Here is a 288,358-nt window from a genome sequence, read left to right as displayed (position 1 = left end):
GAAGTAGATTCCTGGGGCCACCTTGAACTGAATTATGGGAGAAATTAAACTCTTAACATTACTGAAGCCTCAGCTGGTTTGGATGTCTGACCAGCGTAGCCAGGTCTGCCTCCCCTGGTGAAACAGATGCACGTCAGCCTTATTGGTCGCCATCACAGCCTAGTATGTGGCAAGCCCTGATCTAGGCAGCTAGACGTCTCACCAATCATCCTCAGCCGGTTTGGTAGGATTTAGCATCGCCAAAAGTCATTTAGCTGTTTCTGAAAAGTTCACTTCAATTTTCAATTATAGAAATGTTCCCTAGTCATTTTCTACCCTAAATTACACCTATAATCTAGCTATGTTGGATTGTTAGCTGATACACAATTATGTTTCTAGAAGGAGACCAGAATCCCAGCAGATGATTTAAAATAAATGTTAAATGGATGTAATTTGTGTTTATTTTTGTCTCATTGAAACCAAATACTATAGAATTGCAGTGTCAATTTTACTGTGGTGGTTTGAGGTAAGTAAATGGAGCTGTCCTTTGAAGAGTTTCTCTGAAGAAAATATATAGGGTGAAGACCAAAACTGTCCAGGAAGAAAGGCAGGACAGGCCAAGCCTTACCGCTGTCACATGCTGTTTGCACAGATCCACTTTTGTCGATGTCTCTTTCCAGAATCATAGATCCTACACTGATTTCTCAAAACATTGAATCTTGAGTCAGAAGAGGTTAAAAAAAAACTGCAATCATCTCACCACTGGTCAGTCACACACACAGCATCTCACTGCTGGTCAGTCACACACACAGAGCATCTCACTGTTGGTCAGCTATACACACAGAGCATCTCACTGCTGGTCAGCCATACAGAGAAAGAAACTCCTATGTCTTTGCAGAATGGAAGAATTTACAAAGCACTTTGCAGTACATGTTGTGTGAGCTTCCCGCTACTGTGGTAAACACACAGGCAAATCAACTTAAGGAAGAAAGGATTCTGTTGGCTCATGATCCAAAAAGTTCCACCTCTGCTGGTTAATTACATCTGGACTGGAAAGGTTGGGTGAACGGTTTTCTGGCCTATCTCCAGAACCCAGAACAGTACCTGATATAGACATTGCTCGCTAAAGATAGAAGGAATAAGTGAATATAATATACATGAAAGCAAGTATTGCTGGCATCGAGATAAACAAACTGTGAAGTCCTAAATATCCCACAATGCAACATGCCTGGTGAAAGCATGCAAAGCTGATAAGAAAAGACCCCACCTTTTCCTTTGTAATTAAGTCTTTGGCAGAGTTGTACCATGATTAAAGGTGAACACATACGTGGCTGGCATTCAGTTTCATGGAGTAATTAGGAAGCAAATGCATATTTATGAAAGCCACTGACAATACCTATGGTGTGACAGAACATGCATCCTAATTACAACTTGCAAGAAGTACACAGAAAAGTATATTTAACCCAATACACCAGGCTAAGCAGCTTTCAGATTATTCTTCAGATTTCTGCAAGGGTGCCTCTTGCAACACCCCCTGTGATTTCGTCAGATTCCAGCTGCAACTTTCCAATTACCCTGTGGCCACAGACCTCCCTAAAGTCTGATGTCACTGGTGACTGATAATTTCACTATTCTGCTAAGACTGTTTGCCTAAGAAACCAACCATGAAGTGTTTGTGTACCACCTTATGAGTTTATGATGTGAAGATGCCCTCCCAGATAGTAATCATTCCTTTTGGATACCTAAATCTGTCTTTTGGGGGGATTGGTTGTTTTTTTTCCCCTTCGGTTTTTCTCTGTGTAGCTTTGGCTGTCCTGAACTCGCTTTGTAGACCAGGCTGGCCTCGAACTCACAGCGATCCGCCTGCCTCTGCCTCCCGAGTGCTGGGATTAAAGGCGTGCGCCACCACACCCAGCTTGGACTCTGGTCTTTTGCAAGACCTGTACTTTACCACTGAGCCATGTCTCCAGTCCCTGAAGGATTTTTTTTAAATAAAGAAATTCAAGTTTGCGCAGCTAAGAGACAGCTCTTAGCCCCGTTGCTTTAGAATTGAGCAGCATGTATTGTAAAGCTCACTGGACTCCAGGACGATGGGAAACAAGAGACCTAATTACCGGATGTTTAAAAAAATAATAATACTCGAGTAAGTCTTTATTTTTCAAGTTGATTGCAAGCAATAAAAAGCAATTAAAATACTTATTGTGCTGTAATTTCCTTATGATTTGGTGTTTCCAGAGTCAGTTTGCGAATGATAGCATCTAAGGGGTTTTTGGAATTTAAAATGCAAAATTAAAGCAATTGTGCAACAACACAGATGCTCTCGGGATATGCTGCCCATCGGCACAAGAGGAAATTACCTCAGAGCAGGGAAAGGAAAAGAAGCTGGTGACCAGCAGCCACCATTAGGGAACAACATTTGCCCAGACTCACAGATATTCAAGAGCTGAGCCAAAGGATGCAGTTTCAGATGGGGCCCTGGTACTGGGAGGCACATCAAAACAAAGAATCAGATGATTGACTGACTGACTGACTGACTGACTGACTGACCAACTGTAGCCAAGACACCACTCATCTTTGGAGCAGGATTTTAGGAACTTTGCTGTTTGATTGGTAATATACTTTTCCAAGCTAATTTGCATGTTTTACCTTATTGACTGCATTTTTGAAGGGACCTTTTCCAATGGGTAATCACTACGGAAGCTGATCCTCAAATCAGACGCGCCCCCTCCCCATGCCCAACATGCTCCTACCATTCAGGAAATAGACGCTCAACCTCAGCATCCTCTTTCTCCTCCTCAGCGTCTCACCTGTGTCAGGCAGTTGGTTTTGACACAATCACCAAGGGAAGAATGACAACATCAGCTTTCCGGATGATAAGGAGCCATCATCGAGGGTTTCTGTCCCTTTAGAAGACACGGTCACTCAGGAATCTTCTGCCCTTTTCTGGCATTTGATGAACCTGAGCCATCCAGGAGACAATTAGATGGAGCTTGGTGACATGAGTAACCAAACAAACTACAGGTGTCTCAGGGGAGGGGAGGTCTGACATGAACCTCTGTGGCCTGAGGACCTCATAGTTAAATACCCTCTTTGGACGATTTCAGGCTCTTCCAGGGTGCCTGTCCCTCCCTTTCATGACACCTTTCTTTCTTTCTTTCTTTCTTTCTTTCTTTCTTTCCAAGAGGGGTTTCTCTGTGTTAGCTGTGGCTGTCCTTTACTCGCCTTGTAGACCAGGCTGGCCTCGAACTCACAGCAATCTGCCTGCCTTTGCCTCCTGAGTGCTGGGATTAAAGACGGACATACTTTAAGTTTCAAGCCTGCATTACATTGTCAAAATTACACCAATGATGATGTGTGGTTAGTTAATAATTATTATATGTATGAACGACGGGGAATAGAGAGGAGGCCGGAGGCCAGAGTTTTGGAGTTGGTTCTCTCTCTCCACTTTTCCATCTTGACATGGGTTCCCGGAAGGAACTCAGGTCATCAGGCCACACAGCCAATGCTATGCCTGTTGAACCATCTTGCCCACCCCAAGGTTAACTGTTTTTTGGTAAATAAAAGTTCAGTGCTTTCTGCAGTGTTGCAGTGGGAAGCTACAAGGAGCGGTAATACTTTGCATTGGAGAGGGCTGCAGGGTTTGCAAAGGAACCCCGTGATTCCTTAACTTTACTTAACCCTACCAGCCAAACTGTGAGCGGCATGATCCATTGTCCACTGCAGCCCTAATACACACACACACACACACACACACACACACCAGTCAGCAGACGAGGAAGCCTGAGGCCAGGACACAGCCAGCGGGCAACAGGCAGGCAGCTGGGCTGGTGAGAACTCAGCTTCCTGGATCCAGAGCCCAGGCCTTCTCTATGCCTGACTCATTGCCCTGGGCTAGGCATAGACACTAACATGGATCTCTCCTTCTATTTTAATGGCTGGCAGATTATTTAAAACACACACACACACACACACACACACACACACACACACACACACTCGGCTGTCCACAGAATTTAACTATGTTGTTTTCTAACTTTTCCAGGAAGAAAAGTACCAGAAAACCTACTTAGACTTATTAAAATTCCCCTCCTTTCTGAGGGCAGCGTGAAGTCCCAGGAATGACTTTTACTCTGGAAGCCAGCGGGCCAAATGGGCAGCTGGTGTAGGCCAAGGAGAAGATGGCAGCCAAGGGGCCGAAAGCACGAGAAGAGAATGAAAGCTGACTCAAAAGGAGAGATGGATCAAGGATATAGCCTCCTCCATGCTGAAGGTGGCTTCTGCTTAGTACACAAGGTCCACCACCCAGGGACCTGGGCCCAACCCTTTTGGTCCACAGTTACTATGGGTCTGGTCCAGTTTCTGGCAACTCAGCCATCCTTTACCCATCATGAACTGGCAAAGACTCCAGCCACAGAAGGGCATTCATCAGCCTTCGATGACCCTCAGAGTTGAGGCCTCTCCAATGCTAGTCAAGACTTTACCAAAGAGCTGTGTACCCAGACATTGCTCTGTCAGTTACCATATACCACCGAAGGCTAACTCTGTAAAGGTGAGGTGTTTTTTTTTTTTTTTTTGGTTGGTTGGTTTTTCTGAGGTTTTAATTATTAACTGTACCTTTGGGCTACAGTTAAATGATTCTGTATATGTGAGAGGGATTCAGGAGGCTATGTCTTTTTTATAGTGCCTTCTCCTTCCTATACTGTGACAATGAAATACCCTGGGATGGGTATCCTATGAGGAACAGGAGTGTATTTTCACACATCGAGGAGGCCTGGAAACCTCAGATCATGGCACCAACAGGTTTAGCATCTGACCAAGGCTGCTCTCTGCTTCTGTACCCAGGCACAGCAGAGTCAGGAAGCCACCAAGGGAAGACCCGTAGATACAGACTGTCTCGACACAAAGGATCTTGGCTCTCCCTGTAAAGATGTCTAACTAGCAACTGTCTATTCAGCATTGGACCCAGGCTGCCCTTGTCATTTCTGTTGCCAAGGATAATCATCCTGAAACACCTCATGTAATTTCCTTCACCTTACTTTTCCAAAGTCCTGCCTGCCCTAGCCTCCCTGGATATATTAATGGTCTTCGCGTGACTCCCAGGAGTACCTATATTCCAGACCACCATTCTCTTGTCACTTATAAATGAGCCCTTTCAGAGGACCTTCCCTTCACGTCATTCATTTTAGGTTGACACATCCATTTTAGGTTTGACCTGGAAGAGCAAAATTAAGCAAGACGGCCTACAGCCTTCTAATGAGGCAATGGTCCATTCCTAAGGGAAGAGGCCTCATCGTGACTTAGTTACTTCCCCTACAATCTTACCTCTCGTCGCCGCTGCAGCGGTGACTGAGCTTCAGAGCAGGTATTTTAAGGGTATTCAGAGAAGCGCACCACAAAATGGCTGCTGGGAGCCCAGGAATCTTGAGCCAGTCCTGGACCTCGGCCAACTCGGAAGCAGCAGAGCCGCAGGGAGCAGGAACCACCAGGGTGGCAGAGGCCTTCACCACTGTGCACGTAGCTAGGAGCCTTTCCTGTTCGTGACTCCTGAGCGGCGGCATCTGGAGCTGCAGAGAGGCGAGTGCCGTGGATGACAGCAGAAGGATCTCCTACCCGGCTGGCAGGATGCAACATCGCATGCGGGAATTTAAGTGGATCAACGAAATCCTACGTGTTCGCCACCAGTCTGAGGACGATAATTCATCTGCACCACAATAAGTGATACTGGACATAAATGTAAATAGAAAACATGGATTTTGTTCAGTCCAAAGAAACGCGCACTTTGACTGGGATGGTGCTGGGAAGTCTCTGCTGGTGAAGCACTATAGGATTCTGGATGTGCCTGGATTCGGAGCCCTGTGGCTTCTCACAAGTTGTCTGACATCTGCCCATCCTGGTTTTCTCCTCTGCAGAATGCAGGCAACATTACTGAAGACCTCATGCGGCCTGTGAGAGGATCAAAGTGCTCAGACTCGTGTCAGGTACACAGTAAGCCTGCAAACTTACTAATTCTTAACTAACTCCTAAAAATGTTTTCACTGGCGTAGAACCTTGCCTTACTCTGAAATTTGTTGACTTCCAGCTTCCAGTTAATCATAAGCACTTGTTGTTTTCAGAAGTAAATACTTTGTTGTAACCTGCTTAAAACTGTAGCTCCTCTGTTAACACCTGCTTTCATCTTTAGCATAACGGGAGCCATTTTGATCATAAGGCTAAATTAAGTTCAAGTCCTCAGGCTCTGCCTGCCTGGGAGCTTGAACAGCATTTTATTTACAATTCAATACTTGTTGAACATTCTCCTTGAATTAATAATATCAATGTTCTACTTAAACAAAATCACAATTCCCTATTTTCCCTTCTCCCAGACCGGTGGCAATTGGGAAGTCCCCAAGCCTATCTTATAGCCAATCAGCTTAAAATGGTTTGTCTAGCTACCTAGATACAATGTACTCACAACAAAATGGATTCTTCTTGTGTTTATCTAGTCAAAATGATGTAATGCTGCCCTCCCCTTGCTTCCCACCTGATTACCTGGTTACAGTTTTCCCTATAAAAGTCCTGCCTCAAAAACAGGTCAGCATCATAGTTTGACTCCTGAGCCCACTATGCCCCTGTCCATGGTTAGTCTTGGGGTGTTGTGTTTGATAAACCCTCAATATCTCACTGAGATTGGTGGTCAAGTGGTTTGTGCGTTAATTCTTGTACCGCATCATTGCTTGGAGAGTAATACAGGTTTTGACTGTGGTAGAGATGTAAACTTTTGTTTGCCATATTTTAAAAAAAAAATGACTCCATGTAAAATAACTATCAGGAAAACAATTTTACAGGGCATACCCTCCCATATTCAGATTGGAGGGAGCTGCTACAAAAGGTTACATTTTGGAGCCAGGCATGGTGGCACATGCCTTTAATCCCAGCACTTGGGAGGCAGAAGCAGGCAGATCTCTGTGAGTTCAAGGCCAGCCTGGTCGACAAAGCGAGTCCAGGACAGCCAAGGCTGCACAGAGAAACCCTGTCTCAGAAACCTCCCCACCCAAAAATTAAAATTCGGGCATTCTGAACCAGCTGCTTCCTAACCCCAGTTTTGCCACTAGCATCCTATGACTTCCCAGTCTACTTACTACTATTTTCAAAAGGTTTTTTTTTTTTTTTTAAGTGTCTCTAGTCTCTAATTACCTGTGAAGTGGAGGAGAGGTCTAAAGAAAAGAGGAAGAACTGTTATTTCACTAACAGTTCTAAAGCAGAACACCACAAGCTTGAGCCACATAGAAATTATCCACATACCTTAGCAGGCACACTCTGACTCAGGCCTGGAGCAGGGCCCAAGAATGTATGCCTCTAACAAGCTCCAGGTGATGATGATACGCTGGTCTGGAGTGGGGGGGACCACATTGATTAGCAGGTGCTATAAACAATATATACTAGACACATGGCTAGGAGTTTGGTGGCTGCCAGGGCAAAGGTACACAACTAGAGCCTGCATGTCCCTGGGCTTCATGATTAATTATAGCCCCATTTTATGGAGAGCAGCAAACTTCATTTTGTTAGGCAAATGTAAGGGGAGGGGGGATGATGTTACCTAAATTTCATGTGGTATGTAGAAAAAAGTATTTTTATCTACTTGGACATCCCAAGACATTCAACTGAAAATTCCAGAATAAAATATGCTAGTTATATAGAGACCAATAGGAAAAAGGCATTTCCTAAAGGACTGCATGAAGTTGTCAAAACCTGATGCACGTGTATTGGGGAAAGTAAATTGTAGTGGTTCACTCACAATAGCAAATCAAAAATGAAAAGTACTTAAGGCTCTCCGTAGCCAGAAAATTGGCAGGAACCATGTGGATAAAATAGCAAAATTAGAATTGATAAAGGCTTTACATATGAAAAGGATGAAACTGGAGCTAGGCATGGTGACATCCACCAGAAATACCAGTTACTCAGTGGGCTAGCCTAGAAGTTAAAGCCAGCCTTGGTCATTTAACAAGAATGTGTCTCAGAATTAAAAGGGGGCTGGGGGCTGGCAGTATAGCTCATTGTTGGAGCATTTGCAAATAACAAGAAGGAGGCAGGGAGGAAGAGGAGAAAGGAGAGGAAGAAGGAAAAAAGGAGGAGGCAGAGGAGGAGAAGGAGGAAGGGGAGCTTTGCCTTATACCCTCAGTTCGCCTTTAATCATTCACTTGGGAGGCAGAGGCAGATGGAACGCTGTGAGTTCGAGGCCAGCCTGGTCTACAAAGTGAGTCCAGGACAGCCAAGGCTACATAGAGAAACCCTGTCTCAAAAACAAAAACAAAAACAAAAACAAAGCCATATACCCTCAGCAAAAGTTATCTCAAAATAGTTGAATATCTTAAGCATACAACTGAAAGGAAAGCTAGTAGAATAAAACACAGTGAAAAGTGCCCAGGTGTTCCATGCATGATACTGGGTTAACCACTTTTCTAATTACTGTAACAAAACACCTGACGTAATAACTTGAAAAGAGGAAAGGTTTGTTTTGGCTCACGGTTCCAGAAGTCTCAGTCCTTGGTCACTTGGCCCCATGTGCTTAGGCAGAACAGACAGGGAAAGGGTCCAGTGACAGAGACCTGGTCACATTGTGGCAGGTAGGAGCCAGGGCATCCTGAAGGACCCGCCCTCCGTAACCTACTTCCTCCAATTAGGCCCTGCTTCAAAACATTCCAAAAGACGGGGACCAAATACGCAGCATGTAAGCCTGTGGGGGACACTGTATGTTCCAACCATAACAAACACCCAAAGCACAAGGTACAAAAGAGAGAAATGCCTAAGTTTCACTTGCTCAAAATGCAAATTTTCCACACATCAAATGACTCAATGCAAAGTGAAAAGCAATGACGAAATATGAAAATAGCTACAAACAATGTGTCTGGTAAGGGACTTATCCATCATATAGACACATACTATGAATCAACAACAACAACAAATAAATTGATTCAATTTTAAAAGTTGGTAAAGTACTTGAGTAGACATATCTCCAAAGAAGGGATAATGTAAACAGACATTAAACCTTTGAAAAGATGCTCTAATGCGCAGCGTCTCAACCATCCCAACACCGCAACCCTTTAATACACTTCCTCATGTTGAGGAACCAACCATAAGATCTGCTACTACTTCAAAATTGTTATTTTGCTGCTGTTATGAATTGCAGTGTAACTATCTGATCTGCAACCCCTCTGGGGGGTCACGACCCTTGGGTTGAGAACCACTCCTCTAAGGAAATGCAGATTAAATCCACAGAAAGGCTATTATTTAAAAATATGGGGGAAAAATGACAACCAGGATGTAGAGGTGCTTGAACCCCACACGCTGTTAACAAGAGTGAGAAGCGGTGCAGATGCAATGGAAGCCAGAGCGGTGGGGCCTTAAAAACAAAACACAAATTTACCGTATGATTCAGCAAAGCAGTGAGCCAAGCAAACAGGTTTGTACACCGACATTCATGATGCATTTACTCACAACAGCCAACGTATATGGGAAGCTGAAGCTGTCGCCCTCGCTAAGATGGCGCCTGGCAACCTGCCAGGCAGGATGATTTGCAATTCTACTCCTGGTAAGCAAGTCCTTATTTGGGTTGTGGGCCCCGCTTTGCTCTGACGTATGCGTCCCGCCTTGTCGGGAACCAATTGGAGCTACCGACGTAAGGGCTGCTGATTGGTTGAGGCAGAGGATATAAAGGGGCGCGGAGGTGTTGGGGGAGGAGAAGCGAGCGAGCAGGAGAAGAAGAAGCTTGCTGAAAAGGTTCCTGAATAAACTGCCTGGAGAAGAACGCTCGGGTCGCGTCCTTATTTTCTGCTGGTGAGCGAGGGACGCGACAAACATATGTTTGTAATCAAGTAGCTCAGCGATGGATGAACGGGTACAGCTGTGATATAATGTATGTCATATGCATGCATACTTATATACACGTATTTATTACATTCAGCCTGGGGAAGGAAAGCAATTCCTACCTGCATGAGCTACAACATGGATAACGCCAGAAAACACTGTGCTAAGCGAAATGTACCAGTCAACAAAAATACGCACAGAAGATACTATTTTAATTTCACGCATATGAAACACCCGGAGCAGTCAAGCACCTGGAGACATAAAGGGTTGCCACAGACAACAGACAGTGAGAAAGGATAAGTGTTGTTTAATAGGTGCCGGACGATGAAAAGTTTTGAACATAAATCACGGTATTGACTGTCAAGCAATGTGAATGCAGCTTAGCCCACTGAACTTTACCCCTGAAAATAGTTTAAATGTTCTTATATTTATATGTTTATATACATATCGTTACATATATTTTTAGCCACAGAATCAGAAAAGATTTGGGTAAATGGGTAGACACGTCCAGTGTTAGTAAGCTTTGCAGGGGATATAATGCTTTTCACATTGGCAATGGAGAGATGGAAGCAAATTAAATGAGCAAAGGTCTGGAAGTCAATGTCTTTATTTTAACTGAGCTAATACGTCAATATAATACACAAAGATCGGGCTGAAGAGAAAGGAATAAGAATGCTATTGGCTCCATTTCTTAACAGTTAGACTTTATTATACAATCCAACAATCCTATACAAGAGGGAAAAAGGGTTAAAGGGAAACAAGAGTAAACCTTCCGGTATCTGTTCCAAGGGACGGATCCCCAGGTGTCGCTGGCCTCCAGGCTGGTCTGGCCTGTAAGCTGGTCTCTCCCCAAATCCACGTGCGACCCTGCTCCAAAAGATGGAGCCTTCTCCTCTCTCCTCCACCAGCGTCTCGGACTTGCAATGGCAGGTCTGGGTCAGGATCCCTGTCCCCATCGATGTTCGATTAGAAACACAATAGCCCAGTTGGAGTCCCCTGGTCCACTTCCTGAATTTCAGACCCAGGATGGCTCCATTCAGTCTATCCATGGTGTTTCCAAGGGGCAAAGCCCGCCAAGACTACTTTCACCTGGGACAAAGCTTACAATCCTTCCCAATCTACAATAATAAAAAGATGGAATGTCTTAAATGTCTGATGTTTGCTTCAGTAAGATACTCCATCTACGAAATGGAACTGAATACATTCATTCATTAAAAATGGTACAGTGGCCAGGCATGGTGGTGCACACCTTTAATGCCAGCACTCGGGAGGCAGAGGTAGAAGTATTGATGTGAGTTCGAGGCCAGCCTGTTCTACAAAGCAAGTCCAGGACAGCCAAGGCTACACAGAGAAACCCTGTCTTGAAAAACTGGGGGGGGGGGGGTGGTAGAGTACAATAGTGGGAGGATCTCTGTGAGTTCGAGGCCAGCCTGGTCTACAAAGCAAGTTCTAGAACAGCCAGGGTTGTCCTAGATTACATTATTATTTGTTTAATAACACAGAGAAATCTTCTATCTCAAAAAACCAGCCAGCCAACCAACCAACCAACTAAACAGATGGTATTTAAAAGACCTTTAAATGAACCAAAAATGTATGTACAACATAGTGAATGAGAGCACAGGTCACAAAAACGTACAAGTAATCTACATGCATATGACAATGACCAGCCTGTGCACTAAACTATTAATAGTGACTACATAGGGAAATAATTACAAATTATGTTCCTTTCTCTCCCAATCTCTCTCTCTCTCTCTCTCTCTCTCTCTCTCTCTCTCTCTCTCTCTCTCTCTCCCAATCTCTCTCTCTCTCTCTCTCTCTCTCTTTCTCTCTCTCTCTCTCTCTGTGTCTGTCTGTCTGTCTCTCTCTCTCTCTTATGTTTGTACATATGAATGGTGATGCATTATTACATGATAGGAGGTGTCTGTCCACTTTAGAGTTTATGAAATGTCAAGTCAGTGAAAAAAAAACATCAGACACAATCACCTCTGACTTGTTCTTTTTAAAGTCAGAAGGCTACAGGCTATCAAGGAAACTGACAAAGGTCGCTATATTATCTAGGATACACTTTGTCTGGGAGTGCAAGAACTAACATTAGCCATAGTTTATCACTTGGTAAAATTCCTACAGTTCTGTAGCTCAGGCTCAAATTGTTCTGAAGGCACAGGGGAACGGATTCCGCCTCATCACCTCTGCTGCCCAGTGTTGGGTATTGTCTCATGGTTCAACAGAACTGTTGTGGATTCAGCCATCACGTCTCCATTCCAGGGAGCTGGAACAGAAAGAGGAGAAAGCGCACACCTAGCATGCCTGTCTGCATGCTCTTAACCAGAACACTGCCACACGATGCACAAACAAGCAAAGGAAGCTCAGGAACACCATCTTTACAGCTTAGTCAGTTACGAAGATGGGAGACGATGAAAGCTGGCTGGGGCAGCTTCTATCTCTGCTCGTGGTTCTCCCTGTAAGATTGTAAGGGGCTCAGGCAAACACTTCCCTGAAGGGAAAACCCACCACAGAGATTACTCATTCTGATCATGCAGAGGGAAAAAAATCACAGTGCTGGAGATAGAGCTTATTTTTAAATTCTATTTGCTGGACTTTTTCCATTAGAATAAATTTGACCAACATGACAATAAGTGAATAAGAAGACCGTTGAATGTTTTTAAATCTAAGCCACTCTCATCTCTATAAATACCCAGGAGAGGTCCTTAGTGTTATTGCCGATGCTCAGTGTTTAGGAGAGTCTGTTCTTAAGATGTCTGACAGGGGCCTGGGGAGATGGTTTAGTTGGTAAAGTGCCACCACGAAAGCCCAGGGACCTGAGTTTGAATCTCCAGGGCTGACATCGAAAGGGTCGCGCAGAGGAGACAGACGGGGCTTGCTGGCCAGCTAGTTTGGCGGAATCATTGAGCTCCGTGGTCAAAGAGAGACACTGTCTCAAAAACTAAGGTGGAGACTGATCAGAACAAGGACATCTGCATCTAGCGTCCATGAGTCCACATACACAGAGGTGATACACTGTAAGACACATAACATATGGACAGACTGTGAACGCTGTGGAATGCTATGCTGTATATTTTCATGTTACTTAAAATATACTTACTCCATTGCATGTCCACATGATCCTCACATCTACCATTTTAATGGTTAAATGTTAATTTAGCAATTCTGCCCGTATTACCAATTATTGTTGATTTCCATGATTTTTAGGCCCTTTGGTGTTTGCTGCTGCTGTCAAAACATACGGGTTATCTACAAACACCTTGGTGCAAAGAATTATTTTCTCCAAAGAGTTCCCTCGAAATTTTTAATCAAGGAATTATTAAAAGCAAGAAAATGATCAACTTGATGGCTCTTATGTGAGCTACATTCTTTCCAGAAAGTTCTCTAATAATCAAAACACCTAGATTATTCAGTGTCTTAGGGTTTCTATGGCTGTGAAGAGACATCATGACCATGGCAACTCTTACAAAGGAAAACACTTCATCAGGGCTGGCTCACAGTCCAGAGGTTTAGTCCATTATCACCATGAAGGGAAGCATGGCAGCGTTCAGGCAGGCGTGGTGCTGGAGAAGGAGCTGAGAGTTCTACGCCCAGATCAGCAGGCATTAGGAAGTGAGCTGAGACACAAGGAGACCTCAAAGCCCACTCCCTAGTGACACACTTCCTCCAGTTAGGCCACACTCACTCCAACAAGGCCACACTTACTTCAACAAGGCTATACTGTCTAATAGTGTCACTCCTATTCAACCCACCACATTCAGTAAAATTATTTGACATTAGCTCCGTCAAAACTAAGTTTCTCCTCCTCCTCCTCCTTCTCCTCCTCCTCCTCCTCCTCCTCCTCCTCCTCCTCTTCCTCCACCTCCTCCTCCTCCTCCTCCTCCTTTTTTGTTTTTCAAGACAGGGTTTCTCTGTGTAGCCTAGGCTGTCCTAGACTCGCTATATAGACCAGGCTGGCCTCGAACTCACAGTGATCATCCTGCCTCTGCCTCTGAAGTGCTGGGATTAAAGGCGTGCGCTACCATACCCAGCAAAACTAAGTTTATAACACACTGGCTTCTAGTTGACTAGAAATAAGATGATAGCAAAAAAATAATAATAATAACTTGACTCTGAATATCTTTATTTGTATAAGCTGAGCATTATCAACATCTATTCACTCTGTGCTTTAAATCCCTCTGAGTCTGATAGAGGCTCACATTTTTACAATCTTATTACAATGAAAAACTGCTGTATAGGTTTTCAGCACTTTCTATCATTTTCTGAACCCCAAATTTGTTATTTATCACTTCAACTATGAATTATTTCCGTCCTGTTTCTTTTCTGTTTTTTTATTTTGTTTTCTTTTCTTTCTTTTTTTTTTTTTTTCCTTCCCTTTTCTAGAGGCAGGCTAAATGTAACAGGCCCCAGACCTTAGCACAACTGACGCCATGATGGAAGTACCATTCAGGCCTTGGAATGCAGCATGTAGGCAGCACCACCTGCCAGAATAAGAACAAAGACCTAATCCATCAAAGTCCACAGTTCTGGGAAAGTCTCTAATGTTTGCTTCCCGTTAGAAGAGGCAAGCGCATATCCTTCCTGCTGCCCACAGAAGTGACATGACTTAGAACCCAGGGCTGGCAAAGTGGACTCTTAAGACAAAGACACACAGAGGAGGCAAGGGGCTACTTCAGGGCAAGAAACTATCTTTGGGCCTTGTCAGTGTCTCCAGGCAAGCATCTTGCAGACCACACAGGTGGGCCAGTTTTGCATCAGAGCATCCCTGGAAAGGCATTTAAACATGAATGTCTGAAAATCACATATGAGGACACAAATTATGGCTTGGTGGGAGGTTGGATCCTGCCCAAAGAGGGGGGAAATGATAAAGCACTAATTAACCGTTTCTTAACCATTGCCTTTTGAGCCATTGCTCGGCCTCATTTGTTTCCTGGTCCATCTATAAAGGCCCAGCAGCGGGTAGTGATAGGTTCAGTCTTCACACCTGGACTCCAGAACACAAATACTTGTCTGGGGCAGAGGTGATATTTCTCTCTTATCAGGGAGGGAAAACAAACAAACAAATAAAAGCTAAGATCTGAAAAACATGCAAATAAATACCAACAGATAATTATCAACAGTGATAATTACCAACAGCAAGACATTGGGACAAAGGGCACAGGGTGATGTCAGAAGCCATTTGAAGGCGGAGCTAGTTACGATAAGATGGGGTGGGGCAGAGATCTGCCTGAGGAGAGACTTTTGAGCTAAGACAAAGATCAGCCAGGAAGAGGGAGTAAGCCCAAAACTCCTTGGGACAAGAAAAAAATGAAGCCTTCAAGGAACCCAAGACAGGAAGACAGTGAGCCCAGAGAAACAGGTAGGGGCACATCATCATAGATGACTACAGAGAGTATGGTGAAGTCTTCGAATTTCATTCTCTAAGAAGCTGCAAGTTAGATACCATAGACATAAGATTGGGCAAAATGGGATTTCAAACGCTACTTAGCAGGGCATGGTGGCACACACCTTTAATCCCAGTACCCCACAGGTGGAGGCAGTGGGATCTCTATGACTTGGAAGTCAACCTGGTCTACATAGTGAGTTCCAGCCCATATAGAGAGCTACATAGTGAGATCCTGACTCAAAAAACAAACAAACAAAACAAAAATATATAAATAAACAACACACTGCTTAGCCAAACTACTTCCTGTTTGGATCTGTTGTGCTCCACACTAGACTGAGTCATCACATTGGGTTGTGCACTTGTCTTAAATACATGCTTTATATCAATAAATCTCATTTCCAACAAATTATTTATCCGGTGCTGTTACTCGACAAAGTAACATGTTCCCATATTGTCGGCTGCAGTTATTGTTTTTTGTTTGGATGGTTTTGAACTCTCGGGTTTGAAACATGCCTCACACATCCTAGACAGGCACTGAGCTATTTATATTGCCAGTTCTGTTTACCCACAGATATCTTAAGTCTGTTTTATATTTAGGGCTTACTAAACTCATTCATTTCTTTTGCAGACATGTCCAGTGTTTAGGCACCATCTTATCTTCCCTCTATGTGTGCCAAAGCAATAATTTTCTCGATCTGATCTCCTAGTCATAACATTTGCAGTTACCAGGAAAAACTGCAACTACCTTTTCTAAACCTGTGGTGGCAAAGAATGCGGAATGAACCTGGGGTTCTCCGGTAGATTGTCTCTCTCATTAATTCATTCATTTATTCTTCGATCACTCATTTCCTCCGTCATTACCTCAGCATAACTTGTTAGCAATCTGCTAGGAGGCAGGTCCTCTATCATCTTTGGGGACTTAGAAATGAATCAGACAGGGTTTACCTTCAAGGAGCTCACCACATCCTGGTAGGGGGAGGCAGACACTGCACAGCCAATAATGATGTCATATGACATGTTCATAATTATAACAGAAGATACAAGCACGCCTAAAGTAGATGCCAGTACTGAATTGGTTTGTTGGCACAGACCTCACAAAGGCCTTGGCACTTGATCACACACACACACACACACACACACACACACGCACACACGCGCGCGCGCACACAGTCTCAATATATAGCCTCGGCTCCCTCAAATTTAGAATTCTTTACCTCAGTGGTGGGATTATGAGTTTGTCTCCAAGCTCAGTTGGACCTAGGTCTTAAAGATTTGAGAAAAACTTGCTGGATAAAAATGAAAATCCATATTATAAGAACATGCTCATTTTTTCCTTTTAGATATTTTAATAGAATAATATATGCACATATATATAAAAATTTTTATATACACATATTTTTAAATGATCTTAATAACCCAAGAAGATTATGAGAAACTTCTCTCAAACTGTCATTCCTGTTCTATCCCAAGGTACAACCTTTATTTTCTGTTTGATAACTCCTTTATTTTAGAATAGTTTCAGATTTCTAATATAGTAAAGAGGGTTCTTTATATGACACATTTGGTCCCATCTATTAGTTACTAATAAAATGAATGGCATTAATATCTTGACAACATTGTACCTTATCATAATTAATGAGTCTATGTGGACACATCACTTGCCCACCCCTTATTTCCGGCCACCTTTTCTGGTTTTTTTGCTTGCTGACTTTTGTCTGTTGGAGGAACCCACAGTAAGCTTAGTCACTATGTCTCCTGAGAGCTTTCTTAAGTCGGGGCAAGACAGAATAACGAACCATCCCAAAGACAGCCACACCTCTGTGCACAGAATCTATGTGTGTATCATATGGTACAGCCAAGAGGAAGATGCCAGGAACAGCTGGGCTATAAATCGGGTCTATTCCAGATAAGAGAGTGACTGTGATCACTCAAGGTTTCAGCATGACCACCAGGGTCCTTCAAAGGCACAAAGAAGAGAGAAGAGACACACAGAGAGAGAAGGCTGTATGAAGGCTTAGGAGCTGTTGCTGTCTTGGAAACGGAGGGAGGAGACCTTCAGCCAAAGAATGTGGCCAAGGAATCTGGAAAAAGACAGAACTGAACTCTCCTGAATTCTCCAGAAGGGAGCATGGTCCTGTTACAACCTGGAACCCTCCCAGTAGATCAGTCTGTCAGCCTGCTGATTCATACAGCTGCCAAGCATCTTGTGTGAGGCTTCTCTGTTTGTGGTTCCTTCCTCCCCACCACTGGCTTCCTCAGCCTGCTCCATGCCTTGGGTGAAGGGCAAGGAAAATATCGGTCAGAGAACTCCAATGTAGCTGCTGTGTAACAGTTTCCCCGGAAATCGAAACATTCCATCTGGCTGGGATGCTCCTTACGCAGGAAGGGAAACAACTCAAAATGGCCTCAGGAAGTCCCTAAAACCGACCAGATTTACTGGGGCCCCACTCTCTGCCAAAGCAAGTAGGTACAAGCTGAGCATCCCTCTCAGAAGACCAAAGGCAAGTTGCAAAGAAAGATTCTGAGACCAGAAGAACAGCTGAAAGAAGCCAAACAGCTGCAAGAAATTTAGACTAAGCGAGGAGCTTGGAAGGGACACTCCCCAACCTGCTAAGCTACCTGAATGCTGTGCAGTGCGCCCCAGGTTCCCAGCTTTTGTGAACTGTCACCCATGCTGGGGTGGACTTCGGTGATGCACTTGTCTTTGAATCATTTCTTCTCCTGTAAGTAACCCCTCACCAATATCGCTTTAAATAACACCCAATAAAACTCAATGGTTCACCAAGTTGGACTTTGGTGGTATCCTTACTTTGGTCTGTTGTACGGTCGGTCCCCCATCTGGGGTGCTACACAATGGTAGCACAGTGCTGTCTTCCAGGAAAACACTGGCTTCTCCTGGAGAACCCTTTGTTCTCTCTGAAAGTCTCCTTCATCCTAGGAGTTCAGGGAATGAAAGGCACCCACAGGCCAGTCTAACCATTCACTCCTCCTGTTTCCCTTGAAGCCATCCCCATCACTCCCTTCCTCCACAGTTGCCAGTCAGAGTCACATAAATCCAAGGCTGGGCTTGAACTAACTCACTATGTAGCTGAGACTGCCCTTGAATTCAGTCTTCTGCTTCTGTCTCTGAGGTACTGAGATTACAACTAGTTTTATGTGTTAAACTCGGGTTGGTGCATGCTGCACAAGCTCTCTGGCAGCTGAGCTACATCTCGAGACACTCTCAAGCATCTTGAGATAATTTCCTCCTCATGCCATGATTCTGCGTATGTGGTCTTCAAATCCTGTCCCTCTTCTGAACCATTTATTAAAATAACACATCTGCCTGCTGCCCGGGGGTGCTGATGTTTCTGTCAGCGGTCTATGCCCCAGCTCCAAGCAAGGCAATAAACTACTCCTCACGTTGGGAGCGTCCCACACTCTCAGCTGTGCTGGATCACCTAGTTGGTGAGTTTCTCCAAGATTTTCCGGGATTAACTCACTCTCTCTTCTGTAACGTGCACTTTATTCTCCTGTTCCAAATGTCTCAGAGGCTTACTGTCTCCTTCAGCTAACCTAGGCTAGTTCTGGAAGTGTCTAGCCTCTGTACAATGTAACCTAGGCCTAGAATGTTTGCAGCCTCTGAGACTTATTGCTTAATAGGCTCACCCTTACTTGTACTTTCTGAGCTCATAACTGGCTGGCTCAAATCAGCTGTTCTGGCTCAAACTCTTCTCCCAGCTGACATATTCAATCTGGGCTTCTCTCTCAGCCTCTGAATTGCTCTGCTTGACCTCAAATTAACCCCAGCAATCTTTTCTAATCTTCTGGCTCCTTCTCATTCTCTGGCTCATTCAGGCTTCACCTGAGTTCTCTCTCTACAACCTGTCTCTCTATTACTGTCCTGGTAAAACTGTCTCTGTCTATGTCTGTGTCTGTCTGTCTGTCTGTCTGTCTGTCTGTCTGTCTCTGTCTGTGTGTGTGTGTGTGTGTGTGTGTGTGTGTCTATCTCTGTCTCTCTCTTTCTCTCTCTTGGTCTCTGTCTCTGTCTCTCTGTCTCTGTCTCTATGTCTCTGTCTCTCTTTCTCTCTCTCTCTCTCTCTTGCTCTCTGTCTGTCTCTGTCTCTCTCTCTCTCTCTCTCTCTCTCTCTCTCTCTCTCTCTCTCTCTCTCTCTCTCTCTCTCTGCATTGCCCCTTAAGGAGCTTCCCTTTCCTCTCTCTTGTTGTGAGAATTGGGCATGTCCTACTCTGTCAAATCTTTCTTTGATCCATCACTTTTTCTGCCACTCAATTAAACATCACTTTCAAACATGGGTGTTTCTTTCTATAAACTAACTTTACCTTCATTGTTTGGGATTAAAGGTGTGTACCACCACACCTGGACCCAAACTTTTCTTTATCTGATATTTGCTCTATACCAGGCTAGCCTTGAACTCAGAGCTGCTTGCCTCCATCTCCTGGGTTAAAGACGTGTTTATATTCCAGCCAGATCACACAGACCTAGGTCTTTGGAAGTGATCTCTTGCCAGAGCAGCCATGTTCTAAATTAAAATTCTTCTAGACTTCTCTTTGGTTCCACTTGTCCTATAAGACATGTGGCTTTCTGGACGGTTATGCAAGACCCCTCTCCATCCCTCTTCTGTCCTTTGAAATATTTCAACTCGTGTCCCTTCTCCTACCCTCTTTGTACTTGTAAGTAGAAGCCTCCTTTTATCCTTCCAGATATTTTAGTAAGATCTCTGAAAGGAGCGGCTACTCACCTGAATGCTCATTTTCTGTATTTAACTTGGACAAGTGGGGAAACACTGGGCCCTCTGAGAGCACAGACAGACCTGCCCCTGGTGCACACTGTCTCTAAGACAGAGCAATTTACTTCACTTCTGCAGCTCTCAGTCTCCTCCCCGTGACTCTGGCCTCCTCCCACCTACCTGCCTCCTAGCTTGCTGTGAGGAGCGAATAAAGTGCTGTATTTAAGTCTGGTGCAGTGCCTGACGCGCAGCAGCTCCTTAATGAATCTGGTGATCGCCATTATGCAAATGGAGAGAATTTACATAAGGCACAGAGGGACACTTTGGTACATGAAGCCAGAGAAACTTAAAAGGCCAAATTGGTGTGACAAATGAATAAACTGTACCAGGTAAAGAGCTCTGAAGGGACAGGAGTCAGGGAAGCCAGTTAGGGAGCCGGTTCCTTGTTCCACTTGGGGATACAGTGATGCCAGAGATGCCAGAAATGGCAACATTGTAGATAAGATAGGATTGACTAAAGCCACAGTTAGAAGAAGGGCTCTCAACTCTGGCTTCACTTAAACATCCTTGGATCCCACACCCAGGTCCCGGATCATAACATCGGGAGGGAAGGCCCAAACCTCTCGTTTGGAAAGCCTTCCAGTTTGTTCTACTGTGCACCAGGTTTGAAAACACTGGCTAGTAGGAGATAAAGTACCATTCAGTACTTGGATGCTCCACAGAGGAAATGTATTAACAAAGTTTCTGGCTTGGGTCTCAGGAATGTGCTTGGGGGTGTTGGGGTGGGGGAGGTAGTTCCCACAACCTCAAGCTGCATTTTGTCCAACTTCCTATGTATAAGGGGACAGAAGGTTAGATATGAGACCAAATTAATGACAAAATATATTCTAATGCGTTCAGTATCCATCTCCACTTTTTTCACCTTTAGGGAAAGGTGAATTGCAACACTCTCTGCCTGGTGGCCCACAGCTGTGAAGGAGATACAAGCCAGAGCTTTAGGGGTCCTCTGGGGGACAATGGCAGCAGCCCCTAGCAGGAAGTTGGGGAAAGAGTTACAGATCACTATCCCCAACAGGAGCCCAAAGTCAGGCCTGCAGAGGCCCCAGCTGTTTCATTTGTTTAGGATTCACAACCCGTTTACTCTCTCAAGGATCTGAGATGGTTTAGCAGATTAAGCTAAAGCTATGGGTAGGAAATCAGCATAGGTACCACCGAAGGGGTTTGAAAGAAGTGGATGCTTCCAAGCATTTGAGATGCATCCAATCCTATAACTGGACTATGTGGTCCATTCAGAGTAGACTGCAGATTGCTTGGGTTTTAGGCTCAAGGGGATTAAGCACGCTCTTTTTGAGGAAGGATCGAGCTTTTTGTTTTTCATGAAACACATCTCAGGGAGGTTTTACTGCATGCATCCATCCTTTCCTGTATAGCAAGTTTCTGCAGAGGAAAGGGAAGATAGATTGACAGCCCAGGTATAAAATTCAGTGCTGGCAGTCAGGGACGTGGGCTCTGTACCAGCCACTCACTTAGGCGGCTCCATCCATAAAAAGTCAGGACCAAATACAGACATTTTCATTTCATCTCTGGCACTTGGACTCAAGCACTTCTGATTAAGTCAGAAAGGACAGATAGAACTAAAATTTAGCTAGAATTTAGTATGAGTATGGCCTTGAAGTCTTTGCTTTCATGTGCGAATTTAGTCAAGTTCAGCCACAGTATGTGTTACAAGAGTTTCCTCATAACCAACCCTGACAAGACTCTGCAGTGCAGAATGTATCTTGCTGGTGAAGGGAAAAGCAAACAGCTTAGAAGGGACTCTTCGCATTACTCTCTCAGTCAAACCCAAGACTGTCCATCTTCATCTAGAGAACAGGCGATAGGAATTCCTGCAGGCAGAGCCAGCATTTTGTTCAGAAGTGTTGACTTGTAAGAGTCTATTCAAAATGAAAGGAGTCTATTCAAAATGAAAGGAGTCTATTCAAAAGGAAAGGATTTTTTTTTTTTTTTTTTTTTTTTTTTTTTTTTTTTTTTTTTATTCAAGACCAATTCTGAAAGATGACAGATACATAGACATTTCCAAAGTCTGAGGCCCTTAGAAACTCCAGCCAACTCCACTGGTGCCTTCCTTAGTTTCTCTTCCACCCTAACCAGAGTGAAAGAGCAAGCATCACTTCTCCATCTCACCTTTGAGGAACTGAAGTCAATTAATCTCCCTGTGGTGGTTTGAATAGGAATGCCCCCCATAGATTCTTGTGTTTGAATACTTGGCCATAGGAAGTAGCTTATGGCACAGTAGGAGGTGTGGCCTTGTTGGAGGAGGTGTGGCCTTGTTAGAGGAAGTGTGTCACCGTTGGGGTGGGCTTTGAGGTCTCCTATGCTCAAGTCTCCTCCTTGCTGCCTTTGGATCCAGATGTAGAAGTCTCTGTTCCTTCAGCACCATGTCTGCCTGCACACTGCCATGCTTCCCACCATGATGATAATGGACTGAACCTCAGAAATTGTAAGCCAGCCCCAATTGAATGTTTTCTTTTCTGAGAGTTGCCTAGTTCGTGGTGTCTCTTCACAGCAATGGAAATCCCAACTAAGACACCATCCTATGATACTCAGATGGAACACTAACCCAGATTTGCTTCTCAAGTCTCCAGCTTTCCCCTTACCTCCTTAATTGTCAATGGATGTGTTGTGCCTCCAAAAGTCTGTTTCATTCATCAGGAAAACTGTTGCTTCCTACATATGCTGGTTAGTTTTTTGTCAATGTGACATAAGCTTGGGTCATCTGGGAAGATAGAAACTCGACTGGGGGAAAAAAGCTTCCATCTGGTTGGTTGGTCTGTAGGCAAATCTATAGGACATTTTCTTGATTACTGACTGATGTGGGAGGGCCCAGCTCACTGAGAGTTGTGCACCTCTGGGCAAGTGGCTCTGGGTTAGATAAGAAAGGAGGCTGAGCAAGCCATGGGGAGTAAGTGAATAAGCAGCATTCCTCCGTAGCTTCTGTTTCAGTTCCTGTCTCCAGGTTCCTGCCTTCACTTTCCTTTACGATGGACTGTAAGATGTAATATGAAATGACCCCAAGGTATATGGGTCCTAATGTTTATCTCACTACTGGAAAGCAGACTAAGATACCACAGGTCTCTTTGTTAAAGCTATAAGAATAAAGTCAAAGGCTATAGACAACAAAGCCAGTATCTGCCACATTTGTGTGGGTCTTTTGGGATATTTATAAGTTGCCTTAAGTGGGTTAATTTTTATTATCATTATCCTCACAATTCAGTGAATTGCTCTGGTGTATGTAGGTAGAGTTAATCCAACTTGGAAATCCCTTCTAGAAACATGGCAGTCCCTAGAGAATGAGTGACAGACAGCTGATGAGCAAGCTGCCCCAAACCAAAAGTGCCCCCTCCCATCCAGACCCAGTGGTCCTCCATGTCATTAAACGCCTGAGGCAGGAAGTACATCATTCCTAATGGATCATGTGTCAACACTTGCCCTACCTATATCTGTCCCTGGGAGGGGGGAGGGGGGAGGGGGAGGGGTGTGGAACAATAAAAAGGATTATCTTGCATATGCAAGGCGAGTCAAATAAGAGTTGGCTCCTTCCTCTGAGTAAATAAACATGCAGAAGTGGCAAAGTGGGCCACTTGCAGGTCTACGCCAACCTGCAAATTCTACTCCTGGGGACCAAATTCCTTTACCCTTCTGGATGGGCCACCATCACTGGGGGAAGGAGTGAGGAAGGGACTCGCTCCTCCCCAGAAGGACAGCATTGCTCTCTGCCTCACAGTCCACAGGGCCCCCTTAGTGGCAGGCTTTCTGCAAACAAATAATAGAAAAATGACTTCTCACACTTGATTCCCGTTCCCAGAAAAGAAACCTCTATTTAAGGTGTTTCGTTCTATTCAGAAGGAATTTATATTGGACACTGAGGTCATCAGCACCATGGCAGCGTTCGGGAGGAGCGAGTGCTATTATTATTTCCAAAGACGGTATTAAGACGATACAGTGCGCTACTGTCACGTTAAGTACTGGGAGAAGAACAGGGGACCGTCGTGTAGTGAAGGGGAGAAGGCTAGGAATTGATTCGCATTCTAATTCAGGAAAATAGGCCAAGAGGGCTCTGGGGGCCCAGGAAAGGACCCAGATGGCCTGTTTGGCACCTTCATAACTATTAATGAAAATTGGCAAAAAATGACCTATAGAATGTTTTACAAGGGTCCGCCCAGAGGGCATAGGTCCGTGCTGCACGCGGGGGTCCACAGGGTTCAAAAGATGAGGTCCTCAATGCATTCTGAGGAGGATGATTATGTTCCAGAGCTACACAGAAATGTTCACCTCAGAGCTGCCTGATTGGGAGGAAACACTTAGCACAATGTATTAGAAATACCCAAGCCGAGATCATCCAAGATGGCGTCAATCGCACACTGTGGTCTGATCCACGGGACAGCAGTGACTGCACAGCTACCAAAGGACCATACTGAGAGCTCCAAAACACAGTGCTGCCGTTTCCCAGAAAGAAGGAAATCCTGTCACGTGGATCGTCCATGCCCTCCTGCCACAGGATCATGGGACCATGCTCAGGTGAGCTTTCAGGGACCCTGGGCCGCTGTCGCTGCTTTTCAGGTTGCGGCCTGGCTAAGGAGATGGCGTTTGAGGAGGGGGTGCTGTTCAAGTCGAGTGAGGACTGCACCACCCACACCACAGGCCTCACGGACCTCCTCTCATGGGTTGCAGAGGTGGATACTAGGGGCAGCACCAAGGGAGGGGATGGGGTGGGAGCCATGGCGGATGGAGCACTCGATGAAACCAGAGACTCAGGAGGCGCGAATCATCAGAGCCACACGTTCCCCGAGACAAGAAGCTGAGCTGAGCCAACATCAATGGTTTCTGCAAGATACTCAATGAAGGCTTTGAGGGGCCTCCACTTGCCACCTGCTTGATGGCCCACAAGACCCAGTACCCCCAGAAGTAGGAGGCCATCCAGGCCTTGACGGCCAGCAACAATCTGGTGAATTGAATGAGAGCAGGAGAGCTGGCCCTGAGGACATGGAAGCAAGAGAGCTGACCCTGAAGACACAAGAACAGAAGAGCTGGCCCTCAGGACATGGGAGCAGGTAGGCCAGCCCTGGGGACATGGGAGTCAGAAAGCTGGCCCTGCCCTGAGGACACGGAAGAGGGAGAACCAGCCGCACTCTGAGGACATGGGAGCAGGTGAACTGGCCCTGCCCTGAGGACAGGGAACAGGAGAGTGGGCCCTGCCCTGAGGACAAGGGAACAGGTGAGAGAGCCCTGGCCTGACTACATGGAAACAGGAGAGCAGGCCCTGCCCTGAAGACAAGGAAGTGGGCCCTGATCCAGGGCTCTGAGTGAACCTCACCCCAACATCTACCCCACGTATGACCTGCTGGAACACATGAAGGGGCTGGACCTGCAGATTCAAACATTAAGAATTTCCTTGGCACACCAACAATGGGATATCCGACAGCAGTCCCAGTGAGGATCCTGTAACGATAGTGTAGGCCTCAAACCAGACCCATGACTCCCAGCAATGAACATTTGAAAATAAACATATGTGGACAAAAGGCTATACTGCGTGATACACTACAGCTTCTGTGATAATATTTTTTGTTTGTCTGTTTCTTTTGTTTTACTGGGGGGAGGAGAGGGATTTTGGTGCATGACGTGTAAATCATAGACATTCAATAAACGTTTTTTGTTTTTTTTTTTTTTTTAAAGAAAGAATGCTTTACAAAATGTGCTGACTTGGAGTTTGCCGTCTCGAAGAATGTCAAAGTTATATACAAAATGGCAAAGTGATGAAGAGAGAAAAGAGGGTCCTGGGTTTATCCTCACGTTCTTTCTGTTTCTCCCTGTAGTGCTGACAATAAAGCCAGGGCCCCGTGTGCATGCTAGGCAAGCGCTGTACCACTGAGCTACACCCTCGGCCTTGAGGTCACACTTAATGTCAAATATGACATCTTCCTATAAAAGTCTGAAACCAAGTCATTTTTTAGCATGACGTTATGATTAATGAGTCATTTAAGCAGACTTTTTATTCCTTGGGAGTGTCTAATTCACCTTGAACACAGACCCACCTACACTACACAGATAGCATTTTTACCCGATGCTGCACATCTGCCTTGAGTGCTACAGTGTGAGGAGCCAGGCCACTCACCAAGCTCAAAGCCACCTGCCCATCTTTTCAAGGTTTCCATCACAGCTGTGTCTAGATCCTTTCCTTGTTTGCTTGTTTGTGTGCTTGTTCGGTGACAGCGTTGTCGCTCCAGAAACTGGATGTGCAAATAAGAAGAGCTGAAGATGAGGTGCACAGCAGAGGCCACAGCACCACACAATGTTTGCCCTTGAACTTTCATCACTTGGCCTTGTCTTTCTCTTAGCTGTTGACTTCGGAAGCCCTGCCACTTCAACAGGGACCTGGTCTTACTTGCTTTCCCAGCATCCAACATTCCAAGGAAAGAAAACCCCAAACCTTGCTTTCATGGCATACTTCTGTTTAGCACAACTCAAACCCAGATCTCTTTAAAAAAAAAAAAAAAAAAAAAAAAAAGGAGGGGGGTAATTAAAAATTGTCTTGCATTTGAAATTTAGATTGAGAAATTAGTTTGTAGACGTTAGAATGAATGCAAAATTATAAAGCCGAAGGGCACAGGCTGAGCCTGGCTTAGGTGGCCCACTGTTCCCTGAAGCAGATCACTTAGCACTTCCAGGGGTCATGGGTCATTTTTCCCCCCCTACAAAATGTGTGGGAGGGGTCCTGAATTTTATCTGTGCAAAACTAGACAGTCACAAACCTATCACCTACACCCATTTCCTCATCAGCAGTTTGGGTGCCTAACTGTGTGCCAAACCCTCTGCTAGGTTCTAGGAGAGTCACAGAGATGAGGATGGGGTGAGCCACACCAGCCGCTGGCTGATGTGTTCTGGTACTGTGACGGATGGCAATGCTGCCAGAGCAACCTAGTGGTTACTTTCTTTTCTTAACCCAAAAGAGGCATATTTAAAGGGAAAATTTTAACCTATTTTCCCCAACCCAAAATAGAAATGGGGCCATAATGTTACTGCTATTATTATAATGTGCATTTCATATGCAAAAATGTTGGCTCGGATTAAAGGGAGGAAGCATTTGGAATGCTTTCAATTCTGCCTCTCTCCTGAAAGGCTCTCTTACTCAGTATTTGAGGTAGCATTTCTCAAAATGTGTTTCATGGCAAACTCGCCCCTCTGAGCATTAACCCTGCTCTGTGAGAGAAGGCTGCAGGGTCATGGAAGCTGAAGGAATACTAGACAGGAAAGTTAAACAGGTCTCCTCAGAGCAAGGTTTCTGGGTGTTTCTGTTGAATCATGTGACTCTAACAGGGCAGGGAAGCATATGAGCAACCAAGTGTATTGAACCGTAGAGTGTGACATTGTTTTACCAAGCACTTCATGGACCAGTCTTCCACGGGAGCAGCCATTAGCACATTTCTGAAAATTGTTATTTTTTAAAATGTGCGTCTTTCACATACAAACTTGCATGCGAATTTTCATAGCACCTGACACATTAGTGTCCAAAAATAGAAACAATCCAAATGTTCGTCTTATGATGAATAAATGCATAAAATCTGGAGTATTACTCCACTCTCAGGAGGAGTCAAAAGCTGAAGTTCTAATGTGACAATACTGAGCCAGGTGGTGGTGGCACACGCCTTCATAATCCCAGCACTTGGGAGGCAGAGGCAGGCGGGTCGCTGTGAGTTCGAGGCCAGCCTGGTCTACAAAGCAAGTCCAGGACAGCCAAGGCTACACAGAGAAACCTTGTCTCAAAACACCAAAAATAAATTTAAAAAATAAAATAAAATAATGTGACAGCACTGAAAGCCTGACAAATAGAAAGAAACCAAACATTAAAGGTCACATATTGTTTGGTGCCATTTATATGGAGTAGCAGAGTCATCACACTCATGAAGATGGAAAGTAAGCTAACCCAAGTGGGTATGTTTTCTTGGTGGGGCAATATAAACAAGCAGACTATAATCTTTATCAGGGGCCAGGGGAAATAACTCTATCTCCAGGAACCCTGATAAGTCATGTCTTTGTAAGATTTAACCAAAAGGGGCTGAGGGTGGTGGCTCATGCCTCTAAGCCCAGCACTCCAGAGGCAAAGGCAGGTGGATTGCTGTGAGTTCGAGGCCAGCTTGGTCTACACTGCGAGTCCAGGACAGCCAAGGCTAAACAGAGAAACCCTGTCTCAAACCACGCCCCCCCCAAAAAAAATTTTAACCAAAAGGGACGCTGGCCTGTCCCTTTCTGTGCTGTCTACTTACACCCGGACTGAAGCATCACATTTCCCTGCTGGGTTGCTATGAGAGTTATTGAGGTAATCATGCACATGACACTTTGAAAATCATGTCTGACCCTCAGCATTTAATATTTGTAGTGACTTAATTTCTTACTTTTCTTTGTGTGTGTGTGTGTGTGTGTGTGTGTGTGTGTGTGTGTGTGTGTTTGTGGTTTTTTGAGACACAGTTTCTCAATGCAGCCTTGGCTGTCCTGGACTCGCTTTGTAGACCAGGCTGGCCTCGAACTCACAGCGATCCGCCTGCCTCTGCCTCCTGAGTGCTGGGGTTAAAGGCGTGCGCCACCACGGATTGGCAATTTCTTATTTTTCTTGGTAAGCCTGTTTTACCAACATCATTTTGGTACTTTGTATTTTGTTTTTCCTATTTCACCCTTCCCTTGTTTTAATCTCTTTGAACGCATGCAATATGGCCAATACAACAAAACAAAACAACAAACAAACAAACAAAAACACCCCACAGCCTGTTTAAAGCAGGTCTTGATTACTTAGAAATCACCACAGCCTTGCTTTCCTGTCATTGTTCCAAGCTGTGTGTGCCAATTTATTTTTGTTTCTTCCTAAATATATGACCTGTAACCCATGTTGTGGTTTTTGGCTTGTCTCCAGCGTGTCTACAAACTCCATGTCCATCCTTTTTCCTCTGGATATCGATGACGATTAGAAAGGAGTGCAAAGAAAAAGGAAAAGACAACCAAAAATTTTGCCTGAGAATGCTTATTACCTACCCCGTTGAAGGAGTGTTGACATGGCGGCTGTATCAAATAAAGGCAGGGATGTCCAACAGTGGGAGGCACGCTGTGCATCCAAAGACAGACAAATTCTAGCAAGCTGCCGCGGCGGCGGCCTGGAGGGCAGCGAAGGGGGCTGTGTATCTCTCTCCCGTGACAGTTGCTGCATTAGTGCCCATGAGTGGCTTCCATCACTTCTCAGTTAAGCCTTCCTAGTGAATGGACACACTTCAGCTTCACAGAGTAAGACATACGGGAATGCACATTTCAGAAAGCCTGAAAAAGAGGAGATCGGGGCTCATGGGATCTACCTACTGATTTTGGTTTCTTCTGTAAATTAGACATTCATTAGATAGCTTTCAGAAGTCCCCTTCACACACACACACACACACTCACACGTGACCTTGGAAAATGTCCTATTTTCTTCCCCAGCACCCCCCCCCCTTTCTTGTAACCATTGTGTTTTAACAGCTGTATTAAGTCCCTTTTTAATAAACTCTGAATCTTCTTTGAAAAAAAAAAAAGGGTTCCTTTTAGAATTACCACATTATGGTTCTAAAATTAATTGGGAGGTTGCAGGCATCATTTATGATTTAATTGACTCAGTGAACACCATTGAGATACCCTAGTATATAAGACCTTGACACAAGCAGTGAGGGGAGAGTTCTTTGGGTGCATTATCCACAGTGGGGTACCAAGGCTTCCTGGTGAGCTGTTTTAGAGAAAAGAATATGAATGTTGTGGGGTCTGCTTAAATCTAACATAACCCAAATGCCAGGTCAATGCAGAATACAAAAATATACTGTAATCAAACCATTACTGATTGGTCAGGGCCGCAGAACAGACTCAGGAGCTGAACTGCGACCCTGAAGGCACATTGTACAGTATATTTAAAGAATGAAACCATAAAGTGAGGGGGCGTGGGGTTGGCTGTAGCACTGCCCAATCATATTTTGACATAAGGGGTTGAGCAAGAGAGTATCCATCATTCAGGACAAGAGTAGGTTCCTGAGCCTGGGACCATGAACTTAGTGTGACCCTGCCAGCAAGATGGAGAAATTGTCTTTGAAATGGCTGGACTCAGACAACTGTCTCCTTACAACAGAAGCTACTTAGCTGTTGGGAAGTCCCTAGCTCTCCTAGGGCCTGGGGCCTTGAATTTAGTTCCTCCCTATGATCAAATGGAGTCTGAAAACAAATGGTAGTACTTAGACTAAGTTTCTTTTGCTTGTTCCCAACAGTGAAGACCAGAAGCTGAGAAGACAAAGAGCTGGGAGGCAGAGAGAAAGGTGTCCACAAAGACCAAGCCTGAGAACAGCCCAGCTTGCTCAAGGGACTCGCTTATCTATAAATGCTCAGAACAGACCATACACCTGCTGTGGAAGTTTGTGCAGGGCAGAACGCAATCTGTTACACCTGTCTAGTGTTTTTCTGTACTGGTTTACTTTTCTCATTTACCTGGTAGAAGTAACTTAGGGAAGAGGCTAGTGTTTGCCAACTTGACAGGATCTGAGTTGCCTAGGAGACAAGCCTCTGGCTATACCCATGAAAGATTATGTACCTGGCATGTGCTGTGAGGGGTTATTTAGATTAGGTTAATTGAGATGGGAAGATCCAACCTCAACGTGGGGAGCATCATCAACCTGTGAACTAGGATCCTGGGCTAATGAAAGGGATCAAGTGCTCTGGTCACTAGATCCATCACTCTCTGCTTCCTGGCTGTGGCAACAATAGGACCAGCTGCTCCAGGAGCCACTGCCGCAAGTACCCGCTACAGTGACTGTCCAGTATGATGCCCTCAGACTGAGAAAAAACCAAACCCTTCCTCCATTAAGTTTGCTTCTCATCAGCTGTTTTTGTTGTTGTTGTTTCCACAACAAACAAATATGTGACTAATACTTGGGCTTTAGCTTGTGGGTTGAAGGGAATACAGCCAACATTGTGGGGAAGGCAAGGCATGATGCGATCCGAGTTCTATGGCACTGGGACTATGAAGTGACTGACTGTTGCATCTGGGTAAATAAAAAAGACAAGAAAATAGGTCAAGCTATAACCATTGAAGCCTGTCTTCCTGCAACCCACTTCTTCCAGCAAGGCGCCTTTCTCCGCCCCCCCCCCCCTGGTTTTTTTTTTTTTGAGACAGGTTTTCTCTGTGCAGCCTTGGCTGTCCTAGACTTGCTTTGTAGACCAGGCTGGCCTCAAACTCACAGTGATCCACCTGCCTCTGCCTCCCGAGTGCTGAGATTAAAGGCATGAGCCACCACCACCCGGCTAAGGCTCCACTTCTTTTTATTTATTTATTTTTTTAATTTTTATTTTTTAAATATATTTTATTAATTTATTCATATTACATCTCAATTGTTATCCCATCCCTTGTATCCTCCCATGCCTTCCTCCCTCTCATTTTCCCCTTACTCCCTCCCCTAAGACTGTGAGTGAGAGGGATCTCCTCCCCCTGTATATCTCTTAGGGTAATCAAGTCTCTCTTGTAGCCTGCTATCCTTCCTCTGAGTGCCACCAGGCCTCCCCATCCAGGGGATGTGGTCAAATATGGAGCACCCAAGTTCGTGTGAAAGTCAGACCCCACTCTCCACTCAACTGTGGAGAATGTCCTGTCCATTGACTAGATCTGTATAGGGGTTTGAAGTTTAATGCATGTATTGTCCTTGGCTGGTGCCGTAGTTTGAGCAGGACCCCGGGCCCAGATCTGCCCGTCGTAATGTTCTTCTTGTTTCTAGGACCCTCTGGATCCTTCTATTTTCCCATTCTCCCATGCTTCTCTCACCTAGAGTCCCAGTAGGATGTCTTCCCTTCTGTCCCACTTTCCTGATAAGTGAAGACATTCATGGGACATGCCCCTTGGGCTAGTGTCCAGATATAAGTGAGTATATACCATTAGACTCTTTCTGCTTGGGGGTTTGGTTTTTTGAGACAGAATTTCTCTGTGCAGCCTTGGCTGTCCTAGACTCACTTTGTAGATCAGGCTGGCCTCGAACTCACAGCAATCCGCCCGCCTCTGCCTCCCAAGTGCTGGGATTAAAGGTGTGTGCCACCATCACCTGGCTAAGGCTCCACTTCTTAACCTTCCAAATAACACTACTAGCTATAGAACCTGTAGGAGACATTTTATAACATCCCTTTCTCTTCAGATGTCATGGTAAGCAGTTGGGATGCCTATAAACAAACAAACAAACGAACAAAAAGAGAAAATAGAAGTGTTTTGTTTTTTTAAGATTTATGATTATTATTTTAAAGTGTGTGTGCGTGCGTGCGTGCGCGCACGCGCGCGTGCGCATAAGCAACAGGTAAGTGCTACTGCTTGAGGAGGTGCCCCTGGAGTTGGAATTACAGGAGGTGGTGAGTCACTCAACATGGGTGTTAGGAACAGACCTTGGAGCCTCTACGAGCCCCTGTCCAGTCTGGAACAGAGATGTTTGAATGGACAAATAGCACGATCATGCTGGTATTATAGAAAATGGAAGAAAATAAGAGAGTGTCTATAAAGGCAGGAAGATCATTAGGCAAGAAATTATATGGATCTAAAGTCATATAATTTCAGTGGACATATTATGGCTGGGGACACTGAGGGCAGAGTTGAGTCTTGTTGAGAAAGAAAAACAAACAAACAAACCAGGGATAACAAATTAGATGCACGTGCTAAGACAGGAGACTAACCTGAGTGACTAAGTAAATGGAGCCACCAACCTTCAGAGAATGTTTTCGCAGGGACAGAGATGGATCTAACACTTTTAAGTAGGGATGCCCAATAGATTAAAAAAAACAATCTGGGTTGGACTTCATCTCAGTGGTCATTAGCATATATGTAAAAGAAGTTACCACTGCATTGTAAACTCAGCAATCAGGGACTCAGCTCAAGAAAGATATGAATGGCCGGGCGTGGTGACACATACCTTTAATCCCCGCACTCAGGAGGCAGAGGTAGGCAGACTGCTGTAAGTTCAAGGCCAGACTGGTCTACAAAGAGAGTCCAGGACAACCAGGGCTACTACACAGAGAGAACCTGTCTTGAAAAACCAAAAAGGAAAAAAAAAGATTTTCTTTTCCTTAAAAATTTAGTCACTTTTATTTTATATGTGTATGTGTTTGCCTGCATGTATGTGAGTGCACCATTTGTGTGCCTGGTGCCTGTTGAGTCCAGAAAGGGCATCAGATACTCTGGAAATAGAGTTATGGATGTTTGTGAGCACCATGTGGGTGCTGGGAACTGAACTTGCATCCTCTGCAAAAGGATGCACTCAAGTGTATGTATGCATGTGGTGTGTGTGTGTGTGTGTGTGTGTGTGTGTATGTGTGTGCACGCTCTAAACATACTAAAAAACATACTTAGAAATTAAAGCTGGCATAATAGTGGGTGTCAAGCAAAAGATAAGCTCCCTCCAAGTCATCATTGTCCGAGGATTGCCCTGCAGAGGTATTTAACTGGGTACATTGCCAGGCTTTCTGCCAAGGATATGAATAACACTCCTGTCACCTCTTGGAACTGCCTGGCTAGGGGTCAGCTGTCCTCTCTGCTGCCTAAGTCTTGGCATTGTTTTTAAATCTTAGGATGACTAGCCTGCCCTGTTGAATTAACTAAAACAGCTCACCAAATACACACACACACACACACACACACACACACACACACACACACACACACACACCGCAGTCTTGCTTTAGCTGGATGAAGTCCTAAGCAGGCACGGAAGTGCTGTGAAAGAACTGCCACCCTCTGATCCTCCTTCCTCTCTGCTTCAAAAGGGAAGAGTGGCTTTGAAAACCAAAGCCCTCATGAGGGTGTCCCTCTCTCCCTGAGCGCTCCTGGAGGAGTCTGTTCTCCTGCGATGGAGAGGCACCCTGGGGCTGCCCTGTGAAATAGGCATGAGCCACCATCCTGCCTGAAGACAGGCAGGCTAAAGCTAAGGAGGAATATACCAGAGGCTAAGAGCATGAGAGTGAAACGGATTTGCAGGTAAAATAATAAGTACATGTCTTTTCAAAGAAGCGCCACAAACGCGTTGTTGCTTCGGCTGACATACATGCTTGGGGATCTGGGAAAGTTCCGACCTCACACGGAATGATAGCCAGAAAAGTGCAAATGTGTGTACGCTTGCTTCTGCCCACAGGGTTTTTGTTTTCCAGCTGCTGTCATTCTCACCCCCAGGGATATGAACGCACCGATGAGCAAATGTGGGGGGTGGGAGTAGGGGGGTTGTGGGGGTGGGGGGGTTTGGGGGGTCGGGGGTGGGAAACAGGGCTCATACCTTCTGGCACAGACCCAGTTTTCCAATCTTGAAACTACTCAGCCGGTTTCCCTTCTCCAAGTAGCTGCATTGTGCAACTTGAAAGACACCGTGGAAATAGCTATGGGAACACAAAGAATGAAAGAAACACACACCACGGGTGTGCAGAGAGGAAGCCTTCTTAATAGATTTCAAAAAAAGCTGAACCGGGAGCCCGTCCTGACTCTTAAGAGATTTACCAGAAATGTAGGCAGAATTCCAAGGCAACACTGCTAGTAGGAAAGATGAAAACACTGGGCGCTGTAGACAAGAAGATGGACATTCAACTCACACTGGTAATTGGGTACATGCATGGCTTCATGCTGACAAGCATCATGGGAGTTGCCCTTTTAACTTTTGCCATTTGGAGCAAACATGGCCATGGAGCCTTTCATATTTCTGATGCATGGAATCAATATACAAGTTCCAATAAACTTTAATGTACCGAAGTGTTGGAAGTTGGGTTGTAAGCTCCAAACCAGTTGGCCATCCTGGCGTACTGGCCATTTGTTGATTTTTGGCAACTCTGAGAGCAAAGAAAGCATAAGGGTTTTGTTGTTGGTTGGTTGTTTTCGTTTTGTTCTGTTTTTCCTTTAACTTAATCAAGGAATAGATATGTTCAGGGGGGAGACTAGGCCACCCTTTCTGTGGAACTCGGTCAGAGTTTATGAGAAAGTTAGCAGGATAATAGAATAAACAGATGCCCAGAAGAGATGGGTAATCATGGACTAGGGGCTTTCCCAATAGCCTTCCAGATGCCCAGCAAGAACCTTTGATAGCAAGAAAGAGTCCAGGAGTGAGGAAGAGGAGGGTGGAGGAAGAGAAGGAGGAGAGAGGACAAAGGAGAGAGAAGGGAGGGAGGGAGGAAAAAGGGGGAGAGAGAGGGAGGGGAGGGAGAAGAGTAGCGAGATAAGAAAGGGGAGGGGGGGGGGAGGAGGAAGGAGGGGGAGGCAGGGAAGAGAGAGAGGGACAGCCTGGGTCAGCCACCACCACTCCCATTTGTGGCATGTGACTGTCATGTAACCCGTGGCTGTGGCCACCACACTGCAGCCACGAGGGAGGAGTCCTGAAATGAAAAGCCACAGTGGCATGGGCGTGTAAAAAGAGAGCCCTGTCTGGGTGTCCACACTAAGAGGAACCAATGACAGCATCATCCTCTGCCTAGACATCTTGTTTAAAAAAGAGCAATAAATCCCGTTTATTCCATAGCACAATTAGTCTCTTATTGTCCAGACATTTTGTTTCCAACATTCCTTCTTTTACATGTCAATGGGACAGAAAATTAGCCCCATCTTCCGTGCTTCCGTGATTACATCCTTACTTGTGTTTGCAGGACAATTGCTGAGTCAAAAGTGTGATATAAATTTATAATCTCTCTATAGTAGTCCGTGCAAGAGCACCGCCCCCGCCCCCACCCCAGCATAGTCCATGTTTTGCCAACTTGATAAATTTTAGAAAATTGCCTTTCCTATGTTTAGGCCATTGCTCACGTGATGGCTGAGATGGACCACTCGCTGTCTGGGAACACTTGTTTGCCATTTCAATCTCAGATGTGCCTCTGATGGCTCGTCTGCAGGATCAAGGCTCTTAAAGAGAGGTCCCCTCTCTGCATCCACGGATTCAATAACTACAAACAAGCAAAAAAAAAAAAAAAAAAAAAAAAAAAAAATGGTGTCGCTTGGGTGGTTTCTAAACACACACAGTTTTAAAATGACCGTTCCGTAGGCAGCGCAGCCTAACGCTTATTGATACAGCATCCGCCTTGTGTTAGTGTTACGTGTAACCCTAAGATTCCAACCCTGTAAAAGGATATGCACCAGCGGACTGTATCTAAGCACTGCCTCGGGTAACCACGATTTAAATATGCAAGAAGCCTTGGGAACAGACACCCTCAGATACCGTGGATGACTATATATTCTGCCTCCACCTCTTCATGGTCCCCGACGTCAGCCTCTCTGGTCAATTGCTAATGACCCGCCATTTACCACTTCCTCTTTAGAATGCTCTTGCCTTCCTACTCCTTTTTGCCTACCCAGTGGTTCCTTCTGAGGCTCCCCGTCTTCCTGACCTTGTGTCCCAGTGCTGGGGGGCCTCTCCTTTGGCGACCTCATTCGCCCCTCTGTAAACTTCAGACCAAGTCAGTGTCATCAGCTTCAACCTAGACCCCCACAGCAACAATCTACCTCTTCCTCTTCTTTACATCACTTTGATCTTCTGTCTATGTAGCAGACTTTTGTGTTGTGTATTGGGTACGCATTCCGGTGTGTACATACATATGTGCCAGTGCGCTTGAATCTGTGTGTTAAGTTGTCGCGACCCTTCCGACCAGCGGAAAATAAGGACACGACCCGAGAGTTCTTCTCCAGGAAGTTAATTCGGGAACCTTTTCAGCAAGCTGCTTCTTTCTGCGCCCCAGCGCCCCTCTTATATATCCTCTGCCTCACCCAATCAGCAGCTCTTATGTTGATTCCCGACAAGGTGGGGTGCATACATCAGAGCAAAGTATGGCCCACAACCCAAATAAGGACTTGTTTACCAGCCAGGAGCAGAATTGCAAGTCATCTTGCCTGGCAGGTTGCCAGGAGCTTCAGCTTCCCACATTAAGTATTAGGTGTCTTCACCTTACTTTTTGAAACAGTCTCTTCCTCCCTCCCTCCCTGTCTCCCTCCCCACTCCCTCTTTGTTTTTCGAGACAAGATTTCTCTGTGTAGTCTTGGCTGTCCTTGTTTTGTAGACCAGGCTGGCCTTGAACTTAGAGTGATTCGCATGCCTCTGCCTCCCAAGTGCTGGGATTAAAGGCGTGCGCCACCACACCCTTCGAGACAGAGTCTCTTATCGATCCAAGAGCTCATCCATTTGGTTAGACTGACTGGCCAGTGTTCTCTAGGGACCTCTTCCTAGATATGCCTCCCCAACACTGGGATTACAGGCATATATGTAGGCACACCCAGGTCCTTGCACGGCTGCTGGGGATCCGAACTGAGGGCCTTGTGCTTGCGCAGCGTGACTGAGCACTTTGATGACTCCCCAGAACTTAGACTTGACAAGGCCTGCAGTAAACCTAGACCCCCCTGCTCAGATCTAGCCAATGGACAGCTCATTCTCCATGGCTGTGGGGGGAGTGGGGACTGCCTTTGACATGACCTCTGGTGCCCCCAATTTGATCACTTCCCCATGGTGGGGAGGCCTGGTGGGCACATAAAGGAAGGGGAAGCAGGCCATCTGGATGAGACTTGATACGCTGTGGTCAGATGGTAGGGGAAGAGGTCCCCTTCTGTCAGAGGTAGGGGGGAGCGGTGGGGGACACGCAACAGGGCAGAAGAGGGAAGGAGGGTAGGAATGGGAAGATACAAGCGAGGGGATAACAGTCGGGATGTAATCTGAATAAACTAAATACATTACAATTTAAAAAAGAAAAAGCAAACCTCGTGATGCTACTCACCCATCTGAACTCACCATTGTTTCCCCATAATGTATAAAAATGCATAAACGGAACTCCAAGCTACCATTCAATATGGCTCTGCTGCGGTCACTCGTGTCTTCACTCCCGTGCATCTGCCCTCTCCCTCCACGCTGGCCTCCTTTCTGCTCTTTGTTTCACTTCGTCCTGCAACTCCAGGGCCTTTGCGCATGCTGTTTCCTCTTGTTGGAGAGCTCTTCCCACTCCCCACAACCCTCTCACACTGTCAAGCTTTTTAAAAACTCTTCAAGGAGGCTTTCCTGGCCTCTAGCAAAGCACGCACTCACATTCTGCACTGTAACCTAATTGCTCTCTCCATAGCATGTACAGCCATGTACAGCTACATGCTTATTTCTTTCTTATCAATCACATCTTCCCATTATACTCAAAGATTTGGGAGAGCAGAGGATTCCATCCTATTCAGCAGCTCACGCACAGCGCCTAGTCAGCGCCTCCTGTAGGACAGGCTGGGAAGAAATATTTGTTGAATAGTAGATAAATATTTCCCTGTCTAGCTTTTTCCGGCATTTTATTTTATTTTTCCTCAATTTTAAAGGACTGCGTGCAGGCATTGCATCTTAAATGTTAAATATGCTAGTACGTTGTCTTTTGTTCTGCTTCCTTTGTGATGTTTTTGGTCTACAGATGTTTTCACATTGATATTTTCAAGTCTATCCTTCTAAAATAAACTGAGATGCCAAGCTTATTCCGGGCTTACCCAACGAGCTCATAAATATTCATGTTCACTTTCTTCTATTTTGTACTTTAATGTTTCATTTATTTACATTGCAATCTCCAATTCATATTGGATTTGTTCTATGACCTGTGTTAAGACTTACTTTCTTCTAATAATTTTTACTCATTGACAGCTTATTTGAAATACCATGTTAAACTTATTTACGTGCCTGTAAGTATTTGAGTGTATTCTAGCAATTTGAAGAATGCTACCTTTAGTTGTCTGTTTATTCCTGAATTAGGCCATTCTGTTTCATCATCTGATAAGGCCAATATCCACAGCATACAAAGGTTTCAGAGGATTCCCTCTTCCCATTCATGGTTTTTTCCCTTCTAGATACACTTAAAAGAAAGAAAGGCCCCAGTAGATTTGGAATTGAAATTGCGTTTGATTTATATAGTTTAATTTGGGGAAATTGAAATCTTAACATTATTAAGTCTTCTCTCCCAGGAATGTGGTCCATCTTTCCATTTAATTCTTTTAAAATTTATAGTCCTCAGTAAAAATGTGTGTGTGTGTATGTGTGTGTGTGTGTGTTTTATACCACACATCTATTTCCTTTTAGGTAAACACAGGAGACCCTGAGTCATCAAGTGCTTTGGCATTCGCACCTGCTGGCTAGGGGCAGTTTGTGTGTCCTGTGTGCATTAACCCATGAGAACACACTCCACTTGCTGGCAGGGCAAGCTGGAAATCTGCAGTGATAGCCTCAGTGGCAGTGGTGTTGAGGGAGGGAAGGAGAGGAGTCATTTTGTGTGTCTGTTTTCCTGGGCCATGGTGTGCCCAGCTTACACAGTGTCTCTAAGTGTGCCTATGGGGCTGTTTCCAGGTGAGACCATCACCCGAATGAGTGGAGTGGATAAAGTCTATTCCTGTTCTCATGTGTATAATTGTACACTGCAATGTACATTGTAATTGTACATCTAATTGAAGATTGCAATGTAAATAAATGAAACATTAAAGTACAAGGGGGACAGAAGATGTTCTTCGTCTCGTCTCTTATCTGTTTATGCTGCGCCATCAGCCCTCAGTTCTCTGGGACTCACATCCTTAGCTCTCCGGACAGCACCACTTTCCCTGAATCTTGGGTTTGTGGAGAAGATACAATGCAGCTCCTCAGTTCCGTATGTACAAGCCACGCCCTTCTGCTATATTGTGTGGTGCTCGCATGTGCATGGTTCTGGTTTCGTGAAGAACCCTGGCTGAAAGAGGTAATAAACATCTGGCTTTATTCTCCCTCTGTCAGGGCGACTCTGATAGCTACTCACAGGGGGCCTACTGGGTGGTTCTATATTTAACCCTAGGAAGACAGCTTGATGCAGCCTCTGTTCACTTCTTTCTCATCCCCTTTTCCCATCCTCACTCTTAGACTACGGTACCTGGAACCACTCTTTGAAAGACAGCCCTAACACTTACCTTTGTCTCAGTGTCAGCTACTAACAAAATCTAAACCAAGATGTGATCCCTTTTTGTCTCTAGTGGGTATTATAAATACCACTTTAAGGGAGGCAGAGGTAGGCAGAGCTCTGTGAGTTCAAGGCCAGCCTGGTCTACAAAGCGAGTCCAGGACAGCCGAGGCTACACAGAGAAACTCTGTCTTGAAAAATCAAAAACAAACAAACAACCAAATAGATATATAAAAAATATTGCTTTTTATAACTATAGGCAGATATATGTCCGTATATGAACATATCAAAATATAAGTTTTTGACATGCAATAATTATAATTGTGGAACTGTCTTACATATATGCTCTTAGAGACAGCAAATTAACACACACACACACACACACACACACACACGTTCGGGTATATACACACAAATACAAATACAGCATCTAGATTTGTGTACACTCCTCGTATACGTATCTGGTACTTCAAGGCAATGTTTACAGTTCTCAAGGTACTTCTGCCTGATCACCACCATCATGGACATGAGTCATGTACAGGCCATCCCGCTGCCAGGGTAACCAGAGTCCTGGGCAGGACTGGTTCAAAGGAACAGTACACGCAGGCGCTCGTGGAATTTATAGACCCCCAGGCACTCCTGCATTCGTAACATGAAAGGGCCACTGTGAGTGAGCGCTGCCTCCAGCTCCAGGAGTCAGAAGACAGGGGCGGAAGTTGGTCTGAGCATGCTGCCAGGCCCTACGTACCCACCACATGCCCAGGCCATGACCTGCAACTGTTTAGTAAAGTGTTTGTATTGTTTTTTTTTTTTAAACCATAATTGAGCTATAGAGAAGTTTTAACAGTTCAGAGTATTGCTGCTCCTGCACAGGACAGAGGTTCAATTCCCAGCACCCATATGGAAGCTCACAACCACATGTAAGTCCAGTCCCAGGGGATCTGATATTCTTGTCAGACCTGGACAGGCAGCGGACATGCACACGGAGCAGGGACATGCATGCAGGCGAAACATTCACACATATAAAATTATAAATGAAAAAAACCTAATTTTCAAGGATATTCCGACTCCACGCAGTTTTTCCTCCTGCTCATTGCTCTTAGAACCTCACTTCAGTATCTTTAGAAGGCAGCTCCCATACTGAGTTCACTTATTTAATAATATTAGAATTGACTCTTTTGGTCTTTCCAGGTAGACAATTACATTAACAGGATATAGTAAGAATTTTGTCTTCTGGTTTTTCATACATATGGCTTCTTCTTGTATTTATGAGAATTTTCAGAGCAATATTAAGGATTAGTGTTGAAAGGAATGTCTTTATGTAGCTTCAGATTCGGGTATAAGTAGAAAGCTTCCTCTCTCTCTCTCTCTCTCTCTCTCTCTCTCTCTCTCTCTCTCTCTCTCTCTCTCTCCAGGGTTTCTCTGTGTGGCCTTGGCTGTTCTAGATTCACTTTGTAGACCAGGCTGGCCTCGAACTCACAGCGATCCAGCTGCTTCTGCCTCTCTTTTTATGGAGGGAGGAAGAGAGAGTTAGTGTAGGAGAGCACACAGACCTGATTCCAAACATTTAAAAACATGCGGGAAGGCTGAGCAAGTTATGGTGGCGCACACCTTTAGTCTCTGCACTCAGGAGGCAGAGGCAGGCAGATTTCTGGGTTTGGGGCCAGCCTACTCTACAGAACAAGTTCCAGGATGTCTAGGGCTACACAGAGAAACCCTGTCTCAGGGTGAGGGGTGGGAGGAGGAAGAAAGAAAGAAAGAGAAATTCAAGATGAAGCAAATTTTACTTTTACTTAAATTGAAAAGTGTTCTAAAAAAAATATTAATGTTAGTAGAGTTGGTTCTCTTGGTTTAAAATGTGTTCAATTGCCAAAGTTCTGGGATGATCTCAGTCTATTTGGTATCTTTCTGACTGCTGTATTTTCACTGCCTTTTGGTTCCATGGATCATAAGAAGCAGCTCAGTCTGGACCTTTAAGATCTTAGGGATGCTGAACCTGATTTGTAAGACCAGAACTTTAAACCTGGAACATGTGAGAGAGCCCAAGGGTTCCAGGCTCACACTGGCCCAGGCAAATTCACACACTCCAGGCAAGCAGTTCTGCCCTTATTACTGGTTCTGAGACCCGCACACAGCTATATGTATGTACACAAACTTGGGTATATTTTGACATAGATAAATTTCCTGACTACATGACGTCATCTCAGGCTCACTAAGGTACCTCAGTGCCCACCGAACACTCATTTTATTATCCTCAAGGTGGCCAGATAGATTTGTGCACATGTATAGATAGATCATGCATGAGGGAGAGTGAGATGACTCGGTGGGTAAAGGTGCTTGCTGCCAAGCCTGACAACCTGAGTCCCAGTCTCTGGGGCCCAAATGACAGAGGGAAAGAACTGACTGTCCCAAGCCATCCATGTGCACGCTGTGGCGTGTGAACGCTGTGATATGTGCATGACTGTGTGTACACACAAATAAACGTAATACACATTCAAAATCACGTATGAAAAAAAGACAACAGTGTAGGCATTTTTATAATCGCAAAGTTTGGGTGAGTAACAGGTGATTAGCTGAGTACACTGGGGTCCTTAAAATGGATGTGCCTTAAAGTAAACCACACCTTTCGGACTTGGTGACTTTTCATTTCTCCCTCATTTCTTGTTAAGTATAGCTGCCTTTGTGAATCTGGAGAAAACTGGGAGGGAGGGACACTGAGAGAATAAGACGGATAAACATTACACGCAGGATTTTCCAAGGGTAGTGGTTAATGTTTAGTGTCACCTTGTTGGTATTTAGAGTCACCTGGGAGACAAGCTTCCGGCCGTGCCCGCCCGTAAGAGATTATCCTGACTAGATTAAGTAAGGTAGGAGGATCTACCAGAAAAAAGGGTGATATCCTTCCCTTGCCTGGGGTCCTCATTAAAAAAAAAAAAAAAATCCAGCTGAACACAAACAGTCGTCATTTTCTGCTTCTGGGTTGCAGATGCAATGTGACCAGCTGCCTCCTTCAGCTCCTGTCCCCTTGCCTTTCCCACCACAGTGGTCTGTCACCGCACCCCGAGAGACAAAATAGACTCCTTCCCTAGAATTGCTTTGATTGGAATATTTTATCACAGGAACATATACATCAAGGAATACGTTTTACCCACCACACATTATCAACAGATGGTTGAAAACTCAAGATTGGTGCCATCTGACACATACCTTGGCAAAAATATCCCTTGCCGCCTTATATCTGGCTTGATAAGGACTGCTAGATTATATAATAAATAAAACAAAGTGCTGGCCAATTAAGTAAAGCAATATTGAAAATGAAATTTAGAGGGTGGTAGTTGGTTGTACTTCTAATGTTTAGAACCATCAATGTATATTACCTACCTATGTGAAGTGTAAAATGTATTTGGAAAATGTGTGTCTACTGATTGTCTCGCTGAGCGCTGTCACTTAATTACTTTCTTACTGCTTACTTATACCAGCTCCTAATATAGTCAAGACACTCGGCAAAGCCATTTCCTCTTCTGCGTGGGAACCCACTATACTATATTTCCGGCTCACTTGCATAGAAGTGCAGTCATGTGACAGCCTGCAGAGGCAGAAATAACATGTGTCACTTCTAGGACTGACCCTACAGCCCTCCGTGCAAGTTTCTTCTTCCCATAATTCCCAGTTGTTTGCACAGAATGAGTCCAGTGAAATCCAGGTTTAAAGTCTAAACAGCTGCCCCGTGACTTGAGAGTGAAATGCATTTCTTTTCTGTGAACTCACAGAAACAGGAGGGTCGTTTGTTACAGCAACTGGCATTTCCTGACTAATGAATGCATTCACATCTGCACGACTCTGGTCTAGTTTTTGACTTTTCAGTAACTAATACTTGGCCCACTCTGGGATAAGTGTATAGTCTTCATCATTGGGCTACAGTTAGGTTCCAGTGGCAGAAGGCCGCTTCATATAGACACAGCCATCCAGAGCCCACTCGGGCACACTGGAAACTGTTCCAAAAGAGGGGAGCCATTGTGAGGCAGGAACTACCACTAGAGTGTCTCCTGCATGAAGGCTATTGTCAGAAGAAGCCGAGACTGCCCGGACACCTTGAGCTGAGTCTTAAGGTAGGAGGAAAGGCAATAATATCCCATCCATCTTCCCATTTCTCAGGAGCCCTCATGCCAAAAGACCGGCTGTAAATCCCAGATAATTAACTCTCCAAGACAATTAACTCTCCCTTGAGAAATATAGATGAAACAAAAGCTGAAAGCTCATCCACGTTATGTCTAAGCAGGCAGTGTTTGAGGAAGCTGAGCTCTGCTGTGGCCTGTGATCTTTTTGCTGAAGACAGATAAGCAGAAAGGAAGAGGCTCCTGTTTGGTGAGTAACAACAGTTCCAGAACATGGGCTTAGGTGAACAACTGTCGTATCGGTTTAATAATTCTGGCTTAACATCTCCACTCTCTTCTTGGGAGAGTACTGTGTCTGAGCTGGGTCGGGGACCAGGCCTCATCATGTTTGATGTACATCGGAGGAAGAGAATATTCAGTTCCCTCCTGCCCAAGCTCCGGAGTGACCCAGCAGACACTTGGGTAATGCCACCTAAGGATTGGAATTTTCAGTAAGAGGCAAGGATGAGGAGACAGCTCAGGATACATATCTGGGCACTGTTCTCCTATAGTGGTTGAGGTGTGGCAGTAGGGGTATCCCCTGAGAGGTGTACTGACCAGTTCTCAGGCCTCTCTCTCTCTCTCCCTTTGTGTTTGCTCTTTTCTGAGCCTAGTTTTCAAGTCTACCCATCGATTCCATGAGCCTAATAAACCCCTCCCCCCTTTTTGGCTTCATTAGACATAGTATGTTCCAGTGACAACATAAAGGTCGACCGTTTGAATTTGTGAAAGTGGTAGCCATATATTTTGTAGGACCTCTATCTTATACAGATGTTACTGTTGCATTGGGTAAAAGTTGAGACATGATCTTCTCTCTCTCTCTCTCTTTTAAATAGTACTGTAGAAATCTGTGACTTAAAAGGGTCTGGGCCCCATTGGGCACATTGTAAGGCCTCAGCCAGATGAAAAAAGTGTCACAGCAGCTGGCATTTCCTGAGCAATATATTGACAGTGTGGTGCTGGTCTTGGCATTGCGCTAGAGTATCTTCCCGGGAACAGCAAGTTGACTTATAATTCTCTTGGAGAACGCCACAGATAAATTTTGTACATATCTTTGCATACTTTGTCTATGAAAAAGTACAAACATAATTGTTTTGTTCTTTCATAATTTTTTTTCTTTTTCTTTTCTTTTTTTTTTTTAGTTTTTGGAGATGATATTACATCCTTTCTCCCCTTGCCTTTCCTTGTTCCAACTCCTTCCGTTCCTTGCTTCCTCAATTTCCTTGTATTCCTACTTGCACTCTCTCAGATTCATGGTCTCTTTTATATATCTAAAATAAACAAACCACAAATTTTTAGCCCATATAATGATGTTAGCTGTACGTATATAATCTCAGGGGTGAACACTTGGTACTGGATAATCATGGGGGGGGGGGTGTCCTTCGATGGAGAAGACCATTTCTCCTGCTCTTAGCCTTCCCCAGTTGTTCATGAGTCTTTGTCTAGAACTGAAGTCCCTTGAGCTCTCCTCTTTCCATGTCAGCATGTCTATGGGTTTCATCATTGTCCAGGTCTTATTTAGGTGTCCGTGTTGGTGAGGCCTCATGAGTGTAACCTCGCTGACATTTCTGTGAGACCCAATCTCACAGGAAACTTCCTGATCCTCTACCTCTTGTCATCTTGCCACTTGGCTTCTGCAATGATCCCTGAGCACCCCAGTGCAGGACTGGGTTGCAGATGTATTGGCTGACACAGGGTACTACATGGTCTCTTGTTCTCTGCACTTGTTTGTTTGGTTGTTTGGTTTTTTTGTTTTTGTTTTTTTCGAGACAGGGTTTCTCTGTGTAGCCTTGGCTGCCCTGGACTCACTTTGTAGACCAGGCCGGCCTAGAACTCACAGCGATCCATTTGCCTCTGCCTCCTGAGTGCTGGGATTAAAGGCGTGTGCCACCACGCCTGGCTGTTCTCTTCATTTTGATTGGTTGTGGTTTGCTGCGATGGTGGTCTCCATCTACAGCAAAAAGAAGCTTCTTTGATGAGGGGATGAGAAGAGTGTGTACTGTGGGGTATTTACAAGACGGGAATTATCCTGGTTTAGAAAGGTGGTTGTTAGATTTCTCAGGATCTAAGATACCTGACCGCATTGGACAGAGTTAGCTGATTAGGTTTCAGTTAGCAGCAGTGGTTTCCCTCCTGTAGAGCAGCCCTTGAATCCAAGCCTTAAGCCCAATGAGAGAGTTGTTGGTTGTCACCGAGGTATGTGTGCCATTATTGTGCCCTAAGGGTTACCATGCCATGCTGGCCGCTGAGGTGGTTCATAGGCATCACGGCTGGGTAGGACCTCTGGCTGTTTCTCCCTTGGAAGTTTGCACAGCACAATCTGGTACCAGGAAAGATAGTCATCACAGAGGAGGCTTTCAGATTAGACCCAGCTCACACTCTTTTGGTCCCGTCTGAAGTGCATGGCACCTCCAGAAATAGGGACTTACCTTCCACCTTGGAGGCAACTAAGCGTGACGGCAATATCCTATAATGTTTTGGGAATCTCTTGGACAACCTTGACCAACAACTCAAAGGATGACTTTTCATGTTTGGCGTTGGGAGTTTTGAGAAATGGTCTATGTCTCCTGAGGGGGGTGGGGCAGACCATTGCTAGCCCTATGGAAAGACTTCATTTAAACTAAATAATATGTATGCACACACACACATGCTTTGTATTTAATTTTATGGAGATAGATAATAATGACTATGACTTTTTTACACATTCTTACTGTGTAAGAATTCTTACTCACTACCTCTTTCTTCTGTTTTTACCTCTCTCCCTCTCCTTAATTAACCCCCCTCCGTTCTTCCATTTCCTCCTTCAATTTGCCTACACCCTGCTGTTCCCTTCCACACCCTTACCCACTCCTGCCAAAGTTCCCTTTACTTCCCTGGGTTTTGAGGTTTCTCTGTATTGTGCACGCATATCTGAAGACGTGGAAATGAGAACCACAGCCGAGAAAGAAAGAACACGTGGTGTTTGTTTTCCTGGGTCTGAGTTACAAATACTCAGTATGATTTTTTTTTTTTTAATAGTTTCATCCATTTGCCTGAAAAGTTCACGGTTTCATTTATCTTTACAGCTGAATGCTCCATTGGGTCCATGCCCCACATTTTCATTATCCATTCCTCAGCTAAAGGACACTTAGGTTGTCACCATTTCCTGGCCACTGTGCATAGAATTGTGCAACCAGCATGGCCCTTTGTGCTTCAGCTGAGACGAGGTCACTTTAGAATGCCTTTCCCTTGTACAGATGGATGTATCTTTGTGACACACACACACCATATATACATACATACATATGTGTGTGTGTGTGTGCTGATAGGTGTTCATATGTGCTTGTGGGTGTACTTGCACATGTGTGCAATGCCTGTGGAAGCCAGAGGTCAATGTCAGCCTTTCTAAATTGTTTTTCTAACATAGTTTTAGACAGGGTCTCTCACTGAATCTGGAGCTCGGACACTTGCCACTGTCCTAGCTTTTTAAATGTGTACTTTTGGGACCAAAAGTCGGGTTCTCACTGAGCCATCTCCCTCGCCCTTCCTTTGCATATAGTTTTTTTTTTTAAGTTGGAGTAACCATTTTTATTTTCCTGTTGATTGGTAAGAAAGCTAAAAATCTAGTAAGATGGGAAACACTTTATCTAATAACACTAAAATATACATTGAAAGCAAAACAGGAAACACAGACTAGACAAAACAAAAAAGAACCCCAGAATAGAAACAGGGGACTTAAAGGTGAAAGGAAGAGAACAAAAACCAACCAAGTAACCAAGTAACAAAACCTGGGAGAAATTCTAGAACAATGTCTCTGTTCTAATTGCTGTGAAGGATACTGCCTGTAACAAAATAAGAAAACAAAATTGCAGGTTATAGAGGGAAGTGTGCCTTGCCTTGAGCAGGTCAGGGACAATCTTTAAGTCAAGGTCACTGTGAAGACCTTTAGGAGCAGAAGAAAATAGGAAATAATGCTGATGGGTTTGCAGGGCTTATTTGCTTGTTCACACCATCAGCAAACCCTCCTGAGGAGACCCAGCACCTTTAAACCTAGACTTAGGAAGAGATTTTTTTTTTCCTTTTTTAAACAAGGTAAGTTAAAAAAAATTTTTTTTTAATATAGAATGGAGTCTTGCTGGGAGTCGGTTAATTTGTCATTTAAACCATTTTGCCTTTCATTCGCCCACTAATTACACAGAGAAGCTATTATGTTACAGATGACAAAATAGTGACTCCTCTGAAGAAACTATAAACAATGAGGTGACTTACCCCATCTGCTCAGGGGTTTTGGAAAGAGACTGGACATGGAATTCATGAGTGTCACACTCTCTTGTTTTCCGTTTTCTCATCTATCATGTTAGGATCATTTACTGAATAAGCACGGCAGACTAAAAAAAAAGTCAGCGGGAGTGACTGGTATTTGTAATCTATAGGAGAAAAAAGTAGTGGGCAGGAAAGATAGCCCAGACCTTGAGGTCTGAAGCCAAGGCTGCTTCGCTTAAACTTACTTCTTACAAGATTAGATTTGCTTGGGGCGGGGGGGGGGTGATTTTCTCGCCAAAATCATTAAGGAAAATGATTCTGAACGCGTCTTAAAACAGACCGTTCGGTAAACAGGAATTACCTATAAAGAAAATCAGGAAGGCAGAGTGTTTCTTTTTATGAAGTTACATCCTGCCATAGAAAAGCTGGATCGGAAATAAAGACTGACTGCATACCAACCCCGCTATTATTTCATCAAGGAAAATCTGAGCAAAAAGCTCAGCTCAGCAACGGGTGAAAACAAGAAAACTAAGAGATGTTTGAATGCCCCCAAGAAACCAGACAAGCAACGGCTCCTGCTAAACAGCTGGAGAAAGAGTGCAAACAATCTCTACTGTGTGGTTTTGGGTTTCTTTGTTGCAGGCCCTTTGCATTTCAGCAACACTTCCTCCCGACTTTTCCTGAGGGGGGATGGGGGGGCGCATATATGGGTGCCCAAGAAAATGAGAAGAAATTATCTTCTCGTTATTCGTTGCGCGCTTGCTGGTTCTAGCGTTCCCAGTTTTCTGCAATGGCTCTTTTCTACTTTGATCTTCACTTCTCCTATTTGTCATCGTCATTCTTAACACCTTTCCATTTTATCCTCCCTCTCTCAAAGGCGAGGCTATTTCTCTGGAGAGGTTCCCGTGGCTGTGAGGCAGGTGCCAGTCTCCACTAGCAAAGCAAAAGGCAGCTCATTCCCACCGCTCTCTCTTGTCACCTAACCAACTCCCAACTCCACACGATCCTCAGACACAAACACCTCTCCTCCTCCTCCTCCACCTCCAACCTCGCATCCTCTCGCACACCCGGCGCGGCCCGCACGCCAGGACGCCCGCCACCACAGTTACGCTCAACCCACTCGGTTGCCCCACCCATAGCCGTCCCGCCTCCGACGCGCGCACCAATGGCTGCGTCCCTCAGCTCCCAGAGGGCCCTTTGATAGGGTAGAACGGCCTGACAGTCTCAGGGCGTATCCCCGCCTCCTCTCGCACCCCTCGGGATCCGGAGCAGCCCGAGCATCAGCGAGTATAGCTGCGAGGAGCCGCGGCGGCGGCGGCGCGTCGGTGCAGTTGCGCCATCTGTCAGGAGCGCAGCCGGCGGGGAGGGGGCTCCGCGCAGAGGAGGAGGGGTCGCCGTGCGCCGGGCCTCCGTGACCCGCCCGCCGGTCAGGAGCGCAGCGAGAGGCCGCCTCGAGCCGGAGAGCCCCGAGGACTCCCCGGGAACACACAAAAGCCGCCGCCTGCGCCAGGGAGGACCGGGCTGCCGGGCCGGGGACACCGGCGCCGCCCCCTCGGCGCCTTCGCGAGGCCCACGAGCTCCCGGGCCCCGCCGCGGAGCCACCGGAGCCGCCCGGGCCGCGCCGGAGGAGGGCGGAGAGGACCATGTGAATGTGCTCCGGAGCCGAGCGCCACGCCACGCAGGTAAGCGGCCGGGGATGCGCGGAGCCGCGGGATGCTGCGGAGACGCCCGACCCAGCGCCCCCGCACAAGCTGCCCCCGCTGCGGTCCCACCGCGCAGCCTCCGGGGCGCCCCGCGACGCAGGACACCGATGCGGGGTGCCGCCCTGAGGCTGCGCGGCCACCGGGGTACATTTCCTCAGCCGCCGGCGGGCGCCGGGTGAAAAATAGGATTTGGCTTGGGGGCGAGGTTGGCCCAGCTCCGCCCCCGCCCTGCTTTCGCGGCCCCCCGCGGGGACCAGGGCTGGCTGTGTGTGTTGTTTTAATGTCAGGGATGATGTAATCACTTAATAATTGATGCCCCGTGCTGCTTTCCTCCCTACCCAACCCCTGCCCCACTCCTCCACCTCTCGGCCTCCTCCCTTGGCGGCCCTCGCCTTCCCCAGCGCATCCTCCTGCCTATTTCTGGAACCTCCCTTGCACTTCCCCCACCCTTCCCTTCACCCTTCCTGTGCTGCTACCCACCCACCCTTCCCCTTTCCCCTGTGCCTGGCCTTGCCTCCTCTTCCTCTGTCCCCCACCCCTTCTGCTCTCTCTAGCTCATTTCTCCCCCCTTCTCCACTCACTGATTTCCTCCCTACTTCCCTAGGTCGGTGGATGGTTTTGTTTGGTCTCCTCCAGGCTCTCTTATCTCTGCGGCCACAGGCAGACCGGACTGGACTAGAAAGAGGCCACCAAGCTTGGGCCCGGGAGGCATTTCTTGGAACTCACTGGGAGGAGGGATAACAAAATCACCCATTTTGCCCCTCCTTCCTTTAATAAATCAGACTCCTTCTGTGTGTGTGTGTGTGTGTGTGTGTGTGTGTGTGTGTGTGTGTGACACAAAGAGCCTTTTCAGTTTACAGAGAAGAGACACATAAAGTACCCAGGGCACCATGCTTCTTGTGTCTCATTCTTTCTGATGAAGCAGTTGGTCTCTTAGTCCTTTCTGCCACATTTACCAAAAAAAATGAAAGCTGGAAGATCCCGGGTGGCAGGTGCAAGCAGTTTGCTGTATTCACAGACTGGTGGTAACATTGAGTGGCAACTGCAGTTTCTTCTATTTAAGGCAGGAAATTATTTCAGCTGTTTGAGGAGTTGTTACACTTTCAAAGAAACCTTCCTTCCTCCGTCCTTCCCTTCCCCCCCTTTTTTTGGGGGGCCGGCGGCGGATAGGTACTGATACCTGAGACGGGATAAATTGCTGGGGGAATCAGAGGAATCTTGTTTCTGAGTCAGAATCAAACAGTTTAACAAGAATGAGGCAGCCTGACTGGATTCTCTGAAGTCCAAGGCCTCTTTGCTGAATGCAGTCTTTTGAAATGTGTTCTTGGTTTGTGCTCAGCAATGTTGCGTTGGCCTTTTATTGGTGTGACTTGGGCTGTGGATAGAAAAGCTCTGGGTTGGCATTGGAAGACCACTGGAGAAGCCACTTGTTTGCTTCAAGGTTGACTTTGGGTGTCCACACCCTTCCTCTTACCACCGAAGCAACTACAATACTTTGCATCCTTTGTGCTCTGTCTCCCTGTCTGTGCCCCATGGGTACCATGCATTCATCTGACTTCAGAGCAAGTGCTTTCAACTCAAGCTTTGGGGGTAGTTTGCTATGAACAGGGGGTGGTGATACCTGAGTTCAGGACTTACGATGCTCCTTTTAAAGTAGACATGCTATGTGAATAAATGGCAGGCGGGGTATGTCAAAAGTTAAGTTGGAGCTGCTGCTTCCTGGACTGTGGACAGTAACAAAACTGTCCCAAGCTCATTCTTGAGCCGTTTTTTCTGAAGAGAGTTGTGATGCATTAAACTCTGAGGATTCCTCATGGAACTTTTTACATTGCTTGTTTGTATGTATGTATGTATGTATGTATGTATGCATGCATGCATGCATGCATGTATGCGTGTATAGGCAGAAGGATTAATACTGAATATTCTCAGAAAACAAAGGCTGCTTTGTTGGGTACCAGACCCAGAAAGGAAGGTCAGTACACAATAAGCTCACACTGTACTGAGCAAGCTACAGGCTCTTACTAATGATAAAGTTGAACATGAACAAATGTGCTCCACTTCCCTGGGTCTGGACCTAACCCCATCTGACCCTGGGTCTGGACTCTAACCTCCATCTGATGCTCTTGAAGCCTTTGCCCTCCAGTCCCAGCACAAAAGTCATCTGTCTCCTGAAGCCTCCTCCAACTCCTCCGCCCCAGGCAAGCCACCATGTCTCCAAATTTGTCTGTGAACATCATCACTGGATATTATGCTTGTCTTCTGTCCATTTCTGCCATTAACTGGTCATCACGTTGGGCAGAGAACCTAATCTGGCTTGTCCCCTTTTCTCTCAAGTTTTGCTTTAGTTGGTATTACTTGGCGATTTCATTTAGTGAGCACCACGCGTGAATTAGGTCAGTGATTTGTACCCAATATCTGTTTGAAGTAAACTCATGTTAGCAGCCTGAAAACATACAGTGGGAGCCAGGCGGTGGTCGCGCACACCTTTAATCTCAGCACTCAGGAGGCAGAGGCAGGCGGATCACTGTGAGTTCAAGGCCAGCTAAGTCTACAAAGCGAGTGTAGGACAGCCAAGGCTACACAGAGAAACCCTGTCTCGGAAAAACAAAACAAAACAAAACAAAAAACATACAGTGGGGTACAAAAACAGAAGATATTTATTCTTGCTTGTGTGATAGTCCCCACTAGGTGTTTCTGTTCTGTAGGTGGCTTTCATCTATACAGTGAGTGGTTCTGGGTCCCAGTCTTGCAGTGCGCCACAGCTTTCCAATACAACCGTCTCAGCTGACAGATGGGTGGGATGAGGAGAATTGGGGAGCATGCATCTGTCTTTAAAATGCTTTGGTTTGGACGCAGCACACGTCACTGCCACTCAGCTTTTAGGCGAGGGCTGGCTATGTGGCCGTGCTTAAGTGCAGGAGAACCTGAGCTCCACGTGCCCAGAGAAAGGGAGAAGAAGCGTGCGATTGGTGGCAACCAACACTCAACACTTGAGCAAAAGCCATTACTGTTTCATTGCTTTGCTTTTATAAGGTCAGGTATTTTCATCTTTTAGCATGTTTTTGAAAACCTGGCTCTTTGTCATTTCAGGGAGCCACCTGAAATCACTGGGCAGCCCGTTGCCATCATTTGATGCTGACTCTATAGACTCTGCTGTGGTTCTTTTATCCCAGAAGCACCTATCTTGGCCTAGTTTTTTTTTTTTAATCTGGCAGCTCTGTACATGCCAGTGAGGCTAGGGAGGATCCTTACAAATCACAGTAGAAATTAAGAAATTAAGAAAATGAGACCCGGTGATACCATTAAGGAGGAGGCTTCGTGGGGACCTGGGGACAGCAAAGATGAGGGAGTGAGAGTCCTTTTTCTATTTGCATAGGCTACCAAGGACTTGAACGTACAGTACTATTTATTCATCAACACAGCCTTCTTTTATGATGATTTCTGTTTTGGCTTGGAAACTGAGCTTCTCTTTTCCCTTCAGCTCGGAGGACAGGCGAGACTCCATTGCCAGCTCTCCTGGCTGTACCATTGCGTCCAGCATATTGCATGGAAGGTAACTGTGTTTCTGGCCCTGGGAAAGGGGAGCTAGCTGCAGGCATTCCAGAGGGTTCCTATGTTACCGTAGGAGTTCTGTTCATATCAGTCATCACAGTTGATAATGTACTTTTATTTTTGCAATGGCCATGTCCTTACATTTATCTGCTCCACAAACAGTAGCCTGCTATGCTGCTTTGTGCAAGGACGCAAGGAGATAAGGTTGCAAGAGTGAACACTTGCAGAGCCCATGCTCCCCCGAAGCCCACAGTCTACTAGAGGAGATGATAATACTACACAATAGCCAGCGTTCACTGACCAGTCACTCTGTGTCATGCTCCGCGTAGGCTCTGATCTGAGCAGTAATGATAGAAGCGAATGTCTCTGATAATCACTGTTTAATAGAAGGGAAACGATAAGTTTCAATACTTCCTGAATAAGTAATCTAAGGCCGCAATTCTAAGGGAGGAGTCAGGCTCAGGCTCAGTCAGTTTGACTCTTAGCATCCTTGCTCTATTCCACTTGGTACAGGAGGAGATAATATGTGGGAGTGAGAATTGACTAGCTCAGTTCATGGGAAGTCTACTATACCAGAAAATAAACAAATAAATAATGTGTGTGTGTGTGTGTGTGTGTGTGTGTGAGAAAAGGTAAATGCTCAGACTATTTGGGATGCTGCAACTAGTTCAAAACTAGATGGAGGCAGTGGAGCGCTGCACCAGGGGCATAAGACAGAGCTGAAGGGGAAATTGAAAACACTTTTAAAATACTCATCCTGAGGGCCATAGAGGTATTTCAAGAAGAGATGTGGCGTTAGCCCCATTTGTGTTTTCTGGTCTTAGTGTGGGGCTTTGGCTTGAGGTGGCCGAGAACCGTCTGGGAGGATTATATGAGGATCTGAGAACGGCAAATGGAGGATTGGATGGAAAGGGTTTAGTACCTAGTGACAGAGTGAGAAAGATTGAGACACAGAAGAGAGACCACTGTGAAATGGGGTAGAGACACGTGGAGACCGGCAGGGCAGCAGAAGGATGGCTTCAGTGCCTGGATGGGCGGGTCCGGAACTAGAGAAGACAACGAAGACAATTTGCTAGTAGCAAATTGCAAAGTACTGGAAGCCACGGATATGCCCCATGGGGAAAATGTAGCAGTCGAAAGACTAGATGCGGCCAAGGTGAGGCCAAGGTGAGCCCAGTAGCAGAAATAGGAATGCAGGCCCTCAGTGGAGGAGGTCAGTAGTAGCTAGGGCCAAAGAGGTGACAAGATAGGGCCTGAAGTGGGGCATGGGGGCGCACAACTTTGATCCCAGCACTCAGGAGACAGAGGCAGGTGGATCACTGTGAGTTCGAGGCCAGCCTGGTCTACAAAGTGAGTCGAGGATAGCCAAGGCTACACAGAGAAACAGTGTCTCGAAAAACCAGAAGAAGAAGAAGAAGAGGAGGAGGAGGAGGAGGAGGAGGAGGAGGAGGAGGAGGAAGAAGAAGAAGAAGAAGAAGAAGAAGAAGAAGAAGAAGAAGAAGAAAAGAAGAAAGATATGGGATGAAAAGCACTATTGGATTTAGCATAGGAAATTTGGGAACCCAACCAGAGAATCATTCAGGGACCAGAGAGGGAGTAGTCTTTTTTTTTTTTTGCAAGGAAAAAAAGTTTATTTGGCTTAGTCTGGAGGTTCCAGGCTACCAATGGGCAGACCCACTGCCCTTGGACCTGTGCTGACGCAGGGCGTGATGGAGGCAAAGCTATGGCGGGATGAGTTCTTCGCTGACTTCAATGCCCAAACGTAACTTCTGTCCTTGGGCTTGAGGGAGTAGTCTTGTTATCTGCTTCTCCACAGACAGGTGGTGAAGTTTGCGTATAATCACAAGGAATCTGCTTGCAGAGCTTTTCAAGGGCCTGGGTCATGGGCCCCAGAATGTTACCGATCATATAGTTCAACACGCTAATTTCACTAGAGACAAAATGAAATCCAGAGAGAGTTGGTAATGTAGTCAAAAGTGCCAAAGTCACCAGGTTTTGAGCCCTTCTGTTCAGGTAAGGGGTGGGGGTTTAGAGTCTGGAGCTGAGGTGGGGTTCCGGTTTGATCATCCATTTCTTTCTTTCTTTCCTTTTTTCCAAGACAGAGTTTCTCTTGGAACCAAGACCTGGTCTTGGCTGTTTGTAGACCACACTGGTCTTGAACTCACACAGAGCCACCTGCCTCTGCTTCCTGAGTGCTGGGATCAAAGGCATGCGCACCGTGCCGGGCTCTGCTCGTTCATTTCTTAAAGTGTGTGTGTGTGTGTGTGTGTGTGTGTGTGTGTGTTGTTTGTTTGTGTGTGTGTGTGTGTGTTGGGGGTGGAGGAGGAGCAAATGCATGTGAGTACAAGTGTCTGAGGAGGCCAAGGTATCAGATTCCCTGGAGCTAGAGATATCTACAGTTGTGTGCTGCCCAACGTGGGTTCAGGGAACTGAACTAAGGTCCTCTCCAAGAGCAGTATGCGTTCTTAACCGCTAAGCCTCCTCTCTGCTTCCATTTCTTTAAGTGGAGACTGAGTGAACATAAAGCACTTCGAATCACAGCCCTACCTACCAGTGAACTGTGTTTGCTACTGTTAATATATAATATATAATGTATGCGTGCACACACACCCACAGAGGCACAAACATTTAGGAAGCAGAGAGCATATTAATGCCTTAGGATGTCCATGATCTTGAACACTGCTGTATTTGTATGTGAGTGTGTGTGTGTTTTAACATGTATTGTGTGTATACTAGGGAATTTTGAGTGTTTCTACAGAGAGTTAATGGAAGACTGTCAGTCTCAGAGCAAGAAATGTTGGGAAAGGTAGGAAATTGGCCCATACGTTGTAGTTAAGACAGCATTTTCAGTGAGTCTTTTTAAGAAATGCAGACTCGGCTTTATCCTTGAGAACAGAAGCGTAAAGACACTCTGAAGCCAGCCTTGTGTAAAGGGTTTCTTTGTTTTGATTAGACGGCCAGAATTGTAACCTACTTAATATTTCAGCCCCTCAAGTTTGACTTTAGAATGTATCCTGGTTTTGTAAAGGAAAAGGAAACTTCAAAGATGGAAAAACCATGCATGCATTTGACTTCTGGAGGGAAAAAGAGCTGGGTTATTTAGAGAACTATGACCATCTTTGAGAGTTCATAGTCAAGCAAATCTAATTTTTAGCTCTTAAAAACAACCAAAGTAGCTTCGGCAACATCATCTGGCTGGGTTGGGTGACATGTAGCATAGACAGCACGGGGATAAGTGACCCTCTGGACTTGATTAGGATGCAGTAATCCTAGAAGGATATAAACTGAACTGGATTTACGGCCTAATAAAGACGTGGGAGGAAAAGAGAATGCTTTCCTGACTCATGAAACTTCAGCATTGTGGCATTTGGAGGAGAGCGCTTCTGTTGGGCTCCGCCTGTTTGTACAGGGCCTGCGCTGCACCTCCCTCAGGATAGGAGGCCACCTTGGTCTTCTTGGGTGTATTTAGGAAGCACAGATCCCGTTCTGCATGAGTATGCCTGGGATCTCAAGCGACACTGTCCCGTCTTGGGAAAGTAGATACTGAACACCTATTTCCTCTAAGCTTTTGGGAGAAAAAAAAGTTAGTTTGTTTTTTACAATATCAGAAAGGATTAGTGTGCTTTGACCCTGTTCACACCCCCCCCCCCCAATTTTTTTTCTTGGTAATAAAAGATGCGCACAGCTTACCACAGCTACCTGCTCTTGTCTGAATATGCCGGACAGATAACGCCAGCCTTTTATTGAGCCCTGGACAGATAACGCCAGCCTTTTATTGAGCCCTGGAGGCCTGTGTTTGCCATTCTGCACACAGTAATTTTTAAAAATCATAGCAACTCCATGTGACAGGCACAATATTATTATCCCCCTTAGTCACATGGGGAGACTCAATGTTGTGAGGTCACTTGCATGTGTCACGCAGCTAATCAGTAGTGAGGCTGCGCCTGGGTGCTCCCTTCTTCTTCTTCTTCTTCTTTCTTTTTTTTTTTTTTTCGAGACAGGGTTTCTCTGTGTAGCCTTGGCCATCCTGGACTCACTATGTAGACCAGGCTGGCCTCGAATCACAGCGATCCGCCTGCCTCTGCCTCCCGAGTGCCGGGATTAAAGGCGTGCGCCACCACGCCCGGCGCTCCCTGCTTCTGAAGGCTGTGGTACCTCTTCCCTGTCTCTTCGCCTTTGCACTTGCTGTGTCATGTGCTAGAGCACATACAAGCACCTTTGCCCCGCTGTGAAGAGCTCACTCCTGAGGACTCACTTCCTGAGAAGCCCCCACTCCCACCCCTCCCTCAGGGCTCCTACAGCACTTGCTCACCGCCTCCTGCCACCCTCATCACAGGCTGACTCATGCGGCAGAGGGAGTCAAATGGGTGGGGGACAAGGAGGACTGGACTTTTACAGTAACATGTAAGCCGTTGGCGAATCATGGGTCTGTGGGGGGTGATTTGTCAGGGTAGCACACAGCATTATTCCATGATATTACTAGCCCCGCTTAACAAGACAACGGAAGCCTAAAGATGATTTTGTGACTATTTTATTTTATTTTTGTCTTGTCATAGCTAGTAAGTGGCAAAGCTGGGCATCTGAACCCAGGTGGTCTGGCTTTGGTGTCTTCTATTCCTTACTTTCCTTTTGCTCCATCTCTCAAAAGAGACTGTGATCTGTGAAGGAGCATTGTGTGTATCCAGCAGCTCCTGTGCCAGCACCACACAGCTAGTGCAGTGCAGACATTGGCCCCTTTGTTTGTTTGTTTGTTTGTTTGTTTGTTTTTGAGGCAGGGTTTCTCTGTGTAGCCTTGACTGTCCTGAGCTCTCTTTGTAGACCAGGCTAGCCTCAAACTCACAGAGATCTGCCTGCCTCTGCCTCCTGAGTGCTGGGATTAAAGGCGTGCGCCACCACTGCCCAGCAACATCGGCCCCTTTATTCTTCCATTCACCCTTGTAGAATAGAACAGCAAACAGGTAAGAAAACGAGGTTTTACCTCATAAGAAGAGCACAGTAGAGTACCGGGCCCTGCTGGAATTTGTGTTCCCAGCCCACTTTCTGATCACCGTAGGACAGGCAGGGTCAAATATTTTGAAATCTCCGTAGCTGGGAGGAGCAGTGAGAACCGAGGCAGCGGAGCTTTTAGAAGGCAGGGAGTGAGGAGAGTCTTAGCTCTAGTGGGAGCAGGTAGGAGTTTTTGGAAATGAGCCCCCAGCCAGAGTTGGGGGAGCCCTGGCTTCTGACAAAAGAAGACCCCTTAGCTTGTATTTGAAAGGTTTTTAAGTCCCTTCTCCTCTTGAGTGTGCTAGTGGGATTTTATTTGGTGAATTCAGTCTTTATTTCTTCAGGGCTTCCATCTTTAAGGCACCCCAAAATAGTCGGCGTTTGAGAAGTTGTGTAAGGAGTCCATCTGCTTTATATAGAAAAGTAGGGCTTTAACGGAGAAGTTAAAACGAGCCAGGTTTTCATTCCGACAACAAAGCCTGGGGAACTTCCCCCAATCCTTCTTTTAATCCCCCCAAAACGTGATTGGGTCCGTTTGTCTGTGACAGCCTGACCAGTTAAGGCTGGACTGAAAGGCAGATGAGCACCGACCAGGCCCTTTACTTCCACACCAGCATTGTGCTGGTTCAAAGGCCATGGCATTTTCAAATACTGACGCTTGCAAAATTCGGTTTTTGTTTCCGTTTTATTTTTAATTTCACCCTGTAAGTAACATAAGAGTTTTCTTTTTCTTTTCTTTTTTTTTCTTAAAGCACTGGTTTCTATTCCCAATTATTCTCTCAGTTTGGAGGATGTCACTTTGCTCTAGCTTATTTTCTAATCTAGAGCTGCAAACAAACACAGCACCTTACTGTTCTCAGATACAGGGCCCGGAGCTGGCATGTCAGCACACTCCTAACGTGTCGTTCTTTGTCTCCTCCCTGACAGTGTCGTTCTGTGCCCGTTGGTTGTACACCTCGGTCCGGGCCACATTCTCAGGATATGTATCCTTCTGCCTCTGCCGTGCAGAGGACATTAGCTTCACTCCTATGCTGGGGATCCAGTGGGGAGGATGTTGATCCTGCTGGTGTTGATGTTGGTTCCTCCTGAGTACTGACCACCCACGGAGGAGGAAGGGGAGGAGGAGGACCACATTCCTGAGCATGCATGGCCTTCTAAACCTGTGGTCTCCATGTCATTCCTCAGTTATACCTGGCTCACCTCACTGCTTAGCCAGGAGGTTTGTCTGTCCACTCATTCTATCTTTAACATGGATCACGCGTTCTGGCTTTTCCCCCTCTTTTCTGGCCCCCTACCTACTCTTTCCTTTCCCTTAGAATTCTTCCTGTTTGTCAAGGCCCAGCTAGAATCCCAGTTTCCTCTTTGTCTTACATTAAGCATTTAGATCTCTCAGTTGCTTTCTCAGACCTGATGCCTTGTGAAAACCTGCTCTGAGAAAGCCAAGGTTCAAAGAGTTTTAGGATTTGCCCAAGTTAATACTCCAGCTGCTAATTTAGCAAATATCGGCTCTCCAGTTTCCTCAAGCCCTTATGTGGGAGTCCTGTCTTCTCAAGAGATTGTTGGTCTTTTCTGTGCCAGTGTATTGTTGTTCGCTCTTGCATCTTTTGGTCTGTCAACTTGCAGCGTACAGCAGTGTCACTCAAAAGTAGGGGTCAGTAATGCTTCTTTACATGGGCCCTGGGGGCAGCTGGTTTCCTGGATATTTTGGCATTAGGCGGGCATCTTCCTGAGTGGCGAGCTTCCTTGTGTTCTGGTGGCAGAAGACGCACTCCCTACCGACTGAGGTGCAGGTTTACCAGTTGTCCCAGGCGGCTCAGGCTTGGTCATCTCTTGAGAATGGCAGGTATCTCAAGAACTTTGTTCAGAAGCTTCAGCTTTTTTGCTCAAAGTTTAGAGTGGTCAGGAGAGTAGTTAGGTCTTCCTCCTCTGCCGTTAAGTCTCTACCAACATAGTTTTCAAAGGCAGCAGGGTAGGGGGGCCAGATGGGGGGTATAAAAAGACGTGGAGGTGGGGAAGAGGTTCCCACAGTGCAAAGAGACATGCAAGACCAGGGAGAATATACAGAATGGTCCCACATCTGGGGGACATTGGAAGCATATAGCAGTGAACAGTGAAGGGAGCTGGCGGAGGCGCTACAGCTGTGCCCCACGGCCCCCAGGACAGAGAGAACGGCCTCACCTGCCGGGACCTGCCCATTTCTGGACTTGGCATTGGACTGAGTGGCCTCAGCCATACAGAAGGAAGCTTTGCCTGTGGGAGTACCTTCTCCACGTGGCACCGTCTGAAGAACGTCTTTAGCAGGGGAGGAGGGTTCTGTACTCAGTTTAAGGTCCTGCAGAGTAAGGATTTGACACTGCAGCTCAGCTTCAGCCTTTTTTGGGGGGGGGGGCGGGGTACATTTTTCAGAGGAATCATAGGAAATGAGCTTTTTTGTAGAATGTTTTTCATGGTTACAGGAGTGACTGGACTAGTCCTTTTTCTGACAAAAGACACAACTGCATGGTGGCCGGTGTTTGTTGGGCATTCACTAAGCATCTTCTGAACCACCTATACGCTGCACCAGGGTTCCTCATTAATGGCTTCCCCTACCCAGCCCTCACCTAAACGCCAGGTTTTATGTGCTGGCGCGGAAAGAACATTCTCCGTGGATGTAAGACGGCTGCGGAAGCAAAAGGGAACGTTCCTGGTATTCACCGTGGTTTGAAAGGCTGTTGTGATCTGGGAGAAGTGGGGATGGGGTGTTTCCTCTGCGCTAGCCATGCACAGTCCAGGGTTCAATATTTCCTGCCCCCTCATCATAAATGTAAGAAATCACATACTGCTCCAACGAGCTGGACTTTACCCTTTGGTGGCATCTAATGGCAGCACTTGACTTATTTACCCAGTGTGTTCATGTCCAGCCACTTTTGTGCAGGCCATTGTCAGTGCTATCTGTGTTAGTAGCAATAGACTAAAAAGGTTGCATAACACTGTAGCGAGCTGTGTGCCTGTTGTGTACTTGCTGGTTACAGTGTTCTTGTGTGTTAAGTACTACTTGCAGGTGGGCATGTATCTTAAGGAAAACTTCCTAGGTGGGCGGTAGAACCTCAGATGATCCTCTGTGCTCACAGATCCTCAGAGTCAGGTTAGAATCCACATTCTGTTTTCAGGTAATGATTTGTATTCTCCCTGCGTTCCATCATCTTGGGTGAAAATGCAGTGCCGACTTTCTCACCCTGCCCTCCAGCGGGGTAAAAGCATGGAGAACGGGCCATGCCTCGCCCTTTACTTTGTGAGTACAGCAGACCTGAGAATGCTCATTGGTTTGTCATTGTTGAGTATACTTTCAGACGGCTCGGGCTGGAGTTTTCTTAGAGGCTGGGTTACTCTATGAGGCTCAGCGAGGGCGCCTGGGAAGAATCCACGAATGTGGTAGAAGGAGCACATCCAGGTGGAAGTGCCGGCAGCTCCCGGAAATGGGTAGATCACAGCTCATTCATTGGCGTGTGATCCACAGAGACTTGATGCTTGTGAAGTTGCAGTCCCACTCGTTGCCCTACTATGCTCCCACCAGAACTGCTCCATGTGGAAAAGACATGCTTGTAAAATTCCGGTCCCACTCGTTGCCCTACTATACTCCCACCAGAACTGCTCCATGCGGATGAAGACATGCTTGTAAAATTGCAATCCTAACCGTTGCCCTACTGTGCTCCCACCAGAACTGCTCCATGCTTGTAAAATTGCAGTCCCAACCGTTGCCCTACTGTGCTCCCACCAGAACTGCTCCATGTGGAAAAGTCTAGCCTGTGGAAGGGATTGAGTCCCCAGTCTGCCACATCTAAGGCAAGCCTGCCTGCCTTCCCTGTTCCTCACCTCCAGCTCTGACAGGCATTCCCTCTCTTTACACTGGATGAAACCTTGGCCTTGCCTCTGCAACAGTGCTTTGTGCTTGGGAAGGAAGATGGCTCTTGTTGCTCTCTCTCCTCCACTAATGAGGGAGCTGCGGATGAGTCAGGAAGAGGTGGAGTAATGGACAAAAGAGGACTTGAGAGTGCAGAAGAGGTTTGGAGAGCATTCGGCTTCAGGACAGCTATGACCGCGTGGGTCATAAGCATCTGCAGACTGGTACCCCATTGGAACTTGGAGGCTTTTAATGGTTCTTCTCGCAGAAGTTTTGCGACTTTGCCTGGTAATACTTTTGACACCGGTTGGAAAAGCTGGCCTTGCGGTGATTTGACCAGTCAAGCAAGCGGGATGCTCGCTAAACTAAACATCAGTTGAGTCAACTGAAAGTAGAGATCATGGGTGGGTCCTAGGCTTGAACCAGGAGTGGTAAGGATGGGCCCGATGGTCGAGGGGTTAACGCAGTAGGCATGTTGGAAGAGAGACAAAGGTGAAGAGGCCCTCAAATGAGGACATTGAGGGGCAGGGTGAGGTTTCAGGTAGATGCTGTGCGAGGGTGGGTCTTTACTAAACAGATTTCTACTCTGCAGAAGAAAACCTTAGACGGTAAGGACACTGGATGTAAAGAACTTGAGAATGGGAACCGGCTGCCCTCTATTGCCCTTGGTTCAAGCGTTTATAAATATTTTGAAAGAAGGATGTGTGCGTGTGTTGCTTTTATCCTTAACGAGTGCTCTGGACCCTGGAGACGTTGGTTGCATCACAAGCAGCTGGTTGAACGGGAATAATATTTTCAACTCATACTCCCATTTTATTTCACTCCCCCCCCCCCCCCCCCTGCTTCTTGCTGCCCTGGGACTCTTCCCCCTTTGAGGCTAAGGCAGCTTCTACTTTGAGGGGGAGACAGAACATGTCCAAGGACAAGGAGCAACTTGCTTAGCTTCTGGTACTCACGAAGGGCCTTTCAAGCCTTGAGATGCAAGTTTTGTTAGAAGGAAGATAACTGTGGATCCCAAGGAACCAAACCTCAGAAGGCTAGGCGTGGCTGTATCAAGCTCCTGTTGGGAGGTTGTAGGACAGTTCCCCTCTGAAGGGAAAGGAGAAATTTTTTGCCTGGGCTAGTGAAAAGAGCTCACAGAGATTTGGAGCAGCCTAGACTCAAGGGATAGATAGTCCCCAAGACCCTTCCTCTGGGATTCTTCCAAGGGGTCATTCGGTTGTTTGGAGTGACCAACCCCTGCAGGCAGAGGACCTAGTGCCCCATTACCTGTGTGGAACTTTGCAAAGAAACTACCCTGCAGTGTGTCCTCCTGTGGGTACATTTAGGCAGAAGCAGTCCCGGAGTTCCTGTCCCTTCTTGGTACCCCAGAGCTTGCACATGGTCTAGGGGAAAATCCCGAGAGTCCCACTTACTCTCTGAGTAGCTGTGGAGATGCTGAGAATTCTGGGGTCACATTGAGAGTGCAGAGAAGGAAGTATTGCAGGCTTACACCTGGAGGCTGCCTGAGATCATGGCTACAGATACTGCCAGACCCTAATGAGCTGACCAGTATGTCAGCAGCTCCAAGCCCACACCCAAAGACAGAAGGAGGAGATAGCCCATAGGGCCTTAGAGATCAGGGCTTGGACCAAACCACGGTTCTCATCACTGCCATGGTCTGTAATCTTCCCCGAGGGGAAAGAGGGAGAGTTAAGGGCTGGAGTTTAATTTGACTAATTGCCTGAAGCAACCAAAGCATTAATTCCTAAGAGACCCAAGAAGGTGATAGTTTTCTATCATAAGCAGAAATGCAATGTTAGTGGTTAAGTTGGATCTAACCATTAAGAAATAAAGGTAGCATACTTCAAAATACAAGAGTGTACGCTTGAAGCCTGAGCAGTTAGGCTGTATTTTCACTTTGTGGGAGGGCAAGAGATGCACTCTTAAACACTCCTTTGAGGAAGTTCTGGCCCGGAGTACTTGTGGGAGGCTGGCTTGGAGCAAAACATGAGAAGTTCTCAGAAGCAGAGAGCTGTCATTTTTGGAGCCACAGGTTGTAGCAAGGGTTTTGGCTCTCCAGACCTAAGCTCCTGGGGGTAGGCCTGGGGCTCTTCCCAGTGCTGTGAAGGAGAAGAGGCATATTAGGGATTCAGGCCTTTCTCAGACTTGCCCTGATGCTGGAGACCAGAGGAGAGAGATTTTACTATGTGTGTAAAATACATTCTCGCATTCTCTCTCTCTCTCATCTCGCCTTCGCCTCTCCATCCCTCGCCTCACCCTCCTCTCCTCTCTCCTCCTCTCTCTCTCTCTCTCTCTCGTTCTTGCTTGTGCAGGATTTAAAAAACTCATGGGGGAAAATGCTAGAAATTATGTCCCTAAACACAGGGGAGATGCCCTTCATTTATATTCAGTCCCCATGTGCTAAATAAAGCATCCGTTATGCGGGAATTCATTTCCAAGTATAATTCATAAGTACTTTCAGAACACTCAAACGAGAGGGAGAAAAGCTCCTTTTAATTACATTTCATTTTGCACTGACATTCGTACAAGGGTGATGCTTCATTTAGAAAGATGTGTTTGAAAACCTGCTGTGTCCTGAAATACCTAGTATTTTCTGAAAGGAAAATTTTAGGCCTGTTTTAAAGCACGCGTTGGTTGGAGGTGTGGCGGGAATGCCTGGCGGGACGGCGCTTAGGATTTTCTTGCTAGGAAATTGCTGTGACACTTTGAGCCAACCTCAAACCATAAATACACCTCATGTTTTTCCTTGTCTGTTGGAGAGAACCAGGAGAGTTAGGAGATGGGGTGCCACGATTTAATTGAAAAGAGTCACTAAATACAATTCCATACACACACACACACACACACACACACACACACACACACACACACACACACACACTGATGTGTTAGTTGGCAAGTTAAAATATTTCTAAAACTTAAAAACATGTATATACACACAGAGAAGCAGTCTGAGTGTTTGTGCATTAGCAAGAATGTAGAGTGATAGTTTCTGCTACTTACCAAGTCAGTTTTTAGGGCGCGTGCCACTGGTATTTTATTTTATTTAATGAAGACTGAGTTGTTTTTAATTTTATCATAAAGTTACGCGGTCTCTTCAGAATTATGGGTAGATTCCCTGGTGAGTACAGAGCAAATTCTACTAAATGAAGGCCCTCCCTAGGCATTTTTTTTTTTTTTTTTGCCCCCATAATGAAACTGTAAACACTTTTTGCCCAAATAGTTTCATGCGCTTTTCCCCCTTATTTTAGAATTTTCTACCCACCTACCAACAAATATCTACAGTTCACCACTTAGTGTGGTAAGTTACTGTGTCCCTTCTGCATTCTGTGACTTGGATGAGAGAGGGCCACAGTCTTCTCTACGTCCCTCTGTGCTAGCCCAGCACAAACACTTGTGCCCACGTAAAACCAGGCGCTCCAGCAGAAGCCTGCCACAAGGCAAGCCAGCTCCAAGTATCACCATAGAGTTTCAGCACCGAACCTCGGAGGCTCGGTTTCCTCCCTGACTTTCTGTGGGATAGGCCCCAACGTCTCCTGCTTATTTGCCTTATGCGCGCTGCAACCCCAGTCTGCTTCTCAGCCTCAAGAGCAGAGATGCTTATTTCCTTCAGTGCTTTTCTTCAGAGATCTCCAACTGGTTTGGAACAAAAACACACCTCAGCTTGAGAGAGGTCTCGTTAGTCACATTGAGTTAGGTCGGGTTAGCATTTCTCATACGCGAGCCGCCCAGCGGAAGGAAAGATGTGCAGTGCTGTGACGGATCCTCTGCATGCAACAAAAATTTTTGTCAGTTTTTCTAAACTGGAGTATATGATGTGACCCGTCAGTTTCTGCACCCTTATTTCCTTCCTTTTGCACTTAGTAGGGTTTAGTCACTTGCTTGGACGCAATTGTGAGTTTAGGTATATCATAACCAAAATTCAGGAAACTTTCTGCTCCTTAATAATCTGAACAGTTAGGCCATAGTTTTCGACATCACAAAATGTATCAATCATCACTGAAAAAAAAAAGTCATTTCGCCTCCTGTGCAGCACTTTTCACCATTGCAGCAGCATCAGCAATCACAGTCAGTGCACCTGTGACAGAAGCTTCTAGGAGGGTTATTTTGAGCTCACGATACAGATGGAAACACCCATCATTCATCGGGACCTTCTCTAAGCCTGGACTCCCGTACCTGTGGGTGAAGGCTTTCTTCTAATAAAGGGACGCAGTAGAGAGCTTCCTCTACGCATCACACGCATGCGCACACCTCATCTCGGATTAAGCAAAGCCCAGCTTAGCCCAGGTCACTTGCTTTAAGAGCACGTTGTTTCCCTGCAGTCTTACGATAGTCAGCCTTCTGCAGGCGCAGGGGTTGTCACCAGTGTTGCTGCAGGAACTGTTGGCATCTGAAGTACTGTGTGGTACTTCTTTAGCAAACTTGGGATATGTGCTTTATTTATTTATTTTTTTTAGGTTGGGGATATTCCCAAGGTGGATAGTAAATATCAGCCCTCATTTTTGCTAATTCTCATTCATTTCCAACTTTCTGGAAAAACAAGATTTGGGGTTGGGTGTGTAGCTCAGTAGTAGAGTTTGCCTAACATGAAAAAGATAATCAGAAACTCAGTACTTGTTTTTAAAAGCTAAGCTTCCATTTTCTTCTTCTTCTTTGGCCTCACTGTGGCCAGAAAGGATATTGGAAGATTTAAAAAAAACAAAAACAAAAACAAAAAAGCAAAAAACAAAAAAAAGCATAACCGTTTAGTTAGTGACAGAAGTAAGTGCTGGAATGAGAAAGGCCAGTTTGTAAAAGGTCTGTGGTAGGTCTGTTTCCGGCAGGTGCTTATACACACCTGTTTTACGTTCTGTGTCTCCTTTGACTGCCCGGCTTCAGGCTCAGTGTGGTTGTGCACAGTGACATCCTCTGTGTGACAGGGCCGCAGTGCAGGATGCTCGTGTTCCTCCTAGTCAAGAGTGGACGGAGTTAGCTGACCTGAATTTCTATGTCCAAGGGACTTTGGTGAGCCTGTGGTGAACAGCTTGTATATTGTCATTGAAAGGAAAGTTACCTGTGTCGTGATCAAGAGGGACTGTCACCATTGAAGTAAAATTCCCTTCACTGTGCCATTTGTCTCACTGGTGGGCAGTTCTGTGTCAGAAAAGTGCTGGCACAGTCAGACTGCAAGGCCCAGGCCTGGTGGGTCAGGGGCACTCTGGAACAGGTGACTTTGGAATTGAGACAGCTTGTGTACATCTTCCCCTGAGCGACAGGAGTAAGCCCGCTCCACAGTCAGCCTAGTCAGATGTTGAATTTCCCACCTGCTTTGTGCTGTCCTCTGCCACCCGCTGCACTGTTCCCACAGCCTTAGGCTGCTGCCTTTTCTACCCTTCACCCTTTCGGTCTCTCCCGTCACAGCAGCAGAGTGGGGTCTGAAGAAGTCTGTCACGGTCATGCCATTTCCCTCAGTGTCCCTCTTATCACGTACCTGTTGTTTTCTTTGTCAGGGTAGCTAACATGTTTCTTGCTAAGTTTGTGCATGTGTGTTTGTGTATATTTGTTTGCACATGACATATCTAGAGGCGAAGAACTTACGGTGCACACAGCACGTTTTAAAAATATGCACTCATGCTTTTAAATAGAGCAATTTTACCCAAAATTGGAGACTTCTAATTTCTCTAGAGTTAAAAAAAAAAAAAAAAAAAAACCAAACAGACAACAACAAAAAACAAAAACAAAAAGCCACCTAAGGCGCCCAAAACGAAAAACCAAGATATAGCAAAACTAAAATGAAAAATGAAATTTTTTGTTGTTGTTTGTTTGTTTGTTTTGAGCAAAGGTCTTACTGTGTTATCCCAGGCTGGCCCAGAACTTAGGCTCCTCCTCCTGCTGCTGCTGCCTTGGCTTACAAGTGTGCACCACCGTGCTTGGTCCCTGTACATTGTTTGAGTGTTGTAAACTTGACTTGAAATGCAAAGGAAAAATTGAAGTCAGTCGCCTTATTTCTTCTTACTGGTAGCAGTAAGGCAATTGGGGTCTACATCTCTAGGTTTCTAGTGTTGTTTCTGTGTACCCTGGATCATCCATCTTGCTCAGCCATCTCCCAGCTCTTCTCCATCTCTTGGAAGAAAGTGTGAGCTAAAGGGGCTTTACTGTTTGCAGCAACATTAGATGGGAGACTTGTTTGGAGCCCAGGGGGCCTATGGAACTCGCTGGGCAGGGAGTGTGGCAGGGGATGTGGCATGTGGAAGCTGCTGGAGGCATAGGGCACTGAGGTAGAGGGTACTTGAAGTCACAGTTTTGAGACTGTGCTCTTGAACAACCGTTCTCTCATGCTTCTCTTTTTTAAGCATGCCACTGTTCAGTCTTGTCAAGAGTGCCTTTCCAAGGACAGTCAATGGTTTTACACACTATGACATTGTTTCCATAGTAACTAACATTTCAACAGAGAGACTGTGATAGAAGTAGGCTAAAAGGGACAGATACAGAACTGGCACAGTGGAAAATGTAGGGCAGTGTGTATTGTAGTAAAGATCTGTCTTTTTCCTGTGTGTGTGTGTGTGTGTGTGTGTGTGTGTGTGTGTGTGTGTGTATGTGTGTGTGTGTGTGTTGGTAAAACCTTTGTCACTATAGCTTGGCTTCTTAATATACTAACATGATTTTGGCTACATCCAGCACAGTTTGGCATTTTGCTGACACCATGCCTTTGGTCAATACTTGGGTTTTTGTGTCTCTTTGTTGTAATGCGGCCATCATTTAGCACACACACGTTTTCACGTTCGCCTGCCCCCTCTTCTCTGGCCCCTAGCCCACTTTTCAGCTCCCATTTTTGGAGGACCTATTAAGCTGGTTGTCTACACTGCCTGCTTCCACATTTGCATTTGTTAGCAGAACCTTCTAGTCAGGCTCGTATGTCACAAGGATCCCAAATAATCAGTTGGCCACCCTCATCCTCTGAGGATTTTAAATTCAGAAGCCAGTGTGCATGTTTACTTTCAAACATTTTTACCGAACACTGGGCCCTGTGTATTTTGATCCGGATTTTAAGCAGATGTGAGGGGTTGTGTCACTCTGCTCAGCACTTGTGAGTGTACTTGGGTTGTTTTGGTATATGACTGGACAAGCTCATCCGCTTGTCTGACAGAAAGAGAAACTGAGGCACAGTCCTTGTGGTGTAGGCATTACATTTTAAAACATAGACTCATACATCAAACACAGTAGTTTCACATAAAAACTGAAATTAAAAAAAAAAAAAGAAAAGAAAAAAAGCCTAATGACAGCAGTCCACTCCCCAGGCAGGGTAGTGTGTGACTGCCTAGGGGAGGGGCCAAATTCTGTAGCTTCTCCTAGCCTCATCTCACTCGCTTTGCATATTTAGACCTGCCTGGCCCTGTGGGTTTTAGTATGTGACCCCGACTGCACCCACACACCCAGTTACATACATAAATAGAAGGGCTAGGGATAGAGCATGATTTCCCAGCCAACAGCTTCCCCTGGCTGTGGACCAAATTTTTCTGTTTCGTAGTGTACTTGATAGGTCCATGGCGAGAGCCATCACTAGGCACTAGATGGGAACCCACCCTGAGTTGATGGTGTTTGGATGCGCTGTTCTCATTTACCATGCTTCTCCTACTGGCTCCCTACTGTGGAGTGCAGGGTGAAGGTGGTGGTGGTAATAAACATTGCATTTGCCTGGGCACAGAAAAAAACTGCCTGGAGAGGAAAAACTTGAGCATTGCCTGAGCTCTAGATTTGTGTGTGGAATGTGTGTCATCAGGTGTCATCTCAGAAATGCCACCCACCCCTTTTCATTAGCTTGAACCTCCCAAAGAGCCTAGGTTGCTGGACAGTGAGCTCTGCGTTCTTGCAGTCCCCTCCCCCAGCTGTGGGATTGCAAGCATGGGTCACCATATCCAGCTGTTTTTCAGTGTGTTGGGTGGGGGGTGGTTTACACTCAGCTCCTTGTGCTAGTAAGAGAAGTGCTTTTAGTTAAGCCTTATCCGAACCCCTGACTTTTGTGTTTTACAGAATTCCCAGTGGGTATATAGTATAGTGCCTTCTTAAGGAGGCCAAGTGAGTATTTACTTAAGTAAACAGAATAAACGAGAGCATACAGCATTGGTGAAGCCTCTGTCCTACTCCAAGCACAGAGACTCAAGGCGAGCCCCAGCCATCTTTGTCTCTACTACAAACTAGACTTCCCCCCCCCTTGATGCCAGTGTGCCGTACTTATCACTCTGCCTGGACTGGAAGTGGAAAAGCCAGGAGGAGAGGCAGCAGCAGGCCTACGTGTCTAGCAGGACCTAGGAGAATGAACGAGGCTGGGGTCAGAATGAATGGTTAGAGAGAAATCTATTTTTCTTAGGGAAATGGGATGCTGAGGAAAACCCTGCAATAAAGGGCCTTGTCTGAGCTGGGACTCTGTCCGTGGGCCTGATCCAGCTGTTGGGGCACACAGGCCATCATGTGTAGCTGGGACTCTGTCCGTGGGCCTGATCCAGCTGTTGGGCACACAGGCCATCATGTGTAGCTGGGACTCTGTGGGCCTGATCCAGCTGTTGGGCACACAGGCCATCATGTGTAGCTGGGACTCTGTCCGTGGGCCTGATCCAGCTGTTGGGGCACACAGGCCATCATGTGTAGCTGGGACTCTGTGGGCCTGATCCAGCTGTTGGGCACACAGGCCATCATGTGTAGCTGGGACTCTGTGGGCCTGATCCAGCTGTTGGGCACACAGGCCATCATGTGTAGCTGGGACTCTGTCCGTGGGCCTGATCCAGCTGTTGGGCACACAGGCTATCATGTGTAGCTGGGACTCTGTCCGTGGGCCTGATCCAGCTGTTGGGCACACAGGCTATCATGTGTAGCTGGGACTCTGTCCGTGGGCCTGATCCAGCTGTTGGGCACACAGGCTATCATCGTGTCCGTGAGTGTGGATCCTTTCAGACACTGCATGTCTGTTTGCAGCTGCATGGGCCTTGGGGAGCCACTGTTAAAGTGAGCCTGTTCCTGTACTCCCTCCCCACTCCCCAGCCCTTCCGGCAGGGAGCCAGGGCCACCGTGCACTGGAGAGCATTGAGGAGCTTCTGTGTGTGTTCTCTCTGTGCCTCGGCTTTCTGTGGGATTACAGCAGAGTCTGGCCCTGCCTGGTCTTTTTTGTGCTTTGGATTCTAAGTTAAGAATAACCGAAGGAACACTTGTCTCTGTTGACAGGCTTGATATGGAAGTTGCTATCAAATGGCTATTTTATCCTCTGTTGCCACTGACATCACACCACGTCTAGCTCTGAGGTTCCCACTTTAGTTGTGGCTCAATAGAGCTGTGATCAGTGGAGCAGAAAGAAGCCATTCAGATGTGACTGTGTGTCCAGCAATGTGTGGATGGCTTTGGCAGGTCAATGAATATTTTAAACCTTTTGCAAGCAGTGAGAAGGGTTGAAAGTGGAATGGAGAAGATGGTATGATAGGGGGAAAAGCACACCTCATTTTTCTCTCAGTCACTGCCTGTCAAACCGACCTCACTCCTTCCTGTATGAACAGTGGTGTGTTTTTCTGTGTGTCTGTGTATTGGGTGGCGGTGGGGAGGTGAGGTAACATTCTTTCCCACAAACTTAACCTACAATTAACCAGAGGACAATTTACCACTCTAAAGTTAGACCCGAGGCTCCAAATTTAAAATAAATTTGCTTAATTTTCACAAATCGTTTTTGGTGCTTTGTGCACCGTGCTGTCACTGTCCCTTGCCACCACTGCTGTCATCCATCAGCCAAGGGCACAGCAGCCCCTGTGTGCTAGAGGCACAATGCTCAGTGCTTCCCTGCGCTGCTAGTCGAGCAGGAAAACAAGGATAAATGTAGCACAAACATGGCAGAGAGGAAAGTTTGCCTACACGGAAATGTGAGCAAAGGAAGACTCAAAGATGATTGCAAACTGGGTAGTGGTAGCCCACGCCTGTAATCCCAGCATTCAGGGAGGCAGAGGCAGGTGGATCTCTGTGAGCTTGAGGCTAGCTTCGGCCACAAAGTGAGTTCGAGGGCAGCCAGGGCTACACAGAGAAATCCTGTCTCAAGAAAATAAAGAAAGCCGGGCGCACACCTTTAATCCCAGCTCTCGGGTGGCAGAGGCAGGCAGATCGCTGTGAGTGAGACCAGCATGGTCTACAAAGTGAGTCCAGGACAGCCAAGGCTACACAGAGAAACCCTGTCTCGAAAACCAAAAACAAACCAACAAACAAAACCAAAACGAAAATTATCCTTACCCCGCAGACTGTGAGATGAGAATAACAGTGCTCAGCCTGTGGGCTGCATCTCTTTCTGGGTCACTTCTTGGGACAGGGGAGATGGAGGTCACAATACTGTGGTGCAGAAGTGTGCGTCTAACTCTCCAAGACTTATTGGTGTGGCCTACACCTTCTCTCCCAGCCTGGTGTCTACCCCAGTTTCCCTGCCATCTGCCCTCCTACCTGCTATCAGTGGCTCAGCATTTTTCTGCCTCAGGGCTCTACCAATCTGCTGTGGGTCAGCCTTTCACTGCATTCCTTTGATTATGCACTGGTTGCTCTGGCTGCCTGTTGCACGGTCCAGGCTTGATAGCCCCGGGCACTCGGAAGTTCCAGATTAGCAAAAGCTAGAAGATGGCTATGTCAAGAGACTGCAAAGTTGATAACCCTTGGTATTTAGTTAGCTCGTATTTGTGTATGTTTTTAAAGACAGGATCTCCTGTAGTGCACTTGGCCTCCAGTTCACCATGAAGCCAGGGATGAGCTTAAACTCCTGGCCCTCCCTTCGACCTCCGCTCCTAGGTGCTGGGCTTACAACTTGTGCCTTCACACCCAGATCTTGTTTCATGGTTAGGGTATTTATGCATCCCTCCAAGGCTTATGGAGGGTTGTATGATCTGAACGGTTGGGTGTATAGTAGCCTTGGTAGGGTTTTTACTACAGCTTTGGTGGGGTCTGTCCTTAGGTCTCCATTCCCGCAACAGACCACATATTTGGGCGTTAACGATGAGCTTCTTTCATGGGGGTGTCAGGATCGCTTTAGTTGTCTGTGATCCAAAACATCAGGACCACTACAGCCAAGAATAAAAGCTTGGAGAATACCCTACTATCCCAAAGCCCATACCCGATTATGCAGGCAACTATTTATAATGTGTGAACAAGTACAGTCTTGTTAGTTAGCTGTTACTGCATATCTCTATCTACATATGCATATCTCTATCCACATATGCATTTCTCTATCTACATATGCATAGCTCTATCTACATATGCATTTCTCTATCTACATATGCATAGCTCTATCTACATATGCATAGCTCTATCTACATATGCATAGCTCTATCTACATATTCATAACTCTATCTACATATGCATAGCTCTATCTACATATGCACACCTCCCTGGGGCACACACAGGGAATTGGGGAGATTTATTTTGCCTTAAGCCTGGAAACCTAAAATTTGGATTTCTGTAGTCAGATTTGGATATAGATAAATTAGGATAGTTGGTCATGTTTTTAAATGGTTTTAGAAAAGCAGGTAATTTTTAATTAAAATATTTGTTCCACTTAAACGTTTTATAGCCATAACTTATTCTAGCTTTCAAAAACACATCTTGGAAGGAAAACAATGCGTGGTTTTGGAGGCAAATGGCATTCTTCATTCTAGATGGGCCTGCCACATAAAATTTCCTTCTTCCATTATTTTATCCATTCATACTCTCTTTGAAACAAGGTAGCTGATGCCTAGAAATATGCCAAGCTGTCTTGCATGGGAGGCTCTGAAGTCAAAACTGCGGCATCTCCCTTTGGGTTTATGGTGGAATTCATAGACTCTTTGTTACTTAGCTCCATCTGTTTAATAAGCCTGGAAAGGAAACTGGATGGTACCGTCTGTGTGTATGGATGGATGAAACTGTGTGGTAGTGAGCCAGTGCTGTCCAGCTCCAGCTCCAAATAGGCTTTCAGCTTTCCTGTTGGGACCAGTTGCTGGAGTGTTGCGCAGGGAAGACGCATTCCTTCACAGTCTGCTATGGATTGGGCATCTGGTGTTGTGCAGTTTTGCGGCGTACGAGAGAGAGAGAGAGAGAGGGAGGAATATTCAGTTCTCTCCCTGTGCTGGAAAAGGTGAGGGCTCCTCCTGAATTGCTCTGTATCAGACAAAGGAGTCACTCACTGTGAAAATAGAAAACACACAAACTAGCATACACATCTGGATGTCTCCTATGCCACTCATCAGACTTGAAAGGCTAAGGGTGAAGTGGGCATGGGCATCATCAGAATCAGTACCCAGTCTTGCCCAGGGTGCTGGCAAAAGGTCCTAGGGTCATCTTGGGGCTAGCATGCCAAAGACTGAGTTGGTGGACCTGCAGAGGGCTTATGGGAAATGCGCATTGCAAAGAGTTGGCAGGTTTTGTGGCTCATGGCTGCAGTCTCAGAGCATGGTGAGGGTCATGAGTTCAGTGCCAGCTTGGACAACGCAGTGAGACTATGTCTCAAGAACGAAAAGAAAAGAGCCTGGTTTCACAAGGACAGGAGAACTGAGGCAGATTTGGGCTGGGGCCTGCAGAGAGATTTGTTTTTTTCCTTTGAATTAGGGTCTCGCTCTGTAGCCAGAATTGCCCTTGATCTAGGGTGATCAGTGGCTTCAGCCTCCTAAGTGCTTGAATGGCAGGTGTGAGCTGTCCTCCCAAACCCAGACACTCATTCCGCAGGGGCCGAGACCCTGAGAAGACACGCGTGTGTATGCATGAGCCCATGGTTGTAATTTCATGGTTTCCACCCTTTATCCTTCCTGTCCCTAGAAGTTAAGATCATACGCTGGCTTCCTTTGGTGGCAGGTCTGTGCAGTTGCAGGCAGGTGTCTGTGATAACTGCAGCGATGATGTGAGTGAGGACAGTTAGTGGGCACACAAATAGTGTTTAACCCACGGGAACTGTCTAGCGGCGCTTTGTGGTAGAGGAAGCATTTGGTTTCTTTTTAACTTTTTTTTTTTTTCTTCTTCTTCTTCTACAGTGTTTGGAAGGAACAAGATGCTGATCTAGACGTGGAAAAAGTAAGTTGACAGTTCTGTGCTGAAGGCTAGTGCCTTTCGAATTCAAAAGCATTTCTTACTGGAACCCTGCGATCCCAGTTGAATCCATAGGAATTACTTTATTTTTCATTTTCACTTTTCATTTTTGAGACATGGCCTCAGGTAGCTTGTGGTGGCCTCAGAATCGCTATGTACCTGAGGATGGCCTTGAACTCATGATTTCCGCCCCCCCCCCCACCTTTACCTGCAAGTGCTGGGATTACAGGCGTGCCCCATAGGTTTCCAAGAGACAAGTTGACTTGGAGATAAAATTGGCATACAAAAATGTAAAGAAGATCGTAGTTCATTTCAATCTGGACAGTGATTTAATGTTTAGCATTCTAACTCCAAGTTAGGTCTCCTCTCCCTAAGGAAAATGGAACAACTGCGGTATGGCTGTTGTGAGGGCAGTGCTCTGGCCTTCCCTGTTGGGGGTCTTGTCACCTTTCCCTCCACACCCAGCTTGCTGGTGCTTACTATGCCCTAGTTGTGCCTTTGAATTATGGCTACTGTGTAATCGGTCATTCTTTCCTTCCGTTAACATTTTTTGTGTTAATGCCACTGGGCGTTAGATATTCAATCGAGCTCAGTTCAGGCAGAAAACGATGTGACAGAGACCTACTTAAGGTAATTGTGGTAACACGTGATGGAGTGACAGTTCGAGAAGTGTAGGAAGGGCTGAGCTGTCCAGAAAGCAGTTGGCGGACTGCGTGAGGCATCTACTCCTCCTCTGCTGCGGTCTGTCTGCAAGTGCGGCTGGAGCTTTTCTCAACTCCTCCTCTCTTGTGCAGATGTGAGCTGTACTGGCTGCTCTTGGGGAGTCTTTTTCCACCTAGGGTGTGATTTCCATCAGTTGTCAGTTACGTTTCTCAATTCCCTGGCCTCTCAGGGGCTGCCACGTCGTCATCATCAGAAGTGACCTAGAATGATTTCTCCTTTTGAGTATCAGCGTGGGAGAAGACATTCTTCCTGACCTGCCGCCCCTTTGAGTTTGGGTGATGTGTTTTTCTGTTATGTTAAAGAAATGTATTATCTGGACTGTTGACCTAGAGCAGTCACCAGCGGCCCTTACCCTTCATCTGATGTAGGCCGCTGGCTTCTGCATAAGTTATTTCTGTGATATACTTCATTCCTGAACTTGTCAGCTCATACAGACAAGAGCCTCATAGGGAAGTGAAAGGACTGGAGTTGGGACAAGACGAGATGCCTTTTGGAAACCCCTGTGCACTTGGGTTTGAGATCAGGAGCTGAAAAGGCTCTCCTGTATGGAAGGTCACAGTGACCTTCGTCAGTCAGGTCAGGCTCACAGCAGAACTTCAGGTGCCCAAACACGCACGCCTCAGGGCTTGTCCAGGAAACATGGGGTATGCCCAGGCTGTGAGCTTGCCCTGCACCCTCGCCTGTAGTGAATTTAGGTCTGTAATTCCAGGCAAACAGTATGGCTTACTAAGTATAGTCAAGTGTAGGGTGAAGGAATTAGCTCTTTTAACTTTGTCTGAGACATTAGGCTGATATAACCTCATCCCCCCACCCCCCACCTCTGAAGTGGTCCCAGCTTGACACAGTGCTGTACATCTTTAATCCCAGTACTCAGGAGGCTGTGGCAGACGATGGATCTCTGAGTTCTAGGCTAGACAGGCTATGTGGTGGGCCCCTCTCTTTCTCTGTGCCCCCTCAAAACCCAAAAAAAGTTGCTCCTTTTCCAGAACTTAGTAAAATTATCCGTGTTTTACACTTAGAAACGCAAACCATATACATTAAACTTTTTTTTTTTGACATATATATTGTACCAAAAAGGCTGTTGGTCACGAGGCTACAGAATTCTCTGTAAGGCCTACCAGCGAGTGGGGGCTCCTGGGAGCTAGGCTTTGCTGGTGCTCGTACAGGAACAAGGGCGCAGCCCGGGTATCCAGCCAAGTACTGAGCAGCTCTGACTTGTCCTGTGGGCACTTTAAACTTGTGGGGATTACAGAAGAGGGGTGCTGAGTTAGAGGTAGGAGGCGCTTCATGGACAGTAAAGTGAGTTCGAGCTGCCAAGAACGGGCTCTGTCTGTACCCTCAGTAAGCACGCAATGACTCGAAGATCACTTACTGTCTTAAGGGAGGTCTCCCTTTGCAAAAACCTTCATTCAGAATCTTTTTCCAGTTGTGGTCAGAGGGCTGCTGTGCACTGTGTACCAGCCCTTCCATTTGCCGGCGTTTATGGACAGCAAGTCAGTCTGGTACAGGAGTCCTTCCGTTGTATAAACAAATGGTTCCTGGTAACCGTAGGGGCAGAGGAAAGCCACTGGCATCATGGTGTTTGCTTGTAGGATGGATGCTTGTAGCTTCTCCTTTTGGTTGTGGATTTCTGTGAAGACAGAACTCCGCATGGGAAGTGAACTTTATTTTGGATGCCGGAGAGCTCACACATAGCTCAACATCAGTTATTATGAATTACCTGATGCCGGTAGCTGGTTGAACAGAGTGCTCTGTGCATGCTACACTGACCTAGTGGTGCGTATCTGTGGGGACACGGTCCCACTGTGAGCTGCTCCAGGTTTTATAGTTACAGCAGGAATTCCAGTGAGGTCTGTCTGCGTCTAGAACCTTCCTTTTCCCATACCTTACCTTGAAACAGATACAGTATCTGAGTCATTGTATTTGTGTGTCGCCTTTTAGAACGTCTGGGGAGGAAGTTGTAAGGAAGCAGTGTCGTTTTCCAAAGAGCAATTCTGTGACACCCTCACCCAAGTTTATGGATAATTGCCGTGGGCTTTTTCAAATCTGCCGTTGAAGTTGCATAGCTATTGTAGGATCTGTGTTCCCTGTTTAACTGTAGTCTTTGTCAGGCCAAAATCACGATCTGCGCTAAACCCAAATGCCTAGATGCTAGTAAGCCCATCAAACTGTTAGCAGCAGGCACAAATGAATGAGTGACAGCCAAATGAAAGGTAATAAGAGCCAGTGGAAGTCACTTTGGTAGGTGGCAAAATAGTAAAAGCAATCCTATTAGACATTCTAGAAACAGTGGCCTTTCTTTTCCATCTGGGGGTTTTATTTGTGGAAATTGTGCTTGTTAATAGCATCATATGGAGATAAGATGGCCGTTATTTGGCTTTCTCTCCAGAAGTGCAAAGTGTCAAGCAGACAGATGAGTAGATAATTCTTCAGAATAATGTGATCTTGGCAGTCAGAGCAAAGCCAGAGATAAAAGAAAGAAATCTCGAGAGCAAATTGAACAGATCAAAGTAGTTTTATTGTTTGCACTGATTCTTCTAGCAGTCTGGGGGAATACTCTATAAATTTACTACTTGAAATATATAAAATATGTCTTCTGAAAATGAAGCTACATGCATCTGAATTCTGGAAGGTGCACTTTTTTTTAAATATAAAAAGCTGATTAAATCAATTTTTTCCATTTAAATAGATTTGATTAAAATAACTCCTACTTCAGCCCTAGCTGCTTTCCAGGTAGCAGGTTGACTTCCTTGGACCCTGGGTGGCCTTTGTCTCTCAAGTTTACAAGTGTTTCCAGGGCCTTTGATGCCAGTGACACTCCTGCTACTTCTGCATCTCAGGGAGATCAAGAATTCTGTGTTGAGCCAGGTGTGGTGCTACATGCCTGTAATCCCAGCACTCAGGAGGCAGAGACAGGCAGATCTCTGTTGAGTTTGAGCCAGCCTGGTCTACAAAGCGAGTCCAGGACAGCCAAGGCTACGCAGAGAAACCCTGTCTGGAAAAACAAAAAACAAACAAGGCTGCACCGGAGACCACAAGGACCCTGCCTATCCTAAGGCACCGTGGCCTTCTAAAACAGGAGTACCCTTTGGAAGCAAAGTGCATAGAAGACGGTCCTGCTGGAGACTTAACTTCCCTTGAACTTGGTGAGACGAGCTGGCCTGCACATCCAGGGCCGCTCCGTTCTCAGTATTTCCTTGGTTTCATCTTAACTCTGAAGAGAACTGAAAAAAAAAAAAAAAAAAAAAAAAAAAAAACAAAAAAAAACCCTGGATTTCTATAGTGGAACTACTAGTCTTGTGGGAAAAGAAACACTCTAGTTCCAAATAGTTAAGTTCTTGAAATCAGAGGCTACATGTGGAGTCATGGTAGTTTGAAGCCATTCACGTGTGATTGCTGCACAACTGGTCCAGAAGTGGAGAGGCTAGTAAGTCTGTTTTGGGCTTGAGCAAAGGATTTCCTGAGCTCTGATGCTCAGCAGTGCTGATATGGGTCATGCAGCGGGTTTCAAAATGGTGGTTTTAGGGTGTCGTGGGGGTCCGCTTCCAGGGCCAGTTGAGGAAGGGCATGGTTTAGGTTGACCCCACTTCCCGTGCATGTGATGGCTGCTTTAGGGAGGTGGGAGAGAGAAGAGGACAGGGGACCCCAGCATAGCATCCAGTCTTCCTGCATGGAGTGAGGGGACCCCATGTTTGTCCTGCCTGCCCATCGGTGGGGATTGGAGAGGACATCTCCTGTGTGTGTAGGTTCACCACGCCATTTAGCCCTCTGACACATGCGTTTAGGGCTGCCCAACCCAGGGGACCATAGGATGCCATATTTGCTTCTGCCTCCCTGCCCCTGAGTTCATCCTCACAGGTGGATTGACCCTTTCTGCTAAGAGCAGGGCTGTGGAGAAACAGCCTCAGTCTCACACAGCCCGCCCTCCTGCCGACTCGGGGTGTGTAGAAAGAGAACAGCTTTGAGTTGGGGATAAAGGAGACAGTACATTTTGAATGAAGGAGCATGCCTCGACTTCTGTTTTAGACTCAAAGGCAATCATTTTTAGTCCTGGGCCCAAAATGGTAGTTATGTATCACCCATAATAACTGACCAGCTTTCTCTTACATAAATCTCTGGATTGTAAAAATGCTACTGTCCAAGAAGAAAAAACACTCCCTCTGCCAGCACAAACGTTCCAAGATAATAAACAATTCCTCTTTCTAGACATTATAAACCCAGGCAGATATTGATGATAATTGCTAGAGAAGAACTACAAATGAAGATGTTACCGATTATAGTTTAAGGAAGAGGAACAATTTGAGGTGTACTGTTAGTCCTGACATAGAACACTTTACCCGTTCATTCTGGAACCCTTAGCAAGCACCAGTGGGTTGGCTTCTGTCCTGGGTCAATGTCGTTGTGCCCGCCCGGTGGTGTCATTTTTTCCTCAAAGGAAAATGAAACTCAGCAGAAGGGAAATGATGAGCCCGAGGCCCGACACCTGGGAAGTGGCCAGACTGTAGAGCACTTACCGTCCAGACTCCGTGCACCCGTCCGTCTCTTCCCACTCTCTGCTAGGTATGCTGAAGCTCAGCCGAGCAGAAGACAAGTCATTAGCCTTGCACGATTTAACTGGCAGTTTTATATTCATCTTTCGTTTTCTCTTCACTGAACCTAAAGGGGCTTTCTTCTCCCTTATTTATGGCAACAAAAATAGTAATGATATTTTTATCAGGAACAGTGAAAGCCCCGCACCTCAGCTGTCTCTTTAAACCTGACCTGGTCCTCTTTGGTGGTCCCCTGGAATAGCATGAGAGCGGCATCAGGGATAGCATGCATGCTGCTGGCAGGAGGTACGGGGAAGCCTGTGGGATGCGCATCTCTTTCTGATGCTGGGTCCTAGGTTTAGGGATCGTCTTACTGTGTTCTCCGTCTTGTTAGCATTCGTCATTCCAGAGGATGGAGCAGGATGTGGACCCAGTGGGGGAGTTTTGTTGTGGGTGCTGTCACAAATTATTGCAGACTTGATGGCTTGAAACGACAGATGTGGTCCGTCATAGAGATTGGAAGTTTAGTATCAAGGTTGTCTGCAGGCTCATGCTACCTGCAGAGGCTTGGAGGGAATCTATGCCTGCCTTCTTCCTGGTAGCGTCAGGTGTCCCTTGGCTTGAGGCTATCCCTGTTGTCTCTGCCTCTGTCTTCACATGGCCCTTCCTTTGTGCGCACTTCCATGTGCACCTGTAGCACCTGTATCTCTCTACCAGCGCTGCAGCAGTGTGAGCCAAGCCACCTGGTTAACTCATCACTAGGTAGTGTCTCCAGTTTGCACTGAGCTCGTGTTGGAGGAAGATCTACCTTTCTTCTTGCTGCTAGAAGATCTGGTTCCCTGTTAACAGCCAGATGTGATCAGCCTAGGGTCCAGAGGAAAATAGATCAGTGGCTTGGTGCTTGCTCACAGAGACGGCCCTGCCAGGTGGTGAACAGGAGTTAGTTCAAACAGGAGGTACGCAGATGTTTTGGCTGCAGAATTCTCTGACTGAGCGAATCATGGGGTGAGGAGCAAGCTGCAGGCACCAGGCTAGTGCAAAGAGCCTGCTGAATAAATAAGACCCAAGATTGCACCTGGAGCCTACAGAGTGAAAAGGAAGCCCTAGTCTGATGTCACCAGCCATAAAATTAATGTCGTTCTGAGTGTCCTTGGCCTAGATCCTCATCCTCTCAAATCCTGGGAGGGAGTTGCTGGCAGAGCTGGTAAACAAGGTGAGTTGTCTAGCCGAGCAGATTGGAAGGTGAGAAGCAGGTGAAGATAGCATCCTACACGCAGACCTGTTAAAGTTAAAAGCAGATTTATCTCTTTTAAAAATGTGCCTGTGTGCATATTTTTTTAAATCAGTTTTGGCAATAATTTTAACTATTATTTTGAAATCTCTATTATTTTCCAATTGACCTTTTTCCTTTTTTGCTGTGTATTTATTATTCATGAGTAATTATTATTCATTAAGGCCAACTTGAAATGAGACTGTTGACTGAGGAGCAATGTGCAAAACACTGTCCCAAGAATATGGCTCTCCCGGGATGGTGGCCTCTCCTCAGACCCGCAAGATGAACCATCACCTGTCCAGAATTTCCCATGATTGCTTACTTAGATCAGCCTTTGAGTGACCACCTAGTGCCTTGCTGACATCCAGGCTTACTGGGCCCATCATCTGGCACCCAGTAGTCATGTGAAAACGCCCTGGCCTGTGTCTGTGATAAGGGAAGGGAGAGTCGATAGGGTTCTTGGTTAGCTGCTTTGCTGAGAGGTCCTTCATTGGTGTCTGTGGTTTGAAATTCTGAGCCTGTTTCCTGTCATATACTCAAGTGTTAGGTGGTGTTTTAATTAGTGTTTCTATTGTGACACAAACACTGTGATCAGAGTAGTTTGGGGAGGAAATGGCTTATTTGTGCATACACTTCCACATGGCTGTTCATCAGGGAAGGAAGCAGGACAGGGACTCAAACGGGGCAGGAACATGGAGGCAGGAGCTGATGCAGAGGCCATGGAGGGGTGCTGCTTACTGGAGAATGGAGGACCACCAGTCCAGAGATGGCACCAGCCACAATGGGCTGTGCCATACCCATCAATCAATAAGAAAGTATCATATAGGCTTGCCTGCAGCCTGATCTTAAGGAGGCATTTTCTCAGGTGAGGCTCCCCTCCTCTCAGATGACTCTCCAGCACAGGTGGTGAGTGTTTTGTGTTTCAAAGGAAGGACTGGAATTCTATGCTCTGATGTAGCACTCCCCCCCCCCACTCCCTCCCTCCCTCCCTCCCTCCCTCCCTCCCTCCCTCCCTCCCTCCCTCCCTTCCTCCCTTCCTCCCTTCCTCCCTCCTTCCCTCCCTCCCCCCTCTATGTTACACATACATGTGACACGAAGGCCAGGGGACAGCCTCTGATGTCATCATTCTCAGAGCTGTCCACCTCCCTTGAGATAAGGTCTCCCAGTGGTCTGAAGTTTACCAGTAGGCCAGACTGATCAATCAGGGAGCCTCAAGGATTCTCCTGCCTCTGCCTACCCAGTCCTGGGATTATAAGTACACGGCTGTTATTTTCATGTGGGTTCTGGGGGTTAAACTCACGTCTTCATGCTTGCAAGACAAGCACTTTACCAGCTACTCCCCCTCTCCGCATCTGTCTGTCTGCCTTAGCTGTCCTGGACTCGCTTTGTAGACCAGGCTGGCCTCAAACTCAAACAGAGATCCACTTGCCTCTGCCTCTCCAAGTGCTGGGATTACAGGCATGTGCCACCACGCCCAGCTCCCTGTCTCCTTTCTATTAAGGGCTCACCTCTGCTGCAGACTGGCCCTTCAGGTCTGTGTGTTCTGTAGAGAACACGGATCAGGTAAATATGGCTACTGCTTGGAAGATGTCCTGTGAAGTACGCCAGTTAGTACTGCAAAGCAAAAGGTAAGACATGAGCATTTGTGTCCAGTCCCATCAGTAGGGATGAATCGACTGCTTGCCCATGAACATAGTCCCTCCAAATATGGACTGAAGCGAGTGAGATGGCCTCAGAGTTACACTTGAGGTGGTATGACAGAGTGGAAAGGCTGTGTAGATGCAGGGGTCTGAGTAAGCCCTGTCCTCAGCACTGACAGGTGGCCACAGATGCTGTGTGCATGTCCAGAGACAGGGCTCATACTGCAGCAAGCTGAAACAGGAGCCCTAGATGTGAGCTCCTGGTTTTCCTTCCCCTGTCACTGGGCAGAGCTGGCCAGGGGTTGGCTGACTTCCAGCTTTGGTGGGTAGGAGATTTGTTTAACAGGCCAGAGGAAACCCTTCTCCCTGCCTGGCTTTCTTCTGCTGCTCCATGTGGAGACTCGGTGTTTACATTAGTTTAAGACAAGCAAACAGAACCCTTGTCTGGGGGGGTGGGGTGATTTTAAAAGTAGACCTTCTAGACCAGAGAAAAGAGTAATTTGAAAAGTTACTTAACTGCCATTTTGCCTGCTACACTGTTATCAGATAGAAGAAGCACCTTTTCCCGTTATGAATGAGCTGGTAGTGCATTCGGGTGTTGCTTCTAGGGGAAAAGTAAAAGCAAACTTGATAGAGGGAAAATATTTGAGTAGCTGTGGGCTGGCAGTGACTTAGCCGCTGTGGTGCTGGCCGCTGTGAGCTGTTAGTCCAGGAGGCGGTGGGTCATAAGTGGGAGCCCATCAGCTGCTAGAACAAAACCCGAGAATATTTACTGTAGTGCCTCATATTTAGACTTAGTTAATATTGACTACTGGCCAGTGTGGCATCTTTTACATTAGTTTTTCTAGTGACCAAGAAGAAAACAGAATCTGATGTCTGTGCTTTGTAGATCTTACTCCGTATCAGAATAAGGTTGTTGGGAGGGAACAGTAAAAAAGCTCGGAAAATGTAACTTTTTTCATTCTTTGTCTCCATCTGTCTCTGGAAGGTAAAATCCAATCCAGTGAGCACCCTACCCCTGTGTTCATAAAGGTCTTTGGCAACCACCCCTAGCCCTGATGTTCACTTGCGAATGCCTGTTCCTTCTCTGTTGATACATGGTTCTGCTTTTTTTCCTGTCAGCCTGTCTCCTGACTGGACTATAATTGACACTGTTGTTGACTCACTTGAAGGGACCATGAGACTCAGGTACTTTTCTTCCATAGCCTTCCCTTGTTCCGCCCGTTTTCACCTCTAGCTTTGGAGTCCCGGGTGTTCACCTGGTGACTCACACTCAGTCTCTTACCCTGGCTCCTGTGCTGTTCAGAACACCCTACTGGAGACTGCCTGGCCCAGCCCTGTGCTGTACTCTAGTTGTCTCTGTCTCTAGCTGCGGAGCCTCCTGGGTTCTCCCCATCATCCTTCTACCCTGACATCAGCCTTCCCTCGCTTTTCTTGTGATCCCTTTTTACGGCCATGTTTCTGTGTGGTCTCTGTGACTGGTGGAAATAAATTCATTGGAGGAAAAGGAATACGTTCTGTTCTGTTCCCATGTTGTGATACAGATGATGTAAGCTATTTTGAAGAATTAGCAAACTGGCTGGTAAATAGAAGATAAGAATTATGGTTGAAACAATTGGATGAATTCACTTGCTTTAAAAAGCTATTTACTTTGTGTGTATACGCATGCACACGCAGAGGTCAGTTATCCTATCATATGGGTCCCAAGAATGAAACTCAAGTTGTTGGGTTTGCAGCAAGTACCCTAACCCACTTCACCATCTCACTAGCTCTCATTTACTTTAAAAGTTTTAATTTGGAGCTGGAGGTGTTGCTCAGTGGTTAGAGTAACTTCCTAGCATATACAAGGCCTTGAGTCAGTCTCCATAAATACCTTTCTGTGAAGTTTTGTTTCTCTCAAGGCCGTATTAAATGGCATTCTTGTACCATTGGCCTTGCTCAAGATTCATCCATGTACCATGCGTGAAATTAATTTATCTTTCTGCTGTCCCACGTGGTGTCCATTGTATGAATCACAGCAGCTTATTAATCCCTTCTCCCGTCAATGAGTATCTGGGTCCTGGGTTGTTGCTAGCGTCTTGCTATTTTTAGCAGGGCTGCTACGAACATTCTTGAGTGTGCATCCTGCAGGAGCTTCCCTGTGAGAGATGCCCTAGGGCGGAATTCCTGAGTCATAGCGTATGTGCGCCCTCCACTTCACAGATAATGCCAGATTGGTTTTCTGAGTGTAGTCGTATCACTGACGTGCCCATGAAGAAACGTAACTTATAAGACAAGGGAGAAGTCTAGAGGAAAGATGAAAAGCTGGATTAGCAAAAGAGGGAAGGGGCTACCATTGGGCTGTGATGAAGTACGACTTCCTGTTGAGGGATGGAGAAACCATTGGATGATGAAGAGAAGGGGGTGGGTTTTAAATTGTGATCAGGGAAACAGTACCAGGCTACCTCACACATAGACAGGAGTCACATTGCCTTGAAGGAACAGATTTCATCTTGCTAGAGTGGACATGCCCAGTTCTGTCCTCACCCACTTTTCCCTGGCAGCACCTGTTTCCAGGTCAAACTGGTGGCGGCTTGGAGTCTAAGGAAGCTCTCAAAACAGACAGCCACAGAAGCATGCCAGTGTTTTGGCAGTTAGCTCCCTCCAGTCACAATAGCTCCTTCTGCCAGCCGTGCTTGGCGCGCCTCATCTTCGGCACACTGATACTGGCTTTGACATGCTGTCTCTTCCACTTCCTAGCTTTACCTGAAGAAAAGTCAGAACTTCTCAGGGCTCCTCATTCACTTTTGACCTGAATGAGAAGGAAAAAATAAAAAAATCTCTGGCATGATGAATAGCAAAATTGCTCTGAGCTCTGACACAGTCCTTAGTGAGCTGATTAAGCCTGCAAATTCTGACCACTCTGATGGTTCAGTCAGAGGGGTATGTTAGCTTTTCAAAGAATTCCCGTTCTTCCCAGTGTAGATCTGGGGACTTGTAGCTTCTTTTGTTGCCGTTACTGAAATGGAAAGTGGAGCAAGCGTTAAACCATTAAAAACACGTGGCCTCTGGAGGCTGAGAAGGGCAGCTTTTTTTAACTTGTTATTTTTGGACCCTCTTCATTAATAACATTCATCAGATACATTTGGTTTCAGGCCAGAGAGATCACTGGTGCTAGCGTCTTCAAGATAAGTACATTGTGGCTTTCCATTATGTGTTGACTAGTAAGTAGTATTGCCTGTCCAGAACCTTCCATGATGACATTTCCAATCTGGGAAAACACCACGGTGTTTGTAACTAATATTTGTACTCTGTCAAGAAGATGGAAAAGAACCCTAACGTCGCAAGGTTGAGCTTGCATCGTGTAAACTGTAAAAGCCCATGCAGTAAAGGTACAGCCTCGGTTGAAATGTGGACTGCCAGGTTACTAAGTTGGACAGATGCTTAGGTTACCCAACAAGAAGAAAGCAGGATAGGAAATCACTTGTAGAATATGAGCTTAATTTTGAAAACAAAATTCTTATGTGGGGAAAAGACTACAGAAACCACACTGAAATGCTAACATTTGTATTTGGGAAATGAGATTATAGGCTTTCCTCCTATGCTAATGTGATAATAGAGTTTTGTAATAAAATTAATTAAAAGGGTGGGTGTAAGGGAAGTCACTCTGATCCAGTTGCTGTTCTCACTCACCAGCTGTTTGACCGCGGGGCAAGCTTCTTTGCTTGGCACTGGCTGCCTCAGGGACTAAAAGATGTTTCATCCTCTCCACTCACAAGACTGTTGCTGATCGATTGACCTGCCAGCCCCCCCCCCCCCCCCCCCCCCCCGTTCCTCTCCTTCCCTAGTTCCCCTTCCCTGGCGAAACTAGCCTCACCCAGGCCACGCCCAGAAGCCGTTAGTGATGTCCTTTTGTTGGTTTCTTTTTTTTTTTGTTTTTTGAGACAGGGTCTCTCTGTGTAGCCCTGACTGTCCTGGACTCGCTTTGTAGACCAGGCTGGCCTCGGACTCACAGCGATCCACCTGCCTCTGCCTCCCAAGTGCTGGGATTAAAGGCGTGCGCCCACCACCGCCTGGCTCCTTTTGTTGGTTTCTATTCCGTCCTGTGGCGGCCCAGCTCTGAGTACGCCCTCCTGGGACTTCTGTTTTAGCCCCCGACAACTGGTGATAATTTTAGAGAAATGATTGATGAGTAAGAAAGACTACTTGCCTGTATGTGATGTGGTGGTTTGAATGAGAATGGCTCCCAAGGCTTATCTGTTTGGAGGCTTAGTCACCAAGAGTGGCACTATGCGGAAGGTTAGGAGGTGTGGCATTGCTGGAGGAAATGGGTCACTGGGGATGCAGTCTGAGGTTCCAAAAGCCCATGGTACATGTTCTCCCCCTCCTCCTCCCCCTTCTCTCTCTCTCTCTCTGTCTCTCTCTCTGTCTCTCTCTCTCTCTCTCTGTCTCTCTGTCTATGGATCAGGAGGTAGCTTTCAGCTACTACTCCAATGTCAAGTCTGCCTGCACACCACCATGATATACCATGATACACATACCAGCATGATATACCATGATATACATCATACCGCTGTGATGATGGCCATGGACTAAGCCCCTGAAACTGTAAGCAAGCTTCCAATGAAATGTTTTCTTTTATAAGAGTTGCCTTGGTCATGCTGTCTCTTCATAGCAATAGAACACTGACGAAGGCATATGACAAGAGGGGAAATTTGAACAATTGAATTTCCTAAAATTTAAGAATTTCAACTGTTTAAATATGTATATTTTGATGAGGGGAAGAGGGAGGGAGGGCAGGACTGGGAGGAGACAAGGTAGGGGGGATATGATCAGGATGTAAAATGAAAAAGAATCTAAAATTAATTCAAAAATATGTACATTTTGACAGAAATATGTTCATTAATTTGAGGGCATCCATGTTAGCTTCCCTTGCTTTTTTTGGTGAGGAGAAAATAATGTATTTGCTAAACAGGCTGGTGTTCTTGGCTCTGTCAAATTCTTTGAGGAGAAAGGTACTGATGGCTAAGGTGCCCAGAGCTGAGTGTGAGCCCAAAGGTGCTAAACTGAGCTTTGAAGACGACGCTGCTGCTGGGAAACAGGGCCAGAGATGCTCACTTGCACACCAGTGGCTCATGTACTTCAGGGTAAGTTCACAAAAGACACAGAGAGGAAAACCAATTTTTGACAGTAGAGACTAGCCATAGATGGACTAGAAATCTGGTAATTTTACCCTAAAACACCTTTAACATCTTGTTTCTTCAGCGAAGCCTGTAATCGTGTAGGTTCTAGTTATTCTGTCTGTTTAGGCCAGACTTGGAGCATCTGAGGTCTCCGCAAACGTGTGGGCATCTAAACAAGCGAGCGACAGAAGCACATTCTTCATCTTCCCTAGCGCAGCGCCTACGTCTCTAGCTTCCGTCCCATCCAGAATAGCAGACTCTTCCTCTGCCCCTGCTGGCCTGGGGCAAGTTACTGGGCACGCTAGAATCAGATGAGAGAGACTCTCTAAGGGCCCTTCTATCTCAAGAGTCCAAAAATGACTCGGCATTTCTGTTGTGTATTTTGTGTTATGTGTCTGTATCTTGAGATGTGTAACTGAAGTCATAGGAGATCAGCAACAGTAAGTTCTGGTCACTTCAGGCTTGGTGGCAATAGCACCTTTCTGTGCAAGGCCACACCAGCCCAAATTAGTATGTGACAGACCAGGGCACAGGGATGAGAATTTCATACAAACCAGTCAGTTGGTGTTGTCTCTGGAGGCCCTTGGAGGCAGTGGGTTCCAGCAGCCCCAGGGAGATCACCAGGAAGTAGAATTCGGGTTGTTTTCTTCTGCCTGTTTTCCAAAGGAAAGTTATATCAACTCACATGATCTTTGCATCCATCAATCAATAAATGTATCACTTCAGTTCATCTTCAACAAGTAGCTTCACCGGATACGCCCCTCTTGAACTTCCAGGGCATGGTCCCCACTGACTCATGGAGACAGGCCTGTCTCAGGCCCATAGTGTTCCCTCAGAGAGCTGTGGTTTCTCTTTATCCTTTCTTCCTTCTCTCTGGGGTCTGATGAAGCACTCAACCCATCAGACAGCAGGAGGATTTCTGTGATGAATTCTTACATGCCTCTGTCGTTTTAATGGAATCATCTTTCTTCTAAAAGGCTTCGTTAAGTCTATTGTTAGGACGGTAAAAGTACCTAAGAGAGAGACAGGAGGGCTTTCCCCATCTTCAGAACTCAGACAGTTGTGTTAATTGCACCGCTTTACACGAGAAGTAATTAAATGGGTTGGGAGAATATGTTATATTTATTTATAGTAACAGAGGCACGTCACATTTGTCATCCTTACTGCACCGTCTACTTGATCACGCCCTTTTGGGGAACTGAAAGGCTGTGACTGTTGAAAGTAGTGCCAGTGGCTGTTTTTGGCAGAGTCTTTGATCTAGCTGTGAATATAGGTCGGACAGATCAAGGTGGGGAAAGGCCATTCATACTGGTTTTTATAAGGAACCTATACTTGCAAGGGTTTAAATATGCTTTTAAAGAGGGTCAGGGGCATGGTGGTATGGGCCTGTAATCCATCACTGTTGAGGTTGAGCCAGGATCTCAACTTTAAGGCCAGTTTTAGATTATGTAGCAATACCCTACTCTAAAAAGGATATACCACCACCACCATCCCCTCCTCTTCCTCCTCCCCCTCCTCCTCCTCCTCATCATTGTTGGTTTGTTTTTGAGGCAGGGTTTCTCTCTTTCGGTAGCCCAGGTTGGAACTTGCTCTGTTGACCAGGCTGGTCTCCAACTCGTAGAGCTGCCTCCCAAGGGTTGGAGCTAAAGGTGTTCACCACCATGCCCAGCTCAGTACATTAATCTTAATATACTCTGATATAGCAGATTTTCCAAGCAAATAGAAGAGAAAGCATCCAAGCACAAATTCTGTATACTGCTTCAACAAGTATCTGGCCAGCCTGAATGCCTACTCAAGAGCAGAGATAGAAATCAGGTCTAGAAAGGCAATGTCTACAGATCTGGGCAGAGCAATGCCCCCATCACCTCTTCTCTCAGAAGTCGGCTTGCCTATAAATCTGACACTTTTACCCAATTATCTTAATTATGTTTCAATATGATATAGCAGATTCTTTCCACTACCACTGATTTCTAATATACTCCGTTGCTTCCTCAGTCACTCTAGAGAGTCATAAGCTTCTCCCTCTGCCCATTCTCTGAGGCATGTAGAGGTCTCTTGGGGCAGGCATACTTGATGTGTGCTCCTTTGACAGCAGTGCCATCTTACCCTTATGTTGCCAGTGCTACCTTAGTGCCGGCCTTCAACTTTCGTCCCTTAAGCCATCCCTGTCTCCTGGTACAGGGGCCCTCATCCCTACACTGTGGTTTAGCGCCTCATCCAGCATGCATTGCGAGCTGAGTCCTTCCTGTGTGCAGTGTCTAGCTTCTTTGTCAGCTTTGGTGCGTCTCCGTCTCTGTCCACAGCACATGCAGAATTTTCTCCCTTCCCACCAGACAGTTTCCCTTCTAGGAACTCTTGCCCCATCTCCCTGCCCTGCTGGTACACTGCCCATAGAAGAGGGTCTCCAGGCAGATGCCCAGGCTGCCAGCTGTTGGTGCTTGGGTACCTCCTCCTGCTTTGTGCAAAGCCCTTGAACTCTGCAGGAGACAGCTTGCCGGCATCTGTAGCTCTGTCCACTCAGCAGCTATCCTATGCTTCCCGCTGGGCTCCATTGGGATCAATACAGTTTTGGAACACTTCTAGAAATCTGAGAGGGAAAGGTACCAAGAGAATTAGACTGTAAGCTCCTGGCTGCCCTACATGAGCAGCGTCCTCTCCCAATGCTGGCCGTGAGGACTCTGTGGCCTCCTCTATGCTAACCAGGCAGTACAGGGACTTCAGTTTGTTTCTCCTTTTAGCACCCAGCCAGGCACAGGGTCTGCCCGTCAATGTCTGAGGAAGGAGCTGGCCGGGTACCCACAGCTTACCTGTTTCAGCATCCCATGGACTCACGCAGCTGGGGGCAGCCATTGAGCCTGTCTCCTTCATTTTGACAGCCGAGCAAGCGGCAAGCCAGGGTGGGCAAATAACCTGTCCAAGATCACATAGCAGTCAAGCCAGCCGCTTGGCCTCGACTTCCTGACTCCAGCTCTCCCCCTCTTTGCTGTACCGCAATGCACAGGCCCGTGCTTCTTTGCCTTCTATCGCTGCGCTTATTTGTATCCGATGGCTGGCCGCTCAGAAGACGGGGTGGAGGGACTTGCCATGCCTTCACTTGTCAGCAGCTCCATCTTGAATACTTGGTATACTTAGGTTCTTTTGTGGACATAACTTCGTTAAGAAAATCGATTAAAAAAAAAGAAAAAGAAAATCGATTTTACCGTTAGCCAGTGAGACAAGTCACACAGGTGAGGGGTTGTAGGTCAAAAGTGGACCTGTCCAAGGCCAGCAGCTACCGAGTGATGCAGTTGATGCTTTCTAGCAGTTTCTCCTTCGGTATCTCACTCCTCGTTCTGAAGCACCTGGGTCCCTGGAGACATTCTGTGAAAAACAGTTTTGTTCAGCAGGGTGAGCCGATGCATTTCTGGTCTTGAGGCTTCCTAGTGCACACACCATCTAGTGTTTCTGTCTGAGGTGGAGCACACATGACAGGAAACTTCTCACAGTGTGTAAGTGCTGTTAGGTATACTTGTGACCCTCCACAGCCATGACATTTCACCTTGGAAAGCTGAAACCTTGTCCCTTCAAAACAGTAACTTCCCACTCTTCAGCTCCCTCAGCCCCTGACACCCCTGAAAACAGACACTCTGCTCTCTCTTTATATTTATTTTGATTCTAGGTACCTCATTTAAGTGGCCTGTATAATATTTGCATACACCTGATAGCACAGTGCCTGGGACACACACACACATACACACACACACACACACACACACACACACACAGAGAGAGAGAGAGAGAGAGAGAGAGAGAGAGAGAGAGAGAGAGAGAGAGAGAGAGACAGGGCCAGAGGTATGCACTGCTGGCAGCAGCTAGGTCTAACTCCCTCAAGTTTCTGGAACCTCATAGAACACTACCATCAGCTGGGACCTTGGAGTTCAAAACATGAGCTTTCGGAAGATACCTTATATGTGAGCCGTGGCTCTATAGTAACTTTTTAAATATTTAAGAACCCATGATTGTTTAACATGTTTCATACTCAGAGTTATTTTTCACATGATACACACAGAATATAGGTGTCTAAAAAAAAAAAAAAAAAAACCTTGGGGGAATCTTGAGCTTAGTAAAAATCTCCAGTTGTTTCAAGGACCAGAGCCTGAGGAGAAAGGATAGCGGGCTGGTCGTGATGCTCCTGGCCTGGGTAGAAGATCAGCAACATAGTCCCAGAAACTGGAGAGGAGCCGAGCTCACAGAATGCACAACCTGCTGTGACAAGACAGAGCAGACCTGTGAGCACAGCATGGGGAAAGTGGGCCCTGTGGCACTGGCTTCACTTTGGTCTCCACTGATTGGCCTTTGTCATTCAGGTCAGGGAGAGTGAGAGGGTGAGCCCCCTCCTGCCTGTGAGAACAGGGCTTGGGTAGCTTGGTGATGGCAGCTTTCAGCTTCAAATCCATTGCTTCCTCATCATCCCAGAGAAGGAGGAATGTTGTCTGGCCAGGCCTCGTAGACTCCTCTTGCAGGGCTTGCTCTCCTACCGCCCTCTAATTGGCCTGCTGTGTAGATCTTAAGTCACCGAGGAGCACTGCCCTGTGTGGGCAGGCCAAGCCTCCCGGTTGCTTTGCCTTTCACAGGCCTCACATGTGGCTGTGGCTGTGACTGGCCTTTCCCTAGGAGAAGCTCCAGAAATCCCAGGCACTGTGCATCTGACAGGAAGGGTAGCATGACCCCGCACCCCAGTGTCACTTCTCTACAGCCTAAATTAACCTGGAATGCAACGGTTGTGGGGACACCTAAGAGAAGATAAACTGCTGACACTATGGTAGCCTTCTGAAGCCGCTTTTGATGTCAATAAGGATGAGAAAAACTAGGGTGAAGACTCGGGGCCGCCAAGGCTGTTCAAACCAGCCTGCATTAAGGTCAAGGAGCACCCAGCTTCTTAACCCACTTGACCAAGAACAGATAATGACCCCTCACAGTGAGGAGCAAGGCCCTCGTAAGTGCTGAGCTCCTTCGATGAAAGCTGCCACTTAGGCAAAATTATCACTATTCTACGGGGCTTTGCTGTCCTGTAAAGAAATGCTACCGTTTAGTCTCTGCCTCCTTTGCTTCAAGTGAGTTCAGACCCGGCCTGTTTCATTGGTCCCCTCACACCAGGTTCTCTGTTTCCCCAGCATCATTAGAGATAAATATAGAGGGAGCAAGACAGAAGTGTGAGAGATTCTCTGAAGACTTCTGCAAGCCTGTTTTCTCGTCTCTGTACATCTCTGAGAGACCGCTTCCAGTTTCATGGGCTTGTAGCTTCTACCAAAGATTAAACACAGAATCCAGTTTCTAACTATACAGCAGTGCAGAGTGGCTGATACGAACAAGGCGCTGGTCTAGCATGTGGGTTAAATTAGTGAATAAGGCCACTTAGCCTAGTTGGGGAAGAGAGATTAGACAAAGGCAGTGATCCTGAGACATAGTGAGGCACAGCAAAAAGGTCTCTCTGTTTTACATGAGAACAAAGTATCCTGGTAAGGGAAATGGGGAACACACCAGGCCTATGGGGAGGCTGTTAAGCTTCCTTTGAGGTTTTTAGGAAATCTATTTATTTAGATTAAGGGTTTGGACATAAATGAGTATCATCTCTGATCAGATGATCTCGTAGAAAGCTTTCTTTTTAAACGATCTAGTGCTTGGTGCAGGATTGCCTCCAAAATGTGTGTGTTTCTGTGTGGCTGTGTGTGTTCTCACATGTGCCTACACCTCTAGATGAATAAGCGTATGCACATTTATGCATGATACTACTGCCTAAGGTGCAGCAGAAGCCAGAGCAGGGAGGGCCCAGCTCTTGGCACTCTCCCAAACCAGCTTTTAAAGGCCAACTGGGCAGGGTGGGGTGGGGGGGGGGATGCCATAATAATGCGGCCCTCCCATCCTGCCAGTTTACAGGGGAAGGAACTAGAACCCAGAGATGCTAATGACTCATCAGAGCCAACGAGTCAGGGTGGGAACTGGGCCTGGCCTCCCGTGCCTGACTGGCAGGGGCCGCCTTCCTGTGCCTCCCAAGTTCCCTTCACCAGACCGAGAGGCTGGTTTTCACCTCCCCTTCCACTTCCATCCCCACAGTTACATGATTAGTTGAAAAAGAAATGGACAAGGTGCTCACTTCAACCCTTCTGTACGAGTTTATAATGTTGGTGTAAAGCATTATACAGTCTAGTAATAATTTCAAAACAAGCTGTTTACTGGATTTCCCAGTGCTGTAGTAGGATACAGATTCTATACAGGCCGAGTCCCCCTTTGTCCCTCCAACTTTTCCTACACACTCCAACTTTTACACTTGTGTCCCTAAAACCATGGCTCACGTGTCCTCCCCCCCCCCCCCTTTCTTCCTGACCCTACATCACAAAAAGGCCAAGATTAGGAAAGAGCTTCTCAAAAGGTGGGCAAAGGAAAGCTCCAGAATTCACACTGGCAGCTGCCCGGACAGCACAGGAACATGTGTTGTTCATCTCCTCGCAGCTGCTGATGGCTGGGCTCTTAGGTTCTCTTTTTTATTACCTCAAGGAATGTAATCCTCACAGAAACACCGTGTAGCCGGTGTTGGACCTTCAGTTAACTGACATGAAGTAACCTGACCAGTGTACTGTGTGGTAGAGAAAATGCTGGCATTGGAGCCCAGGTGTCTAACCATAAAATCACCGTCTTTAGCAGGGCGCTGTGGTGCACACCTTTAATCCCAGCACTCGGAGAGGCAGAGGCAGGCAGATCTCTGTGAGTTCGAGGCCAGCCTGGTCTACAAAGCGAGTCCAAGTCAGCCAAGGCTACACAGAGAAACACTGTCTCAAAAAACAGAAGCAAACAAAATAAATAAATAATAAAAAACCCCAAAACATCTACCTTTCTTCTATATGATGCCTCTTTAAATGACACAAACCTTGGCTACTCCACATTCTGTCCATTGCGAGATCAAAATCCTGCTTGCTGCTAACATGGAAGCAGTTAAATATATTTTAGCATACATCAAGGAAGCATAGTAGGTAAATTGAAAACAAAACCTTGCAGGCAAAGCCTTAGGAAGTAGAACTTTTGCCTTGTTTGAAAACTCAGCCCAAAGAGATGTAGCAAGCTCTACAGAGCCTGTTTCAGGGGTGACATGCTCTTTCTGTTCTTTAACACCAGCACGGTGCTAAAGTAATGGTACAGATGCTTGCAACACACAGAGAAAATGACAGGCAGTGCCTCACCTCAAGTGCGGGGGGGGGGGGGTGGGGTGGGGTGGCGATAAAGATGATTCCTGATGAACAGGCGGGCTCATTGTGTGGACTTGTGACCTGGTAGGAATGCACTTGGTGGCACTGCCGTGGCTGAAAGCTGGTGTGGACCTGGCCGGGAGAGGTGGTGGAGAGAGAATACCAAATGGAAGAAGGGGACAGAGTCTAAGAGAAGAAGACGAACGCAAACCAAAGCGGTTAGCAAGGTTAACCCAGACTAATGAATGAACACAAGTAAGACAAAAAGCTGAGGCAGGGGGATGACCCAGAGTAGGACGGAGTAGACAGTTCAGCCAGGTGTACAGAGAGGGCCCCTTTCACATGCCTGAGAATGCGTTCACTGCCCCAGGAGGAAGGTCATTTACTATCACCCAAATTTGCCCCCTAATATGCCATGAAGACCTAAGGAAAGTGCAGTGCAGTCCTGTGGTGACAGCTCACTCAGTGATGCTAGCCCAGGAGCCATCACTAAGCGCACACCTTACAACAGGCATCTTTCCAATTTCCAGTGTTTGCAGTGAAGACTTTAAAGACCACACATACTTAAACGGGATTCTGAGCTCTTGGTGAAGATGCTGTCCGGCTAAAACCGTTCCCGGTTACCCGTGCTGTGTACTTCCCAGTGGCCTGTAATGACTTCATGTGCTTGCTTTCAGGTCCTGAGGCACAGCGATGTGCTGAGCTGATTAAAAATAGCATTCTAATGAAATCGTTTGGGCGTGTTGTAGTCAGCTACAAATGGGAAGTTGTTTCCTGCGGAAATTTGATGAATTGAAAGTTAGCCTGAAGGTTCAGAGATTTTGTGGGGGATTTTTCTGTTCTTCCTTATGCTTTCCTTTTAACAATTTATCAGTTAATCATGAGTCCCACCCAGACACATATTTTAACACTTACTACAGACCTCAGCTGTCTGTTATGGTAGCATGAGGTAAGAGGTTAGAGCCTCGAGTGTAGGATCCTGGGAGGAAGAGGAGGGAGCTTTTTATTCAAATACCGCCTATCTTTGAAACTATGGCAGATCACCATGTAAAAAAACTTCATTCCTAAAAAGGGAAGAGGAAGAGCTTACATTTTAATCTGACATTTTCTCCTCAGTACCAAGTCTTTAGGAAGTCTCAGTGCTGAGGTGGCGCACAGACGTGTTTTGATTTTGCTAAGGTGTTTTTTGTTTGTTTAATTAAAAAAAATGAATCATCATTTAACAGTCAAGATGTTTCATATTAAAAATTAGTCTAGATTTATGGCCTCTCTTTTAAAATAGAGTGATTTGCCATCTTGGAGCCAGTCCTTTGACTGCTTCCCAGTAAGTGGTTCCTGGGTTCTTTCTCATTCGTCCCACAGATACTAGTTGTCATCCACAGATACATTCTGAGTGGCTTTGTAATGGACATGGAAGAGAGAGACGGTGGCCTAGTTTCACTTGTTCCCAGCTCACTGTGCTCAAGCCTGTCACCTGTCTTTTGACACTTGTCTTCTGTAGCTTGTTTCCCATACCCTGTCTCACCCCGCTGCATCCCATGCCCTGTCTCACCCCGCTGCATCCCATGCCCTGTCTTACCCCCTGCATCCCATGCCCTGTCTCACCCTGCTGCATCCCATGCCCTGTCTCAGCCCGCTGCATCCCATGCCCTGTCTCAGCCCGCTGCATCCCATGCCCTGTCTCAGCCCGTTGCATCCCATGCCCTGTCTCAGCCTGCTGCATCCCATGCCCTGTCTCAGCCCGCTGCATCCCATGCCCTGTCTCAGCCTGCTGCATCCCATGCCCTGTCTCACCCCGCTGCATCCCATGCCCTGTCTCAGCCCGCTGCATCCCATGCCCTGTCTCAGCCCGTTGCATCCCATGCCCTGTCTCAGCCTGCTGCATCCCATGCCCTGTCTCAGCCCGCTGCATCCCATGCCCTGTCTCAGCCTGCTGCATCCCATGCCCTGTCTCACCCCGCTGCATCCCATGCCCGGTCTCACCCTGTTGCATCCCATGCCCTGTCTCAGCCCGCTGCATCCCATGCCCTGTCTCAGCCTGCTGCATCCCATGCCCTGTCTCACCCCGCTGCATCCCATGCCCGGTCTCACCTCGTTGCATCCCATGCCCTGTCTCAGCCTGCTGCATCCCATGCCCTGTCTCACCCCGCTGCATCCCATGCCCTGTCTCAGCCCGCTGCATCCCATGCCCTGTCTTACCTGCTGCATCCCATGCCCTGTCTCACCCTGCTGCATCCCATGCCCTGTCTCAGCCCGCTGCATCCCATGCCCTGTCTCAGCCTGCTGCATCCCATGCCCTGTCTCACCCCGCTGCATCCCATGCCCTGTCTCAGCCTGCTGCATCCCATGCCCTGTCTCACCCCGCTGCATCCCATGCCCTGTCTCAGCCCGCTGCATCCCATGCCCTGTCTCACCCCGCTGCATCCCATGCCCGGTCTCACCCCGTTGCATCCCATGCCCTGTCTCAGCCCGCTGCATCCCATGCCCTGTCTTACCTGCTGCATCCCATGCCCTGTCTCAGCCCGCTGCATCCCATGCCCTGTCTTACCTGCTGCATCCCATGCCCTGTCTCACCCTGCTGCATCCCATGCCCTGTCTCAGCCCGCTGCATCCCATGCCCTGTCTCAGCCTGCTGCATCCCATGCCCTGTCTCACCCCGCTGCATCCCATGCCCGGTCTCACCCCGTTGCATCCCATGCCCTGTCTCAGCCTGCTGCATCCCATGCCCTGTCTCACCCCGCTGCATCCCATGCCCTGTCTCACCCCGTTGCATCCCATGCCCTGTCTCACCTGCTGCATCCCATGCCCTGTCTCACCCCGCTGCATCCCATGCCCTGTCTTACCTGCTGCATCCCATGCCCTGTCTCACCCCACTGTCGTGGTGCTTCTGCTTGCTGCTGGCACACTAACAGTACCACATCCCACAGCGGATGTCAAAAGCTGAGGTCCTCACAGTTGGAGAGATGCTCGCTCTGCCATCATGCTGGTTCGAAGATTGACTCCTTTGCTACCCTGTCCATCTGTTTTGCTTTGCCGCCTCCTCCACTGTCAGCTTCATTTATTCTATTTTTTGTCCTCATGCAAATATTATACCACCAACTAACTTACTTTTAAAATCAGATAGTATAGCAAAAAGACAGTTCTTTTTGAAACCACCTTTCATGGCTGAAGAGATGATGGCTTAGCAGTTAAGAGCACTGGTTGCTCTTGCAGAGGAGCTGTGTTCCTTTCACAGCACCCACATGGCAGCTCACCACTGTCTGTAACTCCAGTTCCAAAGAACTCAACACTCTCTTTCTTCTAGGCTCCACCAGGGCCAGGCAAGTACACGGTGCACAGACACACATGCAGGTGAAATAATCATATACATAAGATAAATTTAAAACCGCTTCCTACCCTCTTTTCTAGAGTTAGAATGATTAACCCTGGATGTGTTTTCTTCTTCTGACCTTTCTACATAATAAAATTTGTTGTTATTTAGCATAAGCAGGGTGGTGTTACGGTACTGCATTCTGACTTAGTGATTGATGGCTGGTATTCATCTATCTCTGCCTCACAGACTTGATGATCTACCAGCTACTTGAGTGTTGATAGTTCTCAGCATGGCATTTCAATACTTAACCATGATGTTGCTTTTTTTTTTTTTAATTTATTTAATTTTATTTTAGCATGAGGGTGTCAGAGGCATTGGAATTAGGATTAGAGACCATTGTGAACTGCCATGTGGTGGCTGGGAATTGAACTCGGGTCCTTTGGAAGAACAGACAGCGCTCTTAACCGCTGAGCCATCTCTCCGGCCCATGATGTTGCTTTTATGGACTGTTTTTCACAGGACTGAGCTGTCTTGCACATCTCCCTCTGTCAGAGTACCTGTCAGTATACACTCACTTAAGCCAACAACTGAATGTGGTGGCTTTGCCCCTGCAGTTAAGTCATCCTAATTTAGCTATGCATATAATGGTTATGCAGTGATTTAAATCCAAATTTAAACATCCTAAGCTCCGTGGTCAACATGTTAACATATTTATTATAAGTTACAGTTAATATACTTCTCAGGTCATTTTCTAATGGCTTTGAATTAATTTTGCTTTCTTCATCTTAATGAGGAGCCAGTAGTCAACTTTTAACCACCCTGCCTTTCAAAAGAGAAGTTTACACTTGTTTTGGTTGCAAGAAGTATCCATATCTGGCGGTTTGGTTTTGCATATCTTAAACAAGTTTATGTTTTGGCATCTTGCCAAAGCAGATAGTATTTTTGTATGCAATCCATTCCTCATAAAAGTACCATCTATGTTTAAAGGGGGTATAAATGCACAATGGTTGAATGCACAGGGCTTCCGTAAGACAGCGTCTCTCTCTTCAGTAGGAAGTAGCTGAGGCCCATGAAATGAGCCTTGTCAGATACAATTTGAGTCTGTTGCCGAGGGTTTTCATTTAGTGCCCCGCTGCTGTTAATAGCTCTGGTTAAAGAAGAAGCCAGTGAAACTGTCTATCATCTGGTAGCTGGGGGATGCCTTCTCAGCTCGTGTCACAGTCTTTGGCTTATGGGCTGAAGATAGTAATTCTAGGTGTTTAGAGTTGAGCCTTAAGCTGTTTATGTTAGGAGTGGCTGTGTTTCTTACTCCTGAGTTGAAATGAGACTTTTAAGTAGTCTCCGAAGCTCTGGTCACCAGGCCCTCTGGAGGAGACAGCAAGGGTGAGTGTGTGGGACTGTTTTAAAATTTTACTTGCATATTTGAGAAAGCAGGGGGAAGTGGGACTGCTACCAGGACTGAGTTGGCCGTCGTTGATCATGTAATGCCCTGCTTGAACACAGTTTTAAAAGTAAGGAAACAAGCACACATTTGAAACAAATGTGGAAACTGGGCCCACAGAGACCTCTGCCCTGCTCTGTGTGTGTGTGTGTGTGTGTGTGTGTGTGTGTGTGTGTGTGTGTGTGTGTGTTACAGGATGTTAGAAAGGGCTGTTTACTATGGTGAAAACCTTGGAGAAAGGTAGGTGGAGAGGAAAGAATTTTCAGTATCAGGAGCTATCAACAGATGACAGTTGGAGATCTAGTTGAGATGTTGAGTCCAGATTACATGTTGGGATAAGACATGTTTAAATTGCGCAAACAAACAAACAAAAAAAGCCAAGTGGCTGCATCCATACAGATACCCCGTGTGTATAGAATGTACTGGAATTTATAGGCTCCTTTTCTGCAGGATTACGCTCGGTTTCTGGGCCTCTGATGGCAACAAGGAGAGAGAGAGAGAGAGAGAGAGAGAGAGAGAGAGAGAGAGAGAGAGAGAGGAGGAGAGAGAGGGGGGGGGGGAGGGAGGGAGGGAGGGAGGGAGAGAGAGAGAGAGAGAGAGAGAGAGAGAGAGAGAGAGAGAGAGAGGGAGAGAGGGAGAGAGAGATAGTCAAGCTGGTGAGGGGAGTCTTCCATCTTAAAAGTCAGGCCTGAGGCTGAGAGCAGGGAAGTGCCACAGTGGCTGGTGAACTTTGCAAGAATACATTTTTTGAAGCTTGGTGAACTCTAGAGCCAGGGTCCGAGTGGGGGCGGGGGGAGGGGGGAATGTGGCTGGCTGCTGTGGGGAGGTCCACGGGGACTGTGTTAGGCAATTAACGGAGTGGGAAAAGCTGAAAGAGGGGGTCAGGCGATACTTGTGAGTGAGAACTGCCTGAATGCATGCCACAGCGTGGGTGGGGCGGTGCAGTAGCCTGACAGCTTGAGGTCCTGCTCTGTGCTGTTTGCTGAGTTTTCTGTTCCATAGGAAATAACTGTGGCTTGCATGTAGACAGCTCTGGTAGAGCAGGCACATGACAGCCGCACCGGAGGAAACCAGTGAGCAGTGCCACACTGAGTGGTGACAGAGGACAGCAAATAAGTGCATAGTTGTCACTACGAGTTCACAGCAGCAAGGCCCAGGGTCGGGCCCCCTTGTTGAGGTAGACCCCTGAGGCAGCCCACAGCCAGGGCTCCATGTCAGCAGCGTGTGGGAATCATAGCGCAGTTAGTAGGGTCACCGGCATCCTTCAGATGAGTGGTACTGACCTCGAACGAGTGTGACTGCCAACAGCAGTCACTTCCAGTGAAAGGTAACTCAGCACCCATGCCGGTGGGGTTATCGTCATACACCAAGATACCGCACAAAAGGAAGGAAAAATAGAGCAGCCTGCATTGCGCAGTTCTAGGGGATCCTAGGCTACAAGGTGAGAACCTGTCTCTAAAAGAAGGCAAGTAAAGTATTTATATAGCAAGTCACTAAAGCCATAGTTGGATCAGATTAACCCAACCACGCTTATGCCTCAGGTATATAGAGTGGTATACATGTTGGGCCCAAGCTGTGGCTGTCCTCACTGGCCCCGATTCCTGCTGGGGTGATACTGCACCTAGGAGCTAGAAGGAATGTGTATAGCCAGTGTTCTGGATCTCTTTTCAACCTTCCCCTCCACCTTGCCGTCTCTGTGCAGGACCGAAAACAAAAAGCTTTATTCTCAGTGTGGTGAAGCCCGTGCCTCAGCCTGGCCTGAGTAAATTCCATCACACTTCAGTAATTCAGATAAACGGTACCCAGAGTGGGACGCTTGCCAGGCCTCGGGCTTCTGTGTTCCCTCTGTCCCTCTCACAGTCGGCTGATTCTTCAGGGCACACGTGCAGGGATACAGGGTTTCAGAGGCCGGCCTGAGGCTGGCCAGCATCACAGGCCAGCACTGTAGGGACCAGGCTAGTGAAGGATGCGCATTGCTCTCGTCGGAGTCTGCAAAGAGACACTTAGCTGTTGTTTATCAGGCAATGCTCGCATTTTCTCTTAGAATGAAAGAAGAGAGTGATCAGAAACCATGGGTTATCAGGACAGCCTGCCCACTTTCAGACTCAGCCAGCCTTCGAGAAGAGCCATGTTTCTTTGTCAAGTAAGGCGAGGTCTTTGTGTGTGGAGCCGACAAATGGAGGCCATCAATGGTGAATACACTTGGGTAGATATGGAACCCAGGGGACCATCCTTGGGTTGTAATCAGCCAGGCTCGGCATAGTAGGTCAGCCAGGCTCGGCACAGTGGGCACAGTAGGTACACTGAGGAGTGTCAGGACTGGTGAGATGGCAGTGTGCGAAGTAAGCAGCATATGTGTGCCTTCAGCATGCATGTGCCCCTGTTCGCTCTATTAGGGGCCTGTTTATAGCACTGCAAAGACAGAATATTTGAGAAATCAAGATGTTGTCAACTACCCCTTGATATCACTACCATCCCAACCTTGAATGGTTGGGAACAGCACTTAAAGAATAGTGCCTCAGCCAACCATTAGAAAGTATGTGGGCACTGTCATCTGTCTGTCTGCCTGTAAATCCAAACAGTACTGAAAATACAGAGAAAAAAAGTGAAAATTATCCAGGTTCTGTCCCTGGTCCCAGAAATCTGCTTCTGTATATCCGGGGACACAGAGGCTTTCCCTTGTGTTGCTCGGACTCGGTAAGTTAGTAGACACTGCAGACTCTTACTTGTTGACCATGTTTTTACATTGCAATTTTTCATTATTTAAAGAATACTTTATTAGTCTCTGTAATCAAACCCATGTCTACAAGACATGTCAGGATTTAGACAATTTCAAATGATAAACATTTTAGTTCTTCCTAATTCATTGTTCAGATTTGCTGCTTATTATGGAGTCAACGTGAATAATATGATTCTTGTCTTTGTTCTTTGGGGAAGTGTTCAAACAGTTGATGGGCCAGAGGAGATGGCCCCTGAAGCCAGGCCACATGGCCATCGCTCCCAGGGGAAAATGGAGGGTGGTCTTGCAGTCTCCCGAGTACAGCTTTCCGGGACAGGCACCTACTCTGCATTGTTCCAGATTTTCCTTCTTTCTTTTTATTAAAGCTTTTACTTTGAGACATCATGGAAAAAACTCTGCAGATACACATGGAACCAATAGACACGATCACAAATTGAACGTAGTCAGAGGCCTTGATCCCTGGCAGCTAAGGTTGAAGCTGAAGTTCTGGGAGTTGGATGTGACGCAGGGCCTGAAAGACTGGACTGGCATTCTGTTTTCTCTTCCTTCAATAAAATCCACGCCAGTCTTTTCAGAATCCTTCTCTAGGGCAGCCATGTCAGCTCAGGTCTCCGAGAACTCCCTTCCTCTATGCCCTCATCCACATACCAGTGCACAAAGACACTGGGTGGCTCACACCGGATCAAACCTGTCATCTAGGCAAAGCCAGGCCTCAGCAACGGCTGTGGTGTTGCTCGGCATGCACGCAGCTCTGTACCTTTGCCAGGTCTCTACCAGCTACCACAGTGCGAGCCGGTACTTATGGCAACCCTGAAGCCGGTGACTTGCCAGTCCATAATTGGTCTTGGTGGTGGCAGTGGCTGCGGCAGCATCTTTGGGAACCACGTCACCATGGTACAACAGGTAGCAATCCATGCATTTACCATCGTAAAGGTCACATTTCACTGTCTGGTTGCCTGGCTCAAAGCAGGCATTGGAGATCTCTGCTACAGAATGCTGCTCATGGTAGGCTTTCTCAGCAGAGACAACAGGGGCATCTGTGGCCAGAGGGAAGTGGGTACAGGGTGCAGTGCCGGTTTGGTCTGGAGTTCTGTCAGGTCAACATTCAGGGCCCCATCAAATCTGACAGAAGCAGTGATGGAAGACACAGTCTGGGTAAAAAGACAGTTAAAGTTAGTAGTGTAGATTGGGTGCTCAGTGTTGAGGTGTCTACAACAGGTGTTGTAGATGGCTTCGTTGTCTACCATGAAGGCACAATCAGAGTGCTCCAGGGGACTGAGTGGGGGGTGTGAGAATAGAATTGTAGGCATCAAAATAGCGTCGAGACCCCTGGGGCAGGGTAAATGGAGAACCCCAACTTGAGCCACTCTGTCTGCAGGGAGTTGTATCTAGAGCCATTTCTCCCTGACAGTGTTGTGGAAAACCAAAAAGCTCTAAAGACTTGTGCACTGCTCAGCCAGCTTGTGAACTCTGCCAAAGACAAGGTCAGTGATCTCCTTGCCAATGGTGTACTGGCCACAGGCATAGTTATTGGTGGCATCTTCCTTGCCTGTGATGAGCTGCTCAGGGTGGAAGAGCTGGTGGTAGGTACCAATCAGTGTGTACTTCATCAGTAACAGTGGGTTCCGGGGTGCATGCTTGCCAGCACGGGTCTCACTAAAAAAGCTGTTGAAGGAGTCATCTCCTCCACCAATGGGCTTATCACTGGTCATGGCCATCAGGCTAGATGCCATGTTTCAGCAGGCATTGCCGGTGACTACCAGCCTGGCCTATGTGCGTGGAGATGCACCCACACATGGTGGTTATAGGTGAGGGTGGCAGAAGCAGCCACTAGATCCCGGTGCCCTGTCAGAAGGAGTAGTTCCTGATAGCTAAGAAATGCTAGGTGTTTCTTCAAAAAAGATAAAGTTCATAAGATAGCTAATTGCCTAAGCAAAATTAAAACAAACTTTTGTCTTATCAAGTTTAAGCGAAGCTAGTTGTTCAGAGAAACTATTGGGAAGTCTTTAAAGCATCTACATAGATACACAGACACACACGCGCGCATGTGTGTACACACACACACACACACACACACACACACACACACACACACACACACACACACACACACACACACCCCATAGTGAGCTCACTGCCTTAGGTACCTAAATTAGCAGTTCTCTCTGCTCGTCCTTGCACAGTTAGCAGTTAAATCCCACAGGAACCTCTGCTCTCTCTACTTCATGTCCATGTGGATTCGTTTCAGTTTAAAATGTTGTCTTTGCTGCTTCTTTCCATTGTTGTTATGGACCAAGCTCTGAGTTGGTTTAAAAGCTCACACCAAGTGAGCTTACTGTGTTTAGCATAAGCCCTTCTCATTCCTGTGTGAAATTCATGGTTTTTATGGTCTCTTAGTCTGATTCTACATTGTATGTATTTGTATATATTACACACACACAATTTTTGTATGTACCTTTTCTTGTTTCAGGCTAATTATTTTCTAATTTTCATTGAAGTGAATATTAAAATTTAACTATTAAACTCACAGTTTTAATTACTTTATATTCTCTCTTAGCTGATTCTAAAAGCTTACAGTGGAAAACAAGAAGCAAACTTTGTTCAGTGTTTTACTTTGCTTTGTGGAGAATCTGCGCTCTCATCAGTGGAAGTGACATCACCACCTGACTTACACCTTTCTCCTTCCCATTTTATGTCTTCGGAATCAAATCTTATTTCATAAAACGTAAGCCATTTTTTAAAGTTTACCCAATAGTTACGTTTTATTTTCCTTTCACTTTTAATGCTGTTGTTTTGGCATTTTGGAGACAGGGTCTTATCATGTAGCGCTCCCCGCCCCCAAAAGCCTGCAGCTCACTATGGTGAACCATGCTGGTCTCAAACTCACAGAGATACACCCGCCTCTGCCTCCTGCGTGCTAGCATCAAAGGCCTGTGTCACCGAGCCGGGCTGTTTTGACCTGTCCTTAAATCTTTGCTAGAATGGTGTTTGAAGTGTGTTGTGGGACTGCCCCCCACCCCCACCCGAGTTTTCAGCTCCATATAGCAAGTGTTGCCATTCTCTGTCAGAACTAACCTCTGTGAAAGATGGCAGCAAAGTACCCATACTGGCTAGGGTGACTAGTGAGGACTCGAGATATGTGCTGCCTTTGTGTCCTGCCCTCTGCTGAAGCTCCTGTGGCACTGGGACAGTTCCTTGGTATGTCTGTCTTGAGAACTTAGCTGTAAGTACTCCATGCCCATCCTCAAGCTTGTTCAAGATTCAAGTGAGGCCTGATATCCAGGGATCCATGTGGGTTCTTGCAGCCACGAGGTGAAGGCCCAGATGATGTGCATTAGAGTTTACCATGCGAAGACCTTCACTGATGCTTCTCAGAAACCTTGTGAGAGAAGGGTAAATATTGTCTCCATTTTATAGATGACAAAACTGAAGTCTGGAGAGATGAGGTATCTCGTTTATAGTTTAGTTACTCATCTTCATGTGAGGTCTGCCTGAGTGGCCTGTATGTTAGCTCTTAGTCACTACACACACACACACACACACTTCTCTCTCTCTCTCTCTCTCTCTCTCTCTCTCTCTCTCTCTCTCTCTCTCTCTCTCTCTCTCTCTTCCAAGCACTTTCTGGTAGGACTAGCTTTGAAAGCCATCAGCATCCGTTGAGCAACCCTGGGGGCCCATTGTACTGAGATTCAACTCCATTAATACCTCAGGAAGAGACAGAGGCTTAAATGAAACTAATGTGTAGCACTCTGCTGAGGCTGTTACATTTCTTAACCCAGCCATTGGCTCCTGCAGGCTTTCATACAGTCTTTCAAATCACTAAGTAGGCAATAGGTTATAGGTAATTGCAGATCTGTAAGAGGGAAAATACCAAGTACTTAGCGGAAACACAAATCCAACTTTGGAGATGACTTGCCGCACAGTGAGTTTGTGACTGGAATGCACTATTGTATGTACCTCCTGGTTAGACTGAGAGATGAACAGCAGGGTAAAGGGTCACTCGGTAGTTGATTTGATGGACGGATGTTCGCATTATTTGTCTAATTGTGAGGAACTAAGACATGTATGAGCAGCCCCACTGTGTGTATAAGCAAATTAATATTCAGTCATGTGCAGCAGGCACTTTAGAGAGGGTGTGGCTCCCTCTACAAAAACATCACAAGTGTTAAGAATGCCTTTTGTCTAAAGAACATGATATATTTTAGAGAACTGTCAAATATTGCTCAGAAAGCAAAGGACACACAGCCCTTGTGTATGGATGAAGAAATTGTAGCCTAGATTGATTGTGTGTAGTTAAATCCAGGATGCCTGAAATCCAGTAATAAGAGATTTGTCTTTTAGCTTCATTCTGTTCATGATCTGACCTTTGACCTTTAGGAAGCTCTGTAGCCACCTACTGCTGCCCTGCCCCCTCCCTTATAAGAAAAGAGAAGGCGACATTTCCTGCTTACTAACCCCTTTAAAGAAGGTGTAATAATCTATCTGTGTAAGCATATTTGATTTTTCAGAGTATCAACTTAAATATTAGTAGCCATTTAGTCTTTCTTTGCCTCATTTTTTTTCTACACATTTACACAAAATGCACACCGAGCAGATGGCACAGCCAAACACGTGGGTTATTTACAGCCAGTACAGTAGAGAAAGCATGTGTGCTAAGCCCTCTCACACCAGCTCCCTGGGAGCCATTAACACATTCATTTAGAGGAAAGAGTCTGGGGTTTTTGCCTTGGGCATTTCTGCTCTACTCCCCTAAAGCCTCGCCATCTGGCCATGTGTGCTGCCTCCTCCCAGAGATCTGGCAGCTACCTACCCCTCCTGCCTGCCTGCCGAGGTGTAACCCTGCTCTCCTCAGGGCCCCTCACATATTCAACCAGTTTTGCTCATAGCCTGTGTGACTCCCGGCTGAGGGGAGAGGAAGCTCTTGCAACAGCTGTCCTTGGGCAGGTTCGGTTGCACGTGTGTTCCACACGCTGTCCACACGCTAAGGAGGTCTTTGAGTGTGTTCATTGGGCGTCAAAACAAAGGTTTCTTCCTTTGGTTGCAGTTTCAAAACTAGCATTTCTGGTGAGCTGGGCTACCTGGAAGGCCAGCGGCTGTCTTAATGCATCAGATGCACCAAACACCAGCTTCCCTCTGCCACACCCACCAGGGGCACACGGCACAATCTTCTTTTTTTCAAATATTCAGATATTCTTCCGAGTAATCCCAACAATTATTATAGCTACAGAAATATTTCTACCCAAAATAGTCATTTCTACTTACTGTTGTCCTCTAAAAAGTAATACACAGACACACACACACACGCAGACACACACACACACACGCAGACACACACACACACACACGCAGACACACACACACGCAGACACGCAGACACACACACACACGCAGACACACACACACGCAGACACACACAGCTGTGGAGATGGCTCAGTCACTAAAATGCTCACTAAACAACCATGAGGACCTGAGTTCGGATCCCCAGGGCCCCTATCAAGGCTTGCCAGCTGCCTTTGACCTGCTGTCACTGCATTTCATATAGTCAGCATTCTCTCTGTAGTCACGCGTGCTGTGGATCAGCCTGTAGAGCACCAGTGGGCCAGTGTCTTAGTCAGAACTTGGTTTTAGTCACTAGGACAGAAGCTGCATCAAGTTACTTCATGTAAAGAGTTTACTGCTCTTTAAAAAAAAACACAGTATACATTTTATACTGTAGTCTAATTACGTCATTTCCCCTTCCTTTTTTCTCTCTTCAGACTGCCATGTGCCCCTTCTTGTTCTTTGAAATTCATGACTTCTTTTTTCATTGTTACATTTATAATATTTAAATGTATATTTAATATTATATGTATATATACATGCATATATAATATTCTTAAATATAACCAGCTCAGTCTCTAAAATGTTACTTGTATGTATGTTTTCAGAGCTGGCCACTCAGGATTGGATAACCAATTGGTGTGCTCTTCCCTAGGGAAGACTATTTCTCCAGCTCTCGGCACTCACGTTGCCCGTGGTTCTTTGTGTAGGCTTGAGCCACACTAGCATCTCTGTTGTGGGTGTCCTTGGTCATCTCCTGTTAAGTACTGTGGAGACTTGATGGGTGTAGCCTCTGGCCTTCCTAGGAGGCACAGGCTCTCTGGCTCCTGCAGCCTTCTTGCTCCCTTTCTGCAGTAGTCTAGAGCCTTGGGTACAGCAATGTCTTGTAGATGGCCCCTTTGGGACTGGGTCACAACTCTGCGTTTTGATTGGTTTGTGATTTTCTGTAATTGTCTCTTTGAAAGAGAAATTTCCTTGACGAGGGGTTAAAAACTAGACTTACAGTTGGTTTCATCTTTTTAAGAGTTTGTTGCTCTTAAGGAGAGAGTGATCTCACAGAATTTAGGAACAAAAGCCTCTTAGCAGCTGGAAAGCCATTTGAACAGAGCCCACTCACTCTCCATGGCTGTGTCTATAGTCTCCATTCCTCTGCGTCTTCTTGTCTGTCTACTGCATTCTTTGGGTCTGTAGACCGGCTGTGGCCCTGTGGCATCCGGCCCCAATGGATCGATCCCACAGTCCCCGAAGATGCATGTGCTGTCTTTAGGCTTAGCCAGAAACAGCCTCAACTTCCAGATTCCAGCAAAGGAATAGGTCTTAAGTCAGATACTCATCTCTGTCCAGTCATGCGTTAGACAGCTACAGTCACATGACCTGCTGCTGATCCGTAGGCAGAACCAACTCCTATAAGGGACGAGGATGGGACAGTCACCCGAAAGTCTGAGAAACCATGGAACAGAAGCCTTACTCTGTCTTTTCTAAACAAGCCTCTTTGTGGAAACAGAGTCCATTAGAATAAGGAGTAGAGAAGCGATGTAAGCTGCGTTGCCCCGTTGACAAGGCTTACATTTGTAGATCTGAACACTGTGCTGTGTGAATACTACTCCCACCACCAAATCAGCTGTTACATACCCTGTTATGGTTCAAGCCTTTGCTTTTGTATCCAACCTTGATGACTTAAATCAAATTAAACCCTATTTATTCCCTGTCACTTAGTAAGTCTAAAGAAACTCTCAAGTGAAACCACACATCGTGAAAAGCATCCCTCTGTTCTATGTGTTTAAAGCTGAGCCCCTGGAGCCAACAGCTGCTGACTGTTGGCTTGTAGGTTCGCTGGGTACAGAAGGCCATGGACGGCTGTGTTTGCAACATGCATCGGTTGTAGCCGAATAAGACTTGCTCCCAGTGCCAACTGACTCCGTTGTTCGTTGGGGGAAAACACTTTTGTTCGTGCAGAAGCAGTAGCTCGTCAGTGCAACATGCAGCGACACAGTGGGAAGAGAACAAGGGGAGCTTTGTAGACCCATCTTAAAAACAAGTAAACAGCAGTGCACAGGAGGAGGATCCGCATTCCAGAGCGAGGTCTGCTGGGATGTGACATTTAGCACAGCAGGAATGGACAGGAGGCTAAGAAGCACAGAATATAATGATTCCAACGTCTCCTCCTGTGTGGGGTAGAGAGTAGCCTGGCAGACTCCATGTCTGCCTTCAGCCACGGCGGCGTAGACTTGAGCAGGGGATAGGGGTGTGCACACGTGTGTGAGGTGGGTTGGGCTCCTGCACAGTTGCACGTTCAGAAGACACATCCTGTGTACGCTGGTCAGTTTACAGCTTCCTGAGCTCACTCTCCCCTTGGAGGGAGCCATGAGCACGAATGTAGTGCTCATTTCAGGAACTTAGAATGAAGGGGTCTGAGGTGTCTTGGGGTGGGACAGAGCTGAACAAACATGCCAGACTTCGGGTTCATGTGGGAGGTGACTGTTGGAAGCGCCTCTGACAATCAGCGCCATGGAAATAAGATACAATAGCCTTACTACCAGCCTGACATCAAAAGGAGTCACAAACCATGACAGATTGATTGCCTCTGTAGTCTAATGCCCCCGATGGAATACCCTCAGTGGAGGCTCGTGCGAATCGGAGAAGGCTTTTCCATACCCGTCTTCTCTTCACATTCTAGTGACAGCCAAAGACCCTTCGCGAGGAGAACAGCGCTTTGCTTCTCCCGTCTCGCTTTATATTTATGCTCTTGTTAGCATCTTACCATTAAGACAAATCCCTGGACCTTACTGTTCAGTCATCTATTGCAGGCATCTGTTAGGTTATGCACGAGACAGGACTCAGGTTACAAAGTAGTTTGCTAAAATATTATTGCTCTCTTTGAGCTGCAGCTCTCTGGCCGGAAGAACAACTACCTTCAATGAAAGAATTATTTCTTTATAAGGCAATAAAATTAGTCATTATTGCCTACTTGCTGGCAATTAGAACTAAAACCCGGGTGTCTCTGACTCATGGGCTACACTTGTATGTATCAGTGTTTCCCAAACTTGAGTCATTTGGGTGCCACATCTGCCACCTGTACAACTAGCCTCTCAGGTTTATCTTTTCTATTAGAAGCTAATTTTTTTATTTTTAAATGAAATCTCATATGATTGCCTTAAGTAGAAAACCAGAATCCTTTTAGATAAACTGAAATCCATCCTCGAAAATAAGAGATACTATGGAAATATGAGAAGACCCACACGAGGTGGGCGCAGCTCTGGTGAAGGTGGGACCACGGGGAGCGTTGCAGGCACCGCAGCAGCACCTGAGAGTGTGGTATCTGAGAGCCTGAAAGTGAAGGAAGGTCTCACTTTGTGGTCGTGGGTTCTTTAGTGCCACCCAACATCCCTGTGCTCTGAAGTCACCTGGGGAGTTCCTAGAACCGCACCCCATCCCCTGGGCCACAGTGTAGCAGCACCTGGCCCATCCATGGAGCTCAGGAGCCGGCTTCTTTCCTCTTTACCAGATGAAGCACACACAGGGAGATTTAAAAATCAGCCACTGGGTAACTGCCCCTCACCCCCAGCTGAGTGTCAGTCAAGCATACTGCCTCCTGAGAGGGTGGAAGCAGAAAAGTGGGATGAATATGTCCCTGAAACCATGTGTGCCTGGAGTCACGCCATGCATTTGTCTGCAAAGATAAATCCAACTGGGAAACCATACATACTTTTAGGAGAAAAGCAGAGTGCGGTGGCGCTCACCTGTAATCCCAGCACTCAGGGAGGCAGAGGCAGGCAGATCTCTGTGAGTTCAAAGCCAGCCTGGGCTACAAAGTGAATCCAGGACAGCCAAGGCTACACAGAGAAACCCTGTCTCTATGAACAAACAAACAAACAAAAAAGATAAAAAGAAAAGGGGGAGGAGAGGGAGGCGGGGAAAGAGGGAAGTCAGGGGAGGGGAAAGGACACCTGCTGAAGGCCTCGGATAATCAATTCATTGAGTCACGAAGACACCTTCCACTTAAAGCTCTGAGTTCCTTTTCCTTCGGTGTTTTGTTTTTACTTGCTTTAGAAGAGACGGAGCTTAGCATAAAATACATGGAGGCTTTTCCTATGTGACTTAAGTAAAATATTGTTTCTTTCATGGAGTGAGTGCCTGTAGATATTTGAGAAGTAGAAATACATTTGTGAATGTATTTTTAAGACATGCTTGCCTGAACATAGGCATATTCCGGATAAAATGTCAACAGAACTGTGCAGTGCCTGTAGCATCAGGTATGCTCAAGAGTGGGCGTGGGGCGCTGTTTCCTTCCGATAGCAAGCTTTGACACTCCGACATTCTCTGCCCTAATTCTCCACAGACATCTTCCTCACACTTACCTACACACCAGGCATATTCCACCCTTCACACTCTCCCCTTTTCCCCCACACCGGGACTTCTGTGACCTGCTTGGGTGAGGTGTCTTGCCTCTGGTTTATGGTTGGGTTTAGCACAGGAGGGAGGGAAGTGGAAGTATTGACCTTCTAGGGCGTCTCTCTTGACTGGCAGTGGCCTTAGGAGGGCAGCAGCTGTTCTTCCTGGGAACCCACCCTACCAGCCTTTCTGCCTTTCTGTCCCAGCTCAGATATCTGTTCTTCTAGCTCTTTCAGGTCTTTGGGTGTAATGGATTCTGTTTCTACAGGCCTCCTGCTGGACCACAGTAGGCTCTGTGGTTTTCCTGTGCTCTGCTCATTTAAATACCTCATTTGTTAAGTTCTCCCAAGATGAACACAATCGGAATGTGCTGCCTGTCACCTGCCAGTCCCTTGATTGACAGAGTACACTTGCAGTGTTGCCGCTCTCATACATTTGCAAGACAAAGGTATACGTGCTAAAGAGGGACTCATCTCTGCCTCAGCATTAACAGTAGTGGGTTCCCTTTAAGTAGGGCTTTCCAAACTGCAAAGGATAGTGTAAAGGCCACCAGATCCTTGGTGGGGGTTTGGAGCACTGTCACATGAGTTAATTTAACCTAGTCTCTTCTGGCTATAAATCAGAATTATCAGAAAGATAAGGAAGAGGGACCAACAGAGGAAAGAGGAGAGGGTGAGAGGGTGAGTGCTCTCTGACCTCTCTCTACAAACAGCCATGACATCAGCAGCCAGGGCCAGCTTTCTCTGGTTCCCTGTCTGAGACTTTGAGACCCTTTTCCTGTCGTCTGGGACAAAGCTCAGCATTGGTGATGTCGCTGAGACAGACAGTTCTTGTAGACTCCCTAAGTGGGCTCGTGAAATGAGCTGTAATGGACACAGCTTTGTTGCAGAAAGTATATAAAGAAGCCCTCTGTTAAAGTGACTCCTTCAGGAGAGCCCTTGTTAGAAGCCCATGATGTGCTCAGACTGTCCCAAGGGCACGTGCAGAGAAGGCAGTGGCCTGGTGCTGCGGACCCCAGGGAAGAGGGGCTGGAACTCAGTGGCCAAGTCGAACAGATGAGTATGGGGGAGAGCATGTGGTGCCCAAACGATGTGAGGATCTATTTCTCCCGCAGACACTGAGAGGATTAAATGAGAATGTAAAATCTTGGGGCATATGACATTCTCAGAGAGTCACTCCCCCCCCCCTCCCCCCACCTTCCTCATCCCGATCAGAGCCCTGTATTGCTCTCTTAGCACCTCACATTCCAGATACCAGGACAACCACGTAAAGGTCGTTGGCAGGTGTTGAGTTATCAGGGGGCAGTCCCAGGTGCCCCAACTTCTTGAAATGGGTCTGTAAAATTTATCAGACCTAACTCTATCCCAGCATAGTAATTATGTACTCCACCTTCCGTCGTGACCCAGGACATGTGGCAGTTCTGTTTTCCTGGCAGCTTGAGGGTTGCTAAGCTCTAATTGTCATTTTGTTCATTTTAAGCCCCTTCCTTTGGGGGTCTGGTGAAGTCCTTTTTGCAAGTGGGCAATTGTCCTGGTCTGTTTTCTGTTGCTGTGATAGGAAAGAAAGGGTCTATATTATCTTACACCTTGCGGTGTGTCATAGACAGAAGTCAGGGCAAGAGCTCAACGCAGGAACTGACACAGGCAATGGAAGGGTGCTGCCTACTGTTTTGTTTTTTTCCCTTCATGGCTTGCTCAACCTGCTTTCCTATACAACCCAGGGCTACCATCCCAGGGATGGTACCACCCACAGTGAGGTGGGCCCTCCCACATCAATCCCTAATCAAGAAAATGCCTACAACCCAATCTGATGGAGGCATTTTTCTCAATTGAGGCTTCTTCCCAGTTGATTCTAATTTGTGTCAAGTTGACAAAAACCTAACCATCACAGTTGTGGGTGTTGAGGAAAAGGGTCATCTCTGATTGGATACTGTAGAGACATTCGTTCAGGGGGTGAAGCTGGGCTTAAGGAAATCACCAGAACCTGCAGAACATTCCGGAGACACCTCCACTGGTCAGCTTTGACTGGCTCTGGGGAGACTGAGGTGTTTTTCAGGACTTCCTAGAGTTGTTGGTTTGTTGGGTTGTTTGTTTTAAACCGCAGTTCAAATATCCAGAGTCGCTGGAATGCACAGTACTCTCTATTTGTAATCCAAGCACCGAGTAACCCGAAGGAGAATGAACAATGCGCTTCGAGTTGTCCACAGTCTGAATTTGGTGTTGAGGGTCTCTCTGAATGCTCTGCAATCTTAGAGTGTGGCCTGAGCGTGAGGAGGCCACTTTATAAGTCAGCCTCCCTCCATGTCTCTCCCCCTTCCTGGTGTGTGTGTGTGTGTGTGTGTGTGTGTGTTTGTGTGTAGTGCTGTTACAAACTCAAAAGAGAAAGAAAGCTGTCTGAAAAGCAGACTGTGAGAAGAGCCAGCCCCCCTCCCTCTTGCCCCACCCCAGCTTTTCTTTCTTGCACATCCTACTTTTTTTTTTTTTTTTTTTTTTTTCCACTTCAGCATTTTGAAGGCTTGTAATTTGATCATTTTAATTTGCGGTTATAAATGACCTTTTATTTAGGGGGGGGAAAGAAGAGGCAGTTGCTTCAGAGAGAGTGCATGAGTCACTAAGCAGTAAGTGACACAGGGCTCCACCCAACTGAGGGTGCCAGGGTCTGGGGGCCGTGGCTGGAAGGGTGGTCAGTAGATATTTAGGAACCTCTAGAAGAGGGCATGTGAATATGGTGTACAGTGAAGTGAAGCCAGAAGCAAGACCCAAAAGGGACAGCTGTAGGATGGGAAAAGGATTAAGTGGAACCCATAGGCCTGTTTCTCGGCCCCAGAAGTTCAAGTTGAACCAGTGCTGGCCTGACTGCAGATGAAGACTAGTGGGTGGTGTGAGGCAGCCTAGCATCACCAGAAGCAGGTAGTATGTGTGGGATTGCCAGATTCAACAGAAACATACCGGATGCACAGCTAAATTTAAATTTGAGATACACAGTGAAGCCAGGCGTTAGTGGCGCACACCTTTAATCCCAGCACTTGGGAGGCAGAGGCAATCTGCTCCAAGGCTATACAGAGAAACCCTGTCTCTTCAAAACAAACAAACAAAACAAAACAACAACAAAAACCAAAACCAAACCAAATATCGGACTCAAATTCTTAATATAGCTCATTAGTAAATCAAATTAATAACTGTTGTTTAAACAAACCAGGGACTGTCGGAGACACATAGTAAATAATTTTTTTTGAATATGTGTGTCCCAAACTGTGTGTCTGATTCAAGTTTAGCCTCATGTCCTGATTTCACTTGGTGGTGTTTCTGCTTGGCTGTGCGACCAGGCAGAGGGGCTGAGGTGCTTGTGATGGAGAGCTCTTAGTTGGTAGAAAGTTAATGTTCTAAGTTTTGCCCTTCTGTGGAGAATACAATGTAGGACCAAACTGCTGGCTTGCATCTGATGTTTGCCTCAGCTGGCAGGAGGCCTCAGCAGCCTCTTTAGAGGACTAGGAGTCTGTCCGGATGAAGGCCGAGAGTCCCCTGACCTTCCATCTTGGTTTTATGAGGAAGCAGTGGCTAAGGAAGCCTCACGTGGACTCGACTTCTTAAGCTCTCTGAGTTCTTTCCATGGTGATGACTCTCTCAAGTGTCCATAAGGCAGGCAGAGCTCTTTTGTGCTCACAAACCTGGTTTTGTCCCTGTTGTGTTAAGTCCTGCATAGGTAGCTCTTTGCTGCCAGTTAACAAAGACTGGGGACCAGAAAGTTACAGCAGTGTCACTCATGACAGTGGGTGTAGTATGGAACATATTGTGTCTGGTTCCCAAACCTCAGTAACAGGAGAATGAAAGCTAGGGGTGTGCTCTTTTTCTGTGTCAACAGCAGCTCCAGTGGCTCTGCGGTGTACTGTTCATACCCCGGCAACAGCAGATCCAGTGCCTCTGCAGTGCAGCACTCAAATCCTGTCTAGGGCAGAAAGGTGACAGAGATGTTGTTCTGTACAGCTCCCAGACCACAGCTAGGGCAGAGTAGAAGCAGGAGGCTCTTTCTGGAAGGTTTGACCCATTACCTTCCATTCCTCTGGTCTTTACGTTTCTTTGCTAACACATGTGGACAAGCCCTTAAGGAGTGACATTGCCTTGATGGTCTGTATTGTTGGCTCTGTTGATGTCACTTCTTGGGCTTTTAACTCCAAGGGAATGAAGTGTTCTCGTAAAGTGTATTTAGTTTGCTTTGCGGCTCTTGACATAAACTGTAATTTGAGGATAAGAAGCCACCAGTGGACCAGTAACCATATCCGCACTACAGTGTCCCTTCAGAAAGCTTGGCATGTGGGGACCTATTTAGGGGGGAAGGTCACTCACAGGAAAGGTGACCCCTTTCTTCACTCTTTATGCGGTTCATCCCAGTCCTTACTTGATCTGTATCTTCTGGCGTTTTCCTTGGAAAGTGAATATCCAGTATCAATGCAGTGGCCTTTGGGAAGATGGAATTCTGTGTGCATCTCTCTCCATGGCGCCTGCCTTTGGGCAGTCCTACATTTAGAATGGTTACCACAGAAGTAAAGTAATCCGTGGCAAGTTGCTTTACTATTGATTTCAGGAGCTTAACACCAGGCAGAGGCACTCTGTGCTTCAGGGTCGTCTATTGCCCTTCACCTCTGGGGGTCTGTCCCTCACCTATGCCAGGAGTCAGTGTTTCCAAACATTACTTCTCTCCGTGACAGCAGTTCTCAACCTGTGGGGTTCATTCCCCACGGGGGAGGAGGGTTCACATGTCAGATATCTTGCAAAGCAGATATTTATATTACAGGTCATAACAGTAGCACGATTACAGTTTGAAGTAGCAACAAAAAGTTTTGTGATTGGAGGTCATCACAACATGGGGAACTGTTTTAAGGGCTCGCAGTGTTAGGAAGGTGTCCTACTGTTCTGTCATCTTAACATCACGTGACTCCTCTTGCCAAGTTGGAGAAGATGAAACAGATTATGAAACTAGAAAGCTAGGATATGAGGCAGAAGCTGGCTGGGATCCTAAAGGCTTTATGGTTCATAATTCTTACTTACAAATACTTTCTGTAAAGCCCAGGTATTACAGACAGTTGAATGTCTACTTTTATGTGAACCAAAGAATATGGTCCCTTGAGACTAACCTGAATTGGAAAAGCCTGAAAAATAAGTTTGCCAAAAAGATCGTTCAAAGAAACAAGGCAGTAGGTTACACTTTTAAGCTAGTGGAAGCAGGTACTTTGATGTTTGGAGGTAGAGGATTCTGGGAACGTTTTTACTGGAGAGAGCCTAATAAGTAGCAACGGTAATTCTGATTTGTCTTAGAAGAACTTCATCTGGATTCTGGTCATCTGGTATCAGACTGACATTTGCTAGCTAACAAAAACATATATGGCGAGAAACCTAAGAGTTTTACATATTTCCGTAAAGCCAGCTCCAAGTCCGTCTCGGTAAGCAGTAGTTAAGTACTGCTTCCTTACTTGATTAATGATGTCTGCAGAGTCTTCGCTGCCAAGTGGGCTGCTAAGGTTTTGACCCTTGAGACACTCAATGTTTATTCTCTTCATTGTCACCTACACAGCGTGTATAACCTGAGCTTCCCCTAGGGCTCAGTAGGTTCATGCTGGGAGGTGATAACCAAAACACAGGCAGACCGTCCGCTCTGTGTCTACTCAACAGGAAGACCGTCTGGAGTACACTCACAGATGCCTAGCAGCAGTGAGAGAAAGTCGACACCACAGTGTTTTTGTCACCATTTCAGACACACTGTTTTTTGTAATTGATTCGCTTTTTTCTCGTTCATTCTGGAGCGATGGAGACACCCCGACTGACCAAGTGCTGTGCCCCAGGCACCTGCCTATGGGGCTGATGTGGAATCTGTGTTTTCGTTTCTGTATCCCAACATTATCCTAACATTTCCTTAGCCAACATGTTCCTCTCTGTAACTACCGCTCAGCTGAACTATACTCTATATGCTACAGGGTGATAAGGAAAATAGTATAGAAAAAAGGAGGGGGGAACTCCCTAGAGACGCCAGCTAATCCTACAGAAAAGGCACACAGTGTATGGCGCCTTCTCTTGATTATGATGGAAACCTAACTTCAGGATACCCTAAACGGAAGGTGGCCTGGACTCTTATCAAGTAGGAGTCACCAGTGATCCTAAAGCTAAAATTTTGCTCCACTGAGGAGGTTTAAACTGCAGGCGTGTGTGTGTGTGTGTGTGTGTGTGTGTGTGTGTGTGTTTGTGTTTGTGTTTCAGATCTCACCTGATAACTAAGTCGTGTTCCCAGAAGCTGTGGGCTACCGTGCTCTCACATCTGTCTCCAGTCCTTTATGCTGGGGATTTTATTATTTGCTGCCTAAGGTCTTTTTCTTTCTTTCTTTCTTTTTTCTTTTTCTTTCTTTCTTTCTTTCTTTCTTTCTTTCTTTCTTTCTTTCTTTCTTTCTTTCTTTACTACCTGTGAAGCAGGAGGATATAATGCAATGAAGTATAAGGCAGTAGCTATGAAACAATGAAACCCGCATGGAGGAGATTGCTAGATTAAATTTTTATCAATTCTCCCTATTAATCATGGAAATTAGACATTTACCACTTGGGCTGCTCTCTGTTGCATTCTGCCCATCGTCCTTAGAGGTAACAGTAACCTGTTCACACATTCCCTGTGAGAAGAGTTGACTCGAGCCCCTCAGGCCTGTGTAGGCAGGGCTTTTAAAAGCTGAGTTTCCAGGGCTGGAGAGATGGCTCAGCGGTTAAGAGCACTGACTGCTCTTCCAGAGGTCATGAGTTCAATTCCCAGCAACTATCTATAATGTGATCTGATATCCTCCTCTGGCCTGCAGGTGTACATGCAGGCAGAGCTCTGTATACATAATAATAAATAAATAAATCTTTAAAAATAAATAAATAAAAGCTGAGTTTCCAGAAATGCCAGGCAGGGCTTTGTGCCACTGGTGAGATAACCTGCTCACTGGGAGTCCTGCTGCGTTGTCCTTACAACTCAAATGTTTATTTTTGTCTTGATATTTTTGGAAGTCAATGAACAGTATTAGCTTATGCTCTGGGGAAAAAATGGGACAGTATGGTGACAGAGTTGGAACATGGCTGCATTTGGTACTGTTTTGGACTATAGCTTGGACTATAGGAAATTGCTCCTGCACCCATCTTGGTTTTGTGTGTGTGTGCACACACAGCCTTTCTTCCCCTTTGTCACATTTTCTGTCCCTTTGGCAAGTTGTGTCCCTGCCTCCTGCTGCACTCCCTGAGTGACACTGAGGACCTGGGTGCAGAGCCCAGCTGGCTGCAGAGCTTGCCCCCGCCCTGTCTTTCCTGCCCTTTGCCTCATTTTCAACCCTGCTGGGGTGATGTCTCATTACTTGAAACAAAATTAAAAAGCATTTTACATTGCTTAATACAGATCACTAATTGAAGCTCCCCTAAACCCCAGGAATTTATTCTCTCATTGATGTGTGTGCATAACTCCCATTAACATTAATAAAGTTGTTTAGAATCAAAGAGCCAGCAGAAACCCATAATAGAGATCCATTTTGATCCTGCTTTACAAAGTGACTCATACCCACGGGGCATCAACAAGCATTTTAAAGATAATTTTTACAACTCTCTTTTTAAAAGTAGAGCAGTTACTGAATCTATCATAGCATGCTCATCTGTCCTTCAGCATCGGGCTTGGCTGTTGCCATGGGTACAGTACACCCCACCCAGGGTACAAATTGCAAGCTCTGTCCATGTTGCCTGTGGCTGTTTGCCTGCTCATTTACAGTAGGGAGCTGGAGTTTAGAAGGCTCAGAAATAAGCGTGTAGTAGGTCAGGAAGATGGCAGGCTGCACTGCTGTGTTCACCTGAGTGTCCACAGCGAGCATTAGCTGGGTGGTTATGTAGCATCATAAAACAGCTGGGGAAGGTGATGGCGATCAGGTTCTCATTACCTGCGGAGCCAAACATCCCAGTTTCCAGCCCTCACTGTAGCAGGAGGACCACAGAGAGCGTGAACTTGTGAAAGCGGGTACACATGCACTTGCCCACTTGTGCGTTTACTGTTGGTGAGAGGGATCAGCTCCATCACAGAGCCTCACGGACAGGTCTCCGTGCCCTCCTCTACCGAATGCTGCCCAGCAGTTCTCCCCCACTTGTCTCTAGCAGGGAATAAATTGATGCAGGTGTTCCCACTAATCAGAAAATGAACTCCGATTGGGAGACCAAATTGAGCTGTTTGGGAGGTAGAGGCAGACAGGCGTCCTCAGTTGGAGGCTAAGCTAGTCTACATAGTGAATTCCAGGGCAACCAAGGATACACAGAGAGCCCTTGTCTGAAAATACCAAACCAGAAAATGTTATGTAAAAAACAAAATGTTCCTCAGAAGACTGAGGGGAAGCTGTGAGTTTCTTTCAGAGATTTTCTGCAGCCAGCCACAATTGCACCAGTCTCCTGACTGCCTGCATCACACCTAGCTCTGTCCCTGACTGCCTGCATCACACCTACCTTTGGCCCCTGACTGCCTGTATCACACCTAGCTTTGCCTATGACTGCCTGCATCACACCTAGCTTTGCCCATGACTGCCTACATCACACCTAGCCTTGCCCCTGACTGCCTGCATCACATCTAGCTTTGGCCCCTGACTGCCTGCATCACACCTAGCCTTGCCCCTGACTGCCTGCATCACATCTAGCTTTGGCCCCTGACTGCCTGCATCACATCTAGCTTTGTCCCTGACTGCCTGCATCACACCTAGCTTTGTCCCTGACTGCCTGCATCACATCTAGCTTTGTCCCCTGACTGCCTGCATCACACCTAGCTTTGCCCCTGACTGCCTGCATCACACCTAGCTTTGGCCCCTGACTGCCTGCATCACACCTAGCTTTGGCCCCTGACTGCCTGCATCACATCTAGCTTTGCCCCTGACTGCCTGCATCACACCTAGCTTTGCCCCTGACTGCCTGCATCACACCTAGCTTTGCCCATAGAATGTGAATGTGCTTTCCCACAACTTTGAAATCTTTTGCTTTTTTGTCTGCATAGGAAAATGCATATCTTTGTGATTGTTAATCTGAATATGTGGAAGAAAAAACTCTGTAAGCGATCCCTTTAATCGCCGAGCCTCATTTCCAGTTCCATTTCTTAAAGCATAAATCTACGTTTTCCAGGGAAGGAAGCAGCACGTCGTATTTACATGTAGAACCCATCGAACACTGGAAATGGAAAAACAAGCCCAGAATGCTTTGCGGTTATTCTTCACCACAGTGCTTTGAACTGGGTCAGAATTATCCCTGTTTTACAAATGAGGCAGCTGCAAGCAGGGAAATGAAGCCAGTCTCTTTGGGGCCACATGCCCAGCCTGGGTCAGAGCCCCGGGAGGATTGCTGCCCAGCTCTGCCTTTTGCTGTATCCTGCTGAGGTCAGGTGCAGAGGACCAGTGTCAACCCTGTGGCTGATTGGTTCCCGGGGACCTGATCTGACCTTGTGGTACGCACCTAGCAGCCCGCATGCCTAGAGCGTGACTGGCACTCAGTGTGTGTTTGTTCAATGAGTGTGTTGTCACAGCCGAAGAATGCATTATGGTTATTCATCTCATCCTGGTGATGTCCTCAGCCACTGTTGAATCTCTTCCGCAACTTCTTTGCAAGGGAACTTAGAAAGCATTACGGCTGGTGAGATGGCTCAGCAGGCAAGGGCGCTTGCAGCCAGTTCTGGCATCCTGAGTCCATCCCCGGACACACAGGGTAGAAGAGAACAGACTCCCACAGTTGTCTTCTGCTCTACACACAAACACGCCGTGGTGCATGTATACCGCAAAGCACATATACAATATTTAAATTCATAATAATTTTGAATAACATTATTAGTATTTGACACCCAAGGTGGTATTGAAGAGGCCTCTGGTTAATGACCAAGTTCCTCAGCAGGTTCCGGGTGGACAGTAGAAGTAGAGGGATAAGGTAGAGGCGTATCTTCTCTTTGATGGAAACTTCTATAATAAAAATTTTAAGTTTTCTTGACTTTAAAGTTTTCAGTGTAGGCAAGCTATAAAGAAGATGAAAATACTTCTTAGTCACACTAGCATCGAGATAGCTGTTATGATGTGTTATTTCTGTGTATGTTCTTTGGTCTTTCATTTAATATTATAATTTTGTAATATGATTAAGGAACTATGATGTTTTCTATTATGTGACCAGCCTAATACCCAGCCATTCACAATACTCTTACTATGCAGTTAAATATTCTCACAGTTAGTATTGTAACTAGCACTGTTGTAAAGGTTCTGGCACTGGAGTATTTGCCTTTCTGGTTATTTATTGAGGCGAGAATAGGCCCGAGTAAATAAAAATAACAAACTTTTGATACATAAAAGGACTCTAAATAAAAATGTAAAAGAAAGTCATTTTATTCATTCACAAGTAAAAATTGAAAGTAGTTGGGGTAGAGAACACTTAGCTGGTGTCGAAGGCCCTAGGATGGATTATCAGCCACAAAAACTAATTTGCCAGAAATTTCTTATCTTCTTCAATTTTATATAATATCTGCAGTTTCATTGGTCTGTGTCCTCAACACATGTGAATTTTACTTGTGTAATTGTAACCTATGTGGTAGAATCTTGTTTTTAAGGGTTTTTTCTTACCCTCATAATGGCCGTGGTGCCAAAGTCTCTGTCTGCTTTGTCTGGTGGTGTAGCCCTAGCCCTCTGACACATAGTATCCCTCAGTGAGTACTTCCCCGGTATATGAGTAAAGAGCATAGTGACCATAGCATCCTTCCCTCCCTCCCTCCCTCCGTCCCTCCCTCCCTCCCTTCCTTCCTCCCTCCCTCCCTCCCTCCCTCCCTCCCTCCCTCAGTAGGGACAACAGACAAACAGTCATTTCCTTACATTGGCAGTGCATGCAGGCAAGTCAGAAGGAGAGTTGATGGTGGTCTAGAGCTTAGATCAGATGCTAGACCGATGGGGCCATCAAGTCGTGGGTGTGCAGCTCTTGGCACATTTGTAGTCTTGGACAACTTAAGTAATCTTTCCCTGATTCCATTAGTTACCTACAAGCCAGCGCTAGACCTCTGCTCTTTATGGGATAGAGTGAAGCCAGTACAGGGCCTGGCAGGTAATAAACACTTGGTAAATATTAGCTGCTTTCTCTTATTTATTCTCAGCATCGGCCTTCCTGAAGCTCCAGCTATGATGTGTATCTCAGGGCCGTGGAGATTAAGTCATGAGGAGACATTGTGTGAGCTTTGAGGCAGATGAACCCGGCCTTTCCTCCCTACGCTTCAGTGTTGTTGTCAACTGAAGCCGTGAATTGTGACTTGTCACGTAGGACTTCTGTGAGGCCATGTGTCAAAAGTGCCTCAGAAGTTCATTATGGCCTTTGGCTTGGCCCAGTGACAGCATCCCTCTAGAAGTGGTTCTGTTGCCATGTATGCATGCATGCATGCATGTACATCTCTCCCTCTAGCAAGGTGTCCTCCGGTTTTAACATTTTGGTGACACACAGAACTTGAGCCATTTTCCTCAGGGTGGTCCTGTGGCTATACCGCTGGCTTTGTTAGGGTTTGCTGTCAGTGCTGCAGACTGGGTAGCATCAGCAAGAGAAATTTATTTCCTCACCCTTCTGGAACCAGGAGGGTTGGCTGCTTCTTTGGGCTGTAGACGTCTGTCCTTTCCCTCTGTTGTTCCCTCACCTCTGTCCTAGCTGGGTTCACACTTCCTCCTCTGGTGACCCCATTTTAGCCTCATTTCCTCCTTAGAGATCCCATCTCCAAACAGGCATGGCCCCGTGAGATACACTGGAGGCTAGGACTTAATAAAGGCAGTGTTGACATAGTTCAGTACGTGAAAGTGCCCTTGAATTTTTGTCTTCTATTTAATTAAAGAAATGGTAGACATAACTGTGAATTTCATAGCCTGCTTTCCCATAGGTTGAGGGACAGCTCTAGATGGGCGTGTCTTTTACCTGGATGGGAGATCCACACCTGCTTTAAGGATTTCCTTTGGACATGTTGCAGAAATAGTTGCAGAGGCACAGGGCCCAAATGGGATGGGAAAGCTGTTGTAAAAAGGAGTTTTTCCCTCCTACCCTAGTTCCCAGAATAATACTCAGGAGACTTAATTATTATTTTACAAATACCTAGGCCATATAGCTAGTCACTCACAATTTAAAATAATCCATTTATTCTAATCTATGTTCTGCCACGTGGTTGGTTACCTGAGCTCAGGCACCACACGTCCATTCTCCTCATGTGCCTTGCTCTATCCCAGAATCCCTTCTGCCTGCCGGTTGTCCCCCCTGTGTCCTGCCTCAGCCATAGGCCATAGGCTTTTTCATTGACAGGTGTTGCAGTCATACAATACACAAGAGAGTCCTTCTGTAGACAGCCTTCTGCAAGCCCAACAGTTACTTTATCTCAGGACTTGCACACATTTTCCATAAAGGCCAGATTATAAATATTTTCATCTTTGCGGGCCGTACAGACTCCATTGAGACAACTCTGTCACTGTCATTTGAAAGCAGCCCTAGACAAAACACAAGCAAATAGGTGTGGCAGTGTGCCAATAAATTTTCATTTATCGACACTGAGATTTAACTTTCTTTTCCTTTCCAGGCATTTAAAAATGTCAAAACCTGTTCATAGTTGACAGGCTATACAAAACCAGACCAGAGCTTCTCACAGCTGTAGCTTGTAACTCCCCCCACACTGGGGGCAGAACTCAGTCGTTCAGCTAAAAGCCTCTTAAAAGAACTGACCTGGGGGCTTTTTCTCTGTCCATATAAATTCTGAGCTGATGATCATACTGGATTTCTGTCACTAATCTCCATCTTCAGAATGGATGGTGAGGAGCTACTTGAAAAGTGCATCCTTCTTTTATAAAAATTCCAGCGAGGGTTAAAGGATGCACAGTGTGGTCCTCTGGCAGCTGGTGGGATTGTGGGTAGAGTTAGCAACAGTAAAGCTAACAACAGAGTTTGAGTGTGAGAGGTGTTCTTTGGGGAGCTAACATTTAGGGAAATGGAGGGACCGAAGGCACACAGATGTCCATAGTGTGGATGTCGGGAGTAGAGCGGCTCTGGGACCAGGCTCTCTGGCCTTTCTCTCAGGGCAAGAGGGTTAGCTGAGTGAGGGTTCTTACTCAGCAACCCCACATTCGCCCTCTGCATACCTCTCAAAGTATTGTATGTGGGGCTGTGGAATAGAGCCCCTTGGTGTGGTCCCCTCGCTTCCTGTGCAGGTGGCCTTCATGCTTAGGGTGTTGGCCTGTCCTCCAGAGGTCTTAGAAATGAGCTGCCTGCAACAGCCAGTCTGTCTGGCCGGCCTTCTACACACCAGGGGTCCCTGGGACTGCTGTGTTGGGTGTGTGTGTGTGTGTGTGTGAGAGAGAGAGAGAGAGAGAGAGAGAGAGAGAGAGAGAGAGAGAGAGAGAGAGAGAGAGAGAGAGAGAGAGAGAGAGAGCGCGCAGCTGACTCTGACCAGAAGACCGAGAATAGGCTGTCTCCAAATCCAAAGGAGCGCATCTCCCTCCCTGTGACTCTGGCTGCTCTGAGGTGGGCCAGGACTGCTGCTGTGTATGCAGAGCACGGATGGAGTTCTGGGAGTCATTTTCAGTATTGCTGAGCACCCCTCTATGCGCTGCTGTGAGGCAGGAGTGGGCTGCTCAGGATTCGGCATGGGAATGCCCCATAGGCCAAAGATGCCCTCTTTCAAGGTTCTCTTTTCTAGGGTGTTGTAGGCTGTAAATCATATACATTTTTGATGTATATGAAGTTGACCTTGAATGGCCAATTTTTTATTTAAAAAACCAATCAAGATAAAATTAAAATAGTGGGCATCACTGTACTGAAAGTGTCTGCTTCGTGCCGTCTTAGCATGCACTATGAAATGTCTTTACCTTGATAGTCATCTTAAGTGACTAAAACCTCTCCAATTTAATGAATCGGCACTTTGAAGCTTGTAGCACTGTAAATCTTTGAATTATCTTATCTTGTTTAAATTAATTTGCTGTGTTCCTTTGCTTTCAGTGCCTCGGAAAGTTCTTCTGTTTCTGATTTTGTTGGGTTAACACCAAGAGTTCTACTTTTTTTTTTAATGGAAGTATAGCATTCTTGCATAAAAAGTGTCAAAATTGTTAAAATAATACTTTTTTTTCAAGGGCGCAACCAGGTGGGAAAGGAATTGAACTCAAATACTGGAAACTCCTAGGCCCCTCTAGTCTCCAGGAGTGAGCTTCTGCCAAGTGTAGTTTTAATAACAGAGATTGGTTTTTATCTATTACAAATTTATGTGAATAAAACACGCCCTTGTTAGGGCTGGAGATTGTTCATTCATGCTGTGTGACCCAGGTTGTGTATGGCGGCATCGGAATTCATTCAACTCTTCTGCACCAGGTGGACTTTTAAGCTGTTTCCAGCTTGGAACTGTTGCAGTAGTGCCTCAGTGGGAAAGCTTATGCAGTTCTCTGTAGGATGGGCTCCTGGGGGCGAGGGGGGGGGTCAGAACCCTAAGAAGACATGTGTCTGTTCACTTCTGAGCACATTCACCTGCAGTGGGCGAGAAGTCCTCCCGTGACCACTGTTCCCTCACCAGCCTTCGCTGGTGTCTGTCCTGGTTAGGTTAGCCCAGCCAGGACATGTCGGTGTACTGCAGTGTGGCTGACCCCCATGTGTTTTTCTCTGATGGTTAAACTAAAACATTTTACATGTGTTGGCCATTCTTAACCTGCCCGCTTCCTATAGGCTGTCTGTGTTGCGCAGGCGTATATATACTTCCTGTCAGTGCTGTACTAGTTGCCACCTCCTCTGTGCTCTTTGATTCTGTTGATGTCATCTCATAAAGATATTCTTAATTGTAGCATAATTCAGGTCATGATAGTTTGGCTCTTTTGGTCAGTACATTTTCGTGTTCTGGCTTAAAAATCTTTGCCTGTTGCAAAATGTGAAGGGGTTCTATAGGTTGTTTTCTAAAACTCTTCTATTTAATTTCTATACGGTCTTATTCAAGATACTGATATGACGTGTGCTTGCTTCCTGGGACTGCTGTAGCAAGTACAACAGAACCTGGGCTTGAAGCCCCAGAAATGTACTCTGGAGGCCAGGAGGCCAGAGTTGAGGTGTAGGTGGGGTGGGGGGGAGGGGGTGGTGGGTGCCTCCTCCGAGACTTGGCAGGAAGAGCCCTCTGCTCCCTTGCTGCTGGGTGGGGGAGGGGTGGGCAGCTCTTCCCTCCACGCGGTTGGCTTCCAGACCTATTGCTCTGATCTTGGCCTTCTTCCCGAGGGGTCTCGTTGTGTCTATTCCTTCTTGTCTTAGGTACAAAACATCCCACTGGACCCAGGATTTGTAGTATTCTCTATAACCTCATCTCTGTATCTACAAGTAAGATACAGACATAGTTTCCAAATAAGGTTACTTTGCAAAGCCCTCGGAGGTAGGTGTGTGTGTGCATCTGTCTGTTGTGTATGTGTGCGTGCACTCTGGTCTGTGTGTGTATGTGGGTGAGTGTATTGGGTGACGAGTATGAGAATGTGTGAGTGTTTGTATGTGCACACGCATGTGTGGTATGTGTGTCCTGGGTATGTGAGGGATAGGCAGGGCTACAGTATTTTATAAGATACTTTTTAGCATCCTGTCCACTCTGTAGCTTGATACTGTCATCACCTGCATCTGAGGCTCTGTGATTAACTGTTAACCTCCATTCTGGGCTGGGAGTGAAATTACACAGGAGTGCACTTCCTCATCCTTCTGGGGAGCCACTCCAGGCCAGCTCTTTAGCCTGGGAGCCAGAGGACATTCCTAGTAGGTGCACTTGCATCAGAGCAGTGTGATGCCTTTAATCCAGATCCTAGGATTACACACAGTTCCTAGGAATGGCCTGACTTAAAAGAGGCAGCCCGGAAACAATTCACGTTTGCTAGAAAACCAGTACTTGCTTCGTTTTTTCATATCTGCTGCCTGCAGTGATTTCAGGACTGGGAAGCAAGCTATGATTCTTGCACACATGTGTTGCCCATTCTAATGAGTTGTAGAGGCTCAGACTCAATCCCACTCTAGGCAACACATTGTTTCAATGACATTAGTTCATTTATTTCTGACCCCAAACGAGTGCAGTACCCACCAGCTATAGGTTTCAATGCAGTAATAATAATAATATATGAACTTAACGTTGATATTTTTATTGCTTGGCCATTGCTGGAGGCTATGGTGATGGGAGCAGCACTCCCTTGGCTCAGCCATGCATTTGCATACCAGCCTATTCTTGAGTGCCCATGAGCCCTCAATCTGTATTTCCCAGTCTAGTTTCAGAGCCACAATCTTAGGAGTCTACTCTTGGCCTCTTAGTAGCGGCGAACCATCTCTTCGCTGACTCTGGGATGCCTTGCTCAGGGTGAGCCGACAGCCTCTGTAGTTTGACCTTCTCTTTCCCCCAGTCTGTGTTCTGTACTACTTCCTTCCTGCTGGCCTAGGGCCTCCCAGGCCCTTCTCCTCTCTGTCTTCTTCCTCCTCCTCCTCCTCCTCCTCCTCTTTGTCTCTCTGCTGCTTACTCCCACGCCAGCAAAGCGTACAACTCCTGTCTTGCTTGCATCCATACAGCTTGTTGGAGCGAAGCCAGAATTGACGAGAGGCTTAGCCAGTGGGTCAGCGAGGCCTTCCCAAAGCACCCCGTTAATCACCACCTCCCCCACTCCCACCCAAGAGGAGGAGGAGGGAAGCCTACAGTCAGGCAGAGTGGCCTTGGCTCCCTAGGGAACCATCCTGGCCCCGGCAGTGGGCGGGGCTCTGCCGGTGTGCTTGCTTCCTTAGTGTGTTAGTGACCATTTGGAGCTCTGACTTTTCAGACCATTTGGTGGCTGCAGGTCCTTAAGAGAATGTTGTAGCTAGGGGAATTTGGGGCTGAGCTTTAAATGTTTTGTCATTGTGTGCATAAGCTGCCAGCCTTTACTTCACACTACACATAACTGTAGTCAGCAGGAGAGCTGGGGAAAGGAAGGGAGGGGAAGGGAGGGGAGGAGAGGGGAAGGGAAGGGAAGCGAGCTGCCCGTCCTCCCAGCCCTCACTCTTTGCTTCTTAAGAGCAGGGCGTTTAACTTTGTAAATAATAGGTAGCTGGGCTTTTCTTGTTTTGCTTCTTACTAACCAGGTTTTCAGACTGTAGACGTGTGTCGTCATGCTTAGCAGTCATTGATTTTTCTGGCAATGTCACAGACCCTACAGTTCCTGCGTGCATGTGACTCGGTGATCCCGTGAGACAGGCTGGTTTCCAGCCATTCCCCTCAGCCTTACCTTTTTTGTAGAGCACCCCACTTATAAGAGAAACTGAAACTCCTTGTTACATGCATGGGACCAGTTGCTTTATCCAGCCGGCCAACAAATATTTCCGAATGCTTACAGCATACTAGGTTTTCTTGAGAGGCTATCGCACATGGGTGCGCTAGTGTTGATCTGGTAGCCAGAACACCGGGCCAGCAGCCCAGGTGCAATTCCTATCTCTACTGCCCTCTGCTTAGAAGGCTCCTTGCAGATTTCTTGGCCATAAGCGAATCATTTCTCACTTTCAAAGCATGGATCTAGTCTGTAAATCCTTCCCAGATGACACACTGTAGTTGAGACCGAAGCAGTCTGTGCCCCAGATATCCATATATACCAGTGAGGTGGAAGAGGGGAGCCAGAGCTAGGAAGTAACAGGAGCCCCTGTGACAGACACATCCTCAGTCTGAGGAGGCCTCTCAGCAGACACTGTGAATTCCATGCCAGGTACTACAAGTGCTAGGAACACTGGAGTGACCCAAAGAGAGTTCTCCCCATCAGCCAAAGGGAGCTGATGCGTTGGGAGGAAGAATGGTTTGGAATGCATCGCACAGGATGCTGCTGGGACTGGGGATGTGGGAAGTGGGGAGGGGGCCAGGAAGGCGAAAGCAGAAAGGCTTCGAGAGGTCTGCTAGTGAAGCCGAGGCTGACCAGTCAGTGTGCTCACCCGCTGAGAGAAGATTCATTCCCACCAGACTACCACAAGAAACCCTGCGCCAGGTCCAATCCCAGAACACCCCGCTCCCTGCTGTGACTAACAAGCTAGGACACACCAGAGATGTCTGTTGGGACATTTCTGTTCCCCACAGCTATATACATCTCCTACGTGTGAGTCAGAGTTATACTAAGGCCGCATGTGGCTCTGTGTCGTGGCCAGTCCGTCTGCTTTTCTCAAAAAGGTCTTTACTAAGAGCCCGCAACGTGTAAAGGGATGTAAATGCCTGCAGAAGATACCGCTCTCAGATCAGGACACAGACCAGGTAGCTCCCCCCCCCACCCACCCACATTCCACAAGAAATTGGATCAGACCCAGAAACAGACTGGGAGAGCCCCCAGGCTGTTCCTTGTTTACCCTTCAGTAATTACATATCTTCCCTATTGGAGGCCAGGGCCGGGCAATTAGTCCCCCATTGTCATTGCAGGAAATGACATCCATGTGACTTCTTGGGAAGGCAACTGTTGACCACTCTGGTTAAGATAATTTGGAAAGTGCTCAGCATTTCCCCTGGATGATGGAGTCCAGCTGACTTGGAAAGATTGTGGAACTGCACAGATGAGATGCGGCCATCCTAACCAGGGCACTGCTGGGTCAGTCATTCTCTCCCTTTGATACCATTTATTTGGGATTGGTTCTTTTAAAAGTTTTCTAGAGCAAGTTTGTGAAAACACTCAGGGCAACCTAAACAATGAGGAGGGCCTTGGGGACTCAGAGGTCCACATGCTTCCCTGTTCTGTCTCCAAGACCAGCCGTATCCCTAGGCAACAGCAAAAGAGCTCTGGAAACTCCAGGCATCTCTGTCTGTCTGTCTGTCTGTCCATCTCTCTCTCGCTCTCGCGCTCTCTCTCTCTCTCTCTCTCTCTCTCTCTCTCTCTCTCTCTCTCTCTCTCTCTCTCTCTCACGCACACACGCACACACGTCAGTGTTTGCTTGCTTGCTCGCTCGCGCAAGCGCAACACTAGACAAGACGAAGATTCTCCCAGAAGAGTGGGAGGCTCCTAGTGAAACATTCCTGTCCACTGGTTTTTATGGACCTGCATGTTTATTTAGGACTCAGCCACTGGCAAGAGTGTGGGAGTCCTTTAGTCAGAGCCTCTCCAACCTTCCTATACACACCGATCACCCGGGAAAGCTTGGCTTGAAAGACGCCTCGGGGCAGACACTCCTGAGAAATGTCCATGTGACGGTCATGTTGGTGGGTTGGTGTCCTTCAGATGCTCACCCCCACTGAGATTGTTGCCCCCGGCTCCCGAGGCATCGTGGCTGGGGAAGGGTGTGCGAGGGCTCTCTTAGGAAGAAGAAAAGAAGAACAATACTGTACTGAGGAGAACTATACCTGTTCACAGTGTGTATTGAGAATGTTGCCTTTAGCCCAGAAGTCATACACAGCCCGTGGCGTATCTTAGGAACAAAGCACACAGGGGCCTCCGTACTGCTGTGTGGGAGGACCCACAAAACCCGAAGATGCACCAGACAAAACCACCCTCTTCCTTACCCGTCAGTCATTTTTACTGGTAACTAATATCCTATATCCAGATTCTGATGAGATGGCAGTAAATGTGCTGAGCAAATAAAAAGGGTTGTGTGCCAGATCCACCTCTTGCTCTTACTGTAGACAGCTCATCGGCCGTGGGAGTGACTGGAAAGGAAGAACACGCTGCCACGTGGCCTGAGAGTCACTTGACATGATGTTATGTGGGAAAAATACAGCCAGGGATCATTTCTGCCAAAGCAGTTGGTCACTGTGCCCTGATTCCTGATTCTCAGTGGAGACAATCTTGATGCTTTCTTCATTTGAAGAGAGAGAATTAGCCTGGTTTTTTTGTTTGCTTTTGGCAAAAGATACACAGTCATCCCCTGCTGAAGCTGCCTTTAAAAAACCAGGATAATACAGACATCTCCTTGTTCATCATGAATCCGATCATCACAGATGCTGCTTAAGGGACCTGGAGTGAAGATGTGGCCGGATGTTAAGCTGACCTACCTAAGGTAGTCTCGAGTGATTGTCATCTCTGGCCTCATATGCAAATGCATCACTCCAGAGGCTATGGGGAAAGTGTATGGGATTTCACCCATTCTGTTTGATCTACCTGCCCCAGCACCACAGGTTCACATCTGTGTGGTTGACAGGAAGTCAGATCTTGGTCCAGTTTCCAGCAGATGCCAAGTGCTGCTAACTGGCCTTGCCAACATGGCTTCACCATTCTTTTCTATGTAAGACTCTGAGAGGTGGAGAGATTCCTAGCTGCTCTGGACCAGCTAGGGAAAGCTGCTGGACTTGATGCTCCAGGAAGGCAGGGATTGTATGCACCTCGTAGGCATCCGTGGTGTTGCTAATCAGTGGATGCTTGAACAGCGGGTCTGTTCCCAGAGACCCGTCAGTCCTCGGCACAGATGAAGCATCCACTCTCTAAAAAGAAGAGAACATTTTGTTGCCCAACCTCGGCCATGTATAATCTAAATATAGAATGCTGGGGTGTCCATCTACACATTCAGCGCCTCATGGACTGCCAAAGAGAGATGCAATAAGATTAATATTAGCCAAGCTTGTACAATCAGTGTGCCCGTCATTGATTGACTCAGAGCTGGTGATAAGAGGGTGTTATTAAAACGAAAACAAAACGATAGGAAAAGTGTGGTTCTCCCTCACAACTTAAAATGCTTAAAATACTCCATCAAAATATAATTAAAAGACTAGAAAAACAAAAATGTAAGGTAATAACCAAATTAGGAAAATGAAGACAGTGAAAGATAACAGAAGTGAGGAGAGGCCTAAGCCTGGCGTTCCTACCCAGCAAGGACTGAGGCAGTGGCTGGAATTCAAGGGTCAGGGGCGCTGGAGGGTAAGTGGGGGGGTGGGCAGGTGGGGGTGGAGGCAGGGGAGTCCACTCCTCATTTTCCTTAACCCCAAGCTGAAATCCAGCACTTCTTTTATTTTATATATATATATTTTATATCTGTATTGAACAGAATATGAATAGAACTGTGAATGTTTTTATGTTATATTATAATTAAGGACATCCTGAAATATGATTTTTTATTTGCTTAAAAATGGCATTTACTTTAGATTTTTGCAGAAAACCATTTAACTACTTTTGAGATGGAGGTCTCACTACATAGCTGTTAATTTTGTTTGTTTGGTTTTAGTTTTTGGTTTTTGGTTTTTTGAGAAAAGGCTTTTCTTTGTAGCCTTGGCTGTCCTGGACTTGCTTTGTAGACTTGGCTGGCCTCAAACTCACAGAGATCCTCCTGCCTCTGCCTCCCTGAGTGCTGGGATTACAGGCGTGCGCCATCTTGCCCGGCTGCTGTCAAATATTTTGATTAACTGAATATATATGCACTTTGCTTCTTTTAAACACTGTGCATTTTGCATGTTAATTTCAAGTACTTAAAGACATTATCCTTAAATAATGAACAAGCAATAACAACAAACACTCCATTTAGAATTCTGAAAGACTTCTGTAAACTGACATAGTCCAGAAAGGCAACTAGCTCCTGCCAGGAAAGTACCTGGGCTTTCCTTCTACTCTTAGGGATGGGACAGAAGGAGCCCAGGCAAGGCACTGGCCTGGTCGAAGCCCAGCAGCAAGTAACATGCTGTCTGCTTCCCACCTGGTTGGGAACATGCAGAAATCGAGCCGGAACACGACTGAGTCCAGGCTGACAGAATCTCACAGATAAACATGGAGGTGACAAGACGTGACAGGAAGGCTTGTTCTCTGAAGAAGTATATGTGTAAAAGGTGTTTAGAAAAATGCTTTGCAGAGCCAGGCGAGTGGGTGGAGAGGCGAGCAGTTGGAGGCTGCGTGGGTTTTCTGCAAACAAGGCGTGATGCAGACCAGGTGCATGTCAGGAGAGAAGTGGTGAGTCCCAGCCTGGACGTGGGCACACACCTTTAATCCCAGCACTTGGGAGGCAGAGGCAGGCGGATTGCTGTGAGTTTGAGGCCAACCTGGTCTACAAAAGTGAGTCCAAGAGAAACCCTGACTCGAAAAACCTAAAAAGCAAAACAAAACAACAAACAAACAAAAACCAATAATGACAGCGCTGTGAAGCTGGTTACCACAATTTCTATTTTACAGGTAGTAAGCTTAGCTCTACTAAAGAAGAGAGAGGAAAGTAGCCTGGGACCCCCCCAGAACTAGGCAGAAGGAAAAGTGTGATAATAGGAGGGGGAGGAATCAGTTTAGGGCAGAATGTTGCCAGTTTAATCTCAGATATTTATTTCCATTGCTCTCTTACCTTTGCTTGTTTTCAAGGATTGGAGGTTCTCATATTTGTAAGTGCAGTTTCTGACTGACTCAGTTGCTAACAATTTTTCTCCCCTTATTATTGTATGCTAAGATAATTCGCAATCTGGTTTCATTTTCCTGTGCAAAGCAAAGGGGCAGCTGGTAGGGAGTGTGCTGTGTGGATGGGTGCCCCACATGGTGAAGAGGCAGCAACAGAGAGCCCCAGGTGGATTAAATAAAGCGCATTGTGAATAAGGTATTTGTTTGCATTGTTTTTTCAGAGTCAGTCCTGCCGGTGGTTTAGAAGACATGTCGTGTGTATAAAGTCTGTGATAGTTGGTGGAAATTTGGGTAAGTGTTGTCACATTTATTTCTAACACACTTAGTTGTCGATGGCGGGGAAGCCCCAGCCCTGCTTGTGTGCATCCGTCAAATCCGCTCTAAACTGCAAATGGAAGGTTTTAATTAAATGTGGCTCCAAATTGGTGTTTTCTGACAGTATGCCCGTCTTTCTTGTTAAAACTAATGTTATTAAGTGATACGGGATTTTTGAAAAACCTAGTAAGTCTGTATTTGGGAAAGCTCAGGTGCAGGGTCAGGGACACCCTTGGCAAATTTAGTGTATGTCCTAAGCCAGCTGTATGGTAAGAGTAATAAACTCACAGAGTAAAAGAATAACGTCTCCAAAGCCAGGAGTTCAAAATGGCCTGCAACGTGTTGAAAGAGAGAGCTCAGCTGCGTGAAGAGTGGGGAATGAAATGAGGGGAGCAGGGTAGCTTCCGAGGAGCGGGGGCAGCAGCAGCTCCTGACCCGGTGGTGCCAGTGAGGAGGCAGCCTTGGAGCCAAGGGGTCCAGGGTAAGCGCATTGTGCCCATTGGTCAGCTTCCCGCCTCCCCATGTCTCAGGGTTTCCTGTAAACCGAAGCCTTTGATCCTTCCCACTTCACGGACTGTCAGGGGAGTAAGTGAGCTGAGTAATGCTGGGGCCTAGTATGTGTTCCGCAGCAGGCGTGTTTCAGAACAGAGCCTTTTTGTTTGGGGACAACATTCGCCACTGAAGATAAGCCCCCTGCAAGGTGCATGTTTTCAGCAGGTAGACTTGAGAGATGGGTTGCCCACACACATGTGACTTCACAGCGGTCCCCATGGCCACGCCTCCATCATTTACTCCATAAGGAGCTGTAGTGGGGGTCCCCGTGTGATTTGGGCCCCCTTCTGGAACCTCCGGAAGCCCGTCCTCTGACAAGCACAGCTAACTTGGCCTCTTCCTGTCACCGTTGCAACCAAATGAGGTCGCGCCGTGGAGAGGGGAAAGTACCGAGACTGCGCATTCGGGTGGTAGGGCGAAACTCCGGGACACATACACAAGTGTACCATACACACACACACACACACACACACACACACCCCATGTATATACACATACCACACACACACACAACACACATACCATACATACACACAACACACACATACATACACACACACCATAACACACACACACCATAACACACACACACCATACATACACACAACACACACACACATACATACACACACACCATAACACACACACAACACACATACCATACATACACACAACACACACACATACATACACACACACATACACACACCATAACACACACACAACACATACCATACATACACACACCACACACACCCGCACACACACCATAACACACACACAACACACATACCATACATACACACAACACACACACACATACATACACACAACACACACACACACACATACACACATATACACACACACCATAACACACACACAACACACATACCATACATACACACACCATACACACACACCATACATACACACAACACACACACACCAGGGATATGACCCTTCACAGAGACCCCATTATTGAACTAACACTGGCTTTGGGTTGAAGTCTTTACCTGTGTTTGGGGAGAATCAGTCTTGTCACTGCAGAGTGCTGATGTTCAGGTCACATGTCTGTTTTGTGAGTCAAGGACATGGACACGGCCTCAGGAGTCTCTATGATAATCTCTAAAGAGCCAAACAGTCTCTTCAGCAGCATTTCTGGCCAGGAGTACAGGTCTTCTCAGAGATAAGGAGGACCTTGTCTACAGCAGCATGAAACAGTGAGACTGACGGGAGTAGGCCTGGCGTCCTCAAGCCCACGAGGGAAGTATTGATTATAACAATACGGGACTTAATTTCACAATGACTGGGAAAAGACCACAAAAGTCCCAAGCACGTAGAAGTGTTCACTTGTGAGGAGCTGGGAATCACCTTACTCTGGTTTGATCATTAGACACTGCATACGTGCATCAAATCATTGGGCCGCACCCAGATGTTTTGCCTTAATGAAAAATGAAATAATAAACAATTACGGGACATAAGGGAGTTGCTTGCAAAGATTGATCATGTCGCTCCACATCATAATTGTGGTGCTGCTTATACAACTGTAGGCTTCCGTGGAAACTCTCAGAACTGTAAAGAGACTGAATTCTGTTGTGTGTGAATGAAAGATGCACAGAATGGGCTCTTAGGCAAAGGACCGACATCTCAACGTGTTAAAAACAAAGTGGGATGAGGGAGAGTTGGAAGAAAGAGAAACAGCCTACTCCTCCCGTTGGCCTTTATAAGGACTGGGACCCAGGCTGAGCCCTCCAGGACCTAGGCTGAGCCCTCTTGCCACCACAGTGCTGGCCAGGGAAGTGGTGTGGTGAACCTAGGTAGGTCACTCGGTCTCCGATACAGCAGACCTCCTCTGCTGCGCTCTCGACTATGAGCTACGCTTCCCTGCCTTCTTATATTCTTTCCTCCAGGGTTGCATCCATGTCCCACCCCCTCTCATGAAGGTCTTAGAAGAGGCTCCTGCTTTGCAGTTCCCCCTCTTGCTCATGCCCAGCGCTGTACCTGTCAGGATCTGGCTGAGAACAATGCCTGGCCTCTGTAGATGTTCGCAGACGCCCGGTCCTACACCCCATCTCAGCTGGCACTCTCAGTACTGAGCACCTCAGTACTGAGTGGTGGGTCATGCAGCCTTTGATTTGAGTGGCCCCCTGAGAACGGAGCTCTTGAAAGGAGCTGAGCTGTCCAGACACTCAGAGCAGCACGTGCATGCTATTCCGTGTGCTGAGGAAAGCCGGCCTTGGCGCTTTTCAGCTGACACAGTGGGAGTGCAATGTATGAATCTTTTGAGACACATGTGTTTCTCAGGTTCTGATTCTTCATCACGAGACAAGAAGTTTAAGATTCTTAAAGCTACAACATGTGACTACCTCGAGAAACCAAGATTCTCCCTCCCCTCTGGGCCATATCAGGGTGAGAGGTAAATGCAGTGAAAGATGAAACCCAGTGGCCTCATCTCCGGTCATTTTGCCTTCCTAGAGGGCATTAGTGATGTCAGAAATAGTGCTAACTGCCCTGCTGGGTATAGAACTGTACATTTGCACACGCCCAGAAAATGACCCCAGGTGTCAGTGGTGCTGAGACCGAGAAACTGGTGTTGGAGCCAGTAAAATGTCTGAAGTGCCTGTTTTCTTGAGAGTTTACATTTTTAAGTCTAGTTACACACACACACACACACACACACACAGAGAGAGAGAAAGGCCTGTGATGACTCTTTCGTTACCCCTGACTCCAAGCAAAAGCAGATCTAAATGAGTTCAGACAGACAAGCCATGCTGAGTGATGGTCCACAGGAGGAAAGGGAGGTCCTCACAGTGTGACCATGACCTCAGCATCTACACAGAAGAAGCCATCTCCTGTACCAGGCCCCAGCTTCCTCAGTGTGTTTGTCTGCAGATGAAATGGCATTGCAGTCCAAGCTGGTGCTTCATTTTGAATTAAGGGTAGTGATTGTGGTGTGATGAAACTGTGCTCAGGGAGGAGAGGAATCTCATTGAAGATGATTGAGGTTAAGTGTTTTTTGCACACAGGGTTGTTTATGTGCATCCGTTTGCTAGTGACACCGCAATCTGGCTTCAATGGGAGGTGCTGAGCACTGTGGTAGCCCAGTATGGCTGCATTTGCTGAAGCTGGGAGATCAAAGCGACATATGTCAAGCTGTGCTACGGAACAATTCTCTTGAAAAGACTTTATGTAATTATAGGTCCTATTTTGGGAGGCTAGTTGTGCTTTTTGCGTTGTATATTTTAGGTTACACTAACCCAGCTCCTCAGGCCAGTAATATCTTCCCAGGAAGGGTGTGGCACTTGCTAAGGACATGAATATGTTCTTACCAAAACCTCTGGTATGATGTTCTTTCAGCCTTATGATCCTTTCTCTCCTCTCACACGAATGTGGTGGGAATGTGTTCTGGAAAGCCGGACAAAAAGGACGAAAGCGTCGTCTCGGTTGGCCAGGCCCAGAGATTTAGGGACTTCAGTGATGTCAGTTCATGTCTGTAAGATGAATGAATGGAGTTTGGAGGAATGAACAGAAGTCTGGAAGGTAAACAGAGTTGAGAGAGGCTGTAAAAACACTGTGCTTTAGGGGCAAGTGTCTGTGAGGAAACTCTGTTTATGGTTTCAGTTCCAGACCCCTGCCATGGGTCATTTCAGAGCATCAGTGCTCCTTCCCAATGGCCTGTGGTCTGGAGTGGGCATCTGTTTTCTCTTGATCTTCCAGACGCATCTCTAACTGATTCTGCCTCCTGTTCACAGCCTATTGCAGCCTCACAAAAGGGGATGTCAGCATTTTCTAGGCCTAATTAAAAACGATTGATAAAGAGAGAAATCGCATGGCATAATGAAGCCAGCTTGTCGTTTACATGGTGTACGAGAGCAGAGATATAGATAAACAGGGACAGTCCTGCAACCCCAAGCACTGGCCAGTCCTGAGGGCAGAGGCACCTTACTTGCATCTTGACTCATGAAGGCTAGGGGAGAGCAAGAAGGAAGCATCAGTAGGGTTGGAGGCAACCTTTTATCGGAGGAGTTTCCAGAAAGGGACCAGGGTGCAGTTTGTTTTACAGTGAAGCTTCTTGGGCCTCTCAAGCAGGGGCGTGGCCTCCTGCTGAGACGGACTCCAGAAGGTTCAAAGGCAGCTGAGATTCTCCGCTCCATCTCAGCTTTTGCTCAGAGCTTGCTTGTGCTTCTCGAGAGACTTTTGTGAGTTGCAGTCTGGCCCGGCTTCCAAGATTCCCTCTCAAGAGCGTTGTGCTAGAGAGTAAAGAGATGTCTAAAGTAGTCAATGTTGAAAACCAGCCTGTGCATAGGAGGGCAGGGCGCCATCTTCTGCATTGTCTTGACATCCTGATAGCTGAAGCCATCACAATCACCCCTTTACACTTGCTCACCAAGGCAGCTGTCATCGGCACTCCAGGATAGTTTTGGCAACATCCTGAACCAGATCCCACGGAGCTGCTCATCTACAGTAGCTTTGCCATCTGCCCTCGCTCTAGCACTCACGCCACAGTGTGGCTTTAATATGCAACAACAGAGAGAAGCCCTCACTGCTCACCTACTGGTGAGCTGAGACTGAGAAGCTGCCCTGTGTGCCAGTGTTTGGTTTGAAAAGACTGTATGTAATGGAGCCACCTGTGATCCAGCTGGCCAGCCCCACCCACCTTGGCTTTGCCAGTGAGGCTGTGTATCTGGATGCCATTCAGAGAACTCTTTTAAGTTTATAAAGAGCCACAAAGCATTTGATCCTCCCAAACTAGTTCCTCGGTGATGGAGTCATATCACCAGGTAGAATCGGAGGCTCCCGAGTTTGCCTGTTTAGGCGGGGGCTTTTGGTACTGTGTGGGAGTGTTTGTTGTCCTCCGAAAAGTTGCAGGCACTGTTGATAGGGAGTGGTCCAAGGATGGCCTTCAGAGCCTGGGAAAGAGTGTCTCTGTCACGGCATCTATAGCACCGTGCCTTGAAGCACAGTTCGGCGCTGTACAACAAACACACAGTGGAGGCAGATGCACACTCAGAATTGGACTCCAATCCCCTGTAGCCATCTGGGTTGAAGGCATCGGGGTTCTTTTTCCTGCTTCCCTGGGAATGCTAGACGTGGGCTCCCGTTGGCTGTTCTGCAGACTGTTGTGGCTCTGTGCACTAGAACTCAGTGCGGCATGCTGTTCACGGTCACAGATTCACTGACACTGGCATGGACCGTCAGTCCCCTGTACGTGCCCTTCCTCCATCACTGCCCAGCATGGGAGAATGGGCCCTTCCTCTGGGGGGAGGATAAGAGTCCAGTAAGAGGCTCCACCCACAGACTTTATCTAATCTTACAGCTTGAAATCATCCTGACAGGTGGTTAAAAGTCTTTCCTTGTTCTTCCTGAGCCCCCAGGTTCTGCTACTGACACCCTTCTTGGTCAACTCACAACCACCTGCAGCCCCAGATTCCATGGACACACAGACAGACAGACAGGCAGACAGACACACGCGTGCACACACTTTAAAAAACAAAAATAAATCTAGGAAGGCGTCCTGATAGAGATGTCGGTGCCACCGCCCTGAGTTTGGGCTTTGGTCCGAGGCTTCATCCTGTCTGGAGGATTAGCACCTCCTGCTGATAGAGCTTTATTTCATGCCTGGTTTAGGTGTCCACCAGCAAGGAGGTTGAAAGGATGTGTTGGCCTGAGTGAACACACCCAAATCTGTTCAAGTGATAAAATTAAATATTGAATGAGAACGCATGAAAGGAATCTCACCTGCATGTCAGTGTGGACAGCTTCTCACAGGGGCCAGTGCTGGTAGTATCAGCTCCCACCTCACTTTCTCCTGTGTTTGGAGGTGATGGTTGTTTTTTGTTTTGGGTTTTTGTTTGTTTTGGGGTTTTTTGTTTGTTTGTTTTTTGCTTTGCTGGTGGTGTTTTTTTTTTTTTTTTTTTTTTTTTTTTCTTTCGGCCTTTCTTACCAAACTTTTAATACTTATTTCATATTTATTATGCTTAACTATGTATCTTTCTGTGTCTGTGTGTCCATTATGTGAGTGCAGGTGTAGAGAGGCCAGAGCTGTAGGAGCCCCTGGAGCAGCTGGAGTTACAGGTGGTTGTGAGGCACCTGACGTGGGTGCTGGGGATAGAGCTCAGGTCCTCTGGAGGAGCAGCGCGTGCTCTGATCTGATGTACTATCTCTCCAGCACCCAAACTTTTTATCTTTGAAAACCGTCGAACCTACTAGTCAGTAGAGTAAGTGATGAAACAACCACCTTCAAGTCTTTTGCTTCAAGTTACCATTTGCTCTACTATCTTTGCTTTACTCTCTTCCAATCACGTATGAAGGTTAAATATATCTTGTTTTCTAAGCCATCTAGAGACGGCAAATGTCTTGGTGTTTCAGTTCTAATGATTATACCATGTCTAAGCTAAGAAAGACAGCACTTTCCTGAGTCACAGCAGTGCTTATTATATCCAGCACAGTGTCCTCGATTTCCTCTCCCCTCCACCCCCCCCCCAAATGTTGTCCCCATTTACCCAGAATTCTTCATTCTATCTTTTGAGATGAGCCCACCTTACTGTGAGGCCCTGGGCAGCCTGAAACTCACTATTTAGATCAAGGTTGCCTCGAACTCAGGGATCTGCCTGCCTCCTCCTCTCAAACACCCCACACTCTGGTCTTGTCTGTTTCTTCATGGTGTGCTTTAACCTGTTCTTCTCTTCCTAAGAAAACATCAGATCTGGAGGCTTGCTATTCAAATCGAGATTAAACACTTTTCATGAAGAATGTGTCCTAAGTGATATCTTGTGTCTAGTAGGGTATCAGACCACTGGGCTGGTGATGCCCGCTTGTCTTCTGTCGTTGGCCCTAGCCTTCTCTGATGTGGTGGCGTGAGGATCAGGACGATCTTGGCAGGGATCCGCCGTTATTTTAGAAGAAAGACTGCCTGATAACTTTTGCTTTTTCTCATCCTGAATTCTCTGTGTCATATGATAAATGTCTTCATGTTTGATTTCTGTGGTAGTCAGCTAGAGTTTATTGCAATAACAGATTGTACTACAGTTTTCTCTTTGCCTTCAGCAGTGCAGAGGAGTAACTTCTGCAGAGCGCTTCTCATAAGCTAAATGTCTCAGATTCCCGTGTAGAATTTCTTTCACTTTCTTCTGTCACACAGTTGAGACGGCTGAAGTAACTTGCAAAGGTCATGAAGGCAGAGCGGTGGGACTCAAACCAAGCCACCCCTCTCTTCCTGTCATGCTTAACCAGGATCTTTCAGTGCCTCCAGGCCCAGGATCCCCCTGCCTGTGTTTCCCACCTCCAGGCCCAGGATCACCCCTGCCTGTGTTTTCCACCTCCAGACCCAGGATTCCCCCCTGCCTGTGTTTCCCACCTCCAGGCCCAGGATCCCCCCTGCCTGTGTTTCCCACCTCCATGCCTGGGGTCCCCTCTGCCTGTGTTTCCCACCTCCAGGCCCAGGATCCCCTCTGCCTGTGTTTCCCACCTCTATGCCCAGGATCCCCCCTGCCTGTGTTTCCCACCTCTATGCCCAGGATCCCCCCCTGCCTGTGTTTCCCACCTCTATGCCCAGGATCCCCCCTGCCTGTGTTTCCCACCTCCATGCCTGGGGGTCCCCTCTGCCTGTGTTTCCTACCTCCATGCCTAGGGTCCCCTCTGCCTGTGTTTTCCACCTCCAGGCCCAGGATCCCCCCTGCCTGTGTTTCCCACTCTGCAGTTGATCCTGCCTGTCTGGGAAGGTCCCCAAACTGCTGGAGCAGTACAGACCTGAGGAGCAGGCACTGTGACACTGCTGGGGGTCTGGATCTGTGGACTTCCATCTTGATGTCAGGATACATCATTGCTGTGTTCATTTGAAGTTTCGGAGCTGAGCCCCTGCGGATACCAGCACCACTGCTGGCTAAGGCAGCCCTATGGTGGGCTCTGTTTACAAATGTAATTTTTTCATGGTTGTTTGAACGCTTGTTTTTAAACATTTTCTTCTCCATTTAAGAAACTATTATATCAGAATAAAACTGATACTGTTTTGACTTACAGGTTGTTGAATTTGCAAAGAAGGGAGTTTCACAAAAGCATTATCTAACTGGATTATTTAATATGCTAAGACATTGAATTTCCTTAAATCAAAGTCTTAGGCCGGGCGTGGTTGCACATGTCTTTAATCCCAGCATTGGGGAGACAGAGGCAGGTGGATCTTTATGAGCTTGAGGACAGCCAGGACCATTACACACAGAAACCTTGTCTCAAAAAAGAAAAAACAAAACAAAACAAAAAACAAAGCCTTAGATTTCTGATTGGTAGGTTAAAAGCACAGAAGATGTGTCTTATGCGACTTTTGAATATCATGGGATTTTTTCCTTCCAAACTTCCCTAAGTCTTGCTTTTGCCCATTTTCTGCTCACTTGTCTTTCTGTGTACATCACTGTGCACACAACACAGGAACATCGGTAAGTGTGTGTCTATGAAAGGACCAGGGCAGATGGAAAAGATAAATAGCTTCCAGGAGGCTCCTGGCTGAGAACAAAATTTATGAGGTTCATCCTAGCTTATTCTACAATTACCCTATTTGGAGTGGAGGCGGTGGCACAGACACAGAGCTCCCGTCAGTTCCTTTATTGTGGGAGAACTTGTCCTTCTCCCTTTTATCAGATGAACCACCCTCTAGGCACAGAGGGCAGCGCCTTGCAGATCAGACACATCACCTTCCTGCTTCCTGAAGTGGGAACTGTCTGCTGGCCAGCAGCAACCGGAACGTGTTACCTGACAGGTCATCTTGTGGCTCACAGTGGCTCTTCAGACCACCCGAGCCTTCTTGGAGCCATGTCCCACCACTAGCTCTGACTCAGCAGAGAAGCAGCTACGGGCTGAACCAGCAGTAGAAATCCAACAGAAAGACTAAATCGTTTGCTCATCACCAGGCTTTAAAAAAAAAAAAAAAAAAAAAGTAAAAAGAAACCAGTAAGCTTGGTTTTTGTGGGTTGGTTTATTGTTTTTGAGACAGGGGTTCTCTGTGTAGCCTTGGCCGTTTTTTAACCCAGTATATACCTAAAATGTTATTGTTTGCCCTATGACCTGTATAGACTGCGTCTTTGAAATCGGTGTGTCTTACTTACTCTTGCTTCCAGCATGCCTCCCTCTGAGGGAGTCGCATTTCAGGTGTGCTCATGGTGACACCTGGCTGCATTCCTGGGCAGTCCAAGGTCACCGCAGCTGGTTCTTTCACTTGAATCTGCCCAGAGAAGCCTAATCAGTGCTCTTGCCTCCCCCGAGGTTGAGGCCACATCTCTCTCTCCTCCTCATGCCATTTTCTCCTGGCACTCTAATTACAGGGAGATGCTAGTGTGGCCAGGACTGCCAGCTCAGCAGTTTGCCTTCACCCAGGCAGCCAGGGAGGCCACTGCCTGGAAGTGCTGGTGCGTGCTGGAGCATAGCTCTGCTTTCTCCGTGGTAGTTTCCATGACTCTCTTTTTCTCAGAATTAACTTGATGACATTTTTCCCCCAAGACCAAGTTGATGTTATAATGTGTTCTTTCTTAAAGACCCTTCCTAACTAATAGATTCCTTAAATGTTTATTATTTAGTAGTTTCTCAGAGATATCCTAGAACACATAGTTATCATGTGTATGTGTCAAATGTTTCCTTTGAGGGGATGGTATTGTAAGACTGGACCTGTGGCCTTGCAAGAAGGCCAGTGAGCCCTGGCGATGGGCCTGCACACTCCCAGCCCTGGGCTACAGATATGTTCCGGTACCCAGCTTCTATATGGTTGTTGGGGATCCTAACTCAGGACCTCATGCCTGCACAGCCATCTCCCCAGCCCAGTGTTTTGTTTTGACTGGTCAAATATTTCCCCAGCATATCAGAACCATTTAGAACATTAGAAATGGCCAGGTTCTGTGTCTTCCAGCTGTCAGGTCCTTGCTGACCCCATTGCATGAACTATTAGACCATGGCTCCAGTGTGGGGAGGAGGCTGGCCAGAGAATGAGGACAAGCAGCCTGGGGTCTGTGCAGTGAGCTTCACTGCATACATGATTTTGGATCGGGAAACGATTGTTTCATATTCTTTTTGTTTTGTTTTGTTTTGAGACAGAGTTACAGAGTTTCTCTGTGTAGCCTTGGCTGTCCTGGAACTCCTTCTGTAGGTTAGGCTGGCCTCGAACTCACAGAGATCCACCTGCTTCTGCCTCCCTGAGTGCTGGGATTAAAGGCATGCGCCAGCACCACCCTGCTTGTTTCATGCTCTTTTTTAAAAGTTTATTTACCTTTATTTTATGTGCGTTGGTATTTTGCCTGCACGTATGTCTATGTAAGAGTGTTGGATCTTGGGGTTACAGACAGTTGTGAGCTGCATGTGGGTACTGGGATTTGAACCCCAGTCCTCTAGAACAGCAGTCAGTGCCCTTTACTACTGAACCATCTCTCCAGCCCCTTCATATTCTTAATTGGAGCCCAGACCCACATCTTCCCCCACTCTCAGTGGCATGCAGGATAAACCAGCAGTGTCTTTTCTGAGGTCATGCAGCAGCTGAAGGAAGAGTGGCATCCAGACCAGCCCCTCGCCCCCGGGATAGGCGGGTTCTCCTGATTCCCTCCGTGTTGGGTTATTGAGGTGGTAACTTGGTATGACTCTTACTCTCCCAGATTGCCTGAAAGCTGCCATTTAAATTGCTTTAGGTGTAAGGTGATCTGAAATCAGAACAGCATGAAAGGCCTCCCTTCTTACCCACCCCTTCCCTGAAGCAGCGCGTGTGTGCGCACACATAAGCGTGCACACGCACTACTCATTTCTTATTTCTGGGTTGAAGCCATCTTTATGTCTTTTAGTGAGTTTCTACTAAGTAGCTAGAGTTCATCGCTGACTCTTGACAAGTGTCTTGGTTCCTAGGTTTAGTTTTCAGAGATATTCCTGAGTAAAACTATTTAGTTTTGCACATTATATTAATAGTTAGTGGAGGGGGGCCCAAGCAGGGGAAAGAGAATAGCAAAGGCTTTGGTTAGACAACATTTACTTAAGTTCCCATAGACCTGGAGCCTTTCTTAGAATCTCCTGAGGAGAGAGAAAATGTCCCAGTTGGTGTCCTGGGAACTGGGCACAGATAAGAGTGTAGGGACCACTGGCCCTGACTCAGTTGTATGTATTCATCTGAGGGAGACTGGAGCTGTGAGGAGCCTGTACCTTGACAAACTTGTCCTAAAATCTGTGTGTGTGTTTCAGACTTTAGCACCCACCACGACAGGGGCTATCTTGACTCTCAAACCCTCTGGAGTCTGCACCTAGAGTGCATGGTTAGAACAGTCATTCACTGTCCTGGGAAGTCAGGGGGCAGTCAGACCTGGTGCACGCACAGATGGATTTATCTAATGGATAAGGATAATATCCTGTAATTACTGTGTGTGTGAAACTTGTGATAGCAATGTACTTATAGAGCAAAGTGGGAGCAGGAGAACCCCCCCACATGCTCATATGCAAACACAAACACACACACCCTGCACACATTGGAGCCCTCAGGACGTATTCACAGAGAAACCATAGAACCCAAGTTGTTAAGGCACCACAAGGTGAAGAACATGTCATTTCCTTATTTTAGGAGCATTAATTGTTACTTCTAACCTGATTTTTATCTTCAATAAATTGAATTGAGTTGAACCTGGGTCCTCTGAAAGAGCAGCCAGTGCTCTTACCTGCTGAGCCATCTCTCCAGCCTAGGTTGGGGCTTAAACAGAATAGTGGACAGGGCATCCTCTTTGGTCCTAGGTGTGTGTTTGAAGCAGAGTATCTGTGGGGTCATGGGGAGATGCTTTCCCTCTGTGAACCCTGGTTTCCTCACCATCCGAAATGGCTGTTGCTTCACAGATTAAAGAAGATAAGAAATGTGCTAATACACAGTCACTCTCTTTACTCTTCCTGTGTCAGTCTCACCATTCTCTTTTTTTCAGACCTAATCCAGTCAGCCTTGGCCCTGCTCTCTGCCTTGGAAAGGCCTATGCACCCTAAGCATTATTCTGGGCCTCCTGTGATTTCTGTCCGGCAGCCTCTCCACCACAATCAACTGTTAGACTGCATATGCAGTCCAGCAGCAGACCGTAACACCCCTGTGCCCTCACCAGGCTTCAAGACCGCCCCCGCCCCACCTCTCGTGAGTTCTTCTGGGGAGCTGGGGAAAACAATGGCTCAGCTGTTAAGATCTCTGTTGGCTTTTGCAGAGGACCCAGGTTTAGTTCCCAGTACCCACACTTACTTTAAATGACATCTGCTTCATGATCCATCAGGCTAGAAAAAAGCACCTCCCGTGTCCCACGCTATTTCTTTTTCATAATGGCTGCTGAAAACAATAACTAAAACAATGAGCGTAATGTGTTCTAGGACCTTCAGCGCAGTCAGAGAAGCAAGTACGGGTCACTTCCAGAGGCTTGTTTCCATCAAGGAGACCTTTGGAATATTAGCTCAGGGAGCTATAACAAAACGCCTGAGGCTGAGGAGCAAGGGGACTTAAGCAGCAGAAATAGATTTCTCACAGTGGATGCTAGAAGTCTGAAATCAACATGCCAACACCTGTAGTTTCGTCTCCTTGGCTTGTAGATAGATGGCAAAGGCCTCTTGTGTCCTCACATGGCTCTTTCTAGATGTCCACACTGGCTGTTATTTCTTGCTCTCATAGCACTTCTTCTTTTTTCCCCCCCTAGTTCCCATTGTAAATTCATTTTTTTTATTAGTTTATTCAGATTACAACTTCCTTGTTATCCCATCACTTACATCCTCCCATTCCTCCCTCCCTTCCGCTATCACCCTATTCCCCTCCCCTAGGTCTGTGACCAAGGGGGACCTCCTCCCCCACTATATGGTCATAGGCTATGAAGTCTCATCTTGGTAGCTTGCTTATTCTTTCTTTGAGTGCCACCAGGGCTCCCCACCAAGAGGAGGTGGTGAAATATGGGGCGCTAGAGTTCATCTCTCAGTCTGTGCTCTTCACATAACTGTGGCACTAACCAAGTAGTAAACATTGAATCCCTACTGTGATCTGATAGTGCTTCTTAGGTTTGCTCTGTTTTGTTTAATTTTGTCTGTCTCACTATGTAGCCCAGGCTGGCCTTGAGTTTGCAACAGTCTTGCCACATTCTCCACAGTATCAGGTCTAAGTCAGGATTGTTCCTCTTGTTTTATTTATTTAGTTTTGTTGTTTTTGTTTTGTTTTGTTTTAGAAAGTGAATAAAGTACAACTTCAAAAGAAAACAAAGCCTGAGTGGTGATGGCACAAGCCTTTAATTCCTGCACTCAGGAGGCAGAAATGAGAGAACCTCTGAGTTAGAGGCCAGCCTGGTCTACAGAGCTAGTTCCAGGACAGCCAGGGCTACCCAGAGAAACCCTACCTTGAAAAACAACAACAAAAATAAAACAGACAAAAACAACCCCCCAAAACAAACAAACAAATAAACAGTCTGGCTTGCCTGGAGCTCCCAGTAAGGCACAGGATGGTCTTGAACTTTCGATTCTTCTGCCTCCCCTCCCACATGCTGGGACGCAGCCATGCACTGACATATCCGGTCATCCATGGTGTTGGGGAAAACCTTGTGCATCATGGGTAAGCACTCTGTGGATTGAGCTATATTCCAGTATTCCTACCCCTCTGTGACCTTATTTAACCTTAATTACCTCTTTGAAAAATCTCTATTTCCAAATAGAGTCACCTTGAGACACCGTGAATTCTAAGGGGACAGGATTCACTCCACCATCTACAGATATAAAACCTCTCCGCTGACTGACTGTGTGTACATGTGCAAAGTTCTCTCGATTGGGAACCTTCTGTTGGCAACTTTCTTTCACCCCTTGCCTTATCTGGGAGTCCACAGAATTGCTGATGGTCCTGGTCTCTGTGGTGGCCCACCCAGTCAAGCTGCGTCTGTGTGACCCCATCCCACAAAGACAGCTTCTGCTCCTGGGAGAGGGCTCCCCTGTATGGTTACATCTCTTGCTCTCTTCCTCACAGCCCTTTCCATGCCTTCTTCAGAGGCCAGTGACGGGAGAGGAGAGAATGAAGCTTCACAGGAAAGAAAGGAATTGGGGACCAGGACAAGAGGGTGGCAGCGTGTTGTAAAGGGCACGGCGTGTTTCCATGTGTAACACTGTCCGTGTTCTCCAGGTCCCTCAGTCTGACAGCCACTGAAGGAACATTGAGAAGCCAGTTGGGCGCCTCGCTCGCCTACCCGTGACTTAAGAGAGGGAGGCTGTTCACCTGAGAGCAGTTTTTATTCTAAGTCAGAGGCTCCACTCTGTGTCATCGGCCTGCAGGTTCGCTGGAGGCCCAGCTTCGCGTTATGCAAAGTATTGATTCTCACAATTAATATGCTGGAAAGTGTGGTTTCTGCACTTTCTGCCAGCACAGAGGTTCTCACCCTGGACTGAACCAAATTACCTGGGGAGCTTTCACAGATTACCCAGCCATGCTCCCACCCCCTGCACCCCCTCCCTACAGCACCCATCGAGAGCGATGATACGGGCACCCCAGCTCTGTATTGTTAGCCACTGCCTCACCGCTGTCACTTCCTCAGAGGCTTCATATTAAATCTTCCAAACACAAGAAATAATAGATTCAATTTTTATTTTCTACTTGACAAAAATCAGTGAGCCATTTGCTTTTTAAACCATTTTGCCACAGAAACTTTTACAGTAGTAAGCAGTAACATAAACGTGCCCCCCCCCCCAATGCACTAACTTTGCCAGCTGCAGGCCACATGCTCTTCTTGATGCTGTGATTTCTTAACTGATTCGATTTTGTTCTATAGATAAGAAGGAAAACCTAGTTTGAGAAGTAAAATTGGCTGTGTGACCCCCCACCGTGTAGTGAGTTGGAGCGGGCATGTATTCCCCACGCTATCCCGGCCCCTTTGCAGCACCCAGGGGCGTTGCTGAGGGTAGGGGGCAGAACAACAGGACAAAGTTTGTCTTGACTGTCAGGCAGTGGGTGAGACAAAAGCTGTTTCCAGAACTTCTGTCCTGCTGCTTTCTGGCACATGACACAGATGAGCCAGCTTCGACAGGGAAAGAGAGAGAGAGCAAGGGAGAGATAGGAGAATGAGACGCCTGGTGCAGATGTGGAACTCCCGGAAGGCCGCTCCGCCGTGGGCCTGCTGCCCAGTAAGCTCTCTCGCTGAGCTGCTCTTGGGAAGTCCTAAACCAAACCTAGGAAAGATGCTTCTTTTTAGGCTACTTACATAAGACTCCACATGATGCCTTTTCGTCACTGTCCAAGGAACACTGTGTCCGTACAACATACGTGTTGAAGCTATTCCCGCGTGCAAGAGCGCAACCACTTTCTCTTTTCTCTCTTGATGATGAGCTGGCGTATCCAGTAATTGCTATGTGGTTGGCTTCATGGCAGTGTCAGTTGGAGGTAGAGATGCTCAGTTTGGGGAATATGTGACGGCGTCTTCCTCCTGAAGGGGAAAAGAAACCCTGAATGGGCAACCTGTGTGGTCCTCATATTGCCCTCAGAGAGCTTTGTATCCCAGAACCCTGTGTTTTCCATTCAGTCTGCTGGGAGAAGGGACCACCTGGGAAAGCAAAAGCAGCCGCCTCAGAATCCACCCCCCCTGCCCCACCCCTACCCATGGTCTCTACAAATTCCAAAATGGTGGGCATAGCAGGAAACCAAGATGTTTCTGACGACAACATTTCTCACTGACTTCCAGCTGCACTTTGCAAATTCCAGTCGGATCTGGAAAAGTGACTCTGCGATTTACACTGGCAGACTGCTTTCCTACGATGGCAAGAGAAACACCTTCGCCCTTCATTAAGCTTTGTTAGCAGTTTGGGCCACGGGTCCCAACACCATCCTCACTGCTTTTGGGATTTGGGAAAATTGGCCCAGGTTCTTTAGAGCTCACTCATAGAATAATCGTAAATTCTGAACTCAAAGAAAGTTTGTGAATCCAGCTGGCTTTGTCTCTGGTTCATAACAAGTGCCACTTTTTTCTGACAGAGGCTTGACATGTTGATGGGGGGTGGGGGAGGACTTCGCCCTAGTAGGTCCTTAGCCACCAGCCTCTGATGGTGTGACCGTACCTTTCCTCACACCATAGTTTTAGCATGTGAAAATGGACTGACTGTCCTCTAAGATTCGGTGTGTGTTGTTTGTGATGGTGGTTTTTCTTTTTAAAAATACTTTCTCTGTAGTTACTCCCTAAGAAGGGCCTGCGTGTGAGTGGTGGGACCGCAGAAAGGCTGAGGGCTGGGAGCAGCTGGTGAGAATCCTGTACAGAGGGCAAGGGGACGGGGACAGGATCTAAGTGAGACCGGAATCAAAGGTTGGCATTTCTAAGCACTGAGAGCGCGGCTTGGAATTCTTGCCAGCATAGGCTTAGTTCCACCATGCTGAAGAGCGTGAGTGCCTGCATTTCTGGTCATTTCCCCTCCAGAAACCTAACTGCAGCCTGGGCTCCTCTGGCGGGCTGCTGGGACGAGTGGGCCTCTGCAGCGTTCCTGCCCACGCAGGGATGCTTTTATTGTTTCTCAGGGCCTGAGAGCTTGTGTGTGCTCAGTTTTACATACCACACATTAAGCTTGTTGTTGGGCCTTCTGCTGAGCCATGCCTGTGGGTCTTCTGTCCTTGTCAGTCCCTGCCTGCCACAGTGTCCTCCACAGCTGCCAGGAGCCCAGTAGTTGGGTTTCCTTAAGTGTAAGCAGCTGGAAGGGTGCCGGGGAGTGAGGAAGCAATTAGAGGATTCCTCCAGGCAGTGTGGGGCTGCTTAGTCTCTCTGGCTGGGTGGCTCTTGCTCATTTTTATTTTCCATTTGGGTATTATCAAGTTGTGAGGGGTTTTGTTTCTTGTTTGGTTTTTTTAATTTGGGTTTTTTGTTTGTTTACTTGTTTGCTGCTGGTAGCAGGAGCTTGCAAAAAGAAATGACACTTTCTGTTTGACTAAACTTTTCACAGTGAGGGCTGGGCACTACATGGGAGGAGGATGTTAACACTTCATATTTAAAGTGTTCTACAATTTAAAAAGGATATTTTTATGTAGGTGGCTCTTTCATTTCGTCTGGACACCAGCTCTGAAAAAAAAAATAAGGCCCCACTCATGATTAAGGGAGCCAGAGTCATCATGCCCTCCCTCACACTCCCCACACCCCACACCCCACCACCCCTGCCAGCATTTTCCACCATCCCTAGTCAGACCACACAGGAGACAAAAAGAAACCTGCAGCCTCTGCCTTGGTCCTCTTTCTCATTTAAGTAAGTTAAATGTTTCTTAAAAACTATTTTGTTTTGGTGGTTTGGTTTGGTTTGGTTTATCGAGACAGATTTTCTCTGTGTAGCCTTGGCTGTCCTAGACTCACTTTATAGACCAGGCTGTCCTCAAACTCACAGTGATCCGCCTGCCTCTGCCTCCCTGGGATTTAAGGCGTGCGCCACCACCTCCAACTTTCAATTTTTTTTTTTTTTTTTTTTTTTTTAAACACGTGGAACACACTGCTAAGTTATTTGGCAGTGGTATCTGTAACAGACAGCTTTTGCCAAGAGGAGCACCCAGTCGAGTTGGGGAAGCTGGGTATGAAAACTATGAGACTTAGGAACACAGTGCCTGGCATGCAGAAGACACTAGGTAGCTAGGTGTTGAAGAGAAAAGCAGGCAAGTAAATGTGTGTATAACATGGCCTGCTAAAGTCCTAAATGGCAACAATGTTGTCCAAAGCAACAAAATGTTCCATAGTAGGTGATGGGACTAGATACAGAGGCTGCAGCATCCTGGGGCCTGTGAGGCAAGGGCATGAGACCCCATCCTCGGATGTCAGTGTTCTGCCAGGAAGAGAGTGGAGTGGGAACAGGAAAAATTGTATTTTCTGATTTTAAGAATTAGATAAACAGAAAAAAAAAAAAAATCAGTCTTTTGGGTTTTATTTATTTGGGTTGTTTCCAGCCATTTGGGCTGTTAATGTGTTTTTTTTGTTTTGTTTTGTTTTGTTTTGTTTTTTAAATGGTTTTTATCTTTTTGCCTGTTTTAACCCAGGGTTGAATCAAGATCATATCTGAAACGGACTGTAATTTTATTTAGTTATTAAAGTGAAGAAAAGACTCTGAGGGGGCACCCGGATATGAACCAGGGACCTCTTGATCTGCAGTCAAATGCTCTACCACTGAGCTATACCCCCTCGCCGTTTTTTTTTTTTTTAAAATATTTATTTATTGTTACGTATTGAGTGTTCTTCCTGCATGTACGCACACCTGTGGCCAGATCACATTATAGATGGTCGTGAGCCACCATGTGGTTGCTGGGAATTGAACTCAAGACCTTTGGAAGAGCAGGCAGCGCTCTTAACCACTGAGTCATGTCTCCAGCCCCCTGTTAACATGTTTTAAAAGTAACATCTTCATGTACAATTTTCCGATAACCTTTTTTTTTTTTTTTACTAAATTAATAGCTGCCTCGGAGCCAAATGAATATAGAAAGTGACTATTATTGGTAAACCTCATTTGCATTCTCACTTATCAAGAACTGCAGTACACCAGCCTCTCAGGGAAGAAAGGTGTGTTAAAGTATGCTGTCCTGAGCCGATTAGCAACACGCCCCACACCCACCTGAACGTGGACTAGGAAGTGTGTGTATGTAGGCCAGAGGTCAATGCTGAGAGCCTTCTGCAACCTGCCTCCACCATAGTTTGTTTGTGTGTTTAAATGTTGTGTTTTATTTTGTTTGAAGTAGGTCACTCTATAGCCCTGGCTGGCCTAGGGCTTGCTGTGCAGACTACCAGATTGGCCAAAAACTCACAAAGATCTGCCTGTGCAAACCCCCCCCTCCCCAAGTACTAGGTTTCTACTAGTTTTTGAAACAGCCTCTGGCTGAACCTGGAGCAAATGGATCCATCCACACTGGCTAGCCAAGGAGCTCCAGAGATCCACTCATCTCTGCCATGCCCACCCCCCTACCCGCCCCCCCAACCCCCCTTTCCCTTGCACGCACTGGGGTTATAAATGGATGCCACAATACCCATCGTTTGTGTGGATTCTGGGTGCCCAGACTTAGGTCCACATGTGCACACATCTGGCACTTCACCATCTAAGCCCTCTCAGTCCTGCTGTTCACTTAAGGTAGAGATACCGTGGTGGGGGTCGGGTGGCTGGAACTTCAACATGTGACTCTAGTAATAAGTAGCACTCGGAGTTTTGCATGGGAGCCATAGAAAAGACTGGAATCTCAAAAGGCTTCCATGAAATTATGGTCCCTCCATGTCTCGTACTTTAACAGTGTAATTAAGTTACTTGTTTTTCTTAGCTGTTTTTGTCATCCCACTCTTATCTGGATGAGGTTGCTGGCGAAGAGCAGGAGATTAAGATCAAGAGAAAGAAGCCAGTGTTCTTTTAAATGACTTTGTCTGGCCAGCGCTGCACAGTTTTTCACATTGAAGTGATAGTTGGCAGTTTAGCTGATGCTTCTTATCATCCCCAAACTTCGTCCGTGTTCTCTTGGGTTTTCTGTATAAACAGTTCTTCCTTGTCAGCCTCTTATTTCTCCTGAGGTAACATTCCACCAGAGATGTAAATGCAGTGGCTTCAGGAAGCAGCACAGCACAGGTCACCTACTGAAGACGAAGGACACTTGCTGACATTCCAGGCTTGAGTGTGGTGCTTTGTTGAGGTGAAGAAAGCCCTTGGGGGCTGGAGAAATGGCTCAGCAGCAAAGAGGACCTCCGTGAGCTCAGTTCTCCCTATCCTCAGGGCAACTCAGAGCCAACCCCAGCTCAGAGGGATCTGTACTTTTGACCTTTGCCTTTGTGAGCAGCTGTATTTGTGTCACACACAGACAAAACACACATACACATATTTTAAAAATAAAAATTGGGTGTGGTGGCCCACGCCTTTTAATCCCAGCACTGGAGAGACAGAGGCAGATTTCCTGAAAGTCAGAAGCTACATAGCAAGTTCCAGACTACACATGAAAGCCTGTCTCGTGTGTGTGTGTGTGTGTGTGTGTGTGTGTGTGTGTGTGTGTGTGTAATACATGTATATTTACTTCTTTTTTTTTTTTTTGAAAATTCCCCTTTGTGCTTTTCTCAGATACTATGTTTTCAAAAAACAACAAAGAACTAAAACTATATTTAAATGCTTTTTGGCATCTACTGATTAGGATCACAGGGTTTTCCTCTTTTAATCTGATAAAAGGGGCAAGTATTATCAGTTCTCCAAAGTTAAACCATCGCTTGTGTGTGACTCAAGATTAAGCCCTTGTTGAGTGTGTGTGAGGCCCTGAGTTCTGTCAGCACACTAAGGAACAGTTGTGCTACTGGGGCTCGGGAGCTGCTTAGTGGGGAGAACATCTGCACGCGTGAGGACCCAGCTGGATCCCCAGAATGTATAAAACCAGGCGTGGGTGGCGGCAGCATCTGCATCTCAGTGCTTGTCTAGGAAATGGGACACAGAGGCTGCATCTTCAGAGAGCCACTGGGTGTGCATAGCAGGGGACAATATAAAGACCCTGTCTCCAACAAAGGAGAGGATGAGGACCCACAATAAAATTAAATTAAGTGAAAATTGCATTATTGTTATAGCCCAGAGTAGTCATATTTTATGCATGGTTGGGTAAGTTTGGCAGATTTTATGTAGGCATTTTACATTTGTAAAAATCAGAGAATGGGTTACTGTGTTGTTTTAGTTTGGTTTTTCTTTTAAAACAAAACAAAACAAAAAATGGTTTTCTGATTTTTTTTTTCCCCCTCCTCTGTGAATCTACCTGAGCCTGACTTTTACTGCAATCAGTAGATATTTTAACCAATGAATCAGGTTCTTCAACTGGTAATGTCACTGTTTGAGGTATTTTCTTATTTAAGTAATATTTGACTTTTTCTATGAAATTCTTCATTTCATTGCCATTTCAAACATCATGGCATGCAGTGCAATAGTGTGCTCTTATTTTCCATCTCTACTCTTTAATTCTGTTCCTAATGTGTGCCAGTTTTGGGGCATTCTTGGTCCATTGTGCTGACTTACCATATTTTATTAACTTTTTCAAATAAACTTTTTATTAATTTTCTCTAGTATATCTGAATTTATTTCAGATTTATTAATTTTCTCTAGTATATCTGAATTTATTTCAGAATTTATTGGGTTTTTTTTGGATGTGTGTGTGTCCTTTTCTGTTTCCTGATTCCATTATATTTAATCTTTTATTTTTTTCCAAGTACCGCTTTAGAGGACTTGACACAGTTTAATGTGGAGTACTTTGTGTCACAGTTATAAAAAGTTAAAAAAAATGCTTCTGTTTCCTTATGGGTTATGAGTCTGTTTAAATACCTGGTCTGGAGTCAACAATGGTAAGTGGTATCTATCAAGAAAATCGTCCATTTCGTTTAGATTTTCCAATTTTGTGCAGTACAGGCTTTTGAAATAAGACCTAATGAGTCTTTGGATTTCCCCAGTGTCTTGTTATGCCCCCCTTTTAACTTCTGATTTTGTTTATTTAGATACTGTGTCTTTGCCTTTTGGTTAGTTTGCCTAAGGATTTGTCTATCTTATTGATTTTTCTCAAAGAACCAGCTCTTGGCTTTGTTGAGTCTTTGTATTTTTCTCTTTGTTTCAAATTTATTGATTTCAGCCCTGAGTTTGATTTTTTTTTTTTTTTTTTTTTTTTTTTTTACCCCCTGCCATCTACTCCTCTTTGGTGTGTTTGCTTCTTTTTGTGTTAGAACTCTCAGATGTGCTTTTAAATTGATAGTGTGAGTTCTCTCCATGCATAGCTCTTAGTGCTATGAGCTTTCCTCTTAGCACTGCTTTCCTTCTGTCCCATAAGCTTGGGTATGTTGTGCCTTCATTTTCACTGAATTGTAGAACGTCTTTATTTGTTTATTTCCTCCCTGACCCAAAGATCATTGAGTAGAAAGTTGTTCAGTTTCCATGAGTTTATAGACTTTCTGTGTCTGTTGTTGAAGTCCAGCGTTAATCCATGGTGGTCTGATAAAATACAAAGTGTTGTTTGAGTTTTCTTGTATCTGTTGAGGTGCTGAGAAGAAGATACATTCTTTTGTGTTTGGCTGGAATGTTCTGTAGATATTTTTTAGGTCCATTTGTTTCATAACATCCCTGAGTTTCATTATTTCTCTTTTTAGTTTCTGTCTTGATGACCTGTTCATAGGCGAGAAAGGGGTGTTGAAGTCTCCCGCTATTAATGTGTGGGGTTCAATGTGTGATTTAAGCATTAGTAATGTTCTTTTACGAATGTGGGTGACCTTGGATTTGGAGCATATATGTTCAGAATTAAGACATCATCTTGGTGGACTTTTTTCCTTTGATGAGTATAAAGTCTTCTTCCTTATCTCTTTTGGTTAATTTTGATTGAAAATCTATTTTATTAGATATTAGAATGGCTACTCCAGCTTGCTTCTTGGGCTCATTTGCCTGGAAACCCTTTTTCCAGCCCTTTACTTTGAGGTAATGTCTATCTTTGTTGCTGAGATGTGTTTCTTGTATGCTGCAGAATGATGGATCCTGTTTTCCTTTCCATTCTGTTAGCCTGTGCCTTGTTATTGGGGAATTGAGTCCGTTGATATTGAGATATATTGACCAATGATTGTTAGTTCCTGTTATTTTGGTGACAGTTTTTAGTTGTCATTTTGCTAAGGATTTCTAACTCCCCCTCCCCAAAAAAAAGTAGTCAAAAAATGTTTATATGATTCATAAAATTTGTTCTGTAGTAGGTCTGAGAGGAGTGGCTTCTAAATAAGTGCACATCAGATTAAATTAGTCTTCTCTATCCTTATATCTTCTATCCTCAGTCTCCAAAGGAGTTGTTGTTAAAATCTCTGGGAATGCTGTCATTTTGTTTGTGTATTTCTCATGATTTGCATTTCATGTGGGTATACCACTTGCCTGTTCCCCTCAGAACATGGATTTCTTTCTTTGGCTTCTAAGCAACCAGGACTCTAGTTTCTCAAAAGCTCTGCTCTCAGAGTATTATTTTCATATTACTTAACTATCTTCAACACCATGGGCTATTTTAGAAAAGGAAAACCGTGTCATAAAATCATAGTGCTTATGCTTGAAAGAAACATTGGTATCATCTAGGCCAACCAGGGTTGGTATGTCCAACCTTCTATCCGTCCATCAAAGCTCTAGCAGCATGATTTAGTGTCTAGGTCTCCTCTGCCACATTCAGCAGGTTCTCATTAGAAATGAGTCATAAGGAAATAGTTCTGAGCCAGGCCTGGAAGTGCAGACTGTAATATAGGGGAGACAGTACAGGAAGATGAGACTGTAGAGACTTCAAGGCCTGGGGAACTTCCATCCTGTCTTAATTGTGAAACAAGAGAATGAGGCAAGTTAAATAGCAGTAGGCTTAGCAGTAGGTGAGCATATGTGAGATCCTGGTTCAGTCCTTTCCACTGCTGGAGAGAGATCCTCTTCTGTACAATGCCCCGTCCGCTTTTGAGTTTGCTTCCTTAAAGGTGGCTTCAAGTGTCTCTTCTAAATGAAACCCATTTCAGCTTTTCTGATAGTTTTTACTAGCATAGTCTCAACTCTCTTCAGTGTGACTGCTCTCGTCAACAAGTTCTAGATTGTATATAGTCGAGGCTTGAGAGACTACTGAATTATTCATGCAGCGTATGTATGTAGGAGCAGATCATGCATGTATATGCATGTAGGCTACGTAAATACGTTGTAAGAAATGTTTTGTTGGATAAATTATTAAGACAAGCACTCAGGAAAATACCCTGTTCCGAGGCCGAAGCCAACCAACTGCACCGGGGGACTTTGGGGATTACATTATGATGACTCGGGATGCGCAGGTGACAGTCGAGGCTGCGCTTCTTGCCCGTTGTTCTTCTGCCTAGACAAGGTTCATTTGAGTCCACGCTGAAGATAAAACAACATCCTGCTCAGGGGAGGAAAAAAGCAGATAGCAGCAAGCTTCCTGTTTAATAAAAATCGAACTGCATTTAGAAATCATGCTGGCTGGCTTTCTGTATTTCCCACAGAAAACACAAAGACGATACTGGCCTTTATCTGCCAACATGAGGTAAGTGCTATGGTTGGAAGTAGCAATTGCACAGTTTACACACGCTTAGAGAAATGAGCTCTGCATGGGGCAGCGTGCCCTGCTCTGCCTCTGTCTGTAGGTGAGGATCCTCTCCCACTCCAAGAAAGCAAACCCAGGTTGGGGTCCAGAACTCTTCAGTACAGAGTCTCCTCTTCACACAGACAGAAAGTGCAGCATCTGCATACAGCTTAGCAGTGTAGACGCCTTGGACAGGTCAGTTTCTTGATGCCTAAAATTGCATTATTATTGCAGTTTAAAGACTCAGAGTCCAGGCTTGCTAAGAACGGGCACACGCGGCTTCTAATCTGGCCGGGTATTCTTTGTCCTTCCTGTCAGCCTCAGTAGCTCAGTAGAGGCTACAGGTGAGACACAGTATTGACCAGCAAAGCCTCTCTTCTGTCAAGTACAACTAGTATATTAAGTAACTTCACCCACCTTGTTCATATCAGAAGCACCCACTTTTCTCATCATTTCTGGAACCCCAACTTAATTGAAGCTGGAGTTAATGCTGTATTTCACTAACTGCCACATTAAGGCACACTGTTAAGTAGCCATCGTATACAATTGACTCAATTGAAATCACTTTTCAGCTAATACTCCCCACTTGCTGCTGCTGAACTACATATCCCATCCTGCATTTGGTACCTTCTCGGTGGTGTTCACACCCTCGTGTTTCCCTTTGTTGCATCTCACTTGTAACCCATTACTCCAGTGACTTAATATTGTCACAGCGTTTCTTGTCTCTCCAAAACTGTTCATCTTAATCTTTCCAAGCTAGCTCTCTGTGTCTTCCACTAAGAGACTGACAAGGTTATTGAAAAGCCGAGGGCTCCATTTCATGCCCCAAGTGCCATTTGCTAGGTGGAGGCACTCCTTCAGCTGTTTTCAATCTCCTCACTCACTTCTTCCTCACCCAGGCCATATACCACGCATCAAGTGTGTCTCGAGAGGCCGTACCTGATGCCAAAGTTTGTGAAGATCCATACTTAGGATTCCTATCAAAAAAGAAACTGGCACAGAACCCCCTGCATGAGGGACAAGACCAAATAAATGCTAAGACACTAAAGCAGTATTTCATCAGTATGCCACACCGTGAGACTTTTTCATTGTGGTTTTTCTTTTCTTTTTTTAAAATCAATTATTTACTGAGATTTAGAGTATAGAAATTGAACTGACTTTCACCTAAAACTATTTTGACACATTTTTAAAGTTTCCCTTGCTAGCAATAGTTTATCAAGTATCAGGGCGGTCAGTAGAATATTTAAAATCCACAGAGTCCTCCTGTCTATGTCCCATTCCACCAACTGACAAGCAGTCTATCTTTCTTTCCACACTTGTCTGACCCCCCCCCCCCCCAGTCAAGACTGACTTGAACTCCTCTTCATGCCCCTGCTCCAGGCTGCTGTCCGAGCTGACCCATCCCGCAGGGGGCTTCAGATCCAGTTCTTTCCTTCTTCAAGCCCTATGCCACCTAGTGGACTCACCACCGTCCCTGGCCTTCAGGGCTCCTGCCACCTGTGGCCATGAGTATCCCACCTACTCTAGACTTAGACTTCTTGTTCCTTAGCAGTAAACCAAGTGTTCCTCATCAGTGTAGCCTTGCCTCATCTCTTCATGGGAGATGTGCCTTCCTTCGTTGAACTTCTCTTACAGCTGCCAAGTGCCCACGTTTTATGTGTAGTCATTTGTGTTTGCCTTTTATCAGAAGCTGCCCTGGGGTAGGGTGGCTGTGTTCATCTTTTTGGCTCACCAGTAGTAGACAGGCTGTATTGGATGGATGCATAGATAGCGAGGAGACAGGTGGGAGGTTGGTTATTTGAGGTGAGGGGAGAGATGGCATTGACCCAAGATAGGATAAAATAACTTGCTAATACCATAAATTTCCACTGACCAAATTAACAATAAAGTTGGCTCCCAAATTTGTTTTTCGAAGATTTGAGTAACATTACTCTCCCAGGCTTTTGCTCTGGTATTTTTAGATGTCTCCTCTTGCTGTTCACCGCATTATAAGTGTGTCACTTCTTAGTTTTGCATGCTTGTGAACATACATTTAGGAAGAAGGTACTATGGGTTTTCCCATTTTATTATTCAAACTTCAGAAATAGTTTGAAAGATGTCTTAGTCGTTTCTTAAAGATTATGCCATACAATTTAAAGTCTCTGTTAAGTGTTGGAAACACTGTTCTTTCCAATACCAAAAATCAGAATTCTCTTTAAAGAGTAGATGTTCTAGTTACACCATGTGCACACTTGTTCGTCTGATGGTTGTTATTTTAGAGCCATAGCACTGAGAAATCTGAGGTTTGACGATTAAGGCCCAGGATGAAATAATCACCGTACCTGAGAGAGCAATTCTGGGGTTCTCTACAGAATGCTTTGCTCCTGATTCTGTCCCTGGAGCTCAGTTGCCTCATTTGAATCAGAAAGGAGCTGCATCCTTCCTGTTGCTACACAAGATGCTAAAAGAATTCACTGAGATTAATATGCTTGTAGTTTCAGGACATCCTGTGCCCCGGCCCCATGCTGCCCAAATAGAGGAACAGTGAGGAAGAGATAGAACAAAAATAAAATAAAATAAAAAGTACACAGTGCTGTTGGAAAGTCAATAGAACTATTCTTCGTAATCTGCTTCTCTTAGTGTTTTGTCAGATGAGGTTCTGTAGATAAAGGCAGCTGGGGAAAAAATGTAAAGTATAAAGTAACCGTGTTTATTTCCAAATAAAACTGTTGTCATGTACAATAGACTCACTGAGACTCGCTGTAAGTCACAGTGGCCGCAGTCTGTCACCCATGAACCTAGTAAGTGAAGGTGGTAGTTTATATTGTTTGAACCCCTTTCTTGCTTCCTGAAATAAGTTCCCCCAGAAGTTACAGAATGGGTAAAGACATGTGCTGTTTGTTTCAGCAATTCAGCAACAATTGACAACCTGACTTCAAAGTTAATAATAACATAAATTGCTCTGGCGTGATATATACATGGGCCACAGACAGACAAACAGACAAGACGTGTGTGCACGCACGCGCGCGCGCACACACACACACACACACACACACACACACACCTGAGAGGAGAAAACCAAACAGCCTGCATCCCTCCCATTTCTCTCTCACCAGCTATTTCTTTTGTTATCTCCAGTGCAGGGAAGGCTGAGAAGTAGCCAGTTTGCTGCCCAGCTTCAGGAAGCATGAGGAAGAACATGGAACCAAGTAGGGAAAGGCAAAGGCACCCTCACCGGGCCATGGGGATTAGCACGTGAGCACACTTCTGCCTGGAGTGTGTCAGAAGCACTAGGTATACAGACAGGAAGGTTCTACAGAAGTGGAGATAGGAATCAGGAGATTTCTTCCACAGCATAGTGTTTAGAATTTCTAGAGATCCTCGTGGTAAAGCAAGAGATTTCATTTTATGCCTCATTTATCATATCTTAATTCCACATTTGTTTCCACATGTACATTTGAATATGTATTTTTTAATAAAGATTTATTAAGTACACAGTGTTCTGCCTGCGTGTGGGGCAGCAGGCCAGAAGGGGGCACCAGATCTCATCATAAATGGTTGTGAGCCACCATGTGGTTGCTGGGAATTGAACCTAGGACCTTTGGAAGACCAGACAGTGCTCCTAATCTCTGAGCCATCTCTCCAGCCCTGAATATGTATTTTTGTAAACCATTTATAGGGGCATGAATTCTGTTTATGTACTGATACCTTTACCCTAATCAGTATTTAAGTTACCTAAATTTACCAACATTTTCCAGGAAAAACAAAAAACAAAACAAAACAAACAAACAAAAAAGATAAAGAAGCTGGAGTCATAAACAACAAATCCCCAGGTGTGGTGACACACACCTTTAATCGCAGCACTCAGAAGGTGCAGAGGCAGGCGGATCTCTATGAGTTCAAGGCCAGCCTGGTCTACACACCTGAGTTCCAGAGCAGTCAAGGTTACAGGCTGACCACAGCCTATCAGGTCTCATCCTGAGAGCCTGCATCCCCTTCCTCTGTGTGCTCAAGGTGATTTTAAATACAATCACATTGACAATGAAGACCAACCTCTGTAACATGCAAGGGGGATAGTTTTGAATTTCCTAGTGGCCACATTGGAAAAAAGAAAGAAAGAAACAAACAAACAAACAGACAGCATCGGTGTTGGTGTCAAGTCTTATTTAAGGCTGCACATTTAAAACAGCATCTCTATAAATAACCCCATTTTAAATTTTATTGAGGTATTTTGTATCCATTTTTCATGTTAAGCTTTTAGAGTCTGCTTACTCCCATTCCAACCCAAGTTTGTAGCAGCCATGTGTGGTTAATACTCATTTGCTATATGAGACAGTGCAGGCCTGTGCAGCTGACCAGGCCCAAGCTGTACACCCAGACACAGGCCCTTAGCCTTTGAGACAGAAATGTCTCCCAGTCCCAGCTCGTGCTTCTTTGAATTTTTATTCTTAACACGCCACAGTTGTCCCTGAAAGCTGAGACAGGAAAGCCAAATGTGAGCCCTCTAAAATGAGAGCGCCTCCTGGAAACACAGCCCCGCTCTGCTCGAGACAGCTCACACTGTCTTGATACGTGAGCCCCGGGAATAACTCTGGGAAATGCTGCCTTTCCTTAATGTCAGACGCTCCCTTAGCAGCTGCAGCTGCGTCCTGGGAAGAGCGCTCAAATGGCTTTCATTTACGAGATGCCTCGCACGAAGAAGGCTATCAGAATGATTATACATTCCAGACCCTGCGTCCCGTCAGTCTAATTAGCAATCTTCTAAGAAATAATTGTTCAGCCTTAACTGTAGCGCTCAACAGTGGCATCTCTCACTTTGACCTAATTACAAAATGTAATGTTAAAATGTATAAGGAGAAAGATCAAAGAGGGAAGTCGCTGTGTTTTCTGTTTGTTCAGGCGCGGTGGAGAATGGCAGTGAAAACTGAAGCCCAGGCTGTTCACTGTGCTCATGTCTGAAACCGGGATTCTAACGGTGCTACTTCAGAGACGTGGGGGGATGAGACTTAAAAGCACAGTGTCTGCCCCGTCACCAAGGCTCAACAATTATTGGGTTGCTTCAGAACAGTAGAGCTAACAGTGCATCTCGCCTTAGAAGTGGGAAGGGCGCCTCAGGTTTTCGTGTAGGGCGTTATCCACAAGGCTCTGGGACTCACACTGGGCTCAGCTCGGTGCTTTGCGGTGTGCCTTCAGCATGACAGTGCGAAATGCCAGTGTTCCCCGAGGGTGGTTGGCGGGCTGGAGTTAACGGTTGACTGCTCATTTTACTGACACGCAGTGGGTGATGTTAAGAGGGATGAGCCGGCCCAAATAACTACTCACCCCAAGTCATCACAACATGTGTGTCTAGCTCTCACCGGAAACTCTGGCAGCGGTGCAGACACTGAGCTTCAGGCTGTCGCTGCAGATCTTCTGTGGTGTTTTTTGTTTTTGTTTGTTTGTTTGTTTTAATTTATGTTTTTATTTTTATGTGCATGGGTGTTTTGCCTGCATGTATGTCTCTGTGAGGGTGTCAGATCTTGGAGTTACAGACAGTTGTGAGCTGTCATGTGGGTGCTGGGAATTGAACCCAGGTCCTTTGGAAGAGCAGTCCTTGCTCTTAACCACTGAGCCATCTCTCCAGCCCCTTGTTTTTGTTCTTGGTTTTTTTTTAGCAGATAAAGAAAGTATCTTTAGATTAAGAGTTTTCAGCATCAGCTGCGCCTTTCTCTGACTGTGCCTCCTTGCTGAGCTCTTCTCTGAGACCATTTTGGCTGGAGCTCGCAGGCTTTCTTGAGGCTTCTGTGTGTTACCTACTGGTTGAACATACATGAACTTATCAAGTGGTTACTTGGCATGTGTGTGGTTCTCTTAAAGGAAACCTGCAAATTCTTTGGTGCTTTTTAATCATTTCCTTTCTCGGCTGGATAGTCTCCATCCACTTCCTACAGCGTCACTTAGGTAAGGAAGAGCGACTGTAGGGAGAGCATCCCAAACCCTGTATAGGCCTCTGTGGGTACAGTTTTAAAATTCTATCTTATGTGCCTGTATATGTGTCTGTGCACCGTGTTCACACCAACGGCCTGCGGAGGCCAGAACAGAGCATTCCGCTGGAATTAAAGATGGTTGTGATCCACCGTGAGGGTTCTGGGAACCAAGCCTGTCTCTTCTCAAGGAGCAGCAAGTGCTCTTAATCACCACACTGTCTCCTCAGCCTCACGCTTAGTAGTTTTTAAGAAGTATACTTGTTATCTAAATTGTGTCTCTGACCCCACTTACTTCAGTAAGTTGGCATCTTTCCTCTGAGGACCATTGTCCATCTGCTTCTGTGGTCCACACTAAGGGGAAGGGAGCTGTCTCTCACGCTTCTCCTCATTGACCTAAGCTTCACCTCCATTGCTGTGAGAGGCTTGGGAGGACGGTGTTTAAACATGGAGAACAGTTAGTTGATAGCTTCACCAGAACTCACACACACCATTGCCTTTTCCCCTTTGCGTTGCTGTCAGTCAGTGGTTACATACTTGATCTAGAGAGAGATTAAAAACTTGTCAGACAATAGTGGGTCATGCTATAGAATAGCCCTAAGCAACAAGTTACTTAATGAATGAATAAATCAATGGAAATTACCACAGTACTCGGGAATAATGAACTGTCAGGAATGTGCTGAATGAGGTAAATAGAAAGAATACACACACACTGTGGTTATATTTGTATGAAAATTTGGACCAAAGAAACGTTAATTTATGGTAGAATTTCAGCCTTTGCCTGGGATGGGATTGGCTGCAAAAGATGACAGTGGATCTTTCCAGAGTGATTGAAATGTTCTGTACTGACAGAGGGCTGTTATACAGGTGTATTCTATTAAGTTTATAGCCAACAACTGTAAACTCTAAACAACTCTAAACACTGTAACCTAAATTATGCCTGAACTTGAATGAGGAGGCGAAGGAGGAATAGAAGGAAGAGAAACCGAAGCTGCAGGAGGAGTGAAGACAGCAGAGAGGGAGGGTGGGGCTGACAAGTGAGAGGAAGCCAAGAAGAAAAATACCCACGTGCCTTGTTCAGCCTCCCCAGATTAGTGGAAATTCTCTTCATTTTTGAGAACATGGGGAACAGTGTTTCCTGCTGACGGGAGACTTCCTGGGAATTGTATGAGGAGTTGATGTCTTGTGAGTAATGTGAGGGAAACAGAAATCTCTGGAACTCTGTCAGGGGACAGTGTATATTCATTCCCCAAATGGCCTGTTTGTATTTTTCAGATTTTCTGTGTGTGTGTGTGTGTGTGCATGTGGGTCCGTGTGCAGCAATGCCATGTGGGAGGGTGACACACCTTGCAGGAGTTGGGTCTCTCTTTCCAACATGTGTGACCCAGGGACGGAACTGAGATGACCACACTTGCCACCAGATGTCTTAAACTTTGGAGCTTTTGTGTTATTTTAGAATAAGGAAGAGAATTGCTCTTCGGCCAGGACTTCCCAGGAGCACTGGGAAATACCATTATTTACCTTTCATCTTTTCCCTAGGCTTAGCCTGCCTGCAGTTCTAATCTGCTTAAACTACAGTTCCACTGTGTGGCTGCTGCTTAGAAACCCCCAGGGCCTGCTCCCTCTTTCCTCTTAGGCCTTGCCCTTTACCAGCTAACACTATGGTCCTTGGGATAGTCCTCTGCCACTGCCGCTGTTTCTCAGCCCAGGAAGCACCCCTACCCCCACTCCCACCCCCACCCCTACCCCTGCCTTAGCCAGTCATCTCCCCCCTCCACACACACACCTTAGCCAGTCCTTTCTACAGGTGATACCCAGATGCTCCATTACTCATTTACACTAACATAACTAAATACCTGAGTAGGGCACTTAGGCAAGAAAGTGCTTTGTTTAGTTCACAGTTCCAGAACTCGAAAGTCCATTGGCAGAGCACAGACTTGGCCAGTTCCAGCCCCTGACTGTGAGAATAGCAGTGATGGGAGCAGGCACATGGCTGCCTCCCAAACTAGAAGCAGAAAGGACTGGACGGGACTGGAAACTTTGGCTTTTATAATAACTCTCTGGAGAAAGCCACCACCCCCACCCCCACACATACATACACACACACACACTCTCACTCACACACACACACACACACACACACACACACACACACACACACGTTCACATACAAATCCTACTAGATTGTCTCTAAAGGGCATCTTTAATAAGATGGCTTTCCCACTAGACCCCAATCCCAGAGATTTCACCACCTCCTAGGACCACCAAGCGGTGACAGCAAACCTGACAGTGCCCTGTCTGGCCTGTGCCTTCCACCTTGCGCTCTCTGCATGAGGAAATCCCTGCACAGGGGTGGGAGAACTGCAATACGAGCGTTACTGTGGATGTTAGCTTCCTGCACTTTATAAACGCCTTTCTCATATGCCAATATGTGTCACCTGTCCCCATCAAAGTGAGAAAACTGGGGGGAGATGAAAGCGGATGGATTTTCAGCTTTCACATCAGGTTAGTGATAACACCGAGGCCATGCCAGGCGCCCATGTGTTCCCCCACCAGCCTGGGAAAGTGAAGAAAAGAGCGAGTTCCCAGGAAAGATCAAATAGTTGCTGAAAAAGCACTTCCGAACTCCAAGGAAAACAGATCTTTCCAGCTGACTGCCTTCCCTGAGGCCTGAAGAGTATCATCTGCCAAGTGGCTATATTCTTTTGTTTTCTGAATAAACCACCCCAGGCCGAGGACTCTGAAATCTGTGAGAAGCAGAGTGGCCATCCACTGCAGAAATGTCTTTTCGTGAACTCCCCCAGGGACACAGGTGTAGGCACTAATGCACACAGAGAGCCTTGTCCCCAAACTTGATGCTGGTAGAGCAAGGCAGCTATTTCTGCTAGGTCAGGGTAAAATGTAAAAGCAAATGATTAACAGTGGACTGCTGCCTGCCGAAGCTGTGTTTGCAGCTGCTGTGACTGCACCGTACCTCTGGGGAAGGCAAGCCACCTCTTCTCTGTCACCTCAGAAGGAGCAGGCGTCATGCTGAACAGTCCAGCCTGGAGCCCACAGTAGACAGCTGTTGCAGAGCTAACTGGAGAGGTGGATTTGACTCCCAATTTCTCATAACTACCCATTTCCCGATAACAAATAAAACAGCACACATCATCCTGGGAGTGAGCACGCTAGTGTTAACAAGCTTTTGCCTACCACATGGACTCGCTGTACTGAGGAGACCACAGGCCCACAAATGCTCAGACATATTTACAGCTGTGTCTCTGCCAACTCACTATTGGAGTCTAATAGCTAATCTAATGTAATTGCTTTCAGGGACCCATCTCAGGGGTCCCCTCCATTTTCCCATTTACTCTGCCCTGTCCCTTTTCCCCATGTACCTTCTGCTTAAGGTTCCCTTTGCTATCGTTGTGGGCAAACGGTCACAGTTAGAAAATGTACTTCCTGAAGAGGGGATGCAAAGGCTCTTAGCAGAGGGCACAGGAAACTGGTCATATGAGCTGTGAACTATCGTGTGTGAAACCCGGCTCCTCTGATGGTGTAACCAGAATTACGCAGTAAGTGTTCCCTTTAAACCTATTTGTGCGGCTGTTTCAGAAATCCAGAGGACCGCACGTGGAGGAAAGTTACGAAGGGAAGAAAGAAATACAGGGAGACTGGTACAGAAAACCACACTGTCATTTTGTTGTTCCTCAAATAACCCACTAAAGTTTAACCTTGGTGTCAATTTGGAATTCCAGTCAAACGTATGATAGAGAGTACCAAAACGTGTCTCTTTATGAGTTCTAGACTTTGTCAAACATGGGGTCATGTCTGACCCTTAACAGTGTAGAGGACAAATTGTAACACATTAATCATGTGGATATTTGTAGGTGTGGGGACTTGGTCACCCAGACTTCTAGTCTCGTTCATTTCTTTTTTTGTTTGTTTGTTTTTTGTTTATTTTGTTTTTTGTTTTTTGTTTTTCGAGACTGGGTCTTTCTATGTTAGCCTTGGCTATCCTGGACTCGCTTTGTAGACCAGGCTGGCCTCAAACTCACAGTGATCTGCCTGCCTCTGCCTCCTGAGTACTGGGATTAAAGGCGTGCGCCACCACACCTGGCTCGTTCATTTCTTTAATGAGTGGAAAAGAAGCAGTAACTACTTTCTAGTTTACTTTTGTCTGATAGAAAACCATACATTTCTATTGTGCGTGTGTGTGTACCTGTTTGTGTGTGCATATGTGTACATGTGTGTGTCCATGCATTAGAGTTTATGCTTGTGTGCACAGATATGTAGGCATAGGTGTATATGTGTGCACGTGTATACGGTAGACAGAGGTAGACTCAGGTCTTCCTCCGTAAATCTCCTACTTGTTTTTCTGAGACAAGGTATCGGTGGGACTCATCAAGTGCTAGAATATTCAACTGCCCGGTTGAGCTCAGGGATCTTTGCTTCTCTGCTTCTTCAGCTCTGGACTTAGAGGTTGCACACCGCCACGTCTGCCTGTCGTGTGGATGCTGGGGAGCCAAGCTCAGGGTCTCAGCACAGTAGGGTCCAAGACACCAGCTGGGCATCTCCCCAGCCCGGCATCCTCATCGTTGTGCTTGGCTTTAGTCTCTCTACTTAAGCGTGGGGGAGGGTTATTCCCTGAGAGTGTGGGTAGCCGTGTACTGTGATGGAGCCCCGTTAGGGTCTTCCCCCACAGGCTAGGTGTGAATGCTCTGTGTGCTACGGGCTGAGATCCATGATAAAACCTGCCTCCCACCACTTGGCCTCACAACTTGCTGCAGTAAGTATCAAGTCAGATCGGCTTCATCTGGGATGCAAGTTGGGGGAGGGTATTTTTTATTCCTACTGTGTTGCTGAAGCACCATCTACACCCTCGTAATCCAGCCTTTCCTCTGCCTCTCCAGCAGCTGAGATTACAGTCATGTGACAACACAGCTCATACGACGTCATACTAAAACTCCCTGGGAATGTTTGTTTCTTCTACATTGCGAGCGTTGATTCAACACCCTGCATGGCACTGGTGACAGATTTCAATATGAAAATTGGATAATAAGCATGGACTCGGGTCATGAAGCTCTGGCTTCAGGAGATGCTCCCATTGTCTCCTCAATCTCCCTGAGTGGAGACTGGTTTGTCTAGTGTGGTGTTACTGTTGTTTTGTAGTAGAAAGGATTAAGCAGGTACGTAAAATGTACAGTATTCAAGCACATCGGCTAGAGTAATACAGGCTTCCTTGTTCCCTTCCTGAGTAGGAACTCGTGGGAGAGGGCGGCCAAGGGTTCCTATGGATTCTTTGGCTTGAGCTCTTGAGTCGGAAATACTGAAGGAAGCCTTGAGGGGCCACGTGGCACACTCCAGTAGCTTCAGCCAGTAGCCACATCACCCAGCACCTCCTTAGACTGCAGCTTTCAGGCCCCACCTCACATGCCTACTTCAGAATGAGACAGCAGGGCCCAATCAGCCTGTCTTCACAGGTCATCCAGGTGATTGTCACAAGCGTGAAGTTTGAGAGCTGCTAGTGTTTGGGAAATCCCACTGGACAGATTCATGTTCAGCAGCCGAAGCCAGCAGGCTTCCTGTCCACAACCCTCCTCCATGCTGAGCCTCTACCGCCCCCACCCCTTTTCTGAAAGAGGAAGGGCATGAAACCAAACAGCTTCTAAGATACTCTGTTTATGATGTCGAGTCTTCAGCCAGCTGTGGTAACATTTTCTGAGCATGAGCACACTCTAAAAAAATGATTGAGGGAAAACCTTATATTTGTGTTACCTCAGAAGAAAGCGTTAATGGGCACTGGATAGATGGCTCGGTGGTTAAGAGCGCTTACTGCTCTTGCAGAGGACCCAAGTTGAGTTCCCAGCACCCATATCAGACAGCTCATAACCACCTATCATTTCCACTCTAGGGGATCTGATGCTCTCTCCACATGGCAGACACATCTACATACACACATACATAAAAATGAAAGTAAATCTTTTAAGTATTACTGTTACAGAAAATGAATATAAGGAAAAAAAGAAACTTAGATTCGGAATTTCAGTATCTGCAGTACTGTGACTTTCTTGCACCCCTCTTTATGTGTATATGTGGGGGCATGCGTTCACATTTGTATGTGTGCGTATAGACATCAATATTGGTATCTTCCTCTATCATATTCTCCCCCCCCCCCCCCCCCCCCCCCCCCCCCCCCGTGTGTGTGTTTTACTGGGAATTGACCCTGGGGCCTCACACATGCTAGACAGGTGTTCTGTCACTGAATTATTTTTCCCGCTCTCTGAGAGAGTTGGATTGTCTGTCAGTGTCTGCCAAGGGGTCTTATGTCTTCACTTCCCTGGATCTGAGTGGGATTTACAGGCACCTGTGCTTCTGTGAAGGTATATCCACTTACTAATCTGCACACATGTAATGAGATTGCAGCATCCACCCGCTGAGTGCTCTGTGCTAGAAGTAGTTCAGGGTGCTGAGGGCACACAGTCGGGAAGAGCTTGCATTGACATAGACTGAGTCAAGAAGTGTGTGTTCAAAGAGCAGCTAGTCACACAGTATGGCTGGAGAGGATGAGGCAGGAGAGAATTGTGGGAGCCAGGGTAGAATTGCTAAAATACTTTAACATTTATTTCCAGTGCAGTAGGAAATCACTGTTAGGCTGGAAACAAGCTTAAAACTATCCCCCAGCTGTCCTGTAGAGGATGGTTTACAGGGCAAGAAGGAGAACCAGCTATAGTTCCACCGGTGTTTAACTCAAATATTTCCGTGAACCATAGAACGAACATCCTACTGGTCTGTCACTGTAGCAGCTGCACAGGAGCCTGTCTGGTGTGTTTTGTTAAGTCCCCGTGGGTGAGTGCCTCAATCGTTTCCAGTTTTTCATTATCATGAATAGCGCTGAAGTGAGAGTGGTTCCATCTCCATATACAGTTTTGTTGTTAGGACAATGTCTAACAGGGGAAGTCCTTGGCCAAGAACAGCATGCATTTGGAGACTGTTTCCTGACTCTGTTAGTTCACTTCATCTGTAATTGTTTCACTGGCCATTTTCCAGCCACTTAACACCTTTAGCTGATGACTTTTCTCAGGCCGATCCCAGAGTGAGGTAAGCGACAGTCCTCTCTGGAGACCCAAGAGAGTAATTATTTGTTTATAGGTTTGACCATTTTGCTTGTTTTCATTTTTTTCTTATTCCTGGCGCCCTTACAGTGGTTGTGAGTTACATACCATCATTGTATACTTCCATTGTCATCTTTATTCTCAGTGTGCACAACAAACAATAGGTCCTGGGTACGTTTGCCACTAACAGGTATGTTTTGGGGCTGTTGGCTCACGTGTCCCCCTCTTCACTGGCCTCGTGGTGGTGGTTATGTTCATGTTCCTTGGCCTAACTCTGTTGTTCTGAGTTAAGTTGTCCACATGGTTCCTCTGAACAGCAACTTGAGTGTGTCACTGTCCTAACCCTTGAGCCCTAGCAGTGACCAACACACCCCCATTCTATTCAAGTTCTTTAATTCCCAGAAAAACTTGAGGACTGAAAGTTATATATAGTTGGAGCTTTTTTTTTAAACAAGCAAAAGAAATTAGCCAGACTTAAAAAAAAAAAAAAATCTCTTAAAGTGCCCAAATAGGTTTTCAGTTCTCTCTTTTGATTTCCTCCTCTGTACTCTCCGTCTAGTTCTAGTTCTTGGTTTCTACCAGAAGTCAGCAGTCTTAGACACTTTCCAGCTTATAATTGAAAAAACAAAAACAAAAAAACAGAACCTGTGTCTTAGAAGCCATTGTTCCAACCTCTCAGACAACAGGGCTTGTATCATTGTCACACACTCACTCTGTGTACATGGGCCCTCGTGCATTCGCTGGGTGTCCCACTCCCCGGCCTGGGCAGCCTGTCTCCGCAGAGCCAGGGTCAGCACTGCAGGTTCTCCACCGACTTCTACATGAACTGGGCTATTCCTCCGTCACTTCTCCTTTTCATCAGTACAGTGGACAGGCGCCTGTCACATAGTTCCTTCCATAGGTCAGTGGTTAGCAGCAATTTCTACCATAGAAGAAGCCACAGGCCAAACGCTGAACCCAGAAGCCACATCCCCCAGCTTAGTCCAGTGTAATACGGCTCCCTTACATCTCAGCATAGGTAAGGAAGGCCGATCTGACCTTGTTCAGATGACTGAGGAGGTGACCTGTCCACAGCATCTAGGGTAGGAGGTCTCTGAGGCTTTTATCCCAAAAGGCAGAGAAGTCAGGCTGGAGTCGGACAGCCTAGCATGCCAGGAACAGCATTCAGGGAGAAGAGAGGCCGAGAGCCCCTCAGGAGCCACAGAAGAATTCAAAGGTGGCTGCTGCAAACCCACATTTCCTGATTCCCTGTGAATTCCTGACTAAGCATTGTCCCAGGCTGCAAAGGACTCTGCCTAATATGCCAGTCCTGTTTGTGCCTTTAAGAAGCACTGGGCATAGGTGTGACCACTCTGTCCCTGGATCCATTTGCTTTTCTCAGCTGCCGGTCACCAGAGAGATGCTTCAGGAAAGTCTGTGCTTAAACATGGATATTCACATAAAATCAGCTTACTTTGTGCAGTAATGCCACTCGTCCTAGTGCCTTCATTTTGGTGAACCTTGAAATGGGCCCTTTGATACGATGGAAACTGAGTTTTTCAGCACAAAAGTTATAATAAAATACAAGCATCCTTCAACCACCACCTCCCAAATAATACGTCAGAAATGTAGTAGCCTCTCTCAGTGGTACATATCTGAAATCCCAGTGTTGGGGAGGCAGAGGCAAGAAAATTGCCTCAAGTTCAAGGCCACCAATGGCTACACAGGGAGACCCTTCTCAGAAAAACAAGAGTTAAGTCTCAGCAAGATGTGACAGCTCACACCTGTGATCTCAGAACTCAGAAGGCAGAGACGAAAGTGCCATGGGTTCCAGTCCAACCTGGCTAACCACAGGAGATGCTGTCTGTGTAGGACAACAGTGCTAGGATAATAATTCCTTTTGTAAAAGAGTAGAATCTTTGATGAAGTGAGATCAAATGTGTTAAGCAGAAACACAGTATTTTCTTTCTTAATTTCTTCTCTCTCTTTGTGTCTCTCTGTCTGTCTGTCTGTCTGTCTGTCTCTCTCTCTCTCTTTCTCTCTCTCTCCTATAATAACCCACATTGTTGTCAATGTAATTAACTCATTCTGTGCAATCTCTGTTTAGGAGGTGGCTGGATATCTGCAGTAGATGCCTACCTGTCTTCAGGTGGCCAGGAAGTCTCTGGGTTCGTTGGTACCCAGGGCAGACAGGTTAGCCTGCCAACAAGAGAGCAATAGGGCTCCAGCGCGAGTCTGTCCTCTCACACACACACATCTGTTGGCGTCTACTAAACAACTACTGTCTGTGTGACTAGGTAATGCTACAGATGAACCACAGAAAGTTGCCCCTCAGGACTGAGGATAGAACAAGGCTCTAGCAGTGAACTCGGTCTAAAGCCCTTTTCTTTTGGGTGTGGGTGGTGGTGGTGTTGAAACATGCTCTAACCAAGTTGTCCAGTTTGAACATAAATGCACTCTCTGTAGCTCAGGCAGGCCATGAGCTTGTGTTCCTCCTGCGCCGGCCACTGTGCCACGTGGCGCAGCCATTCCTTTCCTTTCCTTTTACATCAGAGTGGTCCAGTACCACTTGCTTCTCACCAGTCACTGATCGTAGAGCCATGGCGTTGGCATGATCCACGCGTTACCGCAAAGAAGCCGATGACGCTCTCACCACTTACATACTTACATATAAACTAGAAACCTTCCTCCCAGCCGTGGCTTTCTGCCCTTCTAACACCTGGGAGGAAGAAAAGGATGTGTGGAAGCAATCCTGTCTTCAAACTGAAGGAGTGGGATGGAAATTGCCCTCCCGTCCTTCTCCTGCCCTGTAACCTCAAATAATGAAGGAGCCTCTTGGAAATGGGCTGGGCACGCAGCATCTATCTCCACATAGGAGGAGAGTGCTGGCAGGCCTTGGGCCTGGGACTCAGTGTGTGCCAATACACTTTGTGTCCCCCCAAAACCATCCCAGACTCTGCACTGCCATCATCTCAGCACCTCAGTTTTCTCCTTTGCAACCCTGGCATCTCCCCCACATAGGCATCTTGCCAGAAGCCTGCTCTTAGTTAACAGTTTAAACAAACTGTCTCCACACTCTGTATGTTAGTGGTGTTGAGTGACAGGATGATGTTCAGGTGCCCCGGGGACCTCGTATAGCTTTTTGACACCTCGGAGATATTTTTTAAACCTAAAAGATCAATAGCCCTGTGGTGGTCAGCTTTTTGCACTGAGGATATTTCGGTTCCAAAATAGAACCTTTGGGGTGGACATAACAAGGGGGCTGTCTCTCCAGCCCATTGGCTTCCCCATTTGTTCTCTCAGAGATGTAGGCTGTCCTTGGTAGGATGGGAATTAGGGTGATAGGGAGCTACTGTCACACAATTAACCTGAACACCAAGAGGCAAAAAAGCAGTGGGGCCAGGAGGCAGGATGTTACCCTTGCTTTGACATGCTGTCATGATGTCACTTGATCTGGACCTTGGGAAGTGTTTGCTGAAGGGTACCCAGCCAGGATGTGCCTGCCCACTCCAGCCTCCTCCCCCACTGAGGTGGGCTTCAATAGAGGAACACGGAGCCGAGCATCCTCTGGCCTGGACCAACAGCCTGCAGACAAGTGCTGTCATCTTAGCTCCTGCAGTGAGCTCTCTGGGGCTGCGCCTATGGAGCGTGGAGAAGGATGTTCCTCACGTTCCCAAGCCTTATCCTGGGTAGCGCACGCATCCTCTGCTTAGTTAGCCACTGTTCTCTCAGGGTTGTGTCCAGGAATAGAATGGCTGTAGGGAAGGTCGACTTCGTCTTCAAAAGATGTGAAGTTGCTTTTCTTAGAGTTTTGATAGTGTACACACTACCAAAGCTGTAAATGAGTTTCCTTTTCCACATGTTCACCAGCACTTCCTCAGCCCATGGCACGACCTCTTCGCATTGGAATTGCAGCGTTGAAAGGAAGGGTGATGTTTGTGGCAGGTGGTGTGTTTTGCTTAGGTTGGAAGTCAAGTAAGATGTTTTGTTTTGTTAAATGTCAGGTGAAGTGGGTTTTTTTTTTTTTTTTTCTTGCCAGTTATATGTAATAAAGCTTTAATTTAAAAAAGAAAAAGCTGGCACTAGCTCTGTCACCTGGCTTTAACTGCAAAGACTCTGGTACCTCAAAAGGAAGATAAAAGTGCATGCATTTGTTCTTTCCAGAAGAAACAATCAAAGCAAAGAGGAGACATTTGAGGCTGAGGTTTTAACTTGAGGAGTCAAATGTTTGAAACACAAAAGAAATAGCAGTGACCAGAGGGCAGGTCAGCAAGCGTGCCCTGCGCCATGGGAACGGTTGCAATGCTCTGACAGAGTAAGAAAACTTAGCAAGAAGCCTCCAAGACAGCAGGGCTTGGCATGCTCTGTCTGTTCCGGGAGTTTCACGGGTCCACTGTTTGTGGCAACATTTTTGTTTTAGAGTACAACCTGTAGGGAAGATGGGGATCCTGAGAGAAAGGGGAATGGCTGGGAACGGAGGAGTCTAGAGAGCTATTTATCTGTGGAGACACTGAGAAGAAATAGGCTGTTAGTATGTAGGACCCCCTTCTCCCCCCCCCCCCCCCCCCCCGGGCAGGTCTGACAGTCTGCAATCAGCCTTTGCCAGAGAGAGGTATGGCAAAGCTGCTGCCTGACTTACTCCAAGTGTGCACCATTGAGCCAGAACTGGAGCAGCACACCAAGCCACACTCCAGTCACCATCACCCGGAGTCTTATAAGGCTCGTGCCCAAGAACAGGCCAGTTGGCTTTATGCTGGGACATACATAGCACTGCTTCCCTGAGTCCCCATGTGATGACTCTTGCCAGTGAGTGAGCGAGTTCCCACCCTAGTCCACGCTGCTCTGTGAGAGCACAGCTGCAGAACAAACTGCACTGCTCATGCAGACCTGAGAAGTAACTGCCTCTTGTGTGCCGTGATAAAGACAGTCCCGATTGGCCCGACAAGTGCTGACTCTCTGCAGACAGAGGGGGCCGGCGGCCCAGTCTGTTGTTGGACACCAGCTGGTGCGTGCTTCTGCAGTGGGTGGTAGAGCCGCTTTCTGATGTCCTGCATTGCAGATGTCCATCGGCTACTGTCTGTCCTCGCGCGCTTAAGCTACCACCTACACAGCTGCACAGCGAGGAGCTTCCGTCCCCTACTCCCCACAGCCCCACGAGAGGCTGTTTTAGTGCAGGCCCCTCCAGTAGTGGGACTTACATAAGCCCGTAGCATGTCACCTCCGCAGGCATCCGTGGTTCGGAGCCTCATCCTCACACAACAAGGCTACCCCTCCGCTGCCACTGGGTGAGCTCTGAGGGGTGAATTATGCATAGAGAGGTAGCTGGAATGGATGGAGTCATTTGTCCAGCTTAGGAAGTCACATCTTAGTCAGCCAAGGCTCTGTAGGCCACCTACGCACAGTCCTCCCTCCCACTCCCACTCCCGGCCTCTTGACTGGCTCCTTTCTGCTCTTCCTCTCTCCCCAGTTTCTGTGTATCTGTCATGACCCACTCTAGCTCCCACGAAGTCTTGGATAACCAACCAAAGCTGGGCCGTTTACAAATGCTTTGGCTTATCAGCCTCTGGTTAAGAGTGTAGGCCTTAGGGTCAGCCATGCATTGGCTGAAATCCAGTTCAGACTAGCTGGGAAGGCTGAGAAAGGGTATCTCCGACCTCCTCCCACTGGCTTCCCCGTCCGTAAAGTAGCAGCATCAGAATGTAATAGAGACACTGATGACATTCAGCTCACCAGGCTATTGGTAGATCAAAGACAGTGATTTCTACGTTGCACAGAGTAAACTGTGTGTACTCGGGAGAGTCAGCACATACCACCTGGCTTCTGCCTGCTTCTCTACTTTCACGCCTGCCTGCCTGCTTCCGTTCCATTTAACTGCAAGCTCCTCTTGAACAGAGACCCAGTGAGCCAGGCCTGGCACGTAGCTGAATGCGCTATAAATAAGGACAAAAATTAAACCAGCCATAGGGCCACTTGCAGCTCCTTGAGAGCATCATGCTGTTGGCGTGCTCTCCAGCGTGCTGCTGCTTGCTCCCAGTGGTACCCTGTCCTTTCTGATGGAGTGGCCAGTCACCCCCTCACTTCCTGACTCAGGCCATCCCTGTGCTGGTCCCCTCCCTCCCTCTTCGGTACTGTAAGTTCCCTGAGGGCAGAGACCGCTCACCTCCCACAGTGCCTGTCACAAAGAGGGGATCAAAAATGTTTGCTGAATGAAGGCTGGAAGCAGGGACAAATGTAGGAGCAAGGATATGGGCAGAAGGACAAAAACATGAGGGAAATGAAGCAGTTGAGAACTGGTGATCCGTTACTATGGTGATTTTCTGGGTATCTTTTGTTTGAGGGGTGGGATGGATGAAGTTACTTTGTTCTTGTTTTCTTACTTCCTCATCTGAGCTGTAAGTAGAACCAGTGAGGATGAATAGAGTTGGCCTAAGCTGAGGGAGGACGTAGGTGCAGAAGCCCCTGAGCCACACCCTACGTCGTCCTTCACGTTAGCCACAAGGACACATGGAAGTCTTCTGAAACCTGCACTTAGAAAGGACACCTGAAGCCTAGCACGAGTGGTAAGGTAACGCCTGCGGGGCACGCGCCACAGGGCTCGGTGGTGTTCCACAGGGGTGCATGAGCACCAGTGACAGCCAGACTCCTCCCCCGTGTGACCAGGTCACCGCATCAGGGCTCACGGTCAGCTTCGGGACATGCTCTGTGGCTTCCATGGTTCTGTTTGAGCCTGCGAAGAAGGAAAGCTCTGGCCTCTTCGAGTGTCAGCACCAACACACACCCTGGCAAGCTTCCAGGTGAAGCCCCATTGCTCACCAGTGAAAACACCAGGCTCCAGGCCACACAGTCACTCTGCATCCTTGATGCTCACTAATGCCACTGCTTCCGGTCCTTTTTAAAACAAGAGCCTAGCCCGGTGTGGTGGCGCGCGCCTTTAATCCCAGCACTCCGGAGGCAGAGGCAGGCGGATCGCTGTGAGTTCCAGGTCAGCCTGGTCTACAAAGCAAGTCTAGGACAGCCAAGGCTACACAGAGAGACCCTGTCTCAAAAAAAAAAAAAAAAACAAAAATAAAAAACAAACAAACCAAGAGCCTGATACTGAAAAACTAAGATATCAGAGACAGTTAGGAAGCAACCTCCCTGTCCCTAGGTTTGTCTAAATGCAGAGTATGCCATTCAAAAGACAGCCAGCATAGTGCGTGGGGAATCCATTCAAGTTCTTCAGTTTTGTGAGTCCAGTGTTTCTTACCTGAAATACCCAGGCATGGTTGCCCTGAGGACTAAAGGCAAACATATTTCAAGTGCTGAGAAGTGTTATCCTCTCAGTTAGGAGTTGTTATACCTCATTGTCATTGTTTTCTTACTCACAGGGGCTTGGTGGCCATCGATAGACAGACAGGGACACGTGCCCAACAGATCCAGGCTTGATTTCTATGTAACATTCGCTCCCTCCTTGTTTCCTTCAGTCCAGACACAGGCTGCCTGTCATAACAGGAAGACCCCACCACCTACACCTGCCTCTCCCTCTAAAGTATTAGGACGCACCCCTGACTGATGCGCTTCCCATGCCTGAAGGCTAGAGCTGGTGAGTTAGGGTGAATAAGGTCATCCAGGGTTCGCGCTGGCCTGATGCCAAGCCAGTCCTTAACTGGTGTCCCAGCATCACATTCTCATGGCACGGGAAGTAAGAGGGAAGGGGCAAGGCACATACCAAGAAGATAAAGAACCTAGGTTTTTTACAACCATTTTCAGTCAGCCCACCAGATGAAGTGAGGTGGAAACAGCCAGATAGAAGAAAGCCTGAGGGTGTGGTCTTCGGTTCCATGGCCATAGGCCTACCTAGAACTGCCACTGTAGAGTGGGCAAGGGCCATCTAGTGGTATGATGGCCAGTCTGCCACACCCTTCTCCTCCTGGCCTTTTCTGTGACTCACTATCAGAGATTGATTTGGGCCTCAGGATTGTTAAAACTATGCTTTTGGTTATTTTTTTAAAAATATTTTGTTTGTTTGTTTGTTTTTTTACGACAGGGTCTCTCTATTATGTAGCCCTGGCTGTCCTGGAACTTGCTATCTAGACCAGGGTGGCCTCAGGAGTCACACAGGTCCCCCTGCCTCTGCCTCTTCGGTGCTGGGAATAAAGATATGGCCACCATGCTTGACCCCAAACTGTGTCCCTTCAGGCCTTGGACAACCCTCTATGGTATCAGAATTATCTAGGCTCCTGATTATTCTTTAAGAAAACACTGATAATTGTAGTAATAATAATACAAATATTAATAATATAATATGCATGTCAAGTAAAAGCCACCTTACCATGCATTTATAAATCAAGTAATGGTGTATATAAGTTGTATGGTAGCTCATAAAACATTTATTCCTTCTTTTTTCATTCATTTACTTTTGTTAACTGGGATTAACTGAGATTTTTGTCAGGATTAATCATGTCATCAAGTGGGTTAGCTGAGGCAGCGCTAGTCCCTTCCTCTGAGTAGCCATTTTGTCACCCCAGATGCAGTTTCTAAGAGCCGCTGGGAAACAGTGTTGGTGCCTGCAGGTGGCCCCATGTTCTTATCGCCATCCTTTAATGTCGACTAGCACTCTGCAACCTAAATGCAGACCTCTTATGAAAGACCAAAAGACTGTGGAGCCAGGCTCCGCTGCAGAGAGGGAATCAAGGAAGGCAGAGAGCAGCACCCCAGATTCCCCACCATGAAGAGGTGGGCGGAGCCTGGCTGGAGTCCGCCTCTCTGTTTCCTTTGTCGCTGCTCTTTGCTCTTGGGTCTCTGTTGAAGCCACAAAATTCAAGCAGAGTGTGTTTTCCGACTGCCTGGTTTATCAGCATTCACACCAAAGCAGCTGCTTCTAAGCTTTGAAATTCTAAATCAGGGCCTGGCTACAGAGGCTGTTGCCGCTGTGCCACTGCGTTCCTTGTAGCATGAAGAAAGTGCCAACATGCAATCCCAGCGGCTGTGAGACACAGGGCTCCGTGTCATTCTTCAAAGGAGATGCCTGTCTCAGTTCCAGACTTGCAGTGTGGATGGCGTCTGTGCTCACACCAAAGTGTCAGGCCGGGTAGATTGTGCTAGGGCTGTTTCCATAACCATACTTCAGAGCTAAGAGGCCATGCGGAAGCCGTGTCCACTGTCCCACAGGCTTGCTCCCTCTGCGGCTTTTCTTTTTTTTACATGTGTGTGTACCAGAAAAGGTTCCATGCCAAGCCATGGCACACACGTGGAGGTCAGACAACTTGGGAGCAGTCACTTCTTGCCCCGCAGTGGGAATCAAACTTGGATCTGTGGGCCTTGCTGCAGGTGTCTTCCCTCACTGAGCCCTCTCACCCACCCCTCCGTCTGCTGCCCTAAGAGGTTCCTGTCTAGAGCTGCTGAAGAATGCACCGTTTTTTTCTGAAAGGCTGAGGCGCGTGCAGAATTGTCTGGCCAGGAACCTCCATGACAAGAGATCTGCAGAGCAGTTTTTTTGGGTTTTGTTTCTTTGGCTTTTGTTGTTGTTTTTGTTTTTTTGTTCTGCCTGAGAAGGAACCTGCTCATTGATTCTCATTCTCCTTCCCATAGCAGAAAAGTTGCTGATGCCTGTTCAGACAGCCGCTTTGCACTAATGCGTTTGCTCGCATCTATGCCAGGTGACACTGTGACCCCTGGCCCTCAGCCAGCCCTGCTACCACTGTTCTTAAAACAAATGAGGCCAGAGAGCCAGGTTTGGCCCCTGAGACCCAGATGTGCCACTGGCTCTCCTGTTTCCCTGCGCTGGTTTGTGAGAAGACTCCTCCGTGCCTTTGTTGTTGTCGCCCTGTGGTTGTTTCCACAGAGCGTGGGCAGAGAAGGTGGGAACATGCTTGGCTGGGTGTCCGCAGGGAAGAGCGGTGTCTTCTGGTAGACCTTCAGTGTTTTACTGGAGTGTCCAGTTGAGTAAAGTGGGGCTGCTCACTCCTTTGGGCTCTACCAGGACCCAAGCAGCCACAGTTCAAAGGCCAAGCTAGCTGTGCCAGCAGGAGAGGGCGAAGCCACAAGTGCAAGGCCAGCTCCTCCTGCTAGCATCCAAAGAGCCCTGTGCTGCTTGGCCCTCCCCTCCCTAGGGCTGGCCAGTGCACAGCTCAGCTCCGAATGCTGCCTGCTGTAGGACTGTCATTCCTAGGTGGGTGGATTCTCCGAGCGCACAGGACTTAGAGCCACAGTTTCCTCAGTCTCCCCACTCCTGGTTCTGACCCTGTCCGCCCAGGTCTGCCTTGGTTACTTAGTGTCCTCGGGTTTGACATCATGGCTCAGCGTGTGATGTGCCTTAGTTACCTGTGTGTTCTCACCACCTACTTGCTGCGCAGCCCCGCCCGCGCCCCGCCCGCGCGCCCCCCCCCCCCCCCCCCCCCCCCCCCCCCCCCCCCCCCCCCCCCCCCCCCCCCCCCCCCCCCCCCCCCCCCCCCCCCCCCCCCCCCCCCCCCCCACCCCCCCCCCCCCCCCCCCCCCCCCCCCCCCCCCCCCCCCCCCCCCCCCCCCCCCCCCCCCCCCCCCCCCCCCCCCCCCCCCCCCCCCCCCCCCCCCCGCCTGCTGAGGGGAAGAAGTACGCTCACTGGCCTTGACTGGTTGGTTAGCTCTTGTGCCTTCCACAAGTTGTCTCTTACTATGTTTTGCATTAGTTGTTCCCCTCCGCTCTCCCAGATTTCTGCTTTATTAATTAATACATGGTTGTTTCAGTTTACATACAAACTCAGTCAGGAGCTGAAACAAGGGATATTTCCTGTGAAAGAATAAAGGCAACCAAATCTCATTATCAAAGTGGTGCATTGTCACTGTACAGTCTCTGCAGAGACAGACCGAGAAGTAAAATCAAGCTCAAAGCGCAGTCTGCCGTTGGCATCGCAGTGATTTCATTCTGCCCCTCCCCCAAGCACATTCCGGGCGTCCTCTTCAGAGTTGCAATGGCGCAGTGCTCTTAGACACACGCACTGCTTCAGTGCTGATGAGCAAGCGCTGCTCTCTTCCGCGCCGTGGGCATACCTGATATATTCACCACCCTCCATTAAACAGCTGCATGCTTTCTAATCTCCCAGGTGATAAACAGCATCTCATAAAATAGCTTTCAGCACAAACTCACAGGCCAGAAGGCATGCCTGTGTTAAGGCCTCTTGCTGGCATTACCAGTCTGCTGTACCCAGAGTTTCTGTACTAATTCTCAGTCCCCACAGCAGTGCAAGAGCTTACTCATTTCAAGGGACCTTCGTCACTACTGGATTAACTGTTAATCTGTGAATTTAATCACTAATCAAATCACTCACTAATTTAAACTGCTTCTCTGATTACTGTGGAAAGTGGCATTTTCCCATAAGCTTCAGGGAAGGGGGGGGGGGCATATATAGGTGTGTATGTGTCCCTAAAGGTATTTCCCCATTTCTCACCTAATTGGGTTATCTTATCTATACAAATCTATTTTAGAAATATATATCTACAAAAAACAACTTGAACATAAATGCTCATAATAGAATTATTCAAAAGTAGTATCCACGATGTCCATAATTTCTAAACGGATAATACAGTCATATCATGACATGACAGTGCATGCTACATTACAAGGGAATCTTAAAAGCATTGTGCCTAGTGAAAAAGGGCATCACCAAGGCTGTGGGCCATGTGATTAAATCCATACAAAGTGTCTTAAGAGTAAGTGAGTCCATAGAAACCTAAGGTAGGTTAGAGGCTGTCAGGGAAGGTGGGGGTCAGCAAGTGACTGCTTAGTGCACAGGGTTTCTTTGGGGATGAGGAAAATGTTCTGGGATTAAACAGCAGTGATGGCTTCTTTATAAATACCCTTGGGAACCCATTGTGCTACACTTTAAGGGAGTAGATTGTCTTCTTCTTCTTCTTTTTTTTTTTTTTTCAATTACATCAACAAAATAAAATGTGAAAGTATTAACCAAAGGGACTGTTCTGTGGTCTGGAAGAACTGGGGAAAGTGGGGTGCCCTTGTCGCCTCCTGAGTCCTTTGGTACAAACAGGGTTAAATACCCTTACTTGTATCAGCAACTTCTCTCTTCTGCCAACTCAGAGCAAACTGGGTGCAAGAAGTGTCCCTGTGCTCCTTCGGGGCCCTTCCATGGTTTGATTTGCTGTTAGAACGCCATTTGGCCATTTAAGGTTTGGGACCCCATCCAGCTTTTGGATGGCTGACAGCAGTGTTAACACTCACCCTCGGGGTCTCGCGCATCCGTCTCCCTTCCACTAAGTGCTTTCAAAGCTCCAGGCAGTTTGAGTGGGAGGTGGTACAGGAGCAAAAGACACCGCAGTCTCTCAGCCTGCGGGCATTCTGAACAAGCAACGCCAGAGATGATTCCAGGCACTGGAAAGGTGCCTTTTCCCTATTGTGCTGCTGTGGTTTGTGAATGATTTGTTTCATCCGCTTGCTCTGCAGGGCGGGACAAGATCCGTCCCCTTCTGTCCTTGTCCCCTCATCCATGATCCGATGGCCAGATCCTGTTGCTGAAATGAAGCTTTGATTTAACGTGGAGTAGGTCCAGGTTTCTGGCCCATGCCTGCGGTTCTTCTCTGCATTGTGTGCATCCTAGTGTTGCATGGCCTTCTCATCTGAGACACTGCAGTGTGTCAGACTGTGTTTGGTGGGCCCTCCTCCACAGGACTCTACCACGAGTAGATGCTGACTTTGTGTTTGGTTGGGAGGGGGGGCGGGTTATATGAGCATTTCATTTTATGAGATCATTCGCCTGTAAAGTGAATCATGCCTTAAATGCAATAGGAGAGGTCATTATATACCAAGAAAACCGATGCCACCTCCCTCGTGGTATATATAAATACTCCTGCCACAACTAGGAAAGATCAAGAAATTGAGGGTTTCTTTAGTTTTGTTGGCTCAAATAGTTATTAAGATGCCAAACCGCACCAAGGAAGAGGTGACTCACCATCCATCCCGTGGTCCAGCACCTCCATAGAAGCGACTCTTCACAGCATGGAATGTGGATGGGAGACCAGGCAACAGCCCTAAAAACGGAACCTTGCTCTCTCTGCTCTTGGAGGTAGTGTCAGTAGGGGGTCCCTCCTTGCCTCATACCATGCCTTTGTATGGACTTGCAGGGCTCCATAGTACAAAAAGCAGCTTTGTCACAGAGGTTCTGAGGATGAGACACGGACCCTGAGCTCAGCTGTGGACATGTTCCCCAGCCTCATATTCCTCACTAATGAAGTACAGGAAAACAACAGTGCCCGTGTTTGTGGAGTTAGGAGGACTTGGTGGGATTGCATTTTTCGTTGCCCGGCGCAGTGCCTGGCATACCAGTGAGCGCTTACAATGTTGGCTATGACTGCCAAGATCTGGAGCCTTCCTTTCTACAGTGCTCCATCCCATAACTATCTGTTCATCTTCTACAAGCCTCAGATAGCATCGTGTGTTAGCTCACCGCTGTGTGGGCCATAGCCAGCACATAGCATGACTGGGGTCTCTGTGTCAGCAAGGCTGAAGTCAGGGTGTCAGCTGAACTGTCATCCTGAGACCATGCTGAGGAGGGGACCTCCATTTCCTAACTCACACAGGCTCTTGATCCAGCTCAGTTGCTATGCTTTGCTGTGGTTCTGGGGCCCTGCTCCCTGGCCGGCTGTGAGCACTCCTCAGCTCTGGAGATCCCTCACAAAGCTGGCCACATGTTCAGAACTGCAGCTGAGAAGATCTCCACCTTGAAGGCTCTGCATGACCAAGGCGAGCCATCGCCTTCCAGGGCTTACTCCAGCTCAGCTCATCAGAGAGAATGTCTTGTTTAAAGTTGGCTGTGCCAAGTCACACAGCCTGTTGTCATAGGAGTGACCATCTCACTCTCACATCCCAGGACTGGGCAGGGAGTGTTCTTGAGGGGCAGGAATCTTAGGGGGTGGGGGAAGCTCAGAACTCTGCCTGCCACAGTACAACCTCAGCAAGGCGCATCTTCTTATCTCGTCCCTCCAGCTGGCAGCAAGTAGGTTTTTCCAAGTGGGCAGAGCCCCATGCCGAGGCAACGCTGGGTGGACCCACACCAGGGCCGTCTGTGGCTCAGCCCCCAAGGCCCTACAGTTGCACAATACAAACCCAGCTGGATCTCTTCTTTGCCTTGGGACCTCCAGGAGTGCTTACGTAACCAAGAGGCACTGACAACGTAGTCTTGCTTTTTCTCCAGCCTCCTAACTCCTATGACCTCTCTGACTGCACCCAAGAGGCAACGCCACCTGCCCTCATGCATATGCCATCAGGGTCATCTGGCCCTGTGTGCTTTGAAGGAGGAAGGCCCCCTGTGCACAGGATTGGCAGGAAGCATGGATGGCAGGTTCTGTTGTAACCCCCCTACCACTGCTTCTGGCATGTTCTGCTATCTAAGTCCTGCTCTGGCAGTTATGTGGAGGAACTCTTCGCTCAGCTGCCCCGGCTTCTCAAGGAATTCACTGTCTCTACGGAGAATGCCGTAAAACACTGGAGGTCAATCCTGTGGATGTTTGTGATTTTACAAGCATCAAAAGCTGGAGGCCAGGAACCTCCTCTCTCCGCCCCCTGCCCTCCTCCGTCTCATGCCAACGCCGCTCATTAAGAGGAGGGTTTGCTCAGGAAGCTGCGGCTGACCTACAGCTCTGCTCTGAAGTTTCCATGTAGTTACTCCAGTCACCGTCCCTGTTCCTATCCGCCATCAGGAGATTTGCCCAGGAAAGGGGGATGCCAGAGTGGAAGAGATAACGTGAGGCCGAAGGAAGAGGCAAGTCACATCAGAGTCCTGGCTGGCCAGGTTTCACCTACCCTTCCCCAGGCCTGGGCCGCCCCCTAGGCTCTCAGGGCAGGATCGGAGGGTGGGAGGCTAAGTCTAAGGGCTGTCACTTCCCCATACTCTCCTAAGGTGGCTCCAGGCTAACAGCCTACCCACTGGCTTTCCCTAGAGTGTGTGACAGAAAGGGATTTGCAAGCATTGCCAGTGTTCTCATTCGGGCTTTGTTTGCCAGCTCAGCACCAGCCTGAAGTCTTCTTACACACCCTGTGGAGCGTGGTCGTGGGCATTGCTCTTGGGCTGGCAGCGGAGAATGTGGAAGCACTGCCAGGGTTTATGTACCCACAGACTGCCATCAATAGCCGGCAGTGTGCGCTCACCCAGGCCCACCCTGGGTCAGGACGTAGCATACCCCCAATGCGGCAAGCCACCTTCTCTCACTGAAGGGTTCGAGGCCACACAATGGCATAAAGTCATCATACCGGCTGTGCTCGTGGGAGCAGGGTGTGGCCAAGCTTCGCTGTGTCCGGCAACTTCTTCCCCGGTTGTGTAATCCTGCTGGCGCACTTGAAAAAGGTCTGCCTGACTACACAAATCTAAGTAAGCCGAGTCTTTCGTCTATGCAGAATAGAAACGGCCCCACAGCTTTTACAAGGACTGAAAAACAGGGCTGTAATCCGGACATCTTGTCCGTACTCACAGGAACAGGTTTGTTAAAGCGCACCTCTGACCACACTTCTAAACAGGGACACATGGACTAAAGCCATGGTACGCGATGTGGTGTCTTACTGATCAGAACCCCAGGACCCCAGTGTTTTCCAAGTGCCACTGTCAGTGCTGCTGTCCCCCACAGATCAAAAGCAAGTAGAACAGCAAGCAGGTCTGCTCCATGCTGGCAGACATAAAAACCAGCACACGGAACTGAATAATAGAAATATTCTTGTTTTAGCCCAAATGCCCAGAAGTCTGCCTCATGGCAAGGAGCCTGAGACCACTGAGTGCGGTCCGTAGTGTCTTCTGACTCTTCCTCAAGAAATGCTTAGTGCCTGACGAGGTGAGAGGGAGAGGACCACAAGCTGCCACACAAGTCCTTGTGATTGACTCTTGGTGTCTGTAGCCTGCATTCTCCCCCCCCCCCCCCAGGTGTGTGTGTGAGAGAGAGAGAGACACTATTTCTGTCATTACAGTCCATTTGTTCATTTGTGTCCATCAGTAAGAGAAAAGAGTAAGCAAGATCTGTGCAGAAACATTAGTTAACTCGAAGTGTCAAATGCACCTGACATCTGTGGAATGCAGCTGTGTGCCTGTGATACACGTTGGCAGTGAAGCAAAGGACCAGCAGCCAATCCCTGATTTCAAGGGACTCTTGGGGTTATGCCTTTCCCTGAGGCTACCTGCATTGTTAATCACTAGCCACACTGCAGGACTCTTTTTGAGGGACTTCAGAAGGTTGTCTTTTGTTTGGTCGGTTGGTTAGTGAGATGCGATGCCCTGTTTTCTGCAGGAGTTCTGGTAGGGGTTGCTTTGTTGCATTAAAAAGGTGGTTTAGAATGAAAGCTCTCATTGGCTTTAGGTTTCAAAGAAAATCAGGATTTCTCCTGGGTAACACTAGTAACGTTGGAGCTTTGGGGGAGGGGGGTGCTTGTTGCAGGAGGCTGTTCTGTACATAGGGGGATGTTTGGCAGCAACCCTGACCTAACCCCGCTAGATGTGCAAGTACCCCTTTCCCTGAGTTTTGACCACTGAACACGTCTGACATTGCCTGCCATGTCCCCTGGTGGACAGGGGTGGCAGATGTGGAGGTGACCCTGTGATTGTAGGCTCACACCCTCCACTGAAGCAAGTCAGTGAAATCTCCGAGAGAAGAGGCCCTTGGAGCAAGTGTTTTCTGCGGGGTCCTTGCCAAGCCGCAGAGCAGCTCTCTGCAGGGGAGACTTACTATAAAGTGAGCGGGGTATTTATCAGTAGATGGAGCGGCACTGGCAGCAGGGGTGAGACACCCTCAGAAAACCATGCCTTAGAGATAGTTTGCATTTCCCACTGGAGGCTTGTTAAAACCATCCACTGACCTTAAGTAAGAGAACAACTTGGACACAGTATGCTGTAAATGAGTCTCGAATGATTTATGAGGAAATGGGTTCCAGATTTGGTGATCTCAGCTCAGGCAGTAGGCGGCTGCCTGATAAACATCCCTGTTCTCAGGACTGTGCAGTCAGCGCAGCATTTGCTCAAATGTAGGATGGGAGGGCTCTAGGGTGTCTGACGCACTTCCGTGCCCTGGTCTAGGAACTGCCACCGGGCACCTCCTCACCCCATGACAGCTCCCACTTCGACATGAATTGCCTTGCATGGTCTCCAATCTCCTTCTGTTTTGTGCCAGCCCCCAGCCCTGCCTTCCCCTGTGAACATGTGTCAGTTTACACGATGTCACATGTTTCTCATTTGACTCTGGCCCCAAAAGCTACTTTTCCAAGTTTTGGCAGGGACACCTACTGCAAGTTCTACGTACCCCCTGTCCACTTACATACAGTCCAGAGTGCTAACATTTGGTACCTGGCCTTGTATTTGAGTAATCTTCACCCCTCACATAGTCGAGGAGGCTGGGTGTGGTGGCACATGCCTTTAAGATCAGCACTTGGGAGGCAGAAGCAGGAAGACATCTGAGTTCCAGGACAGCCTGGTCTATGTAGTGAATTTGAAGACAGCCAGAGCAACATAGTGAGACTCTGTCTCCAAAACAAGGTACAGAATTTTCTCTCCTTGGATTGTTACTTATTCAGCAACTGCTGTGTCCTGGGCATTGGCAATATATCTGTAAGGAATGGACCTTCGTCCACAGGGCAGTGGGACAAATGGACAGGCCATCTTTTAAAATGGCACAGTGGGTTCCAAGCTAAGGAAAAGCATAGAAGCCGGCAGGTACTGGAGAAAGCTACCACCCTCGGCCTGTGGAAAAGGGGGCTCTAAGAAGGCTTCCAAAGAGAAGTGGTGTCTTAACCAGGGCATGATGGATTCCTTGCATTTCTAGAAGAAATGGCAGGTGTGGTCAAGGCCACATCCCCAGTCAGGAAGGTTAGAGCCAAAGCAAGAGTGAGGTGAAAATGGAGCAGCCACTAGGCGCAGTGCCACGCACTTGTAATCCCAGCACTTGGGGAGGCAGAGGCAGGCAGATCTCTGTGAGTTTGAGGCCAGCCTGGTCTACAAAGTGAGTCCAGGACAGCCAAGGCTACACAGAGAAACCCTGTCTTGAAAAACAAAAACAGAAAACAAAACAAACAAACAAAAGGAGCAGCCGTGAGGATGCCCCTCAGGATTCGGATGGGAGCAGCTGGGTCTCTGGAGACCCAGATGAGACTCCCAGGGAAGGCAGGTGTGAGAAAGGTAGAGAGACCTGACTCAGTTTTTCCATCCACCACAACCTCTAGAATGTAGCATAGCAATGCTCTTGTAAATGCTTTTGAGAATGTCAAACACTAATAGAACTTTGAAATGCTAATTAGCAGCTTTCTGGAGGCTATCATGACAGCCTCTTTGGTTCTGCCCAGCTTTATTTCCCATTTTGTAGCCACTTCTTAGTTTTAATACTGATCATCATCTTGTGGCTACAGAATCAGCGTTCACAGCGGGGTACCTGGTAAATAGCTCTGGGGTTGCCTCCTGCCCTTTCCAGCTCACCTGGTGTCTTCCGTAGACCTTGCTGTATTGGAAGGTTTTAACTCACTGTATAACTCACGTCATTTTTGGAGGTGACTAAAGAAAAAGAAAAGAAATAGGCAGGCTGTCTTTGGGCAGGTGTGTGGGGATGTGGAATTTGTAGGGGCAGAGGCCTCATGTGAGGGAAGTTGCATGGTTCTCTGTGATCTGCCATCATCCAGAGCACATGAGAAACAGAGAGCTGATATATGCGCTAACACTAGCCCGTTGCCACTACTTTAGACAGCCTGGTAAGTCTGCCCTCTTCCCTAGTGAAGTGTCCAGGAAGTGTGTGTTTATGTGCCTCCTTTTCTTCCTCAGGGATTTGGATAATGGGCTGTGTGCAATGTAAGGATAAAGAAGCAGCGAAACTGACGGAGGAGAGGGACGGCAGCCTGAACCAGAGCTCTGGGTACCGCTATGGCACAGACCCCACCCCTCAGCACTACCCCAGCTTCGGCGTGACCTCCATCCCAAACTACAACAACTTTCATGCAGCCGGGGGCCAGGGACTCACCGTCTTTGGGGGTGTGAACTCCTCCTCTCACACCGGGACCCTGCGCACGAGAGGAGGGACAGGTAAGCCAGTAGCAGGCAGGGGAGCCCAGAGCGCAGCTGCATGTACAGTCGTTGTTGGATATGTGGGTGGGGCTGGGCCACCAGTATGTGGCAGTCAGAGGACAACGGTCAGAAGCTGGTTCTCTATTCTCATGTGGGTCAGGGCTAGGCAGCAGATTCCTTTACCCACTGAGCCATTTGCCCAGACCTCGGCTATGCTCTTAATTATTTGGGCAACTATATATCTGTGCTTTGGTTGACTCATTCTGATTAGCTTTTAACAGAGGAGTTTTAGTCAGCTTCATCCATCATCTACCATTTAAAACAAAAGTCCTCATCTACCGTTCAAAACAAAAGTCACCCGAGTTGAATATCCAAGATCAAAATGCCTGGAGGCCTCTTGTTACTGCTCTGAGAATTCTGCACTGGTTAGGTCACTGCGTGGCCCTCCTTGGCCTGTATGCCAAGTGCTCCCACCTCCCCGTCTCCCTAAGTACCCAGCGTGGCCTCTTTAAAGCACGGCTGCCTGAGCCTCACCCTGGGCCTTCTGCAGCAGAGGCCTCAGGACTGGCTCTGGGGTGCACCCCAAGCTCTCCAGTGCTGGTGCAGCCCTCCCTCATTTCTGGAGTAGTCTCTATCTGTCTTCTTCCCACTCCTGCGCCTGGCAGCCACTTCCTGGCCAGTGTGGTTATTTGGCAATGTGCTTTTATCATTTACCTCCTCTTCTCGGTATTTGGACCTGACCAGTCCTCAAGATTTTCATTCATTTCTATAGGTCAGTATTCTCTGTTTGTATGTGTGTTGTTTTGTTTTGTGTGTGGTTTTTTTTAGACAGGCTAGCATTTTGTGTAGCCCAGGCTGTCCTCAGACTATTAACAAGCCCCCTGGCTTAGTGGGTGTTGAGATTTATAGGCAGACAGCGTCGCCCTGGCTGTGTGTGTTTTCATGTTGAGTTTTGTGTGCTAAGACCATCTCGGATTCTCTCTCTTTCCCCTTCCCCCTGCAAGTTTCCTTTGCTTTCCTGCCACAGGGCTGCGTTTCGCTGCTCTGTCTGTTTGCTGACTTAGCTAATGCTCTGTAACGTATCTGGCATACATTCACACACATGTGTTTCCGACAGTTCTTGTAAATTGTCTTGTGTATTTGTAGTCTTCCAAATCCTCTCCCAGTGCGTGAGCCATGGTAACCAGATATTTGGCATTATTTGTTCCAAAACTGTTTATTACAAAAGTTTAAAAGAATGTAGCATCTCTCAGCTCATCTGGGGACAGATGCCTCGTGTCTGCTCTGACTGCTCACTGTGCCTTTTCACCCGGAGAGCTGACACCCCTGAGGCATTAGTGGAGCTCTTTGTAGCCAGCATAGGGTCCTGACCTAAGACTTTTGGACACTTTTCCCTGCACTGCACTGTCAGTGTCTGCCCTGAAGAACAAAACAACTGTGTTCATCCGTGTGCTACAGTGACACTTGCTTCCCCTTCAGTCCAGCTTTCTGTGAGACCCTCACCAAACCTCCGTGTCCTGGGAAGAAAGCAGACAGGCAAGTCTAAGGCCCTTTGTCCTTAGGCTATACAGAAGAAAAGGGAAAGCCCAAAACATACTACACACACACACACGCACACACACACACACACACACACACACACACACACACACCCCTCCACTGTGAGAGGAGTTGAATGTATTGTGTTTGCTGACTCTTAATTCAGCAAACATAAGAATCATCCCTGTTTATTCATTCATGAAGGCTGGATGTGAATCCCCAGGGTTCTTGTCCCATTAAGGTCACCAGCATGGGCTCCTCGGTCAAACTGCGGTATGTGCCACAGTCACGGACAGTCTTGGTGGAAGAGGCCTTCTGACTCCTTATAAAATCTGAAGCTTAAAAATGCAGTGCCGTGGGGCTGGAGAGACAGCTAGGGCTTAAACGCCCTCACTGCTCTTACAGATGACCCAGGTTCTGGTTCCAGCACTTTATCAGTTGGCTCACAACCACTTGTAACTCCTCCAGTTCAAAGGCATTCCAGTGTCCTCTTCTGGTCCCCACAGCTCTGGCACACACACAGTACACACCCGTATACAAAAGCACATACATATAAAATTACGTTTTCAAAAAGCACAGCTCTAGGACGTTGGCAGATGTTCCTTCTTTGGGTGGTTGGTTGCATTGTGTGTCCTAGGCTTTCTGTCCGCATTGCCTTCAGTCCCCTGAGGCCACGAGCAGCACCTGCATTTTCTCCTGCCTTCCTTGCCTCCTCCTCCATCCCCAACAGATACACATCTTCGGTGGTCTTGTAAGAGGGTAGGAAGATCTGACTTAGTGTGTCTATCTTCCACACAAAGAGACAGCTTGGTTCTTTTTTTACATTCTGAAAGAAGAGACATCTGTTACTGAAATACGAAACAAGAGTAGACAAGACCGCAGAGGCACCCACCCGCATTTTGTTTTAAGCCAGCTCTTCTGCTCTGTCAGAGAAGCCTCAGGAAAGGAAGACAGTGCAGAATAAGCTGCTCCCCGGCCAGGACTCCACCTAAGACAAGGACAAGTTTTCTCCACTCTTACGCTCTTGTCATCCTCCCTGGAAACACCGGCCTCCACAGCAGGGCGGCACTTGGGAGAGAGGAAGCCTGGTGCTAATCAGCCATCATGACAGGCACTTTGAAAAGTGTAGAAGTAGATTACAGAGAAATGAAAAGCTGCCTTCAGTTACCACGTCCCGGGTAACAACTGCAAAGCTTAGCAGCTTAAACAGCACACATTCAAGATCTTAGGATAGTTGTCTGTGTTTCTGTGGGTCTGAATCTGGGAGTGACAGCCTGGTCCTCCACCTCAGGACAGGCTGAGGTCAGGGTGTGTTGGCTGCAGGGTTTGATTGACTAAACTGCTTCCTAGCTCACGTGGTGTGGGTGGGATCTAGTTTCTGCCAGGTAGTTTGGCAGTGGAGAATTCACTATCTTCTGAAAAGATGCGTCACACTGGGGACATCTGTCGCCTTTATATATTGTGTTAATTTGAATCAAGTCATTACATTCATACGTGGGGGAAGTCTGCACAAGGGCATGAGAACCAAGGCAGGAGTTACTGTGACCTGCCCCAGAATCCTGCCTGCCACATGGGGCAAGCCCTAGGCTGAGATGGATGCTGGGCGGATTTGATAGAAAGCTTCTAGGATGCAGGAAGGATCTCTGAGAGTCAGCAGGTGAGAGGACATAGGATGGGTGTGAGGAGAGGTCAACTCAAGGCAGAAGGCGAACAAAGAGGACAGGCAGTGTTAGCAGTAGGACCTCAGAGATGACAGCCATCAGCACAGCTGCAGGTGCCACGGGCAGTGCACCTTCCACCTGGGGTGAGCATTACAGAGATGTCTCTGAATCACCAGGCCACAGAGTCCTCCTGTTTCATTCACTGCTACATTGGGCTGGAGTTGAGAGTGATATATTTTACCCAGGCCTCAGCACAAGGCTCCAGGGAAGATGAGAAGGGACAAAGGGTGTCAGTATTTGCTGTAGATCTGTGCCAATCAGAACCCTGCTTCTTCTGGAGGGTCTAGGAGACAATATCAATATTGAACCAAGGTACCAATACCAAATCACTGGGACATGAGGGAAAGCTACTTGGCCCCTCATGGAGTCTAGCTTGTCCCAAGGACAGCTAGCTTATGTTTAAAGATAATAAAAAGTCCAACTTGACTCAAGGTCTCAGTCTGTGCCCAGGGTCCAGCTTGACTCAAGGACAACCAGCTGTGTCTAAAAATATTCCACTGCCCAAAAAATATAAATAAATAAATAAATAAAATTAAAACAATATATATTCCACTGCTCCTGAAATGTACTAACCCCTCCCTGTTAGCCTGCTAAATTCTGCTTTTACGAAAAGATATAAAAAAAGCATTTGCTCCTGCTTTTCGAGGTCTGCAGCTTGAAAGATCTGGACAGACCCCAACGTATCGGCTCAATAAAATTCCTGTGTGTATTACATCGACATCAGACTCCGTTTTTCTCTGGGGACTCGGGTATAGACAGAGATCTCTTTAAAGGTCTCAGTCTTAACGTGTTCCCTATACACGCCCAGAGTTGCACAGCAAGACTTCCCTCAATTCTAGGTTTTGTCATAATGGCCCCTCTACAAAGGCCATGTTATAAAGGCAGCCATGGTGTCCCCATGTTAATTACAAAACCTCAATGTGTTTATTATTGCCGACTAAATGTTGATTTTTAAGGCTCAGACTGTAGCAAAGATGTAGTTCCTTAGTAGTGTTAATTCGTTGTGTAGTAATCTCTGTCTTTGTTTTGACAGGAGTGACACTATTTGTGGCTCTTTATGACTATGAAGCACGGACAGAAGATGACCTGAGTTTTCACAAAGGAGAAAAATTTCAAATATTGAACAGCTCGTAAGTTTGGGATCGGGGGGAGGTGAAGCATGCATGCCTTTTGGTTTGGGGGCAAGAAAGGTTCTTATGACAAACACATAATGTGTCTGCAGAGAAGGAAAAGATGCTTACTAAAGTCACTAGCTTACAGCAGTACAACCTGAGTGAATTAGTGACAGAGCACAGTACTACAGGTCACTGTGCTGAAGCAGAGAGCAGAGTGTGCGTGTGTGCGCGTGCGCACATGCATGTATATGTATGTGAGAGAGAGCTGCTGTGTGTGTGAAAGGAGAGTGAGAGCACAAGGGCTACTGTGTGTGTGTGTGTGTTGTGTGTGTCAAGGTCAGAGGAAGCCACCAGGTGTCCTCCTCTGTCACTTGGAGGCAGGTCTCTCCTTGAACCTGGACCTCCTGGGTTTCAGCTTGGCTGGCAGCCAGCGGGCCCCAGCAATCCTCCTGCTTCTACCCCCAACCCCACAGCACTACGGTCACTGTCTTGTGAAAGCATCCCTGGCTTGTGACACGCTGCTGGGATGCAGACTTGTGAGCAAGCACTCCTAGCCCCTGAGCATCAGAGCAGGCAAGCTTAAGGGTAAAGACAGCACTCTTCTCAAGCCCCGCCCACCGTTACTACTTTCAGAGGAAGAGCAACTGTGGGTCAGTTTTCTCTAGATACTAAGACCTCTCTTACATCTGGACAGTGTGCCTGGATGAGGGAAACATGGGAAATCCAGGCTCCCAAGAAGATGGCAGTGTCATGCGGCAGCACCTCAAGTGTGTTGCGGTGCGCACCCGGTCACCGGGAAGGTCGGCCCAGGGCACATCATCAGGGGCTCTGCTCTTGCTCCCCAGTCTAAGTGCTTCTCCTCTGGCTGAATTTCATGGCAGTTGAAGGATTTTAAGCTTGGCTCTCCAGCTCTCTCTAAAAAGACAAACAAAGGGAGGGAGGGAAGAGCTGACACATGCCCTGGAAAGAGGGGGGTGTGTAGCAACTGGGAACTCTTATAACCTGAAGACTCTCTTCCTGGAAAGCCTGTCTTTCCTGGGGATGCCCCTGGCTCTCAGCACTGAGAACACACCAGCTTTCAGCAGCGAACCCCACTACCACTGGAGACACTTGAAACTTCTCAGTGTCATCGTGCGCATCCATCTAACGCCAGGGACATTTGAAATCAGCAGCATAGTCATCACCACAGAGGATTGGGCGTGTTTTGTTTTGTTTTGTTTTTAATTTATTGGCATACATGCAGAAAGTAAGTGCCTCTAACCGTGCCTGATGATGGTTGTTGAGCAGGGTCATTGCTGAACAAGGGTAGTGCCTTGGAAGCTTCACACTTGAAAATGTGAAAGTTGATGAATTTATGTTACACGTATCTTACAGTTTTTCAGAAGTGTAAAATGCACTAGTGTAGTCTCGAACTAAACATGGCCGGTCAGCCAGCACCCAAGTTGAGAGCCCTGCCTCCCCCTCCCTCACTAGAAGCCTCCTGCAGACACTGGATTTTTTTTTTTTTTTAATAGTAAACAGCTGCCACTTACTGAAAGCTCCTTGTGTACTGACCATGTGCTAGGTCACAATTGCTGTCATTTATCCTTCACAACAACTGTCCGAGGTATGTATCAGAGTCGTGATGTGACATCTGAGAGCCGGAGGGCACAGGTTAGGGAGCTACCCAAGCACAGGTCCTGGCAGGTGGCAAAGCCCAGGGTGAGTTGTTAGGGCTCAGAATTCCTGAGACTGGTGTCAGGTGTGACCTCAGAAAAGCCCAGATGCTGCCATCAAAGACAGCTGCAGTATCCAAGTGACAGTAGAGGATTTAAGAAGTTGGCTGGAGAGTCGGAGAAAGCGGAATTTGGCTTTGATCTCTCCCCATTGATGATTACTTATTGTTAGTTTGCTTCCTGGTGGAATGCGGCTGGTCAGTCTTAGAGACTGGACTTTGTACAAACCCGCCCCCCCCCCCCCCCCCAGTTTGTACAATATTCTTTAAATGGCAAGGTCAACTAGAAGTCTAAAACTCTGTGAGCGCTAGGAAGTAAGAAGTAGACGGAAGTAGAGAGACGCAGTTCTGGGCACGTGCACGCTGCGCAGGCAGGCCTCTCTGTCCCGGGTGCAGGGCCTGGCAAAGTCCAGTCCCTGACAGCTTGCTTTGTTACAGGAAGGACCTACAATATCAACAGAATGAGTTGTAGAGAGGTGTTTAAGGGAAGGATGCCATCTATTCCATCTGTATCTTTATTTGAACGCATAGCTTTTTAATGTCTTCAGAGTCCTGTGGTCCTCTCACCCTGTCCTCATAGAAGACAACATTGCAAAGGAGCTTTTCCTCTAAGAGCGGAATTCTTTTTCGTCCCACATGCCACTTAAGTGCCCTTTTTCAAGGTTATGGAAAAGAAAAGTAAGGTCTGTACAGCAAAACCATATCCCGGCGTCACAGCTAATAACAGGGAAGGGAAACCAGTGGAGGAAACAAAGGAACAACACAGAGCAGATGGCACGGAGCCCTTCCCCACCTCCCCCACCGCCCTCTGCCTGGCTCTCAGCACTGACAGGAGAAGGATGGGGCCCTGTTCTCCCTGGGACAGCTGCCGCCCCTCCTCCCTCCCGTGTGTCCCCCTCCTGGCCACCCCTCCCATCAAGGGGCGCTCATCCACCATAGCGTGTACAGGGACAGATGTGCTCAGACGGGCCCCTCCCCATGCAGACAGAGTTGAGGGGGTCCTCAGTGACCTGTTAGTAGTACTCAGTGTAGTGTACCAGGACTTCAGCAGGCCTGAGCTCACGCTGCTCTGTATTCAAGTTCACCTGTTTTATCCCCTATTTTCACACTTCGTAACTAGTGATTTAACCGTCTTGAAATACCATGCCCTTTAAATGCAACCAATATTTTACACAGGTAGAAGCATGGGATTGCCTAGGACCCACTGAAAATTCTTTTCTGTCATAATCAAGAAAAAAAAATTTTGTTTTGTTTTTTAAGACAGGGTTTCTCTGGATAGCCCTGGCTGTCCTGGAATACACTGTGTAGACCAGGCTGGCCTCAGACTCAGAGGTCCTCCTGCCTCTGCCTCCTTACGTGCTGGGATTAAAGGTGTGGGCCATGATGCCAGGCTAGGAAAAAAAAATTTTTTTTTTATTATCCAATTATGTGATAAAAGTTGTTACAGAGAGTCTGTCTCAGAGTAAGAAGTACGATTGCCAAATGCAAGAAGAATCCAGCGCTCCTTGCCTGGACAGGTCAAGGCTGGCTGCTCTTGGCAAGGCCTCTTCCTGCCTCCATCTGTCTCCAAGGTGTCTGGCCTCCCAGCACCTGGAGCCACAGCTCTGTGAGGGGATTTAGAGACAGAAATGGAGGAACAGGGGCCTGTAATAAAAGCCAAGAAGCCGTTCTCAACCAGTGCCAGGGGTTCAGCCATCAGCTTGATTCAGAGCGGTATGACAGTAACTCGCCAAGGGTGGCTTAGTAAGAAAGCTGAACTGTGAAAAGAGGTTAAGAAGTGCAGCTTTATAGACTGGGGAGACAGCTCAGCAGGTCGGGCCTGGGAGAAGAGTCCAGTTCCCAGCAGGGACGGCCCGGGAACCTAGTCCAGTATTCTGTGTCCATGCAGAAAGCCCAGTGCAGCAGCACTACTTGTAACCAGTACTGGGCAAGCAGAGACACACAGGAGGGTTCGCTGGTCAGCCAGGTCCACTAAGTCAGCTGGCGTCAGGGTCAGTGAGAAACTCTGCCTTGAAAATAAGGTGGAGGGCATCTGAGAAAGACACCCATTTCGACCTCTGGCCTCTGCAGACATGCACACACACTGGCATGGATATATGAACACTACGTGTCACACCTCACACCACACACACTCTCACATCTTACATACCACACATACCAAACACACACACCAAACACACACCAAACACACACATTACACACCACATCACACCCACATACCGCACCACATGTACTAACCCACACATACCAAACATATACACACACAGGCATGGATATATGAACAGTGTGCATAATACCTCACACCACACACACCAAACACACACATACATACCACACCAAACACACATACCAAACACACACACACCCCACCAAACACACACACATTATACCACACACACACACACCACATCAAACACACACATTACACACCATACACACCACACACACACACACACACACACATACCATATACCACACCAAACACACACACATCACACCACACACGCACACACAAATGCTGATTAACTACAGTAGTTCAAGTCAAGAGTGAAAGAGGCATCCTAGAGTTCCCACTCCAAACCATCGTGGGCAGGTGTAAATAGGTGAATTGCTGCTGCTAGTGTATTAAACAGTCTTTATTCGTCTCTTTGACTAACAACTTCTAATAGATATTTGAGTCTTCTCCATTCCGAGAGTAAAATGTGAGAAAAATGCCACAAGATGTGACATCAACCTCATAATGCATTGAGTCTTTGTCTTTTGTGTGTCACTCATACAAGAAAAAACCATAACCCAGCCTGGCCCAGAAACCAAAGTCCAAGGCAGTGGTGTCTTTCTTGAGAGTAACTATAAGCTTGCAATGGTATTAATGGCTGACTGCTAAACCTAATGTCTAATGTGTGACAGACTGTTTAGACGCCTATATCAAGACAAGACAGTACTAACTTAAATAGGAAATGGCCTCATTGGTGCCGAAGCACCTGAGTAAGACTGAGCTTGTCCCAGTTTGCAGCAAGATATATGGCCCCAACCCCCCCACCCCCACCCCCACCCCCACATTCTCACAGCACCTGAAATCGATGCTAGCCTTTCTTTTCTTTAATTCAATTGGAACTAACTTGATGTAGGTTAGCACGCATTAAAAAGAAGCCTGTGGTGGGAGCACATCCTTTTGGAGCATTTCCCAGCTTGGGAGACAGATTGCAGTGAGGAGTCAGTGGGTGATTTTTTTTTTTTTTTTTTTAAGTGATGAAATGTCTCCATCTAGTGGAATTTCAGAGCAGTAAGCATTGTCACCAGCATTTCCAAAGCCTTTTTTTTTTTTTTTTTTTTTAAACACACATGGTGGTTAGCATACTTCCACATGCACTTTAGATGCTAGACTTACAACTTCATCCATTTGTGTGGGCTGCGGTGCTGGGGATGAGATGCAGCGCCTTGTGCACAGTGGGTGAGCACTGCCACAGAGCACCGCAAGTCCCAAGTCATGGCTGTACTTACTGCAAGGGAGAGAGACCTATGTACAGATTGTAGCTGGGATAAATTTCAGTGTACTTGGTAAGCGCCATGGTTCTGACATGCTTTGGGTACTTTTATCTATGTAAATTCTTTGGTATGTATAAATGTTTCACATAAGAATGTCGATATAACATGGCTATTAAAGGGTTTTCTGGGTAAGAAAACTGTAGTAGCCCCCTCATGGTTGATCTCTTTGTTTAGTAGGGCTAAAAAGGAAAGATGCTAAGGAGTAAGTTTGTGAGCTTGCTGTCTCTCTTTGTAGCCCTGGCTGGCCTGGAACCCACTGTGTAGACCAGGCTGCCTTCCAACTCAGAGAATCACCTGCCTCTTGCTTTCCCAGCGCTGGGACTAAATGTGTGCTCCACCACACCTAGCCAAGGAGTAAGTTTTGTAGAACTAGAGAGGTGCCTCAGGAGTTAAAAGCACATGCTGTTCTTCCAGGAGACCCCAGTTTGATTTCCAGCACCCACATCAGGTAGGTCACACAACCATCTCCAGGAGATTAGAGGCCTCTGGGATCCAAGGGCACCTCCACTCATGTGCTTATAACCACATAAAAAGACATACATGCCTACACATTGTGAAGTTTTTAAAAGATAATTAAAAAAAAAAAACCACTTATTAGCACTGTCTCTGTGTGTGTGTGTGTGTGTGTGTGTGTGAGAGAGAGAGAGAGAGAACGAGAACTATTTTGTCATTGATCTCATAGCCACACCCACTTGGATGAGTCACCATTTTATTCTGTGACTTTCTAAAACCTCACCTGATGTCACTGCTCCTTGGTACGCTAGCTCAGCAGGAGGCCGCGGTCTCTGCCTAATGTAGTCAGACAAGGGAGGGACTTTGCCCAGCCCAAAGCCAGTACCTTTTTCTTCCTGACTTCGAGCAGCAGCAGCACAGCCAAAAGGTGATTTTTAGTTAAAGGACTGAGGTTTCTCTTGAATCCTCCAAGGACAAAAAGGGGAAGAAAAGGAGGTACTGGTCTGAAATGGTCAGAGGCTGAGGGGCAGCCCTGTCCTCCCCTGCCCTCACACTCCTGACCTCACTGGTGGAGAAACAGTCAGCTCAAGTCACAGCTGAACTCCTAACGTGACCTTTGACCCTCCCATTGTTAGCGGAAGGGAGCTCGCACTCCATCTTTGATCTTTGTTGTACAAAACCCTGCGTGAACCCAAGCTTATGGATAGCTGTTTTATGTACAATGACTTTAAACTGAGTGCTTAAAATGCTGCCCCTCGCCCCTTCACACTCTGAGAACTTGGCTGCCCTCTGCATTCTCCTGCCTCTGCTGTCCAGCGACACACCCACCCACCCTTCCGTCAGATTCAGACAGCTAAAGCTGTGTTGGCTAGAGTAATCTCCAACTGACGGTGTCTGAGGACAGCCTGCCGGGTGGTGTTCTTCATTAGTGTCCCTGCCGAAGGCCGTGCCTCCCCACCGTGTTAACAGCAAGCAAGATGGGTGCACTAAGCAGGCATCCATCCCTCACTGGGCCTCCTAAGTGGCTTGCCTACCCCATACAATCCTGAGTTTTCCCAAAGTAAGCTGAGGCTGGTGTGTACAACTTCACCTTCTATCCAGAAAAATGCTTCTCCTCCCTGGGGCCCTACATGAGAAAGTTGGTTTGTTTTAGGATCTCTTGATGATGGCCTTGACCTTGGGCTTCTTTGTTTGGGAGTTTTGTTGTTGTTTTGCCATCCCCCCCCCCCTTCCTCCTGCCCAAGACAGAGTTTATCTGTGTAGCCTTGACTGTCTTGGACTTACTCTATAGACCAGGCTGGCCGTGAACTCTAGAGAGATCCACCTGCCTCTGCCTCCCTGGGTGCTGGGATTACAGGTGTGTGCCACCATGCCCAGCTACAAAGATTTATTTATTTTATGTATGAGTGCTCTTATCTGCGTGTCCACCTGCAGGCCAGAAGAGGGCATCAGATTACATTAAGAGATGGTTGTGAGCCACCATGCCGTTACTGGGACTTGAACTCAGGACCTCTGGAAGAGCAGACAGTGCTCTTAACCACTGAGGCATCTCTCCAGCCCCTGACCTTGGACTTCTAATCCTAGTGCCTCGAACCACTGCTGGTAGAGGCAGTGGTGGCTCTATCACTGGTAGCTTACATGGTGCCTGTTAGAAGGCAAGAGGCAGCAGTGCTGGCTTCAACTCACGGTGGCTTGAGTTGTAAACCAGTTGGCCTTCTTAGGGCCTATGTCAAAAGTTTGCAGAAGGGGAACAAGCCTGCAGAAAATTGCATGGCAAAGGATGAAGTAACGAGGACTAATTGCTGCATAGAACCTGCTGCAGAATGCTGAATTGATGGCGACATTTCTGTCTGTGCTCCTTTTCCTCTGCAGGGAAGGAGACTGGTGGGAGGCCCGCTCCTTGACGACGGGGGAAACAGGTTACATTCCCAGCAATTACGTGGCTCCGGTGGACTCCATCCAGGCGGAAGAGTATGTTGTTGCTGTAGCTGTTGCTGTTGTTGTTTCTAACTGCTTGCTTTTAAGTGTTAATTGTCACAATAAAATGCCAGTGACATGGCACAGGAGAGCGAAGAAATTTACCAGTGATTAAAGGTAGAGAGAGACTGTAACACTGCCGTGTTGCTCTGATTTCTGTCAGGCCTATGGAACACAGTATTATTAACTTCATATTTTCCTTTAAGCCTGTCTGTTTTCTCATTTCGGAGCTTTATATGAGTACCCTAAATAAAAACCCAATAACCCACTCTAGATTAAAAACTAACGTGATGAAACTCCAGCTGCAGCACATCTTATTGAGAGCCCATGGCGTGCCTGCAGCCGGCTCCCTGAGCACTGAGGAGGCAAATAATTATTAAAGATTAAGTCAGGAGTCCTCTCTTTGATAATCAGAAATACTGAGAGTTCTGAACAGACGGACCCTCTGGGTGGAGGTACCAGTATTTCACATGGGGCATGTCCCACGGCATGGGAAGTCCTGCAGCTGTGGGCCTCAAGTCATACTCTCTGTGGACTGAGGGCTCGGTTGTTTCTGTGGCTGACAGACGCTGACTAGCAGTTACGTGGTCCCACTTGTGCCACTGAAGGTGGTTTAGGAAAGTGCTAGAAGCTTCAGGACTCTCAAAGGATGATTGACTGATAGAGACTTGTAGGGGCTCTCAAGGTGATGTCCCACGCTCAGGAACTTGGCCTTCGCCTCAGCCCTGGGGACTTGTCTGTCAACGAAAAGGGAGAGGAGAAAGTCAGTTGCACAGACCCTGCAGCTCTCACACTTAATTCCACTGTGGATGTGTGGAGGCACAGCAAGGAGGGTTAGAGGCTTCACCCTAGCCAGATCCCCTATCAGCTCCGTCACTCCTCTTTAATTCTCTTGTAGTTCCTCCACTAAGGAGATCCGCCAGTGCTTCTCCAGCACGCAGTGGTTTTCAGCTCCTTTTCCCTCCTTATTAATGTGTTTCACTACCAGTAAACACATGTCTCTGTGCTGAATCTTTTGGACAGATTTCTAAATGTCTTCTGTGTCTTTAGAATTTAAAAACTTAATACAAAGTAATATTACTTTGATTTGACTGAGTATCCATTGGCTGCATATTTAAGTCATTTATTTTTTATACTTTTTAAAATTAATTCATTCATATTACATCTCAATTGTTATCCCATCCCTTGTATCCTCCCATTCCTCCCTCCTTCCCATTTTCCCCTTACTCCCCTCCCCTATGACTGTGACTGAGGGGGACCTCCTCCCCCTGTATATGATCATAGGGTATCTATCAAGTCTCTTCTTGGTAGCCTGTTAAGTCATATTTATAATGATAAGGTTTTTTAATATTTTGGGGTTTTAGAAAATAGAGTAGTATTTTTTTAAAGCCTATGGTTTTTACATTTGCAATTAATTAGTGTTATGTTAAAGTACTACTTGGTCAGGTATAATCCATTGGTCTACAAGCTCCCTTTTGCTCAGCATTTTAATTGAATTACTGACACAAACCAAGAAAGGCATACTTCACAGATAATTGGTGTTGTATCCTTTACAGCAGTGAAAGCTAGCCCAGGATTGCAGAGAATTTTGGTGCTTCTCAAGCCACTGAAGAGCTAAGATGGTGGGACTTGTCTTCAGTGAAATTCTTTCACTCAAAGAAAGATCTGATGGGGAGAGGTGCTTAGTAGCCACATTCAGGAGTGGCGAATTGAAAAGTCCTTCTTCAAACCAGTTGCTTTCATAGCCAAATACCCTAAAAGTTGCTCCTGCATGCAGATTCTAGTGGAATGTTCCAGAACTCTCCCTTGGGCTCTTGGCACACTTAACCACTCACACACAGCTCAGTGCTGAAATGTGAGCCAACTGTCAGGCCTCGGTTAGAGCCCAGCAGTGCAGGTGAGGAGACAAAAGACACATAACGATCCTGAGGTGGCCTGTGAGGTTTCCTACCGTGGCACAAAAGTGCCATTGCTTTGTTGCAAGGGAACATTAAAATGCCTGCACCACCGACTCTTTTCCACAGACATGCCCATTAACTGTGCACCGATCTCAGATGTGCACTAAACCATCCCTACAGCTGTGTCAAAGAGAAGCCCTGCTGCAGATCCCAGCCAGGTGCTTGGCAAATGCTTTTCGATAATTTGACTCCTCACACCTGCTGGAAGGGAAGAGACAATCAAACCAGGCTTGCAAGGGCAACAGTCAGCTCCAAGCAGGGGCAGAGCTGACTTCCGTTGTTCAGAATTCCTGTAGGTAGAGGTTGCGTAGAAACATACTGCATCTCCCTTCTTTTTCCCTCCCTGGTGGATCCCCCTTTTGAAATGTAATGCTTGATTGGTGATCTTTCTATATACGAGGGCTGCGTCTTGGTATTTCCCAGGCGTTGCAAGTATGCTCAGAAGCCGAGGGTCTTACAGTTGAGCCGTGGCAGCATCTTCTGCAGCTGGCATCTCCAACAAGGCGGCAGATTTCTTTTCCTCTGCATGCAGGTGGCACTTGTCACACACACAAATTCCTGTCGTCCTAGAGGGAAGGAAAACAACCCTCAATTCAAGCTTGGTTCACTTATTTATCTTTTTAGGATGAAAGAGGTAGAGAGAGGGTAGAATCAGGAGTAGATTGGAAACTAACTCCATGAAGCCAGGGAGAAAAACAGTTGGCAGTGTGGGCGCCATTAAGGGCAAAGGGCTATGTGGAGGAAAAGCTATGTGGCTCATGTTACAGGTGACTTTTTTTTTTTCCTTGCCTGCATCACCCTCTAAGGTGGTACTTTGGAAAACTTGGCCGCAAAGATGCTGAGAGACAGCTTCTGTCCTTTGGAAACCCAAGAGGTACCTTTCTTATCCGCGAGAGCGAAACCACCAAAGGTAAGCTAGGGAGGGGATCAAACCCGTGGGTTCTAATCTGAGGGCTGGTCTTTGGCATTGGAGGCCTTACCAGGGACAGCCCCGCAGGGCATGATGCAGTCCTGCAGACGGGAGGGTTGGGAGGCAAGGGATGGTGGGGGAAGAGATGGTTGAGGGGCAGGAGGCAGGGGACACAGATAATAGAGGAATAGACAGTAGCCACAAAAGAAATGGAAGTTTGCCCTCTAGAAGGATGCTCCTAGGCTCTGCTTGCCCCCTCTGCCCCCACCATGCCTTGCCTCCCAGCCCTCCACCATTCGTGCCTCCCAGGTAACCCATGGCAAGCTCACCTGGAGTCTGCTCTTCATCTTTCCTGGTGGGATTCAGTCTGTGCTGTCTTAGACAACATAAAACTGAACAGAAAGTTTTAGAAACATCATGAAACTTTTCCTTCCAAGAGCAAAGTGATACTATAGCTAACATCTTCTGATACTGGCAGGACAGCAAGAGCCTGTTGTCCTGTTACTGAGTGGAGATGACGGGTGGTGTCCTCCCCTCCCCCTCCGCGCGCACGTGTGTGTGTGTGTGTGTGTGTGTGTGTGTGTGTGTGTGTGTGTGTACGTACGTACGTACGTACATGAATGCATGTGTGTCTCTTTAAAAATTATAAATCAGAATAGCCAAATAAACGAGGCCTACGAAGCAGACTGGCACTCAGTGATGAGCAGCACTGCTCACACTTCCCGTGTTCCCCAGGTGCCTACTCACTTTCCATCCGTGACTGGGATGATATGAAAGGAGATCATGTCAAACATTATAAAATTCGCAAACTTGACAACGGTGGCTACTACATCACGACCCGGGCCCAGTTTGAAACACTGCAGCAGCTTGTACAGCATTACTCAGGTAACCTCAATTCTAACCACCCTCACCGTTTGGACATTGAAAAGAGTGGGTGGGTACAGAACTGGGAAGGGAAGGGGGGAGGGGGGATGTAGCAAATACTACATAAAAGTCACTAGGCGAAACTGTCCCTGTGCCCGCCCCTGACACACTTGAGTTGGTGGCCCTGTTCCTGTTCTACCGCAGATACTGCTACTTGCCTCTTGTTTTTTTCAGAAGTTCCCCTCCCCCCCCAAGTAGAAGGCAGTAGCTTAAATCTTGAAACTTGCATTTGTATTGTTATTTTCATAAGAAGAACCCTTGCAAGCTCTTTTCCTGTTGCCTTCCTCGCGACGTGCAGAACCGTGATGGGAAAGGAAGAAAGACGTTGTCCCTGGGCAGCTCACATGGGGCCCCTTGAGAACCTCACTGACACTGCACTGCAGTGGGGCTGCACTCTCATGGTCATTTATCCGCAGAAGTAAATCTGCATTTTTGTTTCCCAAGTGCTGCTTCATACACGGCCTTCCCCGTCCGCAGCCACGGTTCTCCATGGCTCTCTATTTCTACTGCCTCTGTTGTGTTGACCTCCTTTTTTTCTTTTTTGAGATGGGAGTCTCACCATCTAGGCCTTCTGGCCTCAAACTCACAGATCCACCTACCTCTGCCTCCTGATTGCTGAGACTTAAGGTGTGCACCACCACACCCAGCTATTGTGATGACTTTAAACAAAGACTAGATACTGTCTTCATGTCAAGTGATACCAATTTTTTGTTATTGTTGTCCTTGGCAATTTAACTATTGGATATATGTGTACTCATGTGCGTTTTATTTAAATCTGTCACTTTATGTGCAGTTGTTTGAACTTGTGACGCTTGCTTTCCTTGGCTAACAAGTGAGTCTTGCTATACCATGCATGTGTACATGACTGCTCTATTTTGTTTTGTTTTCCAGCTAAGGTCTCACTTGTAGCCCTAGGTATCCCAGCATTCTCTAGGGAACCCAAAGTGACCTTCTAGAGTTCCAGCAGTCCCCCTATGTCAGCCCCCTGAATGCTGGGGCTACGGATCACAGCAACCACACCCAGCTTTTTTACCTCACCATTGAAAAATATTTGTGCTATTCTTACCACACAGAAAGAATAGTAGTCTTTTAACAATAGCAGCAAGAATGCCCATGTATTGATTCTGGCTGCTGATGAACAATTGAAAAAATTAACAATAGCCCAAGTGGCCAGTGATTTGGGGCGTTAGCTCTCGCTCTGTGTGGATTCAAATGAAATATGGAGAGAAACGGAGCAGAAAAATCTCCGTGAGCTTCAGTGGTGTACACAAAACGCCTGTATGTTATAAGGGTTTTTCAAATGCTGAACTATATTTCATTACAGGCAAACATCAGCAGGGTCCCCAGGGTTTGCATCATTTGAAAATAGTGTGCTGGAAAGGGCGCCTTAATAACATCATAAAGCTGAGAGAGAGAGCGGATATGAAGAGCAATAGACGTTTTTTAATCTCAGAGGGAAAAAAAAATCCATCTTGAGTTAGATTTGTTTTTATATTGGCTTTTTCTCTCCCCTCTTTCTGTCTTGCACATAGAAGGCCTTTGAAATACTGACACATAAATGATTTCCTGCCTAAAACATCTCAGAACCAGATTCCACCAGTAAAAAAAAAAAGAGCTAACCAGTTTGTGCTTTGGATCTGAGGGACTTCCAGGGATGTGGGATGACTTTGCCCACAGCTCTGTGTGGCTTCCATCCTTCCCTGTTCACTCTGTGGGCATCTGGCCCATCTCCCCTGACTCTCAAAGGTATATTCTTTTCAAAAAGGAAGGTGGGGGGAGGGGAGACCAACGTCCCTGTAACCTGAACAATAGCTGCTGTTTCCCTAGCCGAATTTCTGTGAATGCTCTTAATTACCATTCTTTCTTTGAATCCAGACTCCTAAATTATACATAGGAAGCTGTTTAAAAGGTTGTATTTTTGTCTTTGTTTTTTGCTGGAAATCTGCAAAGAAGCCATGCAAGCACATGGGAAGGGTAGAATAGAGTCAGGAGGACAAAGCAGTCACTAAAGAAAGCGCCACATCCTATCCCCCTGCCAGGTGTACTCAGGGTCCTGCGGATAGCCCCTACACTACAGTCACACTTTAAATGTGTGTACCAGAGTCTCTCGATCCCTACACCACCTAGGTAGCATGTATGTACCTTTTGAAATGAGTAAGGGCATTTTCAGAGTTCGAGACAGTGAATACTAGTTCATTAAAGTAAAGTACACAGAAGCCAAAGCAGACTAGCCTGTGTTCATTGAGCATACCTGGGGTGGGGGTGGGCCCCGGAGTCCACATCTGAAATGTCCGCGTCCACCTCCAGCCAATGTGTTTGCTTGTGTTGTGTGGCGCTGACTGACGCCGCGCTTCCCACCTGTGCGCGTTGTCCTCACGTGTTCTGCTCTTCTCTCCCTCACCGCTGCCCTGCACCTTCAGAGAGAGCCGCAGGTCTCTGCTGCCGCCTAGTAGTTCCCTGTCACAAAGGGATGCCAAGGCTTACCGATCTGTCTGTCAAAACCAAAGATGTCTGGGAAATCCCTCGAGAATCCCTGCAGTTGATCAAGAGACTGGGAAATGGGCAGTTTGGGGAAGTATGGATGGGTATGCTAAGACTCAATTACTCTTTCTTTAGCGTCCCCGTTTGGGAAATCCCAAACATCAAAGATGGAAGGTGAAAATAAAGTGTTAGGTTTTTTGTTTGCTTGTTTGTTTTGTTTTGTTTTATGACTAGGAAAACAGACAAGTCCGAATTACTCAATTTTTATCTTTTAAAATTTGAAATTTCTTGAAAAGAGCTAGAAATGAGTGAGAGCGGCCAATGGCTCTGGCTCCAACCTTTCCTTGTCAGCTGCAGATAATTGCCAAGTGTTGCCCTCAGGGCAGGTCACCTTCCATCTTTCCTAGTGCATGCATGATTATGGATTGTAAGGACTGTTTTCTTTATTAATTCCCTCTCCTGTAGAGAAAGCTGATGGTTTGTGTTTTAACTTAACTGTGGTTTCATCAAGTTGTGCCCCACAAACTTCCGGATTGGCTAAAGATGCTTGGGAAGTTGCACGTGACTCGTTGTTTCTGGAGAAGAAGCTGGGGCAAGGGTGTTTCGCTGAAGTGTGGCTTGGTAAGGCAGAGGGCACATCCCGGCTTGGCTGCGTCTCGAAGCCCATGAAAAGGACAGTTTTGAACAGAAATGCATGTTGTTGCCATCGGGACAAAAGCCCTTACTTAGCCTGTGTAACTAGGCGGGCTTGAGCCTTCCAGGTTTGCAGAACCCGGTGGCACCTTGCTGTGTTCATCTGTCCTGTTTCGTGTGGCTCTTTAAGCACCCGCACAACAGGAAGCCAGCCCGCGCACACGCACGCACGGAGTGTGGTGCTTCCTGTGAGATGGGACGGTAAGAGGCTGTGTGAGGGCTGCTGTGGGCAAGCTCTCGGTCCTCCTGCGCACCGAGCTTGGGTCTCAGCCCTGGCTGGATGGTAAAGCATCAATACGGGCCCTGTTCAACCCCTGAGCCCCATCTGTAAAATTGATGTAGCAGCTGTTTTGAGGGTTCTATCAGACGTGTTTAAAATCCATTGAAGATCTCAGATCCGCACACACATTTCCTCATTTGGTTATTAATAATGCCAGCTGTGCTAGGCCCTTGAAGTAACCCCCTGGGTCAGTTGCAACTTTGCTTACTGACAATGCATACATAAACTTAGACCCTTTCCAAAAATGTCTGTCCACAAAAGGATAACAAAGTGTATTGGAGTCACCCTTCCTTAGAGTCTAAAAGGATATAAACAGGTGATGTGATCTTTAGGCATGATCCTCATTAGCAGGGTTAATGTAATTAAAATGCTTGAAGCACAGAAGGTAGTAGGTACTATGTAGACACACAGATAGATGTATTGGAAGAACATAGACATCCTTGCATATATATATATTAGCTATTATCCTTTATGCATTAAAGTAGGGAAGGCACATAAACGTGCCCATCCATGCCTACCCTTTATCTCAAGTATTACAAAATCCACTTATAAGACTTTTTTCTCTTTATCCACCTGGCTTATCATTGAAGTTGTCAACCTAAACCTAAGGAATTTAATCAGATCACACAATCAGGAAGAATCGGACTCTAAGAAATTTGATCTTCAAATTTTTGTAACTGTCAACCTTAGATCATTACACAGAGCACCAAGCATTTCCCATGGGACACAGGAGTTGGGCTAGAAGCCCAGGCAGTTCGCCAAGCTGTGAGAGAGGTCGCTCACACTGTGATAAAATTGGAAAATGTTAACAGTTAAATCACCCAGGCCACTTAAAAATTGTCAGCGTTCTGATTTACCCTGAGTGGCGGATGTTTTCTGAGATAAATGAACTCTTTAAGCCGCCATTTCTTTCCCCACCCCCGGCCCCAGTAGAATGTACATTGTAATTGTATGTTTTAACAGAATACTCAACCCTCTTCAAGACACAGACTCCTTAGATCTGGAAGTCATAGATGAAACCTGAGTAAATCTTGGTTTGAACCTCTATTCTCTTTCAAATTGTAAGCAATATAATCTCAATTCACAGATTTTTATTTTCCCTTTATAAAATTATCCTTCAAAACTCTTGGCCTAGAAATGGAAGTAGCCCAAATTTTGACTTTTAATTGACAGCCAAATGAGGATGAAAAGCTAGTTCATGCCTGTATTTTACAGAATGGCTATAAGCCAGCCCTCACCTTGGAGTCAGCCAGGCTTTGGAAGAAGTATTTAAACATAGCACGTCTAAATACTTCTCCTCTTTCCTCCATGCTGTTTGAGTGCCCAGCCTGCCTGATAGAAGCTGCTGTTCTTGTGGCTGACTCAAGGGAAGGCTAAGGAATTTTCCTGACCTGGGGAAGTACAGGCAAGCAGACCCCCTTGCCCGTGCTTGTGGGTGCACTTAGCTTGCCTTCTAAAGGACTCTGTCAAGTATTGCATCCAGTGCAGACAGTTGAAGGCCCATTCCAGGCATCCTCCATGTGTGGCTACCTGTTTATAGGGCTACACCCTCTAAAATGGAATTTAATCTAATTTCTTCCATGCTTTCCCAGTTACCTAAGGGACAGCTAATAGATACCTAGGCCAGTTCTAAATCCTAGCCTTTCATCGCTTAAGTAAGAGCCTTTTGGTATAAATTCACAGTTATATGTATGAGCATAAAAAGAGTGACATATATCAAGTGGGAAAAGTTAGTGAATTATTAAATAGCTATAAGTAAACTCATTTTTCCTGTTGAAATACTTGACGGAGTCCTTGCAATTAATTGTCTTTGCTTGTAAGAACCATTTTAAGTTTTTTTTTTTTTTTAACTTAAAGTCTGATTTTATGCACAAAGTTGTTGGTCAAAAGAGTGTCTCCGGGCTGACTTAATATTGTGGGGTGTTTGTAGGCACCTGGAATGGAAACACAAAAGTAGCCATAAAGACTCTGAAGCCAGGCACAATGTCGCCGGAGTCGTTCCTGGAAGAAGCACAGATCATGAAGAAGCTGAAACATGACAAGCTGGTGCAGCTCTACGCGGTCGTGTCTGAGGAGCCCATCTACATTGTCACGGAGTACATGAACAAAGGTCGGGTGGCCCTCCCCTTCCCCCTCCCTTCCCCCTCCCCTTCCCCCCTCCCCTCCCCCTCCTCTCCACCCCTTCCCCTTCTCTCCCCCCTCCTCCCCACCCCCTCTCCCTCACAGAGCCCCAAGGGGGGTCAGAGAGAGAGAAACAGAGCTGCCTGCTCGCTTTCATCCCGCAGTTCGGGAAGCGTCCACTGTGCTCACTCAGGATAACACTTAGAAAAGAGAGAACACTGAGTTTGCCCCCACCCCCGGTTCTTGAGAAAGGCGGTGCCTTTGCATGTCACACATCAGGAATGCTGCTCGGCATGGTTAAAACAGCCTTCTTACAGCGGAGCTAATGTAGAAGGCCATAAGATCTGCTGCCATTTTGAATCAGTGCAGTCTGTTAAAGTTCCTCCTTCAGCACTAAGTAATCAACAGCAGACAGTTTCTGGCTGAGTTCGGTCCTCTTCTCAACATCCTTTGCCCCAGCTTTCTCCTTAAATGTCAGGTGAAGAAATGACATGCAATCATCCCCCCTCCACGCTCCTGTGCGCATGCATGTATTGGTGCACACGTGTGCATGTGTACACCATTATAATCAAACCAGCGTTGTTGGGGATGAAGCCAGAGATCACTGTGTTTTGGAAAAATAAATGAGCCAAACAAGAAACAGCCTTAAAAGGCGCTGCGCACATCAGAAGACAGCAGTGTAATTTTTCTTCTCTATGTACTCTCTTTTAAAAATATAATTGGAATTTTTTCCTGGCAGATTGTTTGCCCTTTGGATCCAGGGTTATTTTGTAAATAACTTTATGATTAAAGCATTAAAAAAAAAAAAAAAAAACTGATGGCCATCGTGTGCCCCCAGCTCCTGCAAATGATTATCTCCGCCTTGGTTCAGTTCTGAGCCTACTCACGCAGCCTTAGAAGCGTGGCTCTGAAGCCCTGGCTGTTCTGCTCGGATGCCTGAGTCAGAGGCGGGGCTGGCTGTGATCTAATTAGGAATCAACCCGCCCCACCCATGCTCCCCAGATACTTAAAATCTGAAAATAAGTCAATGATTCTGAAACTCTTTTGGACCAGAGTCACCTCGAGGTCCATCTGAGGCCCCGCATGGTGGCACATATGCCTGTAATTCCAGCACTTGGGAGAGAGAAGCAATCAGATTGCTGTGAGTTCAAGGCCAGCCAAGGCTACATAGAGAAACCCTGTCTCACAAACAAACAGGAAACCCACAGGCATCTGGGTCTAACTCCAGAGTTTATGGTGAATATGCATTTCCAGCGAATGCTACTGTTGCTGCCAGTGGAAACTGTACAGCCTCAGACTGCTCACCTGAGCTGTCTTTCTCCAGGTTCACTTTCTGGTTCGCTTTCTGACACTCCAACTTGTGACATAAAAAGGAGGTGAAGTTCATTTCTTCTAGTTGCCTTTAGAAACAAAAGAAATGCTGTTTATTTTCTGAAGCTAAAACTTGCTTCTTAGAACATGGGGTTTGTTTCTGTTTTTTATACAAAGCTTCCTTTTTCCTTTGATGACACTGTCCCATTCTCTACCTGTTAACTTACAATGAGGAAATCAAATAGAGCCACTATTGGGAATTTTTGCCTTTCTGAGTAAACTAAAATTGTTCTATGTCTCATTTATAGGAAGTTTGCTTGATTTCTTAAAAGACGGTGAAGGAAGAGCTCTGAAACTGCCAAATCTTGTGGACATGGCGGCACAGGTAGGCCACGGGGTGCCTTGCCTCAGACCGTGGCAGTTTGCGGCATGGACACACGAGGGGTCCTGCTGTAACCGCTGTGCCCCCTTCCCTGGCTTTCCACAGGTGGCTGCGGGAATGGCTTACATCGAGCGCATGAACTACATCCACAGAGACCTGCGTTCGGCAAACATCCTAGTGGGAAATGGACTAATTTGCAAGATTGCTGACTTTGGATTGGCGCGCTTGATCGAGGACAATGAATACACGGCCAGACAAGGTGGGCGCTTCCGGGACAGTGGCCCCTGATTGTATCACTACACTGCTCAGACGTCCCCCTCCTCCTCCCCCTGACTCCCTCCTGCTGCCCTACCCACACCCACCCACACCTCCACCCCCGCTGATCTGGATGGCTCTTAGGTGGAAGACTAGTGGCCCCCACAGACAGGAACCTCACTGGTTTGCTGAGTGGTCCACTCCCGTGGTCTGCCTACCTTTCTGCCAGTGTCTAGGCCCACAGTGTTCTGCTTTTGGAAAAAGAAGGCTGTGGGGAGCCAAGTTATAGCTCATTGCCAGTCCATCATGTACCAGCAGAAATCAGATGTCCCTCCAAGGAGAGACTGTAATAACAGTCTTTTACAGAGGAACAGGCGGGGTTTTGGAAAACTGAGAGCACAGTACATGGCCTCAGAGCTAACATCAGAGGAGCCAGGGCTCAGATCGCCGCAGGAGCGGCTCAGTGAGGGCACCTCGGAGAGAACCTACTGAGGGACATGGAGGCTAGCGGTGACCTCACTGCAGCTGCCTTCCAGGGCCCCAAGCAGGCCCAGCCTGAGACTGAGCTTTCCATGAAGCCTCTTGGCTTCAGAGCAAAGCAGTGAAGGGGAAAGGCATGGTCTGGAGGGGCTGGCTGGTGGCAGTCCCTTGAAACGCCATGTTTCCTTCCCAGTCTGCCTCCACCCACCCACCTCCTGCAAAAGTTCATAGACAGCGATCTTATGTAAAACATAGACCAAAGCAGAAGCCAACCCACTGCAGCGACTGCCAGTAGAGCACCAGGTGCCAGGAAAGAGCTCCCGAGGCATCTTCTGCCTTCCTGGCTGTTCACATGGCAGTGTCCAGGTGTGGAGCTAAGTGAGGGACTCACAACTGTGGAGGCTTCTGTGTTGGTGTTCACACCCAGAACTCAGGCAGAGAATAAGTTTCATTGGTGATATTAACCAAAGGCTGGCCACCCTGAGCCCAGCTGAGCAGAAACTGGGATATACCACAGGATACTGCTTTCTACAATTTTATAGTAAATAATAGCCATTTCACTTGTTTCTAGAATCTTCTTTTCCTAGTTCTTTCTTTTTAACTTTTTATTTCATGCCACTCTTCCCTCCTTTTATTTGACTTGGAATGGAAGTGCAGTGGGTAATGACAGAAAATGTTAAACTAAGACCATGCCTGGTTACAGACACTGTCCAAATGCTGGATTGTATGTTGGGCAAACAGCTCCGCTATTTGAATTCTTCCAACATATGGTATTTCTTGTCCTGGAGCCTTATGCCCACACAGCAAGCCTCCTTGTGGGATCTTGGGGGAGGGGGCTCATGTACGCACCCACACACCCACAGTTAGGAGGCACAGAAGTCGGCTATATCTCAAAGCACAGAGGAATACAGACATGGTTTTGGGCACGGGGTATGCCAAGAGAATCTGAGGGGATGTGAGTAGAGTCCCGGCCCTCAGGGAAGGCGTGTGAAGGCTGATAACCTGATATTTAACTTAGCAAATGGCTCCAATGAAGTGCAGAAGCTTCCTTCTGTGTGTAAGAATATCTCAGTGGCAGAAGGAGCAATGCAAGGCTGTTTTCTCACTACTAACCTGACTTTGTACTCCACAGAGTACGACCTTTCTCCATCCATAAATGAGAAGGTGTCAGGGCCAGGAGTCAGCAGATGTTAGCAGAGGCACTATGGAATGGCCTGGGTGTATAATTCATGCATCCTTCATCAAGGGCCTAAAGACTGTGGCCTTAGGTGACTGGCACCTCTCATGTCAGCTTCTGCACTGGGGCCTGTCCAAGACCCTCTCAACCTGGCCATGCAGCCTTCCTTCCCTCTTCCCATCACGACTGCCTCCCCACCCTGCCTCCCCCGTCACATCAGACCACTGTCTGTACCCCTTCCCAAGGGCGAGCCTCAATCCTTTGTTCGACATTTCCTTGACTTAGTTTTCAAACAGGAGGCGCCGTCCTTCCCTCTTCTCTGCTGTGCTCGGATGCATACCAAACAGTGGGAAGGGGTACATAGCCTGAGTCAGATGAGGTGCAGTGCCGAAGGCAGTACAGTTAGTCTAGAACAAGGAAAGGCCAGCACATGTGTGGCCCTGGACCTGACTGGCCTGCAGGGGGCAGGAAAGAGACTCGGGGTTAGCAGTGTCAGTCATACAAATCCCGAAGCTCACAAGTGGAAGACCAGGATTTAAAAACAGTACAGCCCGCCTGCTCAGGCTTGCTCTTGACCTGTGCCCACTGTCTCTCACCAAAATAGTGTAAGACCAGAGAGAATTACTCATAATTCTCATTTCCTTTTTATTTTACGGGGAAAGCCTCAAGGGGCAACCTCTCAAACTCACACGTGTCAGGGGACCAGAGAAACTCTCATTTGCCAGCCTTGGATAGCCCAGCTGTTCCACCAGTCTCTCCACTGGGTCTGTCCCGCCCCAGACTTTCCACTGCACAGAAAGGTCCGGCATGTATTTGCCAGTGCATTCTGCAGATGGCATGTATGCTGCATGCCGACGTTCCTGCCGGGGATTAATAAGCTCCTCTAGACAGCTGGTCCATGTGCCTAATAATATTTGCAAGTCGGGTTTTATGTCACCCGCAGGCCACAGCCGTGCCGCATCTTGATTATGGGAGTGCAGGCAGTGTTCTGAAACGTGTGCCAAATGCAGCTATTTTGAGACTGTGAATGACAATTGTTTGCAAAACAGTTGTGAGTTTCCCATCTTGGTGCTCTGAAATGTCTGTCACCACACACACACACGCACATATACTGGACAACAAGGTATGACAGCACAAGGCACAAGCACCACTGCCGTGTGCATTGCTACATGTCTTTCCTGTGTCATTGCCTCTTATAAGCCCTACACTTACCCCCTCCCTAGCCCCGCTTGTATACAAAAGCTTTATATCAAAGAGAAGCTCAGGACCAGGCCCGGCACCAGTGAAAGGGATCCTCCACCTGACAGCATTGTAGAAGCAGCTAGAATCATTGGGGATTCGTCATAACGTCATAATTACCTGGACACCTCACACTTAGACCCAGTTCCTGTTAGTCTTACACTCCACACTAAGTTCTGCCCATCCGGAGTCACTTAGAGAATCCATATTGGGTGTTTGAATGCTTTGTTTATAGAAGGAACTTGGCTAAAAGACATGATGACACCCAAGCCAAAGTGAAGGCTCACACAGTGTAGTCTCAGCTACCCTGGGGGCTGCGGAGGGAAGGTCTCTTCAGCCCTGAAGCTTGAGACTGGCCTAGGCCAAATAGCAAGACTCCCCCTCAAAAGAAGAGAGGATGGAGAGGGGAAAGGTGGAGGAGACCTAAGGGCACATAAGGGCAGCAGCCAGCATGGGGGGCGGGGGGGGACACAAGTACCTCAGAGTAAGGCAGCAAAGCCCAGCGATACCGTGTGCTGACCTGGCGCCCTGGACAAGCTGTCTGATCTTCCATGGGCAGGTTACTTCCTTTTTAAGTGATGATGCAACTTACCTGCTTTGTGCATTTCCGCAATTCCTGGAGAGCACTCGGATGTCTAACCCCGCCCAGCTTGTGGGAACTGCTCAGTGTTACTTGGTGCTGTTCTTGTTCTTGGGTAGGCTGCACTGGAAAGACCCAGTTTCCATGCATGAACAAAGAGAGCCAAAGACCCTTCCCAGGAGGCAGTGGTGGGTTCTGGGTAGGGTGGAGCTGGCAGCGAAGAGAACAAGTAAGAGGTCTTAACTTCAGGGAGAGAGTGAGTGTGAGTTGGGATCTGTTGCATCTGAGGTGTCCATGCTGGTGCGTCTAAGCCCAGAGAGGCCAGTGGGGTATCGCACCTGATCCACTGCCACAGCGCCGTCTTCTAATTCATCACTCCCCTCTGTGTCACCGACAGCCACCTCCCTGTCCCAGGATGCTTCCAGAAGTCACCGTAGTCCCCACCTGGGTCCAGGGCGGTGAGGTGCTGCTGCCGCCTTGCACCACACTGCTTTTCTGTCTATCACAGCCCCTGGGCCATTTTTTCCTTCTTACAGAAAATAGGAAGTGGTGGGAAAGCTCTCCACAGACTTGGTCTCTCTTTCTAAGTCCTCAAGCAGCCGAGGGCTGGCTAATGCTGGCTTGAACCTGGCATGCTCGGGTAGACCTGGCTATGTTTAACAGTGACTTGCCCTTGTGGACGCTTGATTTCTTTTCTCTTAATTTACATTCATCCAGCAAGCTAGACAAATCTGGTGTGCAACTGAGTACATATTGACATGGGTATGTAGCCTTGGAGCCACCCCACAGGGGAAGGCAGACCTGTGAAGACCATTGCATTCCCACCCTAGGCAGCTCTATTCTCTATCGCTGCAGTTCCCTCAGCCTGTAAGCGAGGCCGGTGAGCGTTGGTCCGCAGATTCCTTCTTTCAGTAGCCCACCACCTCCAGGAGAGGCATCACCTAGCCACGACACACTCTTTGGTCTGCCTCCTTGCTCCCTGGGACAGTTCTTAGCTCCTTACAGCAGGAGCTAATATTCCTCCGACACACGCACCAGCTGAGCCATCACTGCCTGATTCCACCTGGGGCTCTCGTGAAGGAAGCTGCTGGGTGGGAGACACACACCCTCCTATCTCTGGGGTATTTACCCTGTCAGGTGGGCTGGTCATGGCGCAGGCCTAGACAGGCAGTGGCAGTTACTGCCTCACTGACTGGTGACACTGATTTGAAAGGTGAATCCAGCTACATCACTTAACCCAGCAGCCCAGGGTTAAGCCACCTCTGTCTCCGACAAGCAGGGTGACCTCCAGCAGACCAGCTCCCTTCTTGAGCCTCGTTTTTTGCCCTCTGCAGAGTAGATAGTAACAGCAACGGCCTTGCCTGAGCAGTATGGGAGTTAAGGAGGCGGTCTGTACAAATTCTCTGAGGGTAGCAAAATAGAAGGAATTATTTTTGTTAGCGTTTGTGATATGTTCTCCACAGAAAGGGTTTTTATTATATTAAAAACACTAGAGAAAAACTGTTAGTAACCAACAGAAGAAAGGAGCTTGTAAAGCCATATGTACACATGCACAGACAGCTAGGTGGATGATAGGTAGGTAGGTAGATGGATACATAGATAGGTGACGGGTGGATGGATAATGTATGGGCACACATGTAATCATTTATAGCGTAGACCAGTCTATTTTATCTGGGCAGTCAGCATTCTGTCTCTGTCCACATGTCCCACAGGACCCTCTGTCCTGAACTCAGCTGGGACTCAACTTACCTTTGCCATTCCATTGTCTTCGGTAGACCTTCATCTCCCCCCCCCCCTCCTATTATGAACTATTCATGGATAGTTGTGGCGGTGCACGCCTTTAATCCCAGTACCAGGAAGACAGAGGCAGGCAGATCTCTGTGAGTTCAAGGCGAGCCTGATCTACCTAGTGAGTTCCAGCACAGCTGGGGCTATGTAAAGAGACTGCCTCAAAACCAAACAAAGGAGGAGGAGGAGGAGAAAAGGAAAGAACCATCCATGGACCCAAGCTGCACGCCTTTGTTTTGTGTTTATGTTTCTATGAAGTTAATCGTGTCTGACGTCAGAAGCTGAGCAGCTTCACACATCAGCAGTGTGCACATGGGTAATCGTATGGACCCTGAGTAGCAGTTCTCCTGGACATCAGTAAAACAGGTCCTGCTGGTCCTCTATGGGGACGCTGGCCTAAAGACTGGACCACAGCCCTCATGAGTACAGAGCACATACTAAGCATCGCTGTTCGTGAACAGCAGTGAAAATAGCAGTGGTTCTGCCCTTCCCCTCACTCTCCTCAGGCATACCTTTCTGCTCTCTGAGCAGTATGCACAGGCTTCCCAGAAATCCACTATTGTAATTGCTGCAAGGACACACACACACACACACACACACACACACACACACACACACACACGCATGCACACACATGCTCGCACGCACACCGCCAAGGTTGTTTGCTCTGTAGGTGTTTGCTGCCCGCTGTGAGTCTGCCTCTGGGGAAACTCAGGAGCTGCCAAGCTAGATAGGCCTCTGTGCTCAGATGCCTCCTCCTCTGTGACCCACTTCTCAGGTGGCTTTGGGCACTAGAGAAGAGAGGAGCTCTTTGCCATCATTATTTCTCACTCTTCCCCATAATACCATTCTTTCCCCAGACCCCTTTCCTCCTTTTTCGATTCCCTGCTTCATTCCAAAAGATGGCAAGGCCTTTAAACTGGCTATGAGCATGTTCTGTGAAGTCGCTATCTTAGTGTGAATCCTGGCATTACTGCTCATCTGCTCAGAAACCTTGGATAAGTTAACCTTTGAGCCTGCCTCAAACAGGTAGGGCTGTCACACGGTCTGGGAATAGACACGAAGCGATTACCACAAAGCACTTGCTGCAGTTGGCAGTAGCATTAACAACAGTAGTTTTACACTTGACCCTCTAGGTGCACACCCACCCACAGGTGGTACACATAACCCATGCTGCACCGGGCCTTCATGCTGCCTCCTGCCAGGGATTGTGTCCCATTGACTCATGAAAAAGAGCAAGGACATGGAGTTTCTCTGTGGGTTTGGTTGGTCAGTGGACTTGTTCGAAAAGTAGTAGCCAGATGCTCTCCCAGGAAGCAAATGTCAAGACGGGGAAATCTTTGCATCTTTAGAATATATGAACAAAACAGGGCCATTCCAAACTTTGGGTATTAAGTAGGAGAAGAAAAATGTGTCTGTTCAGATACTCCCAGTATTGAGCATTTAAATTGAATAGATTATTGTCTGGAGTAAAATTCACATATAAATTATACTACAAAGAATTCATACTTGTTACAGTTTTCGTGTTCATTATTTCACGTTAAAAATTGTTACTGCATAAATTAACACATTCTTTCTTGGAGAACATATTTTAGAAAGATTTGTTACTTTAATAACTCTTTGTGTATTAGAAATCCCAGATGCCTATGCTAATTAAATATAATCAGATTTTGGATTCAAAAAAGCACACTAGCCATTTAGCACAAACAAGCAGGCAGCTAGGTTGACAAACAGAATCAGGAAGGACTGGGCCCCTGGTTCTTTTAGATTGCCAGTTTCACGGCGCCGAACTGTGAATTCCTCTGTACCTCTCCTTCCTTTGTTACGATGGCTGGGGATTATTAGACTCCGTGGGCCACGCTGCAGCTCAAGGATTCCTGCAGAATTATTAATCAGCTGCCTCAGAGGGCCCTGTAATCCAGTGGCAGATCAAGGCTGCGATGCCCTCCCTCTGTCAACAGCAGCATCTCCCTTCCCACAGTGTGTCCTGTGACCTGAACAGCAAATGTCAGCGGAGAAAGAGGGTGGGGAAGGATGGAGCGCTCTTAATTGTTGAATTCAATCTAATTTTTTTCCCTGCTGAAGCAGCGAGCCATTTTTTAACAAAAGGCAAACCGCCTCCTGACGCAAGCAAGCTATTGTTTCTGAGTGCTAAGCAGGGGACTCTCTTCCCCCGCCCCCCTACCCCCCCCCCCCCCCCCCCCTCCCCCCGGGCAGAGCCTTGAAAGGGTGCAGTGAGAGGACCAGGCCACCCCCAGGCCCACTCGGGGATCTGCCAGAGGCCACGTGGTGATCCCAGTGAGCCAAACTGAGCCAGGCTACCTCCCTGAACCTTTCTGGGCACACCTCAGTTACCAGGCAGAAGTCACCCACTGGCGTTCTTGGGAGGGACCGCTTTGTTTATCTGTTGAAACTTCAGCCCAGATTAGTAGTCAGGGGAGCAGGACAGATGCTGGAAAGTCCAGATGAGCTGTTGGGAGCACCATCCCCTCCTGGCAGGGATGTGTCCAAAGCCAGATGAGAGGGGTCTTTACATCACTCATCTCTCCCCAGTTGCTTTTGAGATTCAAAGTGCTTGCAGGGTGGAGGGGGGCTGATTTCTGCCACTTAGATCCTCAGACTGACGGTTCTCTGAGTTGGCCCAGGGAATCCAGATGGGCCAGATGCCAGCTCTGGTCACCAGAGCCGGCTCTCTGAGCACCTTCCTCTATCTGCCCAGGCCGCTGGTAGTCCTGCTTTGTGCTCACGAGGCCATCTCCATCTCCTTTGTGCTGTTTGGGCAGAGCTGGCTAGCAGTCGTCTGTGAACGGTCAGGAGCAAGTCCTTGGTCTGCACAGCCCACATTTCTTGGTAGTCATGAGTAAGGAAGCAGATGGTCACCCTCTGTGATTTTAAAGTGTGTAAATAGGAACTGCAGACTGCCACCAAACATCAGAAACGTCTTTCGGCTTCCTCACTGTGCTCTGCTGGCTGGCTGGCAGAAGGAACCTGCATTTGCATCGTCAGGATAACCAAGGACAGGCAGTACACTTGTAAACTGCCTGCAGCTACGAGCCGCCTTCTCCTAACCAAAGGAGGGTGCCTGGCCCAGCATACTGGTCTCCCCAGGGTCTCCAAAGCATAGACACTGTGCCAAAGGGAAAGCAAGGTACAGTTTTAAAAAGCAGCCTGAAGTTGTGCGTGTCATGTGTGCCCCACCCTGTATCCGCACACCAGTGCTGTCCACACTGCCAGGCACAATGGCCCAGACCCCTCTGAGGATGGTTAAATCTCTGCTGGGCTCCGTTCTTAACCCAGTGATAAGCCTGCCAGCACCCCTCTCTATACATGGCCACTGGTGTCCAGCTCCCGTGGGAGCTTCTGTACCCTTTCAGCTTGAACACTTCTTCCATGGATTCATCCCAACCAGACCTTGGATCTGTGCCTGGTCAGTCAGCCCACAGTTTTGCAGTATGTTCAGGCCCAGCTTCTGGCCCCTGGACTCCCAATGTCCCTGAGGAGACAGCATTCTTCCTTAATCCATGTCACATTCTTTGTCCTATCCCTACCCACTGGCAAGCTAAAGTTTCAAATGGAATATTACCCCAATCCATTGTGCCACTGGATGGACCCGAAGTGGCCATTTAGCAGAATATGTTAACCAGGGGTAACTGGAAACACTCCGTTTATTACTTCAGAAGAGTTTGGGGAATTTGAACGTCATCCCTTGGCCTATTAGGAGAATTAGGAGTTTTCCTCTGCCAAGTTTCACTGGGCTTGAAACTATTACTGCGTTTAAATCACCACCACGTTCCAGGTCAGGTCAGCTTTGCTTCACTTGCTAACACAGGATATCCTATCCTAGACTCCTTGCTCTCTACCGTGTAGTCAGCTTCCTGTTACAGGCAACGTGTGTGATGTCTCTAATTCTCTAGGGTGACCTTACAGCCCCATTACTGCACGTTATCTAATACTGCATATAATAATTCACAGGGTTTGTGGCTTCAGAGTTAGAGAGAGTTAGAGAGGCTCCTTGGGTGGTTCTTAGGTCTAAAAGATCAGGATCTCTTGTTGAAGCTGATGCACTTCCTTCTTGGAAATGCTGTCAGGACGAAGGCCGTGCTCTGTGGAGTCCGTCTGGCATTCTTTGCTCTGCGCTGGCTTTACTGCCTCCGCTCTCCTGGATCTTTAACTGGAGGAGAAACACTCCCTGAGGCAATGCAGTGGGATCGGCACCAGAAAATGGATGACCTAACAGTCCAGGGCTCCCTGAAGAGCTAGTGATGTGTGATTGTAGCTGGCCTTCGCTACTTCATAGGTTCTTTTTTTCCTACCGTTTATCCCACTCCCACCTCTACCCCACCCCACCCCACCCCACCCCCATTTCACCTCCTATCACTAGATAGAAGAGAAAGGATAGAGGGGAGAGAAAAATCCCCAAATTCTAATTTCTTTCCTTTTGTTTTTTCTTTAAGCACTAACAAACTGCGACCAGCACCCCCATCCCCACCCCACCCCCAGTCCCCACTCCTGACCAACCACCAACCCGCCTCTCAGGGCTCTAGCATTTATATACCCTCTGAAAAGTTCCCAGAATTCCAAACGTCACACACTCCCAGGAACTATCTGTAGCTGGCAAAACCACACTAGATAGAGCATGAGGCAAATCATCGTCAACTGCTGCCAGAGCAGCCCCATATCCACACCTGGGATTAAAACGAAAACATAGTCTTACAATTTCTGTGTTTTTAAAGAAACCAAAATTCCAAAATAGTCACTGCATGTGCTGGCCCCGTCAGGCTCGTGTTGGCCCCTGCCCCGTGGTGGTCCTTCTGTCTCAGGGACAGCCGTGGGGCGTACTGCATCCCTGCAGCTGTCCTTCCCTGGCCACTTCCTTGTTCCCTGCATCTCCTGAGCCATCCTCTTCAAGCCAGTGCCACGTTTTAGCTCTCTGTGGCTTCAGCCTAGGAGCTGTGTTTGTCCTGTTTTACAAAACTCCTACAGGAGGTACCCTACTCCACATGACCCCAGAGTGCCTCACACTGCTTGGGGACTCAGTGGACACTCGGTGGTTGATGAGTGAGTGTTGGGGATCCTCTTCATTTTAACGCTTTTGACACTTCTAGGGTGAGTGGTGGTGCCGAGGGCCTTTGTCAGTGCAACTCAGTGCCTTGCACATCCAATCTAAGCACAGTTGTAACTGCATTTCCTTAGCTCTCGGCCTGTTCCCAGGAATCAGACACTCTGCTGAGTCCTTTCTACCTCCTGCCATCCCAAGTTACAGACAGAACACTGACACTTGGGCTTTCAAACCCGACCTGAGAGCCCAGGTCTGCCTAACACTGAAGCTTCTTCCTTTCATTTTTCTAAACTTCCGTAAAATTCATTCTTTCACACACACAGACACACATACGGACAGATACACACACATAGACACACAGACAGACACACACACTGCAGTGTCTAAGCACTAAGTTTTCTTTTCTTCTAAATCCCATTTCCGTCCTTTAGAGTTCTTCAACATGTTGTTCTCTCATTTGAAGAACAGAAATGTTGTTTGCACCCATAACTCATGTGTCAGACATGTAGCACACTTACCAAGTGCCCATTATCTATTCTGTGTTGGTAGGGGCTCGGATTGCCTGGCACAGGTTGTTGCTTCTGTTCAGGCTCATCCCCCAGAGACTTTGGGAGAGGGGAAGGCTAGGCAAGTGGAGGGAGAGATGGCATTTCAAGTAAGCTAATACGGCGGGAGGAAGTAGAATCGTGCCAGGTGTGCGGTACCTGCTGCAGGAGCCAAAGGCAAACTAAACTAGATTAACTGTATGTTTGCAGTAGGAAGGACCAGAGTTGAATGGATATGTGGGTCCCTGGAAACCAGGTGGCGGGTTTGATTTCATTCTGTTGGGACCCACAGTAAGCTGCAGTTTAAAAGGATTAACTGGAGGGGTTGGGTACCGAGGCAGGAGGACACAGCCGAATCCATGACCGGAATCTGGCTTCTGCAGTGAGCTTAAGCGGGAAACGGTGGCTTTGAGACATGTGCCGAGCAGAAGCAAGGTGCTGGATTAAAAGCAAAGCCGTGGATTCCATCTAGACATCGCCTGGGGGAGCAGAGTCCCGGCTTCTGAAACCTGGCAATGTGGGAATCATTGGATGGTGGGTAGGAGAAAACAAAAACTGAGGGGGATTTTGTTTGTATCTTAGAATTGAAAAGTAAGAATTTATTTATAACCCAGTCATTTGGTGAAATTTTTCTGCCTTCTACAGGAGTCACTTATAATCTTAAAAATAGAAAAATGATACAGTGAACAATAAATTCAGCTTACAGTTATTATATTTTAGGTAAAGCCAAGAGACCCTAGAAGCCTTGTCTCATAGATATTTGGAAATAAAGAACCAAGAATTCAAATGAGAAACATCTGAATGTGCCCATCCCCCTCCCACAGGCAGCAGGCAAAGTTAGTGAGGAGGGGACACATTTCCAAAGGGATAGTGGAGAGAGAAGAGGCCTGAACACTGAGGCCTCTGTGGCACTGGCCATTAGAGCAAGAAAGAAGAAGAGTGGACCTTGGGGACAGAAGACAGACGGACAGACGGGAAGGAGGTCATGTTTGCTGCTGTGAATTGAGTCCAGTGCTAGTACTGTTGGGGGAAATCCAGACATGCTTACAGTGGGAAGGAAGGAGAGAGCCAGCCAGCTCTGCAGTGGTGCCGTGGGGACGGGGGGAGGAGGGTTGTCCTTAACAGTTCTTACGGACAAACTTGGGTAATGGAGTAAAACCCTCCCCTCCTTTTTCTCTGGCGTGATGCATAGGTGCTTATGAGCCCTGCTTCATAAGAAGAGAGCCAGCACGCATTGAGTTGGGAGTGATGCCTACAATTCTCACTTCCTGGTCTTTCTGCCACTGATGCCACTGCCCATGCCAGCAGCATCCCAGGAACTGCCCCCTGATCTTCTCGAAGCAGAACTGGGTCTCCCTCTACATCTCTCAGACCCAAAGGTGGCGGGGGGGGGGGGGGGGGGGGGGCGCGGGTCTCAGTACTCTGCGTTTGGTATCAAAGTGCAGATTTTTCTGTTTCATTGGTGGGTGGCAGATGTTTTTCTGTTGTAGTTAGCAGTTGTTAGGCCCTTAAACTCGCATCCAGATGATGACAGACAAGACAGTGGTACTGTCACCAAGAACAAAGGGAACACACCCTAGAGACAAGAGACCAAATTAACTGCCTGTAAGAAACAAGAGCCAGTCAGAACGGAGGGGAGAGCTGGAAGGCTAGTCCACTGTCCAGCCTCTCTGTCACCTCTGTGTGCCAGACACACCAGTCGTCCCAAAGACACGCTCCAACCCTCAGGGACAGCACGGTCACAAGACATACTTCTGACAGTCCGTGTGTTCATCACACTTGAAGCCGTAACAACTCCCAACAGCGGGCTGTTGTGGCAGCTTGGAGCTGGGAACCCTGTCCAGTTGTTAGTAATCAGGCAGAGGCGGGTTCTCTGAGCAAGTAGCACTCGGGCCAAAAACAGAGAGGCAGGGGTTAGCCACAGGGTGGCAGTGAACTGTTTTCTCTGTGGGAGTTGCCCCCTTCCAACCCTCTAGCCTCTAAATTGGCTCAAGTTAAGCACTTACTGCAGCCCCTAGTGGGATCCCTTGTGGGGCTGCGAACTGTGGTGCTGGATGGCCTTAAACACACCCTTCTCAGACTTGAGTTTAACACCTGCATCTTTTGCGGCCATATGCAAAAACACCAGGCAGAAACAGCTGCCTAATCCTCCCCCTTTCAAAGCCATACTCCAGGGCCAGTAAGTTTGTGCCCTCGGAAGGCAGGAAACCAAGGACGGGAGGAAACGGAAGTGATGAGTGGGTAGGAAAGAAGGCACTGGTTAGTTCTTTTCATTAATAGCTTGTTGTTGCTTGAATTTAACCTTTTGTCTTAAAAGAGAAAAACATTATCTTTTTTTTAATCTCTGAACACAAACAAAAAAAGCTGGGTGGAAGGCGGAGGCAGCTGATGTTTGGTCCAGGGCAACCCGCTTTTGACACTGAGGAAAGCCTGTCACCCTAACCCCAGTGGCTTGGAGTCCAAGCTGCATAGATGGAAGGCTGTGTGAAGAATGCTCTGGAAGACACTTTAAAACAAAACGACTGCTCAGAGAATCCCAAATTTTGCAGGCAGCCACCAGCACTCAAGGGAAGACAGAAACAAGTACACTTTAGACAAATTGCATCAGACCAGAGGAAAACAGTAGAACTGCTTGCCTGCCTCAGTGTTAATGTGAGATACCACAGAGGGAAATAGTAGGGATTTTTTTTCTCAATTTTGATTTCACACTGGCACTAAAGAGATGGAGAAGAAAACTACGTTGCTGGGAAATGTTAATATCGTTTTGGTGTACTGTATTTAAAAGAAAAATGTAATTGCTATAATTTATCACGTCTGGCTATTAAAACCTCCATAATTTAAAGATTTTAATCACTGGCCACTTTGGCACATAGTGACTTTTCATAGATGATGCTATGACAGTTCTGATTTTTATCAGCCTTTGCATGCTTTTTAGCAGATCCTAAGCATAATTAGGATGCTTTAAGCATGTCATTGTTTGGATAACTAATAACAGAATCCTTGTATTTTTTCCTTTGGTATGTTCAAGAAATGGCCAGAACGGCTTTGTAGTTGCTGATCCTAATATGAAAGTAAAGGCTGCTGGGTCCATCTTACTCTGTCCGCATCTTCCCAGCAATGTGATGAGCAGGGTGGGCCCCACCTTTCCCTTAGATGGGGAGAAGAGAGGAGTCTCCTAATGATCAGAGACATTTAAAAGACTTAGGCCTACTGCCTTTGACAGGAATTTGCTGTGTGTGTGTGCATGAGTGCATGAGTGTGTGTGTGTGTGTGTGTGTGTGTGTGTGTGTGTGTGTTGATTTGGATAAGAACAGCCCCCTTAGGCTCATATATGTGAATGCTTAGTCACCAGATTCATACGCTGTCATCAAGGCAAACCCTGTCTTAAAGAATCACTCACTTGAACTCTCTGGCTGTGAGAGATAGGAAGTGAGGACCGTGACCATATAATGCAGAATAAAAGCTTTTCAGAGATGAAATGGCTACTGTGTGGTGCACGCCTGTAATCCCAGCACTCAGGGAGGCAGAGGCAGGCGGATCTCTGTGAGTTCAAGGACAGCCAGGGCTACACAGAGAAGCCCTGTCTCGAAAAACCACTTAAAAAATGGCTACCGTGGTTAGAAAGAGTAGAGGGAAGTGAGAAAACAGGTGCAGACAGGATCATTTCCCTACAACAGGTGTAGGAAACTTAGGAAATACCCATTTCAGGGTAATGTGCATGCTATATGCACTCTCCTCCACCCAAGGAGAAGCTGGGTCTTCCATGAATTTGTGGCACCTCATAAGACCAGTGAGGTTTTGCATACTAGAGGACAAGAAGAGTACAGTGATCTAACCCTGTGTGTATTTATTAAAATATAGCAGCATTTCAAAGATACGTGTGTGTGTCCATATATACATACATACTGCCTTACTCACTGTTCCATTGCTGTGAGAGACACCATGATCACAGCAACTCTTGTAAAGGAAAGTGTTTAATTGACGCTGGCTTACAGTTTTGGAGGTTTAGACCGTTGTCATCATGGTGGGAGTATGGCGGCATGCAGGCCGACATGGTGCTGGAGAAGGAGCCGAGGGTTCTACATCGAGGTCCACAGGCAGCAGCAAGAGAGCTACCGGGCCTGGCTTGGGCTTCTGAAACCTCAAAGCCCACCCTCAGTGACTCGCCTCCACCAGTAAGGCCACACCTACCCGCTTGTAGTCACTGAGCCACTCCGCGCCCCGGTTTTTCCTTCCCCACCTCCTTCCTGTCCTCCCCTCTCAATTTGCTCCCCTGAAGATGCCGCTGCTGTGCTCCCTCGTCCCTCCTCCACCTCATGAATAACCAGGTCTTCGTTCGGCAGGTGCCAAGTTTCCCATCAAGTGGACAGCCCCGGAAGCCGCCCTGTATGGAAGGTTCACGATCAAGTCTGATGTGTGGTCTTTTGGAATCTTACTCACAGAGCTGGTCACCAAAGGAAGAGTGCCGTACCCAGGTAAGAGCATGGACCTGGGCAGTGCGTGTCCAGCGGCTTCGCTTTTGACTTCCTGTTTCACAGGAGTCCTCTCCAGCTGCCTTTCTAAGCCCTGTGCTCAGCCTTCTGCCAAGGGAGTTAGCCAGAGGGATGCAGAACCAAGAGCCTGTACCATGACCTGTACACCAACTTTAATGTGCTAAGTCGCCGGCTTAAATACTCCAGTTTCCACAGGTCATGGAATTTGTCCTGTCTCCGTAGGTGTGTGTGTCATGGCTCCCAGAACAGAAATGTCACTGGTCGAGCCTGTGCCCAAATGGAGTTGGCAGGCATGTCTGGGATTTTTTTTTTTTTTCAATCCTGCTGTACCAGTGACGCACAGAGCAGAGCTGGCAGGAAGATACCAGGAACTGTTCTCTCAGAGACTCCAGCCCCAGAGCAGAGGTCATGAAAGGCAGTTTAGTCCGAGCGTTCTCTGCCTGTTGTTGCATGACCAGCGTAAGAGGGAGTGTGTTTTAAAGGAACTGGAATGTCTGGAAGGCTGAGGTCGTTCCTCTCTGAGGAAGCCATGGGTTAAGGTTATCCGTGCTTAAATTCATTAACTTAGCCAGCCGGAGACATAAAGACACGTGCCATTTCACCTCCACGCTTACTGGTCTCAGTGCATGGACAATCTGCTTTGTGAAGTGTCGAGGGCATAGTTTTTAGTTACTGCTGAGCAAAGAAAGAGCATAGCTGGCCTGCTCTCTTCAATCCCTGCCTTAAAAAAAAAAAAAAAAGAGCTTGCAAAGAAAGAAGAGCAAAAATCCCACAGTGATGGAAACGATAGTAGAGATTAATGAGGAATGTGGGGCTCTTGCAAATCCTGGGCTTGTAATCATATCTTTGCAGTCAGAGGAGCCAGTGAGAGCCGATTAATTTGTAATCCCTTTGTTCATTTCCTCTGATTGTTTCTGGTCATCATCAGAGAACAGAGACAGTGTTCATAAAGAGCCTCTCTGTCTGGGCTACTGAAGCCTCAAGACCTCTAATGGAGCAAGGTTGGCAACGAGGCAAAATTAACAACGCACCAGTCAGGAGGTGTGGGTGTGCAGGTCCGCTTTATCGATGCGGCTGCGGCTGCCGGCACGCACAAGTGGGCGGACACTCAGGGAATAGTCAAGCAGCAGAGAAGAAAGGGCTGCCCGGGAGGGGGCGGGGCCCAGCATGGCTGCTTCTGAATTGCTTCTCAAGGATGAAAATATGCCGTCTCCAGGTTTTAAAGATGAGAAGGCACTTTCTTAAAAAAATGTTATTATTGTCTACATTTTGAACTAATTTCTTCCTGATCTCCCCAGGTTTATAGACACCCGGTGTGTTAAAAGCCATCCCGGGAAAAGGTTAATGTTGTCTGGCATTTCCGTGAGGGCCCCCCCTTTCAGTCTCACAAAGCTGCTTTTTGTTCCTGGGTCACCCATGGAAGCCAGGACAAAGAGGCGGAGGTAGGGGGCTCAGTAGACGGACGGAGGCAGGTGTAGCTGGAGGCTGAGGATTTTGTCAGGTTGGGTTTAGCACAAAGAAAATAACCTAGGTTTACAAGTTCGGCTGGATTCATTCACCTGGCGTCATCCAGGGTGGCCCATGCTCCCTTGGGAAATAGTACAAATAAGCCGTTCAGCTCTCAGGTGACACTGAAGAGTCCCTGTCCCAGAACAGGTTCTGTCTGTGCCTGAGGGAAAACAGTGAACCGATAAATAATGGGGTCCTGCCCGGACGAGCGCGCGAGGACCTTCCTGTCAGGTGAAGCAGGCGCTGGTTATTTATGAAAGGAGGGTACTTAAGTGCCTATTGAGTGCCCCCAGCCTTAGTTTTCATCACGTGTCAGGGACAGAGATAGAGATAGCCGCTTCACTGAGAGCGCCTGAGGAGAACAGAGGCCTTGTGACTGAGGCCTGAGCCCAGCACGGTGTGTGTACTTAAGCCTGTAAGCAAATGTTGACCTGCCACAGGCTTCCATAACTGCACTGTCTGCAGGGGCCAAGGGGAAGGCAGAAGACAAACAAGTGAGACCATAGGGAGCAGGAAGTTCGCGCCCCCTGAGGAAGCTGAGTCCTGCCTGGCACCTGGAAAGGCAGCAGAGCTTCGGGGCTGTAGGGAGGGTCCGAGAAGGTGGCGGGGTGAACTATTTGATGCTGCGAGAAAGGGTGGAACTGGTTGTGAGGTGCCTCTATGCTGCTGTGAGGAGACGCTGGAGCCTAGCAGGGGGGACATGGCCCAGGGAGCTGTGTCAAGAGGGAACTGACATGAGCTGCCTATGCTTACCTGTTCTCATAGCCACGGACACTTAGTTTTATTTTTTTAACTCCGCTATAATCATATTTAATTGGAATTCTGAGTGTGACAGAAAACTCTCCTTGAGGGAGAAGCTTCTGCGCAGGGAGTACAGTCACAGGCTTGCTGTCCTGAGGGGTGGCTGCAGTTCTGGGGCACAAACCTCCGCATTAAGCATTATCCGGGGGGGGGGGGTCACCGTGGTTGTGCATGTGGCCCAGGCAGGCAGCATGTACTGCCTGAGGGCTCAGCTCAGCTCATCTTGAATCCCTGCTGGTAGGAGTCCAGGCCAGAGTCCCTGACCGAGGTTTATCGCGCTCTCTCGTTTGTCCTTTAACTCACCACTTCTCAGTCGCCTGGAGTGTGTTTTCAAATAATTCACTTCTCAAGACCGGTGAGTGGTGGTAAACTGCACTGAGTTCTTTCATACCTGAGAAAGGTCCTTTGTCCCCGCGTCACAAAGGAAGGGTGCTCTGGCTTGTACGTGGCAGTGAAACAAGAGCGGGAATGACTTAGAAGTGGGGTTTGCAAAGGCTGCCCAGACATTTCCAGAAGTCTGAGAGTGTAAGGTGAGAGGCGTGGCCAAACGAAGAGCAGGTGAGGAGGGGCAGGTCAGCCTAAGCAGAACACCACGTGTAGGTGAGACTGCACTCCGTGCACTGACTGGAGACGAAGGAAGGGAAGGACACAGTGAAACAGCAAGGGCCTTGAAACCGGAAGAGGGATGCTAAAATGTCCCGAGATTAAAGGGAAGTGACCAGGTGAGGAGGGCCGCTGCCCAGGTGTGAACAGAAATGGACGCTGTTCCTTTTGCTGCCAATCACTGCTGCATCTCAACCAGTTAGCTGCAGTCCAGCCTGCCTTCTGCATGCAGCGTGTTAAGCCATTCTTCGCATCAAGATTAGAGCTGCCTTTATACTAAGGGATTGTTGTAGGTGATGCCAAAGCCGTTTCCTGTGCTTGGTGCATAAAATCGTAGCTTTGTGTTTTAGCCTGCCATGTCACCTCCAGAACCTTTCTCAAATTCTTTCCCCCTCTGCCTTCACTTCCACTGCCTGTATCAAGCTGTCATCACTGGGCAGTGAGCTCATAATGGAACTTCGTGCCCCTGGTCTCTCCCTTGCTCCCCTCTTCCACCACCATTCTGTCATTGTCACCAGAAGAAATGTTATCCTGAAAAACAGATGAGTTATCTCACTCTGGTCCTGGTTAAAGATGCCCAGGGCTTCCCTCTGCCATCCAGATAACTCCAGAAGGCTGCATCTTGCACGGTGCCTTATCAGCATTTCCTTCGTTCGGTCCACAAATATTCACTGAATGCCTGTTGTGTGCCGAGTGCTGTTCCAGACCCCAGGGTTACAGCTGTGTGCAGCCTTTTGCCCTCAAGAATGTTTTTCTTGAAGAAGATATGCAATAAAAACCAGTAGAATATATTCACTCTCGCCTGGTAGTGTCGCGTGGGGAAGGAAAGGAGGCTGGTGAGGAAACAGTGACAGCAGTGACAATGTCACTAGGAGGGACTCTCTGAGTATAACTCTGCTGGGAGCTGGGTGGCCAGGTGGGTGTCTAGGGGGACTGTGCACACCTGCAGGGGTCCAGGGAGCAGGAAGTCATGGATGATGGCAAACGGGGTCTTGCATGGTTGTAAGCAAGTATGCTTTTATTCTTTCTGTTGCTGCTGCTGTTTAATTTTGAGATTTATTCTATTTGCAACATTTCTCCTTTTCATTTTCTCCCTCTAAACCCTCTCGTTTACATCTTTCCATTCCTGAAAACCACGGCCCCTTTTTTAATCAATTGTTATTACATGCGTATTTGCATTTATATATGCATGTAGATTTCTAACTACAGCCTGTTGAGTCCACACTCCTTGTATTACATTTTCAGGGCTGACCAATTGGCACTAGACCATACCTGCCCAGGAGGGGGCGGGGCCCAGCACGGGTGCTTCTGAATTGCTTCTCAAGGATGAAAAATACGCCATCTCCAGGTTTTATCATTATCTACATTTGAGCTAACTTCTCCCTCATCTGACAGACTTGATAGTATGCTCTTCCGTGGGGAGGGCCACTCTCCCCTTCCCGACTTTCCTCAGTTGCCTGTAGTTCTTTGCGTGGGGTTCAAGCCTCACAGGCCCCCAACCCCAACCCCGCCCCCATTCCCGCCCCCCACCCCCACACAGTCGGCATGTCCCTTCCTGTCCTTGTTCAGTTCGTGTTTGGGCTGTGATGTTGGTGAGATGTAGCAAGTGTAGCTTCTGGTGTTAGAAGGAGACACCTTCACACAACTCCCCTTCCCCTGGCTCTTAGAATCTTCCTGCCCCCTCTTCCACAATGTCCCGTGAGGCGTAGGAGTGTTTTGTGGACATATTTGAGGTAAATGGTGGAGAGGGAAGGAGTGAGGGGAGGATTTGGGTTACAGTGTCTCTGCTGTCACCCTCCCTTCACAGACTATCTTGGACACACCAAGACATCTGTTTGACACACCAAGGTTCTCGCTGTGGTACCCTAGAACTGGCTATGTAGCCCATGCTGACCTCAAACTCACAGAGGTCTTACCTGCCTGCCTGTGTCTCTGAGTGCTGGGATTAAAGGAGTGCACCAGCACACCCAGAATGCTTCTTTCTTCTTCAGTCTGCAATTCCCAGCAGCTCTGCCTTCCTTGAGGGGAGTGGGGCACCCTCCATGTTCTATGATTCCCATGTACTATGTATACCCATAGTAGGCTATGTGTAAGTAAGCAAAGGATTGGATGAATAAGAGGAGAGAGGGTTTTTTAAACCTCAGTAGCTTTTTAAAGCGTTTTTAAGGTTGGTCCATAGTCTGCAAAGCCTTTCTAACTCTATTCAGCTGTCTTCACACATGGCTGACATGGTATGAATGCTCCTACCACAAGATAGCATCTGTCCCCAAAGTTCTGGGAAGTTGACCCTGTGTTCAACCTGACAAGCAGAATGTTCTGCCAGCTCTGTGCCATGGCCTCTGAATGAACACTGGCTTGTGTACTGGAAGGATCTGGCAAAGCAGGAATGTTCTCGTAAGTAAATCCATTTATCTGTGCATTAGAAGCTCCTTCAGATTACTCAGCAAGTGTCAGCCATTTGACTTTCTTGAGCGCGTCAAGTCACTTGGTAATGACTTGGAGAGATTCAAGAAGCCAGTGAAATTGAAGGCTCCCCCTGCTCCGCCCCTGCCTCTGTGTGATCCCGTACCATACAGACAAGATTCTGTGTAAGCTGCCAACAGGGGCAAGTTCTCCCTCAAATGGGAAAATGTGGACTCTCCACGTAGAAGAGGGATGCAGAAGAGCCTGAAAATGCTAAGCTTAACAGCGTGCAAGATCCTCTCTGCCTGCCTGCCTGTGGTCCCCAGGGCTAAAGCCTTACCGTTCACCGTGTTCCTTCAGACAGCCTGGGATGCTATTGCATCCTCTACAAGATTTCTCTTGGACAATATGGCTAGTGAGAGGAAAAGAGAGGATATGAATCTGTGCAAAGCCAGAGGGCACTGGGAGGGGATGTTCTCTCTCTCTCTCACACACACATACATACACACACACACACGCACGCACGCACGCACACATCTGGACCCCTGCCTCCCAAGTTGGCACCTTCACCCTCTTTTTCGCTTCACTTCCAGGGACAGAGGGGCTCCTTAAAATACTTCATTATCAAAAGTCAGGTATGATGGCTCAGGCCTGTAATTCCAGCATTTGGGAGACAGAAGATTGCTGTTAGTTTGAGGTCAGCTTGGACTACAAAGCAAGACCTTGTCTCCAAAAATAAAGAAAAAGAAAAGGCCCAGAAGTAGAATACTGCCTTATCAGCGTCAGATAACCTTTGTGTGTTGTAGTTCCTCCAGCCATCATTTCTGATTTTATTAATATAGTGGTTTTAATAAAAAGCAGCTACCCGGGTGATTGGTGAGATGGACAACAGTAAACAAGACTGTTAATTACTGTCTCTTCTCAGGGTCAGTCCTTTATTTCCGTCCATGCTCCCTGGTCAGCATTCCTCTGCCCCATTTTTGTCCCCTGATCCATGAAGCTTCTCTCAAAGCCTCCTGCTTGTTCCTCAAGATAAGGAAAACACTTGATAACCTGATAACACAAGCGCCTGCGACGGCTGGCGTAGTGCAGGCTCGCGCTGAGCAAGCACCATTAACTCCGCCGTTCTTTTTCTCTCAGCGCCCATGTGGCAGTCTTCAACAGCAAGCAGACAGATGGGTTTTTAAGAGAGCTTATGCAGAGAAGCAAGGGGCCTCAGACGGAAGGCCTCATCCATGCAAGAGATAGAGTATCGTCCCCTCGGAATGAAAGAAATTTGCTATCGGATAACCTGAGTGTCATTCCCATTGTTAGAACGTTTATTTACACAGTGCAGAAGTCCAGATTGCCACAGCGGTAGTGAAGTCCAGGTGCCAATGTGAATAGAAAACAAACCCCTAACTACAGATACGGCTGCTCTGACGTCCCCACTGAGAAGCCGCACAGATGGAAAGCAGCAAAGTGGTAACACTTCTTTTGTAAGACCCTGTCCCAGGCAACTGACTGCAAGGTGATGGGTAAGGTGCTTTGTTGATAAAAGGAGACACTGAGGCTGAAGCAAACCAGGTCTCCTGCTAGAGATGCAAAAAGTCAACTATTTCAGTGCTCTGCCGATGAAAATGATTTTTATTCTTTTCCTCAAGAACCAAAAAGAAAAGTAGGGAGGGTCCTCTGAGCTCATGCACAGCTCAAAGAAGAGTACTGATGCTTATAAGAAAGGCGGAGGCGACGAACAGAATAAGGAAAGAAAACATGAGATCCACGTTGGCAGCTACACAGAGTCGGGTTTGAGAGGAAGAGCTGGAAACGTGGCCCCTTGCGTTTGAGAAGCAAGCCAGCAAAATGACTTGGAAGAACGGTGCAGCCATGATGTCAGAAGTGACGGCAGTCCATCTGGCCAGAGGGCCTCAGCTGCAGGGTTCGGGCACAAGGGCTAGAGGACAGGAGACCTCAGAGCAGCGGATGGTAGAGATCTTCTGTGAACGCAGGGCCACAGAACCGGACCCCGTGAGAGTGACCCCCCCCCCCCCCCCCAGAATGAGCCCTCTCCAAGGGAAGAGCAGAAGTAACGCTGCGTGCCTGAGCTCTGGGAGCTCAGAAGAGGGATGAGACCAAACTGAGTGATGGATATTTTAAAAAATATGACCATGATGCATTGAATTGAGAGACTGTTTCTAAAATGAAAAATTACCTGAACCCTTGCTGAGTAGAAGAGAACATCTTGAATGTTGCAAAGGTTTGTTGAGGTGATGCCAGGTCTGCAGGACAGCCCATGTAGTCTGACTGGCTGGTTGGAAGAGAGCTAGCCGCATCCCACTTGTCCCTCTCAGCCAATTGCAGTGTCTAATACCCTACTTTTCTGGCAGAGATGTCATTGGTATGTTTCTGTTTGCTCAGTGCATTGAATTGTTCATATTGTTCCTCAGACCTTGAGAGGGCTGGACAGAGAGCCCAAGAAGAGAAAGGAGTAATGGGATGGGGTTGAGGGTACTGTGGGAAAGGAGGTAGCAAGCCAGGAATGCACATCAAATCTGACAGGGTGGCCCTTCGGCTCCAGCTTTCATAGACTGAGGTATGGCTTTGTCCCCGTGGCTACCCAGGAAGGAGGCCAACTCAGCAAATGTGACTAGCTGAATCAGATTGTCACATCTGCTATGTCCAAGTCTTGGGTGGAGCACTGGAAAAATGGGCTTGACTCAAATGGCCAGTTAAACTTTCCACTGGCAGAGACTGAATTAAAAGCTTAAAGAAAGGAAATATTTCCATTTGAGGAGTTTGGTTTTTAATGAAATAAAACATTTACTGACATAAGATTCACGGAATCATGGGAAAGTGGTTAATTGAGTTTCGTGGTGTCGTTCTTGGCACTTGGTGCCAGCTTAAAGCCTTGGGGTGTATTTGGGGCCATAGAGGCCAGTCACACCTCTGAGCTCTATGGATCTTTCTTTCAGTTCCAGGGGCTCCTGGCAGGAGCCAGAACAAAGGCAATTCCTGCAGAGTCACCATGAAACTAATAAGAGTTTCATCTGCTGAACAGTGTGCAGCAAAGAACCATTTGAGGGAATGCCAGTCCCCGTGTGTGGCAAGCCTTCCCGCCCTGACCCTGTGGGCTACTGGAATAGAGAGGTGGCTGTCATTGAGTCCCAGCTTTTCAGCCAACCCCCTGGGAACAGACACACATTAGAATCTGTGTGGGAGGGAGAGTCAGGGACAGGTCACAGGAGGAGGAAGAGCCCTCGCGATTCACATCCGGGTCCGTAGCTAGTTCAGGTCTGTGGTGCCGTTAAGTGAGTTACAAAAGCTTTGTGATTTTCTGAGCTTATTGGGGTTTGGAGCTGTGACTAAGGAACCACCGCCTCTTGTCCCTTACCTTGTCTGTGTGGTGCACCCCGGGTAAGGGCTGTGCCTCCTCTTGTTTCCGGCTCTCCAGCCTAGATCTTGGCTCTGCAGCATTTGGAGGAGGGTTTGAGCCCATTGGCTGCAGGGAACACCCAACAAAAGACACTCCCACACTGACCCCTGACCTCTCCCAAGGCAAGGGGCTGGCCTCACTTAGGTGAAGCTAATTGGTCATATAGAAAGGTCTGCATCAACACAGCCAAAAGAATGTGTAGATTTTATCACCTCCAGAGAATAAGAAAGCATCCTACAAGAGTTTGGACAGACAGGTGACTGAAATAGTTGTCATACAGGAAGGCCTAGGGTAGGCCCAGTCTCAAAGGTTAGAGAGAATTACCTATCAGCTCAGAGGCCTGAGCATTCCTACCAAGGGGAACAGGAGTGTGCTCCGGACCCAGGACCTCTGGCCAAGCCACGGAGTTCCCGCCAGATGGTCACCTCCTCCCCCAGAATTAAAGATGGTGCATTGCACCTATGTAGCTTTCCTACTGGAGACAGCCCTGGGTCTTGTGCTGTGGATTACAGCAGCATAAACTGCCAGAAATTAGGGAAGATTCCAGATGACAGGCTCACAGAGAGAGAAAACGGAAGGAAGGAAAAAAGGCAGGCAGGCGAGCGAGGGTCCCTGGAAGTAGTTGAGAAGAGAGTCACGCTCAAGTGTGGTATTTCCTGTGTTGTCAAGAATGCCAGCACTTCACAGCCTGTGCCCAGCCTCCACGGTGTGTCCTGTTCCTGCTGGCCAGCCTGAGAGCACCAGCTTTAGGCAGCTCCTGCGGAGGGCCAGGACGTTCTCACGCTCATCCACAAGCAAAGGCCCTGGAGACACCCTGCCCCTCCCCCCCCCCCTGTCAAAGTTCCCAAACCTCAGAGTACTATGGGGGTCACCAGGCCAGATGGCGCCAAGCCCTGACGGCATGGTGGCAAACCTCAGGCACTGCGCCCAGGCGTGAAGAAAAGTGTGAAATTCACAAGCGAATCTTGTAGATGCTGCTCGTAGGAAGTCGATTGCTCTCCTTCCATGGTGTGTGTGTGTGTGTGTGTGTGTGTGTGTGTGTGTACACACATGCGTGCATGCACACACGTGCTTTGTTCATACAGAGACTTCTTTTTAATTGTGTTTGTGTGAGGATATAGGCATGTAAGCTCAGGTATCTGCAGAGGCCAGAGGTGTCAGAGCCTCTGGAACTGGAATTGCGGACAGCTGGGAACTTCTGTGTACACGCTGGGAACTGGGCTCGGGTTCCCTGCAAGATCAGGACACGCTATTAACCACTCAGCCATCTTCCCCTATTCCGATGGGTTTTTCCCCCCATTCTACTGAAGTATAATTTACACATAACAAATGTTAGTTTTTAAAATATACTTCCGGGGGCTGGAGAGATGGCTCAGCGGTTAAGAGCACTGACTGCTCTTCCAGAGGCCATGAGTTCAATTCCCAGCAACCACATGGTGGCCCACAACCATCTCTAATGTGATCTGTGCCCTCCTCTGGCCTGCAGGTGTACATGTAGGCAGAGCACTGTATACACAATAAATAAATAAATCTTTAAAAAAAAAATAAAATATACTTCCATGCGTTCTCACTATTGAAACTTATACACATGCCACACTGCAGCCCATGGGCTATGCCTGCCTCCCAACCTGGTTTTGTTTTAAACCCTATCAGTGGCATAAAAAACACAGAGCTTGCATGTAGCCCACACAGACAAAAATATTTGCTGTTGGCTCTTCACAGGGAAAAGCATGGGCATTGGACACACTGCTTCTCTCAGCTCTCTCTGGCCTTTTACCGGTGCCCCGCTTCCCCTGCAGCACCCACTGATCTCCTCCCTGACATGCAGTCCTTCACCTTTCTAGGGTCTTCCATAAATGAAATCATACCGTCTGTCACCTTTTGTGTCTGGCTTCTTTCGCTTGCAGTGCTTTGAGACTCGCTCTCGGGGCTCTGGCATCTACAAGTTCTTTGTTCCTTTGTTCCGTTCTTTCTGTGCCGTGTGCTCTCCCATTAGAGGCCTAGTTCCCCTCCTGAGAGGGTAGACTGCCCCCCTTACGCCATAGTCATGTACAACATGGTGGTCGACGCCCGGAGCCCAGGACTGCGCACTCTGACTGCCTGTTCGTTGTCTCTGCAGGCATGAACAACCGGGAGGTGCTGGAGCAGGTGGAGAGAGGCTACCGGATGCCCTGCCCACAGGACTGCCCCATCTCCCTGCACGAGCTCATGATCCACTGCTGGAAAAAGGATCCGGAAGAGCGCCCCACTTTCGAGTATTTGCAGGGTTTCCTGGAGGACTACTTTACCGCCACAGAGCCCCAGTACCAGCCCGGTGAAAACCTGTGAGAGAGCGCGCGCGCTTCAGAGACCTCTTCCCAGAGGCCTCCCCACCCCTCCCCATTAGCTTCCAGTTCTGTAGCCAGCTGCCCCTGAGCAGCGAGAACCGTCCAGGATCAGATTGCATGTGACTCTGAAGCTGACGAACTTCATGGCCCTCATTAATGACACCTGTCCCCCTGTCCGAACCTCCTCTGTGAACCATCCAAGACAGAACCGTGTTATTTCTCAGACTTGGGAATGCATTGTATCGATGTCATGTCAAAGGCCAAACCTCTGTTCAGTGTAAATAGCTGCTCCCGTGCCAACAATCCTAGTGCTTTCCTTTTCTAAAAAAAAAAAAAAAAATGCAAATCCTATGTGATTTTAACTCTGTCTTCACCTGATTCAACTAAAAAAAAAAAAAAGTATTATTTTCCAAAAGTGGCCTCTTTGTCTAAAACAATAAAATTTTTTTTCATGTTTTAACAAAAAAGCGATCAGGACAGGTGGTTTATTTTTTTTTCTTTTTTTATACATATGAATGTATAAAAATATAAACATAATTTTCCTGTACATACACCATGTGGGTGCTACCATGGAGACTGTGGCCAGTGTAGGCCATGTAGCTACAGGAGCTGAGTGAGGATCACTGCAGAAGCCTGCCGTCAGAGCGCTGGTGCCATGCCGAAAGCTGGGGGCCTCATTTTTTGACTTCTACAAAAGCATGGTCCCCCCCCCTCCTTCCTTTGGATTGCACTTCTCTTGATTCCTAGTCATGCCTGTAGATTGTTGCCCATGTGACTTTTTTCAGGTCCTTGAGCTGAGTTCACAAGTTTTATTACCAGTTTTTGCTCCAGCGTACTGTGATTTCATTCCTGAACCGCAGGAGTTGAGCGTGTTTTCAGCCATCAGCCAGCCAGGCCCTCCACTCGAGCTTCGAGGCAGAGACCGCACTAGCTTCCTGTATAAATATGAATGCTGGAGTGTTTCAGATGTTCTTCTTTTATTTAATAAATCTTGTAACCACATTTAAATGGTCTGAACCCATAGCATTGTAGTCATGACAACCTACTAAAGTTCTCTCATGCAACTAAAAATTACGGAGAAGGCAAGGGTGTAGGGTTTGTACGTGTCCCGTTGTAAAATCGGTGTTTTAATGTCCTGTCCTGCTAACAAATGACTCGGTGTCAGGAGTACTCCATTAAAGAACTATGCACTGCTTTACATTTCATGGGAGTGCACACACACGAAAAAAAAGTATTACATTTTTAGTTGCTGTTTGTACCAACCTTAAATTACATATGTTTAACAACAACAAGTCAATTCCTTTTTCTATTGAGTTTTTTAATACTGAATAGCAACTCTGAAGTCTTAATTCCCTTTTTGTTAATGATTTATTTGTGAGTTTACATTTTTAAATTGTTTAACTTTCTTAATTTAGTAATTAAAAAGAGAGCATTTTACATTTGAAAAAACATTTTTGTTCATTTGTGTGCATCACAGAAGGTACCCTAGGCGTCCTGTGACATATCTGTCCCACACCAGATGGCGCAGAATCACCTGGTGGATTGGGCCACTGGGCAGCGGTTTTCAAGTGACAGAAACATTCAGAACATCTGGGGACACCCTCCCCACCAAAAGGCAGAGTGACTGTGGCTCACTCAAGATGTTAAAAGCAAAACTGGCCCTACCTGAGCACTGTGGTTTAGCCAACAGTTTAGTCTCTAGCTGGTTTTTACTGTCTTGTTTCATAAAGGAGACAGTAGTCTGTGTTTATCTGGAGTCATAAATACATTTTCAAGGATCCCTCTGCTTCTACGGTGAGGTTGCCAAGCAGCAGACAGTGTGGTGTAGTGGGAAGGGCGGTGGGTGGGCTGGGTAGCATCTACCTGAGCCGCCGCCTGCACCTCCCCTGCAGGCCAGTGTGTGTGGAGGGAGGAGACCAGATGCGCTCGCAGCTCCTTGCAGCCCTGTCTTGTTAAGGCTCCAAGGCCACTGTGTCAGATGGAGCCACTTAAGGAGGAAAATCGTTTTATTGTTGCTGAAATGACGTTTATCTTTAGAAAAGATTTTTAGCATTTGGTGGTAAAAAGGATAAGACTTTTTAAGTTAAAACTTAACTGTTTTGGATATGAATACTGCTGATGGAACTTCAAAGATTTATTAGGTACAATTTTTATCGCATCAGGCTAATCAAGTTTAATACTCAAGTCCCAAAAGGTAAATTTGTACATAGTCCCTGGAAGAATTTTGTTTTGACTCACTGAAAAGTCCAAAAGAGAAACTTTTTTTTTTTTTTTTTGATTTTTTGAGACAGGGTCTCTGTGTTAACCTTGGCTGTCCTGGACTTGCTTTGTAGACCAGGCTGACCTTGAACTCACAGGAATCCGCCTGCCTCTACTTCCCAAGTGCTGGGATTAAAGGCGTGTGCCACCAACCCAGCTAAGAAACTTATTTTTAAGCAGGAATTCTTTGAGAATGGAAAAAAAAAGTATTTGCTTTTTAATTTTATATAGCTTTTAATTTCATCAAGTGAGTTCACTGCAGATTCTTGTATATAAAGGAAAACTAAGGACACAGGTCAACCTGAGGGCACTCTTACCCTCAGGGCACTCCAGAACCCTGGAGCATTCTGGAATGTGAAGACGAAGAAGAAATGCAACCAGGGGGAAATCAGAAGTGTCCAGGCTTTTCTAAGAGTCCAGTGTGCTTTTGAGAGCTAGCCCCGAGGTCACCTTAGCGAGTCCCAATCCCCACCCAGAAGCCTCTGCCTCACAAGTGAAGGGGTTGGGGTCAGGGACCTAAGTTGCTTACCAGGAAGTTCCCTTATTACAAAAGAAAAATACCATTTACTGTTAAGCAGGTGAAAACAGTTTTGTTGTTGTTGTTTGGGGATGAGGGGGCTTGTTGGTTGGATGGTTGGTTCGTTTTTTATTTTTATTTTTATTTTTATTTTTATTTTATTTTATTTTTTTTTTTTATTTTTATTTTTTTTTTTTTTTTTTTGGTAACCCAGAATGAGGACCTAAGTATTTATTCTCTTATTCTCTATGAGAGCCTCCACCTGGCAGTTGCTCAGCTTACACTGGATGCCTTCCCAATAAACTATTTTCACTCTTTAAAAAAAAAAAAAATCAAAAACAAAGCTGACTGGAGAAGTCCATCCTCACAGTTTCCATAGGAGTAAATGTTGAGGGAAAGATTCAAGTCCCCTGCATCGCCATGGCACCTCACATTCAGGCTGTGGTACTGAGGGACCTGATAGGGCAGTGCTAGATGCCAGGTCCCCTGTGTCACAGCATCAACCTGGCGGACTTTAAAGGCCCCGCCTTGGTGAGAACAGGAGGCAACCGTGATCCCTCAGAACCTGCCGCACGACTCACGGTTTCCAGACATCTGGAGGTGTTTACTCACCTAGAGACCAACAGGAACCCTTCTGTAGCTAAGTCTTGGCAGCAGAGGATTTTTTTTTTTTTTTTTAAAGAGCACCAGAGCTACAGAATTTTTCTCTGCAGTGTCCCACGGGACTATAACAGCACCTGCCGTATTAATTGGAACGGTTCTTCCGTGGGAAGGTAAGCTGCTCAGCAGTGTGCCTAGGAGAAAAGCGCCACAGCTTTGCCGCAGAACGGACGATATGTTCGTCGTGACGTGGAGCAAGTGCACAGGTCAGGCGTTTCCTAACAAGCTGTATTTGAGGAAAATGGTGTCTGGTCAATTCCGAAAGATATTTTAATAGATTCCGGTGGCTTTGGTTGGCTTTCTTTCCACTGCATGTTAGACTGTGAGGTTCAGATAGGCTAATGTCAGAAATGCACTACTTTCTGGAGGGAAGAGGGAGAGAAGGAAGGGGATTGGCTTTGATCCTGAAAGGGTTAAAAGCAGCTCACAGCATCGTTACCTGGGTTTTTTTTTTTTTTTAAATTCTCAAATGTAGATTCTAACTCCATAGAACATAATGAAAACTAATGCCTTTAGTATCTTTAAAATACCAAATGAACCTTCATAACTGGTGTTTTATGTCAATACTCTGAGAAGTTTTGTGACAAACATCCAAAACATATTTACCCGGTATGCAAAATGCACAGAATCCCATGGGGGAGGACATGGGGACCAATATCCTTATTTTAAATTAAAAACAGGGGCATAGAGCTAAGAGGTAGAGTACTTGACTTGTATGCCTGAGGTCCTGAGTTCACTCTCTAACACACACACACATGTGCACACATGTGCACGTGCGGGCACACACACCACATCCTAAAGGTTAAAATATAAGTAAGTGGTTTGTGATTATGTAGGAACTTCCCCACGAGAAGGCAATGCTTGACAAATGACTGCTCGCCCAACAGCCGGAACAACATACTCCTCTCCTGAGCCCTCAGAACTCGTGTCACCACAGGTGTCACACCCTCAGTGTGTTAGTACCACTGCTCTTCTTTCACTGCATTTTCCTGTGGCAGGCTGAGTGCTCCTCAAGACCAGAAACTGCCAGGCATTTTTACTTTCCTCTCCTTCACCTGGAGCAACAGTAGACCCCTGGCGGATGTGGGGCTGGCGCATGAGTGGATGGGGAAATGGATGCTGCCCACCACCCACTGGGGTAATGGTTTGTCATCAAATGACACTCTTGTCTAGGAGCCTGCATGCAGCATGCTGCCTCAGCACCAGCCTTGCCTGTTACGATGTGCAGTCTTTGAGATAACTGTGAAGGTTCAATCTACAGCCTGAACCAGGCACAACCAGTGATCCCACACCTCACCCCAGGTCTCGCCCCAGGCACAACCAGTGATCCCACACCTCACCCCAGGTCTCGCCCCAACACCCACAGGGAGAAAGTCAGACTTCTTGGAACATGCAGACTGTGCCAAGTTAAGAGGCAACGAGTGAGGTGCAGTCTGCAATGCACTCAAGGAATTGGTTAATTTTACAAAAAAAAACTTGATACTCCGCTTCCTAAGGTAACCATCTTTGTTTTCATATATGCACTGTTCCTTCAAACCATCCAGATGTGCAGTGTCCCCAGGCTTGCAGTACCCCTATTGCAGCTGTCATGATCAAGGTACTTCTGGCCTATGTGAGAAGCATTGTTGTATAGAGACAAAACATGGGAAAGGTATCATTGCCCCTACACACACATACACACACACACACACACTCACACACACACACACACACACACTCACACACACTCATGAGGCTTTTCTGATCACCTTTCTACACTCAGCCAAAAACAGCCTCATGACTGGGAGAAAAGGCAAGAGGGAGCTTAATGACGGACAGGAGAACACCTAGAGCTGCCTGGATTTAGAGGTGAGTTCAGCCTTCTAGGCCAGGATGTTGCAAGTAAGAGCAGGAGGTACAGAAACCTTGGACTAAGGAGAAGAAGCCTAAGCTGGGAAAAGAGGTACCCCGGGTCAGTGCTCTTGGGAGAAACATGATGGAGGCGATGCTGATGACGATGATGTCGATGATAGGTACACACAAGGACTAGTTATGAGTCCTTGCTTTAAATTTCTGATGAACGCTCATCATGAGCTAGACCATGGGGGCCAGGATCTCAAAGACACAATTAATAGTCACAGCCCAGTGAAGACAGAGACCCAAAGGACTAGCTGCAGCTAGCTGTCTGTGGATGGGAAGCCCAGTTCTGAGTGGAGGAGAGGTATCGGCTCAGCATGGGATCTGCAGGCTTCCTGGAAGAATGCTGCCAGGACCCAGTGGGTAGTGCCCAATAGGAACAGCACTTCCTGCTCTCAAGATATCACCCAATTCCCAGGCTTTGAACACAAGCTGATCAGTAAGACTGCGTAGGTCTGAACAAAGCTGCATTAAATCTCCACACCCCTCCCCACCCTGTACTTCTAGAAGGAGGGGTGATTGGTGACACCGTTCAAGGACAGGGGGTAAGATGCTTTTGTTGGTGGATTCGTTGCTTTGTGTGTGCGAGTGTGGGCAAGTATGTGCCACAGCATGTACGTGGTGGTCAGAAGCCAACCTGGAGTGTTGGTCCTCACCTGCCACCTTGTTTGAGAACTGGCCTGAGAGCTTCCAGGGATTCACCTGTCTCTGCCTCCTATCTTGTCTTAAGAATTCTGGGATTGTGAGCCTAGCCTTTAATGGCTGCCGGGTGTGGTGGCACATGCCTTTAATCCCAGCACTTGGAAGGCAGAGGTAGGTGGATCGCTGTGAGTTTGACTACAAAGCAAGTCCAGGACAGCCAAGGCTACACAGAGAAACCCTGTCTTGAAAAACCAAAAGAAGAAGAGGAGGAGGAGAGGAAGAGGAAGGGGAGGAAGGAGGAGGAGAGGAAGAGGAAGGGAAGGAGGAGAAGAGGAAGGGAAGGAGGAAGAGGAGGAAGAAGAAGATGATGATGCTGATGCTGAGATTACCGATGTGTGCTGCTTCTGCCTACAAAGTTCCATGGCTCCTAGAGATCCAGATTCAGTTCCTCACAGATGCATAGCAAGCGTTTTGCCCCTCCAGCTCCAAGAATAAAGTTCCAGGCAGGATGTTGGTTCCAGTGTCTCTGCTGGAGTGGGGCTAGGAACAGAGAGTGCAAGAATCCAAGACTTGCTGGCACAGACCTTGTAGTGACTCAGTGCTTCTCATGGGGACATTTAATAGCCAGAGCTCTCCTATTTGCTTGTCCGGTCTTCTTCACTTGCTAGCCACGCCCTTCCACGTGCAATGTTGTACAACATGTAAATTCGTGAAAGTTACTACCCCACATCACAAGGTGTTCTGGTTGTTCTGTTCTGGATATTTTCCCTTTAGTTAATTACCCAGTGCTTGCTATGTAATAATCAATGGGTAGGTAATTGGAAGCAAGAGAGAATAAAATGAGTATTATTCGGATAATGTTTTTAATGAAAAGCACACATGCAGTACTGTGGGGAAACCGCACAAGAGATTTCTTTTTTTTTTTTTTTTTTTTTCATGTGTTTGCAAATGGAGTCACATAAGCCTGTCACAAATTAGATCCAAGTATGGGCTCCTTTCATTTCATTTTTTTCAGACTCCCCCCAAGGGGTGAGGGAGCATTGGAAGGTGCCAGGAAGGAGCCAGGCTTCTGGAGATGAGGCCCCTAGAACCGCAGCCACCCAAAATGAAGCTGAAGACCTGTGGGGTCTCAGAGAGAGCAAGCGAGGAGATGGTTAGCATGGGACAGCAGCTACCTAGAGAACCAGGGAATGGATTACAATGCTTTCCGGTAAATTAGCCAGATTACATCACGCCCAACAAAGTGATGGAGGGAGGGCTGTTCAAAACCGGAATGATAACTTGCCCTCACCCTTTACGTAAAATGCATTGACTTGTCTACTTTGATAGACTTCTTGATGTTAAAACAGGAGCCCCCAGCAAAGCATTATTAGGAGACAAATTAGCAAGCAGAGGAGGAAACAGTGTAACAACCAAAAGCCTTCGCGAGGCACTTCACTTCCCTCCTCTCCACCTGCGAACATCAGAAAATATTTGTTTGTACCTTCCTGAAGGTCTCTAAGTGAAAAGGCAAGGCATTAATCATTGTCTTTGCTCTTGCTAAACCGTGACCTCCCGGTGTTGGAGGGCAGGAAAGCGATGCTTCCCTCTATCCTATCCAGTCTGCTCCGATGCGAACAGTTCCCATGTTTTGAATAGTAGGGGGAGGATTGAAACGGAGCAGAGCCGCACTTAAAACAGCAAGCCAAGAACAAAAGCAGCATGCGCGCAGCCAAAGGGGACCTTGGAAGACACAGAGATGAAACAAAAACGCTATGCTTGGCTGGGATTCTGTTTTCCAAAGCGAATGCGAAATGGAGAGCCTTGTTCCAGCCGTAAAGGCTTCGCAGCCTCCAGTCCCGTTTGAAATAAAAAGGGGTCCTGTAATCTACTTTGACAGTCGGGAGCTGAACTGTTGCTGAGAATTATGATATTTGCTTACGACTAACACGGCATTTCCTGAGCAGCGTAGCACGTGCAGCCGTAGCATAGCCTGCCCTTGGGCAGAACACAGCCGCTGCACCAGTCAGCTTTCCTTGCGTTCCTTTCCTCCCTTTCCCATCCCCCACAGCCTTCCACTTCTTCCCATAAGAACCATACCATTTTCCCTTCCTCCTTTGTGTCACCGCATCTCCCTTCATAGGGTCCCTACTGATGTATTAAAGGCAGACCTTTTCTCTCTCTCTCTCTCTCTCTCTCTCTCTCTCTCTCTCTCTCTCTCTCTCTCTCTCTCCTTTTTAAGAAAGATCCTCACTGTGCATCCTCAAACTCATGGTCTCCTGCCTCAGGCTACCAACTGCTGGGATTTGAGGCGCGTGCCATCATGCCTAGGTCTTCACCCTTCAAGGCAAACCTGTGGCTGCTGGACTTCATCCTGAGCAGGCATCTCATGTGAGACTTGCCCTGTCTCCTCTGTAACTTTGCTGGTCCTCAGAAGGCTGAACTTCATGCCCCCCGCCCACCTCAACACTTCCCTCCTGGGTGCCCATTTTAGGTAGGCAAAGGGCATCCTCTGGCCCTAATTCTCCTGCCCGCCTCCTCCCCACCTCCCAGCCCTGCCCCTCCTCACCTATGATCTATCTATCAGCTTTATACCTGGGTCTCCTGCCACTTGCTGTCAATCAGCGTCATGCAAATAGAAAAGGCGACCCCTGCCTCAACATGCTTTGCTGCCATCTGCCAGGAAATCGCTACAATAAATATGCAAAAGGATAATGACTCAAAATGTGAACGCCACCCCCTCAAATTGTGCAGTACAAACCGTCACGACGATGTGTGTGTCAGTCCTGCAGTGTGAAAATCAGGAGCTGTCCTGAAACCCCGCATAGAAATCAGAGCATCGTCGGTAGGTCAGCCCTGCCTGTTTATAACTACTTTAAAACCTAAGCCTTTCAAGTTCATGATCAGAAATTATGGAGAGACGCTTCCTGTGAGAGATGGTCCCCTGGTAGCAGTGCCTCCAACAATGACAGACTTCTAAGGCTTAGCCAGAGCTTGGACTCTAGTGTGGGCCAGACAAAAGCAGCCAAGTTAGGAAGCTGACAAGCCTGATCTTGAGGGTGCCAGGGCAGGAACTGTGCTCACCCGGGGGTCACCATCACCCCCTCTGCTGCTTTGTCCCATAAGCCTTCCACCCAGCCTAGCCTCCAGCTTCCCGGTAATCTCCTGCTACAACACAAATCACCCCAAAAGAACTTCATGGCATAAGTAGAAATAATTCTCTGAGCAATTTGCTCAGAAATCTGCAATTCAGAGAGGCTCCTGGGGGACAACTGGCCTCGCTCCCCAGGGGGAGGCGGGGAGGGGCGGGGGGGGGGTGTAGCGCAGAGGAGGCTGTGGATCTTTCAATGGCTCCTCACTGCTGAGCAAGAAGCCAGCTGGGGCCCGTGGGGGAGGACTTGGGCTCCCAGGTGGCCCGTGGGCTGGCTCACACAGCAGAACCCATGTTCAGACATCCCAGCTGACTCACGGCAAAGCAGAGACAAGCTGCTCCCTCCAACCCTTGCCCAAACTTCCAAGTTTCTAAACAAGAGAAATGGCTGAGGATTCTAGCCATGAGATTTAGGATTTTTTTTTTTTTTTTTTTTTTTTTTTTTTTTTTGTAGCTCATCACCAACCAGGACATGCAGGCTGTCACAGCTCCCTCAGATGCTGCCCCTAACGCTGTGCTAGGAAAATGAAAACTGCATCTTCCCAGACTGCCTTACTGGTTGGACCACAACTGTAGATTAGACTGTACTGATCAGACATATTTGTGAAAAGTTTGGAAGGCAGAAAGGAACTATACGCCAGGTCCCTGCAGCCTGTGCTTATGTCCTGCTCGGAAGCAAGATCATGAAGCCAGTGGTGTCTCATCTCCAGCGTTGTGGATGTCAGGAGTCGGCTGATGAGCTGTCAGGGGCTAGACTCCTGCAGTCAGGTGAAAATGGTGGTGCAAGCCCACGCTCTTCCTGGCTTCCTGGTTACCATCTGGCCCTGTTTTGCAGTCACGGTTCTGTAGGCACAGCGCCAACGATGGCTTTGTGCATCTCACCTTCCTGGTTTGCGGAAGAGGCCATAGCTCCCCTAGCAAGGTGGTTCACCTGGTACCCTCTTCCGGCCCTTCCAGTAAGTCCAGAAGTTGTTACACTACATCTCTCTCCACTTGAAAACCACAGGGCGGATCCTGCATCCTGTGTTGACCCCATCAGCATCCCCAAGTAAGCCCCATGATTCCATCCCCTTTCTGCCTTGCCATTCCTCTTTATGTTTGCTCTCTTCCCATGCAGAGGATTGAGCCTGGGGCTCGCAGGCACTTAGCCTGCCTCTCAGCCCACTGGCCTTTGAGTACTTATGAATATCTACCCATGTGCCAACCGATGTGTCTCATGGCTGAGAAAAATCTACAAGCTGAACAGACTTGGGTCTGCCCTCCTGAGGGACAAAGAGCAAGAACCAGAAAAGGACCCCCTTGGGGCCCGTTGGCTTGCGTTCTTCTGTGTGCATAGAGGTTTCTAGAAACACGGCCACACCCAGTTGGTTCTGTCCTATGCAGAGCTGGCTTCTCCCCATGCTGGCAATGTTGAGCACTGGCTGACCCAAACCCCTGAATTTATTCACCTTCTAGAAATCACTTGCCAACTCCACCTTTACTCCTGTCACCCTCTTGTGGCCCCATCTGCAGGCAACTCTTCTGTAGATTCTATAAACACTGTGGGTCAAGTGCCAAATTCGGGGCCAAGCACTTCATTAATATCCTCTGGGTTCATTCTCACCCAACTTGGGGGACACGCCATCACATCGTTATTATTAGTCTTTTTCTGTCGCTTTGTTTTGTTTCTGTCTTTCGAGACAGAGTTTCTTTGGGTAGCCTTGGCTACCCTGGAACTCAATCCGTAGACCAGGCTGGTATGAACTCAAGAGATCTGTCTGTCTCTGCCTCCTTTACCAAGTCCTTGTTATTACTATTTATTTTTACCTGTTTTACTGACAAGGAAACTGATTTAGAGAGATCTGGGCTTAGGTGACCGAGTACATGGTCCAGAAAAGGAGGACCAGAAAAGACAGACTCTCAGATGGGTGACTGGTAAGGCGCCCACGGACCTAGGGAGCTATATCCTCTTATGTTTTACTACATGGAAAGTGAGGCCTTCAAATCAATACAGATTTGGGATTCCACACACAGTTCTGTCACCAGCTAGACATGTGACTCGGGGCAAGCTCCTCATATAGTAAAATGGGCTTTTGAGGAAAATAAGAAAAATTCATATGTGTAGGACATGAAAGCAGAAGCAGACGGTTTGTGGGGTCAGGGTGGCGTGGGGAAGTGATGAGCAAGAGAAAGAGCGAGGGTGACAGAGAGGAGAGGACCCAGAGCAAGGTGCAATGAGATTCAGTTATTGAAAAAGGTATCTGCGACCAGCACCTGGAAAAGTGCCTGGCACATGGCAGAAGTTTGATACATGTTGGCAGCCTGCCCTTCGTTTCCAGCCTCACCCTTTATCAAAAAATAATCTTCTGGAACTGCAAGTCTCATTACATCATTCTCTTTCTGACCCTCACTACTGGAAGGAGAGCTGCATATGAAGGGCATGCCTTACCCGGCTCCCACTTTTTAACCCAACAGCAGGGTGGGCCCAGTTGTGTTTTACCACGTGACAAGCAGCCCTGCAAAAAGAGCTGATACCTGAGGGGTAGAATCTAGCCATGGGGAAGCAAGGCATTAGCTCCTGGCCATTCAAGCTGAAACCAAGAACTAAGAGACCGGGTAGACCCTTGGCAATGGAGTTGGGGACAGACATGGCCCGATGGGAGAAGACCCAGTACACAAATCTGCAGAAGGAAACAGTGGCTGGAGACCACAGGCCACCAGAGAGCAATCCTGGGACAGCTGCTGCCCACAGTTTCACATCTGGAGGTCAGCCATGGTGCCTGAACACTCTTCCTTTGAGACCACCTGAGTCATCTCCTCGTGTTGGGCTAGTTCAAGAAAGTTCTACTCCCAGCAGCTGGCCCCGTTCTCTCTGTCCCACCATCCTACCCTGGCTCCTGACTCCTGGTTCCAGAAAATGACCCACACATCCAGACATGTTGTACTCTGTCCTCCTCTTAAAAGGCTTGCCCCTCCATCGGGACCTGACATCAAGCAATGGCTGCCTTCTAAGAGCATCTTGTACCTGGCTGCCGGTCATCTGATGGCATTGTCATGTTACCCTGTCCGTGTCTTAGAGGTTTTTTCCTGGCCTCCAAATTCACCAAGGATGGGAACCTGGCACATTTTAGGCCCTCGTATATTACACTGATCTCAATCCAAGGACTAGAATCGTCTGAGTTCCTTCAATACAGAGTATCATGCCAGTGTAAGACCTTAGTTTTTTTCTTTCCCCCTTTCTAAAATGGAAATGCATCTAGAGACTGCTTCGCTTTAAAGGGATGAAAAACCAAAGGGCACATTTTTGGCCAGAATTTCTGAATCTCAGAGATGCAAATAAATTGTAGATTTTTTTTTCTTTTGTTTTGTTTCCCCAATTGATTAGAACCATGATGCAGGATTTGTTGCTTAAAATTAGACTTTCTGGCGCTTCCACCTGGTTAAAAACACTGTCACCTCTTCACTGTATTAGGATTGCTGTGGTCGCCAACTAACGCCCTGAACTGAGCAAGGCCACCAGGAGGACTGCAAGTGCAAGAGACTTCCACGTTGATGAGGAACCTGTAGCGTTCCCCCTTAGCACACTCAAGAGGCATCCCTGGCTTCAGGCTGATTGCAAGGTGAGTACGTGCATGCGTGCATGCCTGTTATATGTGGGCACATGTCCAGTCTATGGCTCTAATGGCTCTAGGCTGCGTGTGTGTGTGTGTGTGTGTGTGTGTGTGTGTGTGTGTGTGTGTGTGTTACATGTCCATTCTGCAGCTCCAGGTTAAGAATAGCTGGCAGCTCCCTCAGGCAGACAGTGCTGAGATGTTACTTGCACCGCGCCTGCATATCAGACTTTCTCCCATGGCAATCTTGACTGTGGGTGTGTCCCTGGGCAGCTAGTCTGCAGCCCTGCTGCACCTGGGGTTCATCCAGTCCCAGACACCCCCAGCTTAGTGACTGCTCCATGCCCAAATGTCCCATTGTTTACCCCAAACCCCCCAACCCTCACTTGGCTCTCACACTTCCTTCTCCTTCTGTGGGGTGTGCTTGGGGTCACAGGTCATAGATACATCATGTCCCTCTCAAAGAGGGAGAGACTCCCAGTGGCTAAAATAAAATAAAATACATTTTTCTCGCACTGACCCCTGACCTTTCCCAAGCTTTACTGACAAGAATGCAAGCAAGCCAACCTAAAACCAAAGACTACATCATGAAGATTGGCCTTCCTTAGACCTACCAAGTCAGGATTTTTTGCACAGGAGGCCAGAAATTTGTCTCTGAACACGTGTCTTAGTCTGTTCTGGCTGCCGCAACAGAATACTGTGACATATAAACAGCAGAATGTTTGTTTCTCACAGTTCTAAAGGCTGGGAAATCCGAGATCGAGCCATCAACTGACTTGGTGTCTTTGAGCCCTGCCACCGAGATGGTCCATAGGCAGCTATCTTTTTTAAATGTTTATTTTTATGTGTGTGGTTGTATTGGTACTTTTCTATGGCTGTGATAAGACGCCATGACCATGACAACTTACAGAATGATTCATTTATTTGGGCCTATGGATCTAGATAGATAAGAGTCCATCATGGTGGGGGAAGGGTGGGAGGGGAGGTAGAAGCATGGCAGCAGGTGGCAGTCATGGTAGCAGGGACAACTGAGAGTTTACATCTCTAGTAGGAAGCAGAGGCAGAGAGAGAGAGAGAGAGAACACCTGGGAATGGTTCTATGTCTTTAAAAACCTCAGAGCCCATCCCCTAAGCCTCCCCAGACAGGGGTACCAACTAGGGACCAAGTATTCAAATGAATGAATGGGGGGACATTTTGTCTGTATATCTGTCTGTTCAGTATTTATGTACCTCTTGTGTCTGTGGAGGTGTTAGACTCCTTGGGACTAGAGTCACCAACACCACGTGGTGCTGGGAATCAAACCTGGGAGAGAACCCAGGGCCTCCTCTCCAGTCCAACAGCCATCTTTTGCTGTGTTCTCACACAGCAGAGAGGCGGCAGATCCCAGCAGCCCGCTGCATAAACAGTTCTGCTTTCACAGTCTGCTCACCTCTCAACGTCCACACATTCTAATGGCGTCACACTGGGAGTTCAGAGTTCAGCATTTGGACCTGGGGGGCACAAACCTCAGTGCACAGCAGTGTGCTTACCCCTGTGTTCTCTCTCACCTTCCATCTATTGCTAACTTGTGGCCGCAGAGTATTCCATGACACACATTTGTGGGCCAGGTCCTACCAGCCCGGCATTGTGGCCTCAACCTGGGAGACTCCTCCCTGTCCTAAGGGTTGATGGTTGATGCAAGGCAGCAACTGTGGCACTCACGGTCTTTCCTTGCTGGGATGAGGAATATGAAAGCCCTCTGGGGAGGGCTGAGGACTTCTGCCATGGCCTTCAGCTTTCAGAGAAACTAATGAAGCTGGGTCAGGGCCAGACAGGCACATCCTTGGGATGGCAGGTCCAGTGGTCTGTAAGAAGGTTCCTAGGAGTGACTATGAAGCCAGACTTAGGAGCACCAGACTCATGCTATGCCAGGTGGGGCTGCCTGGCTGCAATTCTTCTTGAGGCTGCAAGGGGCTTTGGGAGAAACTTCAAGGAGACACTACCCTGCTGGTTCTGATGAGCCTGCCATCCAGGAGAGTCCCAGAAGATCACGGGCATGCAGGCCACAGGCATGGATGCTCGGGGAAAGCTCCTGGTTTTATAGATGGAATGTCAAAAGCTACACTGACAACTCTTCACTGACCCTCTTCTGTCCTCTTCTGTCCTCGCCTCAACTTTTTTTTTTGATAGTGTCACCATGGGGAGTGGTACCCAGTGTCCTGTCTCTGGAATGGCCACCCTTTAGCTGCCCCTTCCCTTCTCAGGAACTCTTTGGATAAATGTAACTACTTCATAAACCTCCTCTCATTGCCCCTAAGATCCTGACACCGTTCTCAAGGGTGTAGTAAAAAGCCATCCCAGCCATCATGAGGGACCTTCCCCAGGGAGCCAAGCTCTCTAGCCTTCCCCTTTCTTTCTTAACCCCCAAAACTACTGTGCTGCCTAGTTTTACATCAACTTGACCCAATGACTACATTTGAGGGGAGGGAACTTCAGTTGAGAAAATGCCTCCATGAGATCTGGTTGTAGCAAGCCTGTGGGGCACTTTTTGTTGTTGTTTGTTTGTTTGTTTGTTTGTTGAGACAGATTTTCTCTGTGTAGCCTTGGCTGTCCTGGGCTTGCTTTGTAGACCAGGCTGGCCTCGAACTCACGGAGATCCACCTGCCCCTGCCTCCCGAGTGCTGGGATTAAAGACGTGTGCCACCAGTGAGCATCTAGATGATCTGGGTGCAAATGCCCAGGGACCGTACTTTGAGAGTATAAAACAGCAGCTGCATCAGTTAGTGATTGCTACAGGAACATGACCTTACAGAAAAGGTTTCACACCCCCACGGCTTCGAATTGCAAGTCTGTTTCCACCATGGTCTGCAGGTGGGCCTCCACCCTCTGTTCTTCACGGCTTTCCAGACTCAGAGTTCCAGCTTGCTCTTAGGACTTGGCTACAAAGCTTCGGGTCAAATCCAGGCAGGACTCGGGTCCCCTTGTCCTGGAGCCCAGGAAGAGGACTGTAGCTCCCTAAGGAATCCCTTAGGGCTCTACAAAGTTATGTCAAAGGAACTAGGAGGCGGGACCAAGTCTTGGAATAGCAGCAACATTCACAGTTACAGGTCAGGTTTTGGATCCAGAAGTATTTGGGCTTGCTGCCTTAAGTAATCCTGGGAAAATTACCAAACACAAGAGTTCTGACTCCCCCTTGTCAGATTGACTTGAATGTCAACGAAGTGGTTTTTAATTAATTTTTAGTATCTGGCTAATGCATTAGTTACTTTTCTTTCTTTCTTTTTCTTTTCTTTTTTTTTTTTTTTTTTCTTTCTTTCTTTTTTTTTTCTTTTTTTTTTTTTTTTTTTAACCCCGAGACAGGCTTTCTCTGTGTAGCCTTGGCTGTCTGAGACTCACTTTGTAGACCAGGCTGGCCTCGAACTCACAGCAATCTGCCTACCTCTGCCTTCTCAGTGCTGGGATTAAAGGCGTGCACCACCACACCCAGCATTAGTTACTTTTCTAATTGCTCTGACAAGATATAAGACCAAATGCAACTTAACGGAGGAAGGGTTTATTTAGCTCATGATTGGAGGAGGGATGTGTCTTTGGGGGGGAGAGGTAGAAACCACGGCGCATGGGGGGAGGAGCTGGGTCTAAGTAGAGCCACACTCGGCTGGCGTTCTCCATTTTATTCAGCCCAGAACTCCAGCCCATAGCAGAGTGCTCCCGGTATCCAGAGTGGATCTTCCCTGCTCAGCTAACACTGAAAAGGCTCTCATGAGCACACTCAGCTGTGTGTTTCCATGGTGATTCTCAACGCAGTCAAGTGGACAATGACAATGAACCACCATAGAAGAAACTACAGTTAAGAGTCAGTGCTATTAAAAAAAAAAAAAAAAAAAAAAAGTTAAACTAGGCGTGGTAGTGCAGGCCTTTAATCCCAGCACTCGAGGAGACAGAGGTAGGTGGATCTCTGTGAGTTCCAGGCCAACCTGGTCTACAAAGAAGTACAGGACAGCCAGCACTACACAGAGAAACCCTGTCTCAAAAAAAAAAAAAAAAAAAAAAAAAACATTTTAAAGAAAATTATCTGTGTTATTAGTATTATCAGTAGGTCTGGCTAGTAATCAATCAAGACACAGACACTTGTTATATTTTAAAATAGCCTTGTTTTTAAATATTTAAATATTTAAAATAGCCAGTTAACCTGGGACCGGCAGGTATCAACTACCTCCCATAGTGGGGCCTCAGGCATGGGATCCCTGCCTCAATCCCATGCCATCTGCTTCTAATAACTTCTGTCAAGCTGCCTCCCATCCATAATCCCAAATACTTGCTGATATTCTTCATCTGGGCCGGATTCTCCATCCATGCCAGCCATGTGAGTCTCCTCCATCTAACACATGGCGGCCTCCTCTCTTCCCTCCAGGTCTTACCAATAGCACCTCTGAATGAGCTGAGTCCCAGTCAGGCCTCACTTCCCTGTGGAACACGCATTTCCGGGGAACCAGACCAGCATCCCTTGAAACTCCTTTCAGTTGTGGGTCACACCTTCCTTTGTTCATTGTGGTTAAGCTTTACTTCTCATGTCTTTTTATTTGTTTGTTTGTTTGTTTCCTCCAGAGAACCAGAAAATGAAGTTAATTGTTGTAATGCCTTAAAAGTTTCAATTTTTAAAAGTTCAATCCAAAATAGATTTGTAAGATTAAAAAAAAAAAAAAATTACCTATTTCTACTTTTTTTTTTTTTTAACTTTTCACTAAACTCCAAAGCAGGAATACAGACAGGAACTTTTTTTTTTTTTTTTAAACAAAAATATATTTATTCCTTAACTTAAAAACAGTTTCAGAAAGCAAAAACTTCAGGTCGTTATATCATTACACATTTTACAAACAATAGAGGGAAGCGGTCAGGAGAGTGTGACACAAGAGCGCTCACTCACTTCAGGAGCTTGACTCTGTCCTTCAGCACCTTAAAGGATGGGGTTCTTGCTGATCTTCTTGTTGAAGAGGCCAGGAGCTCCTCCTCCGACATGTGATTGTCACTGCGTGATACTGAGCTATAACCTTTTTCTTTAACTTCTTGATTGATATCTCATTGTCTGAAGCCTGTTTCAGAACAGCTTTAATGGTCCCCTTCCAGTTGAATTTACCTTTGGATGGAGCCTCATGGTCCTCGGGCTCTCCCTCCTCAGGCTGTCCTGACACCTTCATCTTTTTCTTCTTGGAATCGGACTCAACTTCCGAGTGCTTCTGGCACTTCCGTTTTCCTGCTGCTGTCTTGGTCTGCCCCTCATCAACATCCTCCCCAGGGCCCCCAGGCTTCCAGCTGGACTTACAGGGGCTTTTATAGACCGTGTGGGTGCTGGGAACCAAACTCAGGGGCCTCTGTAAGAGCTGCACATGCTCTTAACAGCTGAGCCATTTCTCCGGCTCCTTTAGAAGCTTTTACAGTGACTGATTCCAGGCTATTTGTGATCGAAGACGTTAACACTCAACATGGATGTATTAGTTTGGGGACTGCCAACCAAAGAGCACAAATGGTGATGCCTAAAATTAAGTGCAAAATGCTGTAAGCCAAAGGTGCGGCTTGTGCTCAAATGTTTCTCCCTGTCTCACAATGGCCAGGACAGTCCCTGTACTCAGACAGCATTCCACTCCACATGCACATCTCTGGCGTCTCTCAGTGCATCCTGACCTCCTGCCATCAGGACTCCAGACAGAGTGAGGCTTACCCTAAAGGCTTCATTTAATTTAATAATGCACCTCCCCAAAAAAGGTCCTATGTTAAAATGAAGTCACATTTTGAGTACGTGGGAGTTAGGACTTCAGAATTTTAACTTAGGAGCACACAGTTCAGCCCCTAAAAATAGATCATGACAGTAGTGGTGGTACGCACCCTAGATTCAACTACCCAGAAGGCTGATGAAGTAGGACGGCTTCAGCCTGGGAGTTGAGAGACCAGCTTGGGAACACAGGGAGATGAGACCCTGTATCAAAGAAACGAAAAGTACATTTATGGTCACGATTACTTAAAAATTATCAAAAGCATTATTGAAACAATTTCCATGCCTCACACTGTTAAATTACAGACTCTCGTGGAGTTTTAAATATTCACTGACCCATGCAGCCATCACCCTCATCCATTTCAGAACAGTTTTACCATCCGGAGGAAAACAAACCCTCTACTGTTAGCTATCACTGGCCTCTCCGTGCCCTTTGACAGCTACTAACTTATTTTTTGTCTCCGTAAATTTATATCTCTCCTGGTCATTTCATTTCATAGGAATCATACTGCATGGGGCCATCTGTAACTCTTTCCTTAGTATAGTTTCAAGGCTCATTGATGACATAATATGTGCTGATTTTTTTTTTTTGTCGCTGACTAATATTCCATTTTATCATTTATCCATTCATCAGTTGATGGGCATTCGAGTTGCTTCTTTGGCACTGTTGTAACTAAGGCTGCTCTGGGTTTCTGTGTATGTGGAGATTTTTAATTCTCTTAGTGGGTGGGATAGAAATGTCGGGCCATATGGGAGCCATGCTTAACTATCTGAAAATAACTAGATTGTTGCTCGGATTCTTGCTGCTCAAGCTAAATAATCAGGAACTGATAAATTGTCTTCATGCATTAGAAAACATAGGCCTGCGCTGGAGACGGCTCAGCAGACCAGAGCACTTGGTACTCTTCCAGAAGGTCTTCATCTGGGTCCCAGTACCCATGCAGAGCGGCGCCTAAGTGTAGTAAGTGTGCGCATGCGCATGCACACCCAAGAATGGAATATAATACAGCATTCAGCAAGCTGACCTCAATTTAAAAAAAAAAGTATCGAGAGAGTATTCACCTAAGAGATTTGACAAAGGCTTTAGTGTACAGTGTTAACTCTGGGTAATGGTGGTGCACACCTCTGATCCCAGTGAGTAGGAGGCAGAGGAAGATGAATCTCTGTCCTTTTCAAAACCAGCTTGCTCTACTTAATGACTTCCAAGACAGCTAAGGCTACATATAGAGAGACCCTGTCTCAAAACAAAACAAAACAAAACAATAACAACAAAATGCAGTGTTAAACAAACTTCTCACTTTCTTTATGGAGAATTCTGCTTTCAGGAGGATCATGAGGTAATGCCTACAAAAACTGTATGTAGGGCTGGAGAGATGGCTCAGAGGTTAAGAGCACTGCCTGTTCTTCCAGAGGTCCTGAGTTCAATTCCCAGCAACCACATGATGGCTCACAACCATCTACAATGAAATCTGCTGCCCTCTTCTGACCTGCAGGTGTTACATGCAGATAGAACACTGTATACTAAATGAATAAATCTTAAAAAAAAAAAAACTGTATGTAATATCTCTTCCTCAGTTTCCCTATCTGTAAAATGGGTATGAAAGTGTCTCCTATCAGAAGGTACTTCTAAGCTGACTGAGTGCAAAGCATGTCTGACATAGGAAACTGGGTGTCACATCTGTCCATTTTATAAAAGCAGTAGTCAGGAAGATTGGGTGTGACCTGTGTCCCTGCAACAAAGCTAAGGTGAAAAGCTGGATCTGTTGACTCTCCCCCATCTATCCCCCCACACTCCCAGGGTCCAGGATAGGGCAGGGTCCAGGGAGGTGTTGAGCCTGTAGTTATTTTTTTGGTACCAGGCCCTCTGTCAGTTCGTACATTCTAACTCCAGGCAACAGTATGGGGCAGAAAAGGATGCCCTTAGTAAGCCACCGTTTTTAGCCAGGTCTGGTTCTAAACAATGGCACAAGGTAAGGCCTGTCACCCTAACATCACAGTAAGCCTTGTCACCCCACATCACAATAAGGCCTGTCACAGCTCCACAGCTAAGAAATGGAGAGGCCAGAGGTCAAACACAGAGCAATGGCGCTCAACCACCGACCTGTCCACCTATACTGCTTCCTCTCAGGAGACTTAGCTTTCGTGCAAACCTTTCGGGGGTCATAAGTCATTCCTGGTTGTCCTCTGCCTCCTCTGCCAGCACTTGCCCCTCCCCCACCTAGGACTGAGCAGCAGGAGCAGCGGCCTTGGGTTACAGATCACACTTCACTTCCTGTGCCTCTCTGGCTCCAGCCCTGCAAGCCTGCCTCTTTTTCTCTTTTTCACTGGTTTCCAGCTGCCCCGCCCCACGCCCTGACCCCCACCCTGACCAGTGCAAGCTCTGGAGTGTCCTCATCTAACCATGATAGACCATTTTACATTTCCTCACAATGACGCTCTCATCCTCTGGCCTTCAGCCCACACCATACTCTCACCTTCACGCTTGCAAGTCCAATGTCCCCTTGCCCGGACAGTGATGCTTCCTAACACTCTGGATGGGCTCCCAGGTGCCGCCAGCAAGTCTGGGGTTTATGAGATGCCCTCGCCCTACAGACTCCAGGGTCCCTTGCATTCACAGCTATCACAATGACAAGCCGAAAATGCAGATCGTGAGGCAAACCTGCAGGGATGGGGCCATGTTGATGTCAGTATCAAAGCCCCCAAGGAGGACAGCTATAGTGCGTTCCTTTTAGAGGTCCTTGGTTCCCCAGGCAAAATCGTAAAGTAGAACTCTACAGAAGGCAAGAGAACAAAAGTATATTTCCTTTCTCCTCCCACCACTCCCTCAGAGTTCACCACAACCTCTAAAAAGATGTCTGCCTGGGTTTAGGGGGAGTTGCCTACAGTTCATCAAGCGAACTCTACAACAGCCAAAGTAGTTTTGGAGTTTGGACTCAGATGCAGCCAGGTACCAGGGTGCCCTCTTCCTCTGCAGACACTTCTTTTGTCCCTTGCGACAGAGGCCTCCAGCTGATACCATTTGCAGCCCCATAACTGGGATGAGGAGTGTAAAAGCACTCCAGCCTGGCTGCCTGTCACCACAGGAAACTCTGTTCTTTCCAGCCCCAAATTTATGCGCCTCGTCCATAAAGTTTATGCTGCACCGTGCTTCTGCTAAGCGTGATTTACTTGGAGGGTATTAGTTTACAGGATACAGAGCTTAGGAGATCTGTGCTGGCCCCACCGTGCCATACAAGCACCCTTGAAGAGGCTGAGAGCCTCTCCAGAGGCTTGCCTCACAAAGGTTGGGGATGGTAGGCTCCCAAGATGAGAGGCTCCCTGGCCTGTACAAACCCTGAACAGCCATAAAGAAAAATCAAAAACAAAAACCAAATCAGAGGATACTATGGAAGATACTTTGCTGGCGTTTGCACATTAGAAAGAAACCCGTGTGTAATGCATTTCTTTTTCCACCCGTCAACATCCAAGTGGGAGGTTTGTCTAAGGAAAATGTGCATGTGTATTTGATAAGTACTTAATGTAGATGCATGCATTTTATTTTAGTTTTACTTAGGTCTTTTGAGACAGGGTTTCTCCGTGTAGCCCTAGCTTTCCTGGACTCACTTTGTAGACCGAGGTGGCCTTGAACTCACTGAGATCCACCTGCCTTTGCCTCTCCAAGTGCTGGGATCTACAGGTGTGTGCCCTCGAGTCCAGCTGATGCATATATTTTCAAATGGGAAAAAAAAACAAACAAACAAACAAAAAAAAAAAACACTGAGGAAACACTATGAATAAGGAGAGCCTGATGGTGAGAAGGATGCCTGTAGGTCCTGAGGCAGCGCCTCATGGCGTGGCTGAGCCTGGTCAGGACTTCTTTCAACCAATGGGATTCTCTTGTGCATCCAGTTGTGCGTACCCACTTCCAGCCTATTCGTGACAATGATCAACTCCCAGAGGAGAGGGGAAAGACAAGACGCCCTGATGTTGAGCCTCAAGGAGACTTTGTTCCATGGATGTATTAGGTTTCCATACTGTAATAAAAGTACCTGAGATGGCTCACTGGGTGTTCCAAATGACATAAGCTAGAGTCATCCAAGAGGAGGGAGCCTCAGTGGAGAAAATGCTTTCTTTAAGATCAGGCAGTAGGCAAGCTTATAGGACACTTTCTTAGTTAGTGATTGAGGTGGGAGGGCTCAGTAGACTGTGTCTGGGACACCGTGGGCTGGTGGTATTGGGTTCTATAAGAACACAGGCCTTTCCAGCCTTTGCCTCATTACCCTGCAGCTGCCTCGATGTTGATGCCTGAGAAGAATTAGATTACCATCTATGAACACCTTTTTACAGAAGGAGTGATGGTCGCCAAGAAAGATATCCATATGCCCAGACACACGGAGCTGGCAGAACGTGCCCAACCTTCACACAATGAAGGCCATGCAGTCTCTCAAGTCTCAAGGCTACGTGAAGGAGCAGTTTGCCTGGAGACGTTTCTATTGGTACCTTACTAACGAGGGCATCCAATATCTCTGAGATTACCTCCACCTCCCTCTGGAGATCTTGCCTGCCACCTTGCGCCACTGCCATCCTGAGACTGGCAGGCCTCGGCCCAAAGGTGCAGAGGGTGAGCCACCACAAGATTCACAAGTGGGGAGGCAGACAGAGACACCTACAGGAAAGAGTGCGATGTCCCCTGGTGCTGACAAGAAAGTTTGAACTGACATGATCCCCGAATTCTTCATTTTCCTAGCACAGCACTAGATTCAGTCAAGGAAATCTCAGCATTTGGGGGTCTCACTACAAGTTAGCCTTGTGGAGTATGGGATGGGCAGCGCTTCTTCTGTGGGCTATGAGCAGCGCTTTCTGAGTGACTCTACTGTGCGCTATGAATCAGGCTTCCCACAAGCAAATAAGCTACCTGCTAAACGCTCCTTGGGAGTCCTCCAGCAGATCTGTGCCTTCCTTGGGACATCAGCAGCTACCTGTAAGATGCCTTGGGGGCTACATCCCAATGCCTTGGACTTGGTATGTACTCCAGAGTTAAGTAGCTGGCAGATGCTGTCTCTTTGCGTGTTTAAAAACAGAAGTAAAAGTGTGGGATCTGGTTGGCTATAACATCATCTAGGCCTAGAGAAGAAATTGAGTTTACTGAACGCCATGTGAAAATGCTAGTCTTCTCTTTGTAATCCCCGCACTGGAGGCGGAGACAGGAGTATCCGTCCCCCCCCCCTCCCCTGCCCCCGCCCCCGCCCGCCCAGGAGATGGGGTGGTGGTGCTGGTCAGCAGTTCTAAGAGGAGGGTTGACTAAGGAGAGGAAGATGACTTCCGGAGGTCGACGGTCAGCCTCCACACGCATGCACACTCCTGGTTAAGTGCTCCTTTAGCCGTTGTTGAGTGCCTTCATCTTTGTCACGCTGGACAAGAGTGGTTTTCTGTATCCGAGTCCGTGTTTTGCATATCTGTGTCCGGGTGCCTGTATGCAGAGGCTGGAGCAAGATGTCAGGTCCCTTGTCACCTGCCTTACTTCCTTGCTGGACCGGAAGCTCACTGTTTTGGCTAGGTTGTCTTGCTGGAGAGCTCCAGAGACCTGCTTGTCACTGCCTTGGAATGCTGGGGTTACAAGCACACTGATTATATATTTTTACATGGCTAATGGGATTTGAACTCAGCCCCCTTGTACTTGCATTGCATTCTTGACCACTGAACCATTCCTTACCCAGGTCTCTTTCTTTTAAAATATGTGCTATTAGCTCCATACATATCCTGCATTGAACACTCTTCAAAAAATGGAGCTGCGTCCTTTGTTTTTCCTTTGCAGTGAGTACAATGCTATGCTTTTCAGTGGGAGGCAGTGGAGAGACAGTAGGGAAGTGGGGTTCCCTGCCCTGGTGCCGTATGCTCTCCACATCCATGGCTCTCCAGCTCCCGTAGCACCAGCTGCTTCAAGCACCAGCTCCTAAGATGCACGGTGGCCCAGTAGTGCTTGAGACCAGCACCCCTGTGGCTCTCTTCCAGTACCTCAGGTTGTACAGCAGAGTGCCTGTGGTGAGCTATCTCACCAGCTTTTCATGTCAGCAGAGTTGTCTGTGTCTCCGCTGCGGCATCCCAGGGTGTCCTCTGCCATCTTGTGCCGAAGCTGTGGCCTCTTCAACAAGGTCTGAGCTTGGCCCTCAAGCGTTCCTCTCAGCCTTCAAGAGTTGTTCCCTGCTTGTGACATTCTTATATCTTTTAGACTTCTCTTTACTTCTTATTAGCCAATTCTCTGTTGCCTTGATCCTTTATTATAGTGAATAATTCTTTGTATTATATGTTGCCTGTTCAAATTACAGTGTAGTTTGTCCTTGATTGAATCCAGGCATACATAGAACTCAAACGTCCTTGGGATAGAATTCAGAGGGAATCAACGACACTTTAGTATAAAGTAGTTTATTTTGTTTTCCTGGAGCTGGAAAATAGTAAATACCTTGAGGGTGATCTGGGAAACAGTAAAAAAAAGAAAAAAGAAGAAAAAGAAAAAAAAAAAAAGAAAAAGACCTGACAAGAGGGCAGGGAACTTCTAATAATGAACTTTGCCTGTTTTACATGTGGCCATGGGCTGACAGAACAGTTCAGTTAACACTCTTTATTTCACAGGAAATGTCTCTGGTTCCCCAGGGCACCAGCAAGAGACTGAAGTAGCCGTCAGGGAAGCAGCAGCCATGGCACTTCAGTAAGCTCAGCACATCTGCCTTTGTTCCTTTCTTTCTCAGTCACACATCAAAGCGCGCTGCCACATAAGACACAGAGTTCCACTGAGCTAGGCTGGCCTGGTCCTCAGCCACACATTAGCCCTTCCAGACAGGGCACCATCCACTTCTGGCCGCAAAGAAATCTCAGGTCCCTGATCCTTCAGACGAGGAAGTGTCTCCATTCATTGAAGGGTAGCGTGACCTTTCCCTGGGACACAGGAAAGCAGTTTCTCTCTCTGGAAGGTCCCGTGTGCTCCTGGTGTGGGGCTGGAGTAGGAACAAGGCGACAGATGCCCCCTTCCAACTTAAAAATGTTGTGCCCATGCATCTGTGCCACTAAGAACAGTTCATACAGAAGTCTCGCATGGTGTGGTGGTTTGAACAGGAATGGCCCCGGTGTACACTTGTGTGTTTGCATGCTTGGCCCATAGGGAGTGGCACTATTAGGTGGAGTAGGTGTGGCCTTGTTGGAGGAAGTGTGTCCCTGTGGAAGTGGGCTTTGAAGTCTCATATGATCAAACCACGCCCAGTGCGGCACACAGTCTCCTTCTGCTACCTGAGGATCAAGACGTAGAACTCTCAGCTCCGTCTCCAGCACCATGTCTGCCTGCGTACCTCCATGTCTCCCGCCATGACAGCAGTGGACTAAACCTCTGAAACTGTAAGCCACGCCCCAGTTAAATGTTTTCCTTTGTAAGAGCTGCTGCCGTCATGGTGTCTCCTCAGAGCAATAGAAACCCTAACTGAGTCACATGGCAAGTCCTAAGTCCTCTCTACTTCTCTCACACCCACTGATTACCAAACCCCAGCCCTCCCCATGTGGGGTTACACACAAAAAAAATCCCCTCACCATCACTGGACAGGTCCTTGGAGGCATGAGGCTGTCGCAAGAAAGTCGCTCCACTTTCCTGAGGGGTGTTATCCCCTCAGTCTGTTCTGCTTGCTGCTTATGAGGGACCCCTATCCCAGGCGCCCACCCCCACCCTTTCTGCTTCAAGATGGAGCGCCTGTTAACACACGCAAGAAAGAAAACAGGCTAACTCGATCTCTAGCCATTCTACTGCCAGTTAATCCATCTACACCTCACTCTATCCCACTTTCCGTTTCTCCCTTGTGCTGTGGTACCACACAAGGCCTCGGCCAGCAGGCCCAAGTGAGCTACAGCTGCTTTAATTAGTCACCCCGCCCCCACAAACACATACACCTGAGCTCGATCTCACAGCTGTTTGTCCATCATCTTTGCTACTAAGAATTGTTTGAAAAGAGAGCTGAGGAGAAAACACTCACAGAATCCATCATCATCTAGGCTGGTGTTAGTCACACAGAAAAAGGCTGGGATATCTATGGTTAAAGAGGGGTGAGGGTGGGGATGGCGCACGCCATCAAACTCCTTAGCACACAATACATTTTAGCAACCAGAGCCAGAATCTGAACGCATAATAAAGAGAGGCGAGTGGAAAATGCTTATAATCGTCATATTTTAAATGCCTTCTTTCCTGCCAACCTTACATCCGTTCCCAGAGATGCAAAAGCTGCCCACTCTGCCAGCCCCCTTGCCAGCTGCCAGCTGTTACTTCCCTGCAAAAAAGGGTCAGAAGGCTGCTGGGAGCTAATAGCTAGCCAGAAGCTGCGTGTGAGAAATGTCCCTCGTGGTTTTGAGCTGTTGGCTGATTGTCAGACAAGACCTACAAGTTGTGGGTTTAATAAAAGCCAGTTATAGATTTCAAGTCTTCTCTCTCTCTCTCTCTCTCTCTCTCTCTCTCTCTCTCTCTCTCTCTCTCTCTCTCTCTCTCTCTCTCTCTCTCTCTCTCTCTCCATTTGTGCTCTGAAATTGTCATGCACTCCAAATGGCACTCCATAAGCACATGGGCCTTTGTTCCGCCTTGTTAGGACCAGTACTACAGTCCTCTCTAGATAGTCACTTGGAGCGGTAGGGAGTAGGGTAAGGCGAAGTGGGGTGAGGCAGGAGGAGGGGCTGGGAGCTGGAGAAGCTACAAGATGCCCCTTGGCACCTGTACATCCAGGAAGAGGCCACAGGCCACAGAGTGTTCCCTGCTCGTTCTGGGACACAGCCTCAGATTCTGGGGGGAGGGCGTGTTTGTGACAGCCGTGTGGGGGTGGCCTCTGCTGGCAGGTTAGTCAGGATTTATTGACTGGGCCCCCTGAAATGAATCGAGCTTTCCCAGCCACATGCACCCGACCACAAAATGCAAACCTTCCCTTGCTCCCCACTGTTGCTATAAGGCAGCAAGCAAGAATTCCCTGCTCCAAGCTCTATGGATTTCAGGGGGTCAGGCCAGGGGAAGGCGGCTGCACAATGGCGCGTGAGCTCTAAATTCAGACGCGTCAACAGTGAAGAATAAACACCCGGCAGAGGCTGGCTTTGAGTTGAGGCAAGCACACAATAAATTTCAACTGCTGCAATTAATCGCTTGATGCTTGTTGTGAATAATAATCCCAGGGAGAGCGCTGGCTCCCACTCGATCAAAAGAACCGGAGAGCAAGCAGCAAGGCATTTGGGGCCTTTAAGGGGGCGGGGCTTACCTGTCCACATGTGTTGAGACTGCATCCGAGGCTGCCAGAAAAATAGCCCCTTCCCGCTGCCCGGGCACAGCTGTGCCAAACAGTGCCTCCGTGCTGGCCCTCCTAGCTCTCCATCTTCACCTGCCCCCATCGAGGAGTCCCCCGGGATGGGTGTGGGAAGGCGCCTTGCCTACAGGGGTAAGAACTGAAAGGCCTGAATTCTTCACGAGGTGTTGTGGTAAAAGGGACGCGTATGTAGCACAGTCCTCACGGGGTTCTTTGTCCACCTCCAAGTGTATAGTTCAGTGGCATTGAGTACATCCATACAGTGTGGCGCAGCCATTGGCATTATCCGTTACTGAAGTACAAATGGTCCGTTCACGGTGAGTCCCCCGTCTCTTTTTTGTCCTCAGCTCCTGCCAGCCACTATTTCATCAACTTCCTGTATCTGGGAAGTTGTTGTTGTTATTGTTATTGTTATTATTATTGTTGTTGTTGTTGTTATTATTATTATTATTATTATTATTATTATTATTATTATTATTATTATTTGTGTGTGTACAACAGATATTCATGTACCACAGTGTATGTGTAGAGGACAGAGGACAACTTTCTGGACCCTCTCCTTCTATGTTGGGATCAGTTTGTACAGTAAGCACGTTTACCCCCTGAGCCGTCTTTCCAACCCAGTATTTACAGCTCTTCTGTGATGTCACATGAGTCAGAATGCAACTCCTGTTAAAGGCCCAGTCCACTGGACGCATGCGCCTCGTTTTGTTTATCCATCTGCTGGTAGACGCTTCAGTGTTCCGCACTGTTGGGCTATTGAGACTGTTGCAGCTTTGAACACAGGTGCACACACAAATAACTGTTCAAGCCCTTGCTTTCCAGCCTTTGGCCTGAGCCCAGAAGTAGAGTTACCAAACTGTTTTCCTGATTTCTATTTATTTATTTTTGCTAGTCCACTATAGGTAAATAAGACACAGGAATGGTATTGATATCTCAGTAAGTGACTTGGTTGGCTGTGAGCAAGCCCAACATTGGAAATGGTTGTGAGAGCATTCCCATCAAGGAAAGGGACTAGGTGACAATGGCCGGTAAAGCTGCAGGACTCTTGTCTTCCTTGTCTGGTGCTGAGATGTGGACCTGAGACCCTGAAAGAGGAGATGGGCTCTGGAGAGAGGGCAATGGCCAGAGGTGAAAGCTGACCCGTGGGATGCTTGCTTAAGCGAAGATGCCAGCCTGACTTCTAACACCTCACAGTTCATTTAAAACCATTTAATTGCTGTTCTAGGGACTGAAATCCTCCTGTACTGCCCTTCAAAACCTCCAGATAAAAATCTGTTGTCTATGACAGAACAGTGATGGCGACCTTGAGCAAATAGGAAGAATGGCAGGAACAGTGAGGCAGGGAGCAGCTTTCAGAGCTCTCTCAGTGATGGTGGTGGTGGTGGTGATGGTGGTGGTGATGGTGGTGATGATGGTGGTGGTGGTGGTGGTGGTGATGGTGGTGGTGATGGTGGTGATGATGGTGGTGGTGGTGGTGGTGGTGGTGGTGGTGGTGGTGGTGGTGGTGGTGGTGGTGGTGGTGGTGGTGGTGGTGGTGGTGGTGGTGGTGGTGGTGGTGGTGGTGGTGATGGTGGTGGTGGTGGTGGTGGTGGTGATGGTGGTGGTGGTGGTGATGGTGGTGGTGATGATGGTGGTGGTGATGGTGGTGGTGGTGGTGATGGTGGTGGTGGTGATGGTGGTGGTGGTGGTGATGGTGGTGGTGGTGGTGGTGGTGATGGTGGTGGTGGTGGTTTGGTGGTGTGGTGTAAGCTGCATCCATGTGTCACGGGAGCAGGAACTCAGGGTGGGAGGTACCTGTGAGGCACATCAAATATTCTACAGAGAGTGAGGTGGGGGCTGTAGTCTCTAAGAGTGACTTCAGAGAAGAGGAAGATCGAGAACTTCCTAGGTGTCCTGAGACTATCAGGCCTTCGCACAGGGAAGCGCTAGCTACTGGCTGCTGCATCTGACCTGTGGGGGAAGTGCCAAGTCATGCACTGGGCAGAAAAGCTCCCTCAGTCAGGCCTCACCTGCTGTGAGACAAGCTTGGCAAATGCACCACCTGACAGAGCTGTGTGTGTTTCAGGGCACTAGGAGTCACCTGGCTGCTAAGAGTAGATCTAGCCTCTCTCACTGAGTCAGACCAGGCTCTCTCCCAGGCCAGGGCGGGGCTGTCTCTGATGCATTGCAAAGACTGGCTCTGGAATGTGTGGACTTACTGAGGACAGACTCACCACACAGTCTCAGGGAGCACCCTGGATCTGTCATCTCTCAGTCAGGGCGCCTCTGTCTGGGTCGTCCTCCATCCACACGCAAGCCTCATAACACAAGACTTAAAGCAACAGAAGCCTCGTAGGTAAAACTGGTGCTCTATAGTCTGGCTGTGTGCTTGTTGTTAGCACCAAGGTGAGTCCTGTGTGTTCAGGGTGTGAGGTCTCAGCCTGCGACCAGAAAGGTGAGGTAGGTGCTGGCTTAGCTGGTCCCCTTCTGCCTGCTCTGCCTTGTGCTCATCCCACGTAGGTGCTCACGGCAGGTGGCTCATGGGTCAGGCCCTTTTTCACACTCAGTCTTTGCCAACAAGAAAGGATGATGGCTATGAAAAACGAGTTATTACATGTATATACCTAAATTCTGGAGGTGTAAGGTGGTGGGCAGGGCAGGCAGAGGGGAATGGCATGTTTAGGAAAATATGGCAGTTCTTGGTTGTTCGTTTGACATCAGGAAGCAGAAACTACAGCTAAGGAATTGCCTTCATCAGATTGGCTTGTCTGTGGGGGTGTTTTCTTGATTACTAGCTAATTGATGGGGGAGAGCCCAGCTCACTGTGGGTGTACCACCAGGGGCAGGGGGTCCTGGGTTGACTAAGGAAGCAGGCAGAGCAGAAGTAGAAAGAAGCACTCCTCCATGGCCTCTGTTTCAGCTCCTGTCACCAGGCCTCCTGCCCTGACTTCTGTGGACGATGGGCTGCAATGTGAAAGCATAAGCCAGCTTGCTTTTGGGGCGTGCTTGTTTGTTTTCTAAAGATTGATTTATGTATTATCTATACAGTGTTCTGCCTGCATGTACACCTGCAGGCCAGAAGAGGGCACCAGATCTCATTATAGATGGTTGGGAGCCACCCTGTGGTTGCTGGGAATTGAACTCAGGACCTCTAGAAGAGCAGGCAGTGCCCTTAACCTCTGAGCCATCTCTCCAGCTGCCTACACCCCCTTTGAGGGGACGTGTCATGTTTTATCAGAGCAACAGAAACCAAATTAGAAGATCTGCTTGGTTGCTTGATTGTGAAAGTGATTTTCCCTCACTCCACCACAGCCTAGCACGGAAGCAACACTGCATATCTGTTCCGTATGATGGCAACTCAGGGGTGGGGGTGGGGTGGGATTCACCATGTTTCAAGGGAGGCTTGTGTCACAGGACCCACAGTAGGACAAAAGACGTCACAATAAACTCTAAATATATATAAAACTGACAAAGCGAACGGTCCTCAGACTCCCGTGGTGCTGACATTTCAGCATAATTACTAAGACTGTGGTCAATAGAACAGCGACCTGAGTAGCTGAGAATGTATTAGGGGTCCAGAGTCCTAGGTGGGGATGTAGCTCACTGTAGAATGCTTACAGAATACAAGCAAGGCCCTGAGTTCAGTCCTTAGAAACACACACACACACACACACACACACACACACACACACACACACAGTGAGAGAGACAAAGACTGAGAGACAGAGACAAAATCCAGTCTCAGATCAACCCTATCCAGGCTTATGGAACTATAGTCTGTCATCAAGCAATTTACACACACACACACACACACACACACACACACACACCACAGATAATAACAATAATAAAATTATATTAGAAGAATGAATATCCATTCTGAGTGGATTCTTGTAGGGGGCACAGGCATGTTTGAGGGGAACCTTGAATGTTCGGCACACCAGGTTGTTCCTTCAAGGGCAGGAATGCGCAGCCTGTTTTCTGCCCTGAAGGAGGGGACATGCTTTCTAGCCTGGTGACCTTTGTACAGACTGTATGGCTGGAGACTCTCCCACACTGGACTCTCCTCCAGACCCATCTCGTAAGCTTGTTTTTCTCAGTGTATAGAACCTATTGTTATAGAAAGAGTCACATGCACGTTGCAGAGTTTCAGTGTCGTCAAGGAGAGTTAGGTGTACTTTGTTTGTGAGTGTGGGGTTGGAGCCATCGTTCCAAGAACAGTGTTCAGCATGCTGTGCTGTGTTTAAATAAGCCCCAAACAAGCCACCTGGGAGTCAGACTCTCAGAATTTGAACCAGCCCTGGCTACTGAGCTGTGTGGCAGCACCAAAATGTTTTCTTGCCTCCCTTGGCTTGTCTTTCCGCTGCCTGCATATTCTGACGTAAGAACCTGCCTGAATGGATTCCGATCTGCCTTTCTCTGGCCATGGGGTGAGACATCCACAGACAGTGCCGTCTTTGCACACTGCCTCTTCACGGGGGGGGGAAATGTCTGATTTTCAGTGTGTGCCGATTTCCACAGTGTAAATATTTCTGACAACCAGTCTCATGTTTAAAGATGTGCAAAGTCAACACGGTGTGGTGATGCTCACTGTAATCCCTGCTGCTTGGGAGAGAACAGCAGGGGCATCAGAAATTCAAGGTGGTACTTGGCTATGTAGGGAGTCTGAGCCTAGCCTTGGCAAAACAGAACCCCTTCCAGGTGTGTGTGGCAGCAAATGCCTTGAATTCCAGCACAAGAGAGCCAGAGGCAGGAGGATCTCGGTGAGTTTCAGGCCAGCTTGGTCTACATAGCAAGTCTAGGCCAACCAAAGCTACATTCTGAGAACCTGTCTAAAAAGCAAACAAACAAACAAAATCGCCCACTCAAAAACAAACAAAAGTTCCATTAGCACTTCTTGGAGCCTCTGACACCTACCACAGCGGGCTTTTTGTCCCCCCAGTAAAACCTTGGGGATTCCTTACTTCTGTGCACAACTCTTCCAAAAGCAGGCAGGATGGAATTTAAATATTAACCACGGCGGGAGGCTGACATTATTGGGATCAAATCCATCACTGTGGAGGCAGAGGCAGGTGGATCTCTGTGAGTTGTGGGCCAGCCTACAAGACTGAATGGGTGCCAAAATGTTTTGTTTTGTTTTTTAACAAAACCCTAATTGTTTGATTTTACCAATGAAGACTCAGGAGCCAGATGCTGGGCTGAAAACTTGCTAGCTCAGAGAGGCAGAGAAAGCACCCAGCTGACCTTCCTACTCGGCTGATGTCCTAGGAAGAAAAAGCCCTTCGCCATCTCCAAGCTGTCCTAAATACCCTTCAACTCAATGTCGCTCCTTTGTGTTTATTTATGTCCACTTCTATCAACTGGTTGCTTGCTTTGCCTCTTGACCTATGCTTGACTTTACTTATTTCTTGCTTACAGAAAGTCCTTGGGTAAAAGGTATGTTTTAGGGCTGATCCACACCACAGGGACTTGTTTACAGTAAACAGAAAGCTCTTGGGTTAAAGATGTGTGTTCCTGGCTGAGCCACATCACGAGAAACAGGTTTTTCCAGTTCACAATCTCTAGGTTCACAATGGGATCAAAGATCCTGCAATGTTTCCCCCTTTTTGTCTAAATAAAAGGCTCTTTCTGTAACATCAATAAACTCTGTACTATCTGGTAAAAACTGAGTTCACACTGTCCAATCTATTAGTATTTGGCAAACCTTGGAGAAAGTGCTATCTGTCCTATCCTGGGGAGTCCAAAGTTCTGCACCTAAACCACTTTGTATCATAACTTGCATTTATCAACCTAGAAACATCTTTTTAGACCTTAAAACACTTTCTTAAGTCCTAAACAACTTAATCTTAGCTGTGAGACTACAACTATCTAGTCTTCAACCCCATCAGAGTCCTGAAGAGAAAAAATATTATCTAGTGACAAGCCATCTGGGACTGCGTAGTGAGATCCCGCCTCAAAAATGTAAAACTTAAGTATGAGCCAAGGTCTTCACACATAAAGGTTCTTATGCATAGGGGGAGCTGATGTTAAGAAAAGGCAAGAGATGAAATCTCTGTTTGAACCTTGCCCTGCAAATATAGCAAATATAGCCTGGGTGATACCCCACTTTGAATTCCCAGCTCTTTCCTGAACCCTGTTATGAATGGTGACTCACTGACAGCACCAAATATCCAATTCTTAACAGGACAGCCTTAGCCCACTCTGGCCTTGGCTTATGGTGATTAAAGAAGTGGGAGAAGAGAGACTGTACCCTTTAATGAAAGAAGAGAGAGAACAGCAGAAATTCATCTTCCTGGGAAAACCCCAATTAGACAAGTAAACCAGAGCTTGGATGGTCCCACAGAAAGATGTAGATTCTGGTATTTTCAGTGACCTAGTTGTCTTCCATCTTGTCCCATCGTTCCTGGGATGTTGCTGCCGACCACACGGGCTCGAACAGCTCCTCGTGTCATTTCATTTGTGTCCTAGCCTGCGATGGAAGAAGGAAAAGAGGTCAGTGTGTCTCCAGAGTCCCCCACACCGCTTCTCAGACTTCATGGATCAGAACATGTGACCATGCCTAGCCACAGTCTTTCTTCTGGGTAGCAGCTTACCTGACAAACTGTTCAATTCCTGTGGCAGGAGTAAAGAGTGGGTATTTGGACTCATCTGTTAGCTAGTGAGTGAAGAGCCAGCCGATCACCTTACCTCCCAGGAGGACCCAGGTGAGCTTAGGGGGTTGATTGGCACAGCATCAAGGGACAGGAAGCTGTTCCCACAGAGGTTGGAAAAGCCTGGTGTGAACCTCAGGGCCTGTTCTTGCTAAACAAGTCAGTACAATACAGAGACTTCTCATGGGTCCAAAGCAAAAGATGAGGAAAGACGGATGCTTGAGGTCTCTGAACAGTTCCTAGAAAGACAGAACTGGACTGAAGAGACAGAGATAGAGATAGATAGAGAGAGAGAGAGAGAAAGAGAGAGAGAGAGAGAGAGAACAAGCATGCATGTACTCATGTGAAGGTGTGCATTGTGCATTCATATATGTGTATGGTACATGTAGAGGTCAGAGGACAACTTCAAGTGTTCTTCCTTGGTGCTGTCTCACTGGTCTGAAAATTGCCAAGTACGCCAGGCTGCCTGGCAGGAATGCCTTGGAGAACTGCTCTCTCCGTTTCCTTAGTATTGGAACTGCAACCATGACTAGGCTCTTTTTCATTTTTATTTTATTTTATATTTTGTATGGGTCCTGGAGATCAAACTCAGGTCCCCATGCCCACAAGGCAGGAGCTGAGTTAACTCCCTGGGGGCCTTTTCTCTCAGTCCAGTTTCCCAGTGGTGGGGGAGTTGTAGGAGCTGTGGGGCTTAGGCGGGGCATGTGCAATGTAAAATTATACAATTTCTTTCCGTATGTCTGTCTCTGTCTCTCTGTGTGTCTGTATGTCTCTCTGTCTCTTTTTTTCTCAATCTCAGAGTAATCTTCTTGGCCTTCAGTTTGTAAGCTGCAATTCTAAGAACGTCTCTTTTATAGATAGCATTACTGGCTGTGTTTATTCTTACTTCTCCATGCAGTCTGCCAAGTAGGCAGAGCTGAGAGGGGGAAATCCCTTAAGTGAATGGAATACACAATTTTTCTTCTTCTAGAAAGGCACTGGTCTCCAGGCACCAAGCTTAGAGAGTCAGATGACCCTGCTGAATCTCAGGTTTTCAAATTATGATCTCATGATCAGTCTGTCCCCAGGGGGACCACCAGGCAAGGCAGGGCAGAGCCAGGGAGAGGCCAAAGTCCCTCATGAGGTTCAGCTCATGTTACAGGGACACTGGGGTTTCCTTTTGTGGGTTCTTGGTCTCATTAATAAAATAATTTAAGCTAGACTCAGAGGGAAGTGCAAGGATTATTTCATTGGAGCTTGAGAGTAAATGTCAGGGCCAGCAAGCTATAAAACCTTGACAGCTGCCTGGGGGAGGGGGAAGGAAGGGGGAGGGGAGAGAGAGGGGGGAGGGGAGGGGGAAGGGAGGGAGAGGAGGGAAGGAAGAGAGAGGGGGAGGCAGAGGGGAGGAGAAAGAGGGAAGGGAGGGGGCTGGAGAAGAGGAAGGGGAAGGACAAACTTTTTGAGTTAGGGTTCAAGAGAGTAGGCACATTCAGTAATGAAGGGGTTGGGAGGGGGTTAAAGAAAGAGTGAGTGCACAGGGAAGACATCAGTGCAAGCAGCAACGAGGATGAGAAATTACACTTTTAGAGTTAGAATTGTGGAAAGCAGGTTGTCTTAGCAGTAGAGATCTGTAAATGGCTGTGCTGAGGGAGAGGCTTCTGGGGGTGTGTATATACATTATCTCATTAAGGAGATAATTATCCCCCCCCCCCATCTCTGTAGCATCTACAGGGAAATCTGAGTAGTCTCCTGGCTAGGTGATTGACAGGCCCAACTGGACTCACCCTTAAATGAGAAGACAGCAGTAACGGTTTGGGCAGTTCAGATGGTCAGGTCTCTACCCAAGGCCAGAGAGAGAACTCAGACTCAATTCTTTGGGCCAGCACGTAGTAACTTTCTCCTCATGGGCCTCAACAAAGCTACCTAGCATTTCCACAAACTGCCTTCTCCTCAGCTGTATCCTCATCCACACGAAGTCTCTGAAATGTGTTAAATTCTTTGACATTCAAGAACTCCTTAGTCAATGATTAGCATAAAATTCATCTCATTGCTATGCATGAATATTTTAGTATTATCTACTGTTTTTGAGTTGAGTTGTTTCTCTCACAGTATTGACTCAGATCTGCTAGTCGACTTGTGCGTGTATTTAATATTTATTAGGGTGATAGTGGTTAATCTTTATTGAGTGAAACACCAGACAAAGCACACAGGGCATTTCATTTACTCTTACAAAAGCCTCAAGGGCTTCTGGGTACACGTGTACAGTCTGTGCTGGCAAGGAGGGTGTGAGAGATTAGGTGGGGCTTCAGGCTACACCGTCCCTAGTCTGTAAACTGTGGGCTGGGAAGCAGCCCTGTCATTCAGCTTCAGGTGGGAGCTCCTGGGCAGCCCAGCCTCGGAAGTGCGTGCTCAGGGTGGAAAAGGGTGGAAAAGCGTTAAGTGGCCATGAAGGCTGGGCCGGGCAAGTCAGTGGCTGCTTTGTGGGCTGTCAGGAATCCAGCTCTGAAACACAGAGGCAGAGGCAGGAGCCCAGTTTTGTCCCAGCGGACAAAATGGCTGCTTTGAGAACAGTCAGCTGCTTGCTCCTGCAGATGGGCACCGAAAGATGGTGGCAGTGATCTGCGCTGACACTCCAGTGAGTGGCGGAAGCTCGTGGTGGTCAGCAGCACGTGACTGACTGATGGGCAGCCAAGCCCTGGGGGTCCAGTGATGAATTCTTCAGGGAGAAGGAAAGCCCTTCCTTCCCCAGAATAAATGACAAGTATGAGACGACCTTTGATGAAACAGATGATGCTGGCCCATTTATTTCAGGTGAAACAGAGACTTATAAACCTTGGGCAGTGGGAGGGGCTTTGAGATGAATGTGTTTGATTGGCTTGGGCTACGGGAGCCAGGATACTTCATTTACATGGAATAACACAAGCAGGGTGTGGTGGCACACACACCTTTAATCCCAGCACTCGAGAGGCAGAGGCAGGCGGATCTCTATGAGTTCGAGGCCAGCCTGGTCTGCAAAGCGAGTCCAGGACAGCCAAAGTAACATAGAGAAGGCTTGTCTCGAAAAAACAAAAAACAAAACAAAACAAACAAACATGTAACAACACAGCCTTATGATAAGAGGGGGAAAGCAGTACTTAATTATCCTATGGGTGGGGGAAGAACTCCTGGTATGGTTAAAGGTCACTGGCTGAAAGCCAGGGTACCAAGACATCTCATTAGCATAGGATGGGAATCCCCAGGTACAACACACTGAACAGGTTTCTTATCAGGAAAGGGTTGGGCCTGTGATTTCCTTGATGGCTATGTGTCTCTCCTCAGAGGATCTGGGGTTTCCTAGATCAGGAGGAGAGGGAACCAAGCAGAGAAAGGGAGTCTGTCATCTTGTACCAAGCTCAGAGGCTATCCAGAAATGCCAGACTTAGACCTTAAAAGTAGGGTCCCACAAAGCCCCCTACTCCGCAAAGGTGACAATCAGATTGGTATATTTGTAGTCTTGGTGATCCATAACACGGACACCTCATTTCTTACCCATTACACAAAGTTAGAAACAGACAGATGAAAATATTAAACTTCCCAAGGTCTTAGGCATTTAGTCTTCAACCAGGAGGCCCATGTTAGACACAAGTTCTTACCCTGGGCACTGTTGGCAGTGTCTTTTCCACTCCCTAGGACTGCTGTCTTGAGTCAGAAGCACCTAAAAAAAAAAATGCATATACATGCGTACACCTGCTCTGCATTACACATTGTATAGCATTCTATGCCAGCTGTGCATTAAAAAAAAAAAAAAAATCATTGCTCAGGCTCTGTGGACAGAGATGTACGGCTGCCAAGCCCAGCTGCTTGGAATTTTATAATGCAACCAGCAGAGAACAGGGATGGAGAGCTGTCAGGAAAATGATACCCTCAGGAAATCAGCCCCCTGCATTCTTTTTCCTGGGTGTGAATAGTTCTGATGACAAACCAGAGTCTGGAGTGTAGAAATCAAGGGCCAAGGCTTGCTCAAAGGGGAGGGTCTAACATAAACTGCCTGGCCACTTAGCTCCCCTGCCTTACACTTCACATCTTTGTGGGGCCCTGCAGATATGCCTCTCCATTAAATCCACCTCCCTCTAGCACAGCCAAAAGCCTCTGCGATTCAATGTGTTTCTTGGGTTACGGTTGCCCTACCTGCAACTGCTCCCTCCACCCCACCCTCTCACTCCCTCCCCTCTTGCTTCCTGATGCCTGAAAGTCCTTCAATATGAAACAAAGCCTTTCATTTCGCAGAAGGTGATGAGGCTTAAAATGCAAGCACCCCTTGGAGAGGCAGTACATTGATTCAAATTCATACCATGTGCTTTAGGTATAAACGAGTGATCGGGCGCCCTCCCTCCCCGACCTGGCAGATTTTGATGAGGGAAAGGGAAGGGAGGAAATATGAGCACCAGAAAAATCAAAGGTTGGAGGGAGGGCACAAAAAAGAGACTCTAGGGCTTACCGAGATCAGTCTTTGTGGTCCTGGCATATGTCTGGTGTCCTGAGCTCTTCCCTTAGGGGGGATGGTACAGCCAGGTGCAGAGGAGACTGTGGCACACAGGGTTGCCTTTTTAAAAAATTATATTTTATTAATTTATTCATATTACATCTCAATTGTTATCCCTTCCCTTGTATCCTCCCATTCCTCCCTCCTTCCCATTTTCTCTTTACTCTCCTCCCCTATGACTGTGACTGAGGGGGACCTCCTCCCCCTGTATATGCTCATAGGGTATCAAGTCTCTTCTTGGTAGCCTGCTATCTTTCCTCTGAGTGCCACCAGGTCTCCCCATCCAGGGGACGTAGTCAAATATGGGGCACCAGAGTTCATGTGAAAATCACGCCCCACATGCCTTTTAATGTATGACTCCAGCAAGCTATTGGAACTCCCTGCACCTTAGTGAGAATCACAGAGCCTATCCCGAAGGTCGTTCCAGGATTTCTTTCTTAATTGTGGTGAAGTATACACCAGAAAAAAAAATTCTCTGTCTAGCCATGTTTAGGGGTACAGTTCAGTAGCATGGGGGTCATTTTATATTTCTGTGACCATAACCACTGCAATATATCCAAAATTCTTTTCCTCTGAGGAGACTATTCTAAGCACCTTGTGTATGTAGTTCCTACGATGTTTGCCCTCTGTGACTGGCGTATATTACTGAACAGGTGTTCTCAGGTTTGCGCGTGTGGCAGCATGCGCCAGATCTTCACTCCTTTGTTAAGTCGCAACAATATTCTAGTCTGTGTGTGCACTGCATTTTTTTTGTTACCCATTTATCTGCTTAGGAATTGTGACGGTGTTACTATGGTGCTACTATCACCCACCCTCCCCCCCCCCACACTTTCTAGGTCATGTGATAACTGTAGAAATGAGTGTGCTGTTGTCTATAGCGCTATACCGCTGTACATCCCTACCAACATTCCAAGTTTACTCGAGTAACCATACTAATATGTATTACTTTTAATTGTACTCTTTTCTTTTTCTGTTATTGTTGTTGTTTGGGTTTGGGGGGAGGAGGGGTATGTGTGTGTGCAACGTCTCATGTTAGCCCAGGCTGTCTCTGAGCTTACCAGGGAACCAAGGCTAGCCTTGAACTCCTGATCCTCCTGCCTCCACCTCCCAGGTGCTAGGCCTGCAGTCACATGTCACTATGCCAGGCTCCACCCTAACCTTTTAAGTGAACTAAATAGAGCTGCCTGCGGTCATACCCAGACTAAAGAAGACTGGGCAAACACAGGGCTGGATGCCAGGGCTTACCCAATGGGTCACACACCAAAGGGTGTTGGAGATCCTTACTGGCCCCTGCACTCTTAGTGTCAAGCAGCTCACGAAAGCCCTCACAGCCTCCGTGTTCCGTCCCCTCCTCTGCTGGGCTCCATGCCATTTGGTCACCCTCCTTCTGCCTCTTTTCTAACATACTTTCCCCATCTGAGCTTCCCAGCTGTAGTCAGCCTCCTTAGGAAGCAGAACCTGGGACCTCTTCGCCATTTTTCTTTTGAAGAGTTGCTCTCTGGAATACATTTCTCTATTTCATTATTGAGAAGCCTTCCCTAGATCCCCACCTCACATGGGGGATGGGGGCTCTAGCTTGCCATATGCAAGGCAGGCACAGGGCTGGTATTCAAGCATCTTCCGAAACCTTCCATTCCATTCTTGGTGCTGGCATGGAATAGCAACTGTACCACTGAGCAAAGCCCAACCCCTCTAAGTGCATCCTGAAGGTTTTTAACCTAATCACGTGGTGGTTTTAGCCAGAAGCCTGGTGTGTAGGACTCAAGAGAGACACTGCCCCGAACTTCAGATCCAAGTAACCACAGGAAGCCACCCAAGAGCATGTAATCTTCGACTTTCCCCCAGAACTTTAGAATGCCCCCCTTCAAGTATGCAAATGTCTGGTAAAAGGCACCCATTGCTGTGGGTAATAGCTTAATGGGCTATTTTGTAGCTTGACAAATCTGCTCTTGCCAGTATCTCCTTTAGTAAGAGAAGGAGATGAATAAATGGGAATGTGGTAGAGGAAGGAGGCTTATCTTCCTGTGTACCTGCATCTGTAACAAATTACAGTAATCCCCCCTTATCTGAGCTTCAGTCACCTGCGGTTACGTGCATCAAATATAGCCTGAAAATATAAAATGGAAATTTCCAGAAACAAACAATTCTTCCATTTTAAGCTGTGCATCATGTGCTGGAAAGATGGCTTAGTGGGTAAGGAGCTTGCTGCCAAGTTTCGATCCCCAGGATGTGCGTGGTGAAAGCGGAGAACCAACTCCCATGTGTTGCCCTCTGACCTCCATGGACATGCGCACATAAACAAAATAAATATATGTCATTAAAAAAAAAAATCACAACTGTGCCTCATCTGAACAGTGTAGTGAGATGGTGACCTGTCTATTTCAACGACCTGTGACTCATCGGTTTGCCCAGCGTCCCTTGCTGAATATTCAACATGCCCATAGGTCACTTAGTAGCCTAGTTATCAGATTCTGGTCGTATCACATGGCAAGTATGTGGCATATTTTCCTGACACTGTGAGAAAACACCCAACAGAAGCAACTTGGAAGAGGAGAGGACTGTTTAGGGTAAAAATCCATCACGGTGGAGCATTGTGGTACCCGGGGCTCTCAGCAGCTGCTCACTGTTTGTGGCACATCAGGAAGCCCTGAGGTGCGGAGGGAAACGAGAAAGGTTGTAGCTCTCAAAGGCCTGACCCCAGTGGCCCACTTCCAGAAGCCACACATGCCACACTAAAGGTCCCACTTCCCCAAAGGGCATCTCAAGTTCTAAACCAAAGGTTCACACACGGGGCCCCGTCGCATCCAGCAATCTTTGTTTTACTTGACAATGACATCAAAGAACAAAAGCAATGATGCTGGTGATTTTATAGGGCTATACGTTCTATTTTATTATTGTTAATCTCCTACTGTATGATCGCTTATAAGTTAAGTGATCATGAATATGTATGCATAGAAAAAAAAAAACCCCAGTATATCACAGGGATTGATACTCTGTGGTCTCAGGGTGTAGGAGTTAGGATGTATCTTTTGTGGCTAAAGGGGGCAATTCTAGACTGGGTAATTTATAAACAATAGACATTCCTGTAACAGAGTTTGGGGGGCTGGGGGGGATCCGAAAGTAAGGTGCTGGTTGATCCCATGTCTTCAAAGGGCCTCTTCCTCAAGGGTCTTCTGTCTCCTCCCATGGTGAAAAAACAGAAAGGACACATGTCCCCAATCTGACGCCTCAGAGCTCTGCCCTCAGCATCGTCCCTTCCTAACACCATCGCATGGACAGTTTGATCTGAAGATGTGACTTGTTCAAGTCCTGCAAACCCTCTTAGGCTGAGACCAACCCTTCTACTTTGAGACTGTGATACCAAGACCTCTGTTATGTTCTGGAGGTCCCTACCCAGTCTGCCCACCTGGACAGGAAACAGACCCAGAGATGATGTCAGCGGAGGGAAGGGGCTACCTGGGCAGGTAGCAATGGGAACCAGGGCCGGGTGGGGATGGCAGAGGTGGGCTTGTCCATCTGCCTGCGCTGGCTTCCTTCCTGAACTGAAGCAGATGAGCAGCGCAGGAGAGGATCAGCGTGCAGTGGGCTCTCTCCCTGTCTAATGGCTAGTCAGTGGGAACTGCTGCATTGTCACCACCTGTCCATCTGAAGGGGACCCAAGAAAGTGTTGAGAAGGTTCTACTTGTATGTCCAACACCCGGTGCATGTCAGGACCAAGGCCTGAGCTTTCTGAGGGTTGGGAACCTGGGGTGGATGTTCAGCACAGCACAGATACTGGAGGAATGATCACTCTCTTCTCTCTGGGGAGTCATCCAGCCCATGACTGATGCTCAGGACCCTTTGAACAGGGCCATTCTCAGAAGACAGCATGATGGTGGCTGCCTCCCTTTACACATGGTGGGCCAATATGTTTTACCCTGCCTTTTCATGATGTAATTAGACCTTTTAAAAATGGGAAAATCAGGTTTGTAAAATAATAATAATAATAATAATAATAATAATAATAATAATAATAATAATAATAATAATAATCCTTTCTTCCCCCTTTATTCTACAGATTAATGCTGAGAAGAAGAAGCTATGGTTTGGTTTAGTTTTATGGGAGTGGAGGAAACTGCCTTTATTTGATACATGCAAAGCTGCCAAGGGTTATAAACTACATTCTTATGACTGTTTTATCTCTCAGATTCATGTGCTGAAATCCCACGCCTGCTTCACATAATAGCCATAGGAGGTAGGGTCTCTGAGAGGCAACTCAGTTGAGGCAGCAAGACCTCATGGATGTGAGCACCCCTGTGAAAGAGACCTGAGGACCCCCCCCCCCCAGTGCTCCTCCACCATGTGGACCATAGCAAGAAGGCCACCTGGGGGCTGGAGAGATGGCTCAGTGGTGAAGAGCACTCACTGCTCTTCCAGAGGGCCTGAGTTCAATTCCCAGCAACCACATGGTGGCTCACAACCATCTATAATGTGACCTGATCATACTATGTACATAATAAATAAAATCTTTAAAAAAAAAAAAAAAGGCGGCCACCTGGGGACTACGGGGCAGGCTTTCCACGAGACACAATCTTCTAGTGTCTTGATTCTGGACTTCTAGCCTGCTAATCTTTAAGCAGTAAAAGCTTATGGTTTTAAGCCACCCACTCGCTGCTGTTCTCTCACAGCAACCCTGTGGTAGTTTAAATGAGAATGGCCTCCGTAGGCTCGTATGTTTGGATACTTGGTCCTCTGTCATGGAACTGTTTGGGAAAGATTACAAGGTGTGGCCTTGTTGGAGGAGGTTTGTCATTTGTGGGCCTTGACGTTTCAGAAGACTTGTACTGTATTTATTGGTCAGGGTTCTCTAGAGTCACAGAATTTGTGGAATGAATCTCCTCTCTCTCTAAACACACACAGAATTATGTATATATGTATGTATACATATATGTGTATGTGTGTGTATGTGTGTATATATATATATATATATATATATGGAATTTATTGGAATAATTTACAGGCTGCAGTCCAGCTTATCAAACAATGGCTGGCTGTGAATGGAAAGTTCAAGAATCAAGTAGTTGCTCAGTCCCACAAGACTAGGTATCTTAGCTGGTCTTCGGCATATGCTGGAATCCTGAAGAAGTGGGCTCCAATGCCAGTGAAGGAATGGGTGTGCTAGCAAGGCTGGAGGAGGCAGGCACAGAGCACTAGGTTCCTTCTTCTGTGTCCTTATAGAGGCTTCCAGCAGAAGGTGTGGCCCAGATTAAAGGTAGATCTTCTCCCCTCAAGTCCAGATCAAAGGCCCGTATCTTCCCACCTCAAGATCCAGATCAGAGACGTGTGTTTTTGTACCTCAAAGTCCAGACTAGAAGTGTCTTCACCCACTTCAAACCAAGCAGAGAAGACCTCAGCCTCTCTGAGGTGTGCCCTCTATTTCTGGATTATAGTTCATTCCTGATGTAGCCAAGTTGACACGCAGGAGCATCCACCACATGTACTGTTCCCATCTCCCGCCCCCCACTGCTCTCACACTCACTCGCTCAGCTTTCTTCTCATTCATCAAGACGTGAGCTCTCAGGTGTGTCTGCCAACATGACTTTGCTCGGCCCTCATGGATTCTCATCCTCTAAAACAGTGGGCTCAAATCAAACACTTTGATTTCTGAGTTGGCCCTGTTGATGGTGTCTTCTCGCAGCAATAGAAAAGCAACCAAGACAAACCCTAACTGACAAAGACATAGACATCCCTAGAACCTGGCAAACACAAATCCTTCACTTCTGGCCTTTTTTTTTTTTTTTTTTTTTTTTTCTTTTTTAAACTAAGAGGGAGATGGTTGGCCCATACCCTGACTCCATGGCCTGCTACTTTTCTACTCTGACGACAACAATCTATGTGTAAACACAGACCCAGAGTGGCTGGCACAGTCATGGCCCTGCCTGTTTATTGCTTCCTCCCTTCCCTTCCCTTCCCTCCCCTCCCTTCCCTTCCCTTCTTGAGCATTGTCAACCATTGTGTAAAGAAAGCGAACTACCTAAGTTCCACTCAGACACGTAGAAAACACAGGCCAGAGCTGAGGGAGGAAAGCTACCTACCTGGAAACCAGACAGCTCTGAGTTTGACAGCTCCACAAATCGCCTATGCGCCCTTCAGGAAGTTACTAGATGTCTTGAATGCTAGCCACTGTACATCACCGAGGAACGAGTGTGTGAAGGTCCTCAGGGAAAGCCGCTCCCTGGGAGGTTGCACGTGAGCATGTGGACAGCATTCCTGGCAGGTGTTTATGTCCTAGACCTCAGGCATGCCCTCTGTCATGCAGTTGATGCCCACCAGGCATGCTCAGACATGTTTCTCTGTGCAGGAAGCTCGCTATCAACAGTTTATTCCCTTGGGCTGCTTCCCAGGAGGGGCCCAGCAGAGGCTCTGAGCAAGGAGCCACTATCCTATTCCCTAAGCTCAGGGTAGATTTGGAGAGGAAGGTCACCCAGCAACTACAGACAGCACGTGAGCGCTTGGTACCCGCAGACCGACAAGTCTTGGCTCTCCTTGGGTGTAGACTGGAAGAAAAGGCTGTTCTGACTCCTCCTGGAAAGGGTTCCAAAGGCAGACGTTTCCAGAAGCACCCTCTGAGGCTCTACTCAGCCCATTTAAGGACAACTATGAGAAATGAAACCATGTTCTCTCCTACGCCCCACTCCTGTCCTCTTTCCTCCCATGCCATTTCCGTCTCTCCTTTCTGTTCTCACCTCTAACGCTGGCACCTGCCCCGCCCCCCGCAAATTATCCTGGTTTCAACCATCCCACAAAGAGTGTTATTTCCCCAACCCTCAAGTTCTTATAATTTTTGAGGCAGAAAGTTCAAGGCTGAGCTAACAAATATGAGACTATCAGACCCGTGCTACCAGGGTTAGCTCCAGGTGTTTCTGACTTGGTCAATCACCAGCCACGTATATAGTGATTGCCTACAATTATCATGGGTGGTGTCCTACATGCTGGGGACACATCAACCTCACACTCTCTCTTTCTCTGTGGTGTGTGTGTATGTGCGCGTGCACACACGAGTGGGCACACACAGTAGAGAGACCTCTGCTGGCTGGTGACCTCACTCCCATTACACACCCCCCCGCCCCGCCCCCCCCACCAATGCCTTGGAAGTCACCTGGATTTATTTATTTATTTAGTAGTTAAGTTAGTTTTGGTTTTTCAAGACAAGGTTTCTTTGTGTAATAGCCCTGGTTGGCCTGGACTCACTTTGTAGACCGGGCTGTCCTCAAACTGAGAGACCTGCCTGTCTCTGGGTC

General features: G+C 47.2%; 1 protein-coding gene, 1 non-coding gene and 1 pseudogene across 6 annotated transcripts; 1 reads left to right on the top strand and 2 right to left on the bottom strand.

Annotated features, from left to right (window-relative positions):
• Positions 1 to 49,847: 49,847 nt before the first annotated feature.
• Fyn (FYN proto-oncogene, Src family tyrosine kinase) lies at positions 49,848 to 242,680 on the top strand. 5 transcript variants are annotated; one of them, XM_051164531.1, is made up of 15 exons: positions 49,848 to 49,984; positions 75,419 to 75,458; positions 135,738 to 135,807; positions 169,948 to 170,009; positions 192,176 to 192,433; positions 196,709 to 196,805; positions 204,376 to 204,474; positions 207,245 to 207,348; positions 208,084 to 208,233; positions 210,693 to 210,857; positions 213,657 to 213,836; positions 215,467 to 215,543; positions 215,646 to 215,799; positions 231,007 to 231,138; positions 242,004 to 242,680. In XM_051164531.1, the coding sequence occupies exons 5-15, from the start codon at positions 192,187 to 192,189 to the stop codon at positions 242,210 to 242,212; spliced, it is 1,614 nt and encodes a 537-aa protein (XP_051020488.1). In that variant the 5' UTR covers positions 49,848 to 49,984; positions 75,419 to 75,458; positions 135,738 to 135,807; positions 169,948 to 170,009; positions 192,176 to 192,186; the 3' UTR covers positions 242,213 to 242,680. The 5 variants fall into 5 exon arrangements, with proteins under 5 accessions (XP_051020488.1, XP_051020492.1, XP_051020487.1 ...); XM_051164535.1 differs by lacking the exons at positions 169,948 to 170,009; positions 210,693 to 210,857 and adding an exon at positions 211,219 to 211,374 and having other exon boundaries at positions 49,854 to 49,984; XM_051164530.1 differs by lacking the exon at positions 169,948 to 170,009 and having other exon boundaries at positions 49,854 to 49,984.
• On the bottom strand, positions 103,941 to 105,248 carry LOC127204936 (tubulin alpha-1 chain-like; annotated as a pseudogene).
• On the bottom strand, positions 154,443 to 154,514 carry Trnac-gca (transfer RNA cysteine (anticodon GCA)). Its single transcript has one exon. It is a non-coding gene; the product is annotated as a tRNA-Cys (tRNA).
• Positions 242,681 to 288,358: the final 45,678 nt, after the last annotated feature.

This window comes from Acomys russatus, chromosome 21 (assembly GCF_903995435.1).
Source record: "Acomys russatus chromosome 21, mAcoRus1.1, whole genome shotgun sequence".
In the NCBI taxonomy this organism is placed as follows: Eukaryota; Metazoa; Chordata; class Mammalia; order Rodentia; family Muridae; genus Acomys; species Acomys russatus.
This window is presented reverse-complemented; position numbering and strand designations above follow the sequence as displayed.

Bases quoted from the DNA above. Each gene is read 5' to 3' on its own strand.
- Fyn (XM_051164531.1), top strand. From the start codon at position 192,187: ATGGGCTGTGTGCAATGTAAGGATAAAGAAGCAGCGAAACTGACGGAG. The intron at 208,234-210,692 runs GTAACCTCAATT...CTGCACCTTCAG, and splicing joins GCTTGTACAGCATTACTCAG to AGAGAGCCGCAGGTCTCTGC. The intron at 213,837-215,466 runs GTCGGGTGGCCC...TCTCATTTATAG, and splicing joins CACGGAGTACATGAACAAAG to GAAGTTTGCTTGATTTCTTA.